This window comes from Molossus molossus, unplaced genomic scaffold (assembly GCF_014108415.1).
Source record: "Molossus molossus isolate mMolMol1 unplaced genomic scaffold, mMolMol1.p scaffold_m16_p_11, whole genome shotgun sequence".
Taxonomy (NCBI): Eukaryota; Metazoa; Chordata; class Mammalia; order Chiroptera; family Molossidae; genus Molossus; species Molossus molossus.
In genome coordinates this window covers 78601631-78889988 of record NW_023425346.1, presented here as the reverse complement: position 1 = coordinate 78889988, position 288358 = coordinate 78601631, and the positions used below count along the sequence as shown (strand labels likewise).

At 36.8% G+C, this 288358-nt stretch overlaps 3 protein-coding genes and 1 pseudogene across 12 annotated transcripts; 2 read left to right on the top strand and 2 right to left on the bottom strand.

The window, feature by feature from the left end:
* The first annotated feature begins 8401 nt into the window (after nucleotides 1-8401).
* Nucleotides 8402-19743, top strand: SSB (small RNA binding exonuclease protection factor La). The gene is made up of 12 exons (XM_036253649.1): nucleotides 8402-8492; nucleotides 10086-10157; nucleotides 13421-13524; nucleotides 13610-13784; nucleotides 14870-14977; nucleotides 15064-15164; nucleotides 16952-17023; nucleotides 17619-17661; nucleotides 18302-18442; nucleotides 18764-18950; nucleotides 19082-19213; nucleotides 19500-19743. The coding sequence occupies exons 2-12, from the start codon at nucleotides 10095-10097 to the stop codon at nucleotides 19586-19588; spliced, it is 1215 nt and encodes a 404-aa protein (XP_036109542.1). The 5' UTR covers nucleotides 8402-8492; nucleotides 10086-10094; the 3' UTR covers nucleotides 19589-19743.
* Nucleotides 19594-28719, bottom strand: METTL5 (methyltransferase like 5). Of its 2 annotated transcripts, none has more exons than XM_036253647.1 (7): nucleotides 28272-28719; nucleotides 26277-26391; nucleotides 25249-25430; nucleotides 23992-24074; nucleotides 21614-21665; nucleotides 20070-20119; nucleotides 19594-19691 (listed from the first exon to the last, which is right to left on the bottom strand). In XM_036253647.1, exons 1-7 carry the CDS (start codon nucleotides 28378-28380, stop codon nucleotides 19653-19655), a joined length of 630 nt encoding a protein of 209 aa, XP_036109540.1. In that variant the 5' UTR covers nucleotides 28381-28719; the 3' UTR covers nucleotides 19594-19652. The 2 variants fall into 2 exon arrangements, with proteins under 2 accessions (XP_036109540.1, XP_036109541.1); XM_036253648.1 differs by having other exon boundaries at nucleotides 19612-19691; nucleotides 21614-21690.
* An 18823-nt stretch (nucleotides 28720-47542) lies between these two features.
* Nucleotides 47543-270309, top strand: UBR3 (ubiquitin protein ligase E3 component n-recognin 3). Of its 9 annotated transcripts, none has more exons than XM_036253642.1 (39): nucleotides 47543-48090; nucleotides 88017-88156; nucleotides 93410-93565; nucleotides 98196-98339; nucleotides 99150-99199; nucleotides 108264-108330; nucleotides 112789-112919; nucleotides 114186-114414; nucleotides 123170-123349; nucleotides 123924-124057; nucleotides 138383-138469; nucleotides 140379-140444; nucleotides 140527-140616; nucleotides 142218-142346; nucleotides 142989-143041; nucleotides 143141-143274; nucleotides 143597-143682; nucleotides 145028-145169; nucleotides 147873-147969; nucleotides 153974-154115; nucleotides 158922-159026; nucleotides 160055-160228; nucleotides 162302-162762; nucleotides 166599-166687; nucleotides 180581-180730; nucleotides 184987-185120; nucleotides 189439-189549; nucleotides 200858-201070; nucleotides 202276-202412; nucleotides 208391-208476; nucleotides 217036-217141; nucleotides 225221-225324; nucleotides 230735-230859; nucleotides 246064-246171; nucleotides 246305-246430; nucleotides 261860-262039; nucleotides 267168-267377; nucleotides 267494-267633; nucleotides 267922-270309. In XM_036253642.1, exons 1-39 carry the CDS (start codon nucleotides 47543-47545, stop codon nucleotides 268037-268039), a joined length of 5682 nt encoding a protein of 1893 aa, XP_036109535.1. In that variant the 3' UTR covers nucleotides 268040-270309. The 9 variants fall into 9 exon arrangements, with proteins under 9 accessions (XP_036109535.1, XP_036109527.1, XP_036109531.1 ...); XM_036253634.1 differs by having other exon boundaries at nucleotides 180563-180730; XM_036253638.1 differs by having other exon boundaries at nucleotides 93407-93565; nucleotides 200858-201058.
* LOC118625161 lies at nucleotides 92645-95288 on the bottom strand (annotated as a pseudogene).
* Nucleotides 270310-288358: the final 18049 nt, after the last annotated feature.

Here is a 288358-nt window from a genome sequence, read left to right as displayed (position 1 = left end):
ACTAAAAACCCAACAGAATGAAATGGAGAACTGACAGAGAATGGGTGACTACCTGATTAATGGGAGACTACCTAATTGTGGTCATCCCAAGAATTTCAAGGCCCAGAACCTGGATGGTAGACCTGGAAGGCATGGCTGAGAGTCTCAGAATGACCGCATCACATGGTAGTTTAAAATGTTTCTGAGCTTGCCCTGGCCGGTTTGGCTCAGCGGTTGGAGCATCCACCTGCGGTCCGGAGAAACCCGGGTTCGGTTCCCGCTAAGGGCATGTACCTCGGTTGCAGTTTGTCCCCGGCCCTGGTTGGTCGTGTGGTGGCAGCTACTCGATGTGTCCCTTTCACCTCGATGTTTCCCTCTCTCTCTCTTCCTCTGTCTCCCTCCCACTCTATCTGTACAAAAAATGGAGAAATGTCCTCGGGTGAGGATAAAAAAAAAAAAATGTTTCTGAGCTGATGTAGTTGGGAATATAGTAAGCAGGGGGCCTATCATTCCATGCTTCTTTGACTTGAGGATATCCCTCTCTGCAGAATTGCCTAGAAATGCAAACTCTGGATACACTCTGAGAAACATAAGGGAAGCAATGAAAAGATGCCTTCACTCTCCTACATTTGTACCTTGTTTATATCCTTTTCCCTACCTGCTAGGTCATTTAGACTGAAACCAAATAGTATCAACTGGAATGGAAGCTAAGTCTTTTTTCTCTCCATTCCCCAAATCCAGATCAAATTCCATGATGATATGTGCATGGTATGAGTATTATTTCAAGAGAAGCTAGAGGAATATGCTCCTGTCCTCAAAGAGCTGACTTTCTAGTGAGGTAGACAAAAAAAAAGAAAAACAAAAAAACACAAAACCAAAAAACATTACCACCAAAAGCAATGTTGAAGCTACAGAGTCTAAGACCTATAATAAACCATAGGAGCCCTGGCCGGTTTGGCTCAGCGATTAGAGTGTCAGCCTGTGGTCCAGAGAGACCCAGGTTCGGTTCCCCCTAAGGGCATGTACCTCGGTTGCAGTTTGTCCCTGGCCCTGGTTGGGTCGTGCGGGTGGCAACCACTCGATGTGTCCCTTTCGCGTTGATGTTTCTCTCTCTCTCTTTCTCTCTTCCTCTCTTTCCCTCCCACTCTATCTGAACAAAAAAAGAAAAAATGTCCTCAGCTGAGGATAAATGAATAAATAAATAAATAAATAAACCATAGGACATTCACTCCATTTGATGAGATAGTGTGAAAACCTGTCTTTTTGTTTGCTTTTTAATCCTCACTTGAGTATATTTTTTCTGTCAATGTTTAGATAGAGTGGGAGGGAGGAAGGAAGAAAGAGAGAGAAACATAGATGGCAGAGCCACATCAATTGGCTGCCTCCTGCACGACCCCAACCAGGGTCAGGGATCGAACATACAACCAAGGCACATGCCCTTGACCAGGAATCGAACCTGAGACTCTTCTGTCTGTGGGCCGGTGTTCTAACTGCTGAGCCAAACTGGCCAGGGCTATTTATATTTTAAATATAATATAAAGATTATCTAGTGGGGAGTTATTTAATCTATTTAAACTAGACCTTCTATATGAGTATACCAAAATACCACATATTTTTACCACTGACTCTTTGGGGGCAAGGCAGCAAGCACAGTACTTAACTTCCCAGGGATGTCTGCATCTCATTAGTCACCTCCCTCAATACCAGATAATAACCTGCCACATACTTTACTGAAAAATACATAGCAACTGAACAGGGACTCTATTCCTCCAGCCACCAATTTTTCCAGTATCTTTATCAGTATTTTCTATCTTCCCACTTGCTATAAGCGCCATCACTCAATTGAAGGTCAGTCTTTTCATGCTCGGAATTCTATCTTCTCTTGCTTTCTCAGGAATATAACTCTTATAATTGTCCTCTCTCTCACAGATCCTGTTTCTCCCTCTATTTTATGAAATTTGGAGTTAAAGTATCATCTTTTGTAAAAATCCCATTGTTTAAAAAAATAGTCCATGAAAATGGCCCTGGCTGTTGTGGCTCAGTTGGTTGAGCACCCTCCCATGAACCGAGAGGTCACCAGTTTGATTCCTGGTCAGGGCACATGCCTGGGTTTTGGGCTCATTCTCCAGTAGCGGGTGTTCAGGAGTCAGCGGATCGATGTTTCTCTCTCAACCTCTCCCTTTCACTCTCTCTCTCTCTCTTTCAAATCAATAAAAATATATTTTAAAAAGAAAAAAAAGAAAAACCACGAAAATGACCTTCACCCGGGTCTGGCTGTCACTTCGAAATTAAACTCCTGAGACAGGTAGTTTATTCAAGTTGCTGGCAACTTGAGAAGATGGGGGACTTCTGTCTTCAAAAACCCATCTTAATATCTCAGTGCAGGCAGAGGTTTTTATAAGGATGGAGAGGGAAAGCAGAACAAGAGATCAGGTGGAGAGGCTGTGAACCTACCATCTTCCTGGAGTAAAAAGAGGATGAGCTGAAGGTGATTGCAAATATGCTCCTTCTCCAGCTTCCTCCCCTCATTACAGTGCTACTCTCTTCAAACAAAAAGTGGTGGATTTATGGCAGACACCTGCAGGTTTTCAAGGCTGGTGTCAGCAGTCCTTCTCCCCTAGAACAGACTGCTCTAAGCTGTAAAAAAAAAAAAGGCTAGCTAAGAAGTGAAAACACGGTACTTTATTTACATGCTCTAAGAAAACAGGATTGACTGTAGCCTTGAGAAAAATGCAGGATACAAAAATATTACTGCTTAATTGAAACGTTAAATTATGGTTACAATTCCAGCTAATATATGATAGTTATTTTTAAGGGGGGTAATGACTGGGAGGGGAGCATGGAGGGAACTTTCTGAAATGCTGAAAATGTTCTATATCTCAATCTGGGTAGTGGTTACTGAGTTGTGAAACACCATTGAGTCATTCACTTAAAATTAATAAATATACTTTACTGTTTCTACATTATAATCCAATTTTTAAAAAGTTTACCCTTCCCCCAAAAAGGTCCCTTCTTTTCCCTTTATGTGTCACAAACAACTTATTTTATAAAAGGTCTTAGTAAAGAACCTGTAGTGTTTTATCAACTTCCACGTACTGTCTCCAATGGAAGGTCTGCTTATAGTTTCTGTATATACTCACCTGTTTACTGTGTCAAACTGACCCAAGACATTTGGGTTGTTCACAATTACTAGATAATCTGAGGTGATATCAGAGGCTTCCAATTATTAGACCCAGGGGCAGGCTCTAGGTCTTTCCCCAAGAACTTAAAGTTCAGTTGATGTGTTACAATGAAGGTAGTTCTCAGACAGGATTTGGGTCACATATATGAATACCTATTAGCAAGAAGGCAACAAATCAGTCCTACAACCCATTCCCAAAACTTAGGGAGGCACTAGATTTTTAGCTTTTAGGCACTGTGACATTCATTTTACACATACAAAAATAGAAAAGTCTAGTACAAGCCTAACAGCCTTCAGAGTGGTGCTCTTGACCTAGAGTTTTGATTTACTTGGATATTCTGCCACTTAGTGACAGATCTGGTGCCTAACCTTGACCAAAAGGCTAGAACATTGATACATCTGCCTTGAATAAGATTTTCTTTTCTTTTTATAAGAATGCAACAACAACCAAAATCACTCATCAAGTCTTTATTTAGTTATTTTGTTAATTTTTACCCAAGGATATTTTTCCATTGAATTTTTTTTTAGATAGAGTAGGAGAGAGGGAGAAAGAGAGAGAGAGACATCAGTGTGAGAGAGACACATTGATTGGTTGCCTCCTGCATGACCCTTGACTGGGGCCGGGGATGGAACCTGCAACCCAGGTACATGCCCTTGACCTGGAATTGAACCTGAGACCCTTCCGTCTGAGGCTCTAAGCCAATTTGGCCAGGGTTTGAATAAGCTTTTCAACACCCCCTCCCCCCCCCATCAAAGTCAACTTGGAATGTTAAATCCATTCCATAAGACAATCAGGGCTGGTATGGTGCTCCAAAGTGAAAGGGACTTAGAGTCTTTCTATTGTTGCTTTGCCATACCTACAGTGTTGCCTTTATTTGCTTGGTCCAATTTTGCTCATGACCATATCCACACCCAGCAAGTGAAAAGAGAACAAATTCTTTCTCTTTAAGAATGACCTGGGTCCAGCCAGTGTGGCTCAGTGGTTGAGCATCGACCCATGCTCCAAGAGGTTGCCTGTTCGATTCCCGGTCAGGACACATGCTCAGGTTGTGGACCAGATCCCCAGTGGGGGGCATGCAGCTAATTGATGTTCTCTCTCATCGATGTTTCTATCTCTCTCTCCCTCTCACTTCCTCTCTCTCTAAAATCAATAAAGAAAAAAAATAATTAAAAAAAAGAAAAAGAAAAAGAATGACCTGCAAGTTGCACACATCACTTACACATTTCATTGGCCAGACATGCTCTTATTTAGCTCTAAGGGAGTCTAGGAAGATGTAGTTTTGTCTTGTTTTGTTTTGTTTTTTATCCTCATCCGAGGACATTTTTTTTTTTCCATTTTTTTTTTTTGTACAGACAGAGTGGGAGGGAGAGAGAGGAAGAGAGAGAGAGGGAAACATCGATGTGAAAGGGCCACATTGAGTGGCTGCCACCCGCACGACCAGCCAGGGCCGGGGACAAACTGCAACCGAGGTACATGCCCTTAGCGGGAACCGAACCCGGGTCTCTCCGGACCGCAGGCGGACGCTCTAACCGCTGAGCCAAAGCCAGGGCGGAAGATGTAGTTTTTATTGCTGATTGGTCATGCACTTTGTTTAAAAAAAAAATGGGGTGGTTTTATTTTATCAAAAGGGTAGAACCAATATTGGGGGATAAGTAACAGTGACAAAATTGGTTTAGGCCAGACTGCAACCTTTCTCGGCAGAATTTACCCAGTTGATCACTTCCTCCTCCCCACTTCCCTTTGAGGTTCATCATTCTAACAACCAATTTGTACTTCTTAATCCTTTCGTTCTTTTCACACTTCCTCCCAAACCCCCTCCTATCTGACAACTAACAAAAGGTTCTCTGTATCTATGAGTTTGTTTCTGTTCTGCTTGCTCATTTTATTTGTAGATTCAATTGTTGATAGATATGTATTTATTGTCATTTTATTGTTCATATTTTCTTCTTCCTCTTCTCCTTCTCCTTCTTTCTCCTTCTTCTAGAAAACCCCTCAACATTTCATATAATATGGTTTGGTGGTGATGAACTCCTTTAGCTTTTTCTTGTCTGGGAAATTATTGATATGTCCATTGATTCTAAATGATAGCTTTGTAGGATAGAGTAATCTTGGTTGTAGGTCCTTGCTTTTCATCCCTTTGAATATCTCTTGCCACTCCCTTCTGGCCTGCAAGGTTTCTTTTGAGAAATCAACTGACAGCCTTATGGGAGCTCCTTTGTAGGTAACTATCTGCTTTTTTCTTGCTGCTTTTAAGATTCTCTCTTTGTCTTTAACCTTTTGCATGTTGATGATGATTTGTCTTGGTGTGGATCTCTTTGGGTTCATCTGTTTAAGACACTCGGTGCTTCCTGGACTTGTATATCTGTTTCCTTCACCAAGTTAGGAAAGTTTTGTGTCATTGTTTTTTCAAATAGGTTTTCAATTTCTTGCCCTCTCTCTTCTCTTGGCACTCCCATGATAGGAATGTTGGTACGCTCGAAGTTGTCCCACAGGCTCCTTATGCTATCCTCACTTTTTTGGACTCTTTTTTTTTTCTTTTTGCTGTTCTGTTTGGGTATTGTTTCCTTATAGTCCAAATTAATGGTTGGCTTCTTAGCTTCACCTGCTCTACTATTGAGTCCCTATAAATTATTATTTATTTCAGTTAGTGAATCCTTCATTTCTGACTGGTCCATTATTATGCTCTTGAGGTCCTCACTAAGTTCACTGAGTGTCCTTGTAAGCAGTGTTTTGAACTCTGTGTTTGTTAGATTGCTTATTTCCATTTCATTTAGTTCTTTTCATGGAGTTTTGTTCTGTTCTTTCATTTGGGACATGTTTCTTTGTCTCCTCATTTTGGCTGCCTCCCTGTGTTTGTTTCTATGTATTATGTAGAGTTTCTATGTGTCCTAATCTTCTTAGGGTGGCCTGTTATAGTAGGTATTCTGTAGGGTCCAGTGGCACAGCCTCCCTAGTCACCCACTGGACCCTCCAGGTGCACCCCTCGTGTGGACTTTACACCCTTCAGTTGTAATTGAGTCTTGATTACTGTTGGCACATCAGTGAGAGGGGTTTACTCAGTTGAATCAGCTGCAAGGACTGGCTGTGCTCACGAACCACTGACTTCTGACTACCTTGGATGATTAGCTGTGTAGGGGCCCACTATACAGAGCAAGACTTACTTCAGCAGGACTCTAGTACCCACTGAGTCCACTTATTGAGTGTGTCACTTGTGGAGGTGGTTGGGTGGTGGTGCTTCGATGTAGTCTGAAGCTGTCCACTGGGTGTGCTGGCTCTGGGGCAAGGTCAGCCTCTGTCTGTGGTCTACCCAGGGCCACCTGACATATGCTACAAAGTGATCTGCAGATGGCTGCTTCTTGTGCTGGGCTTGGAGGTGCCCAAGCAAAGCCAAGTTGTGAACCAAGTCTGGCTGCTTCTAGTGCCAGGCCTGGGGCCCCTTAGTGAGAGGTATGGGGCTCACTGTGGCCAGAGATGCTGCTTGTTTGAGAGAATTTAGGAAAATCTGAAGCAGGAGCTAAAACAGGCCAATCCTATGGTAAAGCCACTGGAAACAGCTTGGGTGGGCCCAAAAGTTGTGTTGGACAGGGCCTCAGGGAATCACCAGGGCGGGGCAAACAATGTGACCCAGGTTGCTGGAGTCCCAGATATGACACCTGTCTGATGGGCTTGTGGGGGAAGGGCTCATCAATGGAACAAAGGCCTCCACCAGGACGTCTGTCTGGGAGAACGCTGCGTCTCCAGTCTTAGCCTGATGCCAAACAACTCAGTTTTTCCCCATATGTCTCTGGTGCCTTTCAAGTTGCCTCCCCTCCACGATGGAGCTCAGAGGGAGGGAGTCCCAGTAAGTCCATGCATGGACCCTTTAAGAGGAACAGCCTGGGACTCTAGAAGCCTCAGCCTCCTTCGGCCTCAGTCCCCCTCAGCCTCAGTCCCCACTGTTTTCTACAGCCAGAAGTTATGGGGTATTTTCTTCCTAGCACTGGAACCCTGAGCTGGGCGCCTGGTGTGGACAGGGCCCCCTTGCTCCTTAGGGAGAACCTTCCCAGCCAAGGTATCCCTCCTGATTTTTATCCACCCTGGGTGGGTGTGGCACCTGCCAGTCTGTGCCTCTGCCCCTCCTACCAGTCTCGGTGTGGCTTCTTGTTTAATTTCTTAGTTGTAAGACTTCCGTTCAGCTTGATTTTAGGTGGTTTTGAAGGATGGTTGTTCTGTAGTTTAGTTGTAATTTTCTATTTTTAGAGAGAGGAAGTGGGGGGAGGAGCGAGAGACCTTCATAGGCTGCGCCTTGCACACCTCCCTGGGCGGGGAAATGGAGCCGCAACCCAGGCCTGTGACCTGAGCCCTGACCTGGAATCCAACCAACTGAGTCACACTGGCTAGGGCACAGTATTTTTTATTATTTCATTGTTTATTTACACCACAACTTATTTACCTGTTCTTTTTTGTAATTCGCAATTTTCTTTTTTGGTGGACATTTAGTTAATTCTCAGTTTTTTGCATTTATATACCATGTTGCTATGAATATTATTTTTGTTGTTGTTGTTGTTAATCCTCACCCAAGGACATTTTTCTATTGATTTTTTGAGAGTGGAAGGGAGAGAGACACATGGATTGGTTTCTTCCCGCATGACCCCTACCAGGGTCAGAGATCAAACCTGCAATCCTTGACCAGAAATCCAACCGGAGACCCTTGGGTTGCAAGAACAACGCTCTAATCGCTGAGGCAACCTTACCACGGAACTATGAGTATTCTTGAACATGCTTGTGCACAGATGTGAACATTTCCCTAGAATATATTAGGAGCGAACTTAGGGCCATCTGCTATATACGTTTTAAACTCTAGCAAATGTTACCAAGTTGCTTTCTAAAATGACTGTTACTGCCCTGGCCGGGCAGCTCACGGTTACAAGCAAGGTCTGCCACACCAAGGTTGCCAGGTTTAATACCCGGCAGGGCACATAAAAGAAGCAACCAGTGGATACATAAATAAGTGAAACAACAAATGATGTTTCTCTCTCTCCTTAGAAAACCAAGAAAGCCAAAACACTTAAAAATAAATATTTACCCTAACATTCTTCACCATCCTGGTGGACACCGTCACCCCATTCCTTGGGGGCCGGGGTGGGCAGTAGTGTCCGGACAGTTCGGCATCAAAACGCGGCGACAGCGCCGGCGCCAGCTTCTGCGTTCCCCAAGCCACGCCCACTGGGCGCAGGGGCTGCCGGGACAGTCCCCATCTTCTTTGCGCGCGCGTTAGAAGAGGCGACGCCGCTGTGGCGCGGCGCTCTTAGTGATCCTGTGGCCCGGCTCCGTGGGACCTGGACCTTAAAGGTGAGCAACTCCGAGGGCTAATGAGACGAAGGTACTAAAGGGCCTGCTTTGCGTGGTGCACAACGGCGCATTTCCTTTCTTTGCTACCTCATGCTGGGCGCGTCCGCTCCTCTTCCTCAGGTTTGAGTCCTGGGCCGCGTGGGCCGCGGCCGTAGGCGGCGTACTGGTCCGGGAGGAGGGGGGAGGAAGAGGAGGAGGGAGGGAGGGGAGGGGAGGGGCCCCTGGGAGGAATGCTGGAACCTAGGCTTCTGCGCACGTGGCAGGACCCAAGTAAGCCAATGGTTGCTTTGGGATGGGTCCCTGGAGGCGTCTTTGGACAGGAGCTGCCGCATACCGCCTGCGTCTTTGAAGTTTCCCACCTTCACCGTCTTACAGTGTCGCCAAAGGCGGACGTTTGGGGCCACCTGTGTACGTTTCCGGGAGGGTGGCGCGGCGGAACTCCGGAGGGTTCCTTGGATCCTTGGGACGGAGTGGAGGCCCGGCATTCGGGGCTGTGCGTGTTCTCCTGGCGTAACTCACTGGGGTTTGGGGTCTTCATTCCCTCGCTCGCATCAAGGCGTCTGAGTGAAATATTAACGATGGCTAATACTTCACATCTAGTTGTACATTCCGGGAAAGAATATGATGAAATGAAGTTCCAGAATTGGGTAGGCCAAGAAGTCTTGTAGGGACTAATCAAGTTCTTTTATCTCACCCTTTGTTTTATAAGTGGCTTAATAAGTTAGGAATGTACATAGTGGTCGACAAACCAATGCATAAGATTGAACAAAGTTTGTAGTAAGATGTGAACCATTGCAAGAGCTCCCACTGTGCATGTGCATCCAGCTTAGTTCAAAATAATTACAGTGTATTAGCAGCACCTCCAAGAAGTGTACCAACATAGTCACCTAATGACAGATATCCTTGATGAGTTCCTGTATATTTGGTACAATGTGGATGGCTGCATGGTTTAATTGAGCACTGGAGGAAAGTAATTTGAAGTGAGGAGACTTGGTTTCTTGTCCCTAGCAACCCAGCCTCACGTTTTTCCTGCACTGCTAACCAGGAAGCTGGTTGGCCAGTGTATTGGTGAATGAGCAGGCACACTCCCAGGTTATCATTGCTTTTAGTGTCTCCGGGCTCTCAAATTGTCGTTTCCATATGCTCCTTAATATGCAGCATCTCACTGGACTCTGGCGATAATATGTGAATTTTTTTCACCTTAAAGTTAGCATATTTAATCTTTGTTAATAAAGATTATAGTAAGTCAGCTGTGATTAATTTTAAAAGGAATTTGACCCACACCAAGCAAGTGGGACTGAGATCCATAATGAACATAACCGCTTGCTTTGTTATAAAAGATGAAACAGCGATTTACTGAAAGGGATGTGTATTATTAATAGCTTTTCAATTTTCTATCACTTATTCCAAAGTTTTCTTTTGTTGAAATTTGAGAATTAAGTAGAGAAATTGAACCTGTGAAATTAAATATTCTTTATTTGTTTTTTTGTTTTTAAAGAAAACAGTGGGACATTGATACTTTTAAAATTTTCTTTTTCTGGTCTTCAGTTTTATGTAAAAAAAAAAAAAATGCTAATTTGGAAAAATTTACAGATAGCCACAATGGCCGAAAATGGTGATGAAGAAATGGCTGCTCTGGAGGCCAAAATCTGTCATCAAATTGAGGTATGATCCTTGTACTATTTGACTGTGACAACAAACTTTGAAAAGAAATTTAGAGCCTCAAAACAAATACAGAAATAACATTTAATTCCAGTACATATATTGACCTATTCAACATTTGGCTTGTCTTTGATTCTTGGATTTAGTTGTACATATGGTATATCATTTTATTTATTTTTAATTTTTTATTGATTTTCTTTTTTTTCTTTTTTTCTTTTTTTTTAGAGAGAGTAAGGGAGAGAGAGAGAAACATTGATGTAAGAGAGAAACATCCATCGACTGTCTCCTGCACACCTTCCACTGGGATCGAGCTCACAGCCTGGGCATACGCCCTGACCAGGAATAGCACTGGACCTCTCAGTCCATGGGATGACGCTCAATTCACTGAGCCACACTGGCTGGGCAGTTTTATATTGGTGGAGCCAGTTTATGAAACCCAAAAACTACAGATATTTTAAAAGATTACACTGTAGATTAATGTTACTTAACTTTTTTTCTTTAGTTTCCTAGTCTATAAATTGAGTATAATAGCAGTACCTTCCTCATAAGGTGATTGTGAGGATTACATTTAATAAAATATAAAAGATACAGTGGAGTACCTGGCACTTAATGAGATACCATAATTCTTTGTAAAGTACCTTCCCTGTTAAATAACACTTTATGTTTTCGAAGATCTTAGTTTTTTTCTGCCCACATAGTTCTCAGCTGTTGTAACTTTTAACAGAGTAACTGTTTATAAAGTCCTCTTAGCAGTTTTTTGAACTTAAGTCTTGTATTTACAGGTTGAAGCTTTATAATAATGACTGCTGTGGGAAATTATGTCCTTTATTTATTTATTTATTTTTTATCCTCACCCGAGGACATTTTTCCACTTTTTGTACAGACAGAGTGGGAGGGAGAGAGAGGAAGAGAGAGAGGGAAACATCGATGTGAAAGGGACACATCGAGTGGCTGCCACCCGCACGACCAACCAGGGCCGGGGACAAACTGCAACTGAGGTACATGCCCTTAGCGGACACCGAACCCGGGTCTCTCGGGACCGCAGGCGGACGCTCTAACTGCTGAGCCAAACCGGCCAGGGCTTATGTCCTTTTTTTATTGTTGAAAGTATTACAGATGTCCCAGGAAATTATTTCTTAATTTATATTTAATGTTCTTACTAAAAAATATCTTATTTGGTGTGTTTTTGGGAATTCTAAGAACTTTTTTTTTTAAGTTGTATTTCTCAGCCATTTTAAATTTTCTATGCTGCAGTTTTTTTTTGTTGCTAATTTCTTTATAATTATGAAGAAAAATTACAAATTATTCTGTTTAATATTTAGAATAATACAAAGATGTATGTAGAAAAAGTTAATGACCTCTTGGTGCATTGTTGACATTCAACCAGTGAGCTACAATGGCCCAGCTTTATAAATAAATCTTAGTAATCGTATTTACTGATTTAAGATAAAATTCCTAGCCCTGGCCAGTTTGGCTCAGCCGTTAGAGTGTAGGCCCACTGACCAAGGAGTCTCGGGTTCTATTCTGGTCAAAGGCACATACCTTGGTTTCGGTTCAGTCCCCGGCCCTGGTTGGAGTCATGCAGGAGGCAGGCAACCAATTGATGATGTGTCTCTCTCAAATAAATGTGTATCTCTCTCCCTCTCTCGCCCTTTCTTCCTCCTTCTCCCTCTCCCTCCCTCTCACTCTATTTGAAGATAAGTGGAAAAATATCTCAGGTGAGGATTTAAAAAAAAAAAGATAGTAAGATAAAATTTCTCCTGGAATGAGATCTGCTGGCTCAAGGGTTATGCACATTTTTAAAAAACTTTGAATACTTATAGCCAGTTTACATCTCTTCCTGCATGACCATTTCTCTGTGTTCAGGCCAATATGGTATATGCTGGTTTTTAGAATTTTGGCCAATTTGTCAGGTGAAAAATGCTATTTTATTAATTTAAATTTCTTTGATTAATAATGAGGTTGAACTTATGTTTATAGTACATGTTTAGTTTTAGTAATTTTTTAATGTCTTTTATTCATTTTTCTGGGTTTTTTTTCTTCCCCTTTGATTTTTAAGAACAATTAACAAATTTCTGTGTTTGTCATACTTTTTGGCATTCCAAGTAGTCACACTTGGGCCTTCTCATGTATAGTTTTTTCTTTGTTTTTATACTGAGAAAGAGTGTCTCTATGTTTAAATTAGATATGCACTTCTAACTTTAAAAAATTAGAGTGACTAACTAGTTTATTCCAGTTTTTAAATTCTTTCCACACTGATTTGAAGCAAGTGGTTTTTTTATATACTAAATTCTTTTTTTTTTTTTCTTAATTAATTTTTAGGGAGAGAAGGATAGAAACATCGATGAGAGAGAGCATCAACTGGCTGCCTCCTGCATGCCCCCTCTGGGGATCGGGCCCACATCCTAGGCATGTGCCTGACTGGGAATCGCACTAGCAACCTCTTGGTGCGTGGGTCAATGCTCAACCACTGAGCCACACCAGCTGGGCTATATACTAAATTCTTATATATGTTTTTATTTGTTGTTGACATATCTGTTAATTACATTGTTTAAATAATCAGTTTTAGTTTTACCTTTTAATTCTGCATTATAAACATTTAATTATAGTATATTTAGGAGAAAATATTTCTCATCACTTAAACTATGACATGTATGTTTTTAAAGGTTTTTATTGACTTTAGAGAGAGGAAGGATGAGGTAGGGAGAGACAGAGACGCATCAATGTGAGAGAGAAACATTGATCACCTGCCTCCTGCACAAGACTCCCCTACCCTAACCCACCTGGGGATTGAGCCCACAACCCAGACACGTTCCCTGACTGGGAATCAAACTGGTGACCTTTTGGTGCTTGAGATGATGCTTAACTGAGTCACACTGACCAGGGCATGACATGTATTTTTAAAGAGTAGAACCTAGTGATGTAATGGTAATTTAAAAAAAAAAAAACCCTCCAGCCCTGGCCAGTTTGGCTCAGTGGTTAGAACGTTGGCCCGTGGACCAGAGAGTCCTGGGTTCGGTTCCCACTAGTGGCATGGAACTCGGTTGCAGTTTGTCCCCGGCTGCTGTTGGGGTCATGTGGGTGGCAGCCACTCGATGTGTCTCTCTCACATCGATGTTTCTCTTTCTCTCTTTCTCCCCCTCTCCCTCCCACTGTCTCTGAAGATTAATGCAAAAATGTCCTCAGGTGAGGATTAAAAAAAAAACCCTCCAGAGTTGGAGTCAGTATTATACAATGATCTGAAATATATTGTAATTATCTTGCAGTATTATTTTGGTGACTTCAATTTGCCACGAGACAAATTTTTAAAGGAACAAATCAAACTGGATGAAGGCTGGGTACCTTTGGAAATAATGATAAAATTCAATAGGTAAAAAACCTTTTAAAAACCATCTTTAGATTTTCTGTTAAGTGCTAATACTAAGTCTTACAGTGCTTTTATACATGTTCTTCAGGTTAAACCGTCTAACAACAGATTTTAATGTAATAGTAGAAGCATTGAGCAAGTCAAAGGCAGAACTCATGGAAATAAGTGAAGATAAAACCAAAATCAGAAGATCTCCAAACAAACCCCTCCCTGAAGTGACTGATGAGTATAAAAATGATGTAAAAAACAGATCTGTTTATATCGTAAGTGGGCCTTTAATGCACTTAATTGTATCTTATATTTACTTAGAAAGAACTGATAGTAGAGTTGGTAAGAATAGGGGCTCAGCAATCATGACTTTACTACTTTCTATATGTCTCTCACCACTTACTGTGTATTCTTAACCTCATACATGAGGGTAATATTTTTATGTTATTGAACTGTTGTGGGAATTAAATGACAAACCTATATATAGCATCGGACAAAATCTTTAGCATTTTGTAAGCACCAAGTGCGTATCATCTGTTCTTATTTATTATCTAAACTTTCAACATATCTTTAAAAAAAAATTTTTTTTTTATTGATTTTAGGGAGAGAGAAACATCGATGAGAGAGAACATCAATTGGCCTCCTCCTGTGTGCCCCCCACTGGGGACCCGGCCCACAACCTGGGCATGTGCCCTGACCGGGAATCCAACTGGTGACCTATTGGTGCATGGGTCAACACTCAACTACTGAGCCACATTAGCCGGGCTAAACTTTTAGCATATTTTTAAGTAGTTATTTTATTCTGGAAAATTTCAGACATACAAAAGTAAATTGGGTATATTAATGTACCATTATCCAACTTCAACAGTCATTAATGCGTGATTAATTTTGTTTTACCTTGCCCCAACTGAATTGAATCCAAGATAAAAGAGTGACTTTTATTGCCCTGGCCTGTTTGACTCAGCGGTTAGAGTGTTGGCCTGGGGTCCAGAGAGACCTGGGTTCAGTTCCCTCTAAGGGCATGTACCTCGGTTGCAGTTTGTCCCCGGCCCTGGTTGGGTCACGCGGGTGGCAACCACTCAATGTGTCCCTTTCACGTTAATGTTTCTCTCTCTCTCTCTCTCTCTTCCTCTCTCCCCTGCCCACTCTATATGAACAAAAAATGAAAAAATGTCCTCAGGTGAGGATAAAATAAAAAGTCGCTTTTATTGCACTGGATAGTAATGACTATTAACTAGACCTATTAAACATTTGAAAGGGAGGGAGGGATATCCTGGCTTCATTTCAAGACAAAAGGATTCAGAATTTCTGGCTGATTGTTTACCTGAGAAGTCATTTGTACATTTCTTCCTATTCACAGAAAGGCTTCCCTACTGATGCAACCCTTGATGACATAAAAGAATGGTTAGAAGATAAAGGTCAAGTACTGAATATTCAGATGAGAAGAACATTGCACAAAGCATTTAAGGTAAGGTTGGTATGATGTAACAGACTTTCTAGATGAAAAATATATGAGACATAACTTTAAAAAAATATTTCTTCCCCTTTTAAAAGGGATCAATATTTGCTGTGTTTGATAGCATTGAATCTGCTAAAAAGTTTGTGGAGACCCCAGGACAAAAGTACAAAGACACAGATCTGCTGATACTTTTCAAGTAAGTCTTTTTGCTGATTTTTCTTCTGACCACTTAGTTATATGGAATTGACACCCCTGGGGTAAGGAGTGGGGAGTAGCATCCTCTATAAGGCCAGTAGTTTTGGTATCCATAGGCATCCTTTGAGAAATGCTTGAAATTTGTTTGGTGGAAATGATTAGTTCTTTGAGAATATATAGAAGTGTTTATTAGTACCTATTTTCTATCAGTAATTAATAAAGGAGGTTAGGTTTTAGTACTTATTTTGCATCTAAAACTTAAAATCAGGCTGAATACTAAAATTTGGGCTTACTGTGTTAGAGAATAAATCACTGTACAATTTTTTTTTTTTAATCCTCACCAGAGGACATTTTTTGCATTTGTCTTCAGAGAGAGCGGAGGGAGAAAGGGAGGAAGAGAGAGAGAGAAACATCGATGTGAGAGACACATTAACTGGTTGCCACCTACAAGACCCCAACCAGGGCTGGGGACAAACCGCAACCGAGGTACGTCCGCTTAGTGGGAACCGAACCTGGGTCTCTCTGGACCGTAGGCCAATGCTCTAACTGTTGAGCCAAATGGCCAGGGCCACTGTACAATTTTTATCTGTTCTTCCCATAGTCTATATATTATATAACTTATATTTTTATATAGTACAAAGGATTATAGAGAAGAGATTTGGATCACATTCTTTAATATGTGCATCTAGAAACTAGGACAAACCAGAGCATTTTCATGATAAAGTTAGATGTGGGACCATAGTCTCCTATTTTCACATTACATGGTATTCTAAATATGCTGTATACTAAACCGGGTGTACTTAGAGATGTACTATGATGAATCATGCTCAGTGTTAAACCCTCAAAAGTATTTTTTTCTTTTTTAATCTCCACCTGAGGATATGTTTTTATTGATTTTTGAGAGAGGAAGAGAAGCACCGATGTGAGAGAGAACATTGATCAGTTGCCTCCTGTATGCGCCCTGACCAGGGATCAAATCTGCAGCTTAAGTATGTGCTCTTACAGGAATCGAACCCCAAACCTTTCGATGTTCAGGGCGACACCCCAATTGAGCCACCTGGCCAGGGCCCCTCAAAAAGAGTATTTAAAAAAATTTTTTTTTTTTTTTTTTAATTTTTAGAGAGAGGATGAGAGAGAGAGAGAGAGAGTAACATCGATTAGCTGCCTCCTGCATGCCCCCCCACTAGGGATCAAGCCCACAACCTGGGTATGTGCCCTCACCGGGAATCGAACCAGCAACCTTTCAGTGCACAGGACAGCACCCAACTGAGCCACAACAGCCAGGGCTCAAATGTATTTTTAAATGTGATGTTACAGTTGTTCTTAAGCTTGGGTTTCAGGGAGGGATTTTAGAATTTTTTTCCTTTTTGTGAAAACTCTGAAACTTTAAAATATTTTACATAATTTCTGGTTTACTTTTTTTTTTTTTTTTTAATACATGAATGATAAATGAAAACCAGTATGAGACTGTTAATGGATAAGGGTTTTCTTTTTGGGGTCATGAAAATGTTCTGAAATTAAATAATAGTGGTAATTGTATAATCTGAATATATTAAAAGGCATTGAATTATACACTTTAAAACAGTGAATTTTATGGCATGTGAATTACTTCTTAGTAAAGCTGTTACTTAAAAAAAACAGAAGAGTAACTTCCTTGACATCTTTTGAATTTTTAGGTAATTATGTTGATAGAAAAAATAACATTCGTTATGCCATGTCTTAAATCATTCAAAATAATTTTAAATCTTTGTTCTCATGAATTTAGCCTCTATATTTTGTGTCCTTTAGGGAAGATTACTTTGCAAAAAAAAATGAAGAAAGAAAGCAAAATAAAGTGGAAGCTAAACTACGAGCAAAAAAGTAAGTAAATAGAGCTAATAGAACATTTTAATTCCTTAAATCTTTGACAAAGGTATATAGATAGTGGTTCTGGGAAATGAGCTGATGATGAGCTCTGAAATGAGTAGCAATATGCCTTTCTTTTGGTCATGGAACATTGATGTCTTCTTTTTTTAAATCCTCACCCAAGGATATTATTCTTTCTCTATTTTCAGATAGAGGGGGAGGAATGGAGGGAGAGAAAGAGAAAGAGAAAGATTGATGTGAGAGAGACACATTGACTGGTTGCCTCCCACATGACCCCGACCAGGGCCAGGGACGAACCACAACCGAGGTACATGCCCTTGGCTGGCATTGAACCCACAACTCATTGGTCCATGGGCCAGTGCTCTACTGCTGAGCCAAACCAGCCAGAGTGAACATTGATGTCTTAAGCTGCTTTGATAGTCTGGGGAGGGGCCACATTGTGTTGCACTCTAGCATTGGACAACCAGAAATTCTAAGGACTGGCTTTGGTTCGTAGGTTGTTTAGTGATCGTGATCAAGGTTATCTTCATTGGGATTTAATATTCTCATTTAGTAAATGGAAAAATTCTAATTACATTTTTATTTGTAGAGAGCAAGAAGAAAAACAAAAGTTAGCAGAAAATGCTGAAATGGTAAGTATGTATTACTGATATATAAGAATTAAAAGTTATGAGAATAAAAGGTCTGAGGACTTTTTACAAAAAATAGGTAAGCAACTCTATAGTTGTTATTACACTAAAGTAATAGCCAAATACAATTGGCTAAAGTTATTATTTAACCAGAGATAATTTATTTTATTTTTTGTTAATCGTCACCTGAGGATCTTTTTCCATTGATTGATTTTTAGAGAGTGGAAGGGAGAGATAGAAGAAACATCGAGGGAGACACCTTAACTGGTTGCCTCCTGCATGATTTCAGCAGGGGCCAGGGATCAAACCTGCAACCCAGGTATATGCCCTTGACCAGAATCGAACCCATGACCCTTTGGTCCACAGGCTGACGCTCTATAATTGCTGAGCCAAACCATCCAGGGCATATCCAGAGATAATTTAATAACCAGATTTATATAACTAATTAAATACTACTTGTTGGAGAAATAAATGAAATCAGAAGCCATTGTAGAACAAAGGATGAAATGTACCAACTATTAAACTACTTTAAAATAGCATTTTAGTTTCTAGCCTTTACCTTGTATAGGTATAGAGTGATGAAAGCCATTTTTGATTTGTGGTTTCTTTTACGATACTTTTATTGCATTGTATATTTTTATAGAAATCTCTAGAAGAAAAGATTGGCTGCTTGTTGAAATTTTCGGGGGACCTAGATGATCAGACCTGTAGAGAAGATTTGCACATCCTTTTCTCAAACCATGGTGAAATAAAATGGATAGACTTTGTCAGAGGAGCAAAAGAGGTTTGAAAACATTCATGTGCTTTTTGCCATTGTTTAAAAACCCATAGAAAATTATTTTTTAGATGAAATAATTCATAATTTTTTATTACTTGTCCGTTTTGTTATTGCTATAACTCCATGTGATATCTGATGTTATGTTATGCTGTGAATAATTGTTGGATCAGTGACTCAAGTTTTGTAGTAACTTCCCTCCTGATGTTCACTAATATTCATCGAAACTGGTAATGGCATGGGAGGTTTCGCAGGCTAGGAAAAATTACTTTGAAGGTATTAACTGTGAGACCAAAAACTTAAGAATGTGGCTTTTTGTCTTTGGTGTAGGGAATAATTCTATTTAAAGAAAAAGCTAAGGAAGCACTGGATAAAGCCAAAGATGCAAGTAATGGTAACCTACAATTAAGGAACAGAGAAGTGACATGGGAAGTACTAGATGGAGATGTAGAAAAAGAAGCATTGAAAAAAATCATAGAAGATCAACAAGAATCCCTAAACAAATGGAAGTCAAAAGGTCATCAGTTCTGATATTTTTCTGACAATTTGGTTATTTAAACTCATTTGCTTGAGTAAAAATTGTAATAGGTGTTCAGAGACAAGAGACTTAAAAAAATTTCTTTACTGACTTCTCAATTGTCTCTGCAGGTCGCAGATTTAAAGGAAAAGGAAAGGGAAATAAAGCTGCCCAGACTGGGTCTGCAAAAGGAAAAGTACAGTTCCAGGGCAAGAAAACTAAATTTGATAGTGATGATGAACGTGATGAAAATGGTGCATCTGGTAAGTTTTTCTAAGTCCTTTGGTACTTTCATGAGAAATTGTTTATTTGTGGGAGAGAACAGTGATGTGGTTTTTCAGTTTCTGGATGAGTGATATTCTTGGATTGTGATTTACCCTGGTTATGCTGTTTTTACTAGTGGATAACAAAGATGTTTGGAAGATAAATTTAGAGAGCAGAAGGTCCATACTAAAGGAAAAGCCTTTTCTCACTGGTAATTCTGCTCAATACTAGCATAGAGTAATCCTTACAGTGAACTTAACAAAAATTAATTCTGTTATTGTATAGGACCAGTAAAAAGAGCAAGAGAAGAAACAGACAAAGAAGAACCTGCATCAAAACAGCAGAAAACAGAAAATGGTGCCGGAGACCAGTAGTTTAATAAACAAGTTTTTTATTCATTTTAATTAGGTTTTCAGCTGCTTTTGTCTTTGGAGGCTTTTAAAAAGAAAACCGAATTAGGTCCACTTCAATGTCCACCTGTAAGAAAGGAAAATTTTTTTATTGTTTAGCTTGTGTTTTTTTGTTATCCAAATGAGGATTTTTTTTTTATGTACAGTTGTATGTTATTTCAAATGATTCAAATAGCAAAAGAAAGATTCTTGTACTAAATTGCCTTTGTAATATGAGAATGTATTAGTACAAAATAATAAAATGTATACTATATAAAAAGAGCAAAAATTTAGTTTATTTTTTCTTTTTCTGCCCAAAGTATTTGAGAAAGAACTTATATCTACAGTACTGGCTGTTGATTGTAGGCTGTTCCATAATATGTCTCCCAGGCTGGCTTTCTGTATTTACTCAGGCAACTTGATAACATTAGAAATAATTACTTATTGTAAAGTTCAAGAGACTTACTGATTTCTTTTTGTGAAACTTGTATGATGCTGGCAGGTCATATCTCAGCTCTATAAAACAAACAAAACAGAAAAGCTCCCTAAGGATAAAAATTTTATTTCCAAGCATTTACTACCCTTGAATTAAAATACCCCATGAATTAAGAAAGCACCAAATGCTGGTAAACTGAAGGTTTTAGACCTGTCACTTTTAAGTAGGTATCTTAGGACTGCTGTGATATATCTGCAAGATACTAGCCATGGCAAATTGAGTTTGGTACTTCTGCTGTTTTGGTCCTTTAAACCAAAATCTGAGGTTATGGGGAAGAATTTAGAAGGGTAAGTGGACAGAAAGGATATGCTATGAAAATGATAGAACCTTCCTATTTTTAATTTCTTAATTGATAGCTAGCAATCTCATACTGCTTATTTTAAAATTTTGTCTGGATTTTAGTAATGGTAGTAATGAAAGCCCCTCTTTTTTTTTTTTTCATTTTCTTTCTTTCTAAAGAATAATACAGGTTCTCCAAACTTAGTACTGATACATTTTAGAGGGATGGCAATGAGTCTACCTATCCCTTCATATTTTACAACAAATTCTAACTCTAGGTCACAACTTTCAAATTTTAATGTGCAATCAAATCACCTTCAAATCAAATGTTGAGATGCAAGTTATAATTCAGTAGTAGGTCTGGGTGAAGTCTAACAAGCTGCCAAGGACTGTCAATGTTGATGATCTAAAGACTACATTTGGAGTAGCAGGGCTCTGGTATACTACTGGAATTGTTCTAAGGGTGCTTCATGTTGCATATTCTAAAACCTTAAACTACGTAAGGAATGACAGTACTGAATATAATAAGACTGACCTTTTACACATTAATTATTAACAACAGTAATAGACGTAGTTATATGGTTAACACCACAGTGCTAGTTTATAGTTTATTATCGTGTAAAAAACATTTCCCCCTTATTGTACTCTTATTTCAGGCTTTTCAAAATTATTTGGATTACAGTTAGCTTCTATTTGTATGCTTTCCCCATTTTGATGTTTGTGAATATCCAATTTACTAATAAAAATGTATCAAGCATGATTTACTCAGTGTGGATGGTTATATTCTATCCCCCACTAAAAAGCAAAACAAGAAAAGCTTCGTATTATTTGACTTCAAGAGAAATTAGAAAAGTGAAATAGAAAAGTGATCCAGGCATAATCCAGTGGTATTTTTTGTGAATGGATTTCAAACTGAAGTTTGATCAACTTCAAACCCAAGTTTTGTAGTCACTGAAGCTATATAGGATTCTGTCTTAGCCTGGAGTGACCAAATATTTGAGTACTATTAACTTCAGTAAAATGCATATATAAATTGGGACAGTCACCCAAACATTGACACCCCGCCTTTACTCCATTTGCTACCTATTACCAACTACGTCCATTTTGTCACACTAAACATGATTTATAGTATCTTCTCAGCACCTGTATAAAAATTCTGATTTGGCTGATGCATTTTGGCTTTCTTAGATAATTAGAGTTGATATTTGTTTTATGAGAAACTTAGAAATTCTTACCTGCAATGATGTCTGCCTTGATTTTCCATTCTGCAGCTTTCTTTTGAATATGCTGAACAACAACATGTTAATGTGAACTGATTTAAAAAAAATTTTATGTTGCTTTTTACCAGTACTTGGTATTAAGTTTTCAAGCTTCTAAAACTTCATTAGAATTTATACCCTTAAATTTATTTCAACTGAATGTATCATATTTAGAAAATAAAGGAACCAAGCCATTTCAATATATTTAACCATCTGAGCCAAATTACATAAATAAAATCCAAGGCATAAAGCTATTATTTCAGAAACACATCAAAGTGCATAATGTACTCATAGTTTCTGCTGCATTATTTCATCAATATATGTAACTACCCTGGAAACCATTCAACAGTGATCTATATACATGGGCAGTGACAGTATGGTACAGTAGTTAACATGGTCTCTGGAACCAGACTGCCTGCATTTGAACCGCTCTGCTACTTACTGGCTTTGTAACCCTGAGCTACTCATTCTTTTTGTGCCTCAGTTTCTTCATCTGTTAAATGAGGATAGTAGTATCTCTCATCAGATTGTTGTGGAATATGAAAAAGTGCTTTGAACTGTCCAGGCACACAGTAAGTACTAAATGTTAATTACTTATAGGTCTAAAATTCTTAAACCACTTCATAAAATTTTTGGTTAATTTGTCATAATTGCTTTATGAATTAAAAATAATATATACAACACTTCAACATTAATATAAATGGGAAAATGTTGCCCTGGCCAGTTTTGTTCAGCAGTTAGAGCGTCGGCCTGTGGTCCAGAGAAACCCGGGTTTGGTTCCCACTAAGGGCACATACCTTGGTTCCGGCCCAAGGTTGGGTTGTGTGGGTGGCAGCCACTCGATGTGTCCCTTTCACATCGATGTTTCTCTCTCTCTCTTCCTCTTTCTCCCTCCCATTCTATCTGAACAAAAAATGGAAAAATGTCCTCAAGTGAGGATAAAAAATAAAATAAATGGAAAAATTTTGCCCATAATCCCCTAAATAAATTATGTGCATAGTTTTCTAGAAATAATAGAAATCTAGAGATATTAATATTTGGTATAAGCATTTTGTTCATGTTGGTAGTGTTCATAATACTTCATTGGCATCAAGCTGCTTGATAAACTACTTAACTTTCCCTAAATTTTAGGTTCAGATATTTCCATTATAAACAATGCTGACAATATGTTCATGCTTATAGTTTTTTTACTGAATATAATAAATCGCAGTTTGGGCATATTTTCCCATTTTAAGATCTAGAATTTCTGTATAATACAGAAATGCAAATAATATTGTAGTTCTTTGCAATTACAAATAATATTGTAATTTAATGGACCCTTAGGGTCTTTGATAAATTTGTAAGAAATATATTCTGATGACATTTCTTTGCTAGCTGAGCCCTAAGGTAAGTGAACATTTTTAGATATTAGAGTATACAATGGCCCCCGCCTGGTAGCTCAGTTGGCTAGAGCGTTGTCCAGATATACAAACGTTGTGGGTTTGATCATTGGTCAGGGCACACACAAGAAGCAACCAATGAATGCATAAATAAGTGGAACAACAAATCGATGCCTGCCTGTCTGTCTCTCTCTCTCTAAAGATATTATACAATGGAATGTGCTTGGTGCTGGCAGAGACTTCATATGAATCAATCAGGTAAGTCTGGGATAAACACTGAAAGAACAGTGCCTGGCTTATGTACTTTGCTTTAGATATGAGCCAAGAACTAAATTCTCACATTGCCTAATGAAGAAAGATATGGCAACAGCTTTGAGAATCACACAGTTTATTAGCATATCTGCCAGGATACTTATATTGCATTTATTTCTATAAAAAACTTATACAATGTCCTTATACTACAAGAGTACAGGTGAGTACAGTATTGGTGATGAAAATGAATTCAAGTACCTTGACCAAGATAACAGCTGGGAAGCAGCAGAATTTGGATCTGAACCTAGGTAGTCTAACTCTATCGTCTGTGTTCTTGATCACTATGTTATTTTGACACCAAAAAAATGTACCCCCTCACCCCCAATTTTCTGGAACACATCTTATATACCCCCATGTGTTACATTCTGGCAAGAAGAATGATGGAAGAAGTGGGTTATGAACTCAGATCAGTTTAGCTCCAGGCTCAGGGGTCTTGAAAATCCAGCCTTACTACCCTACTTGTGTTCACCAGGCCACACAGGGCCACTGGGACTAAGGCATCAATCAGGATTTACCCAGGCAAATAGGATGTATTTTAACCCTAGCTATACTATACTTCTCTACTCCTGAATTAGAGTCTTTTTCCTGGTAACAGTGCCTGCCTGAACAAATCTGCCTGATTTTAAAAATAAGTGGCACAATATCATGATGATTTGAACTTACTTCTCTAGTTGAGGATTTGTGTAAAGAATATACTGCTGTTCTTGCCATTTCCAAAGCAGTCTTCAGAAATGCCATATCTGTCCCTGTTAAGAGTAAAAAAGCTCTAATTTACATTATATACCTGTTACCAAAATAGAAGATTCAATGAATACCAATTAAAAATAAATACCAAATTAGCCACTTCAGATTCTTTCTGCAAAAAGACAGGGTAAAACATCTAAATATAAAGTTGCCAGAATAAAACCAGAATTATACTGTCTTATTTGAATAGGATAAAGTAAAAATGTAAGTATCATTCCAAATAAATGACTTTCAAAGAGGATAGAGTAGTAAACAGAATCAGGTGGTGGAGGGGGTGCAAGGAGGTGTTTTTAAACTATGCATGTTGCTGGCTGGTGTGGTTCAATGGATTGAGCATCGTCCCATGAACTGAGGGGTCCCAGTTTGATTCCTGGTCAGGGCACATGCCTGGGTTGTTTGTGGGCTCTATCCCCAGTAAAGGGCGTGCAGGAGGCAGCTGATGGATGTTTCTCTCTCACATCGATGTTTCCATCTCTCCCTTCCTCTCTCTAAAAAATCAATAAAAACATATTTAAAAAATAAAGTATGAATGTCTTTTACTCTTTTTACTGACTTCCTATTCTTCTTGCACACAGCATACACAAAATAAAAAACCACAGTGAGTCACTGTTACTGATGGACACATGATGAAACCCTCAGGTGTGTTAAGGCATTAAAAAGAGGTTCTAAATGTATAAAATTCTTTATAGTATTCATAATCATTCATAAGGGTTAGGCAAATCATTCTTGAAACCAGGTAGAGTATAAATAAATGAATTAAAGTTTTATCACTTAGTATAAATTTGTGAAAACAAAATTTGAAAAATTCAATTCCCTATCCATGCAATAAACAAATTGAAATTGTAATAACTATACAGATAAGAGATTGGTTTATTTAATGAAGAGTGATAAAATCACTTAATCCAAACAATCAAGGAGCAAGTTTTTTTTTTTTTAATATCTTTTTATTGATTTTTTAGAGTGGGAGAAACATCGATGTGAGAGAAAAACATCAATCAGCTGCCTCCTGAATGCTCCCCATTGGAGATCAAGCCCGAAACTGGGGCATGTGCCCTGACTGGGAATCAGATTGGGACCTTTCAGTCCATGGGACTGATGCTCAACCCACTGAGCAATACCAGCTGGACAAAGAGCAAGTGGTTTTTAAAACCAATAGACCTGATTCTTGTTACTAACCTTTATTATTTTTGGTCCCAAAGGGAGGATTCATAATTACTGTATCAAATGACTTGGACATTGTGTTAGATAATGAGTACACATCACACTGAACCATGTCAACATTTGTTAACTCGAACTCTTCCACATTCCTATTAAATATTTCCAATGCATCTTCGTCTATGTCAAATCCAACACACAGCCTAAAAATACAAAACACAAAAAGTGAGTACTTAGAGCTTCCAAGTCAAAACAATAATACAATAAAAACCATAACCTTGCCGGGCCAGTGTGCTTCAGTGGATTGAGCATTGTCCCATGGACTGAGAGATCCAGGTTCAATTCCTGGTCAGGGCACATGCCAGGGTTGCGGGCTCTCAGGCTCAATCCCCAGTGGGGGCATACAGGAGGCAGCTGATTAATGTTTCTCTCTCACATCAATGTTTCTATCTCTTCCTCTCTCTAAAAAATCAGTAAAAACATATCTTTTAAAAAGTAACTTTAAAAATAAATTTTAAAAAACCATAACCTTTTTAACCCAACTGGCAAAGAAAGAGTGAGCGTTACCTTTCAAAAGCATTATTTCCCAACCTGGCAGGGATTAGAAACTCAGGTTTGTACACAAGGGAGGCATTTGCCTGTTGGCTGTTACTGTTTTGTTTTTTTTCCTGGTTAATCCTTACCTGAGGATATTTTCTCATTGATTTTTAGAAAGCAGGGAAGGGAGGGAAGAAGAGGAAGAGAGAGAGAGAGAGACATCCATGTGAGAGATTTCACATTGATTGTTTGCCTCTGGCAAGATCCGCAGGATTGAACCTGCAACTCCAGGTAAGTACGCTTCAGTCTGCAGGTTGATGCTCTAACCACTTAACAAAGCCAGTCACGTCTGTTTTGTTCTTTAATTTGTTTTGCTCATTCAAAATCTACTCATTATCGGATTCTTGATCCCCTCATCTCATACTACAGAGTCCCATAAATATAATCAGTTGATCCTATTTGTGCTTATTAAAGCCACCACATACCACATAGTATATACTGTTATCACCTACCCTGCTCCTAAAATTGCAGTTCCGATGCTAAGTACTCCACAGCCACATCCTAGATCTGCAACAACTTTATTTTCAATGTCATCATAAGTATTATGAATTGTATAGAGCATACATGCTAAAAGATAAAGAAACACATTTGAGAATAAGTAAGTTGATGACCAAAATCCAATTTGTGAAAATGACTTTAAAACGATTTGTCTTTCATTATCTACTCCTCCCCCAGATGGCATTACAAATTAAAAAACAAAAACAAAAACAAAAAAACAAGGCATAATAAATTGGTATGTAACACAAGGCCTCACAAAAAACAGTGAAACACATACCAGTGGTTCCCCAAAACTAGACTCTGCTGACAATGCCAAGAATGACAAAACTTTGAGGTAAAATGAGAAAAATAAGATCAAAATGTTTTATTTTTCCTCAGCCTATTCAAACCATTGCCATACACACATACTACGTCAGTTTTCTTTGATGTTGAAATATTTTTATGAAAGGATAGTAAGAGTAAATTGATTTAAAAAAATATCTTTCCTTTATAAACTTGGCAATCCTGTGTCAGTGTCCAAAATTATTTTGAAATATTACTGATTTGTGAAATCTGTAAGTCTGGGATCCACAGCATTCACATTAAAATAGCACAGAACTTTTTTGCAACAAATCTGTCACCAGGTACCATACACTTAGTCTAGAATGGGAAAGGAAAAGACTTACAACCACAATATAACTTTTAAGCTCACATATTCAGACACATATGTTTCTGATCTAGAGATACATATATTCATAATCTACCAATAAGACCTGACAGAACTACTGAGGAGTAGAGCAGAAGCTGCTGAGATTGGAAAGGGATATTTCAAATACACAAAGGTCTGGTATACACTGAAGGTTACTCGTGTGCAATACCACTGATATCTCCCTATGGATATCTGAACCCTGCAAGGATTACTGGCCATCACTGATGCCCCAGGATCCAGAGGTTTTATAAAAACCACACATATAGGACATCTCAGGCTGACTGCACTGTCCTGATTATTGCTGCAGGTGTTGGTGACTCTGAAGCTGGTAAAGAATTAACACATCTATGTGCATGTTACACACTGGGTGGGAAACGGGTCTTTTAAAAAATGGGATTCCAGTTAGAAACCCTATAATCAGAAGATATTAAAGAAGTCATTATCTAAATTGAGTAAACTGGTCTTAACCCAGACACAGTTTTGTGTCAATTTTTGTTTGAAATTATAACAGTATGTTGGAGTTAAGTGCAGGTACGCATACATTTTTCTTGACTTTCATTGGCAGCTATGTTGGAGTTGGATGAGTTTCCTCCTTGCTGGTGTTGCCGACAAATTAATTTTCCTAAGACTCCCCAATGGCCTTAGTAATATGTTTATTAAACATGAATGGGTTTTCCTGTATTCTCTCCTGTATTACTGGTATCGATCTCTCACATCAAGCAACACTGCTGATTCTCAGATCATTTTTTCAATTGAAATGCATCCTCATATTTATATAGCACCTATTCTGGATTTGTTAAACTCAGTCCTTCAGCTAGCAACTCTAGTATTCATTTCTAGGGCAGATTATAGCATAGAAATCTCTGTGCTGACACTTCGTTGCAATAGGAAATTGATCCTTATTTAGCAAATATTTACTGAGCTTCTAACTAGTACTAGAAACTCTTCAGGTACTGGGAATTGTCTGAACAAGACCAACAAATTCTTTGCCCTCAAGGAATTTATGAGAAAACATTAAAAGGTGTCTGACAGTTTTAAGGGGTATGCAAAAAACAAACAGTAAAATGACAATGTGTGTATCTGTGCACGGGAAGTCTTTAGGTGCGGTGTCCAGGAAGTCCTCTCTACCGTGATATGTAATCTCTCAGCAGATTTTCTCTGGGCGTTCTTTGTATCTAAATAACTGTACTCATTTCATTACGAGAGCGTAGACAGGGCTAACCAACCTGCGAAGCAAAGGCGTGGTCACCAGCAGCCCTACCTGCAATGTGCGGCCTGGTGGGATACTGTTCTAGAAGTAGTTTGGGCTTTTCGAATCCATCCACTTGTTGCAGGCGACTCTCTAGTTCCTTAAGCCTTAATTTCTTCATTTTTTTTTTTTTTTTTTTAAGTGCAGATTCTCAGAGTTTAACAGCACTGGATCTGTAGAGAAATGTATTTAACCTGCACTTCCCATACCCCAACCCCCCGCCATGTTTCAGCGCCGCTGGCCACGGGGCCGGGCAGGGGACCGAGGACGCGAAGGACACACCGGCCCAGGCCGTTTCCGCGCTCCTCCTGGCGCTCGCGGCGGGTGGAGTCCACGCCTGCCTTTGACCCGGGCCTCCAGGGAATCCCGCGCGGATCTTGGGATTCTCGGAATCAGCGGCGGCTCCAGCCTGGGTTTCATGCACCGCGCGGGGGCATTTTAAGAGGCTGCTAGCGCCACGGCCGGTACCGGAAGCGCCGCTAACAACGCGCTCCCGGTGGTCCCTTGCCGAGCTGCAACCGCGGCCCGGCTCACCAGTTCCGCTGCCGACTCGAGGTCCTCATCCACCTCCAGGCCGGGCCGCACCACCGACAGAGCCCGCCCTTCTCGCAGCCGTGCGGCCGGCCCCGCCGCCTGTTACATAGCCGTTACTCTCCAGCTTTTGTTGAGTACCAGCAGACCCTCAAATGATAGGGGAACAGAGGGTGAAAATGATGGGGAAAGGGGGGGAAAGTCAGGGTCACTTTTTTTAATGCCCAGTGTGGCCCTTTCTGCCTTCTATCTTTCAACTCCCCTCTCAATAAGTAGCCATCTCCTACCTTTGCCTCCTTGGCCATTAGCATTTCCTACTTTATTATAACTTTGTTTCCCGCTTTTTAGGTCACCTGTGTCATTTGCCTCAACTCTTACAGGGTAGTGATGTCAGAGAAGCCCAAAGAAGAGAGTTTAAATGAAGGAATGGATAGTAGTGTCAAATGCTGGAAAGAGGCCAGGCTTTCATAGCGTAGGAGCAAGTTGTAGTGGATTTTGAAGTGAATGGAAGTTTAGAAAGTAGAAAGTAAATATAAACAATTCTTAAGAAATATGGCTACGAAAAGAGCAGTGAGAATGGTTGATGTATTTGTAAGGTTGGGGGAAGCTTTTGGACAGGTTAAAACTAATAGAAAGGCAGGAATTCAAAATACAACCAAGAGGACATTGGATGGAGTTGGGATCCGGAGAAGAGAAGTAGGATATGTGCTTAACTGAAAGGATTGCCTTTAATCTGAGAAATGGATCCTTCTTTCTATTATTAAAGAATGGGGGAAAAAAAGGAGTGGATGGATGAGGATGAAGTAGAGGAAGTGGTGTCCGAGGCTGCTGTTTCCTGTGAAAAGTAGAATTCAGTTATCTTTTGTGAAGATTAAATAAGTTAATACATATGAAATTCTTTGTCACATAAAAAATGCCCAATACATGTTAGTTGTTGCTGGTGGTATTAGTTGAGAGGGAGGTAGCTGGAGTAAGTAGAGTTTGAACCAAATAGATTGAAAGTAGCCAGACATATGGAAAGAAAATTGACTGGTCTGTGGTTGAAGACATTGTTTTTTTCTTTTCTTTTAAAAAATTTTTTTTTCCCCTTTATTGATTTTAGAGAGAGAGGAGGTGAGAGGGAGAGAGAGATGGAAACATCTATAAGAGAGAACATCGACTGGCTGCCTCCTGCATGCCCCACACTGGGGACCTGGCCCACAATCTGGGCATGTGTCCTGAACGGAAATCGAACTGGGGACCTCTTGGTGCATGGGTCGATGCTCAACCATTGAGCCACACTGGCCGGACTGTTTTTTTTCATTTAAAAAAATATATTTTTATTGATTTTTAGAGGGAGAGGAAAGGAGAGGGAAAATGAGATAGAAACATCGATGTGAGAGAAAACCATGGATTGGCTGCTTCCTGCATGCCCCCTACTGGGTACTGAGTCTGCATGTGCACTGATTGGGAATTGAACTGGCAACCTCTTGGTGCATGAGTCAACGCTCAACCACTGAGCCACACCAGTTGGGCAAAGACATTGTTTTTCTATTAAAATTTTTATTTAAAAATTTTATTTTGAGATCATTGTAAATTCATATGCAATCATAAAAAATAGCACATAGAGATCCCATGTGGTTTTTACTCAGTTTTCCCCAGTAATGCTTTGCAAAACTATAGTAGAGTATCACAACCAGGATATTGACAGATACAGTCAACACATAGCATTTCCATCACCACAAAGATCCTTTGTGTTGTACCATTTTAAATTCCCATAAACAATGTATGAGGGCTCCAAGTTCTCCATATCTTCACCAATACTTGTTATCTTCGATTTTAAAAATTATAGCCATCCTAGCAGGTATGAAGTAGCAATTCATTGTAGTTTTGATTCATATTTCCCTGATGGCTAGTGATGTTGAACATTTTAAAATATGTTTGTAGACCATTTCTATAGCTTCTTTGGATAACTAACAATCCAAATTCTTTGGTTATTTTAAAATTGTGTTATTCATGTTTTTATTGTTAAGTTGTAAGAGTTCTTGGTAATTCTGGATACTTGATCCTTATCAGATATATGGTTTGCAAATATTTTCTCCCATTCTCTGGGTTGTCTTTTTACTTTCTTGGTAGTATCTCTTAGCATACAAAGGTTTTTAATTTTTGGTGATGTCCAAATCTGTATTTTAGGTGTTATATCTAAGAACCTGTTGCCTATTCAAAGTCATGAAAATTTACACTTATGTGTTCTTGTAAGAGTTTTATAGTTCCAGTTTTTTTTGTTTTTTTGTTTTTTTTGTTTTTGTTTTTTTTAGAGAGAGAGGAAAGGAGAGGGAGAGAGAGATAGAAACATTGATGAGAGAGAACATCTACTGGCCACCTCTTGCATACCCCACACTGGGGATAGGGCTCACAACCTGGGCATATGCCCTGACCAGGAATCGAATGAGCGACTTCTGGGTGCATGGGTCGATGCTCAACCACTGAGCCACACTGGCCGGGCTACACTTCAAGTTCTTACGCTTAGGTCTTTTATCAATCTTGAGTAAATTTTTATATGTGGTATGAGGTAGCAGTACACATTTATTATTTTGCGTGTGTATATCCAGTTGTCTTAACACTATTGAAAATACTATGCTTTCTCCCACTGAATGGCCTTGACATCCTTGTAGTAATCAATTGGACATAGATGTATGAGTTTATTTCTGGTCTCCCAATTTTATTTCATGATCTATATGTCTCTCCCTATGCTAGTACCATACTGTCTTGATTGTTATAGCTTTGTAGTGGGTTTTTAAGTGGGAGGTATGATTCTTTCAACTTTATTCTTCTTTTTGAAGGTTGTTTTAACTCTCAGGGTCACTTGCATTTTCATATGAATTTTAGGATCAACTGGTAAATTTCTGCAAAATAAGCAGTTGGAATTTTCATGGCGATTGCAATGAATCTGTAATCAACTTGGGAGTATTGTTATCTTAATAATATTAAGTTTTCCAGTCTATGAACATGGGATACCTTTTAATTTATTTAGGTTTTCTTTAAATTTTTTCAACAGTGTTTTATAGTTTTTAGTGTACAAGTTTTACACTTCTTGAATTTAATTTATTACTAAGTACTTTATTCTTTTTGATGCTATTGTAAGTTGAATTGTTTTCTTAATTTTGTTTTTGGATTGTTCATTGCTAGTGAAAAGAATTACAATTGATTTTTGTTATTGATCTTGTATCCTGTAATTTTTCTTAATTTATTAACTCTAGTTGTGTGTGTGTGTGTATTTCTTAGTATTTTCTATATACAATGTTATGTCATTTGCAAATAGAAATGTTTACTTCTTTCTTTTAAATCTGGGTATCTTTTTTTCTTCTTGCCTAATTGTTCTGGGTAGAACCTCTAATACAATATTGAATAACAGTAGTGAAAATAGGCATCCTTGTCTTATTTCTTATCTTTGAAGGATAGCCTTCAATCTTTCACTGTTAAGCATGGTGTTAGCTGTGGGTTTTTAATAGGTGCCTTTTTATTAGGTTGAGGACATTTCTTCAAAAGCAATAATTCTAATGCATCATTCTTCAAAGTTGATTTTTTTTCTCCTGAAATATTGAGGCAGGAGCAAGGAATGCCTGACAGTTGAATAGATTCATATAGTAGTTTTGACACCGGTATACAACAGAAGCATGAGAGATAAGAGTATAGGTGGTATTGGCAAGATAATGGTTGTAGTGATTGACCAGGAAGTCTTTGGCTAGATGGAGAAAGAAGTGAAAATGAAGGGGATGAGATTGAGGGGAACAATAGTAGAGAGATGAAGACCTGATGATGTTACTTGATGATGTTTAATGGAAGAAAGGGAGTGAGAGATCTAGAACATTAGATGTTCACTGAGTTCAGTTCAAATGATGGACTATTGAGGTTTAAGATTGGTATAAAGTACATGGGATGAGAGGTAGGAGCAGTGATTGACTGCAAACAGCACAAGGGATCTGTTTAAAGGTGATGGAAATGTTCTAAAACTGGATATTGGTGATGTTTGCACATCTTTTAAAATTGCTTAAACTTCTTTGTGTGTTTAAAAAAGTTAGTCACTAAAATGTTGTAAAAGAGGGTAAAAAACAATAGAATATGGATCATTTCTAAGAGACGACGAGACGGAGGGTGAGGCCGCGAGAGTGGTTGGCTGCAGTGAAGCAGAGGGAGGAGAAGATCAGTGTCTGGTGGACTATCCATATGGACACTGAAATCTCCATAATAGTGGTAAGAACTCAAGATGGAGGGGAAAGCTGCTTCTATTGCCAACTCTTTAAAAAAAAATGTAGATTTGATTATATAGAACATTGATAAAGAGGGTTAAAGAGTGATTTCAATGGATTCCACATCACCAGGAGAACGGTTTGCTTACATTTCAGTTGATGGATTAGTAAAAATTGCTATGAGTTTTATGTACTAGACATTGTCCTAATGGTAAGTGGGAGCTATGTAAGATTTGTAATTCCTTCCAGCAGAAAATTTACAATTTAGGTGGGGAAACCAAAGATAAACATTTGAAAAGTTTAGTAAAAACCACTAGCATCTATTAGCATGGCTAAAATAAAATAGGAGCCCTGGCCGGTTCGGCTCAGCGGTTAGAGCGTCGGCCTGCGGTCCAGAGAGACCCGGGTTCGGTTCCCGCTAAGGGCATGTACTTCGGTTACAGTTTGTCCCCGGCCCTGGTTGGGTCATGCGGGTGGCAGCCACTCAATGTGTCCCTTTCACGTCGATGTTTCTCTCTCTTCCTTTCTCTCTCTCCTGCTCTGTCTGAACAAAATATGGAAAAATGTCCTGGGGTGAGGATATAAAAAAAAAAAAAAGAGAGAGAGATTAATGACTGCCCTAATCTCTGTAAAAAATAAAATAAAATAAAATAAAATAAAATAAAATAAAATAAAATAAAATAAAATAAAATAGGAAAAAAAAGAAGATACTCACAATACCACATGCTGGAGAGGATGTGGAGCATGTGGATTGCTGACACATTGTTAATGGGAATACAAAATGACTCAGTCTCCCTGGAAAATAGTTTGGCAGTTTCTTATAAAGTTATACATGTACTTTTCATATGACTCAGGAATCTCACTTATAGGTATTTACCCAAGATAAATGAAGACATATGTCCATATAGAAACCTATATATGGGCGTTTATAATAATAGCTTTATTCAAAATCAGCAAAACTGTAAACAAGCCAAATGTCCACTGACTAGAGAATAGATAAATTATGGTACATCCATACACACCATGGAATACTACTTAGCAATTAAAAAAAATGAACTGATAAATGCAACAATATGGATGAATATCAAAAGCATTATGTTAAGTAAAAGAAGCCAAAGTTAAAAACCTGCATAGAGTATAATTTATTTATATGAAACTGTGAATAGGTAAAACTATCAGAAGAAAATACAGATCAGTGGATACCAGGGACTGGATTGGGGGAGGGATTGACAATAAAGGGTTCTGAAGAAACTTTTTGGCATGATTGACTGTGGTGATTATATGGCTATGCATTTCCTCAAATTCATAGAATATACCTAAAAATGGTAAATATTACTGCATGTAAATTATACCTTAATAAATTTGATTTTACAAAAAAGTTGACAATAACAAGCCAGTCATTTATATTTTAATCTCACAGTTTTCAAACATTTTGGTGTCAGGATAGTTTTATACTCTTTAAAATTATTAAGGACCTCACCCTGGCTAGTGTGGCTCAGTTGGTTGCGCATCCTCCCATGCACCTTGAAGTTGCCATCCAGTTAGGACACATGCCCAGTTTCGGTTTCTGGTTTGAGCCCCAGTAGGGGCTGTTCAGGAGGCAGCTGTGATCAATTCTCTCCTTTCCTCTCTCTCTCTAAAAAAAAAAATCAATGGAATTACTAAGGACCTCAAAAACTTTTGTGTATGTGAGTTATATTTATTAAAATATTTATATTACTGGAAATTAACACTAAGAAAATTTAAAAATTTATTCATTCACTTAAGGCAATAATTCCATTACATGTGAACATAAGTAATATGTTTTATATGAAAAATAACTTTCCCGTAACAAAAAAACAATTAGTGGAAAGAGTAGCTTGTATTACATCTTTGTAAATATCTTTAAAGTCTGGCTTAATGGAAGAAAGTTGGATCCTCATACCTGCTTTTGTATTCAATTTGTTGTGATTATCTTGTTTTGGTTGAAGTACTTGAAGAGAATCCAGCCTGACACAGATATTTAGTTGGAGAAGCAAGGATTATTTTCATTGCCTATTCAGATTATTGTGTATATTCTTTGTTGTGACAGCACAGTTTAAAGAAGTAATTTCTTGAAACTTAGTTGCATTGTAGAATCTTAAACCATATCAGTGAACTTTTAATACCGTTAAATTAACAATCCATGAAACTATCTTGGACTTTGAATAAAATTTTTTACCCACACATATGAATTCTTTGGAAAATATTGGTTCACTGGGCTATCTAAGTCTTCTGACCTGTTTTATTATACAATATCAGAAATCACATTTATTAATATTACTTCTGATTGCCTCAGAAAAGTCTCTAGTTACTGGAAAGACTCTCAAGCTCACAGTGGCAGATACAAATTTCCCAAAATACTAACTTTTGCTTGAAACCTTAGTTTGTTTGTTTTTTTATCCTCACCCAAGAACATTTTTGCACAACCCCAACTGGAGCCGGGGACCAAACCACAACCGAAGTACATGCCCTTAGCGGGAACCGAACCCAGGACTCTCTGGTCTGCGGGCCGACGCTCTAACCGCTGAGCCAGACTGGCCAGGGTAAAACCTTACTTTATATTGGCAAAAAATACAGTCAGGGCCCTGGCTGGATAGCTCAGTTGGTCAGAGTGTCATCCGGATATGTCAAAGTTGCGGGTTCGATCCCTGGTCAGGGTATGTACAAGACTCAACCAATGAGTGCATAAATAAGTGGAACAACAACAACAAAATAATGTTTCTCTCTCTTTCTCACCCTTCTTCTTTCTCTCTAAAATCAATTAAAAAAATATAAAGAGGGGAAAATATGCTGCCAGGTGTTTTCCAAGAAATGACAGGCTTATTTCATACATTTATCAGAAAATGGCTGCCAAATACTGAGTCTGAAGCTCCATAGTTTGCCTGTCACTCATAGTTTCAAGTAAAATTGTGTGATTAATATCCACACTATGTAAAGAATTGCCAGAAATCAGTAACAAAAAGACGATCCCTAGCCAGTTTGGTTCAGTAGTTAGAGCATCAGCCTGCGGACCAAAGAGTTGCAGCTTCAATTCTGGTCAAGAGCATGTGCCTCGGTTGTGGTTTGGTCCCCGGCCCTGGTCAGGGTTGTGCAGGAGGCAACCACTCAATGTGTCTCTCTCACATCGATGTTTCTCTCTGTCTCTCTCTCCCTCCCTCCCACTCCCTCTGAAGATAAATGGAAAAAATATCCTTGGGTGAGGACTAAAAAAAAAAAAGACAAGCCAGCCCAGCCAGTGTGGCTCAGTGGCTTGAACTTCCTCCCATGGACTGAGAAGTCATGGTTCGGTTCCCAATCAGGGCACATGCCCAGATTGTGGGCTTGATCCCCAGTAGGGGGCATTCAGGAGGCAGCTGATCGATGTTGATGTTTCTCACGTGGATGTTTCTCTCCCTTCCTTTCTCTAAAAAAAAAAAAAAAAAAAAAAATCAATAAAAACATTAAAAACAAAAAACACCCGACAAGCCAATTCAAAAATGGAAAGGACTTTAGTAGACATTACTCAAAAGAAAATATATAAATCGCCATTAAGCACATAAAAGGATGCTCAACATCATTAATCATCAGGGAAATAGAAATAAAAAAACACGAAGAGCTCACACCATTAGGATGGCTATTATCAATAAAATGGAAAAATAATAAATGTTGGCAAGGATATGGAGAAATTGTATCCCTTGTGCATTGCTGGTGGGAATGTAAAATTGTGCAGCTTCTGTGGAAAACAATTTGGTGGTTTCTCATAAAGCTGAACATAGTGTTATATCGTATGATCCAACAACCCCACTTCTAGATATACAGGGTGGGGCAAAAATAGGTTTAGAGCTGTGAGTATTTGAAGTACAGAGTTTAGTCTTGTATTATTATTTATTAATTATTGTTTTATTTTTCATATGAACAACTGTAAACCTACTTTTGTCCCACTCTGTGTACTGTATTGAAAGCAGGGACTCAAGCAGATACTTGTATACCAATGTTCATTTTAACGTTATTGATGATATCCAAAAGATGGAACCAACCCAAGTATGTACATCAATAGATGAATGGATAAACCAAATGTGTATACATACAATGGAATACTATTCAGCCATAAAAAGGAATGAAATTGGGATATATGTTACAACATGGATGAACCTTGAAAACATTATGCTAAATTTAAAAAGCCAGACACAAAATGACAGCTAGTGTATGATTCCACTTCTGTGAAGTATCTAGAATAGGCAAATTTATGGAGACAAAGTAGAATAGAAGTACTGGGGGTGGGGGTGGGGGAGGGAAATGGGCAATTATTATTTAATAGGTATGGATAATGAAAAGGTTCTGGAGAAGGATGGTGGTGATAGTTGCACAATATTATAAATGTACTTAATACACTGAATTGTGTACTTCAAGTAATTAAATGTCATGTCTATTTTGCCACAATTAAAAAAAGCTGCTAGGCTCTGGACTGTGTGGCTCAGTTGGCTGAGCATCGTCCTGTGCATCAGGAGGTTGCTAGTTCAATTCCCAGACAAGGGCATAAGCCCAGGTTATGGGCTCTCCCTCTTCCTTCCTCTTTCTCTAAAATTCAATAAAATAAATAAATAAATAAAAAATTTAAAAAGCTGCTAGTTTAGCTTACAAGATCACATAGTGCTTTTTCTTAGAGACTACTAGGAGGCTTCAGTGTGCAATAAAAGTGCTTTATGTGTAATTACTAAGTCACTGAGAATTTTAAGATGTGTCTTTGTGAATCAAAATGTAATAAAATTAATGTTTTTTGTTTTTACTGTTTATTGAGGCCATTTTAAAGGGAAATGGACTTGTTTTTCTGTAAGTATTTAACAGGGAGAAATACAATGTCAACTACATAGTTTAGTGCTATTGACTTGATTCATATTAAGTTACAAGAAGTTTTATCCATCCTTGCTTTTACAACATCAGTGAAAATGTGAATGCAATTGCTCTAGGATAAATCATGAGATTCAAGAAAGTTATTTAGTACTCTGAATGTTTCAACATCAGTGCAAATGTGAATGCAATTGTTCTAGGATAAATCATGAGATTTAAGAAAGTTATTCAGTACTCTGAATGTTTCAACATGAAATGTGTTTATTGCCAAACTTTCACAGAGATTGATCTTGTTTGATGATTATTTGGCACTAAATCTGGACAAGTACAAAGAAAACACTAAGCATCCCCTTTATGCTCCCCTCCAATCACTTTCCTGCCCCATTCTCCAAAAGTAATCACTATTCTGACTTTTAACACCACAGATTAGTTTTGTTGAATTTATTTTTACTTTATATAAGCAGAATCATTCTCACTATGTCAGATTTCTTTTGCTTAACATTATGTTCGTAAGACTCATGCAAGTTTGCTCATTTTCATTGTAATATAGTAGTTCATTATATGAATATATTATATATAACAAAATTTTCCATTTTAACCTTTTAAGGGTACAATTCAGGGGCAATAATTATATTCACAATGTTGTTCAACCATTACCACTATTTTTTTTAGTCCTCACCCGAGGATATTTTTTGATATTTTGTTCAGATAGAGTGGGAGGGAGAGAGAGAGAGAGAGAAACATTGACGTGAAAGGGACACATTGAGTGGCTGCCACCCACACGACCCAACCAGGGCCGGGGACAAACTGCAACTGAGGTACATGCCCTTAGCAGGAACCGAACCCGGGTCTCTCCGGACCGCAGGCCGATGCTCTAACCGCTGAGCCAAACTGGCCAGGGCTATTTTTATAACTTTTTCATCACCCTAAATAGAAATTCTGTAACTCTTAAAAAAAAAAAGATTTTTTAGAGATCGATGTGAAAGGGACACATCAATTGGCTGCCTCCTGCACAACCCAACCAGGGCCGGGGACAAACTGCAACTGAGGTACATGCCCTTAGTGGGAACCGAACCCGGATCTCTCTGGACCATAGACCGACGCTCTAACCGCTGAGCCAAACCGGCCAGGGCCATTACTTATCTTTATCTGACTGGCTTATTTCACTTAGCATAATGTTCTCCAGGTCCATCCATGCTGTTGCAAAGTGTAAAATGTTCTTCCTTTTTATGGCAGAATAGTATTCCATTGTGCAAATGTACCACAGCTTTTTTATCCACTCATCTACTGATGGACACTTGGGCTGCTTGTGTCCATGGCTATTGTAAATAATGCTGCAATGAACATAGGGGTATATATATTCTTTCAAATCAGTATTTCAGGTTTCTCTGGATAAATTATCAGAATTGGAATCCCTGGGTCATAAAGCAGTTCCATTTTTAATTTCTTTTAAAAATATGTTTTTACTGATATTTTAGAGAGAGAGGAAGGGAAAGAGAGAGAGAAACATCGATCAGCTGCATCCCGCACGCCCCTCACTGGGGATCAAGTCTGAAATCCGGGCATGGCCGTGACTGGGAATCAAACCAGGAACTCTCAGCCCATGGGACAACACTCAATCCACTGAGCCATACTGGCCGGGCCATTTTTAATTTTTTGAGGTAACTTCGTACTGCTTTCCATGGCAGCTGCATCAATCTGCATTCCCTCCAACAGCAGTGCACAAAGATTCCCTTTTCTCCACATCCTCACCAACACTTGTTGTTTGTTGATTTATTGATGGCATCTACTCTGACAGTGTGAGGTGATATCTCATTGTGATTTTAACTTGCATTTCTCTGACGATTAGTGATATTAGTGATATCACTAATATGAGCGTCTTTTCACATGTCTGTTGGCCATCTGTATGTCCTCTTTGGAGAATTGTCTGAGATTCAGGTCTGCTCATTTTTTAATTGGATTGTTGTTTTTGTGTGTGTGTTGAGTTTTATAAGTTCTTTATAAATTTTGGATATTAACCCCTTATTAGATGTATCATTGGGACATATGTTCTCCCATTCAGTGGGTTGTCTTTTCATTTTGTTGATGGTTTCCTTTGCTTTGCAAAAACTCTTTAGTTTGATGTAGTTCCATTTGTTTATTTTTTCTTAGGTTTCCCTTGTCTGAGGAGTTATATTAGAAAAAATACTGCTATAAGAAATGTCTGAGATTTTACTGCCTGTGTTTTCTTCTAGGATTTTTATGGTTTTGAGTCTGACATTTAAGTGTTTCATTCATTTTCAGTTTATTTCTGTGTGCGATGTAAGAAGGTGGTCTAGTTTGCATGTATCCCAACACTATTTATAAAATAGACTATAGTCCATTGTATGTTTGTGCCTCCTTTGTCAAATATTAATTGACTATAAAGGTGTGGGTTTATTTCTGGGTTTCCTATTCTGTTCCCTTGCAATATATGTCCATTATTATGCCAGTAACTTGCTTTTTTGATTACTATGGCCTTGTAGTATAGTTTGATATCAGGTATCATGATTCCTCCAACTTTGTTCTTCATTCTCAAGGTTGCTGAGGCCATTCAAAGTCTTTTGTGGTTCCATGTAAATTTTTGAAACCTTGGTTCTAGTTCTGTGAAATACACCATTGGTATCGTGATAGGAATTTTGCTGAATGTGTAGATTGCTTTGGGTAGTGTGGGCATTTTAATGATGTTAATTCTTCCTATACATGAATATGATATATCCTTCCACTTATTTGTACCTCCCTCAATTTATTTCTTCGGTGTCTTTTAATTTTCTGAGTATAGGTCTTTTACATCCTTGGTTAAATTTATTCATGGGTATTTTATTCTTTTTGAAGCAATTGTGAATGGGATTGTTTTCTTAGTTTACCTTTCTGATAGTTCATTATTGGTGTATAAAAATGCAACTGATTTCTGGATATTTATTTTGTATTCTGCTACTTTACTGAATTCATTTATCAGTTCTAGCAGGTTTTTTGTGTGTGTGGAATCTTTAGGGTTCTCTATATACAATATCATGTCATCTACAAATAATCACAGTTTTACTTGTTTCTTTCCAATTTGGATGCCTTTCATTTCTTCTTCTTGTCTGATTGCTGTGGCTAGGACTTCCAGTATGATGTTGAACAAAAATAGTGAAAGCAGACATCCCTGTCTTGTTTCTGATCTTAAAGAGAACGCTTGTAGTTTTTGCCCTTTGAGTATAATGTTGGTTGTGTACAAAATTCTACAGCTCTTAATGGTTTCTTTTAATAAATAGAAATTTTAAGTTAACTCATTTTGTCCATCTTTTCTTTTGTGGTTAGTACTTTGTTTTCTCATGCCCACATCATAAGTAATAATACTGTATTTATAGATTAAGTTATAATTCATAATATGCTTCCATCAGTTTGTAAGCTCCATGTCAGGAGCACTGTATATGAATGGTGCCCCCTAAACTTGTGTCATGCCAGGCCATGCCATGGACCATGTGTTTTGTTCATAGCAATAGTAGGGGCTCAACAAACATTTGTTGACTTACTTTGCAGCACAAATAAGGCAGTGGGTGAAAATGTTCTAGTCTTTAGTAGGGATGCAGAGAAAGAAACTTTCCTTGGGTTACAAAAAAAGAATGAAGGAAAAGAAAATTAGGACAACTTGTAATGGTATTGAATGCTAATAAAAAAGACCCCAGAGGGTTGTTAAGCATTCATAACTTTGGAAAAGTTGCTTCTGTAGAGGAGCTAAAATAGGTCAAACACTTCATATTTTTTCCCTCAAGAATACTTCTAAAGCATAAGTTGAGAAAATTACTAAAAAATGTCTTTGCTTCAATATTAAACAAATGAGAGATGGGCAGTAAGTATAGTTGCAAGGTAGTAGTTAAGGTAGGAAGGAAGAAAGGAGAGAGGGGAGAAGGGAGAAAAACAGGCACACTCAGGAACAATGAATGATTTTCTTCCAGGGTTCGTTCTTATGTTTTGAAGGCTATGAAATGAAGGGTATTATTACCACTTGTAAAATGGATGTAATTAGATGTGCCTATCGGGGTTGTTGTGAATCTTAAATGTGATCACTTGGAACGATTCCTTGTACGTAGTAGGCACAATGTTTCCTACTGTGTGAATTTCAACATTTGCCATTAGAACTGGTGAATTTGCTGTGTACACAGAGAAGGTTTTGTGTGTATTTGGAAGCCAGGGAGAAATTGATAAGTTAATGTTGTAAGCATTGTGTATGTTTATGTTCCTGGCAGGTATGGCCTCCTCTCCTTTCTGATAATAAGGGTGGCATGGGTCAGAGTTCTTCTCCAGGGTTTTAAGTGGATTTGGCAGAGAAGAGACCCTTTTTCTTTGTTGTAAAGTTGTGGAAAGTTGACCTAGAGCTGGGGTTGTGGAAGATCCATGCACAGAGGACAACAGAGCTGATGCTCACTGACAGCGAAGATGGATATACATCCAGTTCATTTTCCCCTTCCCTCCATTGTTTATATGATCTATATATGGTCCTCTTTTTGGCTTAAGCTAGTTCAAGTTGGGTTTTTATCTCTGGCAACCAAGAATACCTTGATAAATTAAAAAAAAAGGTTTTGAAGTATTTACACTAATTTTATTTTTAATCCTCACCTGAGGATATTTTTCTATTTATCTTCAGACACAGTGGGAGAGAGAGAGAAACATCGACGTGAGAGGGACACATCGACTGATTGTCTCCCACACGCCCCTGACTAGGGCCAGGGACGAACCGCAACCGAGGTACGTGCCCTTGGACTGAATTGAACCCACAACTCATGGGTCCGCGGACTAACGCTCTACCACTGAGCCAAACCAGCCAGGGCTACACTAATTTTTAAATTATCCATTGAAGGTATCTACTTTAATTGTGGAAGTGATGATGTATCTATCATTTGTTTATAGTTTTTTACCTATCTGTGTAATTTATTTTAATTTGAAAAGCCAACTCAGAAATATCACCAGATTTTCTTTGCATTAATTAAGATGAAATACAAAAGAGCAGTTTTTTAGATTCTGTTTTTTAGCTTTCTGTCACTGCAGTGTATTACATTATTTATTCACTGTGTTCGGTAGAGTAACAGTAGAGCATGCTTAAATGTAATCTTTTTTTTTTTTTATCCTCACCAGAGGACATTTTTCCATTTTTTTGTACAGATAGAGTGGGAGAGAGAGAGAGAGAAACATCGACGTGAAGGGACACATCGAGTGGCTGCCACCCGTACGACCAACCAGGGCCGGGGACAAACTGCAACCAAAGTACGTGCCCTTAGCGGGAACCGAACCCGGGCCTCTCCGGACCGCAGGCCGACGCTCTAACCGCTGAGCCAAACTGGCCAGGGTTTAAATGTAATCTTATAAGGTATAATGTTGAAGTGGGTACAGAGTTTTCAGCTGAATTTAAATCTGGCTTTCCCTGATGGAAATATGATCATCGTAGGAATTCCCCATGACACAGCATAGTGATTTGAAATGTAATTTAGAAGAAGAGTTGTTATATTACAATAATGCACTGAAAGAGAAAAATGTCAGACTTCCTGGATCCATATGATAGAATCCCCAGACACTCTAGAGAACCAAAGATCTGAGAGCCTGTCATATTGATTTTGAAAGCTAAAGCAGTAAAATAGTTTCTACCTGGACAGAAACTTAATTATATTATTCATCTCAAATAATAAATACTACTACTGATTATGATCATTAACTATTTTTTGAGGTATAATTTTATACCATAAAATCCACCTGTTTTTAGAGTAGAAGTCAATGATTTTTGTTAAATTTACATAGTTTTGAAGCCATCATCACAATCCAAATTTAGAGTATTTCTGTCATTCTAAAAAGATTCTTTGTCCCTATTTGCTGTCACTTAAACACTAATGTACTTTCTGTCTCTATAGATTTGCCTTTTCTGGACAGTTCATGATGGAATCATACAATGTACATTTTTTGAGTGTGTGTGTGTGTCTGACTTCTTTCATTTACATAAGGTTTTTGAAGTTCATCCATGTTATAGCACGTATCAGTACTTCATTCCTTTTTATTATTAGAGTACACCATTATATGAATACGCCATATTTTGTTTATCTGTTTATGAATTGATAGACTTTGGGATTGTTTCCAATTTTTTTTTTTTGGCTACTATATTTACCTGTAAGTCTTTGTGTGGCTAGATGTTGTAAATTATCTTGGGTAGATTCCTAAGAGTAGAATTGCAGGACTCTGTGGTAAATTTATGTTTTGTTTTGTTTTATTTTATTTTTCTTTATTGATTTTTAGAGAGAGAGGAAGGGAGAGGGAGAGAGAAATAGAAACATTGATTAGCCTCCTCTTGCATGCCCCACACTGGGGATCAGGCCCACAACCTGGGCATGTGCCCTGACTGGGAATTGAACTGGCGACCTCTTGCTGCATGGGCCCATGCTCAACTACTGAACCACACTGGCTGGCAAATTTATGTTCTTTTTAAATTAACTGTCAAACTTTTCCCAATATACTGTACTATTTTACATTCCCATCTGTGAAATATGAGGGTTCCTATTTCTCTGCATCCTTACCAACATTTATTATTATCTGTCTTGTTGTTTATTGCCATTCTAGTAGGTATGTGTAGTGGTATCTTATAGTTTTAATTTGTATTTCCTTAATGACTAATGATGCTGAGCACATTTTCTATGTCTATTTGCCATTTATTTATATAAATTCTTTCATTTCTTTAAAGTATATTTTTTATTTTTTAATCCTCACCCAAGGATATTTTTCCATTTATTTTCAGACAGAGTGAGAGGGAGGGAGAGAGAGCGCGAGAGAGAAACATTGATGTGAGAAACACATCGATTGGTTGCCTCCCAAACAACCCCAACAAGAGCTGGGGACTGAACTGCAACCAAGGTACGTGCCCTTGACTGGAATCAAACCCATGACTCTTTGGTCCGTGGGTTGATGCTCTAACTGCTGAGCCAAACTGGCTCTTCTGTTTTTTTAATCCTCACTTGATATGTTTTTTAATTTCTTTTTCTTTATTGATTTTAAAGAGAGAGGAAGGGAGAGGGAGCGAGCAATAGAAATATCAGTGAGAGAGAACATCGATTGACTGCCTCCTGGCCCGACTGGGGATTTGGTCCCCAACCTGGGCATGTGCCCTGACTGGGAATCAAACTGGTGACTTCTTGGTGTGTGGGTCGATGCTCCAACACTGACCCACACGGGCCAGGCTGTTCTTATTGATTTTAGAGAGAGAAGAAGGGACAGATGGAGGGAGTGGGGGGGAGAGAGAGAGAAAGAGAGAGAGAGAGAAACATCGACTGGTTACCTCCCATACTGGCTCCAACTGGGGATCAAACCGGAAACTTAGGTATGTGCCCTGACCAGAAATCAAACCTTTTGGTGTACCGAATGACTTTGCAATCAACTGAGCCACCTGGGCAGGGCTATATAACTTTTTTAGTTAAATGCCATTGCCAATCTTCAATTGGGTTATTTGTACTCTTGTTATTACTGGTTATTTTTTAATGGTTCTCTGATTTTGAACTGGTCTGATATCATGATCAGAATAGGTGGAACTCTGGCAAATGTCCACATTTCTGTACATGTACTGTAATGTTTATGTAATGAAAATAGGGGGAGGTATTTAAACTTTTTTGCTGTTGTTGTTACAGAACAAAAGAGGTACTTGTCAGTGGTGGGATTTTGTTGAAATTTAGGAGTGTGTGGGAACCGTTGCAGAATGCTGAAAAGGACTGGATTCCAATATGCATCATCATGTTCAAGCAGAGCAGACACCCTTGTTTTTCACAGGAACTCAATCCTGGAGAGATACTGGTACACTTCCCAGACTGCCCTGTTCACTGATTAGTGAATATACACTATTTCTACCTTAGTTTGAAATGTTCCTGGATTTTGTTTGGTTTATAATTTCATCATACTTAAAGAGAATTATTGAACAACATTTGAATTACTTGTCACTGTTAAATAATGATTGTGAAATGCTGCATTAATGTAGGGGATCAGGATAGGTGACAAAGAATATTTTAGTTATGTACAATTCATTTATAACTCTGGGTTATAAATGGGAAACACTCATACTCTACTTCCTTGGATTGCGTCTCCCACTTTATTTTCATTCTTGGTTGTCCTCTGTCATATGTTACTATTTGTATAATGCATTCGCCTCTCTGGAGGTGAGCTATGGGAACTTTATAAATTATAGAATTTTACTTCAGGAAGGATCCTATTGATTATCTTGTTCAAGATTCAGATTTTTCTAGACAGGACAATACAACTTCTGAAGATATTGATTCCTTAGGTGTCTGGGGATCCATTTTAGTGATTAGAGCCTAAGGCAGTTCTTAGGCTCTGGCGAGTTTGCAGAGCATTGGTGTGGTGAAAAGAACAGGACTTTAGAATCAAATGAACCTGGATTCTGGGCACATTTCATTTAATGGCTGTGTTTTTAGGCACATAAATCACCTTTTTAAGTTTTAATTTCCTGTAACAATAGTACTTATTTTATAAGATTTTGAGAGGATTAAAATAAATAACATAGCCCTGGTCGGCGTGGCTCAGTTGGTTGAACATCATTCCTTGCAAAGTTCACCAGTTCAATTTCTGGTAGGGGTGGGAGGCAACTGATGGATGTTTCTCTGTCTCTCACCCTCTCCCTTTCTCTCTCTCTCAAAATCAATAAAAACATATTAAAAAAAGAAATAACATATATAAAGAGCAGGACCCATAAAAAACACGCGACAGCTGTTATCTGTTGTAATTACATTCCATTTAACAACAATAGCCAGATAAATTTGAGCTCTTAAGGGCAATAATGAAGACTCATTCTTTGTTTTTAAGAAATGTACCAATTAGCAGTGGGGTTGAGATGAGATTTTTCAGTGAATGTAATAAGTTATATCATTAAATAAATTCAGAGCCATCTTTTTGAAGAAAGAAAATGACTTGAGCAGACGCTAGAATGGGTGGGTAGGGTGAACTAGTGAGGTGTAGTAGTGTGGGAACTAAGAACAATAAAGACCCAGAGGTAGGGAACAGTGAACGGTCTCATCGGTCTCTTTCGTAAGACAAACTTGGAACACTGTCAGAAGAAAAAGATAGGTTGAATTTTGCGAGATTTAAGCAGTTTGGCTTTTGTTTCAACTAAAGATTTTGAACAGAAGAATGATTAATTTGGTAATGGTGTGAGGGTAGGAATTGATCCCGGGGTGGGGGGTTAGGAGGTTACGTCAATAATAATAGTAATTATGGATTGATAACAGTGGGAATTCATATCTCAAAACGAAATGCAGATGCTCAAAATAACATCTGAAAGATGCTGTGTATAATTCCAACCGTCCAGGTTAATAAACAAAACAAAACATTGTCCACATGAGAGGTTTTTCATATTAAAGAATTTTCATATCACATATATCAGTAGCCCTTAACTTTGAGAGCCCAGAGGCGGTGGGCGAGCGAAGAGAGCGGCGACCCGGCGAGCTGCGGCTCGGCACCCCGAGCAAGCACCGCCGACGGAGGCGTGCACTGGAGCGGGGACGCAGGCGAAGGTGCGCGGCCGCTCCTGGGTATCGCGAGAGCTGGGCGGGCCGAGCAATCGCAGCAGTCAATTCCCCCACCCTCCCGGGAGGAGCCGCCAGCCCTGGGCTCTCCAAATTCTGAGCTCTCATCATGGCGGCGGCGGCTGCCGCGGCGGCCGTCGGGGGGCCGCAGCCGCCCCAACCCGAACTGCCCGCTCCCGGGCTGGCCCTGGACAAGGCAGCCACCGCCGCGCACCTGAAGGCTGCCCTTAGCCGTCCGGACAACCGGGCAGGTGCTGAGGAGCTGCAGGCGCTGCTGGAACGGGTGCTGAGCGCCGAGCGGCCGCTGGCCGCGGCTGTGGACAGCGAGGAGGCGGCGGCGGCTGGCGGCGGCGGCGGTCCGGGGGCGGCCGAGGAGGAGGCCCTGGAGTGGTGTAAGTGCCTTCTGGCCGGCGGCGGCGGCTACGAGGAGTTCTGCGCGGCGGTGCGGGCCTACGACCCCGCGGCGCTCTGCGGCCTGGTCTGGACAGCCAACTTCGTGGCCTACCGTTGCCGGACGTGCGGCATCTCCCCTTGCATGTCACTGTGCGCGGAGTGCTTCCACCAGGGCGATCACACCGGACACGACTTCAACATGTTCCGCAGCCAGGCCGGGGGCGCCTGTGACTGCGGGGACAGCAACGTGATGCGGGAGAGTGGGTGAGTGGAGCCCTCCCCGGGGCGAGGGGCGCAGCGGGAGGTCAAGGCCCAGGCAGGGGGAGACCGGGACTGGGGATCTGGGAACCTGGGGACCGATCCCGAGCTGTCAAGGGAAAGGAGGAGGGGGAGGGTGTAGCCACATGGGGATGGAGGTGTCTGAGCTGTCAGCGGTAGAAAAGGGGGTGAGGTGGAGGGGAGAGCGGAGCGCGTGTTTAAGGAACGGGGCTGTGAATTTTCGGGGAAGCCAGGGCGAGTGAGTGATAGCGAGATAAGAGCCAGTACATGGAGTAGGAGGAGGAAAAGGATACTTGGGGAATCTGGTATCTAGCTGTCAGTTGTGTACTTGTTAGGAATGGCTGTATAAAGCTGCTGGGTTCTTGGGATGAAATGATGTGATTTGGATCCGCTGGGATGGGTATTTGGTATTGGGTCGCAGAGTGATGTGAGGCGGGGAGTGGTCTTGCAGCTGCAGGGGAGGACAGCTTGGGGAGAAGGTCTTCTGAACTGTCAGTGTGTCTGAATGTGCGAAGGAGCTCTTGAGCTTCTGGGGGTTGAAGGAGGAGGGAGTGGGAGGGGCCTGCATGAAAAGTGACTGTTGAGCTGTCAGTGGAGTATTTGGTGTGCTGGAATGACATCTAGAATTGGGCTACTGAGCAGTCAGTTAAAGAATACCGTCCATACCAGAAGAACAAGCAAAGCACTGAGCGAATTAGGAATCAAATGTTAGCTCTTCTCTAGTTAAAAGGGCACCTTATTCACTATCTAATACGTGCTGTCTTTCTAAAAGGAGACATTCAACAAATGGCTTTTCAATAGGAGCGATGTCAGGGTTTGGGGACTTAGGTCAGAAGACATTTCGGAGATTGTTGTAAGTTAAAGAGTTAGTACATGTAGTGTCTTGGTTTGGGACATGATGTCCATGTCTAGGGAAGTCCTGGGAAAAGAAAAAAACTTAGTGATGGAGAGGAGATTTTAGATGGGCAGTAGTTGAAAGAATGTTAGCAAATCCAGTTATTCAGGTTTTTCAGATTTTAGGTGTTATAATTATAGAGTATGCACCCTTTAGAAATGGTCACTATTTTCTTCTTTGGAGTACTTGTAGGTTACTGTTAGTCTAGGATGTTTGTAACTACTGGGTGGAAGCAAGGTTCCTGGGATATTAAATATGAATAAGACATTAACTTACACTAGAGTAGAAAATGATAAATTATTTAAATAGTTCAGGAGTTAGAGGAGGCTTCTGTGCAGAGGGAGCAAGAAAAAGGCTTTAGAAAGGAGGTAAGGTGTGGTTCAGTAGTTAGAGTGTTGTCCGGTGCACCAAAGACTGACCAGTTCGATATCTAGTCAGGGCACATACCCAGGTTGAGGTTCTATCCTGAATCAGGGCACGTGGGTGATGCTTCTCTCTCTCTCCTTCCTTCCCTCCCTCTATTTTCCTCCTTCCCTCTTCATTCCTCTCTCTAGAATCAATGAAAAAGCATATCCTTGTGTGAGGATTAAAAAAAAAAAAGGAGTATTTTGAGATTGCTACTACTAGTAGTGTTATTAATAACAACAGTAATAATTGCAACTAATATTCAAGAGCATAAAGTGTAAGACTGACACTTAAAAATAGTCTTTAATATTAATATTTGAATAGGTAAAATATTCATATAGCTAAAAGAGCAAAAAAATAAAATAAAATCATACACAGTTTGAAGTGTCCCTCCCATTTTTCTTCCCACCATTGTTAGTTTCTCTTGGTACAAAAACCAACAAGGATGGATATGTATTTTGATTTTTTAGTCTTTTTTTTTTTTTAATCCTCACCTGAGGATATTTTTTCATTTATTCTCAGAGTGGGAGAGAGGGAGAGAGAGAGAGACATCGACGTGAGAGACACATCGACTGGCTGCCTCCCGCATGACCTCAACCACAGCTGGGGATGAACTGCAACCCAGGCATGCCAGAATAGAACCTGCAGCTCATTGGTCTGCTGGCCGATGCTCTAACCGCTGAGCCAAATTAGCCAGGTCTTTTCAGTCTTTTTTAATGCAAAACATAACATACCACATGCACTGTTCTACACATCTTGCATTTTTCACTTAGGAAAAGACTTGAGGTCTTTCCATGTCAATAAATCAGTGTACTGTATTTAAAAAATAAAAACTGCTGCATAGCGTTCTATGTCATGAAGTTGCCATGCTTTATTTAATCATCACTTTTGATGGATGTTTGGTTTCCAGTATGAGATAAAAAACCTGATATATGGGAGGGGGGAATCAGTGGGGGAAAAAAGGAGAATCATTTGTAACAAAAATTAATAAAAAAAAAAACAAAAACCTGATATACTTGTCTTTTCACATCTGTGCAAGAAAATCAATGAGATAAATTCTCAAAAGTGGTATTTGCAAACTGCCCTCCCCATAAGGCTTAATACTAAGCAGAGAATTAGACTCCTTGTTTTCTAGCAGCCTTATCAACAGTATTATTAAAACTTTGGACTTCTATCCATGTATTTGGTAAACAGTGGTCAAATATTAACTGCTTTACATGGTCTAGCTCATTTAATATTCAACAACTCTGAGATGATTACTGTTATTATCCCCATTGTACAGAAGAGGAAAATGGGGGCACAGAGTTTTAAGAAACTTGCTCAGGAGTACACAGATACTAGGTTAGGCACAGATACTAGGTCTGGAGCCTGACCACGCAGCACTTCTCTCCACTGCCTCTACAAATAACCTCCTTATTCCTATTTCCATTTAATACTGTTTGTTGTGGTTTTTTAAATATGCCATTCTTGTTTGGGCCTTTTTTTTTTTCTTTTTAAACTTGTTTTCTAAATATTAGAGGCATTTTAAAACATAGAGTAAGGAGTTGAAACAATTCTTTACTGATATTTAATCAGTTTTATTTTTTAGACTAGATTAGCATTTAGGAGATCTCCAAGAACATGGAACTAGGAAATAATATTGATTCTTCCCTGAATTTTGGAACACAGTGGTGATTATCAGGTTGACCTGGGTGAAAAGTAAATCTGATCTTTAATTGTTATGCTTCTGTGCAGGAGCAGAACTATGTCAATGAGTTTCTTTGAATGTACTCATACAGGTTTAGGGCATCCAGGCTGTTGATAGTTCAGATACTAATCTTATAGCATTTACCTTTACTGACACCTTATAGAGACTTATTTTTACCCAGTCTGGCAACTCTCTATGAGTTGATATATAGAATTTAAAGACTTATTATAGTCTATCTGAAACACAAAACTATTGCCTGCCTGTATGTGCCAGCAGTTTCCATGTTTAATTTCATAAAGGGCAATAGTCAACAATAAACAGTATTGTGGCTGTATAATTATTCTGAAATTTCTATAACTCCTTGGGTTGGATAGAATAATTCTTCTGGGCTACATAACTAATCTATTTCCTCTAGAGACACAGGTGATTTTAGCCTGCAAGCAGCTTAAACTGGAACGTTTTTAGAACTGGAAACCATCAACAAATTATATCAGTGTTCCTGGTGGGCAAAGCTGAATTACCCTGGCATGGACAGAATGTATTTAACTTTTCTCAGTTTTTTATGTTTCATAAAATTCTTTTAGGTTGCTAAAGAATGGAGATGTCTTGATTTGGGAGTTGTTTATTATTCTCATTGACCTAGAAGTTTTGTAAATCCCATTGTTCAGTACATTTTAAAGAAGGATTCCACCTGTATCTGTGTTCTTAGTAAAAGAGAAGAAATCCTGTTATGCTTTAATCCCTTTTCCAAGTGTCTGACTGTTGTGGGTATGATTGGAAATGGGGAAGAATCTTGGATCCATCACAACCTGTAACTATTTAATTTTCAAATTTGTAATTATAGCAATATGAGGGGAAAATTCAGTTATTTTTTTATTAGTAGTATTAATGTAATAAATGTGATATTAACAGGTATACAAAGCAAAGGAAGAAAACAACTGAGAATTCATTTATGAGATGAGATCACAAAGGCTATGGAAACTATGTATTACTAACTGTATGTATAATATCATAGTTTTGCCACTAATGAATAAGTGTAGTCATTATCACAGATGGTTTATAGATGGATGAACTAAAAAAAAAAAAAAGTAATGGTGCCCTGGCCAGTTTGGCTCAGCGGTTAGAGTGTCGGCCTGCGGTCCGGAGAGACCCGAGTTCAGTTCCCGCTAAGGGCATGTACCTCGGTTGCAGTTTGTCCCCGGCCCTGGTTGGTCGTGCGGGTGGCAGCCACTCGATGTGTCCCTTCACATCGATGTTTCTCTCTCTCTCTCTTCCTCTCTCTCCCTCCCACTCTGTCTGTACAAAAAATGGAAAAATATCCTCGGGTGAGGATAAAAAAAAAAAAAAAGTAATGGAAAATAATGTCTGATTGGTTTGGGGTTCTAATGGTAACTAGAAATTGGAATTTCTTAATTTAAAAAGTAATACATATTAGTTATAACATAAAAATAAGTGGATAAACTAGAAAGTAAAGATTCCTTTTTATTCCACCGTACTCCTCAGTAAGAGATGTCCCTTACTTTCTTTTGAATTTAGATGTACATTTAAAAGATATTAGTTACAATTTACTCCACATTTGTAGATGTTTTGTTGTGGGAAGTTTTTAGGTTATTTGGTCTGCAGTAATGCCAGAAATGGAAGCAGTGAATGTCTGGTTGAATAGTGTCATACCGTGTGTGCCTTGTTTTCCCCTTTAACATATTTATTGGGCACTGTGTCCTGTTAGTACATACGCATAGAATGGTTTTATTTTCTTTTTTAAAGTTAAATAGTATTCCATTGTATTTTCATATTTCTGTATTTTACTGTAATTTATGAATTTAGTTCCCTACTGATAGACATTTAAATTATTTTCAGTCTTGGGCTATTCTAAACACTGTTGCAGACAGTATGCTGGAATATAATTTAAAAACAAATTAATTTATTTATTTTTGTCCTCACCCAAGGACATTTTTCTTCAGAGAGAGTGGGAGGGAGAGAGAAGAAGAGAGAGAGAGAGAAACATCAACGTGAAAGGGACACATCAAGTGGCTGCCTCCCGTACCACCCCAACCAGGGCCGGGGATGAACCACAACTGAGGTACCTGCCCTTGACCGGAATCAAACCCTTGACTCGTTGGTCCGCGGGCTGACGTTTTAACTGCTGAGCCAAACTGGCCAGGGCTATACTTCTTTGTGTATATGCATGGATGTATGTGTGATGATAAATTCCTAGAAGTTATATCCTGTTTAAAGGAAATGTGTATTTTAAACTTTGATAGAGCCCTCCAAAGACATTAATTTACACTCCCACCAAGACTGTGAAAGAGCATGTTTCCCCATATCCTAGCCTATATATATATAGTATTGCCAGTATTTATGATATTTGTTGATCCGATAAGTTACGTGATATCTTGTTTCATCTGTTACCCCTCTCCCCACTGTCCTTTCCTCCCAAGCTGGAGTAATTTGAAGCAAATCTCAGATATCTTATAACTTAATTTCTAAATATTTGAATATGTATTTTAGTAAAGAGATGTGAACTCTTAAAAATAAAACATAAAATATCCATTGACATATGAATGGATAAACAAACCGTGGTGTATACATAAGATGGAATATTATTCAGACTTTAAAATGAATGAAATTCAGTCCAGATTTAGGACCTTTAATTAAGATGGCAGAGTAGGTAAATGCTGTGCTCACTTCCTCCCATGACAACATCAAAATTACAAGTAAATTACAGAACCACCATTATTGAGAACCACCTGAAGACCATCTGGCTAGAAGTCCTATAACTAAGGATATGAAGAAGCCACATTGAGAGTGGGAGGAGGGGTAGAATGAGGAAGGGGCAGGTCCCACACTCCTGGTGTGGTTAAGAAACAGGGCTATCTGGCTGTGGAGGTCCTCACTGAGGAGCAAGGGGTCTCAGTCCCATACTGGGCTCCTCAGCCCAGTGAACCTGTATCAGGAAGAGGAGTCCCCATAACTCTGGCTGTGAAAACCAGTGGGGACTGTGGCTCATTGAGACCAAGGGCTGCTAGAGTTAGAGTCCTAGGTGTTCCTCTTAAAGAGCTGGTGCATGGACTTACTTTTTCACAGACTCACTTGCTTTGAGCTCCAATGCTGGGGTAGCTGCTTAAAAAGCTCCAGAAACACACGGAGGAGCTGAATTGACTGGTTTGAGTGTGAAGGCTGGAGGGGCAGAGATTGGAGTAGCTCACTCTAGGGACAGAGGGCTGGCATTATTCCATTGTTGAGCTCACCTGCCACCCAGCTGGCAGGCACAGGTGGGCACCAAATCTGAGTCTCCATCAACTTTGCTAATACTGTTTGCCTGCCCTTGTGAGTCCCTGAGACTCTGCTCCACCCAACTCAAGCATGTGGACCAAACCTCTTTCAGCAGCTTTTCCATCAAACAACCCATCTTGGCTCACACTGTGGACTTTCATAAAATCTCTCAAAGGTCTCCAAACTCCGAACAAGCAGCATATATAGCCTTGGGGTGCCCTGTACCTCTTGCTAAGCAGTCCTGAACCTGACACTAGTTGCAGCCAACCTTGGTTCTCAGCTTAGCCTCTCCCAGGCACCTCCAAGCCCAACACAGGTGACAACCATCTGCAGATCACTTTATAACTCCTATAAGGTGGCTCTGGGCCAGGTACAGGCAGTGGCTGAACTTGGTTGGCACTAGATACCCCCACCAAGAGGCCCTAGAACCAACACACCTGGTAATCAGCTTTAGATCACACCAGAGGACCACCAAACCAGCCCCACAAATGACAGACCCAAAGAGCAGACTTGGCAGGCACCACAGCCTCACTAATGCGAATCTTACTCCATTGGATTAGCCCCTGCACAACAACCGATTCTCTGTGTCATGGTCAGTCCCCACGGTCAATCAGCCTGAGGGTCAGTCCCTCCCACTGATGTGCCAACAGCAATCATTGGTCACCTATAACAGGAGGGAACACACAACCCACACAAAGTATGCCCCTGGACCACCTGAGTCAGTTGAACAGGGTGATTGAGAAACGGCCCCACAGGATACCTACCACATAAGCCCACTCTGCCAAGACCGGGAGACATAGTAAATCTGTGTAATCCATAGAAACAAACACATAGATTTAGCCAAAATGAGGAGACAAAGATACATGGCCCAGGTGAAAGAACAGGACAAAACTCCAGAAAAGGAACTAAATGAATGGATACAAGCAGTCTACCAGATGCAGAGTTAAAAACACTGGTTATAAGGATGCTCAGTGAACTTAAGGGAAGAGTAGATGAATTTAGTGAGAACTTTAACAGGGAGATGAGAAGCATAAAAATTTAAATAGAGCCCTGGCCAGGTGGCTCAGTTGGTTGGAGCATTGTCCTGTACATCAGAAGGTTGTGGGTTTGATTTCTGGTCAGGGCACATACCTAGGTTGCAGGTTTGACCCCAGTCAGGTTATATACAGGAGGCAACCAATCACTGTTTCTCTCTCACACTGATGTTTCTCTCTCTCTTTCTCAAAAATCAATAAATATCCTTGGGTGAGGATTAAAAAAAATTGAGATAGAAAACAAAAAAGAACCAGTCAGTAGTGAAGAATACAATAACTGAAATGAAGAATACATTAGAGGGAATCAACAGATTAGATAAAGCAGAGTATGGAATCAGTGATTTGGAAGACAAGGTAGTGTGAAACACCCAATTAGAACAAAAATAATAATAATTTTAAAGATGATAGTTTAAAGGACATCTGGGAGAACATCAAGTATATCAACATTCACATCATAAGGGTATCAGAGGGAGAAGAGAGCGAGCAAATGATTGAAAACCTATTTGAAGAAATAATGATGGAAATTTTCCCAACCTGGCAAAAGAAGTAGACATACAAGTCCAGGAAGCACAGAGAGTCCCAAACTAGATGAACCCAGAGAGACCCACACCAAGGCACATCATAATTAAAATTTAAAAGGTTAAAGACAGAGAGAGACTCTTAAAATCAGCAAGATAAAAGTAGTTAGATACCTACAAAGGACCTCCCATAAGACTGTGAGCTAATTTCTCAACAGAAACTTTGCAGGCCAGAAGGGATTGGCATGAAATACTCAAAGTGATGTAAAGCAAGGACCTAAAACCAAAATTACTATACCCAGAAGGCTATTATTTAGAATTGAAGGAGAGAAAAAGAATTAGTGAGACAAGAGAAAGCTAAAGGAAGTCGGTCATCACCACCAAACCAGTATTACAAGAAATGTTAAATAGACTTTTTTAAGAAGTAGAAGAAGAAAGAAAATAAATGTGAATACTAAAATGGCAGTAAATACATGCCTATCAATAATTGCTTTAAATGTAAATGAATTAAATGCTCCAATCAAGAGACATAGAGTAGCTGAATGGATAAGAAAATAAGACCCATACATATTCTGCCTACAAGGGTCCACTTCAGATTGAAAGGCACACACAGACTGAAAAGTAAAGGAATGGAAAAATATATTTCATGAAAATGGAAACAAAAATAAAGCTGGAAAAGCAATATTTACATCAGAAAAAATAGACTTTAAAACAAAGGCTGTAACAGGAGACAGTGAAAGACATTTCATAATGTTAAAGGGATCAATCCAACAAGAGGATATAACTCTTGTAAACCTTTATGCACCCAGCATAGAAGTACCTAAATATATAAAGCAAATATTGACAGACATAAAGAGAGAGATGATCAGTAATAGAGTCATAATAGGGGACTTTAATACTCCACTGCCATCAATGGATAGGTCATCCGGACAAAATCAACAACAAAACAACATCCTTAAGTGATACATTAGATAAGATGGATTTAATTGATATTTTTAGAGCAATTCACCCCAAAGCAGCAGAATAAATATTCTTTCATGCACACATAGAACATTTCCCAGAATAGATCACAGGTTAGGCCACAGAAAAAGTCTCGACAAATTTAAGAATACTGAAATCATATCACAGATCTTCTCCATTCACAATAGATGAAACTAGGAATTAATCAGAAGAAGAAAACTGAAAAACACAAACACATGGAAGCTAACTTACATGTGACTAAATAATGAATGAGTTAACAACAAGATCAAGAAGGAAATCAAAAGATATCTTGAGACATATGAAAATGAAAACACAGCGGCTCAAAAACCAAAGCAGTTCTAAGAGGGAAATTCATAGCAATACAGGCCAACCTCAAGAAACAAGAAAATACCAAAAAAACAATCTATGCTTATACCTAAAGGAACTAGATAAAGAAGAACAAACAAAGCCCAAAGTGAATAGAAGAAAGGAAATAATAAAGATCAGAGTGGAAAAAAAATGAAATACAGTCTAAGAAAACAATATAAAAGATCAATGAAAACAAGAACTGGTACTTTGAAAAGATAAACAAAATTGATAAACATTTAGACTCATTAAAAAAAATAGAGAAAGGTCCCAAATAAATAAAATCAGAAATGAAAGCGGAGCAGTGACAACTGACATCACAGAAATACAAAGGATTATAAGAAAATACAATGAACAATTATATGCCAACAAATTGGATAACCTAGAAGAAATGGATTAAATTCCTAGAAACATACAGTCTTCTAAGAATTGAATCAACAAGAAACAGAATCAACAAGAAACAGAAAATAGGAACAGACTGACCAATAACTACTAATGAAATAAAAAACAACAACCCAACAAACAAAAGTCCCAGATAGCTTTACAGGTGAATTGAAAAAAAAAAAAAATATATATATATATGCCCTGGCTGGTTTGGCTCAGCGGTTAGAGCGTCGGCCTGCGGTCCAGAGAGACCCGGGTTCGGTTCCCGCTAAGGGCATGTACCTTGGCTGCAGTTTGTCCCCGGCCCTGGTTGGTTCGTGTGGGTGGCGGCCACTCGATGTGTCCCTTTCACGTAGATGTTTCTCTCTCTTCCTCTCTCTCCTTCCCGCTCTATCTGAGTAAAAAATGGAAAAATGTCCTCGGGTGAGGATAAAAATATATATATATATATATATATATATATATATATATATATATATATTCTTTTCTTTATTGATTTTAGAGAGAAAGGAAGGGAGATAGATAGATAGAAATATTGATGAGAGAGAACATCGATTGGCCGCCTCCTGCATGCCCCCCACAACTTTGGCATGTGCCCTGACCAGGAATTGAACCTGCGACCTCTTGGTGCATGGGTTGATGTTCAACCACTGAGCCACACTGGCCGGGCGCTTCACAGGTGAATTTTACCAAACATTCAAAGAAGAACTAATACCTATTCTTTTAAAAATGTTCCAAAAAACTTGAAGAGGAGGGAAGACTCCCAAGGTCATTTATTTTACAAAGCTAACACTATGCTGATTCCAGAACCAGACAAAGACATTTAAAAAAAAAAAGCAGGCTATGATCCCTGATAACCGTAGATGCAGAAGTCCTCAACAAAATAATAGCAAACTGAATTCAGCAACACATCAAAAAGATTATACACCATGATCAAGTGGGTTTTATTTTTGGGATGCAAGTTGGTTTAATATTCACAAATCAATTATTGTGATATATCACATAATCAAAATGTAAGATAAAAATCATATCATATCAATTGATACAGAAAAAGCATTGACAGAATTGAATACCCATTTATGATAAAACCTCTCAGCAAAGTGGGAATAGAGGGAACATACCTCAACGTAATAAGGAACATATGTGACAAACCCACATCTAACATCATACTTAATGGTGAAAAACTAAAATTGTTTTCTTTACGGTCAGGAACAAGACAAGGATGTCCACTTTCAACACTTTTATTTATCATGGTGTTTGAAGTCCTAGTCAGAGTAATGAGATAATAAAAAGAAATAAAAGGCATCCAAATTATAAAGGAAGAAGTAAAACTGTCTTTATTTGCAGATGACATAATACTAGATAGAGAGAACCCTAAAGATTCCACCAAAAAACTACTGGAACTGATGAATAAATTTTGTAAATTAGCAGGATACAACAAATGTCCAGAATTTATTTTTATATACCTATAATGAACTATCAGGGAAACTAAGAAAGCAATCCCATTTACAACTGAGCCCTGGCTGGTGTGGCCCAGTTGGTTGGAACGAAGTTCTGTGCATGGAAAGGTGGTGGGTTCAATTTCCGGTCAGGGCATGTACCCAGCTTGCTGGTTCCATCCCTAGTTGGGGCGTGTGTGTGGGAGGCATTTGATTGATGTTTCTCTTTCATACTGTTGCTTCTCTGTCTCCGACTCCCCTCCTTTCTCTAAAATAGCAATTTAAAAAATAGCTTGGAATAAATTTAACCAATGAGGTAAGGAACTATACTCAGAAAGTTATAAGACATTGAAGAAGAACATCTGTAATACTGTCAACAATAAAAATAAATGAAAGAAAATTAAGTAATTTTTTAAAGATGGAGTCAGCTCTGTCTCACACTATGTATGTATTTACATGTATTACTTGTGAACTTTTCTTTCCTGTGAATCTGGAGTTTTCTCTACAGAAATACCTGTCTAACTCTCAAGTCACAAATTAAATAAAGGAATACAACAGTCCTTATGATTCAAGAGTTTGGAGGAAAATGACGAGTTGAAATTTTTCTTGTTTCTGCATTCCTTATACTTTTTTTTTTTTCACTGAGAATGTACTAGAAATAGTGTAGACAGATTCTACTCAGTGTGGAAGATTCTACTTCTGCTAGTAGTGTAATTTCTAGTCATCTTTATTGTGATGAGTTTTAGCTGCAATAGAGCAATTTGGAAGTCTTGTTAGATTGTAATTATTTTTTCTAATCACTTTTTGTTATGTAATACTCTTTAAAACTATTTTCAATTGTGGAACATTTTCAATATACAGAAAAGTACAAAAATAATATAACAAATATTTTTGTACTCATTACTGAGATGAATAGATGTTAACCTTTGTCATATTTGCGTTAGAGCCTTTTTCGATTGAAAAACTGAAGGTTATCTTCTCCCTTCCAATCTTTTTCCCTCCACAGAGCTTACCATTATCCTGAAATTTCTGTGTTATACACGGGCATGTTTTTGTACTTTTACTACATTTAAACTATATCTGTGTTTGTTTTAATGTTAAAATTTGATATAAATCATTTTATATTGTATGAATTATTTTGCAATATGTTCTTTTCATTTACCATTTTGTTAATATAGACTAGTTCATTCATTTCTAACTACTATTAACATTCTGTAGTATGATTAAGCCATAGTTTGCATATCTATTTTTTTGCCGAGGGACAGTTAGATGCTTTATATTTTTCATTGTTTCCAAAAGGGCTGCAGTGAGCATCTTTGCATTGTCTGTCTGTATAGATATGCTAGAATTTCTTTAGTACAGATTACTGGGGGAGCAATTGCTGGGTCGTAGAGTGTACTGTTCCTCTTTTTTTAACCCTCACCCAAGGATATTTTTTTATTGATTTTCAGACAGAGTAGGAGGGAGGGAGAGGGGGGCGAGAGAGAGAGAGAGAGAGAGAGAGAGAGAGAGAGAGAGAGGAAGAGAGAGAGAGAGACATCTATGTGAGATAGACACATCGATTGATTGTCTCCTGAATGACCCCAACCAGGGCCAGGGATCAAACCGCAACCGAGGTACATGCCTTTGACCAGAACTGAACCTGAGACTCTCTGGTCCCTGCACCCATCTATAACTGCTGAGCAAAACTGCCCAGGGCTGCACTGTACTATTCTTTAGCATTACTAGATAGTTAAGAATGGACTTAAGTGTTTTTTTATATTTTTTTCATCTTCACCTGAGGACATGTAATTATCTTCAGATAGAGCTGGAGGAAGAGAGGGAGGAAGAGAGAGAAACAAACAGACACATCAACTGGTTGCCACCCGCACGACTCCAACCTGGGCGGGGGCCAAACTGCAACCCAGGTTACGTGCCCTTAGCAGGAAATGAACCCAAGACTCTCTGGTCCATGGACTAACTCTCTAACCACTGAGCCAAACTGGCCAGGGCGCCTTTCAGTGTTTTATCTAGTTTATTCAGATTATACTTTCATTAGGAATTTGAGTTCCTGTTTCTCTACTTATTAAAACTTGGTGAGATATATATAAATTCTTGCCAATCTGTTGGATATAAACATCATACTTTTAAAATTTGCATTTTCCTGACTGTGGGTAAAGTTGAACATCTTTTCATATGTTTTTAGGACATTTGGTTTCTTCCTTTGTGAACTGCTGTTTCTTATTCTTTGCCTGTTTTCTGTTGGTTTTTTGTTTTGTCTTATTTAATTTTAATAATGTGACATATATTCTAGATACTGATCCTTGGTTATATGGATTTCTAATTTCATCTTTCAGTCTGTGGCTTGTCTTTTCACCTTGCAATACGTAATAGTATTGTAAAAGGTTTTAAATAAAAAAAACATAGTTTTTCTTACTTGTGTCTTTTTTTTTTTTTATCCTCACCTGAGGACATTTTCCCATTTTTTGTTCAGATAGAATGGGAGGGAAAGAGAGGGAGAGAGAGAGAGTGAAATAGAGAAACATCAACATGAAAGGTACACGTCGAGTGGCTGCCACCCGCACTACTCAACCAGGGCCGGGGACAAACCGCAACCGAGGTACATGCCCCAAGCGGGGACCGAACCCGGGTCTCTCTGGACCGCAGGCCGACGCTCTAACCTCTGAGCCAAACCAGCCAGGGCCGGTTGTGTCTTTTTTTTTTTTTTATAGGATATTTTTCCATTTTTTGTACAGATAGAATGGGAGGGAGAGAGAGGAAGAGAGAGAGAGAGAAGCATCAATGTGAAAGGGACACATCGAGTGGCTGCCACCCGCACGACCAACCAGGGCCGGGGACAAACTGCAACCAAAGTACGTGCCCTTAGCGGGAACTGAACTCGGGTCTCTCCGGACCGCAGGCCGACGCTCTAACCACTGAGCCAAACTGGCCAGGGCTGGTTGTGTCTTTTAAACTCAATTCTTTCTACCTTGGTTTAAAAATGCTTATATGTTTTCTTCTAAAAGATCTGAGGTTTTGCATTTCTTTTTTTTTCCTAAAAAAATTTTTTTTCCTTTATTGATTTGAGAGAGAGAGGAAGTGTGAGGGAGAGAGAGAGAGAGAAACATCGATGAGAGAGAACATCGATTGGCCGCCTCCTGCATGGCCCTCACTGGGGATCGGCCCACAACCCGGGCATGTGTCCTGATCCGTAATCGAACCGGTGACCTCTTGGTTCATGGGTCCACGCTCAACCACTGAGCCACACCAGCCGGATGAGGTTTTGCATTTCATATGTAGGTCTTTAGTCTCATTGGAATTTACTTTTACATATAATGTGAGTTTGAGATCTAATTATCTATTTCAATATGGGATCCAGTTCTAGCAGTGTATATTTGAACAGTCGTTTTTTTTCTCCACTGATGTATAGTAGCACCTCTGTCACATACCAACTTCCTATGTGTCCTAAGCTCTCTCTTGCATTGATATGTCTCTTGCAATATCATACTACTTTAATTATTATAAAATTAGAATAAGTCTTGATATGGTAGTATTTCCCTTATTATCACTCTTCAAAAGAATATTGGCTATTCTTTGTCCTAAACTCTTTTATTTGAATTTCAGGGTCAGCTTGTCAAGTTATGTGGAAAATTCCTGTTAGGTATTGATTTGAATCATATTAAATTTGAGCATTTTGCTTAAGGAGACATGTACAGGGATATTCATTGTAATACTGTTTGAAATAGGGAAAAGTTGGGAACAGTGAGGTTAGTAAACTGTGGTTTAATTATGCGGTGGAATACTTTGCAGCAGAATACATATATTGCCATCTTTATAGTATTAAGTCTGCCTATTCATGAGAGTAAATTTTTTTTTCTTTCAATAAAGTAATTTTTATAAATTACATCTTTTGTTAGATTTGTCCCTAGATAACTTGTCATTTTTGTTTCTACTATAAGTGGTATCATTAAAATGTTCTAATTCCTTGTTTATTGATATTTTTTAAAGAAACAGCTTTTTGTTTTATTTTATTTTGTTTTTTAATGCTCACCCGAGGATATGTTTTTATTGATTTTTCTTTTAGAGAGAGAGAGAGAGAGGACAGGAGAGAGACAGAAACATCAATGTGAGAGAGAAACAGAGAAACATAGATTGGTTGCCTCCTGCGCATGCCCTGACCAGTGATTGAACCTGCAACCTGGGTATGTGCCCTGGCCAGGAATTAAACTGACAACATTTTGGCGCAGCCAACTGAGCTATACTGGCCAGGGCTATAATATAAAATACTGTATTTAAAAAAAATCAATAAACTGCCCTAACCAGTGTGGCTTAGTTGAAATGTTGTCCTGTTCACCAAAAGGTGGTGGTTTGATTCCCAGTTGGTGCACATGCCTGGGCTCAGGCTTGATCCCTGGTAGGGGGCATGCAGGAGGTAGCTGATCGATGTTCTCCCACATCAGTATTTTTTTCTCTCCTCCTCCCTTCCTGTCTCTCTCTTTCTCTCTCCTTCCCTCCCCCTCTCCCTCTCCCCTCTCTCTCTAAAAATTAATAAAAATCTTTTTAAATATTTTATATTATAAACATTTTCAAATGCTGTTGATTTTTTTATATTGATCAAGCAACCTTCTGAAGTCTCTTCTAGTAGTTAATCTGTAGATTTTCTTATCAATTAGTGTTTATTATGTGTCAGGAATTTACATCTATCTCATTTAACATTCTATTATCTGCTTAGTAAAATATAGTCTCAGGGAAGCAATATGACAAAAGTCACACAGTTATTAGTCACACGCATTTCTGTCCACATCTAAAACCTGTGTGCTTAGCCCCTACTGCTTCTGTTGAAACTGCATACTGGTGAAAATTAGGGAAAACGTTACAAAAAATTTGAGTTATATCTGAGAGGAGATTGGGAGTTGAAGGAAGACATGATAGATCAAAGAAGCAGAAAATACAAAGCTTCATAGGCATGAAAAAACATAATGTAATTAAGTACTAGAGTAATTTTCACCCTTGATCTTGAATAATATTTTAACTGTTTAGAGAATTTTAATTGACATTTTCCCTTGCACTTTGAAGATACTCTTCTGTTGTCTTCTAGTCTCACTTGTTGAGAAGTCATATTCAATCTAATTATTCTTTTTTTTTTTTTTTTTTTAATCCTCATCTGAGGATATTTTTCCATTTTTTGTACGGACAGAGTGGGAGGGAGAGAGAGGAAGAGAGAGAGAGGGAAACATCGATGTGAAAGGGACACATCGAGTGGCTGCCACCCGCACGACCAACCAGGGCCGGGGACAAACTGCAACCGAGGTACATGCCCTTAGCGGGAACCGAACCCAGGCCTCTCCAGACCGCAGGCGGACGCTCTAACCGCTGAGCCAAACCGGCCAGGGCAATCTAATTATTCTTTTGTAAGTAATGTGCTTTAATTCATTGGTTGCTTTTAAATTTTTACTTTTTGGTGATTTTTAATTTCACTATGGTTCTAAAGGAGGATTTGTATCTCTCGTTACTTTTCTTTTTTGTTAATCCTCACCTGAGAATATTTTTTCCATTGATTTTTTTTTTCCTTTTAGAGAGAGTAGAAGGGAGGGAGGTAGGGTGAGTGAGAGAGAAACACACACATCGACTTGTTGTTCCACTTATTTATACATTGATTCTTGTATGTGCTGTGACTGGGGATCTAACTGTAACTATGGTGTTTTGGGATGACGCTCTAACCAACTGAACTACCTGGCCAGGGCTCTTGTCTCTTTTGGAAATTGTCAGCCACTGTCCCTTTGAATTTTAAGTCTCGCCCATTCTTTATTTTTTGTTTTGTAACTACTATAACATATTTGTTAGATCATCTTATTCTGTCTTCTTAATAGAGCTGACTCATTTTTTGTCTGTTTATTTTGCTGAGATGGGGTAATTTTCTTAGATTTGCCTTAGATAATTCCCTCTTCAACTGTTGTTTAATCTGCTGTCCACCTTGTCTGTTTTTAATTTGAATGAATATATTTTTCATTTCTAGTAAGATCTTTTAATATTGACTTTCCCTTTTATCTCATTTTTTAAAGGTTTTTATTCATTTTATGCCAACTGAGCATAAAAACATTAATAAAACTGAATAAAAACATTAGTGATTAAAAAAAAATTGTTTTTATCTTTGTCCTGGCCAGTTTGGCTCAGTGATTCGAGTGTCGGCTCGCGGACCAGAGAGGCCCGGTTTGGGTCCTGCTATAGGGCACGTACCTTAGTTGCAGTTTGTCCCTGGCCCCGATTGGGGTCGTGTGGATGGCAGCCACTCGATGTGTCTCTCTCACATCGATCTCTCTCTCTCTCTCTCTCCCCCTCCTTTTCTCCCTCCTGCTCTATCTCAAGATAAATGCAAGAGTGTCCTTGGGTGCGGATTAAAAAAAATTGTTTTTGTCTTTTCAGAATTTCTATTTATTTCAAGTTGTATTTTTTTTTTTTTTTTTTTTTTTAGATAAACCACCTATTCATTTACTACTGACACTCTTGTAGTGTGGGTTCTCTAGTAATGGATTCTTTCATTTTTTTGTATGTCTGAAAATGTCTTTTTGCCTTTTTTTTATCTGATTTTGAAAGCTAATCTCTCTCGTGTAAGATTCTAGTACTTAAAATTTTTTTTAATTTAAAATTTTTTTTAATTTAAAAATTTTTTTATTTTTTTTTATTCCTCACCTGAACGCATTTTTCTGTTTATCATCAGATAGTGTGGGAGGGAGGGTGGGAGGGAGAGAGACAGAGAGAAACATTGATGTGACTGGTTGCCTCCTGCATGACCGACCAGGGCCAGGGACAAACCGCAACCAAGGTATGTGCCCTTGACCTGAATTGAACCTGCAACTCCTTCGTCTGAGGGCCCACTCTCCAACTGCTGAACCAAACTGGCCAGGGCTTAAAATTTTTTAAAAATTTATTTATTTTAGAGAGAGAAAGAGAGTGAGAGAAAAACATCAATTTTTGTTGTTGATCCACTTATTTATGCATTCCTAGTTGATTCTTGTATGTGCTTTGACTAGGGTTAATTACATGCAGGTTAGGCTGTTTGAAGCATAGCCCAAAGATGTTTTTAAAATTTGGGGGGGGGTGTCTTTTTTTATCTTTGTTTTTTATTTTTGTTAGTTTTATTTCTATATTTTCAGATGCGTTCATCTTTTGCCCTTTTCAATCTGTTAATTTAATCCATTGTATTTTTTGTTTTATAATCCTCACCTGAGGATATTTTTTTATTTTTGTTCAGATAGAGTGAGAGGGAGAGAGAGGAGGAGAGGGAGAAAGAGAGAAATATTGATGCGAGAGAGACACATCGACTGGTTGACTCCTGCACGACCCCAACCAGGGCCGGGGACGAACTGCAACTGAGGCACTTGCCCTTGACCAGAATTGAACCCACGATTCTTCGGTCCACGGGCTGACGCTGTAACTGCTGAACCAAACCGACCAGGGCTAATCCATTGTATTTCTTTTATTTTAGACAGTGTAGTTTAATCCCTAGAAGTTCAACTTTTTTTTTATCTTTCATATCTCTACTTAACTTTGAACATATGGAATACTATTATAACTTTTAATGTTCTTTTCTGCTAATTTTAGTATTTATGTTAATTCTGGATCACTTTTGATTGACTAATTCTCCTCATTATAGATTTTTTTGTTTTGATGTTTCTTTATAATCCAGACATTGGATGCCTGACACTATGTATTTTACCTTGTTGGGTACTTGATATTTTTCTCTATTTATAAATATTTTTGAATTTTGTTTTGATATCGAGTTAATTTTTAGAAACAGTTTTTTTTTTTTTTTTTTATCCTCACCCGAGGATATTTTTCCATTTTTTGTACAGATAGAGTGGGAGGGAGAGAGAGGAACAGAGAGAGAGAGAGAAACATCGACGTGAAGGGACACATCGAGTGGCTGCCACCCACACGACCAACCAGGGCCGGGGACAAACTGCAACCGAAGTACGTGCCCTTAGCGGGAACCAAACCCGGGTCTCTCCGGACCGCAGGCCGACGCTTTAACCACTGAGCCAAACTGGCCAGGGCTAGAAACAGTTTTTTTCTTTCAAGTCTTGTCTTTATGATTTGTTAAGTGGGCCTGGAGAATTGCTCATTCTAGGGCTAATTATTCCCCACTACCAAGGAAAGTACCTAATGTCTCATTAATTACGAGTTTTTGCAGTCTGGTTGATGGGAACAGGTACCATTCTTGGTCCTCCATGTGGACATGTACTGTCTAATCCTTTCAGATTTTTCTTTTTTTTGCTTGGCCTTGAGTAGTTGCCTCATAGTACTTATGTGTGATCTGTTCTCTAGTTAATACTCAGATTTCTGGAATTATTTCTCTGTGCATTTGGAACTCTATTCTGTGAATTTCAGCTGTTTTGATTTTCCTAGACTCTCAGTTTTGTCTCCTCAGCTCAGGAAGTTTGTCTGACTTGTGTGGTGGCCTAAGCTGTGACACTTTTAATAGGGTTCAGGTCATTTGCTTCCCACCTGTCAGAGTTCATTGTCCTTCATTGCCTGATATCCAGTGTCTTGAAAACCATTGATTCATATATATCTGTTTATTTATGTTTACTTTTATTTTTATTATGGATGAGGGGCTAAATGTAGTGCTTGTTATTCTGTTTTAATATAGGCTTTATTTAATTCAGCTTTATTAATAAAGTATATATTTGGATTAAAAAAAGCATATTTTTTTGAGTAAAGAATAGTATAATTATAGTGTGTGTTTTTTTTTAAAGACTCACCCAAGGATATTTTTCTATTTATCTTCATATAGAGTGGGAGGCAGGGAGGGAGGGACAGAGAGAAAGAACCATCAACATGAGAGAGACACATTGACTGGTTGCCTCCTGCATGACCCTGACCAGGGCCGGGGATGAACTGCAACCAAGGTACATGCCCTTGACTGGAATTGAACCCGTGACTCATTGGTCCATGTGCTGATGCTCTAATGACTGAACCAAACCAGCCAGGGCATTATAGTGCATTTTTCCATTTAGAGTTAAGTAGTATTTTGATTATAACAGACTGAGGAAAAAGTGGTATTGTCTATCTTTCTATTCAGATAGCAAATATGTTCGTATTTATTTACTTGTTAATTGATTGTTAATCCTCACCTGAGGATATTTCTCCATTGATTTTTAGATAGAGTGGAAGGGGTGGAGGGAGGGAGAGAGAGAAACATCAGTGTGAGAGAGACACATTGACTGTTTGCCTCCTGTGTGCAGGGGTCAAACCTACAACCCAGTTATGTGCCCTTGATTGGGAATCAAACCCAGACCCTTTAGTCCATGGGCTGATGCTCTAACCACTGAGTCAAACTGTTTAGGGCATCAAATATGTTTTTAAATGAAATGCTTGCTTAACTCAATTGTGCACATATTAGTAGTGCACTATTATGTCATATTCTCATAGCTGTATTTTCCTTGATCAGTCACTTATATGAACATTTTTATGTATATGTGCTCCCAGAAAATCTGCTTTTGCTTTTATTTTGGGAGAATACTATTTCCTTTTAGAAGTAGTACTGTTGGAAGTCTAACAGCCACACCTGTTAGAAGTCTACCCTCATCTGCTTTCATGGGTAGATTTTTCTGAAAACATGTAGTGTCAAGTTTCTTAATTTTTAAGTTAGATACTTTCAGCTTATTTATAAGGTTGGTCTGATGTTTGTAAATTAGAATTTCCATGGTATATCTCTTTTCATCCTTTACTTTTAATTTTTTTTTTTATCCTCACCCGAGGACATTTTTGCATTTATCTTCAGATAGAGTGGGAGGGAGAGGGGGAGGAAGAGAGAGACAGAAACATCCATGAGAGAGAGAGAGACACATGAACTGGTTGCCACCCACACAACCCTAACTGGAGCCAGGGACGAACTGCAACCGAGGTTACATGCCCTAGTGGGAACCAAACTCGGAATTCTCTGTTCCGCAGGCTGACACTCTAACCGCTGAGCCAAACAGGCCAGGGCTCCATCCTTTACTTTTAAACTTTTTTTTTTTAAATACAGGCAGTATTCTTCTTCTTCTTCTTCTTCTTCTTTGTTTTTTTTTCCTTTATTGATTTCAGAGAGAAAGGAAGGGAGAGGGAAAGCGAGAGAGAAACATCGATGATAGAGAACATCGATTGGCTGCCTCTTGCATGCTGTCCACTGGGGATCTGGCCTACAGCCAGGGCATGTGTTCTGACTGGGAATTGAACCCGTGTCCTCTTGGTGTATGGGTCAATGCTCAACCACTGAGCTACACCGACCAGACTCCACCCTTTTACTTTTAACTTAAGTATATCTTTATGTATTTATGTTTAAAGTACATTTTCTTAACTAGACTTATGGTGGTGATCATTTCCCAGTATTTGCAAATATTATGTTATATGCGTGAAACTGGTATAATATTCTGTCAGTTATATATTAAAAAAATGCATTTCTGCTTTTTTTCAACCCAACCTGACAATCTCTGCCATTTTATTTATTTATTTATTTATTTATTTATTTATTTATTTATTTATTTATTATTTTCCCGCCCGAGGACATTTTTGTATTTATCTTCAGATAGAGCAGGAGGGAGAGAGAAACATAGATGTGAGAGCGACACATTGATTGGTTGCCACCCACATGACCCCAACCGGGGCCGGGAACAAACTGCATCCGAGGTACGTGCCCTTAGTGGGAAATGAACCCAGGACTCTCTGGTCCGCAGGCTGACGCTCTAACCGCTGAGCCAAACAAGCCAGGGCCAATATCTGTCTTTTAGTTGGCATGTTTAGACCATTCACATTTATTTTAATTCTTGGGATGGTTTTAATAACACCTACCATCTTGCTAGTTTTCTATTTTGCATTACATTTTTTACCCTTTTCCCCCAACAACAATCTATGTGGTAGTATTTTTGTCCTCATTTTATTTATGAAGGAGGAAGTTAAGGGTCTTATTCAGTGTGTGGTAACTGACATAGCTGGGATCCAGATCTTCTGTATTGGAGTCTGTTGAATAAATATTGTTTTGAAATATGAAGCACTCTTTTGCTTAATGATTAACACCTTTTCAGAGGTGCTGATATTGTCTGTAATTTGTCCTCTGTAGTTACTTATTTTCTGGCTGTTATTTATGATGAGAAGGCAGTGTGGTTTCATCTTTCCAGGCTTTAGGCTACTTACTTGTAAATGTAAATGTGCACATAGAATTTTAATGGTACTATATACCCTGGAGATAATTTACCACCAAGTGTTCATTTTGTAGTTGAGATATACCTTAGGTCTTTGAAGCAGTGGTTGAGATTTCTGTATTTTATTTTATTTTTTTGATCCTCAACTGATGATATTTTTCCATTGATTTTTAGATAATGTGAAAGAGAGGAAGGGGGGGGAGAGAGAGAGAAACATTGATGTGAGAGAGACACATCGATTGGTTGCCTCCTGCTGGTCGGGGATCAAACCTGCAACCCAGGTACGCGACCTTGACTGGAATTGAAACCACGACCCTTCAATCTGAAGGCTGATGCTCTAACTGCTGAGCCAAACTGGCCAGGGCAAGATCTCTGTATTTTAAATACTTTCCTCATAATCTAAGAGCACTGGCTTCATTGATCTATAGACCAATGGATTAATTTGATTAATAGATTAGGTAGACTTTTGCATTTTCAATTCTATGGCTGTACATCATTCGGATGTACAGACTACTGCCCAGGAGATGGCTGCTTGTTTTTGTAAATAAAGTTTTATTGGAACACACCACACTCATTTATTTATATTGTTCATGGTTGTTTTCACTTTACAGACTCAGACTTGAGTAGTTGCAACAGAGACTGTTTGTCTCTCAAAGCCTAAAATATTTACTATCTGGCCCAATAAGAAAAAATTGTTCTCTCTTATAATAGAACCATGTTTTATTTTTGGATCTAGAAGTGCATATTCTTTCCTAGCTCATTAAAATTATTAGCAAATCTGGGTAGGAGGCAGTTTCTGAGGACATTCTAGCAATGCTTCATTATTTTTTACAGATCAAGGTTATTATAAGCTATGAGCATGGTCTTTTTGTCAGGTAGTTACAAATATGTGCTGGTTCTTAAAATGTGACTACAGGTCCTGGCTAGGTAGCTCAGTTAGTTAGAGCATCATTCCAATACGCCAAGGTTGCAGGTTTGATCTCCAGTCAGGGCACATACAAGACTCAACCAATGAATGCATAAATAAGTGGAACAACAAATCAGTGTTTTTTTCTCTCTCTCCCTGTATCTCTCTCTAAATCAATCAGTAAAAAAATAATAATAAAATGTGAGTACATTTTTTTTCCCTATAAAGGAATTTAGTTTCTTTGAAATATCTATGAACGTATGTGTATTGTTCATGTGTATATGTAAATATGCAGAGGAGAGAATGAGGGAGAGAACAAAAACAGAAGCCTGTTAAATAATTCTGGTTGAGCCCTGGCCAGTGTGGCTCAGTTGGGTGGGCACTGTTCCATGTAATGAAGGGTCACTAGTTAGATGATTGGTGGTCAGGGCAAATGTCCAAGTTGTGGGTTCAGTCCCTGGTTGGGGTGCGGCAGTGATGGATGTTTCTCTCTCCCATTGATGTTTCTCTCTCTCTCTCTCTCTTCCTCTCCTTTCCTCTCTCTCTCCAGAACATATTTAAAAAATAATAATTCTGGTTGAAAGGTCCCCTGAGTACAGGTTTTCTCTGCTATCAGAAAATAGAGTACTCGTATGAAATCTTTCATAATTAGAAAATGGCATAAAGTGAAAAAGCAATTACCATTAATTTATATGGAAAATTTTTGAGCAATTCCAGATTACCAAAATAACGTAACAAATCATACCAAATAATACGTAAAACCTAAAATAACACTACCAATAGTACAAGCAGGAATGATATGATAAATACACTGCCTGTATAAAGTACAAATAATGTATGTATAGTATAGTTTCACCTACCAGAATTTGGAAGACAATGAGCATACTGGAAGGCTGAGAGGTGGTGATGATGCTGTTTTAGGCAGAGTCATTGGAATTTGAGGTGGTGGGAGGTACAGGAGACTGGGGTGTAGGAGAGAGAGGCAGAGGGTCATCTGTTAACATCTCATCGTTGTCTGAATCCATCAGGGCAGGCAGCTTATTAACATCTATACCTACTCTGTCTGCCTGTCTCAATATTGAAAGTTGAGGTTAAAGGTTAGTTGTCTGCTGTGGCTGATGTGGAAGGCTTGATATACTACAATATGTTTGCCTGCTTAACCTGACACATTTTTCTATCATACCATTCTTTGTAGGCTCTAAACATCCTGCAAAGCTGTCCTAAACCTACATGCCCTTTCAAAATTAAAGTCATACTTTTCTGTAGTCATGCAGCACTGTCATTCATAGTAAAAATCTCATGCAAGTGCTTCACCTTCAGTTCCTAGATGATTTCATTTTTGGGCCATTCGCTATTGCATTGGTTTATTTTATTTATTTGTTAATCCTTAACCGAGGATATTTTTCTATTAATTTTTAGATAGAGTGGAAGAGAGAGAGAGGGAGAGGGAGAGAAAGAAACACCGACGTGAGAGAGACACATCAATTGGTTGCCTTCTGCAGGACCCCAACTGGGCCCGGGGATTGGGCCTGCAACCCAGATACGTGCCCTTGACCAGGAATGGAACCTGAGACCTTTCATTTCGGGCCAAGGCTCTAACCACTGAGACTAACTGGTCAGGACTGCATGAGATTTTGGTTCATATCCTTTCCTCTTGCAATTGCTTTAGTTCTTCATGTGTAAGTTGTTCGTTATAGGATACCAAAACCTCTTCAACATCTTCATTAGCTTCCACAAACCCAGCCTTCTTAGTCCAAGTCACTATTACCATTTTGTTGGTTTGAAGCCGCTATAATTGTTCATTGCTTTGTGACAGTTTCCTCCAAACACCATTTCTCATTGACAGTTAGCTCATTGAGAGCATCTCCAAGGTTGATGATTGCCAATTTTATATTGTACTCTTCCCAGATCTTTCATAAAGATGCTTCAGAGTTTCCCTTTCTGTCAGTGGTACAATAAAACACATCACATTTTGCATGTGGTAAGCCCTAATTGTGCCTCTTAGGCTTTGGTCACATGGTGGCAGCAATGGCATTGTAGTCAGCAGTAAGAAAACAACACAAGTGTTACCACCATACTCGATAATGACAGGTGGATGAGTAGTACAATTAGTGACAATCAGAAAACACTTATTATCAAGGTTAGTTTCTTTATGGTATTTTTCAACAAAAGGACTAACATATCCACTCATGTATTTAGAGGAATATCACTTGGCTATTCCAACTTTTTACATGTGAATGAAACACAATAGGAAGTATGTTTTTTATCAATACCTTTAAGTGCCTTCTATTTTTCTGAACGGTACACTGCCTCTATAACAACTCGCTGCAAAAAACAAACACACACTGAACACTATTTTTGCTTTTTGACTTTTTTAGTGAAAGCCAAAAGCCTTTTTAGATTTCTTTTGGTTAGTGAAAACAGGTATTACTGTATATCTTCCATTAAAGTTAAGTGGTGTAAAGTGAAATTTTGAAAAGCAGGGATTCCTATATGTAGTTTATTTTTAAAATAATAATAGAAACAAACCTATAAGGTAGGTGTTCTTTATCTCTGAAATTGTTAATGTAATGTGTTATCATAGTTTGGTTATAGTTCTTATTATTTACTCAAATTACTCTCTTGTAATTATGTACTCAGAAAGTAAAGACATTTAGGTTTTATAAGTCTGAACTTTAACACTAGTGATTAGGGTTAACCCTTCTCATTGAGAAAAAGGAAAGTGATACTTTCCCTTAAGTTTATTTGGAGTAATATTGAGTAGGGGATTTAACTCAGATTCTGAGTTTTTATATTAGTACATATGAAGTGTTTTTTATGTTTTCAAATTTACATACATAGGAAAGTGTGTATAAAATGTATATGCACAGTTTAAAGAGTTTTAGTAAAATATGCATCACTGTCTACTTTAAGAAATAGATAGTTAAATATTGATCAACATGTGGTATTTCCTGAATTCTAATATAAAATGTACTCAAGGTAATCTAAAATCTCAACGTGATTTTTTTTAATTTTTTAAATTTATTTTTATTGATTTTAGAGAGAGAGAAGAGAGGGGGAGAGAGAGAGAAACATTGACAAGAGAGAACATCGATTGGCTGCCTCCTGCATGTCCCCCAGTGGGGATTTGGCCCACAGCCTGGGCATGTGCCCCGACCTGGAATCGAACCGCAGACCTCTTAGTGCATGGGTTGACGCTCAACCACTGAGTCACACCGGTTGGGCGATGAAGAGTTTTTTAAGGACTAAGAAAAACTATAGAGATTATAAGGGATTACATTGAGATTAGAAAGAGGTTAAAAACGTTCAGCCTTAATACTTGTATTAAAATACTATATATAATAGTTCTTAAAATAAGAAAATTTCTTATTGTCATTTAATTTAATTAGAAGGACCATGTAGTCTAGATTTCCCCCCTAGCTTTATTGAGGTATAATTGACAAATGTATAAATTTAAGGTATATAATATGATTTTATATATGTATACATTGCAAAATGAATACCACAATAAGGTTAGTTAACACATCCGCCACCTCACATGGTTACCTTTTTTTCTCAGTAAATTTCAAGTATACAGGTATTGTTAACTGTAGTCACCAATACTGTACATTAGATCCCCACAAATTACTCATTTTATAACAAAGTTTTTAAGTTTGTACCCTGTAACCAATAAGTTCTCACTTTCCTCATTCTGCAGCTCCTGAAAACCACCATTTATTTTACTCCGTTCCTATGAATTCAACTTTTTCAGATTTCCACATATAAGTGAAATCATATAGTATTTGTCTTTCTCTGTCTGATTTGTTTCTTTTAGCATAATGCCCTTCAGGTTCATCCATGTTGTCACAAATGGCAGGATTTCCTTCTTTTCTCACACACGCACACACACACACACCACTTGAACAACATGGGTTTGAACTGCATAGATCCTATGTGGGGATTTTTTTTCAATAAATACTGTAAATGTATTTTTTCTTCCTATGATTTTCTTATTCACATTAAAAAATTTTTCTTTATTGATCTTTATCATACTTTATTGTAAGAATACAGTATATAATACATATAACATAAAATATGTGTTAATTGATTGTTTATGTTATTGGTAAGGCTTGCAATCAATAGTAGGCTATTGCTAGTAGTTAAATTTTGGGGAGTCAAAGTTATATGTGTTGTTCAAGGGTCAGGTGTGTGTGTGTGTGTGTGTGTGTGTGAATTCAGGTCCTCTGCCCATTTTAAAATCAAATTATTTGTGTGTTTTTTTGCTGTTGAGTTGTATGAGGTTTATTTAAAAAATTTTAAAAATGTTTTTATAGATTTTTTTTTAGAGGGAGAGAGAGAGAGAAACATCGGTGTGAGAGAGAAACATCAATCGGCTGCCTCTTGCATGTGCTCTACTGGAATTGAGCCCACAACCCGGGCACATGCCCTGACTGGGAATCAAACCGGGACCTCTCAGTCCACGTCTTTTATTTCTTTTTCTTCCCTAGTTACTCTGGCAAGGACTTCCAGTGCTATGTTGAATAGAAGTGGTGAGAGAGGGCACCCTTGTCTTGTTTCTAATTTTAGAGGAGAAGCTTTCAGCTTTTCACCATTAAGTATGATGTTAGCTGTGTGCTTATCATATATGGCCTTTATTATGTTGAGGTACATTCCCTCTGTCCACAGTTGATGAGATCTTTTAAAAAATAAAAAAATATGGTTGGATGTTGAATTTTGTCAAATGCTTCTTTTTCATCTGTTGAGATTATCATATAACTTTATCCTATATTTTGTTAATCTGATGTGTCACACTGATAAATTTCTGTGTGTTGTACTAGGGATATATCCTGCATATTCACGGTATATGATCTTTTAATGTGCTGTTGAATTTGGTTTGCTAGCATTTGTTTTTCTTTCTAATCATCACCTGAGGATATATTTTTTTACATGTATCTTCAGACAGAGTGGGAGGGAGGGAGGGAGGGAGAGAGAGAGAGAGAGAGAGAGAGACGAACATTGATGTGAGAGAGACACATCAACTGGTTGCCTCCCACACGACCCCAACTGGAGCCGGGGACAAACCGCAACCTAGGTATGTGCACTTAGCGTGAACCGAACCTGGGACTCTCTGATCCGAGGACTGATGCTCTAACCGCTGAGCCAAACTGGCCAGAGCGAGATCTATCTTATTTTTTAATGCAGACCTTTATGAATGATGTACATTTTCCTTTTAGAATGTCTTTTTTTTAATCCCATAGGTTTTTGTTTGTATTATTGTAAGATATTTAAAATTTTTACTTTTGATTTCTTCTTTGACCCATTGGTTTAGGAGTGTGTTCATTTCCACATATTTGTGAGTATCCCAGTTTTCCTCCTTTTATTGATTTCTAGTTTAACACCTTTGATTTCAGAAAAGATACCTGATATAATTTCATTTTTCTTGACCTTTTAAAGACTTGTTGTATAGCCTTACATATGATCTTTCTTTGAGAATGTCCTGTTTTGTTCTTTTTCTTTTTTTGGTTAATCCTGACCCGAGGATATTTTTCCATTGATTCTTACATTAGAGTGGAAGAGAGAATGGGAGGGAGGGAGAGAAACATCAATGTGAGAGCCTTCCGCTGGTTGGGGATTGAACCTGCAACCTAGGTACATGCCCTTGACTGGGAATCGAACTGGAGACCCTTTGGTTCCTGGGCTGGCGCTCTAACCACTGAGCAAAACTGGCTGGGGCAGATTGTCCTGTTTTATTCCTGAGAAGAATGTGTGTTCTGATGCCGTGGGATGGAATGTTCTGTATATGTCTGTTAGGTTCATTTGGTCTGTAGTGTTGTTCCAATCTGCTGTTTCCTTATTAATATCCTCTCTTATATCATTGTTGAGAGTAGTATATTATAGTGCCCTACAATTTTGTATTAATGTTTATTTGTCCTTTTAGTTGTGTTAGTATTTGTTTTATATATTTAGGTGCTCTGATGTTGGGTGCATAAATATTTAAAATTATTATATCTTCTTGATGAATTGACCCTTTATCATAATGTAACACCTTCCTTGACTCTTGTCACTATTTTTTACTTAAAGTCTATTATGTCTGATACAAGTATAGTCACTCCTGCTCTCTTGGTTTTCCATTTTCTTGGAATGTTTCTTTCCATCGCTTTACTTTCAGCCTAGCTGTAGGCAGCATATTATTGGATTTTATTATTATTTTTATCCATTCAGCCACTCTATATCTTTAGATTGGAAATTTTAATTTGTTTACATTTAACATATTTATTGATATGTAAGGACTCACTATTGCCACTTTGTTCTTTTTTGACTTTTTGTTTCTTTAACCCTCACCAGAGGAAATTTTTCCATTGGCTTTTTTAGATAGAGTGGGAAGAGGGAGGCAGAGAGAGAGAAACATCAATGTGAGAGAGACACATCACTTGGTTGCCTCCCTCACAACCCTGACTGGGGCTGGGGATTGAACCTGCAACTAAGGTATGTGCCCTCAAACGGGAATTGAACCCGTGACTCTTTGGTGTGTGGGCCAACGCTCTAACTGCTGAGCCAAACTGGCCGGGGCTTCTGACTTTGTTAGTTCCTTTATTTCTTTCTTCTTCTCTTCATTATTTGGTGACTTCTTGTGGTTGTACAAGAATACATATGGGTAAATTTGGAAGTGAATTTCTGATCTGACTCCTACTTTCTTTACTCTGTAGTTTATTTAATTGTATTTATCATTAATGTTTATCTTTAACTTCTAAGCTCCTTAAAGGATGGATTCACTGTTTTGATTGTTAAAATTTTTAAAAAATTTATTAATTTATTTTTGTTACAGATGTTTCTCCTTCCCCCCCACATTGACACCCTCCTCCTGATTTCACCCCCGCCCCCCGCATTGTTGTCTGTGTCCATTGGTTATGCATATGTACATATAAGTTCTTTGGTTTATCTCTTCCCTCCCCCCTGTTCCCTTCTTCTGAGGTTTGTCAGTCTGAACCCTACTTCTGTGTCTCTGGGTCTATTTTGTTTGTCAGTTTATTTTGTTCATTATATTCTACAAACGATTATTTAAATTTTAAAGCAAGTTTTACTATCTGATAAAACTACTTCACCTTCTACTTTTCAGAATTTTCTTATTCTTTTCCATAGGGACTTTAGAACCAGCCTGTTTATTCCTTATTGGCATTTTTACTGAGGTTCATATTAAATACATAGATTAGTTTAGATAGATAATGTCTTTATGGTATGCCTTTTGTGATCTCCAGGAGTTTTTCTTATTATTTATATATTTATTTATAATTTTTATTGTTGACAGTATTACAGATGTCCCCCGTTTTCCCCCTTCTACCCAGCCCCTGCCCAACCCCAGACCTTCACTACACTATTGTCTGTGTCCATGGGCTACTTCAGGAGTTTTTTAAACAATTTTATCAGTTAGGTTTCTCATTTAGTGTTTCTGAGATTGCCCCTTCTGTAAAATGAAGAGAAAGATTATTTTAGGGTCTTTTAGTTTGGGGTAATTCTCCAAGGATCTTTGTAATTATTCTAAATTATATGCAAAGCAGTACATATGTGTGTAATTTGTGCTAAGTTGGGAATGGGATGTGCATGCCAAAGGCTACTTTTTAGGGGATCTTATCTCAGATGCTTTTCTAGTTTTTGAAGCATGTGGTTGAGTTATTTAATTGGGTCTCTCCTTGTCCTCCTACTCCCTTTCAAGTCTCAGTAATTTGCAAATAGACTTCAGAATCCCCTGTCCCTTTTCTTTTCCCTGCTCTCCTATCCTGTTCCCTCCCCTCCCCTTCTCTTAGAGTCCAAGAATTCTGCTTTTAGTCCTTTTAAGTTTGGTTTGTGATATTTTACTGAGCCGCAATTTTCTATCAGTTGTACTTCAATAAAAAGTTTTAAAAACTTGAAGTAAAATAAAATTTGATGAGGTCATTTTATCAACTCTTTATATTATTCTATTGGATCATTCTATTGTAACCATAACATTCTGCTCCACTAAGGAATATTTAACCTTCTTAATCATTAAAAACCATTGGGTTCCTTGAAGAAAGTATCTGTGACCTGTGAACTGCTAATACGAACACACTACTTCCTGCTTCATTTTTTCTTTGGAGCCACTCTTATTTGTCTAGAAAGCTCTCCTCCTCTTCACTTGGGGAGAGATCATTAGTACAGTCATCCCTCGTTTATCGCAGTTAATTCGTTCCAGACTCTAGCGGTTGCACCTGGCATTGCAGGATTCCTGGGGTGCTAAAATACATAGGCCTACAGTCCATACGTACAGTAATTTTAATTTTAATTGTAATATAGGGGTGTATAATTGACTCAGACAACCGAGGGCACGCTGTATCTTTTTCACTGTCTCGATCAACTTTTTTTTTTTTTTTTAATCCTCACCGGAGGACACTCTCTTCCATTTTTTTTTTTTTTGTTCAGGTAGAGTGGGAGGGAGAGAGAGGAAGAGAGAGCGAGAGAAACATCGACATGAAAGGGACACATCGAGTGGCCGCCACCCACACTACCAACCAGGGCCGGGGACAAACTGCAACCGATATACATGCCCCCAGCGGGAACCAAACCTGGGTCTCTCAGACCGCAGGCCGATGCTCTGACCGCTGAGCCAAACCGGCCAGGGCTCGATCAACTTTTTAATGAATATATTTGAAAAAACCGCGATAGAGTGAAGCTGCGAAAGTCGAAGCCTGAAGTGGCGAGTGACGACTGTACCTGTTTATATACACTTACATTTGTCAGGCCTCTTGACAATATGCTCTACCCACAGAGCTTTGCATACCTAGCTTAGCTTCTTCATGTCATTTGGCCTGTAGCCTAAATACCACCTCTTCAGAAAGTCCTTCCCTGACAAACCTGATTTAAAGGAGCCTAATGTATATACTCTATAAATTATGCTGTCAAATTGTTTTCATAGAGCTTATTATTCATATTTATTCTTTTGTTTCTCTCTCCTCTACTCCCCTCCCCACCCAATAGAAAGTTAGCTCCATGAGAGTAGGGCCCCTGTGTTTGTCGGGTCTAAGTGCCAGGCATGTAGTGGTTTTTCAAAGCGTATTTGAAACCTGGGATTATTAAATGGGTTCCTGGTTATTCTTTAATTGAAATCATTTTTGGTGTTCTATTAGATTAAGTCTTTGTTTCATCAATCCTTTATGGAATACTTGCTATGTCAGATGCTTTAGTTCCCATACTAACTCAGCCTGAAATACAAAAACCAGTTTTGTTTGTAGATTTCATAGTATGTTACATCCTTATTGGACAGTCCTACATTATTTAAACTAGCTCACAGAGCTTGGTTCTTTAGTCTTTTGGCTATTAATTCATTCAATCCACAGCCATCTGATACACTCCTGTACCCCAGTCCCTAGATTGCTTAGACCATTCTTGCTGTCCCTTGGGCTTAGTTCAAGGTTGAAATTTTACTCCTTGAAGCCACTTGACACTCTGTTCAAATTGTTCTTTACTCTCTGCCCAGTAACTCTTTTGAACTGGTTTCTTTCCTGCACCGAGTATCTAAGAGAGCTTTCTGTGCCCTCCTTTATCTAATCCTTTTTCCCTTCCTGCTTTTCAACTGTCGAGCCTTTCATTGCATCCTTCAGTCTTTGTGCCCAGTATGTTTTCTCATTCTTCTATTCTGGCTTTCCTTTCATCTGTCTTTTCTCCTTTACACTTATGTTTGTAGGTGCTTTCATTAAATTATCTTAGATCACCACTGGTTCTCTAAGCTCTCACAGAGGCCATGTTCTTTTTTATCTTTAAAAGCTCTTAAATTAGAAATGGTAGCATTTTAGCCCGGCCAGTTTTTCTCAGTGGTTAGAGCATCGGCCTGTGGTCCAGAGAGACCCAGGTTTGGTTCCTGCTAAGGGCATGTACCTTGGCTGCAGTTTGTCCCTGGCCCTGGTTGCATTGTGTGGGTGGCGGCCACTCGATGTGCCCCTTTCGCATCGATGTTTCTCTCTCTCTCTCTTCCTCCCCTCCCACTCCATCTGAACAAAAAAAAAAAGGAAAAATGTCCTCGGGTAAGGATAAAACAAAAAAAAGAAATGGTAGCATTTTAAAAGTTTCCTTGATTTTACTTAGATTTTGTGTGCCCAGCTGAAGAGGTTCTTAAACTCATATATTTTTTTTAAATAGAAGTTTGGACCTTAGGGGGTAATAGTTACTAACCTTTTTTATAATATGATAGATGTGGAAATGATATTTGGATGGGAGACTTAGGCAACTGAGGAGGCTACTCAGACCCTGCCCTTCGGTCAGCCTTAAGGACTGAGGAAAACCTATATCTCTTCTCTGTAATCTACTAACAGTGGGAAGCTCTGCCTTAAGGGTAGATAGACTTCAGCAGGTGTGACTCCTCTGAATGTTTTATTTTCTGTATATATATATCTATATATATATCTATATATCTATCGAAAGGGTTATAATTTTATTTTAATTCTCACCCCAGGATATTTTTCCATTTATCATCAGATAGAATGGAAGGGAGGGGGGGGAGAGAGAGAGAAAGAGAGAGAGAGAGAGAGAGAAAGAGAGAGACAGACAGAGACATGGATTTGATGTGAGTGAGACACATCAATTGGTTGCCTCCCGCACGAGGCCAACCTGGGCTGAGGATCGAACTTGCAACCCAGGTACATGCCAGACTAGGAATCAAACTCGAGACCCTGTGATTTGAGGGCTGACATTCTAACTGCTTAGCCAAACTGGCCAGGGCAAGAGTTATGACTTTTATTAGATTTTTATCAGATTCTCTAAGGGGTCCATGAACCGAAAGAAGAATTAATATTTTTGGTTTTGGAGCTAAAACCAAATGAGTCACATACTTATTATCATTTATTTGTTTTTGGCACAAAATTTTTCCTTTGCTATCAAAGTTATAAATATGTTTCTCATACAAAATTCAAGCATTACAGGTAGAATTAATGTAGAAAGTAAAAGTATGCCATATCACTCCCAGTTCATTTACACCAAATATGGTATACATTTTCTAAACATTTTGCTTCTTACATATAGCAACATTTTCTTGCCTTTTCATTCTCTAAAATTTTTATTTATAAAATAGATTATAATATGTATACTACTATGCAATTCTTTTCTCACTATCTTAGGCATGATTCTATTTTAATACTTGTTGATCTACCTTTTTCTTTTATTTTTTTCTTAATCCTCACATGAGGATATTTTTTTCATTGATTTTTAGAGAGAGTGGAAGTGAGGGAGGGAGGGAGGGAGGGAAGGGGGGTGGAGAGAGACAGACAGACAGACAGACAGACAGACATTGAAGTGAGAGACACATCATTTGGTTGCCTCCCACACGTGCCCTGGCTGGGGCCAGGGATCAAACCTGAAACCCAGATATGTGCCCTTGCCTAGGAATGGAACCCATGACTCTTTGGTAGGTGGGTTGACACTCTAACGGCTTAGCCACATTGATCAGGGCTACCTCATTCTTTTAAATAAATGCAAAGTATTGTATGGATCTGTTGGTGGTGAAACGGCACCAAGTGTTAGACTGATGGAGTCCGACTGGACCTCGTTCATCAACTTTGGTACTTGAGCTCTGGCTAAGAAAGAATTCAGAGCCTGGACTCGAACTATAAGAGAAACTTTACTTAGAAAGTCACAGAGGCGGAAGAAATTGGCTTAGGAAACAAGTTATAGAGGCAAAAAGAAGGGCTCTTGGAGCTTAGGAGGAGAGAAGCAACTGAGCCTAGGAGAAGGGGTTTGGGGAAGGGAGTGGGGAAAGGCATGGGCATGCTCCCTAGGGAGAACTGAGCTGCATCCGCCTGAAGATCTCAGGGGAGGATCCCAATAGAATATTCATCAGCTTTCTAGGTGTGTCCTTTCAGGGTCATGGTCTCTACTGATTTGCTGGTGTCAGGTCAGGGGGTCACTAGTCATTGCAGTTGGTCCTGATGTCAGCTATGCGTTGCTTTTCTGGTTTTGCTGCCTTTTTGGGCCTGGAGCTGAAAGGCAACCGAGACCTTGATTGATGTATTCGATGTGGTCACAACCTCACTGTCCTGGGGGCTTAAAGCTAAGGGGCTATTCTCTGGCCCCCTTGTTTATTTTCCCTCTAAGGAGTTCTAATCTGCATGACAAGCAACATGCTAGGGAGGGTCCAAATCACATGACCAGTAATATGAAAGGTCAGGGGTCCTAAACTTCAAGATCAGCAATATGCTAGGGGAGGAAAGGTTGCCCTGAGGGGTGAGGTCCTTGTTTTCCCAGGTGCTAGGCACTGCCCCAGTGACTTTCTCTACCTGACCCATCATCCTTGCTCTGCTTATGTCTAACTGCCTACCACAGATCTACCATAATTTAGTTAACCTTTATTCTATTACTAAACACATAAGTTGTTTCTAACTTTTGCATTGCTAACTGTGGTATAGTGAACATCTTTGTGGATACACAGGGTGGGGCAAGGAAAATTTATAGTTGTTCATATAGAAAATAATAAAATAATCAATAATAATACAAGAATAGACTATTTTATGTACTCACAACTGTAAACCTACTTTTACCCCACCCTATAGTCCCACAAATTTAGCAATATTTCTGAATAATAAGTTTCTAGAAATAAAAATGCTAATCTAGGGTTATGAACTTAAAGTTTTAATAGATATTGTCAAAATGTCACCCAAAACTGGGTCTATTTATACTTTCATGTGTATGATAACAAAAATTTCTACCCATGCTTTCTAACAATGAATTAGTAAAGTGAAGCTTTCCTAATCTGCAAAGTGAAAAAACATTTTTTTGTCATCAAAATTTTCAAACATACATAAAAATAGAGACAACAGAACATTGAACCTCCATATACCCATCACTGGACTCAACATTTATTTAAATTTTTGCCACATTTGCTTTATTTGCTCTTTTTCTTTTTGAAGTTTTTTTTTTTCCTTGCTTCCGCCATCCCTACTACCTTTTGCTGAAGTATTTTGAAGTAAGTCCCAAACATTATGTTATCTCACCTTAACATGCACCAGTATTCATCTTTTAAAAAATGACCGTTTCCACCTGGCCAGTGTGGCTCAGTGATTGAGCGTCGACCCATGCATCAGGAGTTCACTGGTTGATTCCTCGTCAGGGCACATGCCCAGGTTGTGGGCCCAATCCCCAGTGGAGGGTGTGCAGAAGGTGGCTAATCATTGTTCTCTCTCATCGATGTTTCTGTCTCTCTCTCCCTCTCCTTTTCTCTCTCTCTCAAATCAATAAAGAAAAAACAATAAAAAAAAATGACTGTTTTCTTTCTTTTAAAAATTTTGTTAGCTTTTTAGCAAAGTTTAAATACATATAGAAGCAATTAGCATAATGAACCCAACTACTTTGAGCTTTTATTAATAAAAAACTCTTGCCCAGCTGGTGTGGCTCAGTGGATTGAGCATCATCCCATGGACTGAGAGGTCCGGGTTCGATTCCCAGTCAGGGCACATGCCCAGGTTGTGGGCTCTATCCCCAGTGTGGGGAGTGCTGGACGCTACCCATTGATGTTTCTGTCTCATATCAGTGTTTCTCTCTCTCTCTCTCTCTCTCTCTTCCTCTCTAAAATATCAATAAAAACATAAAAATAAAATAAAATAAAAAACTCTTGGTGGCATTTATTTAAAAACCATTAAAACTACATTCTTTTGACTTGGTGGCTTAAAAATCTGAAAGGAATACTTCAGTGGCTTTGATATGGCCCACATTCTGTTTAATGAGTACAACATAATAAGATGCCATCTATCCATCTCTCAGTTTTAACAGTTAACAATTCATAGCTGGTCTAGGTATACTTTTACCTACTTCCCTTCACCTGACCAGAGTATTTTGAAGCAAGTCCTATGCATTATAGCATCTCATCTGTAAATAGTTATATAGATATATCTAAAAAACAAGACTTCAGTTATAACCACAATGCAGCTATTGTCACACCCACACAGCATAATTCCTTAATATCAAATATCCATTAACATGTAAGCACAACATCAATGAACATTTAATACAATTATCTATTGAACTAGTACTCTGCTCATAATCAAACTTCCCAATTGTCTGAAAAATGCCTTTTTCAAGTTGGTTATTTTAGAAATCAGTTCACATAGTAGATGTGGTTATTGGATCTCTCAGGCCTGTATTAACATAGAGTGGTCCCTCTGCCTCCTTTTTCCTCCTGCCACTAACAAGTTGCAGAAACTGAGTCAGCTGTCCTATATAATGTTCTCCTTTTTTTTTTGGTATTTTTATTTTATTTTTTAACTGAATTTATTGGGGTGACATTGGTTCACAAAACCATGCAGGTTTCAAGTGTACATCTCAATAAAACGTCTTCTGCACACTGCTTCATGTACCCATCACCCCACAGAGTTCTTTATGTTGTTCTACATTCATGATTTGTCTGTTTGCTTTTTTGTGGTGTCATTTAACTTGTTCCTTTATCTCTGTGCTTCTTTATAAATGGAATTTAGTTCTAGAGGTGTGATGTCATTCAAATTCATCTGGTTTGGGAAGAACACTTTATAATGTATGTCACAAATATCATAGAACCTGATTTTTTTTTTTCCACTTCTTGTCATACTAAGATTGGTAAGGATGTAACAGTCTGATTTCTAAGTGAAAAATTTCTCCTCCAGCCTTTCTTTAGTGGTTCCATTACATGGATCATATATTTCAGTAGGTATTACAAAATGGTCATTTTCTTGTTACTCATATTTCATTTTAATGATCATTTAAAACATTTTTTTCTTTATTGATTTTAGAGAGAGAGGAAGGGAGAGGGAGAGAGAGGTAGAAATATATATGAGAGAGAACATTGATTGGTTGCCTCCTGCATGCCCCACACTGGGGATCTGGCCCACAACCCAAGCATATGCCCTGACTGGGAATCAAACTGGCAACCTCTTGGTACGAGTCAATGCTCAATCACTGAGCCACACCGGCCAGGCCTGATCATTGTTTTAAATAAAAGAAATAATATATTATTTTATTTACATAAAGCATTATAAAACAACAGGTACAGAATTATCTTGTTTTCAGTCATATGAATACAGAAAGGGAAGCTATGCATTGTTTTATTTGCTGATTTGATGATTGATTTATTGCTTTATTAGAGAACTTGAGCATCTTTTCACACATTTATTGGCTGGCTATTTAGTACTTCTTTTGTGAATCGTCCATGACCTTTCCTGAGTTGTTTTTCTGAGTTGTTTTTCTTATTCGTTTTTGAGAGTTCATATATATTAATTCTGTATCCTTTTTACTTATCGTAAATATTTTTTCCGGTTTGTAATTGTCTTCTGCATAGAAGTTTTTGATTTATGTAGTTAATTGTTGTATTTTATGGGTTTTGGTTTCAAGTCTTACTTAGGCTTTCTATACCTTGAGGTAATGTAGGAGAATTATTTATTTTCTTTCTGGTAACATTTTTCATTAAAAAAAATTTTTTAGGTTTTATTTTATCAGTATTATTATTTTTTGTTAATCCCCAATGGTGGATATTTTTTCCATTGATTTGTAGAGAGAATGGAATGAGGGGGGAGAGAGAGAAAGAGAGAGAAACAGAGTGAAAGAAACATCAGTATGAGAGAAACACGTTGATTGGTTGCCTCCTGCACTCACCTCTACCGGGCTGGGATCTAACCTGCAACCCAGGTATATGCCCTTAACCGGGAATTGAACCCATGACCCTTCAGTGGGAAGGCCAACACTCTATCCACTTAGCCACACCAGCCAGGGCTTTTTTCACATTTGATTTTGATCTGTACAGGATATCTTTTGCTTATGGTGTATCAAAAATCAAATTTACATTCTGCATTTAAATAATCAATTGTCCTAAAGTAATTTATTTGTCTTCTCCCCATTGAATTAAGATGCCACATTTATTATATTAAATCTGTAAATTTACATAGTCTGCTTCTAGACTCCATTGTGGTCCATTGATGTTATCACATGACCATAGATTTTTAATTTTAATAGTTTTGTACTGTGTTTTAAGATCTAGGTCACTATCATCAATTCTTTTTTCAATATGTAGTGATTTTTTTTACACATATGCTTTTCCATTTGAACTTTAGTTTATAATTAGTCCCACTGGGCTTTAAATCTAATGGCATTAAGTTTGGTGGAACTGGCTTTAAATTTTTTTTTGGATTTTCCATTTGGGTATGTAATATTCTCTATTCAGATATTTTATGTTTTTCAGCTAAAATAGTTTTTCCACACCTCTTAATAAGATTATTTCCAGGCATTTTATATGTTTAGTGTATTTATTTTGTATTTGGTCACAAAATACCTTAATTGTGATTACTAGATTGTGAATATAGAATGGTTTACTTCATTTTTACTCAAGTATATCAATAATGCTTTAAAATAAGTATGAATAAAAATGGAAATGTATACACTTAAGTTTATAAACTTTAAAAATAAACCAAGTGTTTATGTCACTTATCCATTAATGTAATAATTAGAAATAGTTGGATTAAGGAATGCAAATTCTTGGGAAATGATCAATTTATACTCAGTGGTTTATAAAGGATAGAAATAATAAAGTAGTATTTGAAATAAATTAAAGTTAGAAATATAAATTCTGTAATGAGATTTTCTTTCTGTATTTTAGTTGGAACTCAATTAGTATGATCCTTTATTAGGAAAAAATATTCCTCAGTGACTTTTTAAATTTAAAGACTTATTAAAACTGTATGTGTGTGTGTGTGTGTGTGTGTATACATTTATACATTAAACATACATATATATTTAAACTTGGTGTCTTAAAAATTATAAAGGAAGGATACATTGGCTTTGATATTGGCTTGTATTCTGTTTATGGATATTGTAAATAGAAATACTATATTCTTGGCAGATTAGACATCACTATTAATTGTTTTATTCTTTTTCATATTACAGGTTTTGCAGAAGACATCAAATTAAATCAAGTTCAAATATTCCTTGTGTCCCCAAAGACTTACTGATGATGTCTGAATTTGTTCTTCCAAGATTTATTTTTTGTCTCATTCAGTACTTAAGAGAAGGTTATAATGAACCAGGTATGTTTAATCCTCTTTGTTAGTACTCTATTTAAGTTCCAGGTAACAAAGTTTAGTGTTAATAATGAGTGAATTTTTTCAGATATCATTTTTTTGCTTAACATTTTTTAAGAGATGACTAAGAAACATTAAATAAAAACACACTAAATATTAGTTAAATAAGCTCATAGATACCTTGTAGTTGGCATAGTTTAACACTCTGTGCTCCTGGGATCAAAGATGTTTTTGACAAATCTTATTGGCCTTTTGCATATGAGAAAATAATTATTTTATAGGGTTAAAGTGACTTTTTAAGCAATTATATGTGATAGAGTAGAATTAAGTCCTGGTATATTTGAATTTAACTTATATTTTTAGAAGATTAAACTATTCTTTCACCAATATCTATCTATAGCTGTCTCTTTGCTCCCTCCCCCCTTTTTTTCTAGATGTCTATATATTTTTGTTCCCCTCCTTATATAACAACTTATGAGAGAGTCAGATGGCTCACTCCAACATTACTGGTAGAATTATGGGTGTAAGCATCAAAATAGTGAAAGATTTATTCACAATCTTTCTTTTTTTTGTTTTTTCTTTATTGATTTGAGAGAGAGAGAGAAAGGGAGAGGGAGAGAAAGAGAGAGAGAAAGAAATATAAATGAGAGAGAACATCGATTGCCGCCCCCTGCATGCCCATCACTGGGGATATGACCCACAATATGGGCCTGTGCCCTGACCAGAAATCGAACCAGTGACCTCTTGATGCTCAACCACTGAGCCACACTGGCCAGGCCATAGTCTTTCTTAATATACATTAGTTAAATATTTGGATTTAGGTATTATCTATGAAAGCTCTCAGTCTGGCCCTGGCCGGTTTGGCTCAGTGGTTAGAGCATTGGCCTGCGGTCCTGAGAGACCTGGGTTCGGTTCCCGCTAAGGGCGCATGCCTCGGTTGCAGTTTGTCCCTGGCCCTGGTCGGTCGTGTGGGTGGCAGCCACTCGATGTGTTCCTATCACATCGATGTTTCTCTCTCTCTCTCTGTTCCTCTCTCTCCCTCCCACTCTACCTGAACAAAAAATGGAAAAATGTCCTTGGCTGAGGATAAAAAAAAAATAAAAAAAATAAAGCTCTCAGTCTGACATTGTGGATTATAGATATTAATTAGTGGTATGAAACAAATTAATTTTTTTGTTATCTTTTACTTTTCTAATGATACTTGCATTTTTGTCATATAAGGGACTGCATTTTGCATTACTTTTAGAAGTTTTAAATTATTTAATGCTATAAATCTTACATTTAATTTGAAATTGACACATTTTTATCTTCTGTCTATCCTCCATCCTTAAAGTGTGAAGTAATATTACATAGCATCTTTATTATTCCTAAAGCTATCATGTTATCTTCATTGTGAGCGAGCACTTTCTTATTTCTACATTTTTAGTAAATTATACAATCCTTTGTTAAGTACTTCTGCTCTTCTTAGAGTACATGTTATAAAATACAGAAAGAAATATTATTTTAATTTAGTTCCAAACTACTCTGTCTTTGGAATGAAGGAACCAGAGACCAGCTGGGTTATTGAACTTGCCTTATGTACGATTTCTCATAATCACAGAATAATTCAAACAAAAATATATTATATTTATTTTTCCATGGTGACACTTAGCAGTTTAAAGGTAGATAACATAGATACATAGCTTTGATAATTATCTGTTCCCATTATCTGAAAACATAAAGGAATGAATGGAAGCACTTTTTTGTCTTAAGATGAGCTTTATGAACTTAGAGTCACAAAGTTTTCCTCTCTATATAACTATTTGTGCTCAATGTTAATTTCTTGGGTCTGAGAGGGGGAGGAAGACTTTAAAATTAAAGAAAGGACTTGAAATGATCTATTCTTTGGTAATAGAAATTCAGAGATCTTGTGCTTTTAACAGTTGCCTTGAATTTCATTTTTTATTTATTTTTATTTTTATTTTTTTTTATCCTCACCCGAGGACATTTTTCCATTTTTTGTTCCTATAGAGCGGGAGGGAGAGAGAGGAAGAGAGAGAGAGAGACATCGATGTGAAGGGACACATCGAGTGGCTGCCACCCACACGACCAACCAGGGCCGGGGACAAACTGCAACCGAGGTACATGCCCTTAGCGGGAACCGAACCCGGGTCTCTCTGTACCGCAGGCCGACGCTCTAACCGCTGAGCCAAACCGGCCAGGGCTTGAATTTCATTTTTTAAAAATATGTTATTGATTATTTAGAGAGAGGAAGGGAGTGAGAGAGATACATCAGTCAGCTGGCTCCTGCACGCCCCCTACTGGTGATCGAGCCTGCGAACCAGACATGCCCTGACTGGGAATCGAACTGGGACCTCTCAGTTCATGGGATGACGCTCGATACACTGAACCACACCGCTGGGCTTGATTTCCATTTTTCATTTCACCCTATACTCCTTAGAGCAATGTGAGAGCTTGTGTTAGAACTCTTAGGAATCAAAAACAAATGCTAATGAAATGTCTGCTGTGTTACTGTATAAGTCATTGGGGTATACTATAACGATGAATAATATACAATGTTAGTTTTCTACTGAGAAAGTAAGGTTTTTGGTTTGGGTCCCAGGACTCAGTTATCTAGAATTTCATTCACAGATTACCTTTGAACTAGGTGTTAGTTCCTAGGGGTAAGAACTACATCTTATTTAGTTTTACTTCTCAGAGCTTATCATGGAGTGGATGCTGAATGAATGAATGAAATTGATTTCCCCTTTTCTGGGCCCACAGGATCCTGTTAGCTCCCTTATATACATTTTTAAACCATTTATGGCTAAACTAAATCTCTCTATTCACTTCTTTGTTTTAGACCTTGGTTTCTTTAAACCAAGGTCTTTTTTTCCTTTTCTTAAATATTCTTATTTAGTTACTATGCAAGTTTCCTTTATCTCCCTTTATCTCTACGAGGCATATATTGCCTGGTATTTTAAAATTGTTTTGGTAAAAACATTCATGTTTATGAAAATAGTTATTTTTCATTTTAGTTGCTTTGACCTCCAGCTAACACAGGTCTTATTTGGGGAATATGATAGAGGATGTGTTATTTGCTACACAGGTTTAAATTTAGAGCTGACATAATTTAGTACTAATATTTCTACACTACTCTCAATGTATTTTCTTTTGGTCTTATTTTAGGGAGTTATGTTTTTCTTAAATACTATCTAATTTTAAAATGACCTTATGATTACATTTATATATCTGGAAGTATAGGGCCCTCAAATTGAATGTTTCTTACATATATTAAATACTTAATACCTATGATGTCATCTTTTTTCCTCATTAACCTTTTTTTACAAGACGAATACCTGAGAAAGTCTACCCTAGGTTGGGTGCTGGGTGAATACCTAACTTCCAAATAGAGTTCTTACATTAACTTTTTTTTTATTATAAAATACTGTCATCTAAGTCACGATAATTTTTTTTTAAATCCTTACCTGAGGATATTTTTCCATTTATCTTTAGATAGATTGGAAGTGGGAGAGAGACAAAGAGACAGAGACAGAGAGGCAGACATTGATGTGGGTGAGATACATTGATTGGTTGCCTCCCACACGACCCCGACTAGGGCTGGGGACTGAACTGCAACCGAGATATGTGCCCTTGACTGGAATCGAACCCTTGACTCTCTGGTACTTCGGTCGATGCTCTAACTGCTGAGCCAAACCGGCCAGGGCAAGTCACTATAATTTTATTTTATTTATTTTTTTGGTTTATTCAACTTTATTGAAGAAAAATCAATTACTAGCAGAGCAATGAGTTGATCAGTTATCCATTGACAACTTGCATCATTTATTCAGTGCTATATTAAACAATGTATTGGAAGATAGAGTAGCTAATAGCTCCAAGTCTTTTAAGAATTTAAATGAAAATTACAAAATGTTTGAGACCCTGTTTTGGAATACAAAGGTGTTTGACTTCCAATTTCCATTCTCTGTAGAACAAGAACAGGTCATTCCTTTATTGACATGCATAAAATACATCACATTCTCTGTTCTGCAGATGCTATAAATTCAAAACCAGTTCTCCAGCCACATCAGTTATGAGCATAAAGTATATCATGTAACCTCAGATCTCTAATGGTGGAAGGCTTAAACAAGATTGGATGCTGTTAGAATAATGCTATTTCCTTTGATGCAACAACTGAGCAACCATTTCCCTCCCCCTCAGATGATTTCTTCAGCATATCAGAACAGTGAGGAATGGCTTTAGTCTCATAACAAAGTTAGAGCGAAGACATTGGCCACATAATACATATGCTCCATTTTATTTTTTTTAAATCCTGAATCTTGGACGACTGTTCTATTGTAACTATTTTACAGTTTCTAGAAGCAGTTATTGTCCAAAGCTGGAAGAACAAGTCTTCTCAGATGAGCATGTGAATGAACGGAGGGAGGTAAACAAAAACAAACAAACAAAAAAAAATGAGGTCTGATAGGGGAGCAGCTGGGTAAGAAAATCAAAAAAGGAACAGTAATTTAAAGTTTATTCCAGCTGTAATGCAGGTTATTCTGACTTTAATGTAGCATCACATGGCATACTTCTGAGTCCATTCCCGAGATGTTCGGTTGTACTTATCTCTGTCTGTTTTATAGATATGTGCAGTCTCTGGCACTAGGGGTCATCTGGATTTGGTTCACATAGCAGTGAACAAATGGATAAAAGAACTTTAGAAATCGCTAATGCAGGAGACCACTGTGATCTTAGAATATCGAGACAAATGCTGCCATTACTGTTTATCTTTGGATGATAAATTATTGTTGTAAATGCAACCTTAGGTAGTTTGAAGGGGGAGTCTGTAGGAAAATGAATTGTCAAAAAGAATACACTGCCTTGATATAGGCTGTCATTAGGTCCCATAATTGTGGCTTGCCAATGAAACATATCATCCCCAATTGGACCTGCAGAACATCATGGGCCAAATCACTAAGTTCCTTATTAATCCATTTCAGCACCACAGTCTGCACTGTGCGTCTGGCTCCTCACTATCTTGGTGTGTGCTCGGAGGTCTGGCCAAAACTCTTGATTATCCTGGTGGCAGAGAAGGATTGTTTCTTCTTCTCACACTGGCTCTGTCAGACACAGGCGCTTTTCCTTCTTTTCAAAACAGCATCTTCTTCAAGTCACTGTAATTTGAAAATAATAAAATATTGTTATTCTTGTCAGAATATTTTTTAAAAAGTTAATTTTACGTTGGTGGGTTTTGTGTTTTTATTTTTTCTTTAGCAGCTGATGTACCATCAGAAAAAGACCTTAACAAAGTTCTTCAGCTTTTGGAACCTCAAATTTCCTTTTTAGAAGATCTAACTAAAATGGGAGGAGCAATGCGGTCTGTTCTTACTCAGGTTTTGACAAACCAACAGAACTACAAAGATCTGACTTCTGGTGAGTAATATGTTGGAATAGAAGAATGTTAAAGTTTACTTATATTACTGTAATTATTAGGAATTGTATATTTTAGAACTTAAAAGTAAAATGTAGATTTTTTTAATAAAGCTGAATATTATTAAGAATACCTCTTATTTTATGGCTGAAGAAACCAAGTAAAATTAAATGACTAGTTCAAGACTTTGCAACTAACTTATTTTGAAGTCGGAACAAGCACCTAGGTCTCCTAACTTTTGATGTGATGTAAATAATTATATTCTTTATTTTTTCAAATAAAAAACAACCATTTTTATGTTTTCATCTTTGGTATGCTAAAGTTTTGGGTTGTATGGCCTAGGATTTTGTAATTATGTAGAGTTTAAGTTATAAAACTTGGAATTGTTGAGTATGTTTTTACATGGTATACTCTACTGTTATATAAAATACTTTACTTTTTATACATTTAGTTTAGCTTAGATTTATAGTGCAATGAATATATCAATTTTATGTCTTGGTGTAATTTTCATGTTTATTGTTAATCATATGTTATTTAGAGATAGTCTGATATATTTATTTCGTCAACAAATACCTAAGTATGCACTGTATGTTTGACTTTGGGCTAGGTACTAGAGCTTGGGGTAGAGAAGGTAATTAATACACCTGATAGTCCTATTCTTATCCTTATAAAGTCTGTGGTCTAGTGAGTGAGATGACATTAATAAAACCCTCAGACTAAAATATTATGTAATTATAAATTGTAATAAATGCTGTAAAGGGTAGGACAAGTGTATATTTAAGAGAGAACTGATTTCACTGATGGACAAGATGAGGAAACTTCACAGAACTGAGAGGAGAGTTGGGTGGTAATGGGATGGGGTTAGATTCCAGGTAGAAGATACCTTCTGCTTCTGACTATTGGACTAGCCCTTATACCATAAACAACATAAAACTGGAAAAAAATGAAAGGTACCTGTTTTCAGGCATTGGACAATAGGCAATATAAGACTGTAAACCTTTGAGAGAAAGGAAAAGCATGACATGAACTCCACAGTTGCCTTGAATCTCTGTCTGGAGACAACTTCCTGCCTGTAGTATAGAAAGCTGGATGGAAACAGAGTATGGTGATCCACCTGAGCTAAGGAGGCAGAGATCACATTTTAGGACAAATAAAGCAGCTGGAAACTGGAATATTTGGGGCAGATAGATGAAGGATCCTTGAATGTGCTTGACTGAGGAATGAGATATACATGTAAAGGATAAGACTACCTAAGGTTTACTAGAGAGTGACTTCTATGGGTTTAAAAGTAGAATAGAAATAAGTAAAATATAAAATATTGGAGGTTAAGCAGTATTGGGAGACATTGGAATTTCCATCCAATCAGAGAAGACAGTTCTTATTAATACCTTAGGCATCTTGCTGAGACAGAAGGCCAAACCTTAGAGTAAAGGCTAGTCTAAGTCAGCCTTAATGAAGCCTAAAATCCTGACAGTATCTGCAGAGAAGATAGAATATGGAGATTATTCTTGTTAGTGTAGAGGGCCTTTTGAAAAACTTGGGCTTTCCACAGATCTGTTCTTTACAAAAGGATAAAACCAAACCTTGAGTTCTAGGTGATCAGGCTGTTAATTAAATTGTCTTCTAAAATTAAAATGAATACTCTACATAGGGAGATAACAGAATCCAGAATCTTCTATAATGTATCATCAGAATGTCCAGTATATAACAAAAACTACTGGACATGCAAGAAAATAATAAATTATGCACTATAACAAAGAAAAAGAACATTCAATAGAAACTGACCTTGAAATAACCCAGATGTTGGAGTTAGCAGATAGACATTAATGCAATTATAAATCTCTTTAAAAAATTAAAGAAGATCTGTTCAAATAGTTATAATCAAAGAGATAAGGAATCTTAGCAAAGAAATATAAACAATAAAAACCTAGAACTGAAAATTACTGTAGAGTGTAGTAATTGAATTGAAAAATTTACTGCATGTGCTTAGCAGCAGATTGTAGAAGATGGAAAGACAGCATATTTGAAGACAGATCGATAGATTGTTCAGTCTAGAGAATAGAGATAACACAACAGAGCCTCAAGGACCTATTAGAATCAGATGGTCAAACATCAGGAATGGGAACTGGGGCATTAAAAAACATTTGGAGAGCCCAGCCAGTGTGACTCAGTGGTCGAGTGTCCAACCATGCACCAAGAGATCTCTGGTTCGATTCCTAATCAGGACACACACCCAGGTTGTGGGCCAGATCCCCACTGAGGGGCCTGTAGGAGGCAGCCAGTCAATGTTCTCTCTCATTGATGTTTCTATCTCTCTCCCTCTCCCTTTCTCTCTCTCAAATCAATAAAGAAAAAAAATTTTGGAGAAATTATGACTAAAATTCCCCAAATTAGATGAAAAAACACGCAAGGCTTATTGATCCAAGATGCTTAATGAACCCCAAACAGGATAAATATACAGAATATCATACCAGGAACTTCCTAGATATCATTCAGTGGAACCAGCATGTGGGGATATTTATGAGTGAAAATGAGCTTACATATTTAAAAGGGAATAAAAAAGACTAGTGTGGTTGAAATGAAACGAGGGTTAGGGGGACAGTTGTATAAAAAAGGCTACTGTATTAGGTAGCTTCAGATTAGGTAGGTGACCATGTAAGATTTTATACATTCATTTTTCTCAGGCTTGTTGTGAGAGATTGAGGAAATATATTTTGTTAACTAAAAGTTATTACACATCTGTCTTATTGAGATAAATATGTGACTTTCATCATTCAGGAGACATTTAGTCGTTTCTTATATAGGACCCTGTGAGTTCTTTATTCTTTGTAAACTAATTATGGTTATTTTTAATATGGGACTTAAATAGAACGATAGATGTATTTCCTATCTGTTTAATCTGTGTTGGAGTTTCTTTTTTTTCTCCAGCTTGGAGGGAGATTGGACAGAGATTTAAAAAAGCAAAACAAAGCAGTTCTATTAGTTATTGAGGCTAGCAAAGAGACGAAATAAAGAAAACTCAGCAAATACTAAAGAAACTCATTTATAATCACTTATAATCAGAGAGATTGAGACCTTAATTTAAGATATACAGTCTGGCCCTGGCCGGAGTGGCTCTGCGGTTAGAGCGTCAGCCTGCGGTCCAGAGAGACCGGGGTTCGGTTCCCCCTGGGGATGCATACCTCGGTTGCAGTTTGTCCTCAGCCCTGATTGGGTTGTGTGGGTGGCGGCCACTTGATGTGTCCCTTTCACATCGATGTTTCTCTTTCTCTCCCTCCCACTCTATCTGAACAAAGGGCGGAAAAATATCCTAGGGTGAGGATTTAAAAAAAAAAAAGATATACAGTCTGCCTAAGTAATAGGTGGCAAATGCCATGGCAATTTGGTTTTCAGACAGAGAATAATTTTTTCTTTTAAGGAATTCTCAAATATCAGTGTTTTCTTTTACTCTTATTTCATCCTCCATAATATATTACAAAACAAAATGGTAGAAAAAATTGGCAATAATTAATAAGCTGAAATGCTAAAGTGAAAGTTATGGGATTGTTTAATTCTAGAACCTAAACTTTTCAATATTTTTTGGAATAAGTTTTAACTGATACTTCTGTAGAAATTATTCTTTAATTTATTAAATATGATAATAAAAAGCCTAGAAAAACATAATTAACAGTAATTTCAGTTGTAATATTTAAAATTTTAACTCAGGCCTGGCCAGTGTGGCTCAATGGTTGAGCATCGACCCATGCACCAGGAGGTTCGATTCTCGGTCAGGACACATGCCTGGGTGGGCCTGATCCCCAGTGGGGAGCATGCAGCAGGCAGCCAGTCAAGGTTCTTTCTCATCGATGTTTCTATCTCTCTCTCCCTCCCCCTTCCTCTCTCTCTCTCTAATATCAATAAAGAAAACTTTAAAAATTTCACTCAGGCATTATCATCTCAGGAAGCCTACATAAGTACTCTGCTTTGGGTAAGTTGGCCGCACAGTATTATGAGAGCACAGATTATTAAACCAAATGATGAAGCCCACTACATAATTGTCTTTTATCATATTGTCTGCCTTTTTCTACCACTAATTTTTAAGTTCCTTGAAGACAGGAGTCATACATTATTATTTTCTTAAATATGTTTTTATTGATTACAGAGAGAGAAAGGGAGAGGGAGAGAGAGAGAGAGAAACATCGATGAGAGAGAAACATCATTTGGCTGCCTCCTGCATACTCCCCACTGTGGATCAATCCTGCAACCTGGGCATGTGCCCTGATTGGAAATTGAACCAGCAATCTCCTGGTGCATGGGATGGCACTCAACCGACTGAGCCACACTGGTTGGGCAGGAATCATGCTTCATCTTTGCACTCTCTGTGCCTTGCATATAATCTCTGAACATATTTTAGATGTTCAATTACTTAGTAGATATCATTATATTCTGGGATTATGCTAAACACAAGCACAAAAAGGTGTGAAATTATTTTATATAATTAATTCTAGGGTTCTCCCTTCATTAGCATATTCACCTATTTTATACACTCACACATACACACATACACATACATTTATAACTGACTGAGTTGTCTGTACTTATATATTTTGAATGGAATATTTTTATCTTATTTTAAATTGTTTTAAATATTAGGTCTTGGAGAAAATGCTTGTGCAAAGAAAAGTCATGAAAAGTACCTTATAGCTTTGAAGAGCTCTGGACTTACCTACCCTGAGGATAAACTTGTATATGGTATACAGGAGCCATCTGCGGGCACTAGCACTCTGGCAGTTCAAGGTTTGTCTAAATATTTAATTTGAATGGTAACTTTTCTGTATTAAAACAAAACAAAACAACCTTCAAACTTTACTCATTATCGGAGAAATTTAAATAATGTGTCATTCTTTGTAAGGATAGTAATAATAGTTATAAAAATTTAGAAGCAAGAAAGATTAGTCAAAGAAGAGGAAGCATTTTTCTTAAATGGAATTTGGTTATTTTATTAAGGTTTCAGTTCTTACTAGTAAAAAAAAATGTAGCACTTGCTGTATTTAAGAGTAGTCCAGAACTTTATAGTAAACCATGATTTAAAACTAAAAAGAAAGAGATGCTGGGTAGAGGGATTGAGCAAAAAAGACAGAAAAAACTCAGACATGGATATAGTATGGTGATTGGGGGGGAGTGCGTGGGTAATTTGGGGATAAATGGGGATGCATGGAGACTTGACTTGGGGTGGTGACACACAATACAATGTACAGATGATGTGTTGTAAAATTGTGTACCTGAAATCTATAATTTTGTTATCCAGTATCACCCCAATACATTCAGTGAAAGGAAAAAAAAAAAAAAGAATACTTCTGCAACACCATTTGCAATGATTACATTTGAGTTTTTATTAGGGATTTTCTATCGAAATATAAAATCTTAGGTCCACATTTGTTAAAGATAAATGTTGAATTCTGCCAAGGTAACTGTAAGAATGAGGTGTCTTAATATACCACAACTTAGCTTTGATATTGTTGTTATTGTTATAGTAAATTTTAAATAATTTAAAAGTAAAACATTATGTAACAACTATGAAGGGCAACTTTTTTTTTCTTTCCAAAGGTTTTGCAGGTGCAACAGGGACACCGGGACAACTAGATTCTTCAGATGAGGTGAGATTTAAAATTTAAAACTTAAAAAAAAGAATTTAAAAAGTTTTAAAACTGTACATATTTGTGGATATTATCTAGTTTAAATTCTTTATTTTGTAGGCAAGGACACTGATGCTCAGAATGGAATTACTGAGCCACGATCACACAATTACCTAGTGACAGAACAAGAACTACGACAACTAGATTTTTTTACTTATTTATAATTCATTTCAACAGTTTAGAAATGGGAGATAGAAAGAGATAGTGATTTCTCCTAGGAAGGTATCCCAAATCCAAATTGCTGTTATATATACAATGAAATTGTCTTAAGAAATTTAGCAAAGTCTAGAGTAATTAAAAGAAATGAAATGTAACTACTTTTCTAATCTTATAATAAAGTTGCACCTAATATGTCAAGGATTATTTTTAAAATGTACTAGGAAATAGACTGTGAATTTGAAATTTCAACTTTTGTAGTGTTTATTAATATAATAAATATTTCTAGTAAGTCCTTTATAATATTACTGTTGTGGGAGACAGAATGGTTTTTCAATGGCAAGATTTGGGAATACTTAGTTGAATATGAATGGGTGCATGTGCACGTCCTTGACTAAAGCCAGGCAGATAGGAAAGGAGTTTCTATTTGTATCTATTGTCAGTAGAAACTTTAGAAAACTATTACATAATGAAATGTTTTTGTGATGTTACAGATCACTTTATTAAAATAATCTAAGTATCTTGATGTGATTTAGAAAAATCTATGATTTTATGTTTGGATTTATATAGTTGATTAAAACCTTCATATTATTTTAGCATACCTAGAATTATGCATCCTGTTAACAGCCTTGTTAACAATTGTACTTTATTTTCATGAATTGGATTTGATTTCTGGGCATGTAGAAAGCTGATCTCCAACACAGATATTTTCTCCCATATCTAGTAAAGAAGTAACATTCGTTTTTGTCTTGACCTGAACTCTCCGGATTAGCTTTTAAATTGCCAGTAGAGACTTTAATTGTACATAATTGCATTGCAATAACACCATATTTTATGATGTGCTAGAAGGAGCTCCTTTATGTGCATGAGTTGAGTAGTTTTTAAACCTCTTCTAGAAGTAATTCCTAGGGAAATATCAGAGGATTTGAAATACGTTTTTGTTTATTACCATTATTTCTTCTTCTTTTTTTCTTCTTCATTGATTTTAGAGAGAGAGAAAGAGAGAGGGAGAGAGAGAGATGGAAACATCAATGTGAGAGAACATTGATTGGCCGCCTCCTGCATGATCCCCCACTGGGGATTGGGCCCACAACCTGGGCATGTGCCTTTTTTGTAGTTCATATAAAATAACAGTAGAACATGTTTGTATTGTATAGAACCAAAAAGAAGAAAAGAGCTCATTTTAACTTTGTGATATTTTAAAATTTAAATTACATTTATTAATTTTTTTGTTTAGATTTATTTATAACCATCAGATAATTCATTTAAAAAGAAAATTGTCTTCAGTATTGTATGTACATGGATCTAATTAGAGAGTTTCTCAGAAAAAATAAGATCTTTTAGATCAAGATAACTTTTCAAGGGAAGATTATGTTCACTGTGGCCATTGCCATAAGCAATTCCATTTAAAACACTTTCCCCCTTTGTGAAACTATAAAAATAGAATGTCCATTGTGGAAAAAGTGGAAAAATAGAACAAAGTATGAAAAAGAAAACATTTTCCTTCAATGGTACAATCCTGAAATAATCCTTTAAAATGTTTTTACTTGTTTACTTCTGGTCTATTTTCTGTATTCTTTTACATAATTGAGAAATAACTACTTAATAGAATGAGTTATTGTGTAGATATGCTCTTAGTATTTTTGCCTTTATTCAAGACAGAATCCAAATGAACAGTTAAAACTAATTTGTTGAAACTTGTCCCTAAAGGAAGATTATTAAAATTGAAAGTCAGACTTGCTTTTCATATATGAATAGGTAAAAAAAATTAAATGGTTTTGGAGATATAAGGCTTAATTTTAATTTGTTATTTACTCATACATTACATTAATGGTTAAGAGTAGGGTAGGGAATCATAGACATATTTGTGGGGAGGATCTTAGAAATAGCTGATACATTTCTTTTCCAGTACAGGAATTGATTTTACAACATTTCTTACAATTGGTAAGCCTCTCTGTAAACACTTCCAGTGGTAGGGAGCTTACCTAGTTTAAGAGGCAACTTGTTCCTTTGTTTGATAACTGTAATTTTCACACATTTCTTGTTTCTCCCCTACAAAGATTTTAATTTTTACTTCCATAAGATTTTAATTTTTATTTCCATATGACACTCCTTTAAACATTCAGCTTTAGTTATTTAATATTCTTTACTGTTCATACCTCTTTCACTTATTCACTCCTTTTAATAATTTATGATCTGACTCAGTGTACCGAGATGGGACATCTTTTGTTAAGCATACTGTGCCTTTGTCAAGGCCTAATAAGGTTTTTGTTGGCCTTTTAGCAGCTACGCTAGACTGTTGGCTCCAGAGGTCAAATGAAATGTCTAGGATTTTTTTCCCCCCTTCAAATTTACAGCTGATAAATTAGAGCTCTCTGTTTGTACTTGTAGAGTTGATTTAAATCAAACTATCTCAGATTACAGTTTCATTTTATAGTTCTAATCTCTCAAGATCTCCTTTGGATTTTATATTTATAACCTGATATTTTAAATATTCCTTTTAGCCTTATGTATTTGTACTAACCTTCTTTGAGTATTGTTTTAGTCTGACTTCTTTTTCTGGAGCTCACATTTTTTTACATTTGTATAGTGTATTGGTCAAAGAAAGAAAGAGTGTTTATTTGTGTTAAGAAACCATCTGTTGAATTTTCAGGTTTAGAGTTTCAATCTGTTTTTCAAAATCTTGCTTTGGACCTATATGTATATTTTGTGCCTGAAATACATGTAACAGTGTTTTCATTTCTGCCCATGGACTAGTAAAGGTCAGGAAAGTGTTTCTGAGAGCTGAACAATTGCTGTCTGGATTGAGATTGTACTTAATTTATTTCCTGTCTTGTCCATTGAACCATCATCTTCTCATAGGGTTCTATACTGCTTCCTCATGGATAAATAGAGAAGAACCACAACTTCCTATAATGAAGTTGAGATGGGATGGTGTTGTGGTCATGATTATTGCATTGTTTTCATCTTCCTTAATGCTTAAAATTCCCACTGAGAGGTGTTCTGAGTCATTAAAAATATTCTTCTTTCTCAGAATAAAAATATGGAACTTATAATAGATAACACAGTAGTCCATTATCTTGAGCAGATTGTTGCAATTAGGATTGGAAATCAGAGCAGGTATTTAAAAATATTAACTTAGAGTGACAGTCCATATTCATTATTGAGTAAAGAGAAAATTGACATTAACAAAAAGATAATAAAATTACCTATATTCTTATCACTTAGAGGTGACTTACTGTAAACATTTGTATTCTAACAAATTTCTACACAGGGGTGGGCAAAAGTAGGTTTACCGTTGTAAGTATGCAAAACAGTTTATTCTTGTATCATTATTATTGTATTATTTTTCATACGAACAACTATAAGTTTACTTTTGCTCACCCTATATATAGTATATTTTGATGGTTTTATGCTGTACATTGCTATTCTATACTCTGCTATTTTCACTAATGGTAGTTTTGAATATCTATAAAAGTATATTTTAACTGATTTTATTTGTGTATATTACCAATACTTAAATGGTTTTATACTCTGTATGCTATTCTATGTATGAGATCCTTTTCTCATTTATCATAGTTTTTGAACTTCTATCTGATCACAGTGAATTTAGAGCTCTAGCATTGTTTTTCTTCGTAGGGTACATAGGTGTGCTATAATTTATTTACCTAGTTCCCTGTTGTTGGAAGCCAAAGATTCTTTTTTTTCTATTATGAATAACATATGGTGAATACTTATGTATATAGTTTCTATTAACTTGTTGGATTATTTCTCTGGGATAAATTCCTAGAACTGGAATTTCTTAAATACACTTTAAAGACTTACGACATGTATATTGACAAATTGCCATTCAGGAAAATTGTACTACTGTAAACTATCACCAAAAACATACAGGAATACCCATTTCCCACCAGTTTAATGGAGATAATCTCCTTTCCTAGCTGTGATCTATGTTTATAGCCCAACCTACTGGCCTATGTTTACAGACTTTCGTTGTGACTTTGCTTATGCTATCTTCTCTTTTTGTTAATTTTTTTTTTCTTTATTGATTTTAGAGAGAGAGAGGAAAGGACAGGGAGAGAAAGAGAGAAACATCAGTGAGAGAGAACATTGATCAGTGAGATTGTGCATACAGCCCACTGGGGATTTGGCCCACAACCTGGGCATGTGCCCTGACCGGGAATGGAAACGGTGACCTTTTGTGCATGGGTCGATGCTTAGCCACTGAGCCACATCGGCCGGGTTGTCTTCTGTTTTTGGAATGACATTTTTCCCCTCACCTGGCTAATTTAACTTGTCCTTTAAACTATAGGGCTGGGAAACTTACAGAATTTTGTATTTCCATAACCATTGCTTGATCAAGGATATTCTTTTCATGTGAAGTTTATATTTGAAATAATGAAATAATCTTAACCTGGATATAACATAGTTTTCCCAAATTTGTCTTTTCTCTCAGGGCTGGGAGAAGTTTCAGAAATGGTTACTAGCTAAATTCTTAAACTTTGGAATCCCCTGGGCCCTGTGGCATTCTTGTGTCTGTCTTGTGTCTTTTTGTTTTCTTTTTATGGTTTGTTTTTGTTCTTTTATTGATTTTTTTTTTTTTTTTTAAGAAGAGGAATGGAGAAGGAGAGAGAGAGAGAGAAACATTGATGTGAGACAAAAACATCAATCGGCTGTCTCCTTATGTACCCTGACCCAGGATCGAGTTGGAAACCTGGGCATGTGCCCTGACTGTGGATGGAACTGGAGATCCTTCAGTGCATGGGACAATGCCAAACCAAACTGGCCAGGGCTGTTTTCTGTCTTTTTTTTTAAACACTTACCTTTATTGTTGAATGTATTACAGATGTTCCCCATTTTTGCCCTCATTGACCCCTTCTTCCCCACTCCCACCCCTCTCTTGCCTTCCCCACACTACTGTCTGTGTCCAGTGGTTATGCAAATATGCATTGAAGCTCTTTGGCTTATCTCTTCCTGCCCTCCTCCCCCTTTCCCTTTGAGATTTCGAAGTCTAACAACCAATTTGTACTTCTTAATCCTTTCACCTTTTTTACCCATCCCCCCAAACCCTATCCCATCTGTCAACCAACAAAAAATTCTCTGTATCTATGAGTCTGTTTCTGTTTTGCTTGCTCATTTGGTTTGTAGATTCAATTGTTGATAGATCTGTATCTATTGCCATTTTATTGTTCATATTTTTGTTCTTCTCCTTCAAGAAGACCCTTCAACATTTCATATAATACTGGTTTGGTGGTGATGAACTCTTTTAGCTTTTTCTTATCTGGGAAACTGTTTATATATGTCTATCTATTCTAAATGATAGCTTGGCAGGATAGTGTAATTGTGGTTGTAGGTCCTTGCTTTTCATCACTTTGAATATTTCTTGCCACTCCTTCCTGGCCTGCAAAGTTTCTTTTGAGAAATCGGTTGACAGTCTATGGGAGCTCCCTTGTAGGTAACGGACTGCTTTTCTCTTGCTGCTTTTAGGATTCTCTCTTTGTCTTTAACCTTTTGCATTTTGATTATGTGTCTTATGTGGGCCTCTTGGGGTTCATCTTGTTTGGGACTCTCTGTGCTTCCTGGACTTGTATGTCTGTTTCCTTCACCAAGTTAGGGAAGTTTTCTGTTATTATTTTTTTCAAATAGGTTTTTGATTTCTTGCTCTCTCTCTTCTCTTTCTGGTACCCCCAAGATGCACATGTTGGTACACTTGAAGGTGTCCCAGTGGCTCCTTACATTATCCTCATGTTTTTAGATTCTGTGTTCTTTTTGCTGTTCTGATTGGGTGTTTTAGCTTCCTTATAGTTCAAATCGATGGTTTGCTTCTTGGCTTCACCTACTCTACTATTGATTCCCTGTAAATTACTCTTTATTTCAGTGAGTGCATCTGATTATTGTTTATCTCCATTTTGTTTATTTATTTTTTCCTGGAGGTTTCTTCTGTTGTTTTATTTGGGACATGATTCTTTGTCTCTTCATTTTGGCGGCTTGCCTGTGTTTGTTTCTAAGTATTAGTTAGAGTTGCTATGTCTCCTAGGATTGGTAGGGTAGCCTATTGTAGTAGGTGTTCTGTAGGGTCCAGTGGCACAGCCTTCCTGATCACCCCCCTGGGCCCTCGAGGTGCACCCCTAGTGTGGACTGTATACCCTTCTGTTGTAATTGAGTCTTGATTGCTGTTGACATGTCAATGGGAGGGTGATGATCAGCTGCAGGGTCTGGCTATGTCCTCTGATTACTGGCCTCTGACTACCTTGGAGAATCAGCTGTTCAGAGGCCCACCACACAGAGCAAGACTTACTTCAGCAGGGATCTGGTAGCCACTGAGTCCACTCATTGAGTGTGTTGCTTGTGGAGGTGGTTGGGTGGTGGTGCTTCGATGTGGTCTGAAGCTGTCCACTGGGTGTGCTGGCTCTGGGGCAAGGCCAGCCACCATCTGTGTTCTACCCAGGGCAACCAGGTATAAGCTACAAAGCGATCTGCAGATGGCTGCTGCTTGTGCTGGGCTTAGAGGTGCCCAGGCAAAACCACGTTGTGAACCAAGGCTGGCTGCTTCTAGTGCCAGGCCTGGGGCCACTTAATGGAGAGGTATGCAGCTTGCTGAGAACAGATGCTGTATGTTTGAGAGAATTTAGAAAAATCAGAAGCAGGATCTAAGACAGGCCAATCCTATGGTAAAGCCACTGGAAACAGCTTGGGTGGGCCTGAAAGTTGGGTGGGACAGGGCCTCAGGGTTCCAGATATGGTGGTCTTCTGCATTGGGCAAGGGCTCATCAAAGTAACAATGGCCTCCTATAGCACCTTTGTCTGGGAGAAAGCTGCTCCTCCAGCTCTGGCCCCGATGCCAAACAACTCAGTTCTTCTCTGTATGTCTCTGGTGTTTCTGGTGCCCTTCAAGCTGCCTCCCCAATGCTGTATCCCAGAAGGAGTGAGTCTGAGTAAGTCCTGGCGTGGGCCCTTTAATAGAAACTGCCTGGGAGTCCAGCAACCTCAGCCTCCCTCAGCCTCAGTTCCTGTTGGTTTTACAGCCAGAAGTTATGGGCTTGGAGGTGCCCAATTCTGGAGCCCTGAGCTGGGAGGCCAGGTGTGGTACAGGGATCCCTCACTCCTCAGGGAGGACCTTTACAGCCGCGGTATCCCTCTGATTTTTATCCGCCACACTGGGTGTGGGACTAACCCACCTGTGCCAGGGTTCGATGTGGCTGCTTCTATTTAATTTAATTAATTAATTAATTTATTTTTAAATCCTCATTTGAGGATAGTTTTCTATTTATCTTCAGATAGAGTGGGAAGGAGGAAGAGAGAGAGAAACATTACATGAGAGAGATATATAGACTGGTTGCCTCCCACATGACCCCCACCAGGGCTAAGACCAAACCGCCACCAAGGTATGTGCCCTTGATCAGAATTGAACCTGAGATTCTTTGGTTTGTGGGCTGATGCTCTAGCTTCTGAACCAAACTGGCAGGGCTCCATGTGTCTTCTTTAATTTCATAGTTGTAGGACTTCCATTCAGCTGTTTCAGGCAGTTCTGAATGGTTGTGGTTCTGTAATTTAGTTGTAATTTTGATGTGTGGTTTTCTGTCATTTAAGTCTCCATATTTCATTCTGGTTGAGTTTTTCCACCAGCAAGGGTGAGGGTGGCAGAAGAGGAGGATAGTGTAGTTTGCCTGTGAGTCCATCTGTCCTATATATTGCCATGGAGGCCTTGGCAGAGATGGAGATTAACAGGGATGGCGTATTGAAGTGCTCAGTAAATGCTGAATGAGCTAAGTGGTAGCTCTGAGAAACCCTTGGCTGGCCCTGAGGGCTGATGCTGGACTTGACAGAAAGCAGAAGTTAAGACTGGTGTGTCGGCCAAGGAAGCCATGCCAGTAGATAGAGCAGCAATGTGAAGCCGAGGCTACTTTTCTGCTTTGAAGATTTGGTGGGCTCTGCTTGAGAAATTGGGAACTTGATTACAATTCTAACATGCCATCAACACCATTGTTAGCATAACAGAGTATATGCCAAAATACTACCACACATGTCTTTATAATACCAGGTGGCTCATATATGTTTGGAAAATAGGAAAAAGATAATATAATGTGGAAGTTTTGGATTCACATGTAATCATTCCTAGTTTAGGAGAGCTGGGAAAATGGAGTACAATCATAACCTTTAGCTGGAGGGGACAAAACTCTGAACTCAGCTAAAAAGACAGCAAGAGCCTTTTCAGCAACATTTTAAAGAAAATTAGAAATGTGCACCTATACCCAGGACTCCCTCCCTAAGAGACACACCCCTAGCACCACCTTGGTTTCATTAGCTCTAGTCTACATCTTCTGTTCCTCCTCCCTTTACGTTGTCTCAGATCCCTAGCTTCCCACTCTGTTGTGGTGCAGTGTATCATCCCTTGAGTTCCTCAAACCACTCCAGGATGTTTACCTGGGCATCCAAATGATCTCCTCAGGTGCAGATTATGGCTTTTGTTTGTCCTAGACTCTTCAAACCTTTTTTCATTATTTGTTTTAGTCCTTTTCCCATTCTCTCTTTTCTTCCTATGCTAATCTGCTTCCCTTCCCCTTTAGCTTTTTTGTTCATTTGATGTTATGTTTATAAGGTTAGGAAAATTTTTGTCATTTTGCATTAGAAGAACAGAATAGGTTAAGAACTCTTGTATTTTAATACTAAGGATTTTCATTATATAATTTTAATAAAAATTAGCAGCATTAAGATATACTACAGCAAATGCAAAAGAAAAATGTGCTGATTAATACTATGTAAGCATGACTCTATTATATGTTTAATCATTTATAAGCATACCTAAATTTATGTAAAATATATAAATTCATGAATAGATTATTGTAATGCTAATTTTGTATCCCTCCAGGAGGATCAGGATGGGAGTCAAGGTCTGGGCAAGAGAAAGAGGGTCAAACTAAGCAGTAGCACCAAAGGTATTTATATTTTATTTTTACCTCTTATAAAAAGCTCCTAAAGTTGTTAATTACTAAAAACACTTGATTGGCTAGCTGTATTGAAATTAGAGGTATTTGAAAGAGAGTTATGCTATTATATTTGTGGAGAAACTGTTGTTAGGGGTGGTGATTGTGGGGGAAGCTCAAAAGCAAGTAAAACCCGTACTATTGGGATTTTGTTATTTGTTTTTTAAATAAAATGTTCATTGTTACATTTGAGCGAGAAAAATGTAAGTCTTTTAATTGATTCTTTGATTTGGCGCCAATGTTTCAGGTATAAAGTTTTAGTTTGGTTTACATCTTTTTTATAATCTGGAGTATGCATTTTCTAGAGTGAAAAATGACAAATAAGGGAGAGATGGTGAGAGAGAGAGAGAATGTGAATGAATGAATAAATATGAGAATGAATGGAAAGAATAGCACTTAGCACATATTGAGGGCTCAGTGAGGACTTGATACATGTTTACTCAAAGGAGGAAGTAGATATGCCTTGTGGCGAGGGAATAGATTAGTAATAATAATAGTAATATTTATGAACCTCTCTATGTGCTAGACATAGTGCTAAATACTTCACGTGTGTTGTTTCATTTAATTCTCGAAACCATATGAAGTAGGTTTTATTATTACTATTTTATGAAATAGAAAATGGAGGCATGTTAGAGATCACAGCTAATGGGAGGTAGATCCTTAACTCAAATCTCAAGGCCTGTGCTCTTATCCACTATGTTTTTTGGCCCTCACTGAAAGCTTTTCTTGTTTTTAGTGGGCAGCCTGTACATTGGATTTTTGCCATGGTGAAAAGTTTAATATGGTCTGTTGTCTGGGTTAATATGGTCTCTTAGAGTCTTCAGAGGTTAACATAATATTTTGATGGAAAGAAGATTCTGATTTCTGGTGCTGATTAAGTATATTGTGTAGAATATTTAGGACTGCTTGGAAAGGTGGAGCAAGCAGGTACTTTCAGTTGAGGCTCATTTTGTAAATGTTCTTAGTTACTTAAGCTGCTGCTTTTAACTTGTAGATTGCTAGCAAAGGGCGTGAAATTTGATCTGTAGTCCAGGATGCACATACAAACATGCTGCCCTTCTTCCTGGCTCAGCAGAAAATCTGTAATGCCTGAAGGAAGTAAGAAACACGTATGGCTACCTGGTCCTTTGACTTCCTCAAGATGTCCATGTTTTTATCTGAATCCTTGAGACACATCTGAATTGGAGCAGATTATCAGGCACATACTTGAGTTTAAGCTTTAGGGATGCCCAGAAAATACCTGTTATGGTGTACGAGGACATTGTTTTCTTTCAGCCTGATCAAATTCTGGCCAAAGGCACTTTTTATGCAGACTTAAAGTTGAAGTTTGTTTTCTTTCATCCTTAATTTTTTTTTTTTGCATTTGGGATTGGATTGTCTTCTCTTTCTTTCTCTATGGTAAAAAGTAATTGATCATTTACTATTTTTAGTTTACATACCTACATGGAAGAAATGGCTTTTTGAATTAGTAGAACCCTTCATGTTTTAAAAAAAGTCACGGTTGCTTTTGAAACTATCTGAAATCCAGGGAGTGGTTTAGTTTGTGGAAGAATTTTGTTCAACAGTTTGAAAGTGAGCTGAAAATAAAATACATACTGATAAGGAAGAGGTGAGGCACTGTGCTAAACACATCATTACTTGTTCTCAAAACCTACATTTTAAGGATAAATAAATTAGGACTAGAGCGCTGTTTTTAACATGGTCAAGATTATCAAGGTAGTGGGTTGCAGAATCTGGATTCTGCTGTACAATTAAAACTTTTACCTTACTCATGCATTTACATCACATACTCATTCTTCAAAATTTAGTTTTAAAATTTGGCTTAACGTAATTTAGGCATTGTACAAGTCATGACAGTTGAATCCAGATTTTAAACATGTAGTCATATGTAACTAAGCATTTCTAACCACATTTTCATAACAGAACACATAAAAAGCACATAATTTGTGCTTTAAATATCTTGGGAGATTTGACCTCATGTATTATTATTATTTTTTTTAGTCCTCACCTGCGGACATCTTTCCATTTTTGTTCAGATAGAGTGGGAGGGAGGGAGGGAGAGAGAGAGAGAAACAGCGAAGTGAAAGGGACACATCGAGTGGCTGCCTCCCATACAACCCCAACCGGGGCCAGGGACAAACTTTAGCCAAGGTACGAGCCCTTAGCCGGAACTGAGAATGGAACCCCGGTCTCTCTGGACCGCGGGCTGACACTCTAACCGCTGAGCCAAACCGGCCAGGGCTGACCTCACATATTTTAACAATAACAATGAAAGATAATTGCTGGAGATTTTGGGGGAGGGTGGGTTCTGAAGATTTAAAAAAAAAGTGGAATTGTTACATAACTGTAGTTATTTGCATTTTAGTAGAAGCCACATGTTTAATAATGCATTTGAATTTTTTTTTTAAATTTAAAAGATAGTTAATGTAGCTTTCCTTATAAATGCTTGACATATAGTATTATGGTAGCTTTTCATTTGGCTGCTGGCATCTTGTAGAATCATAACTAAATCTAAGATTAATGCTACTAGTTTTGTTCAGCTTTATATCTGTGAGGTTTATTTATTTATTTTGTAGTCTATGAAATTTTCAGTCATGTTAGTACCAAGTGAATTGTGAGAATTAAATTGACTTCAGCATTGTGCTGTAGATCATATTCTAATTTTTAATTATAATCTTCACATTCCTGCCATTTGATTCACTTGGGTCCTAATTTTATTAACTTTTTAGCTTTGAATCTGTTAGTGTGTGTCTTTGAATATATTTTACCTTATTTCTTGCAAGGCTGGTTTATTTCTGTTTTTAAATCATTGACATATCCTGGAAATGATCTATTTCAGGAGGAATAGATTTTTTTTTTACAAGTAGAAAATTCTGAGATTTGGAAAATAATTTTTTAGTTTCTAATAAAGGGATGTATAATGTAACTGTATTTATATTTTTACCCCTATTACATATTGCTTATACTGAAGACACCATTGAAAGGGAGCTAGGTAGGGGATTGGTAGATACTTTCACCTTGCTGTAGTTAAAATCATAGTGTCTCCAGAATAATAAGAATATTATTCTGTAAATAATGGGTTATTAATTACAAATGGAAAAATTAGATTCAAGTTATGTCTAATAAGAACTGATTTAAACCTTATTTAAAACTCAGAATTTTTTATAGAAGAATCAGAGAGCAGCGACATACTGAATTTATTGTTACCCTTTTAGACTCATTACCTGAGGGAGATGTGGTGATGAACACATTACTCAATAATAGAACTGTGAAATTGGGTAGGGTTAATGAAAAAACTCTACAAGGTTATCCTGCAAGACAGCTTGAACTATAATGTAGTTAAGGCTTTGCCTGTGTATTTTGGTGCATGTGATACTGTTTTTTTCAAATCTCTCATCTAGTTCCAGTTCCTGCTTAAGCACCATCACTGAACCAGTCCATTCACAGTTGACACTTGCTATATCCTTTTGATGTCCTTATATGGAGATGATGATGATTCAGAGCAGTAGCCCAAGATGATTTGCTGCAATAGAGATTAATGGAATTTTCTAGTTCATTTTTTAGGGGAAATTTTTTTAAAGAAAGTGGAAGAGCTAAAGTATTAAAAATATTCAGTTCATCATATACATGTTGAGACCTTTCTGTTGACTAAGTGTGGCAAGGATTCAGAGATTAGTAAGAGACAGCCTAGCCTTCAAGAAGTGGCCCTTGGCCTTAGAAATAGGCTTTCCAGTAGATAATTTTATCCCCCTTTGATTGCTTTTATTAGAAAGGGGCACTGTATGCATGAAGAAGGCATCTTGAATCTAGTGCAAGTAAGCATATTAGACACTCTTTATACTTTTCCTGGTATATTTTTACTAGAAAAAAGTGAACGCTTCTGTATACTATAGTAAGCAATGCATTAGTAATTATTATTATTTTTTTTTAGTGAAGTTATTTCATTTATGAGGGATAATTTTGAATAGATACATTGTTGAATTTATAAAGATTTCCCCTTTTTAAAAAAATAAAAATTAAAAAATTTAGATAACTTTGGGCCTTATGTCCTTAATAGTATGTTTTTAGCTTAAAACCATCATTGCTATTTTAAATTAGGTATCATGAATATTCTTATAAGATTAATCTTAGTAGAAATTTTAGATAAATGGTTTATGTTTAAGGACAAATAATTATTTTTTTTGTAACTGCTTTATATTAAAATATAAGGATTAAGTATTTTATTTACAGACTGTGGAGATTATAGAAACTTAACTTGATATTGTCAGTATTATCTTTGAATTATTGAAAAGGTATCCTTAATGTTTAGATGCATTTAAGTGTTTGAGGTTGATTGGTTATTAATTATAGTAAGGTTTAAATGAAATGAGGAACTTAAATCATTAGACAATAAATTTTTTTCTTATGCAGATCAATCCATAATGGATGTTTTGAAACATAAAAGTTTCCTAGAAGAACTCTTGTTTTGGACTATAAAATATGAGTTCCCCCAGAAGATGGTAACTTTCTTATTAAATATGCTTCCAGATCAAGAGTATAAGGTATTTACTCCCTCCACTTTCTGAACTTTGCTCCCCTTTCTTTGTCTTTTCTTTACTAAATTTTAATCATATATTTCTCAGTGGTGGCTTATTGTGTTGTAGCTCTGAGGACTAATATAACACCGTGAAAGAGCACAGGGTCTTTAGAAGAAGCACGCTATCAAAGATCCGTGGCAAAGCACCACTATTAAGCAGAATTCCTAAGTTGCCTTTCTGCATGGAACTTGATCCAAAGGGAATGCTGGGGGACAAACATAAACACAATTGTACAAATAAATATGTTGTTACAAATTGTAGTAAATTCTTTGAAGGAGAGGTACAGGTGCTATGAGAATGGGTAATGGGGACAACTGAATTTAAATTGTGGAGTTATAGGTATGGGAAAACATGGGATTAGCTGCTGGACAATAAAGTTAAACACAGAACAGTTATTGACTCATGTACACATGTAGGTAGGTAAAGTCTCTAGTACCAGAGTGTCTGGACCCATCTGTTACTACCATATAGTTATGGCAAAGTGACACAGCCTAGTATATGAAAAAGAAAATAAATCAGCCCTGACCAGTTTGGCTCAGCGGTTGAGTGTGGTCCTGTGGACCAGAGAGTCCCGGATTCGGTTCCCGTGAGGGGCACGTACCACCAAAAAAAAAAAATTAAGAAAATAAATCATGCTGTAGTTCTATTTGTGGCTTAGGTAATAAGGCCTCTTTAGGAGTAGCACTTTAATAAGGCCATTGTTTTTTGTTTTTTACCTACCTAAAAAGACAACAGAGGAAATGTACATGTTACACAGAAAGAATATTTAGTCAGATTAGCAGTCAGCTTTCAAATCAAATAGGAAAAGGTATTCCTTTTGGAGTGAAACCATTGACTTACTTGTTAAGTTATATGAAATCTTTGATAGTTTTTAGCTGAGACTTCAGATTTTGTTGTTAAAGTAGGTAGCACAGAACAGAGATATACTTAGAAAATAAATTTATTTATGAGCATAGTGAAAATTTGTATTTTAAACTAGTAATTGCTTTAAAATGTTAATAATTTAAAATGCCTACTAAATATTTTTTAACCATCATTTTGCTAATGTTTCAAAAAACGGGGAAATGTGTCTTAAGACTACTGTCATTATTGAAATTATGTTTTAAATTACCTTGGATATTAGCACAAACTAATAATAGTTTAAAATGTTAATGTGACATATTGGAAAATGTGTTATAAAAGTCAAAGTTAAACTAATGTGTCTTTTTGTTCTATTTAAAAAATTTACAGGTTGCTTTTACAAAAACTTTTGTTCAGCATTATGCTTTCATTATGAAAACACTGAAGAAAAGTCATGAATCAGACACAATGTCTAATAGAATTGTGCATATTAGTGTTCAGTTGTTCAGCAATGAGGAGCTAGCCAGACAGGTAACAGAAGAATGTCAGCTGCTGGACATTATGGTCACTGTGCTATTATACATGATGGAAAGTTGCCTTATTAAAAGTGAGCTACAAGGTAAACTCTGAATTATTTTCACTAGTTTTAATATTAGTATATTGTATATACCTAGTCCTAAAAACTCCTTATATGTTTAAAAATAGCTTTAAAATTATTATAAAATAATACATATTTGTTATAGAAATTTTTGGAAAAATTTCAGTAACATTTAAAGCAAAACTTTAAAATCATCTGTAGTATAGAAGCCCCAGTCTCCTGATGGATAAGGCATTGGCCTCCTAAAATTACCTGTAGTTTTGTTATTCACAAATAACTTGTTAACATTTTGGGACATTTTCTGTCATTTTGTGTGATATTAATATGAAAATATGTTACCATAGTATACATATGAAAAATATGTGTTTTAATGATTGCAGGTATTAATATCATAGGGCTTTACTATAGTTTATTTAAACATTTCCTTATTAGACATGTTCCTATTTTTTTAATCATAAATTTGTTACTATCAGCCTTAGACATTTTTATATGCCTATATATATGTATTTTTAAAAAATCCTCACCCAGGGATATTTTTCCATTTATCTTCAGACAGAGAGGGAGGGAGGGAGGGAGAGAGAGAGAGAGAGAGAAACAAACATCGATGTGAGAGAGACACATCGACTGGTTGCCTCCCGCATGACCCTGATCAGGGCCAGGGATCAAATCGCAGCCGAGGTTCATGCCCTTGACTGGAATTGATCCCACAACTATTTGGTCCAGGGCAGTGCTCTTACCACTGAGCCAAAACTGGCTGGGGCTATATGCCTATACTTTTATAATTTAAAAGTTGGAATAAATCTTACCTTTTCTATGCTCCCATATTGAGGTCTTTAATTTTCTTCTTTATGGTTGATACTCCTCATTTCTCTGTTGTCTTTCATCTTAACTTTGATTCTCTATAATAATTTATATTATTTGAGAATATGCTATGTGTAGGCACTGTGTTAATACTATTTATATGTTGTTTTAAGCTTCTGAACAACTCTCTGGTACTGACATTATTACTATTCCCACTTTAAAGATGAGTAAATTGAGGCTTAGGGAAGTTAGGTCATTTGCCATAGTGTATACAGTCAATAAATGACAGAGCTAAGGACTTCATATTTTCTGAGGTCAGCATCTTTGTTCTTCACCATGATACAGCCAGGCCAACAGTGATAGGACTGTGTCTTCTCTTGTTGGCACCTGAAGTTAAAGTTTAAAAATAACAACAACCAGTACTTCAGATTAAATCTTAGGACCTTTTCATTTTCTGTGGTTGAGACTTGCTTTGTTCCACTGTTGCCTCCTTCTGCATATCAGCTCCTATTATCTGTTTTCAGATGTGTTACTATAGCCTGAAAGTTGATACATGCTCAGTGCAGGGCATTGTGCCTTATATATAGTAATAGCTAGCTAATAATTAAGATAGCTACCATCTTTTGAGCACTCACTAGATGCCATGCTCTTTTCTCAATACTTTAATGTATTATATCATAGATACAGTTTTCTCCATTATATAGATGAGGCAATTATGGCTTAGGGAGTTAAGTCAATGATTTATTGTTTTACAGCTGTAAAGTGGTAAGGCTGGGTGTTTGATTTCAGAACTCATACTTTTGCCCACTATGCAACTGTCTTCCCATTGTAGGTGTAGTGGGAGCATAATACATTATTTACATTAAGCAATATACCTCTTTACTTTTTTATTTATGTATGTATGTATGTATGTATGTATGTATGTTTCTATCCTCACCCAAGGACATTTTTCCATTCTTGTTCAGATAGAGTGGGAGAGAGAGAGGAAGTAAGAGAGAGAGAGAGAAATATCAACATGAAAGGGACACATCGAGTGGCTGCCTTCCGCACAACCCCAACCAGTGCCGGGGACAAATCACAACTGAGGTACGTGCCCTTGACCGAATCGAACCCGTGACTCATTGGTCCGCGGGCCAATGCTCTAACCACTGAGCCAAACCGGCCAAGGCCCTCTTTACTTTTTTAAAGGAAACTTTAAAAGCCACTTTGTATTATAGTTTTTCTGTCTTCATGTAAGATGACCTTTTTTCTTTCTTAGAGATTTAGCTACATATATTGCTTGTTCTCTTTTTTGAAAAGGACTTTTCACAAAAATAGTGTTTTTAACTTATAAACTGGAAAACTTTTAAACTTTAGAAAAGACTCTGGAGTCTATTTTGTTTTTTGTTTGTTTTTGTTAATCCTCACCTGAGGATTTTTAGAGAAGGAGGAGAGGGAGGGAGGGGGAGAGAGAGAGAGAGAAATGTTGATGTGAGAGGGACACATGGATTGGTTGCCTCCTGTACAACCCTGATCAGGGCCGGGGATCAAACTCCAACCCAGATATGTGCTTGGAACTGAGACCCCCCCAGTCTCAGGGCTGATGCTCTAACTGCTGAGCCAAACTGGCTAGGGCTGGAGTCTATTTTCTTGACTAAATGAGGTAGCTGTGCTTATTATATATGGTTTGTATTTGGTCTTCAAGGAAGACTATTTGGGAAGAAGATATATGTATGTGAGTCTGCCTCCCCTTTTTTTTTTCATAGCCAGCTTTCTGGAGAGAGTTTTTAAATTTGTTTTGTTACCTCCAATCACTCATTAGCCCCTCTCAATCTAGTGTCTGCTTCCATCGTTCTGCTGCTCTTTCCAGAATTGTCTACAGCTCCATTGGCCGCATGTTGTGTGTTCCCAGAACAGCTCCAAATTATGCCTGTTGTTCTGACAGTTATTAATACAATCCCTTCTACTTTCAGTGTATAATAGAGTCCCAATATAGAATAAATTGTGTGGTAGCCCTTTGGCCTACACGCTGAGGAAGCCAGTGGCCACTCTTTGGACTTTATCTTGTTTGATTGTCAGTAGCATTTTACACTATTGATTTTCTGCTCTTTTTTTGTTGCCCAATACTCTTCTTGTCATATTAATGTTGTTGGTGTTTCTTGGCACTTGGTTCTGGTGTCTCTGCTCTTCTCATTTCCCCCGTATTTTTTGAAATCATATTGAATGGTCTTATTTGCTTTCTATATATACTTCCCTTCTAATGCTGGAAATTGGTCTGTCCTGGAAATTCTTACACAAGTTGAATTTTCTAGAAGCTAATTAGCTATAAGTAGCATTTCCAAGATCTTTAAATACAAATACATATTTTTTTCTAGCAGTAAATTACATTTTTCTAAGACAATGTCTAAATTATCTTTGGCTGCTATGGTGTTTTCTTCCTCTTTTAAAAGTAGCATAATATTTCATGATACAAATTTACTGGTTTTATAAAAGCATCATAAGTTTTCCCCCATTTTTACATGAGTAGTAGTGGGATGAGCTTTACATATATTAAATATAACTAGCAACAGATATTATACCAGGATCTCTGTACTTTCTTTTTTATTTTTTATAACAGTCTCTATTTAGCCTTTGCACACATTGTCTCCAGACAATATTTAAAAGTTTTGTCTATACTGTTAGTAAATACAGGAACTAATACAATGAGAATTCAGTGACCACAGCAGTAGCTGAAGATTAGAAGGAAAAAGCCTTGCCCCTGCCAGTGTGGCTCAGTCGGTTGGACATTGTTCCATGCACCAAGAGATCGCCAGTTCAGTTGCTGGTTCAATTCCCAGTTAGGGCACATACCTGGGTTGTGGGCTCAATTCCTGGTAGGGGGTGTGCAGGGGATGTGCAGGAAGCAGCTGATCAATGTTTCACTCTCGCATTGATGTTTCTCTCTCCCTTTCTCTCTAAAAATCAATAAAAAATATTTGGAAAAAAAAAAAAAATTAAACAGCCTTTCCCTGGCCAGGAGCTCAGTTGGTTAGATTGTTGCCCTGATACACCAAGGTTGTGGGTTTGATTTCCAGTCAGGGCACATACAAGACTCAGTCAATGAATGCATAAATTTGTGGAACAACAAATTGATGTTTTGTTTTCTCTCCTTTCTCTAAAATCAGTCAATAAATAAAAAATTAAAAAAAAAGATTAATTAAAAAAAAAAAAGGGAAATAGCATCTGGTAGTACATGATCCCTACATTACATTTTTATTTTGTTGTTTTCATTTCCATACCATACCACTTTGTGATTCCAAACAAAACTCATAACTTTTTATGCTCCTGAAATTTTATAATTTGCCTTATAAAACAGTGTAAAATGGGACTTAAAACCATGGGTTGCATAACAATAGGAATGTCTGTAGCTGCCAGAACTCCCAGATTGATCTTCTGTCCTGTGCATCAAACTGTTTATTGAATTATATTCTTTGGGTGTCTACAAGTACCTCAAACATACTGTGTTCACACCAAAAACTCGTTATCTCTCTATCAAGCCTGCTTCTTTTCTGTTATTGTATGTGTGTGCGTGTGTGTGTGTGTGTATGAGTACACACAAGTCTGTTTTGTTACCACTACCTAACCATCTACACAGCTGCCCAACCCAAAAATCTGAGTAATTTTTTGACTTCTTGTTGCTCCTTGGTGATACATAGTGACTTGGCGATACAGCAAACATCATCAAGTGTGTCTTTTATACCTTCTAAACATCTTAAAATAGCCACTTCTCTTTATCACTGCATCTTCATGCCACCAGCATAGTTCAAGCAATTGTTATCTCTAGGCCTCTACTACTGGTTATCACCACCTTTCTTTAGTCACTCTCCACACTACACATCTGATCATGTCCCTTTTCTTAGCACTCCAGCACCCTGCAGTGGCTTGCCATTCTCTTTACATGAACTCCAAACTCCTGAAACTGATTTATAAGGCTCTCTAGCCTCATTTGTGCCACCATTTCTTTGCATTATCTGTCTTAGTGATTGCATCTTTTTAAAAATACAGCTTTATCTACCTAGAATACTATTTTCTCCCTGATGCAGAGTTTATTTGGCTAATTCTAATTCCTGTTTTATTCTGTAAATCTCAGTTTAAATATCACTTCCTCAGGAGAGTCTTTTCCTGAATCGAAGACTACTTTTATTTGTTCTTATGACTTCCTGTACTTTTCTTGTTATAGCCTCTATCATACACACTGTCTCAGTGGAGAGACTATAAAAGTCTTGATTTATTTACCTCTTTAATCTTAGCACTTAATTGACTACCTGGTGGTTCTCAGTAGGTACTCAATAAATAATTGTTGATGAGTGATTCTCATTTAGCACTGAATCATTGCTCTATATCTATAGTGATGAAAGTAGTTGGGTAAAAAGAGAAGTACTAATCATTTTATTTCATTAAAGATTCCAAGGTGTTTTTCTTTTCTTTTTTTAAAATATGTTTTTATTGATATTTTAGAGAGAGGAAGGGAGAGCAAGAGATAGAAACATCCATGTGAGAGAGAAACATCAATAGGCTACCTCCTGCACACCCCCTACTGGGGATTGAGCCCACAGCCTCGGGCATGTGTCCTGACCAGGAATTGAACTGGGACCTCCCTGTCCATGGGATGGTGCTCAATCCACTCAGCCACACCGCTAGGCTCCAAGGCGTTTTTCACAAGAACAACAATATTTAAAGTAATATCAAGAAAACAGCGATTTTGAGTAATTATATTCTGCTTATTTATCCTCTGGTTTTAATTAAATAGAACAGTGATCAATGTTTAAAATTTTTTAAAAAAATCCCAGCATCCTTAAGCACTCTCCCATCAGTAAAATGGCTCACCATCTCACAGTGGCAGTAACTGTCAGTCAGAGGGCTTTTCTGAATCTTAGGTGTGGGTTATTTATAGAAATGCCCTTACCTTCTCTCCCTCATTCAGTTATACCCTCTCTCATCCTATTGAGATGCATTAGAAGAGAGTATACTTAACTTTGTGTGGGTTTTGTTCTTACATATAGTTAAATTTCAGTGTGATATGAGTGCCCATATTTGCCTCAAGTTCAGCAACAAAGGCAGCATAGCACAGCATAGCATGGCTGAGACTCAAATTCCCCATGCCCACTTAAAAAAAAAAAATGAAACAGCCTCTCCCTGGCCAGGAGCTCTTGCAAAAATTAAAACAGATATAAATCTTAGTAAAAGCAAATATTCATATTAAAAATCAGGAATTGGGGAAATAATTTCATAGACTGAAACCCAAATTTAGTGTATGGAAATAAAGTTCAGTAGAAGCCCTCCTCACTGATGAATTTGACAAGTAAGTGGTTAGTTGAAAAAGTTGGTTAAAGTGAGGAATCATTAAAAACCGATACATATTAATATTTGACAAAGGGGGCAAGAGCATACAGTGGAGTAAAGATAGCCTCTTTAATAAATGGTGTTGGGAAAATTGGACAGCTACATGCAAAAAAATGAAACTAGACCATCAACTTACACCATACACAAGAGTAAACTCAAAATGGATAAAAGACTTAAATGTGACTCATGAATCCATAAAAATCCTAGAAGAAAATGTAGGCAACAAAATTTCGGACATCATACGGAGCAGAATTTTCACTGATACATCACCTAAGGCAACAGAAACAAAGGAAAAAATGAACACATGGGACTACATCAAACTCAAAAGTTTCTGCACAGCAAAAGAAACAACCACCAAAATGGAAAGGCAACCCACTGTATGGGAGAGCATCATTGCCAATGATATAACAGATAAGGGGTTAATTTCCAATATATATGGAGTGCTCATACAGCTCAACAAAAGGAAGACAAAGAACCCGATTAAAAAATGGGCAGAGGAACTAAATAGACACCTCTTTAGACAGGACATACAAATGGCTAAGAGACATATGAAGAAATACTCAACATCACTAATCATCAGAGAGATGCAAATTAAAACAACAATAAGGTATTACCTCACACCTGTCAGAATGGCCGCCATCAACAAATCATCAAACATCAAGTGTTGGTGAGGTTGTGGAGAAAAGGGGACTCTAGTACATTGTTGGTGGGAATGCAGACTGGTGCAGCCACTATGGAAAATACTGTGGTGTTACCTCAAAAAATTAAAAATTGAACTGCCATTTGATCCAGTGATCACACTTCTAGGAATATACCCTAAGAAGCCTGAAACACCAATCAGAAAGAATATATGTACCCCCATGTTCATAGCAGCACTATTTACAATATCTAAGATCTGGAAACAGCCGAAATGTCCATCAGTAGACAAATGGATAAAAAAACTTTGGTACATATACACAATGGAGTACTATGCAGTTGTAAGAAAGAAAAGATCTCTTATCCTTTGAGATGACATGGAGGGACCTGGAAAGTATTATCCTAAGTGAAACAAGCCAAGGAGAGAAAGACAAATATCACATGATCTCACTTATTTGTGGAGTATAATGAACATAACAGTCTGAGGAATGGGGTAGTCCCAGAGACGTGGAAGTGGGGTACAGACTGACAATCCTCAGAAGAGGGGGTGAGGGAGAGAGATAAACAACAGAATTTATATGCATGTATGCATGAACAATGGACATAGACAACAAAGCTGGGTACAGGGCAGGGAGGGAGGGGCAGGGGGTATCAGTGGAGGAAAAAGGAGAAACGTCTATAACAAAAATAAATAAATTAATTTAAAAAATTTAAAAATGATCCAACATATTAAACAGCACATTTTAACTTAAAGCACAGCAATGCATGTTTATTCTCCAGTCTTTTAATTTTGGGCAAAGCATTTTTAAGATGTGATTTCCTTGACTGGAGCTTATATATAATCACATCTGTAAAGCATCGTCTGTGATTTTTAGTTTCAGTTTCTTTAAAGTAGAACATTAGATCTTAGTGAAGCAATCTGAGTGTAAAAGTCTTTCTAGCCTTTTATGATTTTTTTCTTTCAAGATTTGTTATTATTTTCTCAGACATGTTTATTGTCTCTCATTCTCTCTCTCTCTCTCTCTCTCTCTCTCTCTCTCTCTCTCTCGGCTTTTATACTTGGGAATAGGCTACTAGCTTTGAGCATTTTGTGAACTATGGTCATTAGTGTGTTTTACAGTGGGAATGGGGGGCTTATTTGTCCAATGAATTAGTTAAATTGGAATAGGTTAAGAGAGCTAATGCATGTATGTAATGACTTCTAATAGTGAAGATTTTGTGTAAGCATAACTGCCTCCCCAACAATATATTTAAATTTTGAGGATTTTGCCCTGTTGGTTAGGGCATTATCCCGATATTTCAAGGTTTTGGGTTTGATCTCCAGTGAGGGCATGTACAAGAAGCAACCAATTGAATGTATCAATAAGTGGAACAACAAATCAATATCTCTCTCTCCTCTGCCTTCCTCTCTCTCTCTAAAATCAATAAAAAAGAATTAAAAACTGAAACTAAAACAATATTTTTGAGGACTTTTTTAAGGTTTAAGAAGTTTATGTGTATTTTCTGTTCTTTTTTCAAATATTTTTGCTAAGAAATTATATTTACATATTCTTTGAATAGAAGAAAGCAATTAAATAGATATTGTTTAATTGCTAAGATGGAATGAGATTAATCTAGAAATAAAAATATTTTATTGATTGGGACTGAAATACTGCATTCTATCATTGGAATCAAGAAAATATGGTTTTATAAACATAGCTCAATATCATGCAATATGTTGGACAAATGATAAACATTATAGTTATGTGCTGAGTATTATGTTAACATTTCATTTAATTCCCTTAAGATAGTGTCTTTTTCCATTTTACAAATGTGGAAATTGATTCAGAGTCTAAGTAACATGCTTAAAGCCATATAGGTATTAAATGGCAGGTTAGAGTTTGAATTTAGGTGTCTTCTGATTCTAAAGTATATAATCTGTATCCTTGTAAAGTTTTTTTTTTTACTTATTTTTGGGCTATGTGTGTTTCTGTTTTAGATGAAGAAAATAGTTTACATGTGGTAGTGAACTGTGGAGAAGCATTGCTGAAGAATAACACTTACTGGCCTCTTGTCAGTGATTTTATTAATATTCTTTCTCATCAAAGTGTGGCTAAGAGATTTTTGGAGGACCATGGCTTGTTAGTTACATGGATGAACTTTGTATCTTTCTTTCAAGGTATAAATTTTACTTTTTTGATTTCTTTAGTTTACAAAATGCCTAGTGCAGAACTATCAACTACTAATTAAAAGATAACACATTATCAGTTTACATGTGAAATATCTTATTAGTGTTAATTGATATTTGTAAATACTTTAATACAGTATTCATGAAAATACATTAGAGTTATAAAAATGTCAAAATATTAAAAAGGAAACAGGAGAATAAGAATGTAATTTTTTTTTAGTATTTTAAACTATTAATCTGAAAATTTCTATTCTCTAAGAAGACTCATAATACTTTCATAAAAATTTTGACTAGCATCAATTAAAATTGTTTTAACTTTTTAATTTAATATATTCAATTATGTTAGAAAGAGACAGTTTGCAAAGTGTTTCTAAGAAAACCTAGTTTATAAAGAATTCCAAAAAGACTAGATTGTTGTATTTTTAATAATTTACTTATTTCTATACACATTGCCGTTTGTGTGTATATTAGACTGTGTTTAGTACTAGGGAGTATTTTACTTGATTTTTAATATGGAATCTTGTTTTCATTTAATAAGGTTTATATCTCTCTTAATTTTTGCAAGGTATGAACTTAAATAAGCGAGAACTAAATGAGCATGTGGAATTTGAGTCTCAGACCTACTATGCTGCCTTTGCTGCTGAACTTGAAGCCTGTGCACAACCAATGTGGGGGCTGTTATCACATTGTAAAGTTAGGGTATGTTAATTTTTGTTAATTTCTATATTTACCTTTAAAATACTTAAGAAACAAGATGTAAAAACATTGATTTGTTCACTTGTGTATAATGATGTTGCAGTGTTTAATTCTGAACTCAACTCTGTGAAAGCTGACTTGAGACAGTAGCTATTATTCTTAGGCGGGTTGGACTTCATTTATATGATCAGATCTTTCTAGTCTTCCCTTATTGTGAATATAAATCTCTACATTCGTTTTATTCTTTCATTTTACCCATTATCAGTTAGCTGCCTGATTCATCATGTCTTTCAAGGATAGTTCTCAATGAAGTTTACACTTTTTTTTTTTTTTAATCCTCACCCGAGGACATTTTTCCATTTTTTTGTTCAGGTAGAGTGGGGGGGAGAGAAAGGAACAGAGAGAGAGAGAGAGAAACATCGATGTGAAAGGCACACATCGAGTGGCTGCCACCCGCACAACTGACCAGGGCCAGGGACAAACTGCAACCGAGGTACATGCCCTTAGCGGGAACCGAACCCGGGTCTCTCCGGACCGCAGGCCGACGCTCTAACCGCTGAGCCAAACCAGCCAGGGCAAATAACTTTTGAGTTTCTTTTTTTTTTGTCCTCACCCGAGGACATTTTTCCATTTTTTGTTCAGGTAGAGTCGGGGGGAGAGAGAGGAACAGAGAGAGAGAGAAACATCGATGTGAAGGGACACATCGAGTGGCTGCCACCCGCACTACCGACCAGGGCCGGGGACAAACTGCAACCGAGGTACGCGCCCTTAGCGGGAACCGAACCGGGTCTCTCAGGACCGCAGGCCGACGCTCTAACCGCTGCGCCAAACCGGCCAGGGCTGAAGTTTACACTTTTAAGATTCCAAGCACAAAGTCAGTATACATTTCATATAAATTCCAGTTCTTTATTAAAAAAATCTTAAAGTAACATAGCAGTAATATAAATTATTGGATTGGATAAGAAAATGTTTATTTGTAATTGCATGTATTTATGTCTTTCTATACATATTTTACTTTTGTATTTTGAAGTATTGGTTTGATGGATCTCTAGGATCCTTGAATTAATTATCCAGAAAAATGGAATCCCCTGGTCCTTAAACTAAGGACTTGAGTTTGCTATATGGATACCATGAAAAAGCCTGTTAGCCTGTACCAATAAGCATGTTGGATAAGATTTTATAGTGAAAATATTTTGAAGTCCTGGAGTCTGGTTGGGCTCTGCCTCTTTCTACTTAGGTGACTTGGTCAACAACACATTTTAAACTATTTGAACTTCTCAGTCTTTTTCCTTATTTTTGAAAAAGCAAAATGAAGGACAGCAAAGCCTGTCCTTCTTCACAGGGTTATTATGAGGCTCTCTTCCATATTCTCTTTAAGTGTATGTGTTTCTTTAAGTGGATTTATATTTTCTCTCATGACTTCACCTATTCTCTAAATGCAGATGACTCACAACTTTGTTGCAGTCTAACCAGGCTCAAATTTCCAATAGCTCTGGTTACTCATGTAGATCTCCCTATAGGTACATGTCGTCTCAGTTCCCTAACTTCTAAAATCATCTGTTCATACTTTATCCTTTATGTTACGTAATGGTATCTTAAATGGTGCAAATATCTAACATAGAAACCTTCTCCCCTTGCTGTACCAGCCTTGTTCACCTGTATCAGATGCCATGAACTCTTTTCCATCCCAGGAAAGTCTTCCTCCTGCTTCTTCCCTCCATCTTAATTTATTTCTGTATATTTTAAGAATCTGGGTTGTTAAGTCAATTTCTTAACTCTTTTTTTCTGCCTCTAGATTCTTCTTACTATAATCTGTCCCAATACTTAAGTTACTTTCTAAGTTTTGTGGCTATCTCTTCTTAAAAATTACTCAGCTTCTCATCTGTTTCCAGGATAATGTTTGAGTTTTCTATAGAGTCATTTAAGATTCTGCACACTTTGGGCTCAACTTGTTTCTCTTAGTTCACCTTCCTACACTACCCCCTTTACCTCCATGCGTTTATCGGATTACTATTCCTCAGTATGCAATGGTTTTTCTTTAATCTTTATTGTTGAATGTATTACAGATGTTCCTCATTTTCCCCCATTGACCCCCTCCTCCCCACTCCCACCCCCCTCCTGCCTTTCCCCACACTGTTGTCTGTGTCCATTGGTTATGCATATAAGTTCTTTGGTTTATTTCTTTCCACCCTCCAACCCCCCTTCCCTTTGAGGTTTGTCAGTCTAGCAATCAGTTGGTACTTTTTTTTTTAATCCTCACTCGAGGACATTTTTCCATTTTTTGTTCAGATAGAGTGGGAGGGAGAGAGAGAGAGAGAAACATTGACGTGAAAGGGACACATCAAGTGGCTGCCACCCGCACAACCCAACCAGGGCCAGGGACAAACTGCAACCGAGGTATGTACCCTTAGCAGGAACCGAACCCAGGTCTCTCCGGACCACATGCCGACGTTCCAACCTCTGAGCCAAACCGACCAGGGCCCAATTTGTGCTTCTTAATCCCTTAACCTTTTTCACTCATTCCCCCCACCCCCCTCCCAACTGGCAACCAACAAAATGTTCTCTATATCTATGACAATGTTTCTGTTCTGCTTGTTCATTTTGTTTGTAGATTCCATTGTCGATAGATATGTATTCATTGCCATTTTTTTTGTTCATATTTTTTATCTTTTTCTTCAAGAAGACCCTTCAACATTTCGTATAATAATGGTTTGGTGGTGATGAACTCCTTTAGCTTTTCCTTGTCTGGGAAATTCTTTATATGGCCATCGATTCTAAATGACAGCTTTGCAGGATAGAGTAATCTTGGTTGTAGGTTCTTGCTTTTTATCACTAGGAATATTTGTTGCCACTCCCTTCTGGTCTGCAAAGTTTCTTTTGAGAAATCAGCTGACAGTCTTATGGGAACTCCCTTGTAGGTAACTAACTGCTTTTCTCTTGCTGCTTTTAAGATTCTCTGTTTGTCTTGAACCTTTTGCATTTTGATGATGATGTGTCTTGAGGTTCATCTTGTTTGGGGCTCTCTGTGCTTGCTGGACTTGTATGTCTGTTTCCTTCACCAAGTTAGGGAAGTTTTCTGCCATTATTGTTTCAAACAGGTTTTCGATTTCTTGTTCTCTCTCTTCTCCTTCTGGCACCCCCAAGATGCGAATGTTGGCACACTTGAAGTTGTCCCAGAGGCTCCTTACACTATCCTCATTTTTTTGGATTTTTTTTTCTTTTTGCTGTTCTGATTGGGTGTTTTTTGCTTCTTTATATTCCAAATTGATGGTTTGCTTCTTGGCTTTACCTACTCTACTATTGAATCTGTGTAAATTATTCTTTATTTCAGCTAGTGCCTCCTTTATTTCTGACTGTGCCTTCTTCATTTCTGACTGCTCCTTTTTTATGTTCTTGAGGCCCTCACTAAGTTCACTGAGGTTCTCACTAAGTTCATTGAGCATCCTTATAAGCAGTGTTTTGAACTCAGCATCTGTTAGGTTGCTTATCTCTATTTCGCTTAGTTCTTTTTCTGGGGTTTTGTTCTGTTTTTTCATTTGGGACCTGTTTCTTTGTCTCCTCGTTTTGGCTGCCACCCTGTGTTTGTTTCTATGTATTACTTAATGAGAGGTATGGGGCTAGCTGAGACCAGATGCCGCTTGTTTGAAAGAATTTAGGAAAACCTGAAGCAGGATCCAGGACAGGCCAATCGTATTGTTAAGCAACTGGCAACAGCTTGGGTGGGCCTGAAAGTTGGGTGGGGCAGGGCCTCAGGGAATCACCAGGGCGGGGCAACCAGTGTGAGCCAGGTTGCTGGAGTGCCAGATATGGCAGCTGTCTGCTGCCCCAAGGAAGAGCTCACCAAAGGAACAAAGGCCTCTGACAGCAGATTGTCCCAGAGAAAGCCCCCTTTCCAGCCCTCGCTCCAATGCCAGAGAGCTCAGTTCTTCCCTGTATGTCTCTGTTGCTGCCTCCCCTCCAAGCTTAGAGGGAGTGAGTCTAATACATGCACGGGCCCTTTAAGAGCAACTGCCTGGGACTCCAGAAGCCTCAGCCTCCCTGAGCCTCAGTTCCCGCTGGTTTTTCCACCCAGAAGTTATGGGGACTTCTCTTACTGGCACTGGAACCCTGAGCAGGGTGCCTGGTGTGGGATGGGGACCCCTCAGTCCTCAAGGAGGACCTTCCCAGCCGAGGTGTCCTCCTGATTTTTATCCACATGTGGGTGTAGGACCAGCCTGTGGTGCCTCCGCCCCTCCTACCAATCGTGATGCAGCTTCTTTAATTTCGTAGCTGTAGGACTTCCATTCAGCTTGATTTCAGGCGGTTTTGAATGATGGTTGTTCTGTTGTTTAGTTGTAACTTTAATGTGGTTGTGGGAGGACGCGATACCACGTTTATCTACGCCATCTTGACCGGAAGTCTCAATCTTTCTTTTTAAAAAATTTTAACAGTCATGTCTCTTTACTAATTCTCAAAATATATGGTTCCTTTTTATATACATACACAAACACTTTAAACATAAATACAGAATTCAGCAGAATCAGATGGGTAGATAAATTTAGGAAGCCAACAGTATGAAAGAAGAGGCCAGTCACCAGATTTTATAAATGATCATCTGAACTCCTTTGGACATTCAGCTTGATACGTTATTCTAAATGTCCCATGTCGCGTGGTCCACAGGATCTTCCTTTAGGATTCTGAAGTAATCAGTAGCCATACTTGTCATTAAGATGGGTTCTGCTATCTCCACTTTGACCTTCAGGTGGACCCATACATAATAGTCTGGGTCATCTTCTGGGTGTTTGGAGGACAGTGTTGGGGGAAGTTTACCTGGACCAGAAGCTTTCTTTTTCTTCAGTTCCTCTGTTTTCTTCATATTCATTCTTTGATGCTGAGGGCTCCTCACGGGATGCAGCTGTTTCACCATCTCTTGGTAATTTTTATTCTGTCCCACTGGGCTGAATTGAGAACTGTTTCCATGCGGTTTTGTTTCTTTAGAACATGTGAGATCTGTGGGGGACGCGTTTCCGGCACTGCTTCTTCTGACCCTCTCTCCTGCTGTAGCCTGCTGCTTTTAGCCTTCAGCTTTTTCCCCGATCCTCCTTTTCTTTCTCCTCTTCCTGCTCCTCTTCTACTTCAGGCTCATCTTCATTCTCATCAGAGTTGGAGGGAGTTCAGGACACTTGGGGGGTAACTTTTCTATGTTCCAGTTTTTAATTTTAATTTGCTTCCTCTTTCATGGCACCAAAAAGAGGCAATGTAAGCTTTTTAGCTTTTGTTTTCAGCATCTATAGTCTGACTTTCAGTCTTTTTTAGTTCTCGAATCTCTGATGGCTTTATAATTTTTGTCAGCCTTATAAGTTTCTGTTGTTCTTTCCTCAGTTCAAAAGTTCTCAGATGAAGTTTCTTCTGGGACACACTATCCAGCGCACTCCCTGATTTCATTTCCAGCAGGAATGCATCTCAGGATTCCTGAGGTGGTGACTGACAGAGCTCTGCTTGAGGCTTCCAGTCTCTCAGAATCTCAGAGAATTCCCTGCCAGCATCATTTACTTTGTAACCAATAATTCAAAGGTCTCTGGCTTCTCATCAGTCTTCGAAGCCTTCTTCATTCGGTCCAGACATTTCTTCTCAACTGGGCCAGTCCTATCAAGAAATGTGTCATCATCACTATCCTTTTTTTACAATCCTCACCTGAGGACATTTTTTGTTCAGATAGAGTGGGAGGGAGAAAGAACAACGGGGGGGGGGGGGAGAGAAAGAAACATCGACTGAAAGGGACATATCAAGTGGCTGCCTCCCACACGACCCAACCATGGCTGGGGACAAACTGCAACCAAGGTATATGCCCTTAGCGGGAACCAAACGCGGGTCTTTCTTGACCGCGGGCTGATACTGTAACCGTTGAGCCAAACTGGCCAGGGCTATGATCACTTTCATAAAAATCTTCCTATTTCTTCGCTTTTCTTTTCCAAGAAACTGCCTCCGGCCATAGCAATCTCAGAGTATCGAGGATTCAACAAGTTTCCAGTGAGCACTGGGTCGTTGCTTCTTTTTTCTTTCCTGAGTGAATAGCCTCAGCCACCAGTTGTTTTCCAGTTGAATCATCCACAGGTAATCCAACCTTGCAGTGCCAAGTGCTATGTCCCTGTTCATCAAATTCATATTCTAATTCTTCTCCTTCTTGGTGAAAAAAACCTTGGAGAGCCTTTTTGGATCCTTTATATAAAAGGCCTCCCTTTCCTGCTGGGATTCTATAACAGTGGGGTTCTCTTCAGCCTCAGCCTCTACAGCGGCTTCTCCCATTCCCCAGGTACAGCCCATTTGATCATCTTGACCAGTAGTATTTCTCTTCCTTTCAGTGGTATCCATTTCCTCATCTTCATCTGAGTCTTCTAGCATCTTCTCCAACATTGTTTGTTGCTTCTTACGCAGATTCTTCAGTTGTGTTACTGTCAACTTGGATTCTGTCTCTAAGTCTTCCTCTGGTCCCCAAATAAGAAAGCTGGGTACTGCCACAGAACAGAAGAACCATGCCTGATGTGGAGCTGACAATAGGTGTGGGTGGGGTGTGGGTTTTCTTGAGAAAGGTGCCATGGGTGCTTCTCAGATCATAGAGGTGAGAGCCAGGCCTGTGGCCATCACAGTCTCCGTCGGGGCCTGATGCCCTGTAAGTAGCACAGCGTGGTATCCAACACCGAAGGGTGCTCCAGGCACATGCTGCAGCTAGACAGCCTCCCGAAAAGGCAGCAGCTGGTCCCTTTCAGTCTGCAGGTACCAAGGATCGTGTCACGCTTTAGGGTCTGTAGGCTGTAGGATCTGTGGTGGGGTTGCCCCATGGCAGTTCTCGATAAGGGGGTGCCCAGGATGGGCCCCAGGGAGCAGAAGCCACTGTGGGTAGTCACCTGCATTATTCTTTCTTGACTTCTGTGTTTTTATTCAAGCTGGTTCCATTTTTGGCACATGCTCTCTCATTCTCTCTGCTTAGTCCACTGTTTCTTTTACATGAAAACCATCTGGGAAGCTTTAAAATTACATGTGCCTAATCCCCACTGTCAGAGATTTTGATTCAATTGATGTGCAGTAGGAACTCAGCAGTGATTCTAATCAGCATGGAGAACCACTGGTGTTAGCTCTTCAAAAATTCTACTCATAAGACTCAGTTGATATGTAATCTACTCATTTAAGTTCTTTCTGTGAGATTTATGATTCTACTCTCAGTGTTTTTATAATACCTTATTTGATCTCCACTGTAGCACTTGTCAAAAACTGTCATACATGTTTGTCCCCGGCCCTGGTCGGTTGTGCGGGTGGCAGCCACTCGATGTGTTCCTTTCACATCGATGTTTCTCTCTCTCTCTGTTCCTCTCTCTCCCTCCCACTCTACCTGAACAACAACAACAAAAAACCTGTCATACATTATGGGGTTTGTTTGTTCATTCATTCAAAAAATGTTTTTTGCTCTGGCCGGTTTAGCTCAGTGGTTAGAACATCAGCCCATGGACCCAAGGATCATGGGTTCAATTCCGGTCAAGGGCATGTACCTGGGTTGTAGGTTCGATCCTCAGCTCTGGTTGGTGTCATGGAGGAGGCAGCCAGTGGATGTGTCTCTTTCTTTAAAAAAAAAATTTTTTTTTCTTTTATTGATTTTGGAGAGAGGAAGAGAGATAGAAACATTGGTGAGAGAGAACATTGATTGGCTGCCTCCCACATGCCCCCCCACTGGGGATTGGGCCCACAACCTGGGCATGTGCCCTGACCGGGAATCGAGCCAGCAACCTCTTGGTGCATGGGTTGACGCTCAACCATTGAACCACACCAGCTGGACCGATGTGTCTCTTTCACATTGATATTTCTCTCTCTCTCTCTCTCTCTCTCTCTCTCTCTCTCTCTCTCTCTCTCCCTCCCTCCCTCCCTCCCTCCCTCTCTCCCCCTTCCTCCCTTCTACTCTATCTGGAGATATATAGAAAAATATCCTCGGGTGAGGATTAGAAAAATGTTTCTTGAATGCTGTTCTGTGCTATATACTATTTATATTCTTGGGTTTTTTTTGTTTTTTTTTTATCCTCACCCGAGGACATTTTTTGTTCAGGTAGAGTGGGAGGGAGAGAGAGGGAGAGAGAGAGAGAGAGAGAGAGAGAGAGAGAGAGAGAGAAACATCAACATGAAAGGGACACATCGAGTGGCCGCCACCCATACGACCGACCAGGGCCGGGGACAAACTGCAACCGAGGTACATGCCCTTAGCGGGAACCGAACCCAGGTCTCTCGGGACCGCAGGCTGATGCTCTAACTGCTGAGCCAGGGCTAGATTCTTGGGTTTTTATTTGATTTTTGTTAATCCTCACCTGAGAGTATTTTTTCATTGATTTTTTTTTTTTTTCCAAAAGAGAGAGTGGAAGGGAGGGAGAGGCAGAGGGAGAGAGAGAGAAAGAAAGAGAGACATCAATGTGAGAGAGACATATCGACTGGCCACCTCCTGCATGACTCCAACCAGGGCTGAGGATCAAACCTACAACTCAGGTACATGCCCTTGACTGGAATCGAACCTGTGATCCTTCGGTCCACGGGCTGATGCTCTAACCACTGAGCAAAACTAGCCTGGGCTAGATTCTTGGGTTTTTTTTTTTTTTTTTTTAATCCTCACTGGAGGATATTTTTCCATTTTTTGCACAGATAGAGTGGGAGGGAGAGAGAGGGGGAGAGAGAGAGAGAGAGAGAGGGGGGGGGGGAACATCAATGTGAAAGGGACACATCAAGTGGCTGCCACCCGCACGACCAACCAGGGCCGGGGACAAACTGCAACCGAGGTACATGCCCTTAGCGGGAACCGAACCCAGGTCTCTCGGGACCGCAGGCTGATGCTCTAACTGCTGAGCCAGGGCTAGATTCTTGGGTTTTTATTTGATTTTTGTTAATCCTCACCTGAGAGTATTTTTTCATTGATTTTTTTTTTTTTTTCCAAAAGAGAGAGTGGAAGGGAGGGAGAGGCAGAGGGAGAGAGAGAGAAAGAAAGAGAGACATCAATGTGAGAGAGACATATCGACTGGCCACCTCCTGCATGACTCCAACCAGGGCTGAGGATCAAACCTACAACTCAGGTACATGCCCTTGACTGGAATCGAACCTGTGATCCTTCGGTCCACGGGCTGATGCTCTAACCACTGAGCCAAACTAGCCTGGGCTAGATTCTTGGGTTTTTTTTTTTTTTTTTTTAATCCTCACCGGAGGATATTTTTCCATTTTTTGCACAGATAGAGTGGGAGGGAGAGAGAGGGGGGGAGAGAGAGAGAGAGAGAGAGAGAGAGAGAGGGAGAGAGGGGGAAACATCAATGTGAAAGGGACACATCAAGTGGCTGCCACCCGCACGACCAACCAGGGCCGGGGACAAACTGCAACCGAGGTACATGCCCTTAGCGGGAACCGAACCCGGGTCTCTCCGGACCGCAGGCGGATGCTCTAACCGCTGAGCCAAACCGGCCAGGGCAATTCTTGGGTTTTTGATATTGAAGAAAATAGATGTGATTCTTGCTCTCATGGAACAGTCTAATAGGAGAGAGAGACATTAAGTAAACACATTTATTTTGTAAACTTCTATAAATACTCTATAGGATAATAACAGATTGCTGTGACAGTAATGAATGTGGAGGCTGATTAGATATGAGGACCCAGGAAGGCCTTTCTGAGAAAGAATATGAAGGAGCCAGCTATGTGAACAATAAAACAGGTTATTGGGGGTAATAAGGGAGAGAGACTGGAATAGCCTGTCTTCAGTGATTAGCCCTTTTAAGGAATTTGTGATTGAAGCCACAGAGTAGAACATGGAGTTGGAGAGAGAGGCAGGGATCAGATTATTAAAGTAGGTCCTTATAGATCATGTTAATGAACCTTAGATTTATTTTTAAGGAGAAACAAGTGAAGATTTTTAAGCAGAAGTTTGATGTGATCACGTTTACATTTAAAAGGTAATTGCAGTTTTGGGAAGACTGAATGAGGAGAGTATGGGGAGCATCAAGACTAGAAGCAAGTAGACCAATGAAAATGCCGTGATAATAGTCTCGATAGGAAATTCAGATTTGAAATTCAAAGTATATTCAAGATGCCTTTTAGATATTGAAGATGTATTTCAGAAGTACAATCAGTAGACTTAGTGATGGATTGTATATTGTTGATGAGTGAGAAAGAAAGATCTTTGGGTAACTAAGTACAGAGATAGAAAAGATCGAAAGAAAAAGTAGGTTTTGAAAGATTAGAGTTAGTTTTAGATACACTAAGTTTGAGATGCCTATGAAACATCCAAGTGGAAATAGTGAATAGGCAGAATATAATTACTCAAAATTGCTGTTTTCTTGATACTAGTTTAAATATTATTGTTCTTTTGAAAAACACCTTGGAGCTCAGCAATGTGGTTGAGTGGATTGAGCGTCATCCCATGGATGGGGAGGTCCCAGTTCAATTCCTGGTCAGGATTTAGGAGGGAGGATTGCTATGATGTTGACATGAAAAGACATTATTTAGGAGGTGACAACTATTTTGAGGATGAATTTGGACTATAAAGCTGGGTTATGTAATGAGAAATTCCAAGCAATAGTTTATATTTTAGCTTTGAAGGCCAGGATTGCAATGTGTTATGGTTCCCTTAACCTACAAAGTGAGAGAACAGAGAGAAAACTGTCCTGGTAGTATCTGAGAGAGTAGAGTCTCAGTTTAAGGAATATCTAGGTCCTAGGTAAGATGTTCTCTTGAGCACTTACAGTATGCCAGACATTGTTCTTTATACTATAGTCTCCTTCTCTCTTTTTTTAAATCCTTACCCGAGGATATTTTTCCATTGATTTTCAGATAGAGAGGGAAGGAGGAAGGGAGGGAGAGAGCAAGAGAAACATCGATGTGAGAGAGACACATCAATTGGTTGCCTCCTGCACAACCCCAACCAGGGCCAGGGATTGAACTGCAACCGAGGTGTGTGCCCTTGACCGGAACTGAATTCACAAATCTTTGGTCCACAGGCTGGTGGTCTAACCACTGAGAAAATTGGCCAGGGCTACACTATACTCTTTATGTTATATTCTTATTTAATCCTCATAGCATCTCTTATGAAGTAAATAGTATCATCCCTTTCTTTCATAGGTTAAGTAACTTGTCCAAGTTCACACAGCTACAAGTGAAAACAAATCCATTTGATTTCAGGACCAGTGCTTTTTTCCACGTTGTTATAGTTGTTTCTTAAGCAAGAAAGTCTTTAGCAGCAGTGTTGTCAGGTTTTAGAAACGTAGACTAGAAGAAGGACTGTTATTGAAAGTGAAAAAAAAAAAAAAAAAAGCTATTTCTTTGTGTTTATATTCCCTAATAATAAAATTGAAAACTAAAAGATTAGCAATAAAAAAGGGAACTTCGCCCTGGCCGGTTTGGCTCAGCGGTTAGAGCGTCGGCCTGCGGTCCTGAGAGACCCGGGTTCGGTTCCCGCTAAGGGCATGTACCTCGGTTGCAGTTTGTCCCCGGCCCTGGTCGGTTGTGCGGGTGGCAGCCACTCAATGTGTTCCTTTCGCATCGATGTTTCTCTCTCTCTCTCTCTGTTCCTCTCTCTCCCTCCCACTCTACCTGAACAAAAAATGGAAGGATGTCCTCGGGTGAGGATTAAAAAAAAAAAGGGAACTTCACCTGATAGCTTACTTTGTATGATTGCCCTGAATGCTGTTTGGTTCTTGAAAATCGTAAGAGCTAGTTAAACAAGTAGTACTAGATTGATTAATAATAGATAAAGGATTGCTCATTTCTAGAACATTACTAATTTTTGCTTTTTGAGCAGAACAAGCTATAAAATCTCCACCTAGTGGCAACTTTGGGTTATTGTAGACTTGACAGAAGTTGAGTTTGGCCATGGCTGTCTGGGATCCTTCACTTGTCAGACATAGTGCTAGACTATTACACAGAGCATTTTATAATACATTATTTCATTTGCTTCGTCGTAACAGTACTAGGAGGTAGGGAATATTAATCCAGTTTTACATATGAAGAAATAGAGACTCATAAAATTTAAGTAATTTGGCAAAGATAATAAAACTAGCAAGTAGTTAGCATGCATACTAAATTTTAGCAAGTAGTTAGCATGCATACTAAATTTTAGCAAGTAGTTAGCATGCATACTAAATTTTTCTTTTTGGGAAGATGGGAGAGAGATAATCTGAATAGATTATTAGATATGCTGTATTTAGGAACAGAATTAACTGGCCACTTTTTAAGAGTCTTGATACCCATTTTTAAAATTGTTCTTCAGAGGATTGAGTCAGTTCACACTAGTGTCAAGAAGGGTAATCCTTTGCCCAAACCCTTGATAAAATGGGAGAACATTTGGTTTTAAAAGTTTCTTTAATCATGAATTATCTGCCTGTTTAGTTTGGTTATGACAGATTATTTATGGTAACTTATAAGTGCCATTAAATTTTTTTCTGTAAGAAATGGGGAACAAAGTATATAAAATAATATTTAATAGGTTAAAACAGGGTGAGTATTGGCAAGGAAATGAGATAAGTGATATTTGGTCTGGATGATAGTAGAAATAGGTGGAAATAGGAGTGAATTTATGCAGTAATACCTAGGACATGGAGACTGAGCAGGATGAAGGACAAATCAACAATGGATATGAAACAGCTTTCTTTAATGGCCTAGAGTAATTTACATATGTAAAATATATTTACATATACAATATATTTAAAATTCACCGCCCTGGCCAGTTTGGCTCAGCGGTTAGAGCGTCGGCCTGCGGTCCGGAGAGACCCGGGTTCGGTTCCCGCTAGGGGCACGTACTTCGGTTGCAGTTTGTCCCCGGCCCTGGTTGGTCGTGCGGGTGGCAGCCACTCGATGTGTCCCTTCACGTCGATGTTTCTCTCTCCTTCCTCTCTCTCCCTCCCACTCTATCTGTACAAAAAATGGAAAATATCCTCGGGTGAGGATAAAAAAGAAAAAAAAAAAATTCACCATTTTAACCTTTTTAAAGTATACAATTTAGTAGTTTATAGAACATTCAGAAAGTTACACAACCGTTACCACTAATTCCAGAACATTTTCATCACCTTCCACTCCTCCCCTCAGACCTCCCAATTCCAGCCTCTTCTCTTCCCCTGGACACCATTGAGCTCCCTTCTGACTGTATGAATTTTCCTAATCTGTACATTTCATATAAATGGAATCATACAATATTTGGCCTTCTGGCTTCTTTCATTTAGCATAATGGTTTCATGGTTCAACTGTGTTGTAGCATGTATCAGTTCGTATTTCATTTCTTTTTATGGCTGAATAGTATTTCATTACATAGATATACCAGTTTTACATATCCATTCATGGGTTGATTCTATTTTCTTTTGGCTACTATGAATATTGCTTCTGTGGACATTTGTATAGAAGTTTTGTGAATATCTATGCTTTTAATTCTCTTGGGCATATGAGAGTAGAATTGCTTGGTAATTCCATGTTTAACTTTGAAGTGGCTATACCATTTTACATTCCCACTAGCAGTGTATGAGAGTTTCAGTTTGTATTCTTGTCAATACTTTTTACTTTATATTTAAGAAATTATACCTATCCTAGTCTTTGTGGATGGTATCTTATCGTGGCTTTGGTCTGTATTTTTCTAATGACTGATAGTGTTGAGCATCTTTTCATGTAAATGTCTATTCAAATTCTTTGCCCATTTTATTTTTACAAAGGCTATTGTGATTTATTTTCCCATTTAACTTAATACTTGCCTATTTCACTGGATCCATTTCTCCATAAAACATTAGTAGTGCGTACTTTTCCTTTTTTCTTCTAAATACTGTTGCAAACAAAGATATTTACAGGCTACTTACAGTACTCTTATGTTCTGTCCTTTTTATTTTTGTTGTAGTAAAATATATATGACAAAATTTACCTCTTTAACCATTTTTAGGTGTTCAGGTCAGTGACATTAAGTACATTCATGGTATTGTGCAAACATGATCATTATCCATTTCCAGAACAATTTATCATCCCCAAGAAACTCTGTACCTATTAAACAATAACACTAGGGAACTTATAATATTTGGGGGATGTCTTGAAATGGAACTTGATTTATATCACATAAATCTATTTCAGCTTTGATTCATTTTAAGGAATATATAACAGGTAGCAGATTGTGTTCTTTAATTTTCATAATTGTCACTGTTACTATTAGTTTGTTAAGGGATGATTTCTTGTAAGGATAAATGTAGTTATTTTGAAAAAAAATTTCACCATTATATATACAATGCATATAACTTATTATGTATTGCATATAATTTGAAGTTGAAAATATACATATATATGCTGAAAATTTATATAACATTATTTTAGGAAACTCAAGAATATACTCGAAATGTTGTTAGATATTGCCTTGAAGCTCTTCAGGACTGGTTTGATGCCATTAACTTCGTAGATGAGGTATGTATATTTTTGATATATGTAAAAGCATTTAAGAAAAGAATTGTTAGATTTTATTTAACATTGAAAACAATGAGTATGTTTTCATAGGACAAGGGAAAGAAGTCAGAGTGAATAATCATTAAGTTTTAAAAAAGAAGTGGGAGACCAGTTCTTTGACATTTAGGCAGTTCCACGGTGCATTAATCATGTTTGCCTATTTCCTAGAGGGGGCATAATTTTCTTTTTCTGTGCTTAAATGTGTATATCTCAGTATTTCTCAGGAGTAAATTAGTTTTACTTAAGAGGTAAAAGTGACAGTGCAAATATGAATAAGATGGGAGAGATTGATGGTAAGGGTATCACAACTTTATTAATTGGTCATTATTCTTGTACGGGCTTGAACAAAGATGATTATTATTAAAAATGAATTGAGACCAGTTGGCAAAAAACGTGCTCTATGTGAATTAAACAAGGGCTTGCTTCTAATTAGTCAGCCAAGTTTACTCTCAGAAGCCCCTTTAATTCCTCTTATGAAGTGGCATTGCAATATGCCATATGTGGAAGGAAGACTGTGTTTCAGACTACTTCACCTTTCCATGTGCTGAACCCAGACAGATGGAACTTCTGCTGTCTTTTTTATTTTTATTTTTGCAAAACTGAAACTATACCTATTAAATTCCCCTCTCTTATTCCCTAACCTCTACCCCACCATTATACTTTCTGTCTCTATGATTTTGACTAAGTACTTCATATAAGTGGAGTCACATAGTATTTGTCTTTTTGTGTCTGGCATATTTCACTTAGCATAATATCCTCAAGATTCATCCATGTTGTAGCATGTGTCAGAAATGTCTTCCTTTTTATGGAAGGCAAACTTTTATTTTTTTAGAATAATTTACTGTATACTTTTATTCACATTTTGAGGAGGATGTTACTCTCATATTGTATTTGAAAAAATTCAGGGATGTTGACATGTTGCTGCTCTTTGTAACTCTATACTGATACTACATTAGCATAATTATCTGAATGTTCTGGATAAGATTTTTTTAACACAAAAAAACCTGACTAAAATTGATAAAAGCATTAAAATCAAATAATAGCTTTTTAATTTTTTATTTTTCTTATTTGTTTAAAAAAGAAACTGTTGTGTACTTTTGCCCTATAGTGATGGCGTGACCCATGGGATTCACAGATTTAAAATACAAATGTTATAATATTCACAAGGATGCCAAAGGTCCCTAAGATATGCTGTACTAAGCTTATTTATGGAGGCTGCGTGTTCGGCACTGATATGGGGAGCATCTCACCTAGCTCATGAAGGAATCTAGGCAAGCACTTCACCTGTACTCAATTTAGGACTGTAGTCAGAGCCTCTTAGCACTCTGAATGTAACAGTGAAGTCCAGACTACCTCCTTCTACTTGTTAGGAAGTTACTTAAGTTTTCTAAGCTTGAATTTCCCTTTTTATAAAATGAGAATATTAATAGTTTCTACTCCAGAAGACTTCTGTGAGGATTAAGTGGGGTAATGAATAAAGTGGGGGACTGGCACATGGTAAGTGCTCAATGACTGTTAGGTGCAATTATTGTTCTTATTACTATTATGTGTTTGGTATGCATGCATTTGAAGATTCCCAAATGGCCTGCTATAAAGGGACATCTCTCCTATCTCTTGTTCTGTGCTAAGTGCTTCAGAGGATTCAGAGTTAAGTAGTATACAATTTCTGCCTTCCAGGAATTTATATTTAGGTGTTAAAAATGGAATAATTTTATCTACAGTGGTTTTTTAAAGCTGTATCTTCTAAAATTTTAAGTTTTGATTAAAATGTATAGGAGTAAATCAAGGTAAAAGTGTGGTTTCAACATTTTAAAACCTTCTTTGAACTTATGTAAAACATTATTTGACTTGGGGATTTTGTTTATTCCAGCCCGCACCTAACCAAGTCACTTTTCATCTGCCACTACATCGTTACTATGCTATGTTTTTGAGTAAGGTAAGACTTTCATTAAACAAATACTTTTTTTAATACTAGAAAATTAGTATTAAATTAGTAACTATTTAATTGTTATTTGTAGGCTGTGAAATGTCAAGAACTAGATTTGGATTCTGTTTTACCAGATCAGGAAATGTTAATGAAACTAATGATTCACCCACTCCAAATTCAAGTACGTATTCACGCTTTTAAAGCATTTTGAATTCAATTCTTTGGTTAAGTGATTCTTTCTTTATTTTATTTTTATGCCATTACCATTGTATTAATAGCCAAAATGTTTCAAAAAATTTATTAAACTTAGTTTTGATATTTTTGCCAGATTATATATAAGTATTTTTGCTTTTATGAGATTTATATTTATTTATAGTTTTCCCAGGAATTCTTTGAAGGGGAACTTTATAGCACTGTTTTGGAGGTCAGTAGACCTAATGGATTCTAGCCTTGGTGCCACCACTATTTTATTATCCACATTGTTTGGGGTAATGCACCTACTTGATTCTTACTTTCCTCGTCTGAAAGTGAGAGGATAGAGGTGTTAGCCTGGATAAGCTCTATGGCTTCTTTCAGTTATAACACCATAATTTTGTGGGCCAACTTTTATTTATGTACATTAAAGTTTGTTTTTCTGGCAGTTTTAGATTTGTTAGTCATTATTGAACTTTAACTCTGGGCTTTAGGAACAAATAAGAGATGAAGTTATGATTGTGTTAAGTTTTAATTGATATAGGACATAAATACATGAGGAATTAAATATTAATATAGTAAGGAAATTTATTCTAATCTGACCCTCTCTTATCTGCCAGTTATTTGGAAAGTGACTAGTTTGCATTGAAGGTTGAGTTAGGGTGAATTACAGATTTAGGTCATATTTATTGACTTGGAACACTTAGCTTTGTTTTATGCTTATTCCTATGTTCTTTAAACATTATATATGGCTTTTTTTTGAGGAGGGAAAAGTTAAATATAAGTGTCACTGATTTCTTATGAAAGATTTCAGTGAAAATTACTATAAATATGTCCAGAAGTCATCATGGAAAACTAACTCACATATAAAATTCCCAAAAAAGGGGCTGTATAGAGCAGTTAAAAATTTGAAAGTATACATTTGAATTAAATATCTAAATGAACAATGGATAGAATGTCAGGCTTGTATCGTAAGTCGTAAAATATTTGAAATAAATGTTAAATATAACACAATTTTATTTTATTTTTAAAATTTTTTATTTTTCCCATCATCATTTATCCCCTCTATGCCCTTTTATACTTCCCCTAACCCCCCAACCAGTCAACTGTTGTCAATGTCCATGAGTTCTCTCTTTTTTTTTCCTCAGTTCCTCCACCCCCCCATCCCCTACCCCCACCCCTCAAGCTGTCTGCCTGCTTTCCGTCTATGAGTCTGTCTCTATTTTGCTTGGTAGTTCAGTTTGTTCATTAAATTCCACATATGAGTGAAACCATGTGATACTTGTCTTTCTCTGACTGGCTTATTTCACTTAGCATGACCTTTTCCAGGTCCATCTATGCAGTTTAAAAGTGTAAAATGTTCTTCCTTTTTATGGCAGAGTAGTATTCCATTGTGTAAATGTACCACAGCTTTTTTATCTATTCATCTACTGATAGGCACTTGGACTGCTTCCAGATCTTGGCTATGGTAAATAATGCTGCAGTGAACATAGGGGTGCATATATCCTTTTGAATTAGTATAACATGATTTTATAAAGAGTGAATTTAGATGACTTCTTTCTCCAATTTACATAATTTTTATTTTACTAGGCAAGTCTTGCCGAAATCCACAGCAATATGTGGGTAAGAAATGGTCTGCAAATCAAAGGACAAGCCATGACCTATGTTCAGTCTCATTTCTGTAATTCCATGATTGATCCTGACATTTACCTATTACAGGTAAGCCAGCTTGATAGTACAGATGTTGCACTTTAGAAGTATCTCATTTGTACCTGCAGCATTCTAATATAGAGAGATGACTAAATGACAACATGGAGAGGTCATTACTATTGAAAGAAGAATTTATTACTTACATTTGCCAAGAGAAGGGGCCATGCCACATCACGCAGTACCACAGAGCATTAGATCTGTTCAGAATGCAGAAGCAGGAGCAAGGGGAAATACTAGAGCAGAACTTTTTTTTTTTTTTCACAGCAAAGGTAAGTCAGGGCAGGGGAAACACTTTAGGGTGGGTTTTGGGGCATAGGGGCTGTCCCCAGTTATCTGGTACCTGGTCCTAGTTTAGTGTAGGGGGAATATTGGCTTGGTGTGTGAAAGTTAGATAAAGGGGTGACTGACTTGTATATAAAAGGCTGGCTCCCAAATAAAATTGTTTACTATTATTAGGAATTAGCTCACCATGAGAGGGATAGTATCTTCCTGGGTCTATGAGGCCTCCCCAAGATTTCAAAACATAATAAGATACAGAATATTAAAAACAAAACAAAACAAACATGATTGATTGAGAAATAAAACCGAATATTGAGAAATAAAGTTGGTGGTTTATTATATTTATTTATTTATTTGTTTTGTCTTTTAAAGGTTTGTGCTTCTAGACTTGACCCAGATTATTTTATTTCATCTGTCTTTGAAAGGTAAGCATAATTTTATTAAGACAGGTATCAGGAAGTATTTGAAATTTAAGTTAATTTTGTTTTAACATTCCAAAAATTTGTCTCAAATATTTCTTATAGATTTAAGGTAGTGGATTTGCTGACAATGGCATCACAACATCAAAACACGGTACTTGATGCAGAGCATGAGAGGTCGATGTTAGAAGGCGCTCTTACATTTCTTGTGATTCTTTTGAGTCTTCGTTTACATTTAGGTAAAAACAGTAATTCTAATACTTGATTATTATCTGTTCTCTTCCCCTTCCTCTCCCTCCTGGCTTATGGAAAAAGGAAGGAATGTGGACATATTTAAACAGTGTTTCAAACTTGACATGTTGTGCAGTTGATACTTTTTAGAATATTCTTTAAAACACTCCTAAGGAAACTGCAAAGTGCAGGGTAGTTAAAATGCAGCTGTATTTGGGGCTCTTTAATCAACTGATTTTTGGTAAAACAGTTTAATAAAATGTGTAATAAGTTGTTTCTTTATAATTTGTGTATGTTAAGATTTATTAATTCTGTTTTTAATTATTTTAGGAATGTCTGATGATGAGATACTTAGGGCAGAGATGGTAGCCCAGCTGTGTATGAATGACAGGACACATAGTTCATTGCTGGACCTCATATCCTTTTAATGGTTTAATTTTCTAATGATTGCAGGATCTAAATAATAGTTAATTTTTATGGATTAAAGATATATCACCTTTTTGATTAGAAAAAAAATTGGAAGTTGAAAACCAATATAGAAAAAAAGAACTCCAATTGTTCGTTCAACTGTATGTTTGGGGCTAGTGGCAGATGTTTTTGCCTCTAATTGTTGCCTCTCAGGGAACTCTTAGGCCTGTGTTAGACCTCAGGACTAATGGCTCTGGGCACCCAAGGATATGTATGACCTTCTAGGACAGCATTTGTGAAAGAAAGCTGAACACCTTATAAAAGGCACATCAGTCTACTTTATCTTATAGCCTGGCTGTAATTCACTGTTAAAATGTAGAGGTTTATAATTATTATTACCAGGGTTTTAAACATTCTGAGGACATTTTCTTAGAATTTAGTCTTAAATCAAGAGGTTTTTAAGGGCAAGGACTATTGTCCACAAACTTTGAAAACTTATGGTTTCTTGTGTAGGACTGAGTATGCAGTAGACACATTATTTTTTGTTATTGTTAACAATAAATACAGTTTTAGACCAAGATCATCATGTTATTTTGTGATAAAATTTATTTTGTAAATTTTTGACTAAATTTACTTTGTATATTATGAATATGTTTGGAATAATTTGCTACAGTTTTGTGAAATAACTCCAGTTGGAATGCCTGTTTGATAACCTTGCAGATTTTCATAAGCAGTATCAATTTGGTGTTGTTTTATGATTTCTTTTAACAATTATATACTGTGTATCAGTACTGTAATACAGCAAAAGCATTCTTGTAATTTTGAATTTAAAAGAACTGTACATTTTAATATGAAACCAGTGGGAAAGAATCAGTGGTTTTCTGGTTTTCTTATTTAAAAAAATTTGCTTAGCATTGTTTTCTTTTTAATTTGAGAATGACACTTTGTGGTTTTTGGAAAAACAACCTTTACTCATAAAAATCTTGGTTAATTTTGAATCTACTGTCTTTGATTTTCTAAGGGAAACCACACATCTGCAAAATGATGAAAATATAAATTTTTAACAATTTTTTATTTTTCTGAAATTTGATTAATTTGTTTTGGGGAAATAGACTTGGGAACCACTGCAACATACAATTTATTGGTAGGCTTCTAGATTTAAAATATTCTAAAAATTCACAATTAATAAATAGTTGTTATATTGTTATGTAGCCCTCTCGTGGCCAACTTTATGTATTACAGGCAATTACTCTGCCTTTTTTAGCAAGAACAATTAGAAACCAGGGTACCTTGGTAAGATTATAAAGCTGGCTTTTAGTCATGAATTTTTTTTTTTCTTGACACATACATCATATTCCAGAAAATCCAAATCCTAAAAGTGGCATTATTCCGGGCAGTTACAGCTTTGAGTCAGTTTTATCAGCTGTAGCTGATTTTAAGGCTCCTGTTTTTGAACCTGGAGGTTCTATGCAACAAGGCATGTATACTCCTAAAGGTACGTTTATATACATAAACATTCATTTTAATCTCAGTTTTCCTGAAGGTGAGTTGTGTATACTGAAAGAAAAAATTTTGCCTTTTATTTATTCAGCTTTGAGTTTTTTCTTCAACTTTCTTATAGATATATGTTTGTCTTTCAGGGTATACAGTGATATTGTTTCCATTTATTTACAAATCTATGGTTTTATATTATAATAAGCTTTTTAGATTACCCTAAATTATAGAAGGACTGTATATATGAACTGTATCTAGTTCATTTTTATAAGTGAATGAACTGTAAATAAAACACAAATTATAAAATAAAATATATACTTAAAAACATTTTGGATGTATTTGCTTTCTAAATTAGATTTGGAAATAGTTTTCACTACCCAAATTTTAATTTGAAACAGTTAAAATTAATATCTATATAGACTATTGAAGCATTTTCTTACATTTTGAACCTGTATAAATACATAGAATTCTTTTCCTTAAGTGGTTGATTTTCTGTTTCCCTCTGGATTTATAGATGACATGTTTGACAAGAGCCAGAAGTAGGTGGAGTCTTGATTCACAGTCTTTTTTCTTTTTTATGTTCACATTTTCACTAATATAAGTTAAAATTTTGAAGGAAGCAGCAGCTTGACCCCCTCAGCACTCGTCTACATGAAAAACTGATGCCCACTTTGAAATTTTAAATAGCATGTACTGTGTTTGTAAAACACAGCAGAATAAGCCTTATCGTGTGGGAATTTTCAGGGAGTTTTCAGAAGTAGAAAGAACAATCCAGAGTCTTTGGTTGGAATATATTTCATTAAGGAGAAAGCAGTTTTACTTTGTTGCAGAGAACATTTTGTATCTAAAATTTAGATGAGCTTCCAAGTGGAATGATATTCTTATATAGTGTAGTGCCCCTATTAAAGTGTGAGGTGAGGTTTGCGTCTGTAAGACTCACTTGTGGTCCTTATTGAAAACACAGATTCTGCCTGGCTGGTGTGAGTCAGTGAATTGAGTGTCATCCCACGGACTGAGAGGTCCTGGTTCGATTCCCAGTCAGTGGACATGCCTGGGTTGCAGGCTTGATCCCCAGCAGGGGGTGTGCAGGAGGTAGCTGATCGATGTTTCTCCTTCACATTTGATGTTTCTCTCTCTTAAAAAAAAATCAATAATAATAATAATGATAATAGTAAAGATGTTTAAAAAAGAAAACACAGGTTCCTATGCCTCAGCCAAATCTGCTCTCATTAGGATCTCTGTGGATGCATTCTGGGAATATGCTTTTATTTATTTATTTATTTATTTATTTATTTATTTATTTATTTATTTTTGGTTAATCCTCAGCTGAGGGTATTTTTCCATTGATTTTTTTTTAGAGAAAGTGTAAAGGAAGGAGGGAGGGAGGGAGGGAAGGAGACAAACAACGATGTGAGATTGGTAGTTTTGTTTTGTTAATCCTCATCCAAGGATATTTTTTTCATTGATTTTTTTTTTTTTTTTAGAGAGAGTGGAAAGGATGGGGTAAGGGGAAGAGAGGGAGGGAATAAAGGAGGGAGGGAGGGAGGGAGGGAGGGAGAGAGAGAGACAGAGAGAGAGAGAGAGAGACAGACAGACAGAGACATTAACGTGAGAGACACATCGATTGGTTGCCAGGGATCGAACTTGCAACCAGGTACGTACCCTTGATCTGGAATCAAACCTGAAACCCTTCCGTCCTTGGCCTGGTGCTCCAACTGCTGAACCCAACTACCCAGGGCAAGAAATATGTTTGTTTGTTTTTTTAAACATTATAAGATTGTCATATACAATTAAGTTTTAGATACTGAGATGGAGTGCTGGGCATTTGAAGATTAGAGTCAAGAAAATGGGTCATATTCAAATACAGTATTGAGTTGTATTAGCTAGTTGTGTGATGTTGAGAAAGTCAGTATTTTATCTTTGGAATTGAATTATTTGTGAAATAAATGCTTTTTAAGCCTTTAAAAAATGATTAAACTCTTTTAATTTTGGGGAACTCAACCTTAAGTTAATCTGTTACACAGAACTGATAAAAGCAGCTTTGCCCTTGTATTTTTTTTTTAAATCCTCGCTTGAGGATATTTTTCCAGTGATTTTTAGAGAGAGTATAAGGGAGGGAGAGAGAATGAGAAACATCAATTGGAGAGAGACATTGATCGGTTGCCTCCCACATTACCCCTACCGGGGCCAGTGATTGAACTGCAACCTAGGTACATGCCCTTGATCAGGAATCGAACCCGGGACGCCTTGGTCTGAGGGCTAACGCTCTAAGCACTGAGCCAAACAGGCCAGGGACAAAGGTGATTTTTTTGAGGTGGGGGACTTAATCCTCACCCAAGGATATTTTTTCATTGACTTTTAGGTATAGTGGAAAGGAGGGAGGGAGGGAGGGAGGGAGGGAGGGAGACAGAGGGATAGAGAGACAGAGAAACATCCATGTGAGAGAGACATAGTGATTGGTTGCCTCCCTCATACCCTGGTCAGGGCAGGGGATCAAACCTGCAACCCAGGTACTGGCCCTTGACTGGGAATTGAACCCTGGACCCTTGTTGGGCGGGCTGATGCTCTAACCACTGAGAATGCCGACCAGGGCAAATTATCCCATTTTAAAAATTTAAAATACACTTAAATGTAATTAGTCATCAGAGATTGACTTTATTCCTATGAAGTCAGTGTTTTGTTTCTACTTTCTTTTGAATAATAGCTGAAGTCTGGGATCAGGAGTTTGACCCCGTCATGGTCATTCTTCGAACAGTTTACCGTAGAGACGTGCAGTCTGCAATGGACAGATATACAGCATTGTAAGTTCATTAGATTGATTAGTATAATAATGGATATTTTGTATTTATATACAAAAATTTTCATTATAACACAAATGTGATATGCTCTCATTAAAGTATGTTCTCAATCTAAAGAGGAGAGAAAATATTTTAAGATTAAAAAAAATAATCTGGCTGAAATGTATGTTCTCAAGATCTTGATCTAAAGTCTGATTTTAATCTGATAAAAATAAATTTTATAAAACTTCAATAAATATAAATAAAAAAGTAACAAACTTATTTAAAATGTTGCTATTTGACCAGTGGAATTCAAAGCTTGGTTTTGTGTTGTTCTACTTTTAAACCACTAGAGGAGGCACAAGTTTTAAGAGAATAAAATGGTCTCACATCAGAGATGATGGGTATCTACAAAAAGTGTGGTAATATTACTATAACTGGAAAAATAGACAAAGTAAAATGAATTTTACTTGTAAGTTTTTAAAATAGTTTAAAATGTTCATGTTTACAGAAAATAAAGTTTTGAAGGATATCTTTTTAATTCAATTTTGTATGTTATTGTTGTGGATTATTTTAAATGTACTAAGTCCACCTATTTTTAAACCTCAGTAATTAATATCAGTAATTAATATTATATTTCTGAACATCATAGGTGATCATCTTTTATTTCTGTTTTTCTAAAGCATAAGTTAAACATTTAAAAAACAAGTTTAAAAATATATAGATGTCTTTAATTTGGAGAAAAGAATGTGTCCAGATAACTATCAAAGTGTAAATGTATTAGATATAACTGAAACTTCTTTTTTGCCAACACTTTGCAATAATAGAGATATGTTGAATTTAAGATTTATTTAAAGAAAGTTTATAGTGCCAAATTTTAGCATACAACCCCCCAAAACAAAACAAAAACAAAGCCTAGTTTACCCATCAGCCTCTCTCTCTATTGGAGATAGTCTGATGTTCGTTCTCCTTTCTCTGCTTTCTTAGCAGTTTCTTTCTGTGTTTATCATGTGGTTTTGTAACTGCTTGTAGGCTTTTATTCGACTGTTAGTTCCTTGAGGGAATATACTTTTTGTCTGTTTATCTCTTTTACATCTTCAGTAACTTTCTCATGGTTGGCACATAGTAGGCATTCAGAATATCTTTTTTGAATAAATTTGAGTGGTTCACATTGAAAAATTAAAAAAATGGGCAGGAGGAAGCATTTGCATGTAAAAAACTAATGTGGCCTTTTTTCCAGGAGGCAGTGGTGGTGGCTGGTCATTTGAGTATTATATAAGAATTAAATGAGTAGTAAATTTTATTCTTTTTTATTTTGTAATAAATAGAAATTTGGACTGGGATTGGGCTGAAACTTACAAAGCCTTGAAAGTCACTAAACAATGTAATCAGTTTTAAAGGGGAAATTTTATTTAACAATACACATTTATTGAATGCTTGTTACAAGCTCGGCCCTCTGTAAAGCAAACAGAATTGCATCTTTTATTTTTACATAGCAGACTTTTAATTGATCTCATTTAGACCTGTGGTTTTCAACTAGGGGTGATTTTTGTCCTCCACAGACATTTGGCATTGTCTGAAGACTGGGAGGGTTGTTACTGACATCCAGTAGAGGCTAGGTCTGCCCCCCAAACAAAGAATTATCTGGTTCCAAATTTCACTGGTGTCAAGGTTGAGAAACCTGGTTTAGATCTATACTGACATACAGGTAATCTTTTCTGTTTGCAGGTTATCTGTGTTTTTTAATCTATTTTGTGTTATTAGTTGTTTAGAACTGTATCATGTTTTTACAGCAACTTCACATAGTCAGAGAAAACCATATCCTCAGAATTATTTTTATCTATTTTTCTTTTTTCCTATTTTGCTCTTCATTTTTTCTAATTCACCCATTTCCTCCATTTGGCTTTGAGTTGCTATACCATATTTTTATAGTTTCTTAGAAATATTTCTGAAGTGCTGGAGTGTTTCTTTGCAGTTTGAAATTTTTTGTTTTACAAGAAATGTGTATTTAAATAAAGCAACAATAACAGATAACAAGTACACTCTCCAGGTTCAGAGTAAAACTTTTAAATTATTGTTTAATAAATTAATCTTTCAAAATTCATGTGTAATCTGTTATATTTATCTAATAATATTTTGTATAAAGTAAATGTCATATCTAGAAAGAAATGTGTTTCTATGGGAAACTTAATTTTTTTAAAGTTTATTTTGTATGTGAAATATAACATCTACTTCCTTTATATTTTATATATCTTCCTTTATATCTTTTATTTGCTGTATTATTTGACTATAAAATTGACTGTTTTGGTTCTTATTAGAGCACAACTGGGAATTAACTCTAAATTGTAGGACTTAATGTTACTTGGCTATTGGTCATTTTTATTTTCTTTTAGTTTTAAGGGACAAAAAGTAGGTAAGCTAATTTTACTGAGTGTGATCTTTATATTTGCAAGAAGTCAATTGAGAGGTCTTTTGAAGAATAGAATAATAGTAAAAAAAATTGGATAAATGAAAACTGTTATATACTCAGAATCTCTCTTAGTGCTAGGCAGTTTGTAGGCAGTCAGTAATTGTAAATGAATGAAAGGTAAATTTCTTTAAATTTTTGTGCTGAGAGTTTAAGTGAGACTAACCATTTGCTTTATGTGATATTTAAATGTTTAGAGTCTTAGGATCTTTTTGCTGGAAAAGGTCTTCAAGGTCTTTTTACCCAGGATCTGTAAAGTATCTTGGCGCCATCACTGGAAAAATGGGTTGGGCAGTATAGTAAGAGATGACTCATCCTGCTTCCCTCCTTCCCTCCCCATACTTTTTAACGGGTAGGTCAGTTTTCTAAAAAAAATTTTTTTTTAAATCCTCACCTGAGGATATTATAACATTTATTCTCAGACAGAGTGGGAGAGGGAGGAGGAGGGGGGCAGGGGAGGTAGAGAGGGAGCAGGAGAGAAAGAAACATTGATGTGAGAGAGATACATCAATTGGCTGCCACACACAGGACCCCACCCCGGGCTGGGGACAAACTGCAACCGAGGTACGATGTGCCCCTGGCCGGAATCAAACCTGGGGCTCCTCGGTCTGCAGGCCGATGCTCTAACTGCTGAGCCAAACTGGCCAGGGTGGTAAGTCAGCTTTGAAAGGGAAAATAAAAACAAGACAACAACAAAACAAACCAACACTTGGAAAACTATCCCTTTAATTCAGTGTTACATTTTACATATGAGGACATTGGCCCAGAGAAGTTCAGTGAAATATATTTGTTTATTGAAGTATTGGAACTGTTGTCTAGGCCATTTTGAAAAGACAAACATGATTTTTATACAGTGGCTGTTTTAACTTTATCAGAAAAGTAAATATTTTAAACTATAATTTCTGATATTTTTGTTGCTTCCCATCTCCCATCTTGAAGGTTAATGGCTGCTGGCCCATGTTTGAAAGTCATGATGTATGAGTTTATATATATACATAATTTTTGTCTCAAGCTAGTCAATAATTAGGTGTCAATTTGAGTCACTTAAAATTTTTTTTTGCTGTCATGTAGCTTTTCATTTGCATTATTCCATTAATGCTTTTGAAAAGAGCAGTCAAAATGATGTATTACCTGCTGCCTTGAACAAATATATAACCTTTATTTTTGACTCTTATATTAATATAGGTGTTTCATATTTAGGGACTCGTGTTTAAAACAAAAAAATAAACAAACTAAAAATTACTTCTCTGTGCTAAACAAAATAGAATAGTTGAAATATTTTATCATAAGCTATTGGGATTATTTTGAAAATTATGTCTATATGTAGCTACTGTACTATTATATGGAAAAATATATTTTAAAAAATACAAACTTAATTTTATGGCATCCTCTTTTTGAGTCATACATGCAATAATTTCTTTGGTATTATAATACTTTTTTTTTATTTTTAAGGCTTTCCCCACACATACATAATATCTGTTTCCTCTAAGTTGAATTTTCTTTGTTTATTGTCTAGTTTCCATGTTAGAGGCATTCTTCAGATGTCTGATAATTCTGGCTGTTTGTTGTGAAGAGCTTTCTCAGTGCATTGGTGGAGCTTGTACATTTTGAGTTTTAACATAGGGGTAATTTGGGCATGGTGTCTTAAAATGTCTACATGTCTGGGGTTTTGGGTTATCTTTTAGTTGATTTATAGGTTTATTTACTTTGTGATAAGTGATTGTGGTCTGTATATTAGTTCTTTTTGTATTTGTTGAGATTTACTTTGCATCTTATTTTGTCAATTTTTATAAATGTTCTAAGTGCACTTAAAATTATGTGTGTTCTCTAATTAATGAATGTCCTTTATTTGTCTTGGTTCAAGCCTGTTAATTGTGTGAAATACCTTCAGAATCCTTACAAATTTATTTTTCTTGGGTGTCCTGTTAGACATAAGTATGTTAATATCCTTTATTATGGTTGTGGATTTGTCAGTTTCTCTGTGTAATTCTCTCAGGTTTTGCCTTTTGTGTATTAACTCTGTTGTTACTGCATACAAGTTCATAGTTATCTTCCTGGGAGTCTGTTATTTAAGAGAGATAGACTTTCTTCCTTCTGCTCGTGAATTATCCTTTCATTGAGGGTAAAGCTTTTCAGGTCTCAGCTTTATGTGCGATCTCAGTTCCATCTCTGAGCCTTGTGTGAGTCCAGCACCTTGAGAGCTGCCTGCTCAGACTTTAAAACCATTAGCAAACTGTGTTAGTGCTTGTTAAGATTTTCCCCTCGGTACCTGGGGGAACTCTACTCTATTGTGATTTCAAATGTGCCTTCAAATGGTTATATTTTATGTTTTATCCAGCTTTCCCAGCTGTAGTGGGAAACTTTTAGGTAATCTATTTTGTTTAATTGTTACAATTGGAAATAATTTTAATATATATTTTTTATTGATTGATTTTTTTAGGAAGGGGGAGAGAGAGAGAGACAGATCAATTTGTTGCTCCACTTATTTATGCGTTCATTAGTTGATTCTTGTATGTGCCTGGACTGGGGATTGAACCCGCAACCTTGGTGTATGGGGATGATGCTCAAACCAACTGAGCTACCTGGCCAGAGCACAACTGGAAATTTTTTTGCGTAGTTCGTTACTTTGCATGCTTTCTGTTTGTTTTTATTTGTTAACATTTTCCTATTCATATTTTTCTTTAGTTTTCATCCTTCTCTGTTCATTTTTATCCAGTATGGAAGGGCAATAATAATGTTCATTGTGGAGAGAATAGATATCCATTTTGCTTTTTTTTTTTTATAATCCTCACCAGAGGATATGTTCTTTTCATTGATGAGAGAGAGAGAGAGAGAGAGAGAGACATTTATCTGTTGTTTCCTGTACATGCCTTGACCAGGGGTTGAAACTGCAACCTGAGTATGTACCCTGACTAGGAATCAAACACTTCGGTGTACAGGACAATGCTCTAATCACTGACCCACATTGGCCAGGGCCCATTTGGCATTTTTATTTTATTTATTTATTTATTTTTAAATCCTCACCGAGGACATTTTTGGATTTATCTTCAGACAGAGCGGGAGGGAGAGAGGGAGGAAGAGAGAGAGAGAAACATCAATGTGAGAGAGACACATTGACTGGCTACCACCCACATGACCCCAACTGGGGTGGGAACAAACTGCAACCAAGATATGTGCCCTTAGCGGGAATTGAACCCGGGACTCTCTGGTCCGCAGGCCGTCACTCTAACCACTGAGCAAAACCGGCCAGGGTGAATTTTTAAGCAATTTGACTAAAAATAGTACTGCAGCCTTGGTCGTATGGCTTAGTTGGTTGGGCATCATTCTGTGCACCAAAAAGTTGCTGGTTCAACTTGTGCAGGAGGCAGCCGATCGATGTTTCTTTCTCACATCCATGTTTTTCCCTCTCCCTTTCTCCCTCTGTAACAATACATACAATCTTTTAAAAAAAATAGTACTGCATAGAAAATGTGACAAAAATTAATGACTATACATCGTAATTTAAGCTAGAGTTTCCTCTTGAGTCTATCATCTAATTTTAGTTTTGTTTTATTTTTACAGTTTAAAACAGAGTGGAAAGTTCCCTGGAAATCCCTGGCCTCCCTATAAGAAAAGGACTCCACTCCATCCCAGCTATAAAGGTCTCATGAGACTTTTGCACTGTAAAACTTTACACATTGTGCTATTCACTCTGCTTTACAAGGTACAGTAGTAATTTGAATAGAAAGACTTGGATTAGAATTTATTTCCATAATTTTCAAATAAAAGTGCTAAAGGATAATATTTTTGTAAAAGTACCATTTATAAAGCAAAGTGTATTTATACAATTAAGATGTATGAGGGTATTTTATAATCACATGTATATGAATTCTAAGTTAAAAATTAATGGAATAACTATACCATTCTTTGTGGAAAATTATTTATGTTATCCAGTTTCAGATTAGAAATATTTATATATGGCTTCTGTGGAACAAGAGGTGAAATATGGTGAGATTACAGGAGAAATGGAATGAAGAGCAGGGACGAAACAATCACTAGTATCCACTGTAATGACAAAACTAAGGTGGCAGCCATGGGGCCAGTGACCCTGTGTTTAAGGTTGTTTTCTTGTTTTGTTTTTTTTAACTCTGATTAGGAATATGACATGGAGGAATGTAAATGGGTTCCTATGTGATATCATTAATATTTTGCTTTTGTTAAATTTTTTAGGAATTCAAAAGATGATACTTTTACTTTCTTGTTACCTTGAATTTGTTTTATTCTTGAGTCTTCTTACATAGAACTGACTTATTTATTTGGCTAATATTAATTGTGTACTCAAAAATTGTATATATATAAAAATTTATTTATATATATATACCATAATATAATATATATAAATAAAACAGGCATATTTATGATCTAATCTGGATAAGAGATGAAAGACAAAAGAACTATACTCATGTTATATAGATAAAATTACTATAGACATTTATGAAGTAATTATAGATATAATAAACATATAATTAGATACAAAGAAAAACTATTGTTCTTCCTAATTAGAATTTTAAAAAATTAAATATTAAAAGACATAAGCCCTGGCCAGTTTGACTTAACGGTTAGAGCATTGGCCCATGGACCAAAGGGTCGGGGGTTTTGATTCTGGGTCAAGGGCATGTACCTGGGTTACTGGTTCAATCCTGGGCATTGGTCTGCAGAAGACAGCCAATTGATGTGTCTCTCTCACATCAATGTTTTTCTCTCTCTTTCCCTCCCTCCCTCCTTTCTACTCTCTCTAAAAATAATCAGTGGAAAGATATCCTCTGGTGAGGATGAACAACAAAATATAAAAAGAAAAGTAGGTATATTTGTTATGCAAATTTTCAATGACAACATACACATTTTTTATTACTTAAGAAAATATATATTAAATTTAGTTAAGTAGACACTTTAGTTTTTTTTCTTAATGTTTGCTATGTAATGAAATAATGCTTTTAGATTTTTTGTAGCACCCCGTTCATTTTTTTTTTTTTCTTTTAAATCTTCACTCAAAGATATTTTCTATTTATCTTCAGATAGACTTGGAGGGAGGGTGAGAGGGAGAGGGAGAGGGAGAGGGAGAGAGAGACAGAGAGACAGAGAGAAACATCAATGTGAGAGAGTCACATCGACTGGTTGCCTCCAGCATGACCCCCACCAGGGCTGGCAACAAACTGCAGTCGAGGTATGTACCCTTGACTGGAATCGAACCTGTGACTCATTGGTCTGTGGGCCTATGCTCTAACTGCTGAGCCAAACCAACCAGGGTGCCCCCCATTCTTTTCAACTCTACCCTATGACCAATTTTTCATTTTACTTATAAAAGTTACTCCTGTTAAGATTTTAGATATGTGCTTCAAAAAATGTCTTGAATGGTTTATTTTTATTAATTTCCAGGAGGATTATTTAGTAAAATGATTTAAAATATTTTTTCTTCATTAAAAAATAAAATATTTTTTCTTACTAAAATGATATTTATATTTATTTTACAAATAACAGACCTTTTTTGAATGTTTACTTAGTGGCAGATTTTGTTTCAAATGCTTTATATGTACTTATATACATTACTCTGTTTAATTCTAGCAAAAATTGATGAGTGAAAGTTCTGTTGTTATTTTCGTTTCTCAGATATTGATATTGAGTTTTACAGGATAAGTTACTAGTTAAGATGGTAAATCTGAGCACTGTTAGAATTAATTAGTAGTAAGACGATAATTCATGAATTCATGATTTAAAAATTGAAAAGCCTCACTGCAAATGATTTGTGTTGATTTAAGTTATATTTTTCAACCTTTTTTTAAAAAACCTCACCTGAGGATATTTTCTCATTTATCTTCAGATAAAGTGGGAAGGAGGGAGGGAGAGAGAGAAAGAGAGAGAGAGAGAGAGAGAGATTGAGAGAGAGAGAGAGAGAGTGAGAGAGAGAGTGAGAGAGAGAGAGAGAGAGAGTGAGAGAGAGAGAGAGATTGGTTGCCTCCTGCAGGACCCTGACCAGGACCACGGACTGAACTGCAAGCCATGTATGTAGCGCCCTTGACCAGAATCGAATCAGAGACTCTTTGGTCTGAGGGCTGACACTCTAACCACTGAGCAAAACCGGCCAGGGCATATTTTTCAACCTTTTTATTTGCTTAATGTAAAAATAGTATTTTATCAAAAATAGACAGGTAGGCAGTGTTTTAATTGTTATGAGATTATTATGAGAACATTTTAAAAAGTCTGAACTTTATAATAGCTTTTCTTACTTTAATAAAAATAGAAAGCTTTTCTAATTGACATTGCATTGCCAAGTCAACTTTCTAGAAGTCAAGGTCAGTGAACCATTTTCTTTCTTGCAATATTTAATGTTAAAAAACATTAATATAGAATGTGTTAATAAAATTCCCCAGAAAAATCATTTAAATTTTTTTTGCAACACCTAATAAAATGATTCTTTTTCGCTGTTTACTAATTTTTTTTTTTTTCTTTTTTATCCTCACCCGAGGATATTTTTCCATTTTTTGTACAGATAGAGTGGGAGGGAGAGAGAGGAAGAGAGAGAGAGAGAGAAACATCGACGTGAAGGGACACATCGAGTGGCTGCCACCCACACGACCAACCAGGGCCGGGGACAAACTGCAACCAAAGTACGTGCCCTTAGCGGGAACCGAACCCGGTCTCTCCGGACCGCAGGCCGACGCTCTAACCGCTGAGCCAAACCGGCCAGGGCTCGCTGTTTACTAATTTGAAACTGTGAATGGAATGTCACAGGATTTCAGGCCAAAATTTATTTGAATTTAATTAGTAATGTTTTATTAAGAGGAGGCAGTGTAGTAACAATAAGCAATCATTGGAAGGCTGAAATCTGTGTTCTAGTGTTGCTTACAGTAGCTGAGTGTGTGCCTGAGCCTTGATTTCCTCTTTATAAAGTAGTGGTTTAGAAAGGATGACCTCTGTTGCCTCCTGTCCTTCAACCCCTTCCTACTGCTGCTCTTGCTCCTCCCACTATTTGTTGAATACTAGTTGCTAGATACTGTACTAAACCAATCACGCGTATTAGCTCATGTAATTTTCACAATTCTGGACTTTTATTCCAGTTTTAAAGATGAAAAAATTAAGACCAGAATCTGTTGCTCAAGGTCAAATAACTAGATATAAACAATTTATATTTAAAAATTAGATTTTTAAAAGGTTTTGAAAGTCTGTGCTCCTCTGCCACAAAAAGATAAATGAAAAAGCCTTCTCAGTCGTCAAAAAAATAAAATAAAATAAAATAAAATAAAATAAATCATTAGGAGTAAATGCATTTAAAGTCTTTATTCTTTAGTTATAATAGATTAGTTTGCAAATGACTAAGTCCTTTTGAGTCCCCTCAGCTATTTGGGCAGTTTCTGTTGGGTTCAGAAGCCTAGGCTTTTCTCCTTTTCTCTTTCTGCAATCTTCCCCATAGCTGACAATGCCACTCCCTGCAGAATTTTTTCCTCTTATGCCTTCCATCATTTGGCTAGATGGCTTTTTTATAATGATGACAACATAATAGCTGCCAGTCCATTCTGGTTAGTAGTTTGTTGTCATATGAAATGGATGTAGGATAGCCCTGAAATCCTGCATAAGGTGTGTAAGGCTCGTATTGTGTAATTCATGTATAAGGTCAGATTTATTGATGTGTCCTGAGGGAAGCCTCTTCCTCACCATTTGCATGTTTTTTTCCTTTCTCACTCATATAAACCACACACTAACATACACATTTACACAACTGCACACAATACTCATGCTCAGAACTTTACTTTTAGAGATAAATTTTAAGAACATTGATGTTCCATAGACATTTATTGTTTTCCCAATTATATGTTAGGTACTATACTAGACACGTTTGCATGAATTATCCTATTTAATAAACTTATTCATCTGATATTCTTTTCATCAGTAGAAGAGTTCAGCAAATTAGGATGTAAAATATTCTTTTTTTTTTTTAAAGAATAGTCTATTTTTAGAGAGAGAGGAAGGGAGATGGAGAGGGAAAGAAACATTGATGTGAGAGCATAACATCGATTTGTAGCTGCCTCCTCCTGGGGATCGAGCCTGCAACCCAGGCATTTGCACTGAGAATCAGACCTGTGACCTTTTGATGCACAGGATGGTGCCCAACCAACTGAGCCACACCAGCCAGGGCAGATGTAAAATATTTTGTTAAATTATTTTTTTAGATACTAGTATATTTATAATAATGGATTTAGTGGACTGTTTAATGTGTTAACTTTAAGGAAATTGGTGAACTCTTATTTCTAGATATTGCTTAAAATACTATGTGATCTTGCAAGGGAACCTGTATTTTTTATTTTAGTTTGTCTTTTCACCAAGATATAGCTTTACTTAAATGTTTGATGATGCTATATATTTATGTATGTGTTTATGTTATTTTTATCTATAACATCAAAATGTTTTAGGATATTTAAATGAGATATATTTTGTGGGAAAAACTAATTATGAGGCTTTCCCCCCCTTTTTAAAGATTTTGATGGATCATCAAAATCTGTCAGAACACGTACTCTGCATGGTTTTATATCTGATTGAATTAGGACTCGAAAATTCTGCTGATGAGGAATCAGATGAAGAAGTAAGTAGTTTCTTTTATTTTTAAACATTAAAGTTATAACATGCCTTAATAAAGGTAATATGTCATCTTGAAATGTATTTATGAAATCATCTACTTGTGTATGATCTTCTTAAGAACTACTGGAAAAGGCCGTTTTTGATCTTTAAATTCAGGGTTTTTTAGAGGTTTCATAGATACATTAAACTCTACTTTTGGAATTATTGAATTTGAAATTTGTAAATTCATGATATATTGATCTAAGAAAAGAGGATAATGAATTTTTGGTGTTATGGTAATAACTGATTACTGGTAATAATCACTTCAGTCTAGAATGTCTAATAATTTGATTAGGGATTATTTTTGAGTAGCATATTTTTTGGTAAAGATTTTAAATTAATGGAGTGGATAGTGTTTTATGGAAGAATGTTTAAAGTACTTAAGAATACAAGTTAAGGTCTTTCAGGACTTTAGAAGTACCATTCCATAAAAGCAATTGTTTCTACAAATTGACTAAAATATAAGATATTCTCATTCCCTCCCTCCAAAAAGACAAATACAATACAACAGCAAAAAACAAACAAGTAAAAAGACTAGGTAGTACTTTGTAGTCTAAATTGAATCAATATATATTCTTCTATAGATATTAAAGGATCATTAAAACTCCTCTAAGACTAGGTCAGACTTTTAGTTGATTTTTCACACTTTCTTCCACAATTAGTCCAAATTACCTTTATTTGGCTGTATGATGAGTTATTACTAATGAGTGATGAAAAATATTCTGTGCTGTTAAGTATTTTGACTTTGAAAAATGTACTTTTTCAGGAGAAATTTAGCTGACTTCCATTGAATTTACCCAAATTAGTATTGAGAAATGTATTCTTGTATTTTGTATTTGATTTGGTTTTATTAGCACTTTGTAATTTGTGGATGAGGCTATAGGGGATTTAGGAATATGACAGATAGTGGATAATAATGTGGGCTTGTTATATCTCCATCATGCCTTAGACCTAACTTGACAAGGCTTGATATTCATTATGTTTCTGTTTTAGGCATCAGTGTGTGGACCAGAACGTTGTCATGACAGTTGGTTTCCTGGCAGTAATTTAGTATCCAACATGCGACACTTTATAAACTATGTAAGAGTGAGAGTTCCAGAGACTGCTCCTGAAGTGAAGAGAGACTCACCTGCAAGTACCAGCTCTGATAGCTTGGGTTCTTTACAAGTAAGTGCAGAAGCGAGAAAACAGGAAAGGCTTTATGTTATGTTGGGATAGATATATTGTTTAGATCATCCTGTGATATCCAAAAGAAAAATAAATGTGGTTATAGATAACTATGATTGTCTTTTATTTTTTCTGATATATCTGAGCAACTTCTGCTTCACCTATCTTTTTCCTTTAATCTGCCAGAGTTCACGAAGGCCTAAAGTTCTTCAAAGAGAGGTAGATGTATGCGATATGTGCATTAACTAGCAATAGGCTTTAACTGGAAATGTGGAAAAACACTGAAGTATCTGTGTGTATATGTGTATGTTTAATTAATATGGTTAAATTTTAAAAAGTGCTTAATGTATGCTTGTGTGTTTTTTATTTTATTTTTATATTTTATTTATTTTTTATCCTCACCCTAGGACACTTTTGCATTTATTTTCAGATAGAGCGGGAGGGAGAGAGGGAGGAAGAGAGAGAGAAACATTGATGTGAGAGAAACACATCGACTGTTTGCCACCTGCACAACCCCAATGGGGGCCGGGTGCAAACTGCAACCAAGGTACATGCCCTTAGTGGAAACTGAACCTGGGTCTCTCTGATCCATGGGCTGACGCTCTTAACTACTGAGCCAAACCGGCCAGGGCTGTATGTTTTTTATATATTGTTTTAGGTGTAATTTTAAAGAAAATTCATATTATTGAACTTAAAAAAATAATACTGAGAGTTTAATAGTGGGTTTTTCTTAGTAGTGTTAGAAATATTTTAGGCCAATTATAAGCAGTTCTGTTTACATTTAGCATTGTTACTAACAATTAAAAATAAATGTTTCCTAAATCAAAATAAATTTAATCCTTATGTCCTGGCAGCATGCCCATTTATTTTTTTATTTTTTATTTATTTTTTTGCTTTTGTGGCAATTGACTTTGATAAAATAAGCCCCACTTGTGTATTTGTACTCATTTTGGAAATCAGCTCTCATTGCATGTAGCTTAATTAATTTTTAAAAAACAAAAATGAAATATCTTGCAGTGACATGCCAAATAACTAAACTTAAACACCTCTAATTCCTACATCTATATATTTTTGTGAGTAGAGAACATTGAATTAGACATTTCTCATAGTGGAGTTAATTTGTAGGAGATTTCTTTGCCTTTGATAATGTGTTCTTGCTGTGAACATCATAAAGAATTTTGATTAAAATATCAGAATCTTTAAAAGAGGCAGCTTTGCCTCATGTGCTGGTAGAGAGCACTTTGAAAAACAGCTTGATGTTGAAAAAATAGCGTATATTATAATTTAACTCATCAAAGCTCAACTAGTAGTGGAGCATTCTTTCAATTCTTGCTTAAAAAATTAATGAAATCCATTAAACTGACTTGTATCTCACTTTAAAAATGATAACTAAGATCTTAAATGCAGTTTGACTGCTTTAGCATAAAGGCTATTTAGAAAATAAGTTGATAAATAGTTTAAAAAATCTGTTCAAATAATAAATTATAGGGATGTTCAAATATGAAACAGATCAATTTGATTTTTCATCTTTATATTTCATGTTAGTAATTCTAAACATATATGTTAGAAGTAATTTTCAAAATTTTGAAATTTCTTAAAAATAAAATTAATTCAGATTCGTTAACTTAGAAAAAAATTAATTTATAATTTTTTAAATAGGAAAATATAGCCGTCTTTTAGAAGTTAGTATAGTATTCTTTATGAATGTTGGGCAGAACAGCTTTTCTTCCTTTAAACTGATGAAGAACTTAATTTGTGATTCCTCTTTAATATGACTATAGATACTACTCAAGCTTTGTCTATTTTCTTTGGTAAATAGGCCCAGGAGGTTGCGAAAGAGGTGTCATCTTGGATAATCTCCTTGTTCCTTGTTACTGTTTTCAGATTGAGTGGATCTAAGTATATTTAGGAAGGACAGGTGAAGGGTCAGATATCCTTAAAGAGAACATCTATTGAATAAATATTTGGATGAAACTTTGAACATTCCCTTTGGAAAATGTCATACTAATATATGTTTGAACTCAACACTGAGTAACTTCTCTTGATTTCTTTCTTTCTCTTTTTTAACGGTAGAATTCTGGTACAGCTCAAGTTTTCAGCTTAGTAGCAGAGCGTAGAAAGAAGTTTCAGGAGATCATCAATCGCAGTAGCAATGAAGCAAATCAGGTGGTTCGTCCCAAAACTTCAAGTAAATGGTCTGCTCCTGGTTCAGCTCCACAGTTAACTACAGCCATTTTGGAAATTAAAGAAAGCATATTGTCTTTACTAATTAAACTTCACCACAAACTCTCAGGAAAACAAAACTCCTACTATCCTCCTTGGCTTGATGACATAGAAATTTTAATCCAACCAGAAATTCCTAAATATAGTCATGGAGATGGTATAACTGCAGTAGAAAGAATTTTATTAAAAGCTGCATTGCAAAGCAGAATGAACAAACGCATCATTGAAGAGATATGTAGAAAAGTGACCCCTCCTGTACCACCCAAAAAAATCACTGCAGCAGAGAAGAAAACATTGGACAAAGAAGAAAGGTATTTTTCATTTTTACTGTCTTAAACATGAATGGTACAGTTCAAGATACGATATAGTTTCCCTTATTGTCCATCTGAGGCTAGTCACCTGGGTGTTTAGCAGCTATATAGCTAATTGGTTTGTAAGTTAAATGGAACCAAACATAGTTGGTGCTTTTTGTGTAGTGTGCTTGAGTTAGTTGGTGTTGAGAAAACACAGGTTTCTGACATTAAATTATTGCCTTAAACTTGTAGGCCCCTGTGGAAAATAACTACTGTAATTACTGTGGGGAATCTAGTAATTCTTCTGTAGTTTTAAAAAACTTTTCTCAATTTAACTTTAAATGAGAACAGAATATTTAAAAAATATTTTATATGTATCTCAAAATAAAAATTTGACTATTTTAGTTCCTTTTGGTCCTTTCCACTCTTTCCAATGTATGATTGCCAGTTATTGAACAAGTAATGTTTGAAAACATATTCAGCGCTTTAGCTATTGGAACTTGAGATTGCTTTAAATTTGTTGTTAAAAATCATAATATTTATAAATTTAAAAAAAAAATTGTTCTTGATGATATTCCCTTTTACCAAGATAAGGGAAGATAGGAGGAGGTTCAGGCTTGGCAGTTTCATACATTACTGATTTTAAGGTGGATATCTCGGTGAAGATGTCCAGTCAAATACATTTGAGACTTAGGGGAGAATTCTGACTTGCAGCTACAGATTTGGGCCCATAGATAATAACAATTAAAGCCTTGAATATAGAAGAGTGTGTACAAAGAGAACACCTGATATAGGACTCAAGGAAAAATCATTACAGGGAGTGACTGAGGAAGAAGTACCCATGAAAGTGACTGAAAAGGGATGGCTAGAGTGGAATAGGAGGAAAACTTCAGAGAATGACATTAGAGAAGGCATGAGGAGGTTCAGAAAGGAAGAAACTTACCAAGATTGTTAAATGCTGCAAAAGTTCAGATAAGATTGGCTATCCCATTTGATCTTATAGTTCGGAAGTCATCTTTGGTAACTGTATCAGGAGCAATATCAGTCATGTATGTAGTTGTACTTTATTGCTCATGTAATTTCGTTACAGATAATTTGTGTTACAAGTATACATAAAAGGCTTAATATGTTGCCCTGGCCGGTTTGGCTCAGCGGTTAGAGCGTCGGCCTGCGGTCCAGAGAGACCCAGGTTCGGTGTCTGCTAAGGGCACGTACCTTGGTTGCAGTTTGTCCCCTGCAGTTTGTTCACAAGCACTTAATGATGATCCATTCCCAAATACCTGACCTATACACAAACTTGGCATCACTTTCATAATAGATTAACTTCATACAAAACAAGGTACAAATAGGAAACCTTAGATGGTTGTAACATTATGCAATCTCAGTATCTTCACCTCTGGGGTAATAACTTTCCCACATTAAGAAACTTGGCACCTGTAATGCACAATATATATTACTTTAAAAACATCAGTTTCCTTTTATGTAACCGATTTCTTGTAACCGTACCACACAAGAATGCCCTCCTATGCCAGGCTATTGGGTTTTGACACCCTGTGCTAGGACACTGTTGCCATCCGCCATGTTCAGGAAGGGAAGAAAGGGCAGGAGTGGATTTAATTTTTTCTGAAATAGCCAGTAAGTTTAATTAGTAAGGTGAGTGATCCATCTTGATAATTTTTTAGCTCAAAAACAATATAAAGCATATGAGTTGTAATTATAAAATAATAAAGTGAGTTTTCTTAGATGGATCCTAATTTATATTTAAAGTAAATGTTAGAAAAAGAAGTGTTAAAAATCTTTTGAACATTATTGGCATAAGTATGTAATTTCTTATGGTATGGTAGACTACAGTACTTTGCTTGGTAGATGTTTGTGATTATCTCCACTAATTGGATGGGAGCAGATGTGTGAATACTATACAAATTATTATTAGCATTTCATTCTTCCAAATTCTATATGCTATATCCTTGAATCATTTCAGATTAATAGAAGAATTCTTTTAGGTTTCCTTTAGAATATATTTAATAAAATGCTCGACTTTTATAGTATAGATATAATAAATGGTCAGTAAAAGAAACTGCTATAGTATACTCTATTCACTGTGGGTTTTTTTATTTTTAATCCTCACATAAGGATACGTTTTCATTGATTTTTAGAGAGAGAGAAAGAGGAAGGAGGATGGGGGGGGGTGGCGAGACACAAACACACACACACACACACACACACACACACACACACACACACACATTGATGTGAGAGAGAAACATCAGTTAGTTGCCTTTCGTACTTGCCCTGACTGGGGATCGAACCTGCAACCTGTTTGGTGTACTAAGACGGTGCTCCAACCAACTGAACCACCTGGCCAGGGCTCATTATGTTTTTAGTGTCCGTTGTATCATGGGCTATGTTCCTTTTTGAGTTTGTTTAAGTAAAAACTTTGTCTCTTGTAATGAGCTAATATTTAACTCATCTTCTAATTTTTTTCTTCTTCCTCTCCCTCCCCTCTTGTTTTAAATTACTATTTGAACCTTTCATCGCTGGGAGTAAAATTTTATGCTCACTAATATTGTTAGCATCCTCAAATCTAGGGAAGCTTAACTCCTTTCTTTCTTAGTTCACTTTTATTTTCTTATTCTTATGTTATAGTTCTATTGTATTTGTTTGTTTGTTTGTTTGTTTTTTATCCTCACCCGAGGATATTTTTCCATTTTTTGTACAGATAGAGTGGGAGGGAGAGAGAGGAAGGGAGAGAGAGTGAGAAACATCGATGTGAAGGGACACATCGAGTGGCTGCCACCCGCACGACCAACCAGGGCCAGGGACAAACTGCAACCGAAGTACGTGCCCTTAGCGGGAACCGAACCCGGGTCTCTCCAGACCGCAGGCCGACGCTCTTACCGCTGAGCCAAACCGGCCAGGGCTGTATTTTTTTTTTAACAGCCTCAAATTAAAATATTCTTTGGAAGTAGATAGGGATCATTAATAAATGGAATATAGTGAACAAATCCAAAGGAATATTCATGCTTATATTTGGAATATAGTTTTATTCTTTATGTTATATTTGAGACTCTTTCATATTCTTTTACTTAAAACAAAATAAAATAAACTTGCAATATTTCCTAGTAGAAACTGGGAAACTTCCTGACTTCTGTTCATTCTCTATTAGGAGAGACCTGTTGTTAAGGTGAGAGTAAATCTGACTGTTTTTATCTTTTAGATTCTGTATATATCTAAACATTATAGCTTCTTTTAGCAATCATCTTGCTCTTATTTCTTCTTGGGGTTCAATTTTTAGTTCTTTGCTAAAAAGATTCTTCTTGTTTTTGCCACCAACTGACATATGCATAGGAAATTGTGTTGTTGGAAATCCAAATTTTCTATTTTAATTATTATTTCATATTTTAAAGTAAATCTTGGATTTTATTTTTATATTTAAGCCAGTGAATTTCAAACCACTTTACAGCAGTAGATTCCTTTTTAAAATAAAGATAACATTTTATTTTTAAAGATGTTTTTATTGATTTTTAGAGAGGAACAGAGAGGGAAAGAGAGACACATTGATCAGCTGTTTCCTGCATGCCTCCTCTTGGGTATTGAGCCCGCAACCCAGGTACATGCTTTGATAGGGAATTGAACTGGGATCCTCCTGGTGCGTCGGTTGACGCTCAACCACTGAGCCACACCGGCCAGGCAGTGGAATTCTTTTAAGGACAATCTTACATGAAATTTAATGTTTAGTTCATGTTGTTTTCAAGTGTGTACTAGGGCTTTTTCATATATTATATACTCCTGAAAGATAGTAGATAAGCCTTTAGCCTGTCTGGTACTTACCACTTTATTTCTGTTTTATCTAGGCGACAAAAGGCTAGAGAGAGGCAGCAAAAATTGCTTGCAGAGTTTGCTTCACGACAGAAAAGCTTTATGGAAACTGCAATGGATGTTGGTAAGTCAAACTTTATTAATTTATAACTCTTATAATTACAGTTATTATCTAAGGGATCAGTCTAATATTCCATCAGTTTTAAACATTACAGAGAGATGATATCTGGTATTTATTTAAACAATGGAGTGATGGAAGATCAGACCTTTATTATAGGTAGTCCGTTCTATTGAGTATTTGCAGATTGAAAGATCTTTCTGATGTAGCATTACAGTTTCTTCCTGCTGTTCTCCTCTGTTAAATTCTCCTTTGGATTTGTGAGGTTCACCAGTATACATTTACTTATTCTGGTGTGTGTGTGTGTGTGTATGAAATTATCTTAAGATCCTTAAAACAGTTTTCAAATACATTTAGTGTCTCCTCCTTCTGCCACCCTTCAGTACTACTTAAAATCAGGTGCACTCTCACTTCATTTTCATTTGTACAATGCCATTTTCCTGTATGACTGTAGGTTGATTTGAGTAATCTTTTATAAACATTGGGGAAATAGATTAAATCTTGATTAATCTGTCTTTTGTTAACCAGAATACTCCCTTCCCTGACTACTTCTTGCATTCCTGTGATGTTTTTAGATAAAAATGCTGAAAGAAAAAAAAGTCAGGCATTTAGTTGAAATGTATATACATATGCATTAAACATGTATATACATTCTCATGCACTTTTGTGCACATAAGCACACACAACCAATGTCCAGAAGAGGTGTGGAGAGGGGGGTCAGTCTAGATTTAGCATAGTGTCTTCTGAACCATCAACAGTGGAGTTTATGTTCAGGATATAACTTTGATGTAAAGAATATGTAAAATCTGGTTTTTGGATTAATTTAGTATAAGTTGACCTTCTTATATGAAAGATGAGAATTTAGTTCATTGACACTACTTTCTCTTCCTCCATCTCTTCTGCTTTCCAAATATTTATAATTATACATTGTGTTTTTTACATATTAAATATAATTATAATATCTCTTAATTGTTGTATCTATAACCTGTTTCTTTAAAAATTTTTTTTAAAATTTATTTTAGAGAAGAAGGAAGAGGGAGAGAGAGAAACATTAATCTGTTGCCTCCCCTACTCACCCCGACCAAGAATTGGACCTACAACCTGGGTATGTGCCCTGACTGGAAATTGAACCCGAATTCTTTCCATGTACGGGACAACGCTCCAACCAACTGAGCCACACCAACCAGGGCTATAACCAGTTTCTTCATACCCCTTTATATAAAATGAACTGATATGCACCCCTGCCTTTCATTTTTGCTCTCCTCATCTCTGTCTTCTACCTTTTATCAGTTACTTGTTTACTTTTAAATCGTCAGGGTTTTGCTAACATTTTGTTTTGCCGTCGCAATCAAGTTTTTCATCTAAAGGTTGACTCTAAAAGTTGAAAATAATATGACTTTTTGATTGTTGTTGAATACAGGGCTAACTAACTAAGTAGTGTGCTAGGGTACATTTACTTTTTTTGAATCCGTTGGCCTGACTCCTAGACCACTTTAAGGAGACTGTGTTTAGTATATAGCCTCTTTTCTTATAGCTTTCTGTTGTTAAAAGCATACCACCCTTTACTCATTTCTGTTTGGGTCATTACTTTGCTACATTGTCTTTCTTTTTCCTGAAGTTTTCAACTGTCCTTTTTTTATTAACTCATGTATCTTTTTATTTTTTTATCCTCACCTGAGGACATTTTCCCATTTTTTGTTCAGATAGAGTGGGAAGGGAGAGAGAGAGAGAGAGAAACATCGACGTGAAAGGAACACATCGAGTAGTTGCCACCCAAACGACCCAATCAGGGCCGGGGACAAACTGCAACTGAGGTACATACCCTTAGTGGGAACCGAACCCGGGTTTCTCAGGACCGCAGGCCAACGCTCTACCGCTGAGCCAAACTGGCCAGGGCAACTCATGTATCTTCATAATGTCTCTCTTATTCTATCTACTCACTCAGTGATACTGTCATTTGCATGATACTGGTACTAGTTCCAGTCTGGTCTGTTTGCTTCGTGGACATGCTATACAGCCATTGTTTTGGGATTTTCCTCTTGTAGGGTTGATCTGGAGTTTCCTTCTTCTTACATCATTTCTTTTTTTTGGTCTTATTTTATTGGGGTGCAGCCTCAAGTATATTCTTAATAAGGCTTGTGTGGACACTAATCTTTCTGATTCTTTATATTTCTAGATGGGACCTTAGTTTACTGTCATGTTTGATTATTCATTTGGATGAATGTAGAATTCTAGGTTGATACACATCATTTTCTGTCACAACTGGTAAGGCAGTACCCTTGTTTTTTACCATTCATTTGATGAGAAGTCTCATGGTAGTTTAATTTTTGTTTTTTTATAGGTGAGCATTGTTTTTTCCTTTTCTGTGACACTTTTACAGTTGTCTAATCCTTTGAGATGTGAACTTTTATGAGTTGTATCTAGGTAGATCTTTTTTCATTTTCCTTAGTATTTAATATTTCTATCTCTGGAACTCTAAGAAAAATTTTTCCTATGATTTCCTTGATAACTAGTATAGTCATCCTCCAAGATAAGACCCTCAGTGATTATGCCTCCTGGTATTTATGCCTTCTTCTCCCACATTGCACCAGAATTGGTGTACATGACTACTGCAATATGCCAGAAGTGATGGTATGCCATTTCTGAGATTAGGTTATAAAAAACACTGTGGCTTCTGTCTTGGTTATCTTCTCTCTCGGATTACTCCTTCTGGGGAAAGCCAGCTGCCATATTGTGGGCAATGCTACGGAGAGGCCTGTGTGGTGAGTGACTGGGGCCTCTGGCCAATAGTCATGTGAGTGAGCTTAGATGTGAAACTTACAGCCCCAGTTAAGCCTTGAGATGGATACAGCCTACCTGCTTTTTTGATAGCATTCTCATGACAGATCCCAAGGCAGAGCCATCTAGCTAAGCTGCTCTCAGATTCCCGACGCTCAGAAACTGTGTGAAATAACAAATGTTGGTTTAAGCCACTGAATGTTGGGGTAATTTGTTAAACAGCAATAGAGAACTATTGCAATACTTTAATAAATTTTTAATTTATTTTTGTTAGTCCTCACCCAAGGATGTTTTTTCTACAGATTTTTAGATAGAGTGGAAGGGGTTGGTGGGGTGGGGAGGTGGGGTGGACGAAGAGAGAGAGAAAGAAACATCCATGTGAGAGAGATGACACATTGATTGATTGCTTCCCTCACACACCCTGCAATATAGGGATTGAACCTGCAATACAGGTACATGCTCTTGACTGGGAATCAAACCCACAACCCTTTGGTGTGAGGGCAGACGTTCTAACCACTGAGCACACCGGCCAGGGCTACATTTTTTTGTTATATTTTCTTTTTCTTTCTTTCTTTTTTTTTTGGTGTGAGTCCTACTAGTTAGATATTGGATCTTTTGGATTGGTCTTTTAATATTTTATATTTTTTAAAAAATATGTTTTTATTTATTTTTTAGAGAGAGAGAGAGAAACATTGATGTGAGTGAGAAACATCAATGGGCTGCCTCCTGCACAGCCCCGACTGGGGATTGGGCTTGCAACCTAAGCACATGCCCTGATCGGGAATTGAACTGTGACCTCTCAGGCCATGGGATGATGCTCAGTCCACCTAGCCACACTGGCTGACCTAATATTTTATCTTTTATGTCATGTGTTCTTTTGCTTTACATGCTTAGAAATTTCTTCTCTCCAGTATCTTTTTCTTACTTTGTTTATAGATATATTTTCTCATATTTTTCTAAATGTGTTAGATGTCTCTCTCTCTATATCTTTTATTCTTCTGAATTACTTAAAAATTTTATGTTAGTCTTTCATGTTGCTAATTTTCCTCATTTGCCTGATAATCCTAGATTGTCTTAGAAAGGTGATTTGGGTAGCTAATTTGGGTTTACTCTACTAAGGTGTAAATATGTTTGATCATTGTTATTCTTTCTTATATGTGTATATGGGTGAGGCATGTTGACCGTCAGACTTAGATTTGGGTGGGAGGACAGCAGACTGGTTTGTTTGGGCCCCCATTATGTTAACACTTACCTAGAAACTCTACCACTCTCCAAGCAACTTGTTCAGTTTCTTGTGCGAATAGGCTTTCACTCTTTTTTTTTCTTCTGAGGTAAATGACAAGCCACCTGAATGCTCTGTTCAGTCAAGGCTGAGGAGGGAATTGGGGTGTTGAGTAGTGAGTTCTGTATATAGTCCTTCAATTAATTATAATATTTTCAGAATCACTTCATACTTATGATTCCTATCCTCAGGATCACTGGCTGATTCTAAGCCCAGAGTTGGCATTCTAATGGACAGAGCATTTCTGTAACTGTCTCATGATATACAAGTGTTTGCAGCTTTTATGGCTTTCTTTCATTTGTCAGCATGTCTTCATCTCCTCCAATCATTCAGAAATTTTATTGACATCTCTTAATTGTTGGTTGGTTAAATTCTCTTTCACAACTTATCCTTTTTCTATGTTCTTGTAGGAATATTTCTTCATGTATTTCTTACTTTTATTTCAGTGTTCTTTTAGAAAGAATGAGAGACAAAAGTCTATATTTAGCCTATAGTCTTGAATTAGATACTTACTAAATATTATAATTAGTATGGAGTTAAAATTTTTGTTATAACAGTATTAAATTCTTAGTATAGAATCATAAAAAACACATATAATCAAAAATAAGAAAATAATATATTTTTTGCTACCAGATTTTCTAATTTAGCCTGTATTTTTACAGGTCATTTTGTAAATAAATAAATAAATATATAAATATATATATACTTTCTTTAACCAAAATGAGATAATTTCCCACATGCAATTTTTTTCCTAAGAAAAATTTTAAACATACACAAAAGGTAAATAATAATTTATAATAGTATTATAATAAATTTATAATAGTATTATAAATTCCCATATACCAATATAACCTTCATTTAGTTAACTTTTTTTTATTCTTGAACTTCCTTGTTTTCTGTCTCTCCATTAATGAGTTATAGACATCATATCACTTTACTCCTAAATATTACAGCATGCATGTCCTAGGCTTAAGAATATTCTGCTACTCAACCACAATATATTATATGTAAGAAAGTCATTCTTCCTATAAAGAAAATGATTTCAGAATGCAAACCTTGATATTATGTTAAATAATGAAATTATTCGAATTAAGTTAAAATTTTTCAAATTTATTTACATATCATTTTGTCCTTCAATATATCCCTCTAAGGGTTTAGAGTCAAAGTTCTGTGTTCTTAAATCTCTTGAGAGCAGTCCTGTAACCAGTTTGATGTGCAGTTTGTTTTATTTGTTTCCAACTTTAGAAACCAAGGAATGTTAATAATACTTTTAGAAACTGTTTTTATATGTTGCTTCCCAGTGCCAAGTAAGATAAAGCAAAAATAGTTTTCTGAGGAATTGATTAAGCAAAGCATCCAGAGAAGGTTAGGTAGTGATGTCTTGAATAGGAGAATGGCCACCTCATTTCCTGAGGAGACTGGAGGGAAGGAGGAAAGAGTGGATGGAGACAGAGGTAAGTTTCATTGAGGGTAAGGGAAATGGGAAGTTTAGGTGATCACTTGGTTGCTTTAGTTTTCAGGGTTAAATAAAATGTGAGTTCTGCTGAGTGAAAACAATGTCATGTTTGGAATATTGCTGAGGAGAGTGGGAGATGTTGCTCACCAAGGCTAAGAATAAAGATTGATAAACAATGCTTAGGGACCAGTTATAGTCAAGATCATACATTTGAATTGTTATTAGTCTGCAAGTTATTGACTCCCTCTCCTAAATCTTACTACTTTTTGGAAGGTCTGACCTTTTTTGGCAGTAGCCAGGGCACAGGAAGAACAATTGAGGGATCAGGCAGACATGATTGCTAGCAAACAAAGGCAATTCACAGAAGCCATCAGGATAATGATCCCAGTCCGGTTCTTGCATGCTGCAGTGGTGACAGGTGAGGTGATACAAGATTCATGAGTACTTGGTTTATTTATGTTGTTTGTGGCCATGCCAGTGGTATCCTGGACCATTCAGATTTGTATATTCCTTTTTTTAATAACTCAGTTCCTTCCCATAGAGATCTGTTTGACCCTGAAAACCCATTTGAGACTGTTTTCATCCATCGCCCAAGATAAAAATTGCAATGTTATATCTCTCCCCGCTCCGATTACTATTTGCTTCATTTACATATGAGATTATATCTTATAATATTATTAACACATGAAGCTGGGCCCACACCTGAAGTACTACCTGACAGTAGTACAGGTACAGCCTAATCTTAGTCCAGTCCTCTGCTTCATTTTTCAGATTGTCGTCTTGTCTTATTTCCTATCCATGTTGCAGGAATGTAAACATTCTGTGGTTGCTTTTATTTTGCCTTTATCTTTGTGTATGAGGAATGTTCTAATATTTTTAGTCTAGTAATGCAACATACAGAATATTTCAAATTTATAATACACAGTACTTTTCAAATTCTCTAATCAAATAATTTTATTAGTTAAAAATTTAAGGACAAAAGCTTTTTTTTCTGAATGCAATGGATTTCTGCTCTGTGATTAGTACTCTTAACTAATTTGTTGTTTAATGCTTTCTGTAGTTATCAAGTTTCCTGTATGAAGAGACTCACCTCTGCATTTCCATTTTTTTCTTCTGATCACTAATCCCCATTATTTATTTTGACTAGCTATCAAGGTGTAGGAGTCAACATGTTGAGTTATAACCTTGATCCATTAAATGTTTATCAGATAGAGATGACTGCAGTGCAACAGAAGTTCCAAGTGAGAGTTAAAATGCTTAATATAAAAATTTATCTTGGAAATTAATTTCTGATCTTAAACATACTTCATTTTAATTGTAGAAATATACAGCACAGAAAAGCATAAAGAAGGGACAAACTTTATCCCTAATTCTACCATCCCAAAAACACGTGTATTACTAATGACACTGTATAGTAACAATTTTGTATCATGCTTTTTTACTCAACATTTTAGTGTAAAAATATCCCTATATTATTACCTAGCAACTATAATTTTTAAAGGCTGTACTTCATTGGAGAAGTAACACGGTACAGTGGTTATGAGCATGGAGTCTGGAGCTTGTTGCTTAGGTTCATGTCTCAGCCACTCCATTGCCTGGAGTAATTTACTTAACCTCTTTTTACATTGGTTTTCACATAGTTAAAAAGGGATTATTATACAGAAGGTCCTCAAATAACATCATTTTGTTCATTGTCATTTCATTATAATGTTGATGAGATTCTATAGGAACTTAACTCTTGTTTATATAAATTGGCTTATGGTAAAAATTGATTTTCTTATATGTAATTTCACTTAATGTCACGTAATCTATTAATGACATTGAGTGAGGACCTACTGTACTACCTACCTCATAGGGCTGTTGTGAAGATTGAATGTATTAGTACATTTACAACACAACAGAGTACTTGGCACATAATAAGCTTATAAGCATTTGCTATTACTTTATTATTTTTAATCTATATTTTCTTCATAATCTCCTTATAATTGGACTTCAGTTTTTTTTTCTTCTAATTTTATTTATTATAATCATTGTATAAATAATTTTTTTTGTATTTTGGGTCTTAAGTGTTTGAATTTTAGGGGAGAATGATGATACATATTTTTGTATCTTAACTGTATACTCAGCACTATGCTAAACACATCTGCCTATTGACTTATTTGTTTGACACACACATGAGGAGATGGTATTATTTCAGATAAATATGCTTAAACTTAGTTTGAGTAATTGGTCAGAGGTTATACAGTAGTGGATGGTGGAGCCAAGGTTATTAATCAACAAGCCTTGTCTGCTTTTTACTATTTTTTTATATTTGAAGCAAACTGAGGAGGGTTAAACACCTTTTCTGGACAAGTTGGTAGACCAGGGATAGAAAGGAACAGATATGAGAATAGTTGCAAAGTAAGAATTAGTATGCCTGATGATTGATTGATTGATTGATTCAGGCACAAGGCACAAGATAGAAAAGATACTCAACATGTTGGGAAATTTTTCTTAATTCTTTAAAAAAAAAAACCAGAATGAAAATTGCTTTTTTAATAGCTAAAGCAAAAATCCTTGATGTTACTTTATTGGTTTACCCTGGTTATAGGGTCAGCTCCATCGAAATCACATGAATTGGAAGCGGATGGTAACGGGGTGATTCTCCTAAACAAAAGTTGAGACCTGCTGTTAGCAGAAGGGGCAATAGCTAGTAGGTAGATAGAAATAGCATCTGTCTACAGTAGCCATCCTTTAGGATTTCACTTGAAAAATGGGGTAGTCCAAGTAGCAGCTGGCACAGATCAGGATTTTGTTGATTTTTATTATTGATAGTTGTAGAGAGAGCTGCTTATTTTGTTACTTAATAATACAGTTTAATTTGAGGTTTATCCCTTTTTTTTACTTTTTAACAATGTATACTATGTATATATGCTACCATTTATGTAAGAAGGGAGATTGGAGATGTAAATATATATAATATAATATTATATATATAATAAAAATGTTTATATCCCTAGTGGCCCCTTCTTAGGTAAATGATAATAAACTACATATGCACACTTTGTCTACCTTGCTTTTTTCACCTAACATTATATCTTGGAGATTCTACCATGTGGTGTATAAAGATATTCTTCATTCCTTTTTCACCTATGTAGTATTCTGTCTTAGAGTTTTTCCATAGTTTATTCAAATGGTCTTTTATTATTGGATAGTTTGTTTTTATTCTTTTGCTATACAAACAGTACTGTAATGAATATCCTTGTGCATGTATCTTTTTGTATTTTGATAATACAGTTGTAAGATATTTTTAGAAGTAGGATTGCTGAGTCAAAGGGTAAACTCATATGTAATTTTGCTAGATATTGCCAAAAAATTTTGGGGGGTTGTACCATTTTGTATTCCCACCAGCATTGTGTCAGAGTATCAGTTACCCTATATCCTGATCATTAGAATATGTTGTCAAACTTGAGTGTGTTTGCTAATCTAGAAGGTCAAAGAAGTGGTATTGTAGTCTAGTTTTAATCAACATTTCTATTATTATAAAAAAAGGATGACTTTTACATCTTTAACTGCTTTTTGTTTCCAGACACATCTTTTTGCTGCTTTAGGACAGTTTTAGGCATAATTCTATTATAAATTAGCCTCTTTATGTTCTTAAATTTTCTTGGAATCATGCAAAGTTGTGGACCTTGCTCTCATTCAGGTAGGACTGATCTACTTGTGGCCTTGGCATGCATATAGTACATAGTCTTATGTTTCTATGGCTATTACATTTACATTGTAAAAACATTATTTTAAAAATTATTGTTGTTTTGAATTGCTGTGTTAATTTGCGAAGTTCTTATTTTCTCAACTAAATAGACACTACACAAATTCCTTTTCACTGAAATTAGAAAGCAGATCTCATGAATAGAATACTTTTTGTTTTTAATCCTCACCTCAGGACATTTTTCCACATATTTTTTTAGATATAGAGGAAGGGAGAGAGAAAGAAAGAAACATCAACGTGAGAGAGACACATGATTGGCTGCCTTCCGCACGACCCCAATCAGGCCTGGGGACTGAACTTGCAACCCAAGTACGTGCAGTTGACTCGAATTGAACCCGCGGCCTTTCAGTCTGTGGGCTGACACTCTAATTGCTGAGCCATACTGGCCAAGGCTAGAATACTTTTTACATTGATTTTTCTGAATATAAATTTGTTCAGTTTTGAGGAATAATTTACGTCTGTCATTTTAAGCCAGTCATTTGTGATGCGTATTTAAAAAAAATACAGCCCATAAATAAAAGTTAAATTTTGGTTATTTGCTTCATATATAAGACAGATACTGGTACCAAGTCAAAATATTTAAAAAAAAAAATTGTAATATAGTTAACATATTATATGAAAGCAAAGTTAATCATCTCTTCCTACCTTCTTTCTAATCTCATTCCTCTGAGATAAACTATTATAAACAGACTTTCTTGCTTCATACTAATGCATATAAAATTACACAAATGGATTTTGTTTACATTTGTTTTTCCAGAAATAAAATTAAACTGTGCATAATATTGTGGCGTTTGCTTGCTTGCCTGCCCTTTTTTTTTTCACTTTACAATGTATCGTGAATAACCCTGCAAATAGTATATACAGATTTCTTTTTATCCTACATTTCATTATGCACACATATAGTGCATGCAGTTACACACATGGGATTAATATAAATGCTTTTAGTTTGTGTTATATTTCTTTTTCTGTGACCCATGATTACAATTTTGTGTGTGTACTCTTGTGCTTTTTTGTATATTTGTATAATCATGTACAAACACTACAACTTTGTATTCGTAAGAGGTTCTCCCACTTTCCCTCCCTTTTCCTTTTCCCCTTCCTTCCTTAGTTATGGTCATTGTTTGCTTTACCAAATGGGATTGCCCTTCCTTGCTCTCTATCTTAGTAATACCTCCAAGTCTTCTTAGTAGTTCTGATTCAGTGGTTTTCAACCTTAGCTGCACAACAGAATCATTATAGCTCCCTTAGAACAATACTTGTGCATGGGCTCTACTATAGATTAGTTAAAGAAGAATATCTGAGAGTGGGGCGCAGGCATAAGGATATTTTGGAAGCTCCCAGCTGATTCTAATGTGCAGCAAAAGTTGAGAACCACCGCTCTAATTTAGTGTTTATTTTAGAGAAGGGAGGAAAAGTTCTTAATAGTCCATAATGAAGTAATTTACTCATTCATATCTCTATTTTTATATTCACTTTATTTTCAGTTTGTTTGTTTGCTTTTTTATTTTGCTATAATTAACAATGCTTCAGTAAACAGCCAACCTAAGTTTCTGAAACTGGTGCATCACTACATACAAGGTGGGGCAAAAAAAAGGCTTAGAGTTGCAAGTACAAGAAACACAGTTTATTCTTATATTACTGTTTATCAGTTATTGTATTATTTTTCATATGAACAACTGTAAACCTACTTTTATACCACACTGTATATCTGTCTATTCTTTTGTAGCCACTTGATGAAGATAAGCGCCTACATAGCTTTAATCCAATTTACTGATGATTTTAAAAGATCCAGTTACAGGGATGTAAATATGACATTAACTCAGATTTTTTCCCCATGTGTTGTCAGTTAAAAGTACAAAAAGTGCTTTTTCTTGAAATTTTCTGGTTTAGGAATTTGATATTTTTTTACAAGGCTAAACTTAGTCTTATGATATGATCCAACCATTATCCTCTTAGGTATTTACCCAACTAATGTAAAAATTTATGTCCATACAAAAATCTACACATGAAATATTATAGAAACTTTATTCATAATTGCTCAAAACTGGAAGTAGCCAAGATATCCGTCAGTAAATGAATAAACAAACAGTGGTGCATTCATGCAATGGAATATTATTGAGCAATAAAAAGGAATCTTAAATGCATATTTGCTTAGTGAAAATAGCCAGTCTGAAAAGGCTACATACTCTATGTTTCCAACTATGTTACATTTTGGAAAAGGCAAAACTATAGAGATAGTAAACAAATCAGTGGTTGCTAGAGTTGGGAGTGGCAATGGGCTAAATAGGTGAAACATAGGGGATTTTTTTTTAGAACAGTGAAATTCTGAATGATGCTGTAAAGTTGAATACATAACACTATGTGTTTGTCAAAACCCATAGAACTTAACAACAGAGTGAATCTTAATGTTTACAAATTTAAAAAATCATTTAGGATGTTGGAAGTCCCAGGATGTAATACAGAATGTGAGAAGAGAATCTGTGTTACAAATGTATCAGAATGATAGAATAAATAATAAATTACCAATAATATATTTTAATATATTATAGAATATACTCAAGCAGTGATTTTCTCTCTCTCTTTTTTTAATCCTCACTTGAGGATATTTTTCCATTTATGTTCAGACAGAGTGTGAAGGAGAGAGATAGAAAGAAACATTGATGTGAGAGAGACACATCTGTTGGTGGTCTCTCTTACGACCCTGACCAGGGCCAAGGACTAAACACAACCGAGGTACATGCCCTTGACTGGAATCGAGCCTCTGACTCTTTGGTTTGCAGGCTGACACTCTAACTGCTGAGCCAAATCGGCCAGTTTTTCTCTTTTTTAAAGAAATAAACCATAATCTTTTTATTTTCTTGAAGAAAAACAAAAAGGGACATTAGTGTTTGTAATTATTAAAATCAGAATTCAAATAAAAATTACTGTACATAAAAATGTCATCTGTTTTAGCCTTTAGCACTCACTGTCAAGCCTTACTTTTTAAAACTTTAGAAAATGAGACTTAGCAGTTTCTTTGATATTGCATTTTGGTATTAGGACTTCCTTGAAGTTTTCAACTTGGTTGTGGCCACAACATAAAAAAAAAAAGGAAAATTATCTTTGTGTGTGAGGTAGAGTTAATGAAATTCTATTTCTTTGGCACTTAACGTGAGACTGAATTATTTCATGTCACTTTAAGTCAGGTATTTCTCTATTCTCCTTTGAACTTGAGAGCAATCAAACACATCCCTTCTTTTCTGTGTTAAAATTTTCTTCCGAAAAAACAGTAATTGCATGTCAAATCTTAATGGCCTTCGGTACTTTTTTTAAAAAAAATCTCTTCATTTTGATTTATTAATGTTATTTTCATAGACATTGAGCTTTCTGGTTGTGATTCTATTTATGTATTATTGATTGTTTCTTCTCTGATTTCTTTATTGGCTTCTTTTTTATTTTCTTTAATACTAGACATTATCCAAAGTTTTATTTTTGGTTTCTGGCCCCTTTCCTCTCAGTTACTTTCAGTAACTGTCAGATATATGTTTATCTGCATGAATTCTTATTAAACATACCTGAACTTGATATCTTTATTTTCCTATTTCTGTCATATATTTTTCATATTCATTTAGATATGTCTTTATCTTTTATACAAGTCATAAATCACTTCTTCTTTCCTGGTCTTCCCAATCCCTTCTACTCATTTTTTTGCCAGTATAGACAGCATCACTGATCTTCGTGAATTTAAAAGTCTTACTCTGAAAATCATTATTGACTCAACATTTTATTTCTTGCTGTTATCAACAACATATCACCAGAGGATTACTGTTATTTTCTATAGTAGTGCTGCTTGATTAATATGTATAGTCATATCTAAACATTTTTCCTATGTAAATAAACTTATTGATAATTATTTTTGCTAAGATATAGTCACTAGAATTGAAAGTAAAGGAGGAATAGTTTGTTCCTCTTTTATCTCCTAGTAAATATTGCCATTTCCCCACAAGAGCTGCGATGTTATAAATTTCCCTTCTGAGGTGCCTCAAAGAAAATTAAAACAATTTTCTTAAATTTATTTTTTATGTGTGTGTGTGTGTGTGTGTGTGTGTATTTTAATCCTCACCCGAGGACGCTTTTCCACTTTTCTTCAGATAGAGAGGGAGACAGAAAGAGGGAGAGAGAGAGAAACATCGAGGCAAGAGAGACAAATTGACCTGTTGCCTCCTGCATGACCCCCACCAGAGCTGGGACGAACTGCAACTAAGGTACGTGCCCTTGACTGGAATCGAACTTGAGACTTACTGGTCCACGGGCCAATGCTCCAACCACTGAGCCAAACCGTCCAGGGCTTAAATTATAATATTTTAAAGGTTTTTTTTTTTTTATAGAAATGTTGTTGCCTCTGTGTTTTTTCTTTCAATTTTGTTTGTGAATGATAGATACAATATCAGAAGTGTTTTACTATATATTATTTAAAGTCTTTTATTATATCAACTCTTTGCATTTTTTGGTCTTTTTCTGGGTAAACATTTTATTTTAGCAAAGTATTTCTTCCATAATTTTATTACTGTATAACTTGATTGGTATTGAAGCTTAAAATTATTTGAACTTAATTTTTTTTTATTTTTATTGAAGAAAGATTTTTCTTCTCAGATTCTCCTGAGAATGATATTCCTATGGAGATCACCACAGCAGAACCACAAGTTTCTGAGGCAGTATATGATTGTGTTATTTGTGGACAGAGTGGCCCCTCCTCTGAAGACCGACCTACGGGATTGGTTGTACTGTTACAAGCATCCTCAGGTAAAATTAAACTAATTTTTCAGTGGGAACAGTTTTACAGACAAGGTAAGTACTTATAACAGATTAATAAATGTCTGTATCAAATGGAAGTTATATCTTTGTCTAGATATCACTATAGATATACATAGCAAGGGTCTATTTAGATTTGTATAGCAAAGAGTCTTAATCTGGTTTTATCTCACCTTCTTGTACATGACTGTTGGGAGAACATTTTTTTTTTTATTGTTGGAAGTATTACATATGTCCTCCCTTTTTCTCCCATTGACCTCCTGGAAGAACTTTTGAACAGAGAGATCAGTTATATGTTACAGTCTTTTTCCTTAAAATAATGTGGTGTATTACCAATGCTAGGTGGCCAGTAACTGAGTTCAGCATTTTTTATTTTTAAGAGAGGGAGGAGGAGGAGAGAGAGAAAAAGAACCAGCGATGTGTGAGATAGATATGTTGATCAGTTGCCTTCCGTATGCATCCCCTGAACCCACAACCTAGGTATGTGCGCTGTCCGGCAATCAAACCCATGACCTTCCGGTGCACAGAATGACACGCCAACCAATTGAGCCACACAGGCCAGGGCTGTCAGTGTAAATATTTTAATTGCACAAAGCATATTCAGGTAGCCTTGCCCTTATATCTTGAGCTACTAGAAACTGTTATTCTTGAAACAGCCTGCTGACTGATATGTTTTCCAGTCTATAGTTAATATAAAAAAAATTTTTTTTTTATTTGAAGTATTTGTCTGAATGCTGTCCATCCTCTACCATATTATTTTGAGGTAGGGTTATAGTTAGGGTTAGAAGATACAACAGTTAGAAACATATACACGCCAAATAGCAAAGGCCCCAACTATATGAAGCAAATATAGAATTGGAGGGAGAAATAGTTTTACAATGATAGTTGGAGACTTCAGTGTCCCACTTTCAATAATGGATAGAACAGCTAGACAGATCAAGAGAAAAATAAGACACTTAAGGAACACTATAAAACAATTTAACCTAAAAAACTTGTGTAGAATACTCTAACAATAGTAAAATATAGCTTTCTCAATTGTACATGGAACATTCTCCAAGATAGACCATGTATTGGGCCATGAAACAAGTCTCACTACATTTAAAAAGACTGAAATCGTCCTGACCGGTTTGGCTCAGCAATTATAGCATCTGCCCTTGGACCAAGGAGTCTGGGTCATTCCAGAGGCAACCAGTTGACGTGTCTCTCTCACATCGCGCTCTCTCTCTCTCTCTCTCTCTCTTTTTCTCTTTCTCCTTGCCCCCTTTTGCCCTCCCCCCTCCTCCCTCTCTCCCACTCTATCTGTATCTGAAGATAAACAGAAAAAGATCCTCAGGTGAGGATTAATAAAATACCCTGGCCAGTGTGGCTCAGTGGTTGAGTGTTGACCCATACACCATGGGGTCACTGGTTCGATTCCCATCAGGGCACATGCCCAGGTTGTGGGCCCAGTCCCTGGTGAGGGGCATGCAGGAGGTGACCAGTTGATGTTCTCACTCATGGATGTTTCCATCTCTCTCCCTCTCCCATCCTCTCTCTCTAAATCAATAAAGAAAAATAAATAAATAAAAAGACTGAAATCATCCAAAGTATCATCTCTAACCACAATGAATGAAACTAGAAATCAATAACAGTAAGAAATTTGGAAAATTCACAAATATGTGGAAATTAAATAACTAATTTTAAATAACCAATGGGTCAAAGAAGAAATTAGAAGCTACTTTGAAACAAATGAAAATGGAAACACAACATACCAAAACTTAATGTGGTGAAAACAGTGCACAGAGGGAAGTTTTTTTAGCTTTAAATGCTTATATTACAAAAGATCTCAAATCAATAACCTAACTTTACACTTTTAGGAATTAGAAAAATAAGAACAAGCTAATATAAATGCTAACAGATGGAAAGAAAGAATGACTAAAGCAAAGATAAATGAAATAGAGAATAAGAAATCACGAGAGAGAATCAGAAAAGCCAAGTTAGTTTCTTGAAAATATTGACAAATTTTGTAGCTAGAGTGTTCAAGAAAAAAAGAACACACAAATACTTAAAATAAGAAATGTAAATGGGACATTATTACAAACCTTACAGGAATAAAAAAGACTGTAAGAGAATGTTACTGAATAAGTTTATATTAACACATTGGGTGTCCTAGATGAAATGGATAAGTTCCTTAAATAAACTACCAAAACCGACTCAAGAAGTAACAGAAAATTTAAACAGACCTTGAATAAGTAAATAGATTAAATCAATAATCAAGAACATCTCAACAAATAAAAGCCCAGGACCCAATAGCTTCTCTGGTTGTTCTATCAAACATTTTAATAAACACAAATTCTTCTCAAACTTGTCAAAAAGGGGGGGGGGGGATACTTCCTAACTCATTCTGTAAGCCCAGCATTTACCCTTATATAAAAGCCAGATAAAGACATGGTAAAATCCTAGCAGACTAATCCAGAAGTGCATTAAGAGAATTGTACATCACGGATAACTGTATTTTAGTTGCTAGCATTCACTTGCTTCTGTCTCTCTTTCTGCTGCTACTATAAATCTCTCCAAACCTTGGGGCCCACAGTAATATGCCTAATATATCCTTCCCTAAGAATGGCTCTTCCCATGCTTATTGAGCCTTATATTAATGTATGACACTGCATTTATACCCCCCCCCACTTTTTGTGTTTTGATATTTTACAATTATGAAATCTTAGTATCTGTTTTTTTCCTTTTGCCATGTACCTCTTCCCAGCTTTTCATTTTGAAAAGTTTTATATCTATAGAAAAGTTGGACACCATTTACTTACACTCACCAATAGTTAGCATATTGTCATATTTACTTTTCTTTTCCTCTCTTAGCTACTCTCCCTCTCTTCTGAAGAAAACAGCAGACATCATGACATTTTATTCCTAAATACTTCAGAACAAGGATATTTTTTATGTAATGACAATATCATTACATTTAATGATATTTAATATAGATAACCCAAGAAATTTAATATTAATAACATCTAGTATTCTATGTTCAAATTCTCTCTGTTGGCCCCAATAATATTTTTTTATAGCAAAGGTTTTTTTTTTTTTCTTTGATCCAAGAACAAAGATAATGCATTGCATTTAGTTGCCATTTCTTGTTAGTCTTCTTTAATCTAGGACAGTTTTTCTAGCCTTTTAAAATTTTTTGAAGAGTCCAAATCAGTTCTTCTTTAGAATGCAGTTCATAGTGACAGCTTGTCCCATTATTGGTGATGCCAGCAAAGTTAGATTTCTTGGTTACACTTTGGATAATACACAGAGACTAACAATTTACCCCTTTACTTGAATGTTGTTCATCTTAATCAATGAATGTGTTATCTATTACCATTATTATTCTTTTCAGTACTTAAATTTTCTCCAATTTGACCACTCAGAACTTCTTTAGGTCCTCATTACCTGCCCCATTCAGTGTTTAAATGATTTGAGAGAGAGAGAGAGAGATCATGTGAGAGAGAAACTTCGATTGGTTGCCTCCTGTATGTTTCCCGACTGGGAATCGAGCCTACAACCTTTGATTTTTATTACACAAAATCCCAGGCTCATCTTGAACTTTTTCCTAACCCTGGACTCAGGTTTTTCTCCAAGGATCTCTATTCCATTCTCATGAGAAATAGTATATTTAGAAATGAAGTTTATTGATACTGGAGTGTTATAACTTTTAGACTTTTTTAGTGGACAGACTTTGGGAACCATTCATCCTCCATCAGTCCATTCATCTATTGATCCATCCATCGATCCATTAATCCATTGATCATCTATCCAGAGATTATACTCATATCTTTAAAAAAATTTTTTTCTGTATTGATTTTTAGAGAGAGAGGAACTGAGAGGGGGAGAGAGAGAGAAACATCGATGAGAGAGAACATCGATTGGCTGCCTCCTGCATGTCCCCCGCTGGGGATCGAGCCCACAACCTGGGCATGTGTCCTGACCGGGAATTGAACTGGCCACCTCCTGGTGCATGGGTCGATGCTCAACCACTGAGCCACACCAGCTGGACCATACTCATATTTTACTGTTATTTTGAAAATTAAATATTGTCCTATTTGGAGTTATATTTACTCTCTGGAGGAAAACTAGAATACCACTATTTTTTCAGGTTTAAAAAATATTCTAACAGTGCAAAAGTTAGTTAACTGTTTGTAAATAATGCAGCTTTTATGGTGAATAGGCCTATATACTGGTTGTTTAATGAGCTCTTATCTCTGTTGTTAATGTAGTTTTAGGGCAGTGCCGTGACAACATTGAGCCAAAAAAGTTGCCTATCACTGAAGAGGAGCAGATTTACCCTTGGGACACATGTGCAGCAGTTCATGATGTGAGGCTTTCATTATTACAGCGTTACTTTAAGGATGTGAGTACCCTTTTTATCTTCTAGGATTTTTGTCTGCAAAATTTATAGTTATTTCTTTCAAGGATTTTATATATTTTTTCTAACAAATGTCATTCTAATTTGGAATCTGGAAGTTTATTAGAAAAAAATTAGTATGTGAATAGTAAAGAAATGGAAATTTGTTAATAAGTAAACATTTCAGGTTATAAATGTTATACCGTTGTTTTAAATGTAGTTTATTTGGTGGTATACAAATTCAATACAATGGAGTGATAAGTACTATCACTATAACTCTATAAAAACTTTTAGATAATGGTGTGAATATTTTATGAAGATTGTTGCCTCCTTCTTTTACTTTTATTTAAAGATATACAATAAAATACCATTATGATGCTGTTTAAATGTAAAGTAAGGGCAGGTTTAATACATGGTTTCTTGTAAACTTGGTAGATTTTTTCCCAGCTCTTTGTACCTGGGGGCTCCAGCACTCAGGTGTTGTAAGTCTTGGAAGACCAGTTTTAGTTTTCTAGTAGCAGCAGCATTAATTCCTTTAAAATTTTTTTTATACCATTTTTAATATTTCCTGACTGGATTATCAGCAGGTTTCTTTCACCTTTTTTTTTGGATGTTGTATCTTGAATTAAGCAAATATATGATAATAATTTAAATTGCTTAAAATGTAGAGTGAAGCATTATTTTTATTTAACTCTATGAGATGATTATCTTGATAGATTTCCAAATGTAGTTTTTCTTGCCCATAATGCACTGGATTAAATGGAAGAAACTACAGTGGGTCCTTGTTTATCGCAGTTAATCAGTGCCAGACTCTACCGCAATAAATAAATTTCCACGAAGTAAGATTCTCTATATACAGTCGTCCCTCGCCACTTTGCGCTTAGACTTTTGCGAGATGACTGGAGTGGAATGGGTAGAAGACAGAATGATTAATGAGAATAAACAGTAACTTCCCTGGTGATGATAAGAGTCAGAATAGCCCTGGCCGGTTTGGCTTAGCAGTTAGAACGTTTGCCTGTGAACAAGAGAGACCTGGGTTCAGTTCCTGCTAAGGGCACGTACCTCGTTTGCAGTTTGTCCCCAGCCCCAGTTGGGGTCATGTGGGTGGCAACCAGTTGATGTGTCTCTCTCGCATCAATGTTTCTTTCTCTCTCTTTCTTCTTCCCTCTCTCCCTCCCACTGTGTTTGAAGATAAATGCAAAAATGGCCTCGGGTGAGGGGTGAGGATTTAAAAAAAAAAGAAGAGTCAGAATAGAGTGTGGTTCAGTGGTCTGGACTGAAGAGAAGGTTTCTGGTAGATTCTGGAGGACAAGATGGCTGTTATTAGGGAGGCGTTATGTAGGGTAGAAAAAGTCCTAGGTTTAGATAACCTTACTACATATAATAAAGGTAAATATAAATGTAAAGTGGTGGTTCTGATATTCAAACGAGGCCACTTAGGAGGGCTCAGGTGTTAGCCTTTATAAGGTAATTTGGATTAGGTAATGGGGACCATACTTCCATATATTTTGAGGCTTTAAAATGAAATTATCATTATTTGGGAAAAAATATAAACACACACACTTTATTCTTTATTGTTTCTTTGAATTTTTTGCAGTGTGTATGTATATATATAAAACTATTAATTAGAGATGGATAAATACCATTTTGAAGAAAATGATGAAATTGTGCTAAGTTCTGCTTTTACAGAAATTTACTATCACCTTTATTTAGATTTTTCTTAACATAATCTCGGTTTTAATTTTATCATTTTGTATCACTTGAGGGTATATTTCTATATTAAAATTTTTGTGTGCTTATATAATGGTTATTTTATGTATATATATGGAGTGATCCTTCTATTTTGCCTCTGGAGGTCTAGGACCATTTCTTATATTGGTTTTATAGTTTCCTGAGGGGCTAGCACATGCTATGTGTGTTGTAGATGCTTACTGGATTTCTTAATGAATTACTCTAGCAAAGATTACCAGAGTTTGGTAGTCAGAAAGACTATATAGAGAAGAGTTACTATCAGTGGGCACTGCTACTGATTATAGAATTAAACTGTGTAGATGCTGCTATCTTCAGGTCAAACACACACCATTTTATAGAGTTGACATGTCGATTTTTAGTCATGTAAGACTACAGTGACTGTTGAAACAAAGTGTTATATGAGAGATAGGATACAGTAGGGGAGGAACCTGAGCTATGGAGTCGGGTAGATTTGGGTTTGAAATTGGGCTCTACCATTTATAACTGAGTGATCTCAGGAAACTTTTTATTCCTCTTTTATAAAAAAGATAATACCACTTACTGTGTGAGGTTTTCATAAATACTGAGGTTGTGAAGATTCCATGATAAGCACTTAGCACAGTGGTGGGCACTCATCGAAGTCTTCTTAAAATATTAGTCTCATATTAGTAAATGCTTTCCTGCTTTTCTTTTTTTTTGACTCTAGCAGATTCAGATAAGACATCTAACAGTTACATTAACAAGTGACTTACTATTTTTAGCTGACTACTTTTATTAAAAAGAACAATTAACTACATTTTTATAATATATGAGGAATCTTGACTTAATGTTGGAACTTTATTATTATTTAGAGATGATTTGGTCATCTCACATTATAATGTATAAATTTCTTTTTAATATAAACAGAATTTAAAGGTTTACTCAGTTTTTATGGCTCGCAAATATTTCATCATATTCTGTCACTCATGTTAGACCTTATGCCTAATATTGCTCTGGCCTGGCAATCTATTTACTACAGACTCTAGAGGATGAACTAAAGTTCAGGGCAAGTGCTATTTGACAGAGGCTAAATGAAAACCCAAAATTATTTTGGGAGGAAAAGTCTAAGCCTATTTATAGGTTGAAGGGAAGGAATTAGCAGAGAAGAAATTGAAGATGTGAGAGAAAGAGGAGATAGAAGTAATTCACTTTTAAAACAAATTTCAAACGAAATTTGTTGGCTTATATAATCTGTTTCCCTTCTTTATTGTGTTTTATATTAAATCTTTGCAAATGTTAAAGCACTTTTTTGGGGTTATTCTTATGACCAAATTTGTACTTTGGAGAGATGTATGGATGATACATTATGGAGAGAATAAATCGGAGTCAAGAAAACCAGTTAAGAAACTTTATATAAGAATCCCCTCCCTCACAACAAATGATACAGACTTGAATATTACAGTGAGATTGAAGAGGTCTGGCCAAAATTATGAGTCACTTAGAAGGCAGAATCCTTATAATTTGGGAATTAAAACTGTGATACTAAGGAAAGGGTGTGATGTAGAATAACTCAGCTTTCTGATTTGGTGACTAAATAGATTGTGGAGTTTTTAAATCCAAAGGAAAAGGAACAATAATGGAGAAAGTAACAAGTTTGTGACACATTAATTTTATGTTATCTGAGAGATGTCAACCTGGAGATTTCTGTTAGCAGCTAAATATTTGTATCTGTCAGTCAGGCAAGAGATTTAGCTTGGAGAATAGTTGAATTTACTGATTAAATCACTTAGGGAGAATAGTTTTAATGAATAGTGAGTAGCACTAAGAATAGAATCTTGAGGAATATAAACACTGAAGGGGCAGGGGAAAAAAAAGAGGCTTAAAAGGAGGCCTGAACCAAATGGTTAAAGAGATGGGAGGAAAACCAAGAGAGTCTCATTATGGAAGGCAGAGGGAAGTAGACATTTTAAGGAGGATGTTTTTAATGTCTCAATCACAGAAGATTAAGTACCATATAGAACAGGTTAAACCATCAACAGCAGTACGGTTTACACAACTATAGTATAATAATGAGAGCTTATATTTTATGGGGAGGAGAAAGGCTAATTCATAATTATTTTTCATTGTAAGCATAGATATTTAGAAGCTAAACCTTTGTGGTGTTCTAGTTTAAAGATACTGCCTCAGGGCTGTCAAGTCAGGTATTTATCACAGAAATACAAAATTCAGCCCTGGCCGGTTTGGCTCAGTGGTTAGAGCATCAACCCTCGAACCAGAGAGTCCCAGGTTCGGTTTCCACTAAGGGCATGTACCTCAGTTGCAGTTCATCTTCCTCCCCAGTTGGGGTCATGTGGGTGGCAGCTAGTTGATGTATCATCTCTCTCACATTGATGTTTCTCTCTGTCTTCTTTCCTCTCTCCCTTCTTTTCTCTCTCCCTCCCACTCTATCTGAAGATAAATGCAAAAATGTCCTTAGGTGAGAATTAAAAAAAAAAACAACGAAGTTCAAAGTACAATGATATGAAATCATTCAGAGGTTTGTGTGGATATATTTAAATATGTTTATACTTCTTTAAAGTTAATTGTATTTTGTCTTTTTTTTTTTTTTTTTAAGAGTTCTTGTCTATTGGCAGTATCAATTGGCTGGGAAGGAGGTGTTTATGTACAAACCTGTGGCCACACATTGCATATAGATTGTCATAAATCTTACATGGAATCCTTACGGGTAAGTTAATTGAATAATTTTTAACGGTGTGTGTGTCTTTCCCTGTATTAAGTATTTTTACAGCATATACATCCCAATTCATCTGGAGTGATTTTGATCATCATTTGCACAGTCCAGACTCGCAGTTTCTTCACCTCTTCAACTTTAGGGATTTTATTTTTTTACTCCACTTTAGCAACTGACTTCCATGACTGTAAGTTTAGACCTCACTACTTTAGTTCTGAAATATTAAGCTTTATTATCCTGCTATATCATTTGATTATTTTTCAGATTCTCTTATTTTCACTCTTATTAGTATGTTTTGCTTCTGGCATCAAGATCTCTAGTCCTTTAACCCTTGTGTATTTTTCCTAGTACATTAGCTCTTATCTGGCCTCACTTACTTGTACTTTGCCCATTCTACTCTTAATACCAGTCATTTATTCTACCTCCTCAGATCACAGACCCAGGCAGTTAACCCTACTAGAAAAATCATAAAACTAAGTAGACTGGCATCTCCATAAGTTTGTGGTTTCCTATAATAGTGCCTTAGAGTAGAATAGTGAATTTCAACCAGTATGCCACAAGAATTTTTAAAACATGCAGTACCTGAATATTTAGTCAGGGGCACTAACTTCTTTTCCCTTAGATTGCCAACACACAATAACCATCCAGTGTGAATGGATCAAAATTATACCTATTTTTTTTGTCAGATTGGCAAAAAAATACAATATATTTTTTGGTATGCTGCAGAATTTAGTAAATAGTTTATGTATGCCATGAGATGAAAAAGGTTGAATATTGCTGGTCATGGACTGTAGATACCACTTATCAATTCACTTACTTGTCTTTGATCAGTTTCCTCTCCTAGTCTCCTCAGCAGCTATTCCAAAGCTTTGCCTCCACTATCCCTCCTTCACCTAAGTCCCAAGATCCCTTTCCCCTCATCAGACTGGCTCTTCCTCTGTCACCAAGAAAACAGTGGTTTTCTGTCACCTACTACTTTAGTTTCCTACTTTGCTTTTGTATTCCTCAATAAATGACTTTGTGTCCCAACCAATCCTTTCTTTTCAACTCCTTGAGGTGGTCTTCTTCTGTTTAAGAATAATCTTTCTGTTATGCTGTAGTATTCCTTTCTCCTCTTTACTATAGGGGCTTTGATTTATCAGTAAGTAACCTCTTTTTCTTCTGTATCTTTAGTTTTTCTGCCTGGTCTGTCTCTTCTTTTCAGTTCTTAAAGACTCTAAAGTCTTCCATTTAAAATTCCTTCCCTTGACTTTGAATTTTTCTGTAGCTACAGTCTTTATCTTTCTCTCAGCTCAACTTCTTAAAAGCATGGTCTACTCTATTCCCAGATTCCTGACTCAGAAGCAGTGGATTTCTTTTTTTTTTTTTTTTTTTTATGAATTTTTATTTATTTTTTTGTTACAGATATTTTTACCTTTTTACCCCATTGGCACCCCCCCCCCCTCCACCCTGTCCCCGGCTTAGTTGTCCATGTCCATTGGTCATGCATACATGTATATAAGTTCTGTGGTTTATCTCTTCCTACCCCCCCACCCCCCATCCCCTCTTCTGAGGGATGTCAGTCTGTGCCCTACTTCCATGTGTCTGGGTCTACTGTATTCCTCAGACTGTTATGTTCATTATATTCTGTATATAAGTGAGATCATGTGGTATTTGTCTTTTTCTGCTTGGCTTCTTTCACTTAGGATAATACTTTCCAGGTCCCTCCATGTCGTCTCAAAGGATAAGAGATCTTTCTTTCTTACCGCTGCATAGTACTCCATTGTGTATATGTACCACAGCTTTTTGATCCATTCGTCTACTGGTGAACACTTGGGCTGTTTCCAGATCTTAGCTATTGTAAATAGTGCTGCTATGAACATAGGGGTACATATATTCTTCCTGATTGGTGTTTCAGGCTTCTTAGGGTATATTCCCAGCAGTGGGATCACTGGGTCAGATGGGAGTTCAATTTTTAATTTTTTGAGGTAGCACCATATTGTTTTCCATAGCGGCTGCACCAGTCTGCATTCCCACCAGCAGTGTATTAGAGTCCCCTTTTCTCCACACCCTCGCCAACACTTGTTGTTTGATGATTTGTTGATGGCGGCCATTCTGACAGGTGTGAGGTGATACCTCATTGTTGTTTTAATTTGCATCTCTCTGATGATTAGTGATGTTGAGCATTTCTTCATATGTCTCGTAGCCATTTGTATGTCCTGTTTGGACAAGTGTCTATTTAGGTCCTCTGCCCATTTTTTAATTGGGTTCTTTGTCTTCCTTTTGTGGAGTTGTATGAGCACTCTATATATATTGGAAATTAACCCCTTATCTGATACATCATTGGCAATGATGTTCTCCCATACAGTGGGTTGCCTTTCCATTTTGATGATTGTTTCTTTTGCTGTGCAGAAGCTTTTGAGTTTGATGTAGTCCCATGTGTTCATTTTCTCCTTTATTTCTGTTGCCTTAGGTGATGTATCAGTGAAAATTCTGCTCCGTATGATGTCCGAAATTTTGTTGCCTACATTTTCTTCTAGAATTTTTATGGATTCACCGGTCACATTTAAGTCTTTTATCCATTTTGAGTTTATTTTTGTGTATGGTGTAAGTTGATGGTCTAGTTTCATTTTTTTGCATGTAGCTGTCCAATTTTCCCAACACCATTTATTAAAGAGGCTGTCTTTACTCCACTGTATGCTCTTGCCACCTTTGTCAAATATTAATTGAGTGTATTGCCTTGGGTCCATTTCTGGGTTTTCAGTTCTGTTCCACTGGTCTATATGCCTGTTATTGTGCCAGTACCAGGCTGTTTTGGTTACAGTCGCTTTGTAGTATAACCTGATATCTGGTATTGTGATCCCACCTACTTTGTTCTTCTTTTTCAAGATTGCTGTGGCTATTCGGGGTCTTTTTTGGTTCCATATGAACTTTTGAAGTATTAGTTCTGGTTCTATGAAATATGTCGTTGGTATTTTGATGGGGATTGCATTGAATCTATAGATTGCTTTGGGTAGTATGGACATTTTAATGATGTTAATTCTTCCAATCCATGAACAGGGTATGTGCTTCCACTTTTTTATATCTTCCTCTATTTCTTTTTTCAATGACCTGTAGTTTTCTGCAAATAGGTCCTTTACTTCTTTGGTTAAGTTTATTCCTAGGTATCGTAATTTTTTTGGAGCGATGGTAAATGGGATTGTTTTTTCAGTTTCTCTTTCTGTGAGTTCATCATCGATGTACAAGAATGCCGTCGATTTCTTGACATTAATTTTGTATCCTGCTACTTTGCCAAATTCATTTATTAAGTCTAATAGATTTTTGATGGAGTCTTTAGGGTTTTCTATGTACAATATCATGTCATCTGCAAATAATGACAGTTTCACTTCCTCCTTTCCAATTTGGATCCCTTTTATTTTTTCTTCTTGTCTGATTGCTGTGGCCAAGACTTCCAGTACAATGTTAAATAAGAGTGGCGAAAGTGGACATCCCTGTCTTGTTCCTGTTCTTAATGGAAATGTTTTTAGTTTCTGTCCATTGAGTATGATGTTGGCTGTAGGTCTTTCATATATGGCCTTTAGTATGTCGAGATATGGTCCCTCTATTCCTACATTGCTGAGCGTTTTTATCAGAAATGGATGCTGGATTTTGTCGAATGCTTTTTCAGCATCTATTGATATGATCATGTGGTTTTTATTCTTCATTTTGTTTATGTGGTGTATCACGTTTATTGATTTGTGAATATTGTACCAGCCTTGCATCCCTGGAATGAATCCCACTTGGTCATGGTGAATAATTTTTTTGATGTATTTCTGGATCCGATTTGCTAATATTTTGTTCAGGATTTTGGCGTCTATGTTCATCAGGGATATTGGCCTGTAGTTTTCTTTCTTCGTAGTGTCTTTTTCTGGTTTTGGAATTAGAATTATGCTGGCCTCATAGAACGTGTTTGGAAGTCTTCCTTCTTCTTGAATTTTTTGAAATAGTTTGAGGAGAATGGGTGTTAGTTCTTTTTTGAATGTTCGGTAAAACTCCCCCGTGAAACCATCTGGGCCTGGGCTTTTGTTTGCTGGGAGAGTCTTGATTACCTCTTCAATTTCCTTAGTTGTTATTGGTCTGTTCAAGTTTTCTATCTCTTCCAGGAATAGTTTTGGGAGACTGTGTGTTTCTAGAAATTTGTCCATTTCGCTTAGATTGTCGAATTTGTTGCCATATAGTTGTTCGTAGTAGTTGTTAACGATCTTTTGTATTTCCGTGGTGTTGGTTGTTACTTCTCCTCTTTCATTTCTGATTTTGTGTATTTGGGTTCTCTCTCTTTGTTTCTTGGTGAGTCTAGCTAAGGGTCCATCAATCTTGTTTATCTTTTCGAAAAACCAGCTCTTTGTTTCATTGATCCTTTGAATTGTTTTTTTGGTCTCTATGTCATTTATTTCTGCTCTGATCTTTACTATTTCCTTCCTTCTACTTGCTCTGGGGTTTTCTTTTTGTTTGCTTTCTAATTCTTTAAGTTGTGAGGTTAGACAGTCAATTAGAAATTTTTCTTGTTTTTTGAGGTAGGCCTGTAGTGCTAAGAACTTCCCTCTCAGAACTGCTTTTGCTGCATCCCATAGATTTTGTGTTGTTGTGTGTTCATTTTCATTGGTTTCCAGGAAGTTTTTAATTTCTTCCTTGATCTCCTCGGTGACCCATTCATTGTTTAATAACATGCTATTTAGCCTCCATGTGTTGAAATGTCTTTGCATGTTCTTGTTGCAATTGATTTCTAGTTTCATGCCATTGTGATCTGAGAAGATGCTTGATATGATTTCAATCTTCTTGAACTTGTAGAGATTTAGTTTGTGTCCTAACATGTGGTCTATCCTTGAGAATGTCCCATGTGCACTTGAGAAGAATGTGTATTCTGTAGTTTTGGGGTGTAATTCTCTGTAGATATCTATTAAATCCATTTGGTCTAGTGTTTCATTTAGAGTCTCTGTTTCCTTGCTAATTTTTTGCCTAGAGGATCTATCCAGTGCTGTCAACGGGGTGTTGAAGTCCCCTGCTATGATTGTATTGTTGTCGATTTCTCCTTGGAAGTCCTCTAGAAGATTTTTAATATATTTTGGTGCTCCTATATTGGGTGCATATATGTTTACCGAGGTTATATCTTCCTGTTGGATAGATCCTTTCAATATTATGTAGTGGCCGTCTTTGTCTCTAGTTATGGTCTTCATTTTGAAATCTATTTTATCAGATATGATAATTGCTACCCCAGCTTTTTTTTGCTTTCCATTTGGTTGGAAAATTTTTTTCCATCCCTTCACTTTCAACCTATGTGAGTCTTTTGTTGAGAGGTGGGTCTCTTGTAAACAACATATAGATGAGTCATGCTTTCTTATCCAATCAGCTACTCTGTGTCTCTTTATGGGAGCATTCAATCCATTTACGTTTAAGGTGATTATTGATATGTACTTATTTATTGCCATTTTTGTTTAGTGTGGTTCTATTTTTCTTCTCATTTCTACTGCTAATTACAGCAGTCCTTTTAACATTTCTTGCAGTGCTGGTTTGGTGCTAATGTATTCCCTTAGCCTTTTTTTGTCTGGGAAGCTCTTTATTTGATCTTCTATTTTGAATGATAGCCTTGCTGGGTAGAGTAGTCTTGGATTCAGATTCTTGTTTTTCATGACTTTGATTACTTCATGCCATTCCGTTCTGGCCTGTAGTGTTTCTTGTGAGAAGTCAGCTGAGAGCCTTATGGGGTTCCCTTTGTAGGTAACCTGTTGCTTATCTCTTGCGGCTTTTAGGATTCTCTCTTTGTCTTTAATTTGTGGCATTTTAATTACTATGTGTCTTGGTGTGGGCCTGTTTGGGTTCTTCTTACTTGGGACTCTCTGTGCTTCTTGAACTTGAATGCCTTCTTCCTTCACCAAATTAGGGAATTTTTCTCTCACTATTTTTTTGAATATATTCTCTATCCCTTGCTCATTTTCTTCTTCTTCGGGGACTCCTATGATGCGAATATTATTATGTTTCCAGTTGTCCCATAGTTCTCTTAAGCTGTCTTCCTGTTTTTTAATAGTTTTTTCCTTTTGTTTTTCTGATTGGTTGATTTTTTCTACCCTGTCTTCTAATTCACTGATCCGGTCCTCAGCTTCCCCTACTCTGCTTTTTAAACCTTCCAATGTGTTTTTCATTTCTGATATGTCATTTTTTATCTCTTGTTGGTTTTTAATTTCCAATTGGCTTATTTTCAGTGTCTCTATGTCCTTACTCATGCTGTTCAGCTTCCTCAAGATCATGGCTCTGAATTCTAGCTCTGTTAACATGCCTAATTGCTCCACATTGATCTCATCTTCGGTGGAGGTGTCTTGCTCTTTCATTTGGCTTCTGTTTCTGTGTTTCACCATTTTGGCTATCACTGTGGGCTTTGGAGCCTGTCAAGCTCTCCCTGTGGGTGTTGGTGTTCTGCTGTTTGTGGCTCCCTCTCCTGTGTTTAGATGAGTGAGGGAGGACCCACGTTGAACACCACTGTCAAGTCTTACTTTCCTGGTTAAAGTTGCCAGCCCAGGAAAGGTACTGTTATCCTCTAGCTTTTTGCCTGGAGGCTAGCAGTCTAGGTTAATTGATCAGTTTTGGGTTGTCAGTTGATTGAAAAACTCCCTCTGGTGCTCAGCCAAGGGGCTTTCACGAGGGTGGGGCAGATGCTGGTTGTTAGTGAGCCTCAATTAACACTTCAATGGCCCACAGGGTGGGGTTGGATCTCCGAGGGAGGGGCTGCTTCCTCTCCCCAGAGCCCTGGGAAGCAGCAATGTGGCCACCGTCCTGAGTGGCTGCACTCAGCCAAAGCTCTGAGAGCCCTCCAAACCCCGAGTGTCCCAACACAGTTCCAGTCCAGTCTGCCCTCCCTCCGCCGGAGCCCAAGGTGAGTGGCTGTGGCTGTTTCAGCCTCTGTCCCGGCTGCGCTGTGGGGCCGCCTGGGAGTGTGACCCGAGGGCGCTGCTCCCAGCTGAGGCCGCTGCCGAGCTGCCGACCGTGGGCTCCCAGCCCCCGTCTCGCGCCTTCGCAAGCCTACCGGGATGAGTCAGTGTCCCTCGTTGTATGGTCCTCGCAAGCTGCTTTTCTGTTGGTTTTCCCCGTCGATTTGTCTGTGTTATAGTTGTAATTCCAGTTTGGTTCTGGGAGACGGTCTGTGTAGCTCCGTTCACTCCGCCGCCATTTTTCGGTCAGTGGATTTCTTTTCTTTCATTCCTGTTCCTTGCCTCTCATGTTTAGTCACTTACCAAATTCTATTGATTTTTCCTCCTAAATCTCATTTGATTATGTTTTGCCTTTATTATTCCCATTTCTGCTTTTTTTGTGTATGACTTTATCTCTTGACTGTTGCAGTTGCTTTCTTATCAATTTCCTTACTCCAAGTCTAATTTAATCACCATATTGCTGTTTCTAAAATGTAAATCTGATGACATATGGCTTAAAATCCTTTACTGAATTTTGCCCTGGCTGGTTTGGCTCAGCAGTTAGAGCATCGGCCTGCGGTCCTGAGAGACCCGGGTTCGGTTCCCGCTAAGGGCAGGTACCTCGGTTGCAGTTTGTCCCCGGCCCTGGTCGGTTGTGCGGGTGGCAGCCACTCGATGTGTTCCTTTCACATCGATGTTTCTCTCTCTCTCTCTGTTCCTCTCTCTCCCTCCCACTCTACCTGAGCAAAAAATGGAAAAATGTCCTCGGGTGAGGATAAAAAAAAAAAAAATCCTTTACTGAATTAATCCTGATTGGATCAAGTTTACCCTACTCTGAATGGCATTCAAGGCACTCCATGATCTGGGCTGGCCTGTTGCTTTAGCTTTATCTTCCATCAATTCAGCAGTAATGAGCTCATTAATAGCTCCAAAAGCACATTGTGCCTTTTTTTGATACTTCTTTATTCAATTGTTCATTCAACAAATATTTATCCAGCACCTGTGGTGTTCTAGATACTGGGATAGATTTTCGGGTTTCAACAGTGAACAAGACACAGTTTCTCTCAAGGAGTTTGTTGTGCATTGTGTGAGACAGAAAAAAACAGTTGCCATATGTGTGCTAAGTATCATGAAGTATACACAGGGTCTTACTGGGACATCTGTCAAGTGCTAGAACATTTGATGAAGTAAGGTGCTTGAGTGATGAGAGCCAAGATAGGAGAAGTATTCAGGGGTCATATTGTAAAGGGTCTTGTGGTCCATGTAAGGAATTTGGACTTTAGAAAAATTTCTTACAGAGATACATTAAAGACTGTTAAGCAGAGATATGATATGCTCAGAAAGTTTATTGTGGTAGTTCTGTAGGTTGCAGGGGATTTTTTGTTGTGGGATTGCAGGAGAATAAATGAATGTGGTGATATCATTTAGGAGGCAAGAGATGATGGCTGCTTGGGCTTGGTCGTGGCAGTGGAGATGGAGAAGAGGTTAGATATTTGCAATGTATACAGAATATATAATATGTATGTGGAGAAAATATATAAAAAGGATCTTCTGAGGGATTGCATGTGTAGCTTAAGAGAGAGGAAAGCATCAAGGTGAGAATTAATGGTGATCATTGAAAGATTTGGGGACTAAGAACTCACATTAGGTAAATCATACTGGCAGTGGCGTGGTTAGGAGATATTAGCAAAGGGGGTAGAGGAAGAAAGTGGATAGAAGGACCGATAGGATTTATTAATTAGATATTTGGGGTGGGGAAGTCAAGAAGCTGAAGAAGCTGCCATGACTATCTTCTTTCTAGGGCAAGAGGTGTAGCTTTATGCTCCTAAAGTACAGGGGGCAAGGCTAGAGTAGGTGAAGGGACTTTGCAAGTGAGGAGGTGGTTTTGAAAAACCACTTTGGAATTGGGTGAGAGAGTGCTTCACAGGATGTTGGAGCAAGATTGCCATGTAGTATTCAGGGCTCCACTGATTTTGGAAAGTTTTTTTTTTTTATCCTCCCCTAAGGACATTTTTGAAGTTATCTTCAAATAGAGCAGGAGGAGAGAGGAGGGGAAAGAGAGAGAGAAACATCAATGTGAGAGAGACACATCAAGTGGCTGCCACCCACATGACCCCAACCGAGGCGGGGACAGACTGCAACCAGGGTATGTGCCCTTAGCGGGAACTGAACCTGGGAGTTTCTGGTCCACAGGCCGATGCTCTAACCACTTAGCCAAACTGACCAGGGCCGGAAACAGTTTATGAAAGAGGTTATTTCAGTTTCTCTAACAGTATTCAGTTTGATACAAAATTGGAGAAATCATACATTGGATTAATTTTGTATGAAAGTTTTGTTAGGTATGTATGATAGAAGGATGTATAGAGGGGAATGAGAAGTATTGATAGTTTTTGAAGTGGTAGATCATGGTGTATAGGTATGATAAAAAAGAGGGACTAAAGGAGACAGGAGTTAGCAGTCAGAATGTGAGATGTGTGAATTTAGTATTTTCAAATATGGATAATTTTGGGTCATTACAGAACAAGGGTGTGATCATGGTAACAGGTACTGGTATTAGAGGTCAAAGTCATAGGAAGGAGCAGGTTAGGTCAAGGAGTTGAAAGGCTCAGATGTAATTAAGATGGGTTGACCATACGCACTGAAGTTGCATAGGAGGGTGGTAGGACTTGGAGTGATGAGGAAAATTGATCTAGGTACCCAAGTCTTCATGTGATTTAAGGCAGTGGATACCAGTTAAAGGGAAAGAAATGGGTAGTATTATTAAATAACATGAGCCCCAAAGACAGGAGAATGCAAAAGTAATTATATCAAGCCAGCACTGTCGATGAGAAAGATACTGAGATGTGAGGGATGTTAGGAGAATGACCCTGGTGGAGAGGGCTTCTGGGGAGGCTTTAGGAAAGAGCTGAGTTTCAATCAAGGTAAAGAGGAGGACCTAGCAGTCTTTAAGGCTGTAAGGAAGCTTATTACAGAAGGTCCTTCAATGACCAGGATCCTTGTCCCAGCCTTGTAGTACACTCTTGTATCTTTAAAACTTAGCTCACAGATCGCCTTTGGGAAGCCTTCTTTGTTGCATTTATCACATTATTATTATAATCTAGTTGTTTCTATCTGCTTTTAAATTGTTTGTACCTTAAGTGAAGACGTATCTTAACTCATTATGCCATCACTTGACACATGATAGAGTTTAAAAAGTGTTTGTAGAATTGTATTTAAGAAGACATGGTGTTATATATTTAAGATTAAATGTCAAAAGTAAAAAAAAAAAAATGAATTCAATTCTGTTAGTCAAAGTATTTGAGATCCTTAGATATAGTGAAGTGAGCACTAAATTAAGAGTGGGGAAACCTCAGTTCATTTTGACATTGTCATTAACTACCTTTTTAACCATAGGCAAATACATTTTTCTTTTCCTCGTATCTTGTTTTCTCATTATTTTTGTTTTTTAGTAATAATGGTCATATTATAGTTTGCATATATACACATAATAGATTTAAAACATATTTTGAGATAAAGCATAATATTAGTTAACAGAATAAGAGAGAGAATGCTTGGGAAAGAGATATAGTAGGACTACACAACAGCAATGGCCTAAAAGAGCAAAATAGATGTGGGATGGTGTCAGGCAAAAGAAGGGAACAAATATATCAGGTTGGATTTCTGTCTTAAGTCCTCTGGTTAGTTAGAATGTATGGCAGTCTCTCATGAGCAAGAGCTTCCTCCTAGGCAAATATGCATTATGTGTCTTTGCTTCAGAAACCTATTTCCTCCTCTTTCTATCAGAAACATCTGAAGGAAGAAGTTAATTTCCCTTCTATCACACTTATATTCTGAGTACTCTAAATCTTTCCCCTATCCATTAAACCTAAACAGACCTACTGTATAAAGTCCAATCAGTTGTGTTCAGCAATTTAGACACCTTAGAAGACACATCGTATTTTTGAGGGCTTAATTTATGCTCAAAAGCTGTCTATCCTACCTATATGGGCACTTGGAGAATCTTCCCAGTAGTCATTTATAGATTATGAAAATGGGCAAGGGGTAAGAGGAAGGTGATCCATTTTAATGTGGCCTGCTTTTTCAGTTCTTCTTTATCTTAAATCCAGTTTCAGATTGATTGCATCATTATTTGAATGTTTCAATACTGAGAGAAGAGTAGGGTACTTGGGCAGTTCTTTGGTGATGGCAACTGTTGCATGATTGCCATGATGTGAGAGGTGATATGATAAGCTTCAACAGTTAAATGAGAGATCTTGTTTATGTTTTTATGAGATAGATAAATGTCTTTTGTATGTTTCATTTATTTACTATAAAATGTAGTGGTGTAAATTTTGTTTTATGTAAAGGTGTATCTCATACATCTGTATGTTTATTCCATCTTTTAGAATGACCAGGTTCTTCAGGGATTCTCAGTGGACAAAGGAGAATTCACATGCCCTCTCTGTAGGCAGTTTGCGAACAGCGTTATTCCTTGTTATCCTGGAAGCAATGTGGAAAATAACCTTTGGCAACGTCCTAGTAACAAAAGCTTACAAGATCTCATAAAGGATGTGGAGGAGCTGCAGGGACGGCCGGGAGCTTTCCCAGTAAGCATCAGTGTAAGGCAGCAGTATCCTGGTTAACTCAGCTCTGCTTTTCAGCTTTTAATTTTGTTTCATTTTCAAATTATTCAGGGCCTTTATATATTTAATAGAATTTGCTTTTAGAGGTTTTTTTCTCGTTTGTGGGTATTAAAAATAAAAATGAGAGTAATAGAGCAAATTATTACCAAAGGCTATAGTTGTCCTTAGTCTAAATTGTTATGGTTTTAATATATATCTTCCAGATCATGAAATCCTATAAGATTAGATAATGGTTAAACTTTTTTAAGGTATTAAAATATTTAAAAACAAAACCACCCAAACAAATAAATTCTATCTATGTATCTTGCAATGTAAAGCACGGTCTAATCACTTTAAATATGCCCATTTAGGTATATTAGGATTAAGATGATGTATTTAGACACACACACACACACACACACTTTATGTATGTGTAATTATAGATTTACACACTTGAGTGAGAGAGAGAGAGAGAGAGAGAGAGAGAGAGCTAAGTATTGATTGGTTGCCTCCTGTACACGCCCTGACCAAGGATTGAACTTGCAACCTAGGTGTGTTTCCTGACTGGGAGTCAAACCCACAGCCTTTTGGTGTACTGGGTAACACTCCAGCCAACTGAGCCACACTGGCCAGGGCTGTGATATGGTCCTTGAGAGAAGTGACAGCTCTGCCTGGTTTTTGCAGTACCTTTATGAAAACTATGAATATTTGACTTTTGAAACAAATTCATAGTTTAAAGCTACTCAGAGTCATCTCCAAGCAGTTCCTTTTCTCAGTTGGAGACTAATTTTAGAGTCTATGTGATTTTTTTTTTAATTTTAAATTTTTATGTGTTTAAAATATGCTTAAAGTAAGGGACATCAATATTATTCTTTGAAAATGAAATTCAGTTTTTTTATAAACATGCAAACTGTAATGACAGCCAGTTATTTGTTTAGAATATAGTTTGTGTGGTTAATTCATGGTTGGGTTATAGTGTTACCATTCACAATATAGAATTAGAATAAAAGATCCTGAAAATAAGAGAAAATATTTCTTAATCTGTTTAATCTTTGTGTACTAAATACATTTATGGTAGATAGTTAATGTACTTTTTAACATTAATTTTCTAGTATGTTATATGATAAACATTATAGTGTTAGACTGTTATTAGAGAAAATGAATATAAATAAACTTTATATTTTTGTTTGTATTTTTTACAGTCTGAAACCAACTTAAGTAAAGAAATGGAATCTGTAATGAAAGATATCAAAAATACTACTCAGAAGAAATATAGAGACTATAGCAAGACCCCAGGCTCACCAGACAATGATTTTCTCTTTATGTATTCTGTTGCTAGGTAAGTACAGTATATGCAGTATATTCTTTTATGTTTACTTATTATTATTAGCTGGGTTTATTGTTTTTTTTTTTTTTAATTGTCATTCATATTTATTTGAAGAAAGGATATTTTTCATGCTGGGTGAAATTGTGGCTAATTTTAGTATCTCCTAGAAGAGACTATAAAAGTATAGTTTTCCTTTATTTTATGAAGAGTTGAATTTAGTGAAATATTGGGTTGAGTGTTATTAAGCATCATAGGATATGTGGGAAAAGTATATTAACATTTTGAGACAGATATTTACCTCATAGCATGTGGTAAGAAATCACTATTCAAGTTCTGTCGAAAACTGATAATATTGAGAACTAAAACATTATAATATGTTAAACACTACTTATTTATTTTAAAAAATAAGAACAGTAAGAAGTTATTTTGTTTGTTGTAAGGTAGTGAAAGATCTGATAATATGCTAGAAGACTATATTTGGTTTTGAAAAACAGGTAAGGGTGTGGAAGCATGAGACCAGTCAGATCCTAAGCCTCTATTACAGCTAGCTGGGGTCTCAAGGAAACAGAGGTAAATAACTCATCTTTCAGATTAGGTAGGATTTGTCTAATCAACTGAGTAGGTGTTCAATACTTAAGAAATAGTTCCAAATAGGAATTTTAGAGAATTGAATGAAAATGGAGAACTATAAAAGTAAATAGGGAAGAAACAGGCACAATTAGGAACTTGCAAACATGTTCTGCCAGAACTGATTTTGTAGATTCCAGAGTATCTCTAGAAGCATGCTTCGTATTTTGTCCAAGTAGAGTTGCCATAGGCAAAATTTAGAGAGATAATGTGACTGGAAGTCATGCAGCAAATTAGTGGCAGACTAGGACTAGAACTCAGATCTCTGGAGTCGTAGTCTAGTGTTCTTTCAGTTTCTGTCCCCCTTTTTCTTCTCTTGCATTCAGCTTTTATAGGTCATATATGCATGCAGTTCAGCATGGCCATTCTCTTTGCCCCATTCCTGGGGCATAAGATAACAAAAGAGTAACTGAATTATATGCAGTCTTTAGAACCTAGGAAAAATGGAACCAGATTTAGGAAAATTGCTGCAAGCATCAAGATAAGGAAACATTAGTCTTTGGTTTAAGACTGCAAATGCTGGACACATATTGATGTAAAAGGACGCAATACATTGGGAAGTAACTTTCTAGTCTGCAGTTCCTGACTGTTGTTATTTATCCAGAATGCTTTGGGGGGAAGCTATAACAGTTAATTTAACATTTCATCTCTGGAGAGTTACTAGTTGCATACTTGCAATAAAATATGCTTTATGTGAAAACTAAATTGAATATAATTTAATTTTCCAAGGTTTCAAGGTTCTACAAAACTTCTGTACTATATTGTGTTAATAATGTTGTAGAAGATTGGGATGAATGTAAACCAACTCAGTTATGCTGTGTGTGTGTGTGTGCGCGCGTGCGCACAAAAGCATTCCTTCCCTGCTTAAAAATAGGGATATGTTCTGAGAATTGTGTCAATAGGTGATTTTGTAGTTGTGCAAAGATTGTAGAACGTACTTACACAAATCTAGATGGCGTAGTCTGCTACACACCTAGGCTCTCTGATATGGCCTATTGCTCCCAGGCTGCAAAGCTGTACACATCATGTACAAACAAACAAAAGGTTAAATCAAACACAGGAAAGAGTAATGCAGTAAACAGATGCGATAGACATGATATATATGAGGCGCCTGCTAGTGTGACACAGTGTACTGTTTTACAGTAAACTTTTTTTTATATATAACTAAAAAGAGTACTTGAAAATAGTGATTAAAAAATATAGTATAGTAAATACATAAGCCAGTAATATGGTTGTTTATCATTATCAAGTGTTACGTACTATCCATAATCGTATGTGTTACACTTTTATATGCCTGGTAGCACAGTAGGTGTGTTCACACCAGCATCACCACAAACACATGACTAATGTGTTATGCTATGATGTTAGGATGACTATGACATCACTAGGTGACAGGAATTTTTCAGCTCCATTACAATCTTATGGGATTACTGTGGTATATGCATCTGTCGACCGAAATGTCATTATGCAGAGCATTACTTTGTGTACACACACACACACGCACACACGCACACACACACACGTTTATGTATTTATGCCTTTGCTTTTATTAGAATTGACCTAATAAGAAAATCCTGGTTAGCCTTGGCGGGTTTGGCTCAGCAGTTAGAGTGTCAGCCCAAGGACCAAAGGGTCTGGATTTGATTCCCTGTCAAGGGCATATACCTGGGTTGCAGGTTTGATCCCTGACCAGTGGGAGACAACTAATCATGTATCTCTCTCACATCAGTGTTTCTGTCTCTCTTTCTCCCTCTCCCTCCCTTCCACTCTTATCTAAAAATCAATGAAAAAATATCATCGGGTGAAGATTGAAAAAAATCCTGGTTGAATGGGAAGTTTTAGATTTCTATTTGTTGGTTTAAATATATAAATAACTTACAGAATAAAGCCTGCTGTGATAATGCAAGAGACTTTTAAAATCAACCTATTTCAGTTTTTCTCTTTTTTAGAGAAGCAGGAACAAATGTCAAATGTTATTTACTAAGGATATATATGCAGAGAAAGTATACTCTCCCCTCTTTCCATCCTTCTCTAATCTTTTTTTTAAAATTTCTTACCCGAGGATATCCTTCTATTTTTCCTCAGATAGAGTGAGAGAGAGCGAGAGCGAGAGCGAGAGCGAGAGAGAGAGAGAGAGAGAGAGAGAGAGAGAAACGTCGCCTTGGTTACCTCCTGCAGGATCCCCACCAGGGCTGGGGATGAACCACAACTGAGGTACGTGCCCTTGACTGGAATCAAACCCAAGACTCTGTGGTCCTCAGGCTGATATACTAACCACTGAGCCAAACCGGCCAGGGCAATCCTTCTCTGATCTTTAATGATAAGCTCTAAAGCAGCAAAGTAATGATTCTGAAAGAAAGTATATAACCCTTAAAAACCTAATTTTTCTTTGGTTAAAATTACCCAGGTCATTGTCAACTTTTCACTGTGAGATTGTATGCCTTCTCTAAGTTTTATTTAGTCATTAAAAAGAAAACAAAGACCAAATTGACTCAGAAAACAAAAACATGAAGGGAAAAAAAGGTGTTTTGTATCCTATTTGAATAGGATATAATTTTCTCAATGTAGGAAACAAGATTCTTTATCATTATCTTATGCCTTGCATATAACCTTTTTTCATAAATGCTTCTGATTATAGATTATGATTATTTTTATGCTTAAAAAGTAGGCTTTCAATATTAATATTTTAAATGTTTAGATATTTAAGTAAAATATTTAGTAATAAACTTAATTTTAATTACTTAACTTTTGAATTAAATGTTGTGATTCTTAAATGTATAATTTGTAAGAACGTACAAGTTTAGCCCTGGCTGGTTTTGCTCAGCGGTTAGAGTGTCGGCCTACTGTCCAGAGAAACCCAGGTTTGATTCCTGCTAAGGGCACGTGCCTCGGTTGCAGTTTGTCCCCGGCCCTGGTTGGGTCGTGTGGGTGGCAACCACTCGGTGTGTCCCTTTCACGTGATGTTTCTCTCTCTCTTTCTCCTTCCCACTCTATCTGAACAAAATATCAAAATATGTCCTCAGGTGAGGATAAAAAAAAAAAGAACATACAAGTTTATTTATTCGACATTAGTAATTTTGAATGGACTACAACCTACTTCCCAGAGCTGAATTTTTTCCTGTTGAATAAATACTTTTTTGTTCTTTGAGAAACTTAAATTTTTTGATGTTTCGAAACAAAATATTTCTAGGGGGAAACTAGTCTGTAAAACTGTTTCCTTTAATAATTGTTTTAGAGCTTTTTTTGGTAGGACGATGAGTATCTCTTTATTTTTAATTTTATTTGTATAATGAAGCCTTGGAAGATTTTTTGAGGGCAGCAAAGAAGAAATAGTTAGAATGCTCAGAAAACTGCTCCCAGTACATCTTTATTTTAACACCATCCATTTATGAGAGCAGAAACAAAATATTGTGTTGTGATTTTCAACAGTGAGGAAAGATCAGACATGGGGTACAAGATGCATTTGTGTCTTCTTTTTTCTAGCAAATCTCAAGTTAAAGGACCAGTTTTGTTATAAATGAAATAAGGAAAAGCTGATGGTTAGGGTCTGTGACATTGATTTTAAAGTTTTAGATATTATTACATGATACTAACCCTTTGGATAGGTAGTATTTGTTTCTTTAATTGAGAAAGAATGTTGTGTAGGAAATTGCCCTACCATAATCCGAAATAATTAATTACATTTAGAAGAAACTTCAAGTATTCATTAAAATCAAATTCCTGGTAACATGTTTGTCATCCTTTAAAGTATCTTATTTGGTGATTGAAAAAACAGAATTGTTCTTGTATTTATATTTTAATGAATATTTTTGCAAATTACACTGAAATAAAAGTTGACATTCTAGTTCTGACATTTGATTGAAAGAATTGATCATGTTCCTGGTTAGCTCTTTTAAAAGTACTATCTAGGAAATCTTAGTTTTTATAAGAGAGTATAGCCATTAATTTTTTCCTACAAATTAGGCAACAGAAGATTTGTGAAAACAAAATGTATTGATCTCATTTATATTCCCTTGATGAAGGAAAACATGCTGGTCTTCACTCGCTTTCTGTCCACTAACATGAAATCCTTGTCCCTGCTTCCTTGCTGGTAGGTTTTTAGAAGTTTAGTGAGCAATGCAAATCGCCTGAAGGGTGGAAAATTTCCTTGTCACACAGATGCCCTTATCAGCAGCAACCAGATGGAGCTCTGAGCAGGGACATTATCAATGTTAAATTGGTTTTCTTCCCTCTCCTGACCCGCCTCACAACAACTAGAGAGGATTAAAGCATTCCTTTAGAAATGGTGGGGAGAGGGGGAGCAAGCATACAGTTTGCATTTATAAATAATTATATGAAAATAACGTTTCAAAACAGTCTTGTTCAAAATACAGTCAAAACCTGTTCAAAATGTTTTGTTTTAAATAAAATAGCGTAATATTATTTCTTGAATTCACTTGCAAAGAGTAAGCTTGAAACTTGGCTGCCTAATTTTTTTTTTTTTTTAGACGGAATAGCTCACTGTTAGTGTCACTTGAATATCTTGGATATAAAAAAGTTTTCTAAGTTTTAGTTGCAACAAATAAAAGTATATTAAGATCATTAATACTGTTGGAGTAAAAATACAGTTTATCACTCAGAATTTTTATTGTTTTGGCAAAAATTGCTCTTTTACATTACTTTTTGTTTTTTTAGTATAAACATTTAGATTCTGCATCGGAGTGATTTTTGAAATGAAAATTTGCTAATCATTGCTAATCTATAAGCTAATAATTGCTAAATATTTTATAATTTTGAGTCTATATGAACAATACTTAGCAGTGTCAATAGTTACACAATATATTTTGGTAAAACTGTAATTTTAGAAGTCCGTAAAAGAGACCACTGTTAATTATATGTGATTGTTCCTAGCCACTTTGATGTTAGTGATTTTGTTTCTTAGTATTGATTTCTAAATACCATCTAAGCTCCAGTGAGCCATGACCATTTCTCTGATAGAAGAATTGATATGCCCTTGTGTGTTATATGACAGTAACTACCTACTCATTGGCTGACAGTTGGAGTACAAATTCTTCAGATTAATTTTCAGGTTTATGAAGTGTGTTGCAGTTATTTTCCTTATGACCTAGTTTTTAATATTTGCCAACATTTAGAATTTTGAACAATTACACAATGACATGTATGGTTTTGCAGGTATAAATATGAACATATAAGTGAGGAATATCCCCTTTTTTATTTCTAAGTATCAGAAATAAAATTGTACTGATATTGCCTAAATTATACTTTTGCAAATAATAAAATTGATTCAGTCATATCATTAAGACAAATAAAAAAATATTGCTTCAGCCTAATGACTGGGATATATTATAATGCTTTACTTACAGAACCAATTTGGAACTTGAATTAATTCACCGAGGAGGCAATTTGTGTTCAGGTGGTGCAAGCACAGCTGGCAAAAGGTCTTGTTTAAGTAAGTATTAAACAGTGCTAAATTTAAAAAATTCTATTTATGTCATTTTTGAAAGCATATACAGACAAAATGATCTTTTGGTATATTTTCAGCTTCTTTTTATGTTATATATAATCAGTTTAACTAGTGAGTATATGCTTTAAATGATTAATCTTGTACTTTAAAAAATAATATGAATATTTTGCTTTTTATAGTGTAATTACCCAGTAAATAAATGTCACACTAATTGATCAGTTTTACACTAGCTCTAAAACAATATATTATTCTAAGCTATAAAAAATTGTCCTTGAACTGAATTTTTAAAATTTTTACATTATTTAGATTTAAGAAAATCTTTTTATAATGACAATTAGTATTGCCCATAGATTCCTATAGTATATATAGCTTCTGTTAACTAAGGAAGGCATTTATACTGTATTTTGATATGCATGTTAAAACCTGTTAAAGTTGTGTATGTTTGCTTTTATTCATGAATATGCTTTATATTGTAAAATGGCATGATTCTTTAATACTTTCTGTAAGGGTATATATAGTTGAAAGAAGTGTCATTTGGAACTTAAAGTAGATTTTTCATGAACATGGTTTTGATACTATTTAGTCATTGTTTAGAGAATCAATGTGAATACTGGGAATAATATTATCTAATGTCATGCATAGCTAATTATTGGTTCCAAATCACTGAAGGTAAAAAATTATTGGTATGGGAAAAAAAATCGTATAAAACACATATATATATATTCTTTTGGAAAATGAATATATTTTCTTAAGTACTAAAGATATTAGTAATTATTAAAAATGTATCCATACGTATTGGTTTTCAAAAATATATGCACATTATTTTTAAAAGGTAATAGGTGATTTGGGATTAGTTTCAAAGCAGAGGACTGATTAAAAAATACCTTGAAATTTCTAACATCAAGATACAAGCTTATGTGAAATTTCAACTGAAGTGACTTTTAAAATTCTTATTAGTTATATTAGATTTTGATATTTTATTTTGGGTTATCACTTCATTCCTAGAAGTTTAAGGTTTTGAAAGTTATTTTTTACTGAGTATTTAGTATTTATTACCCCCTTGATATATGCAGTTAAATCCTATGTATACCCAGTGATTTAGTATTATGTTTAAAGGGGGAGTTGATACATAGGAGTTTTAGCTTCTAGTCTGGTTTGAAGTAGTAAAAACTATAATTTTATTTATATAGATTATTATTTTATCAACTTATTTTTAATTGATGTTTGGCATTGGCTGGTAATATTTCAAATACTGTTATATTAGAAAGAGTTTAGTAAAAGAATTTCAATTTTATGCTCAAAACTCTATTTCACTTTCTCTTAGGTACTTAAATTTATCCAGAAGTTTACAAATGATGAATTTATTCAGAATTCTAAAAATAAATAGTAAAACTCTAGCAGCAACTACTTTAATTATCACACTCAATTATAAATTACAAAATGTATTTATTTTTTGCTTTCTAAATCTAATTTTTTTATTGTTGCAAGTATTACAGATGGCCCCCTTATATCTCCATTGACTCCCTCCTTCCTGCTCCCTCCCTCCACTCCCACCTTCCTAGTGTCCATGGGGATTGGTCATGCATATATGCATATAAGTTCTTTGGTTTATCTCTTCCCTCCCCTTCCACCCCTCATCCCTCTGAAGTTTGTCAGTCTGTTCCCTACTTCCATGATTCTGGATCTCTTTTGGTTGACAGCTTATTTTGTTAATTATATTCCACAAATAAGTGAGATCATTTGGTACTTGTCTTTCTCTGACTGGCTTATTTTGCTTAGCATAATACTCTCCAGGTCCCTTCATGTCTTGATAGTTACTTCCAAATTTTCATTTCCCCTTTAGCAAATAAGAGATTATATTATGCCAGTATAGAAAAGATTGTGATGAAGCTCATCCTAAATATATTTAAAATCATTTTGGGTTTTCTTTTCTTTCTTTCTTTCTTTTTTTAATTTTTAAGATGAATTATGTTCTTCCCACAACTTAGTTGAAGTATGATTGACAATGAAAAATTATACATATTTAGGTTGTACAACACAATGGTATTTGTTTTTAGTTGTCATATGATTTATTATGATTCATTGCTTATGCGTTATTTATCCTAATATTTATAAAAGCAGCTGTATGTCATGTATGCAAAATATATGCTATATGAAATCCTATCATTTTGTAAGTGTTACTGTATATGTTATTTGCTCAAGCCCAACTCACACCTACTTTAAGTTGAACACCAGAATTTAAATTGATGGTGTTTCATAGGATCTTAGATCAAATATCTCATTTTTCTTCATCTTCTAGTAGAATTAAAAGTTCTGTCTTTTCTCTAGAGACTCCTTATAAGTCAGTATTTTCATTTCCCCATTTCTTTGGCTCTTCCTTACCTCTTAAATATCTCTTTTTTTATTTTTTGTAATCCTCACCGGAGGATATTTTTCCATTGCTTTTTCAGATAGAGTGGGGGTGGGGGAGAGAATGAGAATGAGACACACAGAGAGAGAATGAGACATCGATGTGAGAGAGACACATCAACTGGTTGCCTCCTGCACGACCCTGACCAGGGCTGGGGATCGAACCGCAACCGAAGTACATACCCTTGACCAGAATCAAACCCGAGACTCTGGTCCACAGGCTGACGCTCTAACCATTGAGCAAGACCGGCAAGGGCTCTTTTTTAATTTAATTTTTCCACTTAGTTTATTAGGATGACATTGGTTAATAAAATTATATAGGTTTCAAGTGTACAATTCTATGATACATCATCTGTATATTGCATTGTGTAAAGTGTTTTTTTTTTTTTTTCTATAATAATTTGGGGTAAGAGAGTGAAAAAATGCCTCATTAATTAAGCAAATAATAAGGGAAATTCCACTTTTGGAACAGTGTTTCATCACGACTTTTTGATGAAATTGAAGATTAGTTTAGTCAAGAAAGATTTAATGACTTTTGTGTGAACAGCTTTGAGTAATGCCTGATAAATAATTATGGATGCACACTCACACACACAGAAGTGGAGGAGTAGTGGAAAGTGGGGGTAGGGAGAAGATTCTTCTTTCTATAACAGTGAAAGCAGAAAATGCTACTGGCAAATTTATACTGAGAAATAAGATAGAATTATAGTGCTTATATATCCAAGCAAGATTTTTAAGTATTGAGGTGAAATGAGCAGTATCACCCTGGCCAGTTTGGCTCAGTGGTAGAGCATCCGCCCTCGGACCAGTGAGTCATGGGTTCAATTCCGGTCAAGGGCACATACCCGGCCCTGGTCCGGGTCGTGCCGGAGGCAGCCAGTTGATGTGTCCCTCTCACGTCGATGTTTCTCTCTCTCTCTCTCTCTCTCTCCCTCCTACTCTATCTGAAGATAAATAGAAAAATATCCTCAGGTGAGGATAAAAAAAAAAAAGACCAGTATCTAGTCAAAATAATGTTAATTTCAAAATATATCTTGGGAACTTTCCACAGTAAAGAATGAGCAAAATTAATTCACATAGCAGCATACCATGGTATTTTAATAGTACCTTACATCTGTAGTTTTAAACTGTATGAAGTACTTTCACATAAATCATTTAGTCTTTAGAGTGACCATGTAAAATAGGTGTCATCTCTTTTTCATAGAAAAGGAAACTGAAATTCAGAGTGATCAAGTCATGCAGCTGGAAAATGTCAGAGTTTGCACTTGAGTCCAGCGCTTTTGACTCTAAAGTTAGTTATCTACGCCATATCCCTTGCCCTTAAGTCCCAAAGGATGCAGAACCTTTCACCCTCCCGGCCGGTGTGGTCAGTGGTTGAGCATCAACCCATGCACCAAGAGGTCACCAGTTCGATTCCCAGTCAGGGCACATGCCCAGGTTGTGGGTCAAATCCCTGGTGGGGGGCATGCAGGAGGCAGCCAATCGATATTCTCTCATAGATGCTTCTATCTCTCTCTCTAAAATCAATAAAGGGGAAAAAAAAAAAGAACTTTCACCCATGGGCTTCGTCAGGGACATTCTACTGCATACTGTTGCCTTGAGATCTTTCCAGGCTCTGCCACGCCAACCCTCCTGTTATCTGGTCTGTTTTTCTTATAGAGAAGTTGAAGTTTTTCTTCCTGGGATCATTCAGAAATCATTTGGCTAGTTGAGATTTTATTCATTGACAAGTATTTTATGACTGATAACTACACTTATAGGACTAAAATCTTGATCTGGAAATGCAGACTTAGTTAAGTTTACCTTAGGTAAATTTTAACAGTACTAAAATTTTAAGATAGAACAAATTTATAAAAGTCTTTAGTATAATTCTCTCTTTCATATGTATTTCTATCTTAATGACTTATGAGTTATACTAAGAAATAATCTACCAGTTTTCAATTTTTTATATGTTTCGAAATAACTGACAGAGACACAGAATTTTCAAGTTCAATGAGCATCTGTTCAAAGACATTTTTATTTATTTAATTTTTAAATCCTCAGCAGAGGATATTTTTCCATTTATTTTTAGACAGAATGGGAAGGAGAGATAGAGAGAAAAACACCAATGTGAGAGAGAGACATCGATTGGTTACCTCTCTCATGGCTCCGACCAGGGCTGGGGACCGAACCACAACCAAGGTACGTGCCCTTGACCAGAATCGAACCCGCTACTCTTTGGTCCGCGGGCTGACGCTCCAACAGCTGAGCAAAACCGGCCAGGGCTCAAAGGCATTTTTAAAAGATATTCACATATAATAACTTTGGGTTCAGTTACGTTAAGTGAGTATTCCTGAAGTCATAAAAAGTGGCAGAATGGTGTTTCATGTGTATGTATGATATTCATAGTCATACATGTAAATCTATTAATTTTACAATAAAGTTGGAGTTTTCATTTTATAGATTTTTTGGTCTAAAATATGCTTACTTTAAAATTGATAAAGATAGACGGTATGGTTAAATCTTACTTTTTGTTCCAACTGACCCTTCTTATAATGAAATCTTAGATTTTTTTAAGGCCATTCCAGTCTTTTAGTGGTGTTTTCTGTTTTAGTAATGATATATTTGTGTTGTGATTAAGCACACGACAATACCTTAGATTTTTCACAATTGTAAAGAAATAATTTGATTAAGTATTTCTGAAAAATATAATTCTTTGTCTCGGCTGAGTTGTTAGAGCAACCAGCATGGGGAAGAAGGTGGGAGCAAGTAGGTCAAGCACTGCTTTAGTAGAGTTGAGAGGTCAGTCTCTTTAGGGGCTGTGAAATTAGGGCTGATTAATTGGCCTACTTCTTAGTTACTGAGCCAGTGTGATGTTATGACAGAAAAGGAAGAGTATAAATTCATTGATGAATTTTATGCATATATATTATTATTTTTATAGCATTGTTGATATATTCATATAATATTCAGCATACTTTAAAATTCCATTATATGCCAAACACTGTATTAACCTAGGAAGTACATGGAGGAAAAGACACAGTTGTCTTCTTCAGGGAGAACTCACCATCTAATAAGAGAGGAATACAAGTAAAAAATAATTACAGGGCTATATAAAAGTGCTAAAATAGTTAACTCAAAGTATAGGGAATGCATAAAAGCAAGGGGTGATCACAGCTATCTCAGGTATGATATTAGAAAAAAACTTTACAGAACACTTGAGCTGGTGATGAATCAATTTGCTTTGAAGACAAGAAGGTACTATTCTAGGCTGAAAGAACAGTTTGCAAAAACAGAGTGAGACAACATGACACGTTAGGGAATTACTTGGAAAGGGAAAGGGAGGAAAGCAGGTTAAGAAATAAGCCTGAGAAAGAAGATAGGGGTTAGCTCATGAAGGGCTTTCTATGCCTGTTCCTTCAGTAGTTCATCAATCAATGATGAGATAATGTAAGTAGATTTATTGTTTATAGGTATTGGAAGGGTGTGACACAACAGATATAAAGCTGAATGAGCACTCTTTTGAGTAATCCACTTGAGAAAGGATGTAGTGGTGGGGTAGAACAGAAAAGGATGGATCATAGGAGGTAATATTAATAGGACTGGTAATCAATTGGCTAAGGAGGGCGAGGACATAGGAGATGACTCAAGTTTTTCCTTAGATGTTTGTATAGGCAATGATGTCATTCAATTAAATATGGATTATAAGAGGAAATGAACATTGGAGCTGGGTTGGGTTATATATCAGCTTAATTTTGGATATATTGATTTTGTGGTGCCTGTCGAACACCTGAAGTGCCAGGGAAATTTGTGAGTGGTGAACTTATAGGTAGAAGTGAAGTAGTAGTGTGTGCAGAATGAGAGGGAAAGAAGACTAAGAAGGGATCCCTTTTTCTTTCTTAGGGAGTGTGCCACCTGTTAGGGTTCAGTAGAGGAAGAAGAATATGTACATGTAACTGAGAAGGAACTAGGGGGAACCAAGGAAGAGTGGTACTGAAAGTTCAGGGAAGGAGAGAAAATGAAAAAATAAAAAATAAATGGAACTGCCTTATGACACAGTGATTCCTCTTCTGGGAATTTATATGAAGAAACCTGAAACACTTAATTCGAAAGAATGTATGCATCTCTATGTTTATTGCAGCTTTATCTACAATAGCTAAGATCTGGAAACAGCCCAGGTGTCCATCAGCAGATGAGTGGATAAAAATGCTCTGGTACATTTACACAATGGAGTACTATGCAGCTATAAGAAAGAAAGATCTCTTACCCTTTGAGACGACATGGAGGGACCTGGAGAGTATTATACTGAGCAAAATAAGCCAGTCAGAGAAAGACAAGTACCATGTGATTTCACTCATATGTGGAATTTAATGAACAAACTGAACTAGTGAGCAAAGTAGGGACAGACTCATAGAGAGCAGGCAGACAGCTCGGGAGGGGAAAGGAGGGTTGGAGGGGCGAGGGATTGAGCAAAAAAAGAGAACTCATAGACATGGAAAACAGTGTGGTGATTGCAGGGGTGTAGGGGAATGGGTGAAGGTAGTAGAGGGCATAGAGGGGGTGAAAGGTAATGGAAAAAATTAAATTAAAAATATATATGTTGTTATTTTTGTAGAATGTTCATTTTATGTGGAGGCCTGATGTTTCTAAAAATAGTCATAATCTCTAATTTTAGTTGTAATGTATCAATTTATAAAGATTAAGTTTATTATTTGGAATTTATTCTCAGAAACCATATGTGTATACACATGTATGTAAGCACACCTATCTATATACTACAGATGTATGTTATTACTGTAACTACTATTATAGTATAACAGCCCAGAAAGGTGGTAGGATTCCCTTTTTACAGGTAATAAAACCAAGGTAATTTGTCGAATAACATGTGGCCCGTACAGAGCTTAGATTCAAATCCAGGACTTCCTGGCTTCTGCTAGACAGTGGTGTCTCCTGTACATATGTTGAAATCACATAACACACCTATAAGTTAATTTAATTAAATTTAATAAGTTTCTCATTCCCAGCTTTTTTTTTTTTTTTTTAACAATTTAATTATTTCATCACCATTTATCCCTTCTATACTCTCTTCCACCTCCACCCACACCCTTTCCCTCCGCAATCACCATACTGTTGTCTATGTCAGTGAATCCCAAACTCTTTTATAAATGTAGGTCTAACTTTAGAACTTTAAAGTGTGTCATCCCAGAAAAGAAGTTATCTATTCTTTCTGCTATTTTTATTCAGAATTTTTCCCCCTGGATTAGGACTCACCTAGCCATGTGGCTCAGTTGGTTGAGTATCGTCCTGCACATCAAAAAAGTTGCAGTTTCAATTCCTGGTCAGGGCACCTACCTGGGTTTCAGGGTTGCATGTTTGATCTGCAGTCAGGGCTTATACAGGAGGCAACTGATCCATGTTTCTCTTTCACATTGATGTTTTTCTCTCTCTTAAAAAAAAAATCAATGGAAATGTCTTCTGGTAAGGATTTTTAAAAATAAATCACTGAATTAGCCATGATTTTTAAAATTTTTTTAATCTCAGGAGGATATGTTTTTGGTTGCCTCCAGTATGTGGCTTGACTGGGATTGAACCTGCCATTGGGACATGTGCCCTGATCAGGATTCAAACCTGAGACCCCTCAGTGCATGGGACAAAGCTCCAAACAACTGAGCCACATGTTGAATCAAAAGATGATAAAGTCAAAATTCAACCTAAAGAAGATTTAGGGGAAAATATTAGGTAAAGAAAAAACTTCACCTAACTGATTAGTATGGTTGTTATTGTCAGTACTACTCAGGGTAGGGTATTGAAGATAATAGTAAATTTTGGTTAGGAGGAGACTACAACAGTGAGAAATACAGGTTGTAAAGTTGTAGCGTAAAGCCAAGGAAAAGTTAGGTCTGTGACAGATGAGGAAACAGAACCATTCCTGTTAAGACTGAGTATAAGGACAGTCTAGATTCTAGTTGAAATTATTTAGATATATTTCAGAGTTTAACTTAAAAGAGAGTATGAAGTAGTTGGTACTTAAACTTGGTGAATTATAATTATAAGGATAGGAAACCTTCCCTTACGAATTAGTTATAAATTTTGTCTGAGTTTTGTTCTGGAAGAATTTTGTAAGCTTTCTAATTATGCTTTCTTTAATTTATTTAGATCAACTGTTCCATGTATTAGCATTGCACATGCGACTTTATAGCATTGATTCTGAGTATAATCCCTGGAGAAAACTTACACAGTTAGTAGAAGACATGAATTCGCAGTAAGTATTATTGAAAGATTAAAGACAATTAAAACTGGTTTTAAAAAATGGTTAAGTATAAAAATAGGATTGGAATTCTTTATGAATATGTGAATTTTCCTTATGAAACACAGAACTATATAATAATTAAAAACAGTTTACAATTCTATTTTATGTAAAAATTGCATAAAAATTCCTATTCATTGAGAAAAATTGAAAAAGAATCCTATAGGTTTTTATGCAGATAAAACATTCAGATGGAGGCATATAATGGCTGGTTGGTCCACTTTTAAAAAAAAAAATGTTTTTATTGATTTTAGAGAGAGACGGGGGAGAGAGAGAGAGAGAGAGAGAGAGAGAGAGAGAGAGAGAGAGAGAGAGAGAGAGACCACTGCCTCTTACACTCACCCCAACCTCAAACTCAAAACCTGGGCATGTGCCCTGACAGGGAATTGAACCCATGACCTTTTGGTGCACAGGCTGATGCTCAACCAACTGAGCCACACCAACCAGGGTTGGTTGGTCCTGTTTTTATGTCAGAATCGATCAGTGCATTCAGGTAGCCTAAAGATTATCTAAAATATTTAGGAGTTAGAAACAATTATGTGCTTTAAAATTATGTAATTGAAACTTCTGTTGTAAAGTCCCCGATTAGCTTTTCAACTAATGATTTTTGCAATCTCTGCTTATTTTTGCCTAAATCTAATAGTTCATTAGATGCCAAAAACTAGTGACTTAAAAAAAACTTTCTTCTGATGTAGTAGGTACTGCATTTATAGTATTGATGGCACTGAGGAGCAGTGGGGAAAGAATAGTCTTTATAGTGAATAAGCTGGTTAATTGGCTATTTATATGAGAAACAATATTAACCCCTACCTCATGTAGAAACCTATTCAGATTTTGCCAGTTGTTTCAGTAATATCCTGGGCAATGCAAAGAAAATTCAAGATTACGCTTGTGTTTAGTGGTCATGTCTCTTTAATCTAAAATTGTTCCTGACTTTTTCTTTGTATTTTATGACACTGACCATTTTTTTTAAGAGCTCAGGCCAATTATTTTGTAGAATTCCTCAATTGATTTTTGACCAGTATTTCCTCGTGGTTAGATTCAGGCTATAAACTTTTGGCAGAAATACCACAGAAGTAATGTGTTCTTTTTATTGCGTTATGCCAGGAGGCACGTGCTGTTGATTTATCTTATTGATGATAATAACTCTCATCATTTGGCTAATGTGGTACCTGCCACGTTTTTTCACTGTAAAGTTATTATTTTAATACTTGCAGTTAGTGTTTATTTTGTGGGGAGATACTTGAGGTTATGAATATATCCTGCTACTTCTTAAAAACAAAAATAATAAAATTGTGTGTGTGTGTTTTGTGTTTATAGACAAAATGAGCAAGCTGTAAATAAGTATTTGCATGTTATGGCTAAGAAAAATCACTTTTTGTTCGTATTAGCTAGTAATTTCTTTCTTAGCTACACTTGCATACTCAAAGACAAGGATGATTTGCAAATAAAATATTAGAATACCTAACTTTCTGGGTCTAAAGGTTTCTTAAGTGTAGAATTGTTGAATTAAAAGTTTAAAGAACAGACATAGGTGCTGTGCTTTTCATACTGATTGCTGGGTTGTGTTCTTTTTAAACCCTAAGATTTAATATCCATTAGAATAGTAGTAAATGCTGTGAACACTTACCTAGTGCTTACTTCATGCTATGCATTTTTGTGTTTTGCATATATAATCTCATTTAATCATCACTGTAACTCTATACACTAGGTACCATTGTTATAGCAATTTTTACATATGAGGAACCTAAGGTTTAGAAAAGTTAATTAATATATTCTTAGGAGATACACAGCTTTTAAAGGAGTAGAGATGGTAGTTGAATCTAAATTTTTCTAGTTTCAAAGCCTAAGTTCTTGACTATTACTCTGTGCTTCCTTTCCTGGTACTAAGAGATCTAAGGAATTTCCAGAAAATCTGATTGACCCCCCCCCCCATATTTGTTCTCTTTTTTGTGGTTTGTTAGTTCACGAACTTGTAATACTACAGCTGATTATAATGTCATCGATTTCATATCTATATATTAGATTTTTAAAAATGGAAGTATTTTTTCCTGTTTTCTGTTTTCTCACTTTTAATACTTTTTCAACATAAAATTTTATGTCTAATGATATAGGTTTCTCATATATACTTTTTTCTATAATCCTCATGAAAATTATTTTATTACTTCCTTTTAATTTTATTGTATTGATAATCATTTGATTAAAAAAAAAAACTGATGGGGAAATTAGGCCTATTAACCCACCCATTTTCCTCTTATCATTTAATAGTAGTGTACTCCCCAGGCTGGTTTGGTTCAGCAGTTCAAGTGTTGGCCCGTGGACCAAAGAGTCACCAGTTCAATTCTGGTCAAGGACACATATCTTGGTTGCAGTTTGTCCCCGGCCCTGGTAGGGTTGTGCAGGAGGCAGCCAGTTGATGTGTTCCTCTCACATCGATGTTTCTCTTTCCTTCTCTCTCTTTCTCCCTCTCCCTCTCACCTACTCTATCCAAACGTAAATGGAAAAACTAAAAAAGAGGTGCTATTTACTAGAGCCTCCTGTGTCAGGGAGTACACTGAGTGCCTGACATCTGGTATGTAATTAAATCCTCACTGGTCAGTGCTATTAACCCCATTAAAAAATAGTTGTGGCCCTGGCCTGTTTGGCTCAGCAGTTAGAGCATCGACCTGCGGTCCAGAGAGACCCGATTCGATTCCCACTAAGGGCATATACCTCGGTTGCAGTTTGTCTCTGGCCCTGATTGGGTCGTGCAGGTGGCAACCACTTGATGTGTCCCTTTCACATCGATGTTTTTCTCTCTCTCCTCCTCTGTCTTCCTCCCACTCTGTCTGAACAAAAAATGAAAAAATGTCCTCGGATGAGGATAAAAATAAAAAAAATAGTTGTGTACAGTTTTTATAACCTAAAATTTTAAGATTATCTAACATATTTAGGAGTTAAAAACAATTATGTACTTTAAAATATTAAACATTTAAATGATAGATATCACAATGATATTCTTAAACCCCACAGTCAAAATTTGTGGTTCTCTTTCTACATTTTGAGTATGTGCCTCCTATGTGCCAGGGAAGATCCATTTCTGTGTCCTTAGAATGATTGTTTTTAGTAGCCAACAAGCTCCAGATTATTGTTTTTACAATTTTTTTCCTGATTATAAAAATTATATTTATTGTACTATGTTTACAACATACAAAAATGTTGAGGATAAAAATGAAATAATCTTGAATCTTTTAACCTATGTGTTATATATATAGTTTATTACAGCTTAATGAACTCATCAACCATAAAAATGAGAGCAAATATAGCGAAATACAGAAGAGAATATTTTCTGAGAAATCCTCTAACACTGTTAACAGTTTGAGATATTTTTCAGTCTTTTTTTAAATGTATATATATTAAAAAAAATTGAAATACAATTTGTTTTTCAATGGATCCAATACTTTATTTTTAAATTTATCTTTATTGTTGAAAGTATTACAGATGTCCTCTTCTACCCCTCCATTGACACCCTCCTCCCTGTTCCCACCCCTCTTCTGCTTTCCCCAAACTGCTGTCTGTGTCCATTGGTTGTGCATGTATGTTCTTTGGTTTATCTCTTCCCACCCCCCATCCCTTTGAGGTTTGTCAGTCTGCTTCCTACTTTCATGACTCTGGATCTATTTTGATCGACAGCTTATTTTTTTCATGATACTCCATAAATAAGTGAGATCATGTGGTACTTGTCTTTCTCTGACTGGCTTATTTTGCTCAGCATAATATTCTCCAGGCCCCTTCATTTCATCTCAAAGGCTAAGATATCTCTTTCTTACAGTCATCATATAATATTTCACAGCTGTAAATGTACCACAGCTTTTTTATCTACTCATCTACTGATGGGCGCTTGGCTGTTTCCAGATCTTAGCTATTACAAATAGTGCTGCTGTGAACATAGGGGTGTATATATTCTTTCTGATTGATGTTTCAGGTTTCTTAGGATATATTCCTAGAAGTGAAATCACCAGGTGAAATGGAAATTCCATTCTTAATTTTTGAGGAAGCACCATATTATTTTCCATAGTGGCTGTACCAGTTTCATCCTCACTAGCAGTGTACTAGAGTATCCTTTTCATCATATTCCTCGCCAGCACTTGTTTGATGATTTGTTGATGGCAGCCATTCTGGCAGGTGTGAGGTGATAGTCTCATTGTCATTTTAATTTGCATCTTTCTGATGATTAGTAATGCTGAGCATTTTTTCATATGTCTCTTGGCCATTTGTATGTCTTGTTTAGAGAAGTGTCTATTCAGGTCTTCTGCCCATTTTTTAATTGGATTGTTTCTCTTCCTTTTGTTGAGTTGTATGAGTACTCTATATATTTTGGATATTAACCCCTTACCTGATGTATCATTGGCAAATATGTTCTTCCAGAGAGTGGGTTCCCTTTTCATTTTGATGCTAGTTTCTTTTCCTGTGCAGAAGCTTTTTAGTTTGATGTAGTCCTATTTATTAATTTTTTTCTTTGTTTCTCTTGCCCTAGGCAATGCGTCAGTGAAAATTCTGTTATGTATGATGTCTGAGATTTTTCTGCCTACATTTTCTTCTAGGATTTTTATGGTTTCATGCCTTACATTTAAGTATTTTATTCATTTTGAGTTTATTCTTGTGTATGGTGTAAGTTGGTTGTGTAGTTTCATATTTTTTTTTTTTGCATGTAGCTGTCCAATTTTCCCAACACCATTTATCAAAGAGGCTGTCTTTACTCCATTGTATGCTCTTGCCTCCTTTGTCAAATGTTACTTGTGCATATTGTCTTGGGTCAATTTCTGTGTTCTGTGTTCGGTTCCATTGATCTACATGCCTGTTCTTGTGCCAGTACGAGGCTGTTTCTCTTCTTTATTGATTTCAGAGAGAGGAAGGGAGAGGGAGAGAGAGATAAATACATTAATGAGAGAGAACACTGATTGGCTGCCTTCTGCATGCCCCCCACTGGGGATTTGGCCCACCACCAGGGCATGTGCCCTAACCGGGAATCAAACTGGCAGCCTCTTGGTGCATGTTTCAGTGCTCAACCACTGAGCCACACCGACCAGGCAGTACCAGACTTTTGATTATGATGGCTTTGGAGTATAACTTGATATCTGGTATTGTGATCTCTCTCACTTTGTTCTTTTTCAAGATTGCTGTGGCTATTCAGGGTCTTTTTGGTTCCGTATAAGCTTTTGGAGTATTTGTTCTGGGTCTGTGAAGTATGCTATTGGTACTTTAATAGGGATTGCATTGAATCTATAGGTTGCCTTGAGTAGTATGGATATTTAATGATGTTGATTCTTCCAGTCTGTAAACATGGTATATATTTTCACTTTTTAATATCTTCCTCTGTTTCATTCTTAAGTGTTCTGTAGTTTTCTAAGAGCATGTCTTTAACCTCTTTGGTTAAGTTTATTCCTAGGTATCTTTTTTTTTTTTTTCCCAATGGTAAATAGGATTTTTTTTTTTTTTTTTTAGTTTCTCTTTCTGAGTGTTTATTATTGGTGTATAAGAATGCCATTGACTTTTGAATGTTAATTTTGTTTCCTGCTACTTTGCCAAATTCATTTATTAAATCTAGTAGATTTTTGATGGAGTCTCTAGGGTTTTCTGTGTACAATATTATGTCATCTGCGAATAATGACAGTTTCACTTCCTCCTTTCCAATTTGGATGCCTTCTATTTTTTCTTCTTGTCTAATTGCTGTGGCTAAGCCTTTCAGTACTATATTAAATAAGAGTAGCAAAAATGGGCATCCCTGTCTTGTTCTTAAGGGAAATGTTTTTAGTTTTTGCCCATTGAGTATGATGTTGACTGTAGGTTTTTCATATATGACCTTTATTATATTGAGATATGATCCCTCTATTCCCACTTTGCTGAATGTTTTTATCAGAAATAGGTGCTGGATTTTGTCAAATGCTTTTTCAGCATCTATTGATATGATCATATAATTTTTATCTTTCATTTTGTTTGAATACTATTTGGTTCATGCTGTGTCAGTTAAGAGAGTCATGGCTAAAGATACAGATAGACTTGGGAGTCATCAGTGCATACCTGGTGATTGAAGTCATTGGTTAAGAAGTCTTTCAAAGAGTCCTTTGTATGAACAGAGAACAAGATTTGGAGCCTTGGGGAATAGCACTATGTATCTAGGTTGGTCAGAGGAAGAAAAACCTGTTAAGAAGACTAAATTGGAGTAGTCAGAGAGGTAGAAAGGAACCTGGGGGAGTGTTTCACAAAAGCCAAGAGAGTTTTCCAGGCTAGAGTGTTCAACTGTATCTAAAGTTGAGGGTCAGTAAGATAAGAATTGAAGAATGTCCACTAAATTTTGTAATTAGGAAATAATTGTTGACTATGTGAAAAACCATTTCTGTGGTTATTTGAGTAACAGATAAGAAAATGGTGGCCCTCAGATTAAAAAAAAAAGAACTTTGGACTTCTGAAGAAAAGGCACTAGAGAGACTTGACACAGACAAGAAGTAGTAGGTTTCATAGCATTATCAGAGGATCAGCTTCAGAGAGGAAGACAAGTATATTAAAGAGGGGTATTTGTAGAGAATAGAGACATATAAAGAGCTGTCTTCCTCTGGCAGTTGTTAAGCTTCACAGGGATTGGTTTACTCACCTATGTGTCCAGTGCCTGGCATATAGTAAGTAATCGGTAAATCTTTGTTGAATGATGGAGCGTAATAAAAGAGTGAACATTTTTTTGTTCATCCCGTCTAGTGTGAAGCATAGCTTCAGAATTTAGCCAGGTCTAGAAGCTTAAGATTTACTTTTGTTCTCTGACATTAAAAAATTAAACCTACAATAAAGAGAATTTAACCTTTGCCCTGGCCGGTTTGGCTCAGCGGTTAGAGCATCGGCCCGTGGACCAAAGAGTCCTGGGTTTGGTTCCTACTAAGGGCAGGGACCTCAGTTGCAGTTTGTCCCCAGCCCTGGTTGGGGTCGTGTGGGCGGCAACCACTCAGTGTATCTCTCTCACATCGATGTTTCTCTCTCTTTTTTCCTCCCTTCCTCCCGCTTTATCTGAAGATAAATACAAAAACGTCCTCGGGTGAGGAGTAAAAAAAAATTTTTAACCTTTCAAAGGAGTTTTAAAAAATCTTTTAGAATAAAATCTACTTTATAATATATTCCATGCTTTTTATAGTACTACACATTCCTAAGGTTTATTGCTTTGTCTTTTATAGTGTATTTTAAGTTCTGCTTCAGTTATTATCTTCTGAAATTTGGAAAAAGTTAGAGTTTATTTGAAAATTATCTTAGTCATAAAGTTGAAGCAACTTTTTAACAAGTGATATTAACCATGCTTTTCTTTCTTTTTTTTTTTTTTTTAACCGTGCCTTTTTAATATATCTTGTGCATTATATCTGCTCTTTTTCTATAATGTGAACATTTATACGTTAGTGCTGTTTGTGACAGCAAGTGTCCTAAGTGTCACCCCATTTGTAGTGAAACTAATTCCTTTAAGTTCCATTTAATGCTTTATTTGATTTCTGTAATGTACGGTCAGAAAGACCCATATTTAAGTTAATGTATGTCAATTGTTTACTTTAGTAAGACCTAATAAAAGTCTATGTAATTTTTTTATATAAGGCAAAATCAAGGAAATATGAGTCTAAAAGATTATATTTTTAGCTCTGGTTGGTGTGGCTCAGTTGGTGGGAACATTTTCCAGTACACTGAAAGGTTTTGGGTTCAGTTCCCAGTCAGGGCACATACCAAGGTTGTAGATTCGAGGTCCACAGTTGGGGTATATATGAGAGGCAGACATTCGATGTTTCTCCCTCTCCCTCGTTCTTCTCCCTAAAGTCAATATAAACAAGTCTTCAGGTGAAGATTTTAAAAAGTAAAAAAGATTATATTTTTAGGCAAAAAATGTGGCCTCTAGCTTTTTCTTTTGAGATTTCCTTGTTGTTTATGAAAGTTTGATTTTTATTCCATAGATGTATATGTGAAATATAAAATGAATTAGAAATAAAAGATATACAATACTGTCTAAAGTGATTATGCATATTCTTTTAGGCTGGGAAATGAAGAACAACAGGCTGAGGTTCCAATTCTTTATCGTGATGTTACATCCCTTTTGCTCATCCAGATTTTAATGATGCCACAACCCTTACACAAAGGTATGTATTTATAATTCAGACTCTAAGATTACATAGTATATATAATGAATCTTCTACAAATTATAGAGAAAAATGTAGTATTCAGTCTGATGGAATTGATTAGAGATAACAGTTTTTTTTTTCTATTATCAGTTAATAGTAATAAATATAAAGAAAATGACAATGAAATAAAATAGTTTTTTTCCCTTATGAGTCTATTCTTTTTAGCTTTTTAGTTCATAATGAGGTAAAAGACATGGAAAATCACTCTGAAAACATGTTTAAAAAATTAAAGTGATAATACAAAAATGTGAGAAATAGAGCAAACTGTCAGCCTTAATATGTCTCCACCCTATCTACATGCAAACACATTTTGATATAGTAGTATACAGTTTTTCAGTGTGGTGTCTCATCATTTTTAATTAGTGTTAATGTCATAACATTATGATATTAAGAGCATTAACATTATACTAGCAACATTTTTTTTTTTTTTTTGTCCTCACCCGAGGATATTTTTCCATTTTTTGTACAGATAGAGTGGGAGGGAGAGAGAGGAAGGGAGAGAGAGAGAGAGAAACATCGACGTGAAGGGACACATCGAGTGGCTGCCACCCGCACGACCAACCAGGGCCGGGGACAAACTGCAACCGAAGTACGCGCCCTTAGCGGGAACCGAACCCGGGTCTCTCCGGACCGCAGGCCGACGCTCTAACCTCTGAGCCAAACTGGCCAGGGCTATACTAGCAACATTTTAATTATTGCTCCTTAGTCTACAGTTTTCAATTGAAGGCATTAAAAATATTCTGTCAAATAATTAACTACTTTCCTTTGGTGGGAAACCAGTTTCTGACTATTTTTTTCTTTCAATCTTCTAGTATTTTATTGCAAATTTAAAATATATATATATTTTTTCATTGATATTTTTAGAGAGAGAGGAGAAGGGAGAGAGAAATAGAAACATTGATGCTAGAGAGAAACATAAATCGGTTGATGCCTGCACATCCTCTACCAGGGATCGAGCCCACAACCTGGGCATGTGCCCTGACTAAGGATTGAACTGGGTCCTCTCAGTCCATGGGATGATGCACAATCCACTGAGCCACACTGGCCAGGCTAGTTTTTTATATCTATATATTTATAAAGAATATTGGAGTATAGTTTCTTCTTTTTATTTTTAAATTAAGAAATGTTCTAATGTTGATATTATTGCAGGAGTCCTCCTTCTTCTCACCCTTTGCCCACTTCCACCCTCCCATGCTTCCTCCTTCCTTGGACTTTACAAAATTATTGTCCATGTTCATGGGGTATGCATATATGTTCTTTAACTATTTCCTTTACCTTCTTTATCCAGTCACCCTGCCACTACCCGCTTCCCACACACACACCTTGGGCACCGGCCAGTCTGTTCCATGTATTCATGCTCTAGTTCCATTTTGTTCGTCAGTTTATTTTGTTCATTAGATTCCACATATTACTGAGAGTATATTGTATTTGTCTTCCTCTGACTGGCTTATTTTACTTTTGTGCTATTATAAGTTACACTAGAAAGAACATCTGTGGTACCTAGAACAAATATTCCAAAAATTTATATGGATCCACAAAAGACCCTGAATAGCCTGAGCTGTCTTGAGAAAGAACAAAGTTGGAGGTATCACACTACCTGATGTCAAACCATACTCCAAGGCCATTTTAATCAAACAGACTGGTACTAGCATAAGAACAGGCATCAGTGGAACAGAACAAAGAGCCCAGAAATAAACTCACACCTTTATGGTCAATGAATATTTGACAAAGGAGGCAGAAATATACAATGGGCTAAAGACAGTCTCTTCAATAAATGGTGTTGGGAAAATTGGACAGGTGTGTGCAAAAAAATGCAACTAGACCACCAACTAACATCATACACAAAGAATAAACTCAAATGGATAAAAGACTTAAAAGTAAGACTTGAAAACATAAAAATCCTACAAGAAAACATAGGCAGTAAAATCTCAGACATCTCTCATAGCAATATTTTTGCGAATATATTTCCTTGAGCAAGGGAAACAAAGGAAAAAATAAACAAATGGGACTACATCAAACTAAAAAGCTTTTTGCACAGCAAAAGAAACTATCAACAAATGAAAAGGCAGCCCACTGCATAAGAGAACATATTTTCCAATGATATATGCGATAAGGGGTTAATTTTCAAAATATGTAAGGAACTTATACAACTCAACACCAAGAAGACAACCCAGTTTAAAAATGGGCAAAGGATCTGAATAGATACTTCTCCAAGGAGGACATTCAGATGGCCAGTAGATATATGAAAAGTTGCTCATCATCAATCATCAGAGAAATACAGATTAAAACCACAATGAGATGTCACTCACACCTGTTAGAACCTGGCTATCATTAATACATCAACAAACGACAAGTACTGGTGAGCATATGGAGAAAAGGGAATGCTCATGTACTGTTGGTGGGAATGCAGACTGGTGTAGCCACTGTGGAAAACAGTGTGGCATCTCCTCAAAAAAATTTAAAAAAATGGAACTACCCTTTGACCCAGCTATCCCACTTCTGGGAACCCAAAACACTAATTTGAAAGAGTATATGTACCCCTATGTTCATTGCAGCATTATTTACAAGTGCCAAGATTTGGAAACAGCCCAAGGGCCCAGCAGTAGATGAGTGGATAGGAAAGCTGTGGTACATTTACACAATGGAATACTATGCAGCTGTAAAAAAGAAGGCTCTGTTACCTTTTGAGATAGCATGGAGGGACCTGGAAATTATGATAAGTGAAATAAACCAGTCAGAGAAAGACAAATACCATATGATCTCACTTATATATGGACTCTAATCAGCAAAATAACAAACAAAATAGAAACATAGATACATAGAACAGACTGACAGCTGTCAGAGGGGAAAGGTTTGGGGGGCTGGGTGAGAAAAGGTAACAGGATTAAGCAAAAAATATATATGATACATAGACACAGACAACTGTATGACGATAGCCAGAGGGAAAGGGAAGTGGAAGTGGGCAAAGCAGGGATAAATGGGGACAGAAAGAGGCTTGACTTTGGGTGGTGAGTGCATGATGTAATATGCAGATGATGTTTTATTGAGTTGTACACTTGAAACCTGTATGGTTTTATTAACCATTTAACTCAATTAATTCCATTAAAAAAAAGAAAGAACATCTGTGGGTGTATAAAGGCCCTGTTACTAGAGAAGTATTCTTTAGGTGTACTTCAATTTTACCTTTTGATAAAACTTTTTACTTAAGTATATGAAGTGATTATTTTAAATATAGACAAATTGATATTTTATGCAAATTATGATACTCTATAAAGAGTTAAATAATGTCATTAATAAACAATCATGATATACAGGCATCTGAATCCTGTTTGTCTTCTTGTTTATCAGTACTAGAATTAATTGTGCAAGATCTAGCACAATGCCATTGCATAGGAGGCAGCTGATTGATGTATCATTCTCACGTCATTGTTACTCTCTCTCCCTTCTTCTCTCTCTAAAAAGAGGAAGGCTACAAGGAGGGAATGAATGTTTCAGCTTGTACTGAGACCCAATGGAGAGGTGCCAAATATTTCTCTTAAAAAGATCAGTCTGTTTAATTTAAAAAATAGATTGCAGGGATCTAGGAGGTGATGTGGATAAACCACTGTGCTGAAGAGTTACCATAGAAGGTCTGACTGCCGTCCTTTGAAAGGCCTGTGTATAAGGTTGGCCCTTGACTGGCATATGGGAACTTTGATTTTGAGAGGGTTTCCACCCTCTCTAGAACTAAAAAGAGTGGCTGACTATGCCTAAACTGTACAAATATTGAGGTCTATCCTAAACAAACCTGCTTTCTTCCTGGGAGTCTAGAACTTTGGTAGGTACTAGGTAAGGGTGCCTATGTGTCCTGCTCCTAATAAAAATGTTGGGCACTGAGTCTCTTAAATGAGCTTTCATGGTAGATGTTTCACACATGCTGTCACAACTAATTGCTGAGGGAATTAAGCATATCCTGTGTGACCCTACTGGGAGAGGACTCTGAAAGTGTCCTCTGGACTTCACCCAATATGCCTTTCCTTTTTGTGAATTTTACTTTGTATCCTTTTGCTGTTTTAAATCATAGGACTATATACTGAATTTTTTGAGTTTTATTGAATCATCAAACCTGGAAGTGGTCTTGGGAACGTCAACACAATTGAGATTATAGGTCTAGGCGAGAGAGGATAGAAGCCTGGTCCGGGGTATTAGAACTAAATCATGAGATATTTTTAAAGTAGAGTTGACAGGATTTGGAGGTTTTAATGTGGCAATAAATAAACAGGAAAGTATCAAGATGTCTATAAATTTCTGAATTTAGCAGCTGATTAAAAGGTAATACCCATTTACTAGGGGAGCAGCATAAGATAATAGAAGGAATACTGAATCTGACTGATGTGTTTGGATTCAAGTTCAGACCCAGTGCTTATTAACTTTGTTGCCTCTGGCACATCCTTTTAAAGCTAAGTTGTCCAGTTGAAATTGTTCCAAGGATTGAATGAGACATTTGAGGAAATTTTCTGTTATTATATATTTATAAATATTAATTATGATTATTAAGCTACCACTTATTAAGTACCTAATATGTACCAGGCATTTAACATTATTGTTACTACTGTTTTTTACATTGTTATAGTTTTCATTGAGTTTTAAAACTCAGAATACCTAAAATATTGGGATTTCTTTTTTTTACTTTAGAAGTTCTATATTGTATTGCATTTTGTTGTGTTACATTACATTATTATTTATAAGATCTATATCATATTAGAAATAGACAAAGTATTGGTTTTAAGCACTCAGACTCCCAGATGTTCTTTTTAAAAAAAATTTTTTTCTTTATTGATTTTGGAGAGATAGGAAGGAAGAGGGAGACAGAGACATAAACATTGATGAGAGAGAACATAGATTGGGCTGCCTCTTGCATGCTCCACACTGGGGATCTTGCCCACAACTTGGGCATGTGCCCTGACCGGGAATCGAACGGTAACCTCCTGGTGCATGTGTCGACACTCAGCCACTGAGCCACACTGGTCAGGCTCCCAGATGTTTTTAAGCATGTGATGTCAATAAGGGGATTTTCCAAGGTTACACAACTGTTCCAAGGTTGATTGGTGTTAGCACTCTGGTCTTCTAAAACACAGCACACCTTCCACTATGCTAAATGCCTGTCATTTACATATTTGCTGGATGAATAAAGGAACTTTGCTTTCATAATTTCAGATCTGCTGAGTAGAAAAATATATCATCACATTATAATCTCATTTTATTAATTACTTAAATGTTAAACAAAAATCAATTACACATGCAAGGAAAGGCATGTTTTTGTGAAATTGTCTTGAGTATAAAATGTCTAGATTTTAAAGAAATACTAATCTTCTCTTTTTTCTTATAGACTACTTCACCTGCATTGTGAAGGTGCTTTTTACCCTGCTGTACACACAAGCTCTTGTGGCACTTTCAGTTAAATGCAATGAGGAAGATAGGTCAGCCTGGAAACACACAGGATCTCTTAAAAAGGTTAGTGTCTTGTCTGAATTTGTCATTTAGTAGTTCGGTAAACTCATTTAAATTGGAAGTATAAATGAATGAATTAGGTGTTTGAAAGACAAAATGAGTTATTAACAGTATTTGAATTGGAAATGAAACACCTTCAGGCTAAAAACGTTAAAATGTCCCTTGTACAATGAGGTCTTCTGCATCTATTTCTAAAACTTGGCCTTTATCCATTTATTTTAGGGAAGTTTTGTTTTGCTCTTGCTACAAGCCTTAAACTTCTTACAGAAGTTACAAAAATTTTGCTAACACAGTGAGGAAGTAATAAAATGTCTGCAGACTTACCTATTTTATTATCTGTCATCATTTCTTTTTGTTGTTGTTGTTAATCCTCACCGGATATTTTTTCAATTGATTTCTAGAGAGAGAAGGTTGTGGGGGAGAGAGAGAGAAACATCGATGTGAGAGAGACATATTGATTGGTTGCCTCTTGCATGTGCCTTGACCAGGGCCAAGGATTGAGCCTGCAACCCAGGTACCTTCCCCTGACCAAGAATCAAACCCGAGAACCTTTGATCTGTAGGCAGATGTTCTAATCATTGAGCCACACCTGCCAGGGCCATCTGTCATGTTTTCTTCTTCTTGTCCCTATCCCCAATCACAATCCAAAGATGGCTTTTCACTCACCACTTCTAAATTTAAAAATCTTAAGATGAAAGATGGATCAGAAGTTTATTGCATGTAAATAATACTGTTATACTTGAGATAACTTGATTACTATATTTACCCATTTATTTTATTTGAGGCTCTTTTTCTATTGGGATTGTAAATTTGCCTCTCAGATACTTTATATGCTTAAAAATAAAATGTGCTAAACCTAAAAATAAAAAAATTCTATCCTTTTCTTAATTGTACCTTTTTTAAGTACTGCTTTTTTCCCCGTGTTAGAATATATATAAGTTCTTAGCAATTTTAAAGAAGTTCTCTTTAGTTAAAATTATGTAAACAATTTAGAACAATTGTGCAAGACTAGTTAAATGTTAAGTATTTTCAGTGGCTTGAGAACAGACGGGATACTATAGAATCAAAGAACTGACTGACAGAGTGGTTTGGTTTAGAGATAATTTAAAATAAGAAAGTTACTTTAGTATTTATTTGGGGAAATTAGTAGAAAAATAATAAGTATAGTATAAAGCAAACCTTTTGATTGGTCTATGAACTATTAAAGAGATTTTATACCTCAATGAAAAGTTTCTGTTAAAATCATATCTACTTGTATCAAAGAGAGAGGAAACTAATTAGAAATACATGAAATGTATTCAACATAACTTTCACCTTCATCACCAGTTTACTTTCAAATCATGATTATACGTACAAAAGTTTAGTATCATCACAAAGTTCATTAGTCTTACATGGGTGGTGGCCATTGAACTTAAGTACGAGGCCAAGCTCCTACCACTAAATAGAGATATTATTTAGTCTAGGCATAACTCTCTGAACCTCAGTTTTCTCAAAGGTAAATGACAATTTGGAATATATGATTTATAAGGGTGCCTCTCTTTCGATGATTCTGTTATTCCAAGTTTTCAAAATGGATTTTTGTCTTTTTTTGCAGTTATTTTTTTCTCCTTGTTCTTAGTTGATCCTTAGATAATTTTGTGTGCTGCAATTCTCTTTTTTTCTAAACATTCTTTCAATTCTCTGAACACACTCAAGTCTGATATTTGGATTGTTAGTATTCAAATCAAGTATATTATGTTTCTGTGCTATGTCATTGTTTATGTTTTCTTAGTAAACAGTCTAATAGTGAAAAATTATATATTTAAAACATTTTCTGATATAATTTGGGTCTAAATCTATTCATCGGGTTATAAAAATAGACCTTAATAATAGAAAATTAGACAGTTTTAAATCTATGATGGGAAGAACATGAACTAATTTAGGTAACTTCTATTAATTTTCTTTCTTTTTTTTTTTTTTTTTTTATCCTCACCCGAGGATATTTTTCCATTTTTTTGTACAGATAGAGGGAGGGAGAGAGAGGAAGGGAGAGAGAGAGAAACATCGATGTGAAGGGACACATCGAGTGGCTGCCACCCGCACGACCAACCAGGGCCGGGGACAAACTGCAACCGAAGTACGTGCCCTTTGCGGGAACCGAACCCGGGTCTCTCCGGACCGCAGGCCGACGCTCTAACCGCTGAGCCAAACTGGCCAGGGCTTAATTTTCTTTCTTAAGTTGATAATTGTTAGCTATTCTAAAAAGTACTTAATAAAACATTTTAATATGAGTCAGAACTTAAGCTAGAAGTTTTTAACCACATAAATTGCTTTAGTGAATGAAAACAAAAATTATAATATTCTGTAGGTTGTTTTGCTACGTTATTAGCTTTTTCTGCAGTTGATCTAAACATTTAGATATGTAGCATATTGTAAATAATAGCAACAACTGTATGAGTAATGAAATGTATCATTGCAACTTCTGTAACTACTTAGATTTCTTTATCATTCATTCCTCCTTTTCCCCCCTCATTTTCTTCTTTCTTTACTTCTTCTTACCCCTCTCCTTCCTTCTTTTCTTCCTTCATTGAGTCTCATTCCATTACTAAAATTCCTTATCCTCAGGTATGATAATTACAGTGAAAACAGATTTTTGCCATGTCTAATCTGCTTTAGGGCAATAAAAATATGTATTTTTCAAAAGAATATTATAGAGTTAGTTTAATAACGAGGTTCAATTGTGTTAGAAAAATGATCATTCCAGTTAGTACAAATTATGTTTTTTGGTTCTTTGAAATATCTGTTAAAAGAGACTTTATACCAGGATTTCTTTCTCTTTTTTCCCCCATCACCATTTATTACCCCCCCCCACTTCCACTATACCCTCTTCCACCTCCACACACCCCCTTCCACCACAATCCCGACACTATTGTCCATGTCCATGAGTTCTTTCTCTTTTTTTCTTTTATGCTCAGTCCCTCCACCCCCCCCCCCCATACCCACTCACAGACACTATAGCTGTCTGACTGCTCTCTGTCTATAAGTCTGTCTCTATTTTGCTTGTTAGTAGAGTTTGTTCATTAAATTTCACATGTGAATGAAATCATATGGTATTTGTCTTTCTCTGACTGGCTTATTTTACTTAGCACAATGTTCTCCAGGTCCATCCATGCTGTTGCAAACAGTAAAATTTTCTTCTATTTTATGACTGAGTAGTATTCCATTGTGTAAATGTACCATTGCTGTTTAATCCACTCATCTCCTTATGGATACTTGGGCTGCTTCCAAATCTTGACTATTGTAAATAATGGTACAATGAACAGAGGGGTGCATATATTCTTTTGAATTAGTGTTTCGAGTTTCTTTGGATAAATTCCCAGAAATGGAATTATTGGGTCATAAGGCAGTTTTATTTTTAATTAACTAATTTATTTTTATTTATTTATTTTTGTTACAGATATTTCTCCTTTTTTCCTCATTAACACCCTTCTCCCCATCCCCCCCATCCCCAGCTTTGTTATCCATGTCCATCCGTTATGTGTACATGCATATAAGTTCTGTGGTTTATCTCTTCCCTCCCACCCCCCACTCCGTGTTCTGACGTCTCTGTGTCTACTCTGTTCCTCAGACTGTTACATTCATTATATTCCACAAATAAGTGAGATCATGTGATATTTGTCTTTCTCTGCTTGAATTGTTTCGCTTAGGATAATACTCTCCAGGTCCCTCAGAGAATACGAGATCTTTCTTTCTTACAGCTGCATAGTACTCCATTGTGTATAGGTACCACAGCTTTTTTATCGATTTGTCTACTGATGAACACTTAGTAGTGTCTTAGCTATTGTAGTGCTATTGTTGTTTCCAGATCTTAGCTATTGTAGTGTTACTGTGAACATGGGGTACATATATTCCTTCTGGTTGATGTTTCAGACTTCTTAGGGTATATTCCTAGAAGTGGGATTACTGGGTCAAATGGCAATTCAATTTTTAATTTTTTGAGGTAACACCATAGTGTTTTCCACAGTGGCTGCACCAGTCTGCATTCCCACCAGCAGTGTACTAGAGTCCCCTTTTCTCCACACCCTCACCAACACTTGTTGTTTGATGCTTTGATGATGGCGGCCATTCTGACAGCTGTGAGGTGATATCTCCCTGTTGTTTTAATTTGCATCTCTCTGATGATTAGTGATGTTGAGCATTTCTTCATATGTCTCTTAGCCATTTGTATGTCCTGTTTGGAGAGGTGTCTATTAAGTTCCTCTGCCCATTTTTTTAATTAGATGCTTTGTCTTCCTTTTGTTGAGTTGTATGAGCACTCTATGTAGTTTGGAAATTAACCCCTTATTTGATGTATCATTGGCAATTATGCTCTCCCAGGCAGTGGGTTCCCTTTCCATTTTGATGGTTGTTTCTTTTGCTGTGCAGAAGCTTTTGAGTTTGATGTAGCTCCATGTGTTCATTTTCTCCTTTATTTCTGTTGCCTTAGGTGATATATCAGTGAAAATTCTGCTGTGTATGATATCTGAAATTTTGTTGCCTACATTTTCTTCTAGGATTTTTATGGATTCATGAGTCACATTTAAGTCTTTTATTCATTTTGAGTTTATTCTTGTGTATGGTGTAAGTTGATGGTGTAGTTTCATTTTTTTGCATGTAGCTGTCCAATTTTCCCAACACCATTTATTAAAGAGACTATTTTTACTCCATTGTATGCTCTTGCCACCTTTGTGAAATATTAATTGAGCATAATGTCTTGGGTCAATTTCTGGGTTCTTTGTTCTGTTCCACTGGTCTGTATGCCTGTTCTTGTGCCAGTACCAGGCTGTTTTGATTACAGTAGCTTTGTGGTATAACGGAGTATTGTGATCCCACCTACTTTGTCCTTCTTTTTTAAGATTGCTGTGGCTATTTGGGGTCTTTTTTGGTTCCATATGAACTTTTGAAGTATTTGTTCTAGTTCTGTGAAATATGTCATTGGTATTTTGATGGGGATTGCATTGAATCTATAGCTTGCTTTGGGTAATATGGACATTTTAATGATGTTAATTCTTCAAATCTATGAACAAGGTCTGTGTTTCCACTTTTTTATATCTTCCTCTATTTCTTTTTTCAGTGTCCTGTAGTTTTCTGCAAATAGGTCCTTTACTTCTTTGGTTCAGTTTATTCCTAGGTATCTTAATTTTTTTGCCACAATGGTGAATGGGATTGTTTTTTTTTAGTTTCTCTTTCTGTGAGTTCATTGGTGTATAAGAATGCCGTTGATTTCTTGACATTAATTTTGTATCCTGCTACTTTGCCAAATTCATTTATTAAGTCTAGTAGATTTTTGATGGAGTCTTTAGGGTTTTCTATGTCTAATATCATGTCATCTACAAATAATGATAGTTTCACTTCCTCCTTTCCAATTTGGATCCCTTTTAGTTTTTTTTCATGTCTGATTGCTGTGGCTAAGACTTCCAGTACTATGTTAAATAGAGTGGCAAAACTGGGCATCCCTGTCTTGTTCCTCTTCTTAAGGGAAATGCTTTTAGTTTGTGCCCATTGAATATGATGTTGGCTGTAGGTCTTTCATATATGGCCTTTATTATGTTGAGATATGATCCCTCTATTGCCACATTGCTGAGCGTTTTTATCAGAACCATATGCTGGATTTTCTCAAATGCTTTTTTAGCATCTATTGATATGATCATGTGCTTTTTATCTTTCATTTTGTTTATGTGGTGTATCACATTTATTGATTTGCGAATATTGTACCAGCCTTGCATCCCTGGGATGAATCCCATTTAGTCATGGTGAATAATTTTTTTGATGTACTGCTGGATCTGATTTGCTAATATTTTGTTAAGGATTTTGACATCTATGTTCATCAGGGATATTGGCCTGTAGTTTTCTTTCTTTGTAGTATCTTTTTCTGGTTTTGGAATTAGAATTATGCTGGCCTCATAATACGAGTTTAGAAGTCTTCCTTCTTGAATTTTTTGAAATAGTTTGAGGAGAATGGATGTGAGTTCTTCTTTGAATGTTCGGTAAAACTTCCTCATGAAGCGATCCAGGCCTGGGCTTTTGTTTGCTGGGAGAGTCTTGATTACATCTTCAGTTTTCTTTGTTGCTATTGGTCTGTTCAAGTTTTGTATCTGTTCCCAGTTCAGTTTTGGGAGAATATGTGTTTCTATAAATTTGTCCATTTTGCTTAGATTGTCAAATCTGTTGCCATATAATTGTTCATAGTATTTGTTAATGATCTTTTGTATTTCTGTGGTGTCAGTTGTTACTTCTTCTCTTTCATTTCTGATTTTGTGTATTTGGGTTCTCTCTCTTTGTTTCTTGGTGAGTCTAGCTAAGAGTCCATCAATCTTGTTTATCTTTTCAAAGAACCAGCTCTTTGTTTCATTGATCCTTTGCATTGTTTTTTTGGTTTCCATGTCATTTTCATTTATTTCTGCTCTGATCTTTACTATTTCCTTCCGTTTGCTTGCTCTGGGGTTTTCTTTTTGTTTGCTTTCTAGTTCTTTAAGTTGTGAGGTTAGACAGTCAATTAGAAATTTTATTTGTTTCTTGAAGTAGGCCTGTAGTACTATGAACTTCCCTCTCAGACTGCTTTTGCTGGATCCCATAGATTTTACTATGTTGTTGTGTGTTTGTTTTCTTTGGCTTCCAGGAATTTTTTAATTTTTTCCTTGATCTCCTTGGTAACCCATTCATTGTTTAATAACATACTATTTAGCCTCCATGTGTTCAAATGTCTTTGCGTGTTCTTGTTGCAGTTGATTTCTAGTTTCATGCCATTGTGATCTGAGAAGATGCTTGATATGATCTCAATCTTCTTGAACTTGTAGAGACTTAGTGTCCTAACATGTGGTCTATCTTTGAGAAGAATGTGAATTCTGCAGTTTCAGGATGTACTTCTCTGTAGATATCTATAAAATTTATTTGGTCTAGTGCTTTATTTAGAGTGTGTGTTTCCTTGTTAATTTTTTGTCCAGAGGGTCTATCCATTGATGTCAGTGGGGTGTTGAAGTCCACTGCTATGATTGTATTACTGTCGATTTCTCCTTTATATTCCTCCAGAAGATTTTAAATATATTTTGGTGTTTCTATATTGGGTGCATATATTTTTACCAAGGTTATATTTTCCTGTTGAATAGATCCTTTCAATATTATGTAGTGGCCTTCTTTGTCTCTAGTTATGGCCTTCATTTTGAAATCTATTTTATCAGATATGAGTTTTGCTACTGCAGCTTTTTTTCTTTCTGTTTGCTTGGAAAATATTTTTCCATCTCTTCTCTTTCAATCTATGTGAGTCTTTTCTTGTGAGGTGGGTCTCTTGTAAACAACATATAGATGAGTCATGCTTTTTTATCCAATCAACTACTCTGTTTCTTTTTATCAGAGCATTCAATCCATTTACATTTAAGTTGAATATTGATGTATACTTATTAATTGCCATTTTTGTTTAGTGTGGTTATATTTTTCTTACTGTTTCTTTTTCTAATTACAGCAGTCCTTTTAACATTGCTTGCCATGCTTGTTTGGAGCTAGTGTATTCCCTTAGCCTTTTTTTTTGTCTGGGAAGCTCTTTATTTGACCTTCTATTTTGAATGATAGTCTTGCTGGATAGAGTAGTCTTGGATTCAGATCCTTGTTTTTCATGACCTTGATTACTTCATGCCATTCCCTTCTGGCCTGTAGTGTTTCTGTTGAGAAGTCATCTGGTAGCCTTATTCAGATTCCTTTGTAGGTAACCTGTTGCTTATCTCTTGTTGCTTTTAGGATTCTCTTTTTGTCTTTAATTTTTGGCATTTTAATTACTATGTGTCTTTGTGTGGGCCTGTTTGGGTTCTTCTTACTTGGGTCTCTGTGCCTCTTGAACTTGAATGCCTCCTTCCTTCACCAAATTTGGGAAGTTTTCTGTCACTATTTCTTCAAATATATTCTCTAACCTTTGCTCATTTTCTTCTTTGGGGACTCCTATGATGAGAATATTATTACGTTTCCAGTTGTCCCACAGTTCTCTTAAGCTGTCTTCCTGTTTTTTAATTGTTTTTTCCTTTTGGTTTTCTGATTGGTTGATTTTTTTCTATCCTGTCTTCTAATTCACTGATCTGGTCCTCAGCTTCCTCTACTCTGCTGTTTAGTCCTTGCAATGTGTTCTTTATTTATGCTGTGTCATTCTTTATTTCCTCTTGGTCATTTTTTATTTCGAATTGGTTAATTTTCAATGTTTCTATGTCTTTACTCATGGTGTTGATGTCCTTACTCATGCTGCTGAGCTTCCTCAAAGTCATGGGTCTGAATTCTACCTCTGATAACTTGCTTAACTGCATTTCATTTATCTCATCTTTGTTAGATGTCTCTTGTTCTTTTATTTGGGATTTGTGTATTTGTTTCACCATTTTGGTTATCTCAGTGGGTTTTGAAGCCTGTCAAATTTTTCTTGTGGGTGTTGGTGTTCTGCTGTTTGTGGTTCCCTCTCCTGGGTTTGGATGTGTGTTGGAGGACCCACGTTAGAAACCACTGTCAAATCTTACCTTCCTGGGAAGATTTGCAAGCCCTGGAATGGTTCAGTTATTCTCTAGCTTTTTGCCTGGAGGCTGTTAGTCTCTGTTACTTGAAGAGCCTTAGGTTCTCAGTTGAATGAAAAACTCCCTCAGATGTTCAGCCTAACAGGATTTCCTGAGGGAAATGATCCTGGTTGGTCAGAAGCTGGTTGTTAATGAACCTCAATTTGCATTTCAATGGCCCACCTGTGGGGTTGAATCTCTGAGGGAGGGGCTGCTGCTTCTCCCCAGAGCCCTGGGAAGAAGTAAGATGACCACCATCCTGCATGGCTGTAACTCAGCCAAAGCTCTGAGCACCCTCCCAATCCCAGGTGTTTCCACACAGTTCTGGTCCAGTCTGCCCTCCTTCTGCCTGAGTCCAAGGTGAGTGGCTGTGCCTATTTTAGTGCTCTCTCCCAGCCCTCTGTGCTGTGCAGCGGGCTTGGGATTTTAACCCCGAGGGCACTGCTCACAGCTGCTGTATGTGGGCTTCCAGCCTCCCCCCTTGAATCTCTGAAGTCCTACCAGGATCGAGTCAGTGTCTTTGGGTATATGGTCCTCAGAAGCTGCTTTTCTGTTGCTTTTTCCCAACGATTTGTCTTTATTTTAGTTGTAATTCCAGTTTGGTCCTGGGAGATGGTCTGTGTAGCTTCCATTTACTCTGCCGCCATTTTCTTCCTTATTTTTAATTTTTCGAGGTAACTCCATGCTCCTTTCCACAATGGCTGCACCTATCTGCATTTCCACCAACAGTGTGCTAGAGTACCCTTTTCTCCATAACCTTGACAGCACTTGTTGATATAGTGAGGATAGCCATTCTGACAGATGTGAGGTGATATCTCATTGTGGTTTTAATTTGCATTTCTCTGATGATTAGTGACTTTGAGCATCATTTCATATGTATGCCCCCTTTGGAGAAGGGTCTATTTAGGACCTATGACCATATTTTAATTGGATTGTTTGGGGTATTTTTTTGTTGTTGAGTTGTATACATTTTTTTAAAATTTTGGATATTAACCTTGTATCAGGTATAGCATTGGCCTATATGTTCTCCTATTCAGTAGGTTGCCTTTTTCATTTTGTTGATGGTTTCCTTTGCTATGCAAAAACTTTATAGTTTGATGTAATCCTATTTGTTTGTTTATTTATTTTTTTGTTTCCCTTGCCCTAGGAGACAAAATACTGAAAAAATACTGCCATGAGAAATGTTTGAGATTTTACTGCCTATGTTTTCTTCTAGGATTTTTATGGTTTCGAGTCTAACATTTAAGTCTTTAATCTATTTTGAGTTTATTCTTGTGTGTCGTGTAAGAAAGTGGTCTAGTTTCAGTCTTATTATCAGTCTCTCCCTTTATGTCCATCAAGATTTGCTCCACATATTTAGGTGCTTATATGTTGGGTACATAAATGTTTGTAAGGTTTACATCCTCTTGTTGGATTGCTTCCTTTGTCTTTATGTAGTTCCTTCTTTGTCTCTTACTATAGCCTTGGTTTTATCTTTTTTTTTTTTAATCCTCACCCGAGGACATTTTGCCATTTTTTTTTTGTACAGATAGAGTGGGAGGGAGAGAGAGGAAGAGATAGAGAGAGAGAAACATCGATGTGAAAGGGACACATCGAGTGGCTGCCACCGCACGACCAACCAGGGCCGGGGACAAACTGCAACCGAAGTACCTGCCCCTAGCGGGAACCGAACCCGGGTCTCTCCGGACCGCAGGCCGACGCTCTAACCGCTGAGCAAAACCGGCCAGGGCTATCTTTTTTTTATTATTGTTATTATTGGCTTTTTTTAGAGCAAGAGGAAGGGAGAGAAAAAGATAGAAACATTGGTGTGAGAGAGAAACATTGATTGGCAGCCTCCTGCATGCACCCTACTGGGGATCAAGTTGCAACCTCAGCATGTGCCCTGACTGGGAATTGAACTGGGACCTCTCAGTCTGTGAGACTATGCTCAATCCACTGAGCCATACCAGCCAGGCGATAGCCTTGGTTTTAAAGTCTGTTTAATCAGATATAAGTATTACTAACCCAGCTATTTTTTTTTCCTTTCTATTTCTTTGAAATACCTTTTTCCATCCCTTTACTTTCAGTCTATGTATATCTTTTGTTCTAAGGTGGGTCTCTTGAAGACAGCATATACATGGGTCTGGTTTTCTCATCCATTCAGCTGCCTTATGTTTTTCTGATTGGTACATTTAAGCCATTTACATTTAAATTGATTATTTATAGGTACATATTTATTGGCATTTAATTTTTTTCACTATGTTTCTCTGTATTGTTGTTTTCCTCCTCCTCCTTTTCTTATCCTTCTTTCTTCTTCCTCCTTCTTTATTCTTTCTTCTTTCTTTTTCTTTCTGTCTGTACCGCAGGCCGACGCTCTAACCGCTGAGCCAAACCGGCCAGGGCCTTTCTTTTTCTTTCAAGCCCTTTAACATTTCTTGTAATACTGGTTTGTGGTAACAAACTTCTTTAGCATTTTTTTGTTTGGGAAGCTCTTTATTTCTTCTTCAGTTTTAAATGATTGCCTTGCTGAGTAAAGTAGCCTTGGTTGTAAGTTGTTTTGCATCACTTTGACTATTTCATGCCTATCTCTTCTGGCCTGAAATGTTTCTATTGAGATATCAACAGACAGTCTAATGGGAGCTCCCTTATAGGTAACTGACTGCAGCTTTTAAGATTCTCTCTTTGCCTTTAACTTTTGCCATTTTAATTATGATGTGTCTTGATGTGGGCCTCTTTGGGGCCATCTTTTTTGAGACTGTCTGCACTTCCTGGACTTTTATGTCTTTTTCCTTTACTAGGTTAGAGAAGTTTTCAGTCATTATTTTTTCATATAGGTTCTTGATCCCTTGCTCTCTTTCTCTTCTCCTTCTGGTACCCCTGTGACATGGATATTGTTTTAATTAATTTTTCCCTCCAAGTCCCTTAAACTATTCTCATTTTTTAAAATTCTTTTTTCTTTTTTGCTGCTCTGATTGGGTGTTTCTTTTCTACCTGGTCATTTATTTATTTATTTATTTATTTATTTATTTACTTATTTATTTATTTATTTTTATCCTCACCCGAGGACATTTTTCCATTTTTGTTCAGGTAGAGTGGGAGGGAGAGAGAGGAATAGAGAGAGAGAGAGAAACATCGACGTGAAAGGAACACATCGAGCGGCTGCCACCCGCACAACCGACCAGGGCTGGGGACAAACTGCAACCGAGGTACATGCCCTTAGTGGGAACCAAACCCGGGTCTCTCAGGACCGCAGGCCGATGCTCTAACCGCTGAGCCAAACCGGCCAGGGCTCTACCTGGTCTTTTAAGTCACTGATTCAGCCCTGTGCTTCATCTAATCTACTGTTTCTACTGTTTATTCCTTTCAGTGTATTCTTTATTTCAGATATAGCATTTTTCATTTCTGAGTGGTTTTTGTTAATGGTTTCTATGTCCTTTTGCATTCTCTTGAGCATCCTTATAATCATTACTCTGAACTCTCTAATTGATAATTTCTTACCTTCATTTCATTTTGCTCTTCTTCTGGGGAATTCTTGTTCTTTCTTTTGGGATCTGTTTCGTTGTTTCCCCATTTTGGCGGCCTCTTTGTATTTATTTCTAGGTATTAAGTAGAATTGCTACAACTCCCAGTCTTGGTAAGGTGGTCTTACATAGTAAGTGACCTGTGTGACCCAGCGGTGCGCTCTCCCTGATCTCCTGAGCTGGAAGCTCTAAGAATGTCCCTTGTGTATATTATGTGGGCCCTCCTGTTGTAATTGACTCTTGATTGCTATTAGCCCGTTTGTGTGTGGGATTGACTCCCAGGCTGGCTGGTAGTGAGGCTTAATCCACAACAGAGTGTGCAAGCTGCTGTGCAGGTGCGGATCACATGAAGTGGAATTTGCCTCAGTAGGGTTTGGTGTCTGCCTAGATCTTCCTGTGGATATGTTGCTTGTGAAGCTTATTGGATCCTGCTCTGTTGTGTGAAGTTGGCCACTCGGTTTATTGGTTCTGGGCCTCTTTGGAGGGACTCTGTTGCAGGCCAGTATCAGACACTGTCTGTGACTGGCCCTGGGCAAGCTGTTTGGGGCTATCAGCAATCCACACCAGACTTTTGCAAGCACCAGGCCCAGTGGCAGCTCAGCAAAAGTCTGAAAGCACTCAGAGATCTGCCTCTGTTTACAGCTGTCTGTTAGGTTCAGTCACTTAAAGAGCTTCAGGTTGTATTTACTCAGTAGGGTGTGAGCTTCACAGGGTGCAGCAGGAGAAATTCCAATGGTGGGGCTCTTTCTTCCCCTCAGGCTGATGCTGCATAGAGGGGTATGCTCTGCTGAGAAAGATAGCTTCTGCAATATGGGGGAATGATTCAGCACAGTGATCCTGGCAATTGGCCTCTCAGCTCTTTCCCCAGAGCCACCAACCCCAGACTCTCGTCATGCAGCTCCAGTCTGCTCTGTCCTCTCTTTGCTGGAGCCAAGGGTGAGTGGTTGCAAATGAAATTTTGTGCTTTGGCTCTTTAAAAGGGTGCCTGTGTTTCTAGCCATCTCTCCCTGGTAGACAGAAACCCCTCTTTTTTTCACAGCCAGTTATGTTGCCACCTTTCCCTGGGGAGTCCCTGGGGTTTAGACCCCAGACTTATGAGGAACTCCCTGCAGCTGATATATCCTTCCAGAACTTCAGCTGCTGCCTGTGAGTGCCCATACAGCCCTCTTGTACCTCCACACCTCCTACCAGTCTCTGTAAGTCCTTGGTTGTAAGGCTTCTCTCCAGCTAGTCTTCAGTTGGTTATTCAGGATGATATTTCTACACTTTACTTGTAATTCCAGTGTGGTCCTCACATAATTGCAGTTTCAACTTTCTCTAGGAATGTAATCTTCATCTGTCAGTCTGGAATTTTTCTCATCAATACCAGTGAGATAATTTGTCACCTGGGCCCATTCCATCTCTCAGAGGAAGTTGAGGCAATCTTCATACCAGGATTTCTCAGTCTGGGGTCCTTTTCCTTTTGTTTTGTTTTGCTGAGGACTAGGGCCATAGCATGTACTCAAAGGTCCTGTCACCCCAAAATGTTTAAGAAGCACTACAATTTAGACATAGCCTCTACCCAACACAGCATTTATTGCATCTCCCAACCCTTGATCCTTTTCTTTATTTAACCCACATACCTTTGCCACTTCTCCCATAGGATTCCTTTGATCTTGAGTCTCGGTCTTCATCCACGGTCTTAAAAATCTTCTTCTGAAGCTTTATGAGCATACTTGTTAGTTTATTCAAATATTGCCTATATAAAATATGCTTTACTAAGACTTTCTTATGTATGAAATAATCCTTATCTAATACTCTTTTTTTTTAATTTGAGAAGAATTTGGTAAAGGGACCTGATTTTTAATTAAAATATGGGTGATATACAATATTGCAGTTGTTTTTATAATTAAAAATCAAGACACAGTAACAATGTGTAACTGAGTGAATATGGCAGAAAGGATAGGGGAGTGATTTAAAGATAATGCAAAGAGCCCTGGTCAGTGTGGCTCAATTGGTTGGGCATCATGCCATGCACTGAAAGGTCACTGGTTTGATTCCTGGTCAGGGTACACACCCAGGTTGTGGGCTCTATCCATATTAGAGGGTGTGCAGTCAATCAATGTTCCGCTCTCACATCAATATTTCTCTTTCTTTCTCCCCTTCTCCCTTCCTCTCTCTCTCAAAATCAATAAAAATATTTTTTTAAAAAGCTCTCCAAGTGATTCCAATGTGCAGCCAGCCAGAGTTGAGAGCCCTTTAAGAAAATGCAAAGAATTGATTATCAAAAAAGGCACTTCCAGAGAAGTTCTAAGATGAGAAACTCCAATAATGCCAAAATAAATTTCATCAGTTGGGTATTTATTGCTCAGATTTTTGTTATGCAGTAGGCTACATGTAAAATACAAAGCATAATTCCTGACATTTTGGAATTTACAGTCTAGTTGAAGAGAGCACAGTAACATGTGTGAAACAATAAGGGACTCTATACAGAATGAATGTCATCAAATAACAAACTCTGTGGTCCAGACTATCAGTGCCTTAAAAATTCAGGGTACATTTATATTCCACAGCCTTTACTCAATTCTTATTAGTGGTGCATTGACTGTCTTGAGCATGTGGGTATTATTTTCTTAGGGAGAATTTCCAGGAGTGGGAATTATTGGGTCAAAATCTATTATTTAATATGTTTGTTTATACATACATTATATAATTCATATGCTGTCTTGTTTTCTGTTTCTTTTTAAATCCTCACCCGAGGATATTTTTCCATTGCTTTTTAGATAGAGTGGAAGGGAGAGAGGGAGAGAAACTTTGATGTGAGAGAGTCACATCAGTTGGTTGCCTCTTGCATGACCCCCACTGGGGCTGGGGATCAAACCTGCAACCCAGGTATATGCCCTTGACCGGGAATTGAACCCTCAACCCTTCAGTTTTTGGGCCAACACTCTAACTGCTGAGCCAAACCATCAGTGCTCATATGCTGTATTTTAAAGAACTATTTAATCATCTACCCAATTTCATGGTGAATCCAGAGGTATACTGTTGTATACAGGTTTTGAGGAATTGAAGTTTACATATTTGAAAAACAATGCAATTATAATTATGTTGTACTCTTAAAAAGTGTTTTCTATGTTAATTTTTAATAAATTCAGTGACTGAGAGACTAATATTTTAATTTTTTCTAGAGTACATATGATGCAGAAAAGTCTTACAAAGTGCTATTGAGCTTTGTGATAAGTGAACTATCTAAAGGAAAGTTATACCATGAAGAAGGAACTCAGGAGTGTGCAATGGTATGTTTTCTCTAAGATTAGATGTAGTGGTTATTTAGTGAACATTTTAGATTTTGTTGCCATTATGAATATAATTTTTAAAGCTATATCTGTTATAGAATGAATTTCTCAGGTTTTGTTTTTTTAACTTTAGGTTAGCCCTATTGCTTGGTCTCCTGAATCCATGGAAAAGTACTTACAGGACTTCTGCTTACCTTTCCTCAGAATCACCAGCCTTCTTCAGCATCACCTTTTTGGGGAAGATTTACCGAGCTGCCAGGTATAATTTGGGGTAGAGATTAGGGAACCTTGTCTGAGTCTAACTCAAAAAAAATAAATATTTAGAATATTTACTATTATTATATTTTGTATTTGTTAGCATCCACTCATTTTTATGATGTTACTAATATTTGATATTTGAATCGTTTTGGATTAGATCAGTGATAATACATGGCAATACTTTAACAGGATCATAATATTCATATTGATATAGTTATCACTATCTCTATTGATATAGCTATCATTAATTATCTGCTTTTAATATCCTTTTAAAAGTTATGTTGGTCAGAAAGCTGGTTATTTTAATATTTTATTATTGTTGTTAATCCTCACCCGAGAATATTTTTCCTTTGATTTTTATAGAGACAGAGTAGAAGGGAGGGACAGGGAGGGAGGGAGGAAGGGAAGAGATTGAGAGAGAGAGAGAGAGAGAGAGAGAGAGAGAGAGAGACAGAGAAACATCAGTGTGAGAGAGATACATCGATTGGTTGTCTCCCACATGACCCCAAACAGGACTGGGGATCGAACCTGCAACCCAGGTGCATGCCCTTAACTGGAAATCAAACCCATGACCCTTTGGTCTGTGGGCCGATGCTCTAACTACTGAGCCAAACCAGTCAGGGCAGAAAGCTGGTTATTTGAAGATATGATGGCATTTATGTGATTTTAGAACAACAAAATGTTTGACTTGTAGCCAGTTATATTAAAACTTGGATGCATGAGTTATCATTGGTTTAATCTATTTCTTAAAACTGTTGGTCCATGTAAGTAGGCAATAAAGTGACAGGGTAGGAAATCAGAAGGTAAGTAAACCAAATTATGCTTATAGGATTATGTTTCTGGCTTTATCTGCCATTCTTTTCTAGTGAATTTGATTTGGCAGTTAAGATATTTATCGTATTTATAGTCTTCGAAGCCTGAAGTATATTAGAATTAAGAAGTTGATTATTCCTTTTCTTCCACATAATTGACCATTGCATTAAATAGTTTGGATTCTTTGGTTTTTATCAAGTGATTTGAGATAAACTCTGCACATTTGTCCCCAAAACTTTGTATTTAGGGTTATAAGATATTGAACAAATTAAAAATATTCAAAAATTCTTCACATCACTGTATTGCACCAATATTCTAGGAGAATCTTCTTAAATCAAAAGTAGGGAATTAAATTAAGCAGTGGGTTTTTTTTTTTTTTTAAATCCTCACCTGAGGATATTTTTTCCATTTTATCTTCAGATAGATTGGAAGGGAGGAGAGAGGAGAGAGGAGAGAGGGGAGGAGAGAGGGGAGGAGAAGAGAGGAGAGGAGAGGGGAGGAGAGGAGAGGGGAGGGGAGGGGAGAGGAGGGGAGGGAAGGGGGGAGGGGAGGGTAGGGGAGGGTAGGGGAGGGAAACATGGATGTGAGAGAGACACATCAACTAGCTGCCTCCCTCGAGACCCCATCCAGGGCTGGGGACCGAACTGCAACCGAGGTACATGCCCTTGACCGGAATCAAACCCACGACTCTTCAGTCTGCAGTCCTATGCTCCAACCGGCCAGGGCACAGTGGGGGTTTTTCTTTTTTAACAGTATTCAGGCACTAAAAAGCCAAAGTGAATTTAAAAATATAAATATTTCTAAAATAAATGATTGTGATTTAACCAGCCGTACATCAGGGTTGTTTGAGACCTATTTTATAGCCACTAGAAGAATGGATAGAGTGAGAGACCTGTGGAGTCTTGGTCTTGTCAAATCAAATAGCTCACTTGAAGACTGCAGCTTTATTATTATTGTTGTTATTATTTTAATCCTCACCTGAGGATATTTTCTCATTTATCTTCAGATAGAGTGGGAAGGAGGGAGGGAGAGAGCGAGAAACATCGATGTGAGAGACACACCACCACTGCTTGCCTCCTGCACGACCCCGACCAGGGCTGGGGACCACACCGCAACTGAGGGACGTGCCCTTGACCGGAATTGAACCGGTGACTCTTTGGTCTGTGGGCCAACACCCTAATCGCTGAGCCAAATGAAGACTGCAGCTTTAATCAGAGTACCTGTAACTTAAAAATTCATCCCTATGACTAATGGTAGTGAGCATTGGCATGAGGAAGGGGCTGCCTAACGAGAATATGTATTTATATCCTTCCTCCTCTTTCTAATTGTGGGCTATACCAGCTGCCTACATTTACTTTCTACTTAGTCGTTAACATCACAAAATCTATTTTTTTCTCCCTACCAGTCTTATCCTGTAGCCTCAAATGTCACTAAGGACCATCTGATTGCAGCACAATTTGATATGCCTCATCATTCCTTCCTCTAATCTCTCCCCTCCTCTCGGTCCCATGACCCTGCAGCAGGAGTTTTCAAACATATTTAAGCAGTAGAACCTTTCTTTCAAATGAGATCTTGCCTAAAACTCCAATTAATTACTATAGCTTTATAGTAAGAATTGAAATCACACAATGTAAGTCCTCAAAATTTGTTCTTCTTTTTCAAGGTGTAATTTTGGATATTCATTGCATTTCCATAAATTTTTTTAATCAGGCTGGAAATTTCTGTCAAAAAACAAAGCCTGTTGGGATTTTAGGCCGGGTTGGGGGGGTGGGGGAGTGGGAATTGAATTGACTCTAAATATTTATTTAGAACTGTCATCTTCACTGGAAGAACTGACACTATAACATTATAATGTTAGCATCTTAACATTGAGAATTCCAGTAATGGATTTCTATATATTTCCTCTGATGTGGATTAATTAAGCTTCTTAGATCTGTGGGTTTGTAGTTTTCATCACATTTAGAAAAATTTTGGCCATTGTCTCATTAAATTTTTTTTTTCTTCTTACCTCTACCTCCTCTTAAAAAAATTATCTATTAGATATTTTCTTTCATAATAAGTGTGTTTTCTTCTGGCATATGAGCATCCTCAAGCATGGAGATTAACCAAACAAAGTTTTCTATTTCCTTCATCAACTTTTCTTTCTTCACATTTAAAGTCATAGACTGTGGTTCTTTATGTTCCTAAGAATTTACCTTATGGCTTATTTTATTTTTTTAATTTTTTTATTGGAGAGTATTCTTCTCCCAAAGGTTGGAAAGTACCTACAGGCAGAGGCTCTTGAAATTTGGGCTAGAGTTTGGTTATACAGTGACACCTGTAGTAGAGCCCTAGACATATGCTTAAACCAAAGAAGAAGTGCATCGGTAAGGAGGTATGAAAAGGAACACAGTCGTCCCTCGCCGCTTCGCGCTTCGACCTTCGCGGCTTCACTCTGTCGCGGTTTTTTCAAATAGAGTGAAGCCGCGAAGTGGTGAGGTCCAACTGCATATAAATAAAGAATCCTGCTTCGCAGAAATTCATTTATTGCGTTAGAGTCTGGAACTGATTAACCGTGATAAACGAAGACTGACTGTAGTGTAATGTGGTATCAGAAAGATAGATTAAAGCGAAGTTGTAGTGGATCTTGAATTTCACATAAGAGTATTTGGACCTTTGAAAGAATTTGGACAAAAATGTGACATGATTAAAATTTTATTTAATGAAAAGAACTCATTCTAATATAAGATAAATTGTGGGGTGTGAGGACTTGGAAGGACTGGGAACAGAAAAGACAGAGAAGGCCATGTTAGAAACAGAAGAGGATAGGGAATGATTAGATGGAATAGGATTTGACAGCTAGTTGAACATGTGAGAGTCAAGGGAGAAGCGTCATACTGTGCTTTGGTTTTGAGCCTGGGAGACTTGAACCTTTGTGGTTCAGGTAATAGAAGGAGGAAATATGGAGCAGGTTTGTGGGGTCCAGAATGAAAGTATTTTGCATATATTCAAGGGGAGGAGTTGGTTGGACCATTTAAGTGGGTATGTGTAACTGAAGTGAGAAAAGTAAAATTATAGCTTTGGATAGAAGTTTGCTTTCTTTTTGTTTATATATCTATCACCTGGCTTTTTTTGTTTTTACATACACATATTTTATATATATATATGTAATATAAAAATGTATAAATATACATACTATATAAATACACAGAGATGTTTGCTTGCTCTTACCCTGTATTCACTTTGGCTTTTTGTTTCTTACTGATTATGGTATGGGATAGGTGTGATGTTACACATATTTTAACTTTTGTGGACTTGGCATTTTTTCTTTTTTGTCAATTTTTTCATTGTTTCACCTGTTCATGTCTCATACTTTCATCCAAAAATGTATTAAAATTTATTCTATTGCTTCCTTTGATTCTAATTGCAATTCTATACATTTCACAGTTTTCCTTTAAATGTTTTCTTTTGTATTTCTCAAAGTTAACTCAAGAATTATTCATTTATACCCTTTTGTTTCATTTGGGGTTAAAGGACTAAACATTTATTTACTCATACTTACAAAGCAATTTATAATGACCAACTATTTATTTAATCAGGTTCTCATTTTACAATGAGGACATTAAAGGATAAAGATATATCTAAGCTAATCAGTTAGAGGTAGAATTTACCTCATTCATCAGATGGTATTTTGTATTGGTCCTCTTGTTCATTCCTTTACCAGCAATTCTCTTTCCATTTTTGAGGGGAAGGATGGAGAATGGAGGTGCATCTGCTGGAACTGCAGTTGGTCACATTCCTCAGCTTATGGCATACCATGCATAGTACTTCTGGAATTATTCCTCCTTTGTTCCCCACGTGGTACCTTTTCGTTACTTCTCAGAAGTAATGTGTATGTTGTATAAACTGCATATGTTGCTGTTTAGTGTTTATTTCATTTGCATAACTGGTATTGTGCTATAAATCTTATATCTTTCTTTTTTTGTTAATCTTCACCTGAGGACGTTTTTTTTTAATCCTCACCTGAGGATGTTTCCATTTATCTCAGATAGAGTGGGAAGAGAGGGAGAGAGAGAGAAACATCAACGTGAGAGAGACAGCCTCCCGCTTGACCCCGACCAGGGCCAAGGACAAGGTACATGCCCTTGATTGGACTCAAACCTGTGACTCTTTGGTCTGTGGGCCAATGCTCCACCGCTGAGCCAAATCAGCCAGGGCACCTGAGGATATTTTTCCATTAATTTCCAGGCAGATTAGAAGGGAGGGAGGGAGGTAGAGAGAAAGAGAGAGACATTGATGCAGGAGAGACACATTGACCCATAGCTGGGGATCGAACCTGCAACCCAGGTACATGCCTCTGACCAGGAACTGAACCCGAGACCCTTTGGTTTGTGGGCTGATGATCCAACCATAGAGCCAAACCGGCCAGGGCTGTGTCTTTCTTTTTTATACTAAATATTATACCATTTAGACCTAACCATGCAGCTCTAAAGGATTCTTTCTTATTGCTGCACAGTTTTATTCCAATATACATATATTTCACATTTTACTTATTCCTCATGGATGAACTTCTAGATCTTTGCTACTGTAGAAAAAAATAAGCTGCCTTAATGAACCTACTATCTTGTGTACTCTAAATTTTATCTGGGTTCTATACCTAGTTTGGGATTGCTGGACACACAGGATACCTTCTACCTGTGCTTTCTAAAGTGGCCCTCAAAGTTTACATTTCCATTTGCAGTGCATGAGGGTTCCCTGTACATGTCAACCATTTTTATTATCCAGTGTACTAATATTTGTCAGGCAGATGGGTGCAAAGTGTGTTCTTATAGTTAATTTAATTTGCATTTCTCTAATTATAAATGCAATTGATCATCTGTTTAAATGTGTATTAGCCACTTAAAATTTTCTCTGTATATTTCCTATTCCTATTTTTTTTTTTTTTTTTTACCATTTTTTAAAATTGGGGTTTCTCTCATTATCTTGCTGCTGTTTTGTCAGTTTTACTCATTGCAGATATCTTTTCACAGACTTTGTTTGACTATATTGCCCTTTGTGGAAGAGAAATATTCAATTTTTTAAATATGTTTTTATTAATTTTTTAGAGAGAGAGAGATGGAAACATTGATGTGAGAGAGAAACATCAATTGGCGTGCCTCCTCCACACCCCTCACTGGGGACCTAGCTCACAACCCGAGCATGTGACCTGACAGGGAATTAAACTGGCACCTTTCGGTCCATGGGATGACACTCAGCCCACTGAGCCACACTGGTCAGGCAGAAATATTTAATTTTAATGTTGTCAGAACCATCACTTTTTTCCTTTATGACTTAATGCTTTTGGAATCTTACTTTATTTTTTATTTTTATTTTTACCCGAGGACATTTTTCCATTTTTTATTCAGATAGAGTGGGAGGGAGAGAGAGGAAGAGAGAGGGAGAGAAAGAAACATCGATGTGAAAGGGACACATTGAGTGGCTGCCTCCTGCATGACCCAACCAGGGCTGGGGACAAACTGCAACCGAGGTACGTGCCCTTAGTGGGAACCGAACCCAGGTCTCTCTGGACCGCAGGCAGACGCTCTAACCGCTGAGCCAAACTGGCCAGAGCTGGAATCTTGCTTAAAAAAGCTATCTTCGATCTGAGATTATAAAGTTATTTTGTATTTTTTTCTATTATTTTTATAGTTTTATCTTTAGATTTTTTATTCAATCTGAAATTTATTTCGCATGAAGATACAATCTTTTTCTCCATTTGATGAGACAGTTTCCTCACATTTACAAAATAATTTGTAAAGTAATCTAACTTTTTCTTACTGATTTTTGATGTTAACAGGTGTTGATGTTTCTAGACTCTTTATTATATTACTATGGTTTTATTATAGACATTATATTTGATAGAGTGAGTGTCCCTGTTTTTTTTTCTTCTAATCTATTCTTTTTGCTAAATTCTTTTTTCTAATTATTTTGGTTAGCTATATATGGGCTTCATTGTTATATATAAATTTTATAATCAATTTGTAAATTTTCTTCCCAAATCCTACAAGATGTTTGTTAGATGAGAGTTGCTTTGAATTTATAGTTTTAAGGCATTGAGCATAGTTTATATATTCATTTATTCAGGTTTTCTTTTAGTGCTTTTCATAGAATTTTAAAATGTCATCTTAAAGTCTGGAACATCCTTTTTTTTAAAAAAATATTTTTTCATCCTCACCTGAGGACATTTTTATGTTTATCTTCTGATAGAGCAGGAGAGAGAGAGAGAAACACTGATGTGAGAGAGACACATCAACTGGTTGCCACCGACACAACCCAACCAGGGCTGAGGACAAACTGCAACCGAGGTACATGCCCTTAGTGGAACCGAACCCAGGACTCTCTGGTCTGTGGGCTGACACTCTAACAGCTGAACCAAACCAGCCAGGGCTGGAGCATTCTTTATAAAGCTAATCCTAGAGGCTTTATAGTTTTAGTTTCTCTTTAAATGATACCTTATTTTCTATTACATTCTCTATTTATTTCTTGCTGTTATTGAATAATACTATTGACTTTTGTATGTTCTTATGATTGGTTACTTGCTGAACTGTCTCATTCTAATAATTTGCCTATTGATTCTTTTAGGTATTCTGTGTAATTATTATTAATGATATTGTCTGAAAATGACAATATTGTTTTTTCCCTTTAAATTTTTATTACTTCGTTGTTGTCTTAATGAAGTTCCAGTATTATTTTGAGCAGTGAAAATATTAGCATCCTTTCTTGTGCCCTACCCCAAAGAAAATGCAAGTTTCCTGTGCATGTCTTCTTGTTTGTTTGTTAGTTTTATTGTAAATAGGATCATTTAAAAATTATTTTTTAATTTGTTGCTGAATGTAGAAATCCAGTTGGAATTTTTGAACATTCATCTTTCTACATTTAGCTACCTTGCTAATAAATTTGGTGATTATTACATTTTTTAGTTAAACGTTTTAGGCTTGGGAAATCACCAAGAATGGTACCTGGTACAAGTTCTGACAACAGAAAGCCTGCAATTTAGTTAAATGTCTTAGTCTAACACTATATCTACTACCATATTAGGGCTAATTATAGTAACCTATATGGTTCTCTTATCTTTTGTTCTACTTAAATGCCTTTTCTTTTATTTATCCTCTAACTCTGGAATTCTTGACAGAGGGACTTTAGGTAATTTTTGAATTCCATAGCATATTTGTAAAATGTTTGTATATTGTATTTTTTCTTGGAAGAAAATAGTTATCAGCTTCTTACAGGGAACCATGTTATCCTCCTCCCTGCAAAGTTTAAAACCACTGCTTTAATATATCTCCTTTAATTCTTTTTCTTTTGTCTATGTGTCAAAAATAGTTTTCCTTCTACTAATAATGATAGCTAGCATTTCTTGTATCCTGGCTATATGGCAAGCACTGTTTTAAGTGCTTTTCATTGAAATTCATTTAAGTTCCACAACTACTATGAGGTAGTTGTTATAAGCCTCAGTTTATAGATAAGGAAACAGGCACAGAGAGAGATGAATAACTTGCTCAAGATTCACAGCTAGTAAGGAAAACAGCCAGGATTTAAGTACATTTAGTCTAGATGCAAATGTGCACTTTTAGCATCAGAGCTATGCTGCTGCTTGCTACACAAAACAGTTTTTGAGGAGTGCAGGTAATTTTCTTCTAGCGTTAAGTCTGTAAAAACCACTATAATATTGTATATTATATCTCCAATCTCAATATAACTATGACTATTCCACCCATAGATATTATAGTGTAATAATATGGTAATTGATTGATAGCTGAATAAACACACTAGAATAGCAAAAAAATTGATAACATCTCAAGTATCCATTCATACAATGGAATGGAATATTCTGCAGAAAAGAAAATAATAGAAAGTTTTCTATGTGCTAATATGGAAAAATCTCAAAAGAGGTTATCAGAAGTAAGCTGTGCATATATTAAATGCAGATGGGTAAATAATGGCATTCACATTTGCTTGTATATATATTAAAATATTCTGGAAAAATACCTTAGCAATTATGGTCAGTTCTTCACTAGGAGCTGGAGTAGTAAGTTTGAGATTTGGATAGAAGGGGAACAAGCGGTTGAAAGACTTCTTTTTAAACAATATCTTTTTGTACTTTCTAGTTTTTAAATAGTGTAAATATATCACTGTAATAATTAAGTTTACAGAAAATGTATTTATTTTTTAAATAGGTAATATATTCACATTTTTAAAATTAAAAAGAAAATATTATGAGCCCTGGCCAGTTTGGCTCAGCGGTTGGAGCATTGGCCTGCAGACCAGAGATCTCGAGTTCAGTTCCCGCTAGGGGCACGTACCAAAAAAATAAAAAATTGTATGCAAAAAATCTGTTTTACCCCCTTTCCTAGCCACTCAGTTGCTGGGAGGTACAATCAGTTTTCTCTGCATTTGTCCAGAAACATTTTATGCTTATAAAAATATTATTAAAAAGTATGTAGGAGTGCATTGTTTTTAGCCTCTTTTGACCACATTATTTTTACAGCTTGCATTTTTTTCATTTCAGAGTGTATCTTGGAGATTTCATTTCATATTTAATACATGAAGACCTTCCTCATTTTGGTTTACAGGTTCACAATATTTCATTTTGTGATGTACTAGGATATATTTAATCATTTCCCTATTAATAAACATTTGGGTTATTTTATAACATCTGCTATTTATAAATGATACCACGATGACTAATAGTATATGCGAGTTATTTTGCACATTTTATATTGTATTCCTAGGATGAATTCTTAGAAGTGATTTGCTGTGTCTGCACTTATATACATTTGTAGTTTTGATGGTTTTTACCAAACTGCCCATCATTGAAGTTGTACCAATTAGGCTAACACCAGTAATGTGTGAGAGTTTCCCTATATTTGCGTCTACTTAGTCTGTTATCAAACTCTGTATTTTTGCCTTTAAATATTTTGACTAGGTAAAATATATCTTTGTGTAGTTTAAATTTACATTTCTTATAAGGCTGAGCATTTTCCCTATTCATTATATTTCTTTACTATGACCTATTTGTTACATAATGCTTTTTTTCCAAAATAAATAGAAAATGAAAACATTTAGAAAAACAACTTAGGATCTGATATTTTCGTTGTTTAGAATAATCTGCCACTCTCATCTGTTTTGTCCAAGTCAAATGATAGAGAGGAATGAAAAACTTTTTTTTGTTTTATTTATTCTTCCATAAATTTTTGTTATTTTTTTATACATTTGTTAATTTTTATTTATTATTGGATTTTCTGTTATATAGGAGATGAAAAAATATTTATTTTTCTACCATTGGTAATTCCCATTTTCTCAAGTTATTTTTATGTCTTACATTAGAAAATAAATACCCTCTCTCAGTAGAGGAGGATAATATAGCAGTTGTAAATATATATGCATAAAACAACAAAACCCCAAATTACATAAAGCAGAAATTGAAAAAATTGAAAGATAGACAAATTCACAATTATAGCTGGGGACTTCAGTGTTCTCTCTTAGTAGTCAATAGCAAGTAGACAGAAAATCTCCAGATGTGTGGGAATTAAGCAGCACACTTTTAAATAACTTGTGTATTAAAGCAGAAATCACAAGGAAATTAGAAAATACTTAAACTGAATGAAAATGAAAATACAACATAGCAAATTTATGGGATGCAGCTGAAGTAGTTCTTAGAGTGAGATAGCTTTGAATGCTTACATTTAAAAATAAAGGTCTAGCCTTGACCAGGGTTTGATTGGTCAAGGGTTTGATTATGGGTCAGGTGTATGTGCCTGGGTTATAGGTTCGAACCCGGGCCCTGTCAGGGTTGTGTAGGAGGCAGGCAATTGATGTGTCTTTCTCACATCAGTATTTCTCTCTCCCCCCACCCCCTTCCATTCTACCTGAAAATCAATGGAAAAATATCCTCAGGTGAGGATTAACTAAATTAATTAATTAAAATAAGAAAGGTCTACTATTATTTATCTAAATTTCTACTTTATAAGCCTAGATTCAAAGCAAATTAGATTGAAAACAAGTATAAGAAAGGAAATTACAAAAATCAGAGTAGAAATCAACAAAGTAGTAAAGGAGAAATAGTAAGGAAAATTGATGAGTCCAAAATCTGGTTCATAAGAGGTCAATAAAATAGATAAACCTAATGTCAGGAACTCAGCTGAGTTGGGAGAGAGAGAGAACTGAGTTGCTAAGTGTTGGAGTAGCTGATTAAAGCAACATGCAAAAATGAAACAGTTAATCCTTTAATCACTTACTGTGTGATACAAGTAAATGACTGAAACTGGAGAAAACACCAATCCCCACCCCCCATTCCATGTGGATGTGGGGATCTGTTGAGGGAGCCCCAAACAGAAGGCTCTGGCAGTTTTATGACTTTGAGATGGAGAAGGGATGAGGCCAGAGAGAAAGAGAGGAGGGGGAAAGTGTTGGATACTGACTCAGAAAGGAGAAAAGTGTCTTTAAGGTTTCCCCTTCTTATTTCCAAAAGGTGGCCTCAGCAGAGGCACCAGAGAGACCTGTGCCCACGTCCTCAGATAAAGAGGCCTGGGAATAAAGGCACCACGGCTAGGAATGTGACTATGTGAGAGCTTGACTAGCCTGGAGGCCGAGACCTTGACTACAAATCTCTTCTGAGATTGTCATTGTCTGTGTACCAAGTGTAGTGTAGGGAGGGCAGTTTTCACCTATGAGGCCTGCGAAGTAAAACCTTTTTATTTTTTTTATTATTTTTTTTAATCCTCACCCGAGGATATTTTTCCATTTTTGGTACAGATAGAGTGGGAGGGAGAGAGAGGGAGGGAGAGAGAGAGAGAAACATCGACGTGAAGGGACACATCGAGTGGCTGCCACCCGCACGACCAACCAGGGCCGGGGACAAACTGCAACCGAAGTACGTGCCCTTAGCGGGAACCGAACCCGGGTCTCTCCGGACCGCAGGCGTCAGCTCTAACCGCTGAGCCAAACTGACCAGGGCGCGAAGTAAAACCTTTTTAATTGCCTAAGTTAGGCCTGAAAAATCAATCACACCAGGAGCTCGACTCTTCACTAGATTGATTAGAAAACAAAGAGAAGGTACAAATTACCAGTATCAGGAATGAGGAGGAAACATCCCCAAAGAACCGTAAGAAAATATTATGAATAACATATTCTAACAAATTTGATAATGTAGATGAATGGAAAAATTCCTTGAAAGATACAAATTACTAAAAGTGTCTCAAGAAGAAATAGAAAATCTTGAGTAGATCTATATCAAGAAAATTTATTTTAATTATTAAAATTCTATAATTATTATTCTTCCATAAAAAGAGAAGTCGGCTTCATAACAACAAAGACATAATATAGTAAATTCTATGAAATAGGAAGAAATTGTATCAATACTATGTAAACTTTTTCAGAAAACAGAGGTAGAGGGAACACTGCACACTCATTTGGTGAGGCCAGTTTTACCCTGATACCCAAACTAGACATCTTAAGAAGAGAAAACAACAAACCCATATCTCTCATGAACATAGAAGCATAAACCTTAATAAAATGTTAGCAATAGAAAGGAAATACTTCATGACCAAATGGATTTGTCATAGTAAGGCTGGTAAATTAAAAATAATTTAATTCACCATATTAGATATTTTAAAAGCATATGATCATCTCAGTAGTCAAAGAAAAGGAATTCATAAAATGCAACACCTCTTCAGGGTATAAACACTAAAAAGCAAGGAATAGAAGGGAATTTCCATAACCTGATAACAGGTATCTATTAAAACCCCATAGCTAATATCATACTTAATAGTGAAAGATAAAAAGCTTGTCCAGTTAGATCAGGAACAATACAAGGATGTCTGCCCTCTTGACTTTGCAAATTAGATGATCTTGTATGTGGAAAATCATAAGGAATCTCCATAAAAACTATTAGAGTTAATTAACCTGTTCATCAAGGTTGTAGAATACATGACAAATGTACAAAAATAAAAATCCATTGTATTTCTCTGCACTAGCAATGAACAATCTGAAAATGAAATTAAGAAAATTATTTCCTTTACTATAAGCTGATGACAATATTTTGGAATTAGGTAGTGGTGACAGTGACACCATTTTGTAATTATGCCAAACCCCACTATATTATGTACTTTAAAGGGATGAATTTTATGGTATATGAATTGTATCTCAATTTTTTAAAAATGTATTGAACCCAGCTGGTGATGCTCAGTGGATTGAGTGTCATCCCATGGACTAACAGGTCCTGGTTCGATTCCCAGTCAGGTCACATGCCCGGGTTGCAGGCTCGATCCCCAGTAGGGGGCGTGCAGAAGGCAGCTGATCAATGTTTCTCACATCCATGTTTCTATCTCTCTCTCTAAAAGATTAATAAAAACATTTAAAAATATATATATATTGAAAAAGGATTTGTATAGAATATAGCAGGAACTCTTATAACTCAATTATAAGAAAACAAAAAGCTCAATACAAAGTGTGCAAAAAATTTTGAACAAGTACTTATAAGAATATATATGATTGACTAATAAGTACACGAAAAAGTGTTCAACATCATTGTTGATTAGAGGAATACAAATTAATGTTAAAAGTGTTGGTGAGGAGTAGGAGTACCTGGAGCTCTCATTCATTGCTGGTGAGAATGCAGAGTGGTATAGTCAAATTTTGGCAGTTTCTTTAAAAAATTAAGTATACACTTACTGTACAAAATGAGTTTGTTCCTTTTGGTATCTACCAAAAGACATGAAAGCATATGTCCACATAAATACTTTTAAATGAATATTCCTAACAGCCTAATTTGTAGTAGTCAAAAACTGAAATGACCCAGAAGTCCTTCAACAAGTGAATTCATGAACAAAATGTGATATATTCTTATAGTGGAATACTACTCAGTAATAAAAAGGAATGGACTACTGACACACAGTATAACATGAATGCATTTCAAAATATGCTGCCCTGGCTAGTGTGGTTAGAGCATCGGCCCACACACCAATTGGTCTTGGGGTTCGATTCCTGGTCAAGGGCACATACGTGGGTTGCAGGTTCGATCCCCGGTCCCATTCAGGGCTTGTGTGGGAGGCAACCAGTCAGTTTCTCTTTCTTTCCCCCTCCCTCCCTCCTTTCCACTCTCTAAAAATCAATGGAAAAAATATTCTCAGATGAAGATTAAAAGTGTGTGTGTATGTGTAATGCTAAATGAAAGAGACCAGGCACAAAAGACCACATACTATATGGTTTCATTTATATGAAATTTTTTAAAAATTCAAAGTTATAATGGTAGAAAGCACATTAGTGGTTTCTAGGGCCAGGAGAAGGGGTTAGAATTGATTGCGTAGAGGTACAAAGGAATAATTTTTGGGGGTGGAATTGTTCTAAAATTTTACTGCAGCAGTGGTTGTGTGAGTATACATTCACCAAAGTTCATCAAACTGCACTTAAGGTTGGTGCATTTTATGGTTATGTAAATTACACCTCAATAAAGTTGTTTTTTAAAATGCTGTCTTTATGTAGCTATATAAATGGAGGATTTGTGGCCTTATTTTTAGAGATTTTAAAAAATTAACATTTTTAGCTTTCATATCATTTGCTTTTTCATCTTTATCTTTGTATCATATTTTAGAATTTTGTATGTAATCTATGTAATTAGTTCAATTTTGCAAAGAGGTGTTGGTTAAATTTCTACTGTGTGCAAGCCCTGGGAGGACAGAGCTCCTACTCACAGGAACCACTCCCGTAGTCTTATAGGAAAGGCTAATTGATTTTTAAAGTAACTAATAGAAAATATCCGGGAACTGAAGTGTTTACAAGGTATGGAAGTACTTTTATCTGAATGGGACTGTGTAATCTAAAGTCTCATTAAGTAGGGTCAGCGAAGGCTTTCCTGGAGAGCTGGAATTTGAAGGATGATAGGAATTGATCTAGTTGTCAGGGGAAAGTAGACATACTAGCCTCAGAAATGGTTTTTCAGTTAAAAGGGGATTGGGGAGTATTATTTTGGTGTTTATAAGACAAACAAGCTCCTTAAAAACAAACTTTCAAAATGTGAACACTTGGATGATTGATTTCTCTGGTTTTGTTATTACTGAGAGGAGCTTCAGATTGCCTGGCACTTGGATCTCTAATGTTTTTTAAAACTACCCCTCCTTTTAAATCTGACTTTGTTTCACACTCATTCAAGATTCAGATAAATTATTTAGCACTGCCTCTTGTAAATTTCATGCTTTTACTCTTTGTCCACACTGACAACTATGTGTTTTTAATCAAAAGTCACTTTTCCTTTGCCTCAAATTAACATTTACTCTCGGAGAGTAACTAGGTTCTGTAGACTGCATTCATCAGATAGGTGGCAACACTATTTAGAAAATAAATGTATAAAAGAAACAGATGCTATGGCACTTAGGAGTTAAATTTCAAAGAGAAATATTATGGGGATATTTGGATATAAGAGCTAGGAACCTTTGTCTCTCTTCTTTACTCCTCCTACTCTCTGTACTTTTCTTTAGTTGATTCAGTTAAGAAAGTTTTCTTACTATCCAAAAATAATTGATGAGAATGACACTCAAAATATCTATAATGGGAAAAGTTCTTGATGAAATGTCTTGAGAATTTTCTATTTCATGTCTAAAAGGAAGAAGAAGAATTTTCAGTTCTTTCCAGCTGCTTGGGACTTCTGCCAACATTTTACCAAACAGAACACCCATTCATCAGTGCCTCCTGTCTGGATTGGCCAGTTCCAGCATTTGATATTATAGCTCAGTGGTGTTTGGAGATAAATTCATTTACTGAAAAACATGCAGAACAAGGAAAGGTATGTAAAAGTAATAGTACTCACTTGCCACAGTGGTGATATGCTAATAGTTAAGAGGATAATGAAGAATTTAATATTTCAGGTCATCTATTCTTGGAAGCATTTATTAAACTAATTATATTGAAAAACAGTTTACTTACATAATGTTTGTTTATGAGTATAAAAGCAGAAATATTTCAGTAAACAAAGCTAAGGTATTATCATGTCACTTTTAGTTTGTTTTAGGTTGTCAAGTTTATTTAACTCCTTAAATAATCACAGCATTAGACTTGCAAGATACAAAGGAATTTTAAGATAGATGAAGAACTTGTAAGCTTACTGGAAAGAGAACTGTCGCATTGAAATCAAAGATTTGGACCAGCAGGTCTTAAAGGTCACGTCTTAAACTTTAAAACTTGCTGGGCCAGTGCTGCCAGCCCAGCTGCTGAAAGGCTTTGTGTGGAGAGGGGGCAGCAGCGGTGGCTGAATGCCATAGCTTGGTGCTCAGACTTTTTCTGTAGCTAGATCTAGTTTTTGAGAAATGGCATAATATGATGAAAGTAGTGTTTTATGGAGGTAATCTGGTGGCTTTTTAGCAGGTAAGTTAAAGGAAGGAGAGAGGGAAGCCAGAGATTTTTAAGTGATGAAGAAAATCTGTGCTATTGTTCTGATAGTAGAAATTATAATGTAACCAATGCAAGAGGCATCTGAGAAAAATACGTAGGACTTGGTGAACAGATATACATGACTTTAAGATCTTGAACTCATTCTTAGAATAGTAACGAATACACATAGTTCTGATGGGAATCTGCTCCTGCTTCAATACCACTGATGATCACCCATTGCCAGGTTGAGTGGGAAGGAGAGAGAGAGAGAAACATCGATGTGAAGGGACACATCGAGTGGCTGCCACCCGAACAACCGACCAGGGCCGGGGACAAACTGCAACCGAGGTACATGCCCTTAGCGGGAACTGAACCCGGGTCTCTCAGGACCGCAGGCCGACACTCTAACTGCTGAGCCAAACCGGCAGGGCCCAAGCCACAATCATTTAAATGTACAGTGATACCTCGGTTCTCGAACGCCTCGGTTTTCGACCAAATCGGTATTCGACCAGGAGATTCGAGAAACTTTTGTCTCGGAATCCGAACAAATATTTGGAACTCGAACTTCCGAGATGAGCCGAGTTGAGCCGAATGGCGTTCATCCGGCCCAGCGCGCCTTGCTTGCGTCATCAGTGTGAGTGCAGAGAGAGAGTCACGCTTTGTGGAGAGAGTCACGCTTTACACTGAATTTAACCCTTAGACATACTGTACACTTTTATTTCTTGTTGAGACTTATGTTTTTCTACATATTATATACAAATTAGGCCAGTAAATAGGCATTTTCTGGGGCTTGGAACGAATTAATCCAGTTTCCATTATTTCCTATTGGGTTTCATTGCTTCGGTTCTCGAACAATTTGGTTCTCGACCATCCTCCTGGAACGAATTATGTTCGAGAACCGAGGTATCACTTAGGATCATGTAGCAGGAACTCAGATCTGACTCTAGCCTTCTATTTAACAGAAAAATTTGAAAAACATAAATAAATAAACAAACTAACTAACTAACCTTCCTGCCCTTCTCCTGTTGAATTTATCACGCATCAAGGTTTTGCTAAGCCAAATGTTACCTCTTCTGTCAAGTTCTGTCGGATCGTCCATCTTCCTGTGAATCCCTACACCCCCTCCCTCTGTTGTGCTGTATGACAGTACTTTTGCCACTGTCTCTTACAGTTGCCATGTTTATCACTTTGTTTATTGCATCTGAATTGTGGCTGCACAAAGCAAACATTATTTATATATCCTTGAATCCTTAGTTCCTATAACGTGTCTGATATAGACTAGTGACCTAATACATGTTTGTGGAACAATTAAGTGATGGGGAAGATGTCACAGGCAGAAATAGAATTATTGAAAGGGGAGCCAAGTTTCAGGGAAAATGAGCATTTTAATTTTAACATCAAAGGAAAAAGGAAAGATTAGTATTTCAGATGAAAGTGTCAGACTAGATTTACTTTTTGAAACAGTAGTGAATAATAAAGGCAAGGTAAGCCTAAATAATAAATGTCTCTTTTGTTCATTTCTATTTTTTGTCAAAATCCTTAGATGTTATACTTTTTTTTTTTAAAGGAAAGGGAAGTTCAAGAAGTTAACTGAACCTTGTATGCTTTGTCTAAAAATCTCTTTTCTTTCTAGTAATTTCTTTATTCACAGATTGTAGCTAGAATCTGAAGTTATATATTGATGTCTGAAAACCTGTGAGTTGGAGTAAGAAATGGGCGTAATTGTAGAACCAGGACAGGGGAAAAGTGATGGCATACGTAAACATTTTTGTCTTCACCTGAGCTATTGGTTAAGCCACAGATAAAAATTAACTTTTTTGATAGTGTGAGAGCAGGCCTACATTTTAGATGAATGATTATTGCTGTGGATATTGATGAAGGATAAGAATTTATCATTTAAATATTTTATCTTTTTGTAAGATTGAGTGACAGTTATTTGTTTTAGAGTCAGAACAGTAGAAATTTCCTTATGTATTTCTATTTATGCAGAATATTTACCAGTTATTTGAATGTATCACCATCTGACCAGCATCCCTCCCCCTATTCTTGCTTCACTCTGTTCTGTCTCTAACCCTGACCGGGACCCTAGGAAAACCAGATTTTCTTTACCAGGAACTTTAAATTTGAATAGAAGGACTTAGCAAAATAAACAGTGAATGGAGCCAAGTAGTCCAAAAACAGTACCCTTGAAAGATAGTCTGAATTAGTGCTTCTAATGTTGTATGTCAGCTAAGATTCTTTGGTTCAAACAGACAGTTTGTTTGCAAACCTGTTGTCTGTTTTCTCTGAAGTTCTACCCCTGGATGACTCCCCCTCAACCAGTTTTCTTCCCTCCATGTGTGCTCAAGCTTCCTGGGAGAGAGAATCTGATTAGCCTAATTTGCATCATATTTACACCCTGTGGTAGGAAAGGATCTTGTGAGGGGGCAACCCTATCAGACTTGTACAGAGCAAGAAAAGAGGTTATTTTTGTTCCGAAAGAATTTGTAATACTATTAATATAAGAATGCAGGTAAGGATGTAGACAAAGGGGAGAGAAGAAACACTGGTAGCCCACCACCTCCACATCTTACTTGTCCGGCACATAGACGTTGTTCTTCTCATTCATTGAGTTTCGTTTCTTCCTGTGTTCAAAATGAAGTAACTGGCACCTCACCTTTACAACCACAGGTGGTGCATTTACCACTTTTCCAAATATGCAGCCTGAAGTCACATCCAGTATTATATCATCAGGCCCCCCTGAATCTTTCACCTCCTTTGACTAGCACCTCCACTGGTTAGATTTGTTTGACCAAGGATGTAACTCAAACTTTATTTTAAGAGGACTAAGCTTCTGGTAATAGGTCCTATCTTGCTTATATAAGGCTGTAATAGTTTTGTGTTAAATATTTACCTTTCAAGCTTGGGACATGGAGAGGGGTGAAAGTAAAGGGTCTCTAAGTTCCAAACATACTGTTACCGATTGTATAGCAATATTTCTGTTCCTCTTGATAGCCAGGGTTCGTCCCTCCAGATAATGTTGTGAGCCATTCCCGTTCTCCTAGTGGTGTGAGGGAACCTAGAACGCTTAGATGCCATTTAGCTTCAGTGGAACCTAATGGAGGGTAGTGCACAGCTTCCTTAGCATGGTACTGAAACCACAGAAGAACCCCAGATAGCAGGGAAACAGAAAATAAAGACTGAATTCTTAGATAAAATCATGGGAGATGCCACAGCCACCTGTGCAGTTCCAGCTGTGCGCGAACAGTCACTCCTGTGTTGCTTGTTAGGACCATATACTTCATTCTGTAGGAGCACATACCTCATTCTATAGGTGTTTTCTTTCAGCTGGTACCATCTAAACATTGATCAGTGACGTAGTTTATTATTTAAAAGACCAGTAATTTTTTCAGATGACTGAGTGTACATTAAGATCAGTTAATCCCAGAGACATCCACCTATTGCCTTACATCTCTCTTTACGGAGAAAATTCTTTGATTAGAGGTCATGTAGTGTGAGTTACTGGGCAGTGTTCAGCCTAATCTAGACAAGTATCAAGTTCAGTGAGGACAAATTGCTATTCCTTCCACTGACGGAAGGGTTCCAATATAATTAACCATTATGGAATATGCAATTTGGGAAGTCCAGGGTTGGGCACTGAGTACTGGCAAATAGCATATTGTAAGCCCATATATTGTCCCTGTCCTTGCTTCCATGGCCACTTTATCCATACACTTACTAATAAGCATCAGCCTAGCTACTTAGCTACTGCATCGAATTAGGTGGATCATGGCTAATGATTATGTGAGATGATCACCATCTATACAGCTTCTTAAGATAATAGACTCATACATTTTATTTAAGTGTTAATGAAGTAGTATCTAGAAAAAATTAGTGCTATTACTAATATTTTTATACCCCTGCAAATAATCGATAAAGTATATCCTGCAGGGAAATTGAACTAATTTGGCATTTAAAAAAACAAAAATGTAAGTAGCAAATTTATGAAGAGTTGTAACACCAGCACTTATGGATACAAAAGATTTTAGCTTGAGTTATAAGAAGACTTTACATTTTCTAAGAAGGAGACTCTAGATTATAAAGTCTTGAAATAGAAATTATGAGTTAAAACTATGACATTCCCTTAAAAAAAAGCAAATGAATTATTTGTTTATCTGAGAAAGGTCAAAACTTGGTTTTAAAAAAAATGTGTAACTGTTAAAAGCATATTTAAAAACAAGTATATCTAGATATATTTTCCATGCATGTCTAGTTATATTTAATATTTTTATGGTAATAACAAGTTTAAGTGTTTTAGTGTGCTTAATCTAAACCTTGCTTCATATTTTAAGTAGAAACAATGTGAAAATAGAGAGTGGTAATTTTTGAAGTACTATTTTACTCATTTGTAAAATGGAAATGAGAAGAGTGTTAATAAAAAAATAAATCACATTTTTGGAGACAGATTTTTCATTTTTAAAAACAAGTCCTTTTAAAGAAGAAGTATTTTTGTGTTAATGACTTAAATACATAGAACTAATGAGTATTTTTGGATAATGTTTTAGGCCTTGCTTGTCCAAGAGTCCAGATGGAAATTACCACACCTACTACAGTTGCCTGAGAATTATAATACCATTTTTCAGTACTACCACAGGAAAACCTGTAGTGTCTGCACCAAGGTTCCTAAAGATCCTGCCGTTTGCCTTGTGTGTGGTACTTTTGTATGCCTGAAAGGGCTTTGCTGCAAGCAACAAAGTTACTGTGAATGTGTACTGGTAAGCATTCGTAAATAATAGAAAGTTTATGAAAATTCAAATCTCATATCACATGGAAATATTTGATTTATATTCATTTGATTATGAAGTTAACTGATATATTTTTAATTTTTTAGCATTCTCAGAACTGTGGTGCTGGAACAGGGATTTTCCTTTTGATCAATGCCTCAGTGATTATCATCATTCGAGGCCACCGCTTCTGCCTCTGGGGCTCTGTGTATTTGGATGCGCATGGAGAGGAGGACCGGGATCTGAGGTGAGATGTGCGTGGATGTCTGTGGGTGTTTCATTGAAGTTTGGTCAGTAACAATGTGACGTTTCTGGCTTTGTAATGATAATATTTTTTATATCAAGAAATTCTGACAGTTATTAATTTAGAGCTATTTCTAGATTTTGAGATATTTTTCTCATTGATATGCTAAGGAAACATGAAATAAACCAAATTACTATGTGAAATTTTTGCCATGAAAACTCTATTTTAAAAAATGTGTGTGAAATCTTTATTGTGTTTTCTTTTAATACCTTTCCCCCTTTTTTATTCTAGGCGAGGCAAACCTCTCTACATGTGTAAGGAAAGATACAAAGTTCTTGAACAACAGTGGATTTCTCATACTTTTGATCACATCAATAAAAGATGGAGTCCACATTACAATGGGCTCTGATTCACCACCTCAGCATTGCATTATATCATCATTTTCACTGAGAATTTATCAACAATAAACTTTAACTTAATTTGGGGGATTAATGCTTTTGCTGAGGGAAGAAAAGAAACCATACGTGATAAAGCCTTTCCAAAATTAGGTGCTGGTAATCACATTAATGCTATGATAATTTTTAAAAGTATCTCAAGAACATGAATTACAAGTTAAATCATTCTTTAGTGGTCATTTAAAAAAAAAAAATCTACAATTAATAAGAAGCACAACTTGACAAAATTATTTAAAGCTGATTTCTCCCAGCAATGCATATCAGCTGTTCATCGATACTTAGAGTGGGTGTGATTTATTTAAAGTTTTACTGCTTCTTTATATCTGTGTGTTTTAATTTGCATCTGCTAAACATAATGCATCTTTTCCCTTGCCATTCTTGTGTTGATTTGAGATTTTTGCTGTATGTAATTAGAAAAAAATGTAAAACATGATTTATGTGAAATATTGTATAGTAAAAGTTGGTCTAATAGTAGAACTTAAAAATTTTTTCTTATTGTGAGGAATCTGTTAAAAGTTTAAGGCTTTGCTGAAAACTTAATTCATTCTCAGGAATTTCATAAATGTTCTCCCCAGGTAAATAATTGAAATAATTGTAAAATAAGTAGATAACTGCTGTTAATATAATACAGTACATTTTGGGAGATAAATGTGTGCTTGGGGGAGGGAGTCCTTAAAAATCAAAAGTTTCCATTTCAGTTGGTTGAATTACTGGAGGTAGTAACAAATAGATTTGACTATAAAATCAAGTTTTAAGAGCATACGCATGGCAGATTTTGAATCTGCGCATGCCCACTTTTATTACCAACCACATTTTTGTTTAAATGACTGGATTGGAAATGCTCAGACTTCCCCACAAATGAAACATAGTTTTCAAACTTTCCTGTCAGCTCAAGAGGTTCATCTATATATTTGTGCAATGTAATCACTGCTACTTCTCTTGGTTTCCTAAAAGGGAAGGGAGGAGCCTAGTGGTGCGGACCCTCATGAATGAGCTGCACATCTGCAATCTTCTTAGATACTGCTGTGAAAAGAAATTTATGTTTGTTGGGTTTTTAAGCCAGTAAGAATGAGAATGATTGAGCTAAATCCACTTGGTTAATGGAGAAGGAAGATTATAGAAAAGCATGTTATATATTGCTACCAGATTTTTTCCTCCCAAATAATTAAGTTGATGGTTATGTCATACATAGTGTTATCAAGCAATTCCTGGTACTTTGGACTTATATGGCTTGTTATATAAAATTACATTTTTACATGTAAAAATGAACTAAAAAAATCATGATAAAATACAAAAGTCAAGTCAGATCTAGCTTCTAAAAATCATGAATGACATATTACAGAATATGCAAGTGGACATTAAATGATGGCCTTGAATTAAAATAGAAGATCAGAATAGCACATATTCAAATGTGTTCAAAAAGTAAAAAAATTACCTATAGCTCTACAATAAAATACATGGAAATAGCTTGCTATTTTTATATATGTTTCCAAAATATTAAGATAATTTTCGGAAAGACTAGAATGATTGTTTAAATAACTGTCCTTTCCAACTCATTGCTACTTTTTAATAATGTATCATAAGTCAGCCTGTCATATTTTTTGCATCAGTTATTATGAATACCAGACCATTTTTAAGTGTGGTTGAAGAGCAAAATGCTAATTTACATCTCTAGTAAATACTGTTTCAGGGTTCATGAACTTGAATAATTCTACAGTTTGAAACTCTGATGCTATATGTACATGGTATAATGTATTCAGACTTTGATTACTACATATTTAAAATGGAATGTTTTATGGTTGTGCATATGGATGTGAAGTGAAAATATTAGCCTTAACATTAAAATTTGGGTTTGATAGTGTTTATTTTGATATTGGTGAATTAGTCACCAGTAAATTTTTACAAAGCACTTGGTTGAAAATTGTACTTGAATACATACATGCATGCTGCTAAACTAGAACTTTAATTTTTCCCCCATAACTTTTTTAAGTCCCATTTATAAATCCACTTTTAAAAATAACAGGTCCAAGTTAGAGTGATGTGTGTATATTATTCAAAAAAATGTACTGGTGTGATACCTTGTATGAATGATCATTTAAATACAGTACATTACTGTAGAAGCTAAATCAATCTTTATAATTAAGCAGAAATTATAAAACTAGGAATAATGAACATTGTAAGATATGTTAATAAAAACCTACTGTCATTTGGTTTGTGAAAGGTCCTTAAAACGTTTAATGCTTACATGTTTTTAAATTTTATCTTTATTGTTGAGAGCATTACAGATGTCCCTCTTTTTCCCCCATTAAGCTTACATGTTTTTAAAAAGATATTGACAATAATGTGTGTAAGTGAGCACAGCTGAAAAGATGAAAGCGTAACATAACAGTTGCTTTAAGGTGGAGTTTAAATATAAAGGGTTTCCTTTTTCTTTGCCTTTTTACTTTGGGATTTAATTCCTATTTTTTCTATCCTTGTCTCAAAAGTAATGCAAAGCCTTTGCTAAGTGTATGTGTTTTTGGAAGGGACGGGAGAGAAGAAACTGAGTGTGCAGATCTGAGGAACATTGCTATGATCCTTGCTTTCCGAAAATTCCCAGCTAGTCTTCGAAAATCTCAATTGCTTTATGATGGTGGTCTTTTTGAGTAGTCTTTGGTGGTGTTTGAATGGAAAGAACTTGCCCCTGCCCCTCCATCCGGTAGCTCACTAGCCCATTATCACCAACCAGTTAGGAATCCATTTAGGTTCACAAACCTTTTTTTCTGCTTTTTGTATTTTGATATTGATTGGTTTCTGTGACTTAGGAGAGATGCTGACAAAAAGCACTGAAGGCTTAGAGGTAACAACAGTATGAGAGGAAAATGTGGCCCTAGAGTCTCTGACATCTCCAGGATTGTAATTGCTAATTCTCAAGTTCCTGTTGTTGGTTTGTATTTGAGGTCATGTTAACAGCACCAAACCCAAAACAATGCAACATGGTTTTAACCACTAGAGTCAAATCCCAAAACAAGATACATTTATTGTAACTTGTTTATGCCTGAAATTTGAGAATTAGTGGGAGAGCAGAAGACTTGCTATGTCTTTGTCCCCAGCACATAGTTCTCTACGTTGTAATCTGGCTTGGTGGTATCAAGTTCTGCTTAGTTCAGCAGGGATGAGCTGGAGGGGCCAGAAGGATGGCGACGTCATCATTTCTGTTTGTGAACTGCAAGCTCCCTTGATAATGAAGCATATCAGGTGCTGAAGAGCTGCCCCATCTCAGTGAGCGGTAACCGACTAGCAGAGTGGATATGACTCCAGCTGCTGCAAGAGGATGAAAAAGCATAATGAGACCCTGAGTTAAATGAATATGAAGTGTGACAATACCAAAATTGATGCAGCAGAGCCCAAGAGCAGGTCAGAAGTAGGTTCAAGAGTATAGATAAATGCTTCAGGGGAAGGAATAGGGACAAGAGAAAGGAAAGTTTAGAGCAAAGAAAGAAATTGTATCCATTTCCCTCTTATCTCAGTGACAGAGGGGCAGGATCACCTGCTGAGAGTGAGCAGGTGTAGAATAGTCTGGGGGCTTGAGGTAAGTGGTAAAACTTCAGACATATGCTAGGAGAGAATAGCCTGGACATAAGGAGAAGCACCACGTAAGTCATTGAGAGCCCAGTAGGGTTAGCAGCCATAATATTTCAATGGAGCCAGTTAGGTTCTGTGACTTGATGAAGCCCGAGCCCAGCAGTCTAGGACCTGAAGGATAGAAATTAGACTGCTAAACTTATTCATGTTTGGGGGATGTGAGAGGTGGGTACAATGTAAGGTAGTAAGAGATTTAGGTGTACTGGTTGAAATGAGAGTAAGGTCCATGCTGGATAAATTGAAGGGTGTAGTATTGGAAGTCCCAAGATTTAATGTGAGCTTTCAAAGTTTTCTTTCAAAATTATGAAAAATTGCTTTAGTGTTGAAGCATTAAAATTCACTTATTTAGTAAATATTTTTTTGGCTCCTATGTGTCAGGCACTGTGTAAATACTGGAAATCCGATGGAAAAGAAGCCAGATAGTCCCTTCTCTCACAGGGCTTTGTGATCCATGCTGCAGATGGCGTGGGGGGGGCTTGGGGGCAATGGATATAGGGTACTAAAGAAGGGGCCTCTACACCAGACTTGGGGAGTGAGGAGGCTTCCAGGGGGTAGAGATGTATAAGGTGATCTCCAAATACTGTGTAGGAGATGCCTGAGTGAAAGAGGAGGTGTGGGGAATACTGGTTTAGGCAGGTGAAGAGAATAACTTGCAAAGGTTCAGAGTTGAGAGAGAATTTGTAGTTCAAGACCTGAAAGGGAATCATTTAGACTAACACAGGTGCTTTTGAGAGAGAAGTAACATCTAAACTACAAAGGGTTTTGTAAGTCTTCAAGGGTTTTAGGCTGTTCAGAAAGCAGTGGGAAACCATCTTAGAAAAGTTAGTCCAGCTGCACGGTGGAGAAAAATCCAGAATAGGAAGACTTGCCTGGGTACCTGTTGAAAGAATCCAGACACAGCGTAATAGTTGACTCAACTAGAGGAGTTGTGGTGGAGACAGAGGTGGACAGCATCAGAAGTGAGCTGACAGAATTCAGTAGGGTAAGGCAGAACAAGGGGTATTAAGTGCCCACTATGTACCAGATACTAAGCTAAATGCTGGGAATACCACCCTGAACAAGACAGAGGGTTAGTGCCCCCCTACAGTCTAGTGGAGAACAACACTAATTACAAGTAAATGGATGTTATCAGCAAGTTAGAGGGCTATGGGAACCAGTGGACTCATTTAGTTTGGAGAGTTCACAGAGGATGCATGGAAGAAGTGACGTTTAAACTGAGACCTAGCCCTGGCCGGTTTGGCTCAGCAGTTAGAGCGTTGGCCTGTGGTCCAGAGAGACTCGGGTTCAGTTCCCACTAAGGGCACGTACCTTGGTTGCGGTTTGTCTCAGGCCCTGGTTGGGTCGGGCGGGCGGGTGGCAACCACTCAGTGTGTCCCTTTCGCTCAGTGTTTCTCTCTCCCTCCCACTCTATCTGAACAAAAAATGGAAAAATGTCCTCGGGTGAGGATAAAAAAATAAATAACCCTAAGAAATGGGTAGAAGTGAGCTGAGTGAAGGAGGGAATAGAGGAAAGGCATTCTCAAGAGTATATACAGTATACAGGCCCTGAAGTAAGCGTGGCAGGGTGCACTCCAGAAACTGGATCTCCAGAGTATCGTGCTAAGTGAAGTGCGTGCAGACGGAAAAGGGCAAAGCCATATGATTTCACTCGTGGAATGTGGAAAAGGTAACTAACGAGAACAAACTCATAGCTGCAGACAATAGATTGGTGGTTACCGGTGGGGAAAGAGTGTGTGTGGGGCGGTTAGTGCAAAGTGGGTTAAGGGGGTCAAATGATAACAGAAGGAAACTAGACTTCATGTGGGGAGCATGGGGTAGAGTCCACAGATGTCAAGTTATAATACTGTACAGCAGAAAGTTACGTAATGTTATTACCCCCAGTAAGCAATTTAAAAAGAAAGAAGCTGGAAAAAGTGCAGTATGTTTGAAGCACTGAAAGCAAAAGGAAGTGGGGTGTGTGGCAGAATATGAGGCAGGAAAGATAGGCACGAAGCGGAGCATGCGTGGCTTCTTGAGCCATGTTACGGGTTTTGATCTTCATCCCAAGTGCAACAAGAAGTCATTGTAAGACATTAAGTAGGGCAGTGAATGATCAGATTATAATATAAAAGTGATCATTATGGTCTCAGTTTAGAGCAAGGGTCAACAGACATTTCTGTAAAGGGCCCAGTGGTTTTGTCATAACTATTCAACTCTGCCACTGTAATGCAAAAGCATCCATTGAAATATGTAGCTTCTAGTATTGGCAAATTAAGAGATTCAGACTATTCGTTATTCCCATGTAACAAATTACCCTAAAAATGCAATGAAGCAATATTTATTACATTACAGTTTGTGGACCAGGAATCCAGGAGTAGCTTAGCTGAGTAATAATTCTGGCTCAGAGTCTTACAAGGCTGCAAGTAAAGTCTCAACCAGGGCCACAGTCATTGGAGGTTTGACTGTGGCTGGAGGATCTGCTTTCAAATTCATTCATGTAGTTTCTTGCCATGTGGGCCTCTTCATAGGGCTGCCAACAACACGGGCACTGATTTCCCCAGGACAAGTGATTGAAGAGAGGGAGAGACAGGACACACACACTAATAGACTCAAGATGAAAACCCAGTATCTTTTATTTTAAACAAAAATTTTCCAGTGTCTTTTATAACCTAATCTTGGAAGTGGCATATCACTTCTGCCACACATACCAACCCTGGTACAGTGTGGGAGGAGTTTACACAGAGTGTAAGTACCAGGAGATGGCGATCGTTTGGGGCCCATCTTACTGAAGAAAACTTTAAAAATCAAATAGTAAGCAAAAGTTGTAGAATAACAGTGTTTGCATAGTCTCAGATTTTTAAACTACAAAAAGAAAGATAACTTTACAGTAGAGAAACCTGGTAGATATCACATTAACCAAGTGATAAAAGTATCACTGACAGTATAGCATATTGACTTCATGAACCCCTTAATATGATTTACTGAGTAATGTACATATTTCTATAATAAAACTGCAAAAAAAGTACATAACTTTATTTCAATCATGTGAAGACACCGGACAGACCCAACTGAAGGGTATTCTATAAAACAACTTACCAATATTCTTCAAAAGTGTACGGGTGAAAAAACAGGGAAACCAGAAGAATTGTTACAGCCTGGAGGAGCCGAAAGAGAAATAATGCAATATGGAATCTTGGACAAGTTCTTGACACCAACAATGAACAGCAGTGAGAAAACTGGTGAAATTCAAGAAAGGTCTGGAGTTTTCATAGTAGTAAATTAATGTTAATTTTAGATTTTGACCATTTTACTGTTTTCAGGAATTGTTAACGAGAGGAAACAGTGAGAAATATATAGGAACTCTGAACCATTCGTGCAACTCTCTGTAAATCTAAAATTTTACCAAAATGAAAAGTTTTTAAAAAGACATAGTCTAAAAAAATTTTCTTAAATAAAAGAAGACTTAGCAGAAAAACTGTCAATAATCACCTCTAAGACATCCCCTAGAAACAATAGTAGAGTGTAAAGACAAAGGGTCTACATCGAAACAAGATCCAGTAACTGAAAAGGGCATGAGAATTAGATGGTGTTAGACTTTTCACAATGTGCAAAGCAAGGCAAAATGCAAAACAGAACTTTCAAAAACCTCAAGAAAAGAAAGTGTAACCCAATGATTTTGTTTAAGGTCAAGCTGGCCTTTAAACTATCAAGACCATAGAAAGTTTTAAGCATGCAAATGTGAGTTTTTCTTGAGAAAATGTACTAAAAGTTTGGCTTCATCCAATTACAAGTTGACTGGGAAAACGTCAGCAAAAAGACCGGTGGAATGGAGGTAATAATTGTACTCCAGCTCTGGAAAAAAATCAAGTCTTGGTCATGGACTGCTAATACTTTCCAGTACCTGGCAGAAAGAAAGAAATACCTCTCTGGAGGACGATCATCCAAATTCTCAAGTTATTTCTGAAAGTTTTTAAAATAAAGTGAAGGAACATGAAGCAATATACACTAAGTCAAAATCAATAGAAAAATAATAGGAATAGACCACAAGGACTCTAGATATTGAAATAGTGATTTTTTTTATTTAAAAAATAATTAGAAAGTGTAGTAATGAAAAAATCAAAATTAAGAACTCAATAGAGCTGTTGAATATCAGATGAGATACAACTAAAGAAAGACTTGGTAAACTGGATTATAAGCCAGAAGCAACTACAAGGTGGAAAATGAGTAAGAGGTAAAAGATGTAGAAGATGTTTTGAGAATGTCAAACGGTTGGAGTTCAGAAAGAGAGGGGAGAGATAGTGTGGCAGACACAATAATGAAAGAGATAATAACTCAGAATTTTCCATAAATGATGAAAGACATTGAGCCATCAATTTAAATAGTTCAGTATATCCCAAGTAGGATAAATAGAAAGGAATCCATATCTAGACACATCACAGTGAAACTGGAAAAAAAGAAAAATCTTAAAAGCGTCTCAGTGGAAAAAGGGTGAAATATCTTCAAAAGACTTCTGATTTCTCAGTAGTAACATTGGAAACAAGACAATAGAAGATGATATCTTTAAAGTGTTGAAAGAAATTAGTTCTCAACCGAGGATTCTCTACACAACAAAAACGTTCTTCAAGAATGAGGGCTAAGTAAAAATTTTAAAATAAAAATTGAGAGACTTTAACAGCAGCAGATCCTCACTAAGGAAGGACAATCTAATAAAATTTCAAACAGAGGGAAAATAAGCCCTGGTGGACTGTTGAGTTTTAGTAAGAAATGAAAACAAAAATTGTGGTAAATATGTAAGTCTAGTTAAAGAACTATTTACTGCATAAAATGATTATGATAATGGGTGACGAGGGATTTCAATCTGCATGTATTTTAAGTGTTTGACAACAGTAGAATGTAAACTACCAGGATAAGTAAAATGTCCCAGAGTTCTTGCATTGTTTCACAAGACAGTGAAGGTAATATTTACTTGGAAGTAAACATAGCTATAAATCTTTATGACTTTGGATTAGGCAATGGTCTCTTAGATATGATACCTACGGCCTCCCACCCCAACCATTTGCCTCTAAAAAAGATAATTGGACTAAATCAAAATTAGAAACTTGTTCTTCAAAGAACACTATTGCTATCATGAAAGTGAAAGGACAACTCAGAATGGGAGAAAAGATTTGTAAATCATATGTATGATAAGGCTTAATATGCAGAATATATAAAGAGCTCCTACAATTCAACAATAAAAACTCATTACAAAATGGACAAAGGACTTCAGTAGACTTTCTCCAAAGAAGATACACAAATAGCAAATGAGCACATAAAAAGATGCTCAACAGCCCTGGCCTGTTTGGCTCAGTGGTTACAGTGTTGGCCAGCAGACCAAAGAGAAGCAGGTTTGATTCCGGCATGTACCTTGGTTGCAGTTTGATCCCTGGCCCTGGTGGGGTTGTGCAGGAGGCAACCAATCGATGTCTCTCTCTCTCTCTCTCTCTCTCTCTCTCTCTTTCTCTCCCTCCCTCCCTCTCTCCCACTCTATCTGAAAGTCAATGTAAAAATATTGTCAGGTGAGGATTAAAAGAAAAGATGCTCAACACCATTAGTCATTAGAGAAATACAAATCAAAACAACAATGTGATACTATAGTATGCCCATAATGGCTATAATAAAAAAAAAGATGGACAGTAATAATGTTGTGGCAGAAATTTGGTCAGCGGAAAGAGACAGACTGCACGCACTTGGAAGATCAGAAAAGGACTATTCAATGCACACTAGTGCTGTCCCAACAGAGTCACCTCCAAAGGCTGAGCCCCAAGCCTGGGTTCCAGCCACCTTTTATACATGATAAGCCTCTGAGTATTTGGGGTTTTCTAGTTCCACTGTAGTTCAGGTGATTGGTGGATGGAAGGGAATTACAAAAGCCAAGGGCGGGGTATCTGTACTGCCTAAGGGGCTGCACCTGGCTTGCCTTCTCAGTTTGTTGGTAATGTGGGCAGATTAGAACCCTCATACTTTGCTGGTGTAAATGTAAAATGATCCATCATGGTGTGTGACAGTTCCTCAAAAAATTAAACAGAGTTACCACATTACCCAGAATTACACTCCTAGGTATATACTTAATAGAATAAAAAATACATGTTCACATAAAAACTTACTCACAGCCCGGGTGGTGTGGCTCAATGGTTGAGTGTTGACCCATGCATCAAGAGGTCGCTGGTTTGATTCCTAGTCAGGGCACATGCCCAGGCTGTGGGCCTGATCCTCAGTGGGGGGCATGCAGGAAGTGGCCAATAGATGTTTTCTCTCATCCATGTTTCTTTCTCTCTCCCTCTCCCTTCCTCTCTTTCTACAATAAAGAAAAAAAAATTAAAACAAAAAACTTATGCACAAATGTTTACGGCCAAAAAATGTCCATCAGCCAATGAGTGGATAAACAAAAGTGGTGTATCCCATACAATGGAATATGAACCATAAAAGAGAGAAGCACTGATCCATGTTACAACATAGATGAACCTTGAAAGCAGTATGCCAAGCGAAAGAAACGAGACATAAAGGCTAGACGAAAAGGCCAGGATAGCCAGGATAGGCAAATCTGTGGAGACGGAAATCAGATTAGGTCTTGGGAAGGGGGACATGAACTGGAAAATGTCTCCTGAAGACACAGGGTATTTGGGGGAGGAGATGAAAATATTCTGGAATTGGACAGTGGTAATGGTTGTATAACCTTGTGAATATAATTCAAACTGATGAATTGTACACTTTAAAAGGATGAGTTTTATGGAATGTGAATTGCATCTTAAAAAAAAATCAGGTGGCAGGTGCTCTTAAAGCATTAATACATATTACAATTTCTCTAGCCTACATTTTGATAAATCCTGCCCAGTAATGTGGTGGGGAAAATATACGCGTTAGAGATAGGTACATCTGGGTTCAAATCCAGTCCACCACTTACTAGCATGTGATCCTGGAAAAATCAATCTCACTGAAATCAGTGTCCTCATCTCTCTGATGGAGATAACACTTCACTGGAACGTTGTGAGGATAGGCGTACTGTGCGGAACGGTCCTGGTGAAGACCCAGTGCAGCTGAGCTGGAGCCTCTGAAATGAACCCAAGTAAAAGAAATTAGCATGTGAAAAACACCGCTGTAATAGACTGCCGACTCTACAGTAAGCTTATAAAACAGTTCTTTTTATAAACACATGATTATGAGCATAATGAAAACAAGGAGTAGTCTGAATTTGGGAGACCCAGAGATTCTTCGAAAAATAAATAAATAATGGGGTTGACTGAGACTAAAGCTCCTCAAGGAGCAGACACCGTGTTACTCTGTTGCTTTTTTCTTCAGCTGATATGTGGAGATGCTCAACACATATTTGGTAAATGAAAAAAGATTAATATTATATCCTGGAATGTAAATTTATTTATAAGGTAATCTTCCCATAGAATAGAAAGAGGGTCAAACTTCCAAGCAAATGTGGGAGTGAAGAATGAGGTGATAAAAAACAATTCAAAGTAAGATGAGAAAGGAATGAAATGTAGCCAGGAGAGAGAAATAAAATTACAAAAGAAGGTGGTAATTTAAACCCATACTCTTAGTAATTGTATTAAATGCAAATGGTCTGAACTCCTAGTCAAGACAAAGGTTGTCAGCCTAGATGAAACAGAAAACCCAGCAGAGGCTGTTTACAAAAGACACATTTGAAACAATGATGGCAATCTTCTAAAAAAGAATTTTAGAGAGACCCACTGAGGCATATATGGAAATAACGATATAATATCTGGGCTTTGCTTTCAAATAATCTTGGGTGAGGATGGGAAATGGGAATATAGATGAAAGAAGATTAATCCTGTAATTTGCCACATTAACATATAAAGAAGAAAAATGTTAGGATCATCCAATAGATGAAAAAAAAGCACATGACAAAAATCTAAATCTAACATAGTTGAAATTGTTAACAAATTGGGACTAGATGATAATTTCCTTCATCTGATAAAGGTTAGCTACCCCAGAAATCTATAGCAAAGATTATATCTAATAGTAAAGCATTGAAAGCTTTCACTTTGAGATTGTGAACAAGACTACACGTCCTGTATAACCACTTTGTTCAACATTGTACTAGATGTCCTTATTAAAAACTATGCTTGAAGGAGAAAGAAAGCATTCGTTATTCAGCAAGGGTATGATTGTGTACACAGAAAATCCAAAAGCATACAAGTATCAAATACCTGTAAACTAATCTAAAAGATTTGCAAGACTAGATAAAACAGTAAGATATCAATGAGAATTTAAACAGATTTACATGTTATAAATCGGTAGGTAGGAGAACAAGGCGGGAAGATTCCTTCTCTCTGTTTTCAAGACTTATGCTAATTCAACAGCAATTAAGATACTGTGCAGTTGGTGCAAAGGTAGATAAATAGATCAAAGGAACAGAGCCCAGAAACAGAGCCATGTGTATATGAACACTTGATTTATAACAAGAACAGCACCGCATAGGAGAATGGACTTTTCAGTAAGTGGTACTGGTGTCCATACTGGATGTCATCACACCAGACAAAAATCTGTTCCAGGTAAATGCTAGCCCTAAATGTGAAAATTGAAACAAGAAATATATTGGAGGTTGTGGTTGTTATTAATACTATCCACCAAATATTTCTAGTTCCCATGTAGGTTCATGTTAAGATTATAATTTCCTCCCCTTGAACTAGGTACAGCCATATAACTTGCTTTGGCCAATGTTACGTGACTGGAAGTGAAGTATGCTTCTTTTTGGAATTTTTAAAAGCCAGTAAATGATTCTACCTATTCTTTTTTTTTTTTTTTTTCTTAGAGAGAGAGAGGGAGGGATAGAGAGCAAGAGAGAGATTTGTTTTTCCATCTCTTATTTATGCATTCATTGGTTGATCCTGGTATGTGCCCTGACCGGGGATCGAACCTACAACCTTGGCATATTGGGACGACACTCTAACCAACTGAGCTACTTGGCCAGGGCCTCTACCTGTTCTTTTTCAAACTGTCATGGCAACTGGTAATGCTCCAAGTGGTGGCTGCTCTGTCCCAGAGTACTACTGGGTCCCAGTCTGAGGATAAGCCAGCCCTGTTCTGGATAAGCAAAATAAACATGAACAAAAGTAAACCTAGTGTTTTAATTTGATGAGATTCTTCTGGTTTTTTATTGCAATATAACTTATGGTATCCTTACTGATAGAGAAATTATTATGAGGAATGAGATGTTTTGTAACAAAAAAATAATAAAATATGGGTCAGTTATTTAGGAGTTGATGGTAGACAGCAAGGAAGCCGATATTGGAAGATGAAAGGGAGATCGATGTGATCCAAGGGCAAAATATTTGTTAGGCTGTTGTCTGCAATAATTTATAAGATAAACAGCACACCTAATGAACACATAGCTATAGAGAAAGGCTTGGAAAACAGAATGTGTTACCTGCTGTTGCTACATTACACAAAGTATTGCAAAAAAGAGATGAGCTCAGAAAACAACTGACCATTTTGAAGCCAGAATAAAAAATAAATTCCCCAGAAATCTGAAGAATCCAACATTTGGAAAATACAACTGCTTTTCACAACAACCACTAAAAGAAGGCAGAAAAGTTTTGAGTAAACTCAGCCTGGTGGCAAAGCGTAAATGAGATTGTGGTCTTGACACCATTGTTAAAACCTCTGAAAAGCCTTTGTGAAAGTACTTGTCACAGAGTAAAAAATCAAACTAAAGGTGTAGCATTCAGTACATGCTTCCCATTGCACAGAATGATTTAGGGAAAAGAGACTAAAAATGTAGCTTTCCCACTGATCAATTCAATTTACCTGCAAATAAGTAGGAAGAGAGTCATGGAAGCTGGAAAGCAATCAATAGAGCAAATCTAAGAGGAATGTCTAGAAGAAAACTGTCTTCTTAGCTTTTGGAACATGCAACCGACTGGACGCCAATAGTGAAAAAGGCTACTATGTTCTTAAGAGAGTTGTCTTGTTAAAGAAACCACGGATCTGAATACTAAAAATCTGTGGACTTAAAATGACTTTGTACTGCTAACCACATATGGGAAAAAGGGAGGCAGTAGAGAGTTGAGCAGCTCCCGAGAAGGCCTGTTAGTGAGTGCCCGCTTCCAATGTGGACGAGGAGTGTAATTCCCACAGCACAGAGCCACAGGCCACAAAGAACACTGGTCCAAGGAACCACTCCTAAGGAGCAGACCTGGACCTAATCAAGGAATACCACATACCCACAAGGTAGAGGGTCTTCAAAGTACCTTCCCAGCCAGATTTCAAAATTGCTATGAATCAGTGACTTATGTATTTCTTTAATTTTTCTTTTCTCTAAATGGAAGTGCTTAATGTGTTTATTTAGTCCCTTTCCCCTTGTTATATATTTACATTTTATGTTTTTCTTTGTAATTAGGCATGGACATGTTTTAATAAATGAGAAGTCTTAAATGTATGTGAGATCACTTTATATTTCTGTTTTAAAGTATTCTAAGGAAAAAATAAACACTAAAAAAAGCCCCCCCCCCCCCAAGGATTACAGACTTTAGATATAATGGAGCAAATGTCAAAGTTAAGTAAAATATTTTGTCTAAAAGGGTTATGACAGTTATAAGTAAAATATATAATAAGAAAGTAATAAAGATCAATGAGAAAATTTGGATGAAATAAAAGGAAATATTTGTGGCCTAATATGTTTGAGAATTTCTATCTGGGTTCAAATATCTTGTTTCAACATTATTTTGTTTTTTATATGGGCCCATGTATTCTAGTGTGTCCTTTAAAAAATAGATTATATTTCTTTTGTCATCCATTTTCTATTAATTTTCTAAGTCATCCAAACTAGTTGTATCATATGAATGCTTTAAAAGAATCATTATTATGTAACTTTATCTCCAGGCTTCTTTTTTCTTTTATAACATTTGAGTTTTTTAAAAGGTTATAATTTCTGAATGACCTTTACATTTCTTCAGATCACTGCCCCTCACTTTCATTTTTTTCAAAGGGGATTTCAAAGGGGATATATATCCATGATGAATGATTATGTAGAAGTGATTCCATCACCTTGGAAACCCAGATCTACACAGATTGCCTGGAATGGACATTATATAGTCAAGCAATTTTTCCTAACTGTTCTTGATTATTTATTTATTTATTTGTTTGCTTGTTTATTGATTTTTTTAGAAAAAGAGAGAGAGAAACATCAGTGTGAGAGAGAAGCGTCGATTGGTGCCTCCTGCGTGCCTCCCACGGGGGATCAAGCCTGCAAGCTGGGAATGTTCCCTGATCAAGAATCAAACCGGGACCTCTTAGTCCATAAGACAACACTCAGTCCACTGAGCCACACTGTCTGGACATGTTTTTGATTATTAAAACAAAAACAAAAAAACCAATGGCTTCAAAGAAACTACTTTCTCTGTAAGTTCCCACTATCAATTACTTTTGAAATGAATACATTTTCTTTTCATCTATGATATTATCATACAATAACTTTGCTGCTAATAAAATTCATTACACAGTTTTATTTCTCATTAAGATGATATAAACAGTAAGGTACTTTCAAACCTGTTGAGGAAATTATGTTCTTGGTTCTTCTATGGCTTTCTTTTATTTGATGCTTTAGAATACTGATTTGGTTTTATAAGGAAAAATAAACAAGACAAGCCGCAGACTGCGTGGTAGCTAGCAGGTATCAATTATGTCATTAGGCATTTCCCATCCCTGTTTTGTAAGCTCACTGATATTTACTCTGGTAGAGTAGGGGAATTTTTACAACACAAGATATTTATTCTAATATTGAAGTATGCTTTTCGTATCTCAACTATCCCATGATTCTTTCTACCAGCGTCACCTAGAAGGTGCACTAGGGAGTGCTACAGCAGGGCCCGAAGGTGACGGAGGCTAAGCCTATGAACTACTTCTCTTTGTGTTTGAGGAAAGCAGTTGTGGAAACACCTGTTCCTGTTGCAAACAGTCCGAAATGGATAAAGATAATTGAGTGGGATGTCCCACTGCTCAGCTTTTCTTCTTCTTTTTTTTTTAGTTCTCACCCAAGGATATTATTCTATTTATCATCTGATAGAGTGGAAGGGAGGGGGGAGGGGGAGAGAGAGAAAGAGAGAGAGAGAAAAACATCAATGAGAGAGAAACACATCAACAGGTTGACCCCGACCAGTGCCGGGGACCAACCACAACTGAGGTATGTGCCCTTGGCCGGAATCAAACCTGCGACTCATTGTCCGAGGGCCAATGCTCTAACCACAGAGCCAAACCGGCCAGGGATGCTCAGCTTCTCTGACAACATGGAAAGATGACAGAACATTTGAGAATATTGGCACAATTAGAACAGATGCCTCTAAGGTGAAATTGATTGTATTATTACTAGTTTTGTTCCTTAGGAAGTTATTTTTTTATTTTATTTATTTATTTATTTATTTTATTTTATTTTTTTACAGATGTTTCTCCTTTTTTACCCCATTGACACCCTCCTCCCCATCACTGGGTCAAATGGCAATTCAATTTTTAATTTTTTGAGGTAACACCATAGTGTTTTCCACAGTGGCTGCACCAGTCTGCATTCCCACCAGCAGTGTACTAGAGTCCCCTTTTCTCCACACCCTCGCCAACACTTGTTGTTTGATGATTTGTTGATGGTGGCCATTCTGACAGGTGTGAGGTGATACCTCATTGTTGTTTTAATTTGCATCTCTCTGATGATTAGTGATGTTGAGCATTTCTTCATATGTCTCTTGGCCATTTGTATGTCCTGTTTGGAGAGGCGTCTATACAGCTCCTCTGGCCATTTTTTAATTGGGTTCTTTGTCTTCCTTTTGTTGAATTGTATGAGCACTCTGTATATTTAAAAAATTAACCCCTTATCTAATGTATCATTGGCAATTATGCTCTCCCATACATTGAGTTCCCTTTCCATTTTGATGGTTGTTTCTTTTGCTGTGCAGAAGCTTTTTTTTGTTTGATGTAGTCCCATGTATTCATTTTTTCCTTTGTTTCTGTTGCCTTAGGTGATGTATCAGTGAAAATTCTGCTGCGTATGATGTCCGAAATTTTGTTGCCTACATTTTATTCTAGGATTTTTATGGATTCACAGGTCACATTTAAATCTTTAATTTTTTAAATTTTTTATTTTTATCCTCACCCGAGGACATTTTTTTTTTCCCCGATATTTTGTTCAGATAGAGTGGGAGGGGGAGAGAGAGAGAGAAACATCGACATGAAAGGGACACATCAAGTGGTTGCCACCCACACGACCCAACCAGGGCCAGAAACAAATTGCAACTGAGGTATGTGCCCTTAGCGGGAACCGAACCCAAGTCTCTCCAGACCACAGGCCAATGCTCTCACCAGCAAGGGATAAATCTTTTATTTTTGAGTTTATTCTTATGTATGGTGTAAGTTGATGGTCTAGTTTCATTTTTTTGCATGTAGCTGTCTAATTTTCCCAACACCATCTATTAAAGAGGCTGCCTTTACTCCATTGTATGCTCTTGCCTCCTTTGTCAAATATTAATTGAGCATATTGCCTTGGGTCCATTTCTGGTTCTCTGTTCTGTTCCACTGGTTTATATGCCTGTTCTTGTGCCAGTACCAGGCTGTTTTGATTACAGTGGCTTTGTAGTATAACCTGATATCCGCTATTGTGATCTCACCTACTTTGTCCTTTTTCAAGATTGCTGTGGCTATTTGGGGTCTTTTTTGGTTCCATATGAACTTTTGAAGTATTTGTTCTAGTTCTGTGAAATATGTTGTTGGTATTTTGATGGGGATTGCATTGAATCTATTAATTGCTTTGGGTAATATGGACATTTTAATGATGTTCAATCCATGAACAAGATATGTGCTTCCACTTTTTTATATCTTCCTCTATTTCTTTTTTTCAATGTCCTGTAGTTTTCTGCAAATAGGTCCTTTACTTCTTTGGTTAAGTTTATTCCTAGGTATCTTAATTTTTTTTTTTTATCCTCACCCGAGGACATTTCTTTCCATTTTTTGTTCAGATAGAGTGGGAGGGAGAGAGAGGAAGAGAGAAAGAGAGAGAGAAACATCAACGTGAAAGGGACACATCGAGTAGCTGCAACCCACATGGCCACCATGGCCAGGGACAAATTTAAATTGAGGTATATGCCCTTAGTGGGAACCAATCCAGGCTCTCTATGGACTGCAGGCTGACGCTCTAACCAATGAACAACCGGCCAGGGCGGTATCTTAATTTTTTAACCATGATGGAAAATGAGATTGTTTTTTCAGTTTCTCTTTCTGTGAGTTCCTCATTGGTGTATAAGAATGCCGTCGATTTCTTGATGTTAATTTTGTATCCTGCTACTTTGCCAAATTCATTTATTAAGTCTAGTAGATTTTTGATGGAGTCTTTAGGGTTTTCTATGTATAATATCACGTCATCTGCAAATAATGACAGTTTCACTTCCTCCTTTCCAATTTGGAACCCTTTTATTTTTTCTTCATGTCTCTCTGCTGTGGCTAAGACTTCTAGTACTATGTTACATAAGAATGGTGAACGTGGGCATCACTGTCATGTTCTCATTCTTAAGGGAAATACTTTTAGTTTTTGCCCATTGAGTATGATGTTGGCTGCATGGCTTTCATATAAGGCCATTATTATGTCGAGATCTGATCCCTCTATTCCCACATTGCTGAGTGTTTTTATCAGAAATGGATGTTGGATTTTGTCGATTGTTTTTTCAGCATCTATTGATATGATCATGTAGTTTTTATTCTTCATTTTATTTATGTGGTGTATCACATTTATTGATTTGAGAATATTGTACCAGCCTTGCATCCCTGGGATGAGTCCCACTTGGTCATGGTGAATAATTTTTTTGATGTATTGCTGGATCCGATATGCTAGTATTTTGTTCAGGATTTTGGTGTCTATGTTCATCAGGGATATTGGCCTATAGTTTTCTTTCTTTGTAGTGTCTTTTTCTGGTTTTGGAATTAGAATTATACTGGCCTCATAAAATGAGTTAGGAAGTCTTCCTTCTTCTTGAATTTTTTGAAATAGTTTGAGGAGAATGGGTGTTAGTTCTTCTTTGAATGTTTGGTAAAACTGCTCTGTGAAGCCATCTGGGCCTGGACTTTTGTTTGCTGGGAGAGTCTTGATTACCTCTTTAATTTCCTTAGTTGTTATTGGTCTGTTCAAGTTTTCTATCTCTTCCCTGTTCGGTTTTGGGAGACTATGTGTTTGTAGAAATTTGCTGATTTCACTTAGATTGTCAAATTTGTTGCCATATAAGTGTTCATAGTAGTTGTTAATGATCTTTTGTATTTCTCTGGTGTCAGTTATTATTTCTCCTCTTTCATTTCTGATTTTGTGTATTTGGGTTCTCTCTCTCTGTTTCTTGGTGAGTCTAGCTAAGGGTCCATCAATCTTGTTTATCTTTTCAAAAAAAACAGCTCTTTGTTTCATTGATTCTTTGAATTGTTTTTTTTTTTTTTTTGGTCTCTATATCATTTATTTCTGCTCTGATCTTTACTATTTCCTTCCTTCTACTTGCTCTGGGGTTTTCTTTTTGTTTGCTTTCTAGTGCTTTAAGTTGTGAGGTTAGATATTCTGTTAGAAATTTTTCTTGATTCTTGAGGTAGGCTTGTGGTGCTATGAACTTCCCTCTCAGAACTCTTCCACTGCATCTCATAGATTTTGTGCTGTTGTGTGTTCATTTTCATTGGTTTCCAGGAAGTTGTTAATTTCTTCCTTGATCTCCTTAGTAACCTGTTTATTGTTTAATAGCATGCTATTTAGCCTCCATGTGTCCCAATGTCTTTGCATGTTCTTATTACAACTGATTTCTAGTTTCATGCCATTGTGATCTGAGAAGATGCTTGATATGATTTCAATCTTCTTGAACTTGTAGAGATTTAGTTTGTGTCCTAACATGTGGTCTATCTTTGAGAATGTCCCATGAGCACTTGAGAAGAATGTGAATTCTGTAGTTTTGGGGTGTAATTCTCTGTAGATATTTATTAAATCCATTTGGTCTAGTGCTTCATTTAGAGTCTCTGTTTTCTTGCTAATTTTTTGTCTAGAGGATCTATCCAGTGATGTCAGTGGGGTGTTGAAGTCCCCTGCTATGATTGTATTGCTATCGATTTCTCCTTGGAAGTCCTCCAGAAGATTTTTAATATATGTTGGTGCTCCTATATTGGGTGCATATATGTTTACCGAGGTTATATCTTCCTGTTGGATAGATCCTTTCAATATTATGTAGTGGCCTTCTTTGCCTCTAATTATGGCCTTCGTTTTGAAATCTATTTTATCATATATGAGTATTACTACCCCAGCTTTTTTTTCCTTTCCGTTTGCTTGGAAGATTTTTTTTCATCCCTTCACTTTCAACCTATGTGCGTCTTTTGTTGTGAGGTGGGTCTCTTGTAAACAACATATAGATGAGTCATGCTTTCTTATCCAATCAGCTACTCTGTGTCTTTTTATGGGAGTATTCAATCCATTTATATTTAAGGTGATTATTGATATGTACTTATTTATTGCCATTTTTGTTTAGCGTGGTTATATTTTTCTTCCTATTTCTTCTACTAATTACAGCAGTCCTTTTAACATTTCTTGCGGTGCTTGTTTGGTGCTAATGTATTCCCTTAGCATCTTTTTTGTCTGAGAAGTTCTTTATTTGACCTTCTATTTTGAA

Excerpts from the sequence above, each read along its gene's own strand:
- SSB (XM_036253649.1), top strand. The coding sequence starts at position 10,095 with ATGGCCGAAAATGGTGATGAAGAAATGGCTGCTCTGGAGGCCAAAATC. Across the intron at positions 13,525-13,609 it reads ATAATGATAAAATTCAATAG|GTTAAACCGTCTAACAACAG; the intron begins GTAAAAAACCTT and ends CATGTTCTTCAG. Across the intron at positions 18,951-19,081 it reads AAACAAATGGAAGTCAAAAG|GTCGCAGATTTAAAGGAAAA; the intron begins GTCATCAGTTCT and ends TTGTCTCTGCAG.
- METTL5 (XM_036253647.1), bottom strand. The coding sequence starts at position 28,380 with ATGAAGAAATTAAGGCTTAAGGAACTAGAGAGTCGCCTGCAACAAGTG. Across the intron at positions 26,392-28,271 it reads CACCAGGCCGCACATTGCAG|CATGTATGCTCTATACAATT; the intron begins GTAGGGCTGCTG and ends TTTATCTTTTAG. Across the intron at positions 21,666-23,991 it reads ACAAATCCTCAACTAGAGAA|CATATTCAAAAGAAAGCTGC; the intron begins GTAAGTTCAAAT and ends GTTGTTGTTCAG.
- UBR3 (XM_036253633.1), top strand. The coding sequence starts at position 47,543 with ATGGCGGCGGCGGCTGCCGCGGCGGCCGTCGGGGGGCCGCAGCCGCCC. Across the intron at positions 246,172-246,304 it reads GAACTCAGGAGTGTGCAATG|GTTAGCCCTATTGCTTGGTC; the intron begins GTATGTTTTCTC and ends TTTTAACTTTAG. Across the intron at positions 267,634-267,921 it reads GAGGAGGACCGGGATCTGAG|GCGAGGCAAACCTCTCTACA; the intron begins GTGAGATGTGCG and ends TTTTTATTCTAG.